Raw genomic sequence first — 288358 nt, forward strand, 5'->3', positions numbered from 1 at the left:
CAAATTGGTGCAGCTTGTCCTTGAAGCAACACGTCTTGTTGAAGGCCCCTTTTTCACAAATTCTTTTGGATCTAAAATTTACCTAACTTGTGTGCTTGCAGGAGGGGTATTATTGCAAAACTACTAACAAATCTTTTTTGTAGAATTTTGGCAAGGGTTTTTTATCTTTATTGTGTGCCTTGTTTTCATAGATTACCAAACACTTCAATTGGTGCACTAAAGTTGAACCAATGTCTTTGGTGTCTTGAGCAATAGGCTCTTTTTGTTTAATCTCTAGAGGGTCTGTCTCCCCATGTGGTCACTAGGACTACTAGTGAGGAGGGAATGACCCAAGTGGTAGTGAGGAAAACCCACCTCTTTTGAACCATTATAAATAACTATATCCATGGTGAAATCCATGGGTAACATGTGTTGATTAGTTCATACCGACACTATGTCTCCCCATAAACCCGTTTGATCAAATTTATTTGATCAGTTGTAGGGCATAACCCATACCGGCTGGGAGCCTTCTGTATTTACAGAGCTAAAAGTGCCACATGTATGGCCACACGAGCGGATGCCCTTACTAGCACCTTTTTGTTTTAGAAAGCCAAAATCCTTCTAGTTGTTGGGGCAGGAGGTCAGACCTATGGAGCGGCCCACACACATACGGTTCTTAGTAGAGACACAAAGTTCGCCACGAGGAGTTTTCATGGCGACTGATGCTTGGTTGCCCCGGAGAAGTGAGTGTCGAGGGTGGAGCCAGTGGGGTCAAGCATCTAAGTATCCTCTCTGAATAGCATAGCCTCAGGGAAAACCCCATGTGGGATCAACAACTATTATGGTGGCCAACCATAGGAATTGTGCTTGTCTTCTTTTAAACATCCAAACATTCAAGATCAAACATCAAAACATTGTATCTTTTGTGTCTTCAAGTATATGCAAAACATTTTTACATCAAACAACACACTTTTCTTTGAGTCATTTTGAGTCCAAACACTTGCAAACATTTAGTCCTCATCAACATTGTGTCCTCTTATCATGAAAAACAGTCAAAAATTCAGATTTGGTCACAATAGCAACTTTACAAAATTGGAAAAATTGCACTCAATTTTTGGAAACGCGTTTGTGCGGTGTTTAAACACGTATGTGTCATTTAACCTGTCTGTGTAGGAAAAAAATGTGTATGTGTTATCACAAACAAAACTGCATTCACAAAATCTCATAAATGCATCTGTGTAGTGTTCAAACACGTATGTGTCCTTTAATCACGTCTATGAAGTATACAGGCACATCTGTGTTCAGAATTGAAAAACACTTACAGTCCAACAAATAAGAGCAGTCAATTTCAGACTCATTGAGCTTCCTAGGTTATTTCTTCGAGGTTTCATCTAGCATTCAACCTATCTCTGGGTCTCACAAATTTCATCATTGCTTTACACCTTTCATTGCATTCACAATTGTCTAAACTTGAGTCAAAAGGTCACTTGCTTCTCCTCATCTTACTTTGTCAACACACTACATATAACAACATTTTTCTAAGTGGTCCCTCATCAAGGTCATCATCTTTGGGTCTCATTTGGTCTTACTTAGAGTCAAGGTCAACTTACCTCATCAAGAGAAACTATCATCTCCTTGAAATTCACACCTACTCTACTACATACATACTTGGTCTTACACTTTGGACATTGCAAGTACACCTTAGATTCATTTACATTCCTTCCAACTCTTGGTCTTCCATACTCTTTCCATTTTCATCCAGTCTCACACATCTTGGTCAAGACCTAGTTCATGGTTGAAACCCATTCCCAAAAATCTAGGAGAGAAGCTAAAGAGGCTCAAGAGTCCACAAACATGAGTGCCTATGAGTATGACAATGATAGCTTCTTCAATTCTAATCATACTACATTACCTGACATGGATACTTATAGAAACACTCAAAATGTTGAGAACATGGATAATACAAACAACAATGATACACACAATGACAATATAGACAACATTTATGTACATTCAGTCGAAGTGGAAGACTCCACCATGGATCCCCATTTTAATAGATTGGTTGAGGAAATCATGAGAAGAGATAGACAATATTTCTTACAAGTGATGGCACAAAGTGGAGCTAAAATACCTCCTGATTTTGACATGTCTCAAATAGTGGAAAATCGACCTATGCAAGAAACTCAACTCAACATGGATCAAAGGAGACCTAATAGTGGAGGTACTAGAGGACCATGTTTCATGTTGGAATCACCATCATATTTGTTTCAAAAACCTGAGGTCCCAAATACACATGGTCAAGCTTATGATACTCATGAAAGAGCATCTCATAAACAACTCTGTCTGCACAGACCATTATGGAAGTCTTATGCAGATAAATACACTCAATTGCATACCAATGCTAAGGACCAAACTCAAAAGCAATTGGATATCCAGAGGCATGCTCAAAATTTGGACACAAGGAAACCCCGTGTCAAATTTGGGGGCAACACACAAGAACAAACTCATGACATGCCTGTAGAATATGATATGCATGGACAAAGCAGATATTCTATTCCTCATTATGACTCTATACCAGGTGGTCCCTATATGCAGTATCATTATAGACCTCCTCCTTATGAACATGTTTATGATCAATATCATCTGTACATCCAGTATGCTTCTCCTCCACCTGGTGGCTCAGGCATAGGATATGGTCCAAGAAGTTGGTCTCCACCTAAGAACAATGTGGAACAACAAATAAAGGATTTACAAAAGAAAATGGAGGACATAAATACACCAAAGCCAACTTACACAATGATAGATATATGTCCCTATCCATTTTACAAAAGCATTCCAATGCCTCCTTTTCGTACACATTTCATGACACCTAAGTTTGATAAGTATAGAGGTAAAGGAGACCCTAAGGCACATATAAGACAATTTTTCATAGCTTGCATTGAGGTAGCAGTAGAAGAAACATACTTGATGAGATTGTTACCACAAAGCTTAGGCGATGAAGCTATGGAATGGTTCTCCCAACTTCCACCTGGAATTAAATCATGGGGTGATCTAGCAGAAGCTTTTATCCAACATTTCTCATACAACATAGAGACAAATATATCAATCACCACTTTGTGCAACACCAAGCAAAAGTATGGGGAGTCATTTTTATCAATCTTACAAAGATGGAGGAATTTAGCCAGCAGATGCTCTTGTGAAATTCCACAAAAACAAATGGTAGAGATGTTCACACAGAATGTCCACAAAGAAATTGGTATGACTTGAGGAAAGCTTGTTTGTCCATCTTCAAGCATTTCATTGAGAAAGGCCTAGCAACAGAGAAGGTCTTAATTGAACAAGGAGTCATTAAGATATTCAAAGAAAACAAAGAGGACTTTAAAGGAAAAGACAAGCCACGATTTTGGAACAAGAACAAGAACACAGTAAATGATGGTGTTGTTGATGCTAACATAGTGAGACCCAAAATCATTCTTTTTGGATCAAGTTATACAAACAACCAAGTGAATACTCAAACAACTTCCAAACCATGAAGGAAATACACCCCATTGGGAGAACCACTTGAATCAGCTTTCAAGAAGCTAGTGGTAAACAAGATAATAACAATTCCAGACAATCTTTCATATGAGCCAAAGGTCAAACCAAATTAGTGGAGTGATGATGAGTACTATGAGTATCACAAGAGAAAGGGACATAAAACAAGAAATTGTCATCGTTTGAAGAACACCATATAATATCTTGTTGATAGAGGTGACATTGAGATCGAAGGACATTCATCCAATCAAGAACATGAGATGTTTAAGGAACCATTCTCTAAACATTACAAGGGAAAATCCAAAGCCACAGATGAGCAAGACAACTATACAAAAGTGCCCTATAACTATGATTCAACTGTTAATCACATTTCGATGGAAATCCTGTCTCTACCATTATAATAAAGGACAAAATGCTTGAAAATTCTACACAAGGACCCAAAGTTGTCCTAAAAGGCATTGGACCTTCTTCTGAATCTACCTCTGAATGTAATGTCACAACATGTCGAGGTAAGGTCACTTTGCAAGGTTCTCCAACTAAAACCACTGCTTCCTCAGCAATTAAACCTGAGTATGATCTGATAGAGTAGTTAGGGAGGACGCTCGCCCTTATCTCCATCCTTGAGATTTTATGCATATCCCCCACACATAAATCCATCCTTGACAAAACTTTGAGAGACACTTTCGTCCCCACTGATCTAAACGTGGACCATTTTCAAGCCATGGTGGGATACCTTTTCATTCCAAATTCCCTTACATTCACCCAATCTGACGACGCATTCGTAAGCCAACCACATAATGCACCTTTACACATTGAAGCCTTCCTACACAAACATCAAATAAAATGAGTCCTAATAGATGGAGGAGCTGGTCTCAATATATGTACTTTGAACACAATAATACAATTGGGATTTTCAGGTAAAGTTGTGAATGCTACAAACAAAATTACCATCAAGGCATATGATGATAAAGAGCATTCATCCAAGGCCACAGTAACCTTACCTCTCAGAGTAGGGCCAGTTAAAAAATATGTGGTTTGTCAATTCCTAGACCTCGATCTCACATACAACATATTGCTAGGACGTCCATGGATTCATGAGATGAGAGCAGTTCCATCTACATACCATCAATGCATTAAGTTTCCTCATAATGGAGTTGAAGTAACAGTTAATGGTGATCCTAATCCATTTATATACTGCAATAACTTGAAACCAATAGCAGAGACAATAATTCCAATTAATAGAGAGGCTATCCCATCTTCTGCATATATTGACCCTGAATCATTAAAACCTTCAACATCAAAGCAAGGTGAGCTTAAAGGGAAATATCAAGACAAAGGCATGGGTGAATACACTTTGAATCAAACCATGTGCTTGCGGAAAGTTATGAGTTCACCAAAAGAATATGGATGACCACATACTTCTAAATGGGTATCTATCATTACACTAAAATGGGATCCTACTATACTCCAAAATGGGAGAAATGGAAGAAGAAGACTTATACAAAATGTTTTACGAAGACCCTGAAGATTGTACACAAGATCACATCAAGATACCATGTGAAAAATATGGCAAAGGATAAAAGATCCTACAAAAGTTTGGGTATGATGGTAAAAGTCCTCTTGGCTTAACAAAAGAAGGTATCACTCAACCTTTGCAACTAGAATTGACATTTAAAAATCAGCGCTCAAAAGGGCTTGGTTTCATCTCTTCCAGGGTAAACACTCACAAATTAGAAGAAGCATTACAAATCATGATTTCCAATGATCAACAAGAGAGCCACTATTCTGCTGACTCTAATGGATGGGAATGGGGTTCTGATAAATCCTTCAGTGATTATGAACTCACTGAGACATTCTGAGAACTAGGTGAACCCACAGAAGAGGAGGAATTTCATAGAAAATTTAGAGTTGGTCAAGAAACAACCCCTGAGGATCCCACACAGTCTTTGTCTATAGGTTCTAGATCAAAATCATGATGGATGAGGACACCAGTTCTAAAATGTGCTTTTAGTAATGACAATTTGGACTCGTTCACAATCAAGACAGATGAGGAGAGTGCCAATGATGACCTCAACAACTACCTTGACTAACCTGAATATGACTGTATCTACACCCTAACACCCGTTGACTTTGAAAACATTGAGGGCATTCCCCTTGTTCACCACCAACTTATTGACTGGGACCATGAAGGACCTGTACAATTCGACACATTCCAAAATGATGAGGCCTTGATTGACTATTTAGACATATGAGATGATCTTCCGTTTGGGGACCATAAGGCAGGATACACTATAGAACTCAATAGCGTGGAATATTTTGGTGAGGGTGTTGGGCCTTCCAGTCACTAAAATGTAAAAATAAAAACAAATCATGGGTTTTTCGGTGAAAACCACATTGTGGCACTGTCTGACCCTAAAAAAGTAAAAAGAAAGGACGTATCTAAGGGTAAAAACCTCTCTAAGGTGCCCAAAGATGGAAGGCTCGACATTCTCCTAGCATCATATGAAGAAAAATCATCTATGTTAGTAGAGGAGACCATCAAAACACACATTGGTACAGAAGAGATTCCACATAACATCTTCCTGGCACAATCTCTAATAGAGAAAGAAAGACTGAAGTTCATAAGTTTCTTCGCAGAGCGACAAATCAATTTTGCATGGTCATATTCCGATATGCCTGGACTGGATCTGGATTTAGTAATACATCATTTGACAGTTAAACCGAGGGCAAAGCCAGTGAAACAGAAATTAAGAAAGATGCATCCACAAGTGGCATTATTAGTCAAAGAAGAGCTTGAAAAATTGTTGGATGTCAGATTCATATGACCCATTGATTATCCAAAATGGATCTCCAACCTAGTACTGGTCAGTACGCCAGATCACAGCATCAGAATATGCACAGATTTCAGAGACATCAACAAAGTTTGTCCTAAAGATGATTTTCCATTGCCAAACATCGACCTGATCGTAGATCTCATAGCAAGTCATGCGATGTTATCTTTCATGGATGTATTCTCTAGCTACAATCAAATAAAAATTGCATCTAAGGATCAGCACAAAATAGCATTTACTTGTCCCTGGGGAACTTTCTGCTGGAATGTCATGCCCTTTGAGCTAAAGAATGCAGGTGCTACATACCAACGAGCCATGACCACTATCTTTCATGATCTCATGCACGTAACTATAGAAGATTATGTTGATGACCTCTTGGGAAAATCAATAGATAGATATACACATTTGGACATCCTTTCAGTCAGTTTTGATCGGTTGGAAAAACACAAAGTAAGACTAAACCCCAAGAAATGTGTCCTTGGATTAGCCTCCGGGAAGCTCCTTGGATTCATTTTTTCAAAAAGAGGAATTGAAGCCGATCCTGCAAAAGTCAAAGCGCTAGAAATGCCACCACCAAGAAATATAAGTCAACTTCAATCTTTACAAGGAAGACTCCAGTCCATACGATGGTTCATAGCACAACTTGCAGATAAATGTCATCCTCTTCAGCACTTGTTACACAAAAACATCAAATTAAAATGGGATGATAACTGTCAACAGGATTTTTAGATACTCAAAGATTATCTTCTGAATCCATCAGTCTTGATGCCACCAGTCCCAGAACAACCCCCATTACTCTACATGTCAGCTACATCAATAGCACTAGGGGCACTCTTAGCACAACAAGATGTTGAGGGCAAAGTAAAGGCAGTCTATTACATCAGTCGTACTTTGGTTGGTTATGAGCTAAACTACACACCAATTGAGCGTGCGTGTCTCGTTGTGGTTTTTGCTTTGCAAAAATTATGACATTACATGCTAACTCATAAAACTAAGTTGGTTGCAAGGATTGATCCATTGAATTACCTTCTCGATAAGGTGATGCTTACTAGCAGACTAGCCAAATGGGTGATACTCTTCAGTGAATTTAACATTGAATATGTGGACAGAAAAGCAATAAAAGGACAAGCTATCGCAGATTGGTTAGCAGATGCACCCATGATAGATGATACTCCTTTAACTTCAGAGTTTCTAGATGAATCCATCTTGATGGTATCACACACAAAGCCTTGGCAACTGTACTTTGACGGCTCATACACGCAGCATGGTGCAAGAGTTTGCATCCTCTTTATCACACCTCAAGGGGATTCCATTCCAAAATCATACTGATTGTCATTTCCTTGCACTAATAACATAATATAATACAAGGCATTAACAACTGGATTACGGATTGCAGTTCAGTGGAAGATCCAAGAACTTCATGTTTTTGGGGACTCTCAACTGGTAATTCATCAAGCAACTGATGACTACCAAACAAAGGATGAAAAATTAATGCCTTACAAGAAAATGGTAGATGACTTCAAGCAATATTTCATGAAGTTAACCTTTGAGAAGATACCAAGAGATCAAAATTGAGCCGCAGATGCCATGGCTACTATTGCTTCACTGATCGATCTACCATAGAATGAAACCTGCTATGAGTTCTTGGTGGATAACCTTTTGGTTCCCTCATATGAGATCACTCCTATTGAGATGATATGTTTCATTGGTCCCGATTCCCAGTTATACGGTTCCATTTTCACATACCTTCTTAACAATACCCTTCCTCTTGAATTATCCAACAACCAACACCGCACTTTCATTTGCCAATCTTCCTGATACATTATTTTAGTCGATATCCTATACCGTCAAGGTCTAGATGTCACTCTCCTTAGATGTTTAGAAAGGGACGAATCTCAAATTGCGTTACGCAAAGTTCATGAAGGAATATGTAGTCCACATCTAGTGGTCCTACCTTAGCCAAGAAACTCATCAGGACTGGATATTACTGGCCCAATATGAAAAAAGATTCATATCAGTTTGTCAAGAAATGTAAGCAATGTCAAATTCATGGAGACCTTATTCATGCGCCAACACAAGAACTTCAACCGATTGCGACTCCTTGGCTCTTTTGTCAGTGGGGACTCGATCTCATAGGCAAGATTCACCCTCCTCCTTCCAATGGCCACAAATTCATTATCACTACCATAGAGTATTTCACAAAATGGATTGAAGTGGTGCCTCTTACACAAGTCACTGGAAAATAGATTGCTACATTCATTCTTAACTAAATCATTTGTCGATACGGTATTCATCTTTCCATCATCACCGACAACGGACATCCTTTCAAAAATCAGGATGTTTGTGAAATTTGTGATCAATTCCATATTACCCATCATTTCTCCACTCCTTATTACCCCCAAGGTAATGGTCAAGTTGAGGCATCTAATAAAACTATTCTTAAAATCCTCAAAAAGACAGTCGATGACACTGGCTGAAATTGGCATACCCAACTTAATCCCACACTTTGGGCTTATATCACAAGTGTTCACACACCTACAAGAGCCACACCGTATTCACTTGTCTATGGCGCTGAAGATATCTTGCCTATTAAGGTCGAGTTACCATCTTTACGAGTCTCTTTGCACAACATATCAGTGATCAAGACTACAAGGTATCTCGCTTACAAGAACTAGAACTATTGGATGAAGGAAGACAAACTACTTTAATCATCTCAAGGCTTATCAACAACGAATGAGTCGCAGTTACAATCACAAGGTAAAGCCTCGCACATTTGAGGTAGGTGACTTAGTTCTCAAAGAAAATCCCAAAAATCAGCAAGACAGAGAGAAGAAGCGCAAGTTCAAACCAAATTGACTTGGTCCTTACATCATCACAGCAGCCTATGGATCTGGTGCATATTAGCTCCCAAACATAGAGGGCGAACCTTTGGAGGATCCTATCAACAGCATGCACCTTTGCAGGTTTTACACATAGCTCTTCAGAATATCCAAATTCAAAAATTCAAAAATACAAAAAAATCAAAAAATTCAAAAATACAAAAAAAAAATCATAAACATAAAAAATCGTTACTTGGTGAAAACCTGGCAAACACGCACCTTGTGACACAAAAAATAAATAAAAAATTGGAAAACAGAGAAATAATTTCGTCCAACGGTGAAAACCACTTTGGTGGTGCCCTGGGCAAGTACCATGGTGAAAACCAGGTCACCAGCGCCGTGTGTAGAGACATTGCTCCTCCCTCCTTCAGGATTTGATCTCATCCTTCACTTTGCAAACACTCATAGCCTATCCATCCATAATTAACTTACCCATTCCCATCATGGCTTGTTATTGATCTACCTAAGATTGGTTATCCATTCATAATAACCCCCTTTTCACCTCTTTCCATCCATAATAAATCAGATCCTATCTGTGGCTAAGGCAAATCCTAAGTCTAGTGATGGGTGTGGAACTAAGAGCATCACATGTTTTGAGGAGTATAGTTTCTTCCAATTTTCTTCAGTCTATCCACGCACAATCCACAATAAAGCAACACTTACATCACAGACCTGCAGTAAAGTTCCATCTTCTTCGCAATAAAGTATCAGTTTCATGGATTCAGTCAATTCAGATGAGACATAGCAGCAGCAATGGGCTTCAACAAATCAAATCTTTCAATAGACTTAGACATTATGGTTCAGTGCTATCTATCCTTTTGTGAACGAAAACATTGTAACCACAATCAAATAGACTTATATAAGTGACAAGAGACACTAAAATTGAGGACTACAGTGGATATTAGTGTCCAGTCTTGGTTTTCTTTTGATTTTATCTTTTGGTTACATGTCTTTTAGCTTTTCTGGGATGTCTCTGACTAGAGATTTTATCTCCACGATGTCTTTGAATAGAAAGGAAAGGATGGGGTATCGTCACCTATTTTTCTTTGCTTTCTGTGGATTGTCTCTTAGTAATGCTATGACTTGTCCAAGGATATGAGGACACTGTGAGTCTAGTGTGAACTAGGGCATTATTTATTTGCAACTGTCTAATCTCCATGCAAACGGGTACAATGACTTTCTAGGTCAAACATATACCTGGATTGTCATAACCTATTTGCCATAATAAAGCTCAATGATGATAATAGCACAAGAAGCTCTTTCACTTCCATATCTTCTATCTTTCATCCCCCTTTCTTGATTGACCTTCATCATCCTTCCTAAGTCCATGTAGCCTGCTATCACATGACTGAGTATAATGACACACCAAAAACATTTGCATTTCATATAGTTTGCACCTGCATTGCCACATATAAGAATTCCATACATATAGATATCACAATTGCATCACATCCTACACACAACACATGTTAGCACATTTTACATTTTCATCATGTAAATATTTATTTGCATTATCACATTCATCTGCATTTCATACATTCACATTTGCATAACATATAAAAGATAAAAGAACAAAAAAATATATGCATTTAATTATGTACATATTTGCATCCATATCATAAGCATCACATAGAAACATACATCATAATACATATAGAAGCATCACATAGGTACACATGCATATAGTTGCCGCAAAGATGAATCATCTCATATATGTATCTCAAAAATCATAAGTGTTATGATACAATGATGTCAAATTACATATGGCTACAATCATCTGAAGGTGTCATCATACAAAATGGTACAAAACTGATACATAGGGAGCCCTCTAAGGCTATAATGAACTCCCTCCCTCAGAGCCAGCTGGCCTCGACGGAGTCTAAGCCCTGGAAGGACCTACCCCAAGATCATCTCTCCTACCCCCTCTATCTGGTGGTGGTGGAGGACCCATGACCCCGCCACTAGAAGCCTATCTCCTGTCTCTCCCTCCAGTGGTTGTCGTCGTCCATGATGGTCTCTGGAAGCTCCTAGCCTACTGATCTGGTGGCACTACTCCATAGTACAAGTCTCGCCAGTAGGGTATCTCCTCCCCTACCCGTAGAATATAGGCATATCCGGCCCCTATGTCCTTTGATTCCTACCTGCCTGCCCTCAATGTTGTCTCTGCCTCTGTATAGCGCTGAATAGCCTAATCCCTCTCCCACTTAGTGTCCCTCAGTTGTCTCCTGAGCCTAGTCATATCCCTCTCCAGATCCTGCATCTTATATGTCTGTCCCTGGCAAATCTTCCTCAAGGATAGTAGCTCATCCTCCTCCTCTCTCCCCTCACCCTGTCCCTGTGGCTGCTCCTGTGGTTGCTCCTATCCCTGTACCTGTCCATGTACCTATCTGGGAACCTGTGATGTTGGCACCTGTAATGGCAATCCGCCTCTACCCCTCACTACATGTATCTGTCTCTCCTCTCCACCCTTTCTCCTCTGAGCCACCCTCCTCTCTACCACTATGCCCTGCCTTTGTCGTCGGCCTCTACCTTTGCCATCTCCACTATCATCTCAATCACCTCCACCGTCTCCCTCTATCAGCTCCCCTGGATCCATCAGCCGTGGAAACAGATTCTTTGCCCGATATGCAGTGTACTTTGCATCCATCCCTGCATCCTCTACATCTACCCATATGTCCCAAGGCATGGGAACCATCTCTAGAATTTGTGTCACTGCCTGATCATAAGACAATAATGACCCTAAATGCACCTAAGCCCTCACTATCTATGCATACATCCCTAACCACCGTGGCATCCATTGTATCCTGCCGAACTGCCTACATACCCTATCTATCAACTGCCTCTCAATAATATATGGTGTCCTCCCTATCAAATACATGCTCCTGAATACATATGGTAACTCCATTACATCATTCTCCCACTCCTCACAATCTAAGTAAGGCCTCCATACCACATTATCTATCTCATCAATCACCCGACGCCAATACTCCAGCCTCCCAATCCGTGGCTGAGAAGTAATCATATCATATAGACGCACCTGGCACTCTGCTTGTATCCTAGTGCCAGTGCCTTGCTTGATCCTATCCTAGGGCCTTTGCTTGAGTATATCCTCTTGAGTAGTTTCCTGATTGGCAACGTATGTTCTATCACAGAATTGTCAATCCTCACCCTATCAGTTACCCTAGTCTTCCCTAGAAGACCTATTTGAGTGTATCCTCTTAGCAGCTTATCCAATTGATAACGTATGTTTATCACAGAACTGTCAGTTTGACCTTGAAGACATAAACGTGCATTCATGACACAAACATGCTTGCATACTTCACAAACGCGCCTGCTCTGCATAGATGCACCTAAATCACACAGACGTGCCTCTGTTCACAAATGCGTCTGTCCTATATAAACGCACCTGCACTTCGCAGATGCGCTCACATCTGACATAGATGCTTTTGAAATCATAGACATGCCTACACTCGACACTGACGCACCTAACCTACCTATACGCACCTGGCACCAACATAGACATGCCTTAACATTTTTTACCCTGCTTGACATTTTTTGCAACCTACTTAAAGCACATTTATTACACTACCTAACATGCATTTATGACAACAATTAATGCAACAAGGTATAAGGAGGTTTTGTGGTACTCATCGGCTCTCCTGCATCTACTGGCCTCTGATATCGGCGAACGCGATCGAATCTGTGCACCAAGGTCATTGTTGCTGACTGTTGACTTCTCTCTGCACTCTCTGCACTCTGATCTCTTAGGTGTGTGGATGACAATGAGGATGTTTTCCCTCGTAGTCTATCTTATAGACTACCCTAGCCCTAGTCTCCCGACTCAGTCTTCTTTATCTCGTGACTCTATCACTCTATCCTATCTTGTCAGTCATTTCTTGCCTTTCTTTCTTATCGAGAGATTGTCTGCGATCTTTTCAGACATTTTCATCCAATCTCTTGAGGGGGCATATCATTCCCATCTTGGAGAAACTTTGTATCCGTTCATCTTATCTTCTTTGAAACAACGCGACAAGCTGCATTGTCTCAAAGAGAGGCAAAATGTAGACACCTAAAATTGTCCTATCTAATTAAATAAATATTTTTATTTATTTAATTATTTAAGCCTAATTATTCTATTAATTAAATAAATATTTATTTATTTAATTAATTCATTTATCCTTTTCTAGCTTTTTTCTCATTTAAAGAAATACTTTTATTTGTTTAAATTATCATTTTTCTAAATTAAATAAATATCTTATTTATTTAATTATCCCACTTCCTCTATTTATTTTTCTTTCAAGACAAGAAGATCGAAGCTAATTAGTGGAAAGGTGCAACCTGTTGAAACTGAGACTCATCAGATTGCTCGTAATATCCAATGGATGCAAGAGCTTATACATTCATCTAAGGATGAGCAAGATACTATTGATGTACCTAAAATGGATGAGGAATAAATTGTGCAAGCTGATGTTGTCTATCTTGTCAAGAAGAAGGATGACACTATTTCCCAACGAGTCATACTTGTTGATGATATTCAGGAAGCAATAGATCTATCTAGAAACATTACTGCACCAGATATGCAGCCACCGACAATTTCAGACTCACAGGTTACTTCAGTTGAGATACTGGCAGCTCAACTAGGAGTGGATATTCCACTAGCCAAGGAAAAACTAGTGAAACCCCAACTCCCACCGGTTTCACAGGCCACTCAGAAGGAATCTAATGAAAAATTTGATACACGGATTTCTAAACAGGAACCAAAGAAAGAACAAGAGAAAGAAAAGATTAGTATGGTAACATATGCTGAACCGGTAAAATCATTAGTCATACAGAAGACTGATGAAGATGATGATGACTCATTAGGCATTTCAGGGCCTATAATTGTTGATAATATGAGTGCATCAGAAATGATGAAGATTGCAATTATCATACAATCTAGGGCACACAAGAAGAGACTTAAAGAATAGAGAATGGAAGCGTAAACCATTCAGAATGTTGTGGATATTCTGACAAGTCTACTACTAGAAACTACTACAGGGCATTTCACAACTCCTATTTGCAAACTTGGTCAATTGGTTGTTGATGCATCTGACCAACTTAAGTCCCTAGAAGAAGTAGTGCAAACTTATGTTGAGAAGAGTTACAGGAAGAAGCATGGAGAGTAGCTTATGAAAGAGATTGATACAGGAAAAATTGCTCTATCACTTAATAAATATTTATTAAGAAAAGCTATTGAAACAGGAGGGAAAATTCTTGCATCTACTTCTAATATTTCATTATTTTATTCTGATATCAATAATAGGCGAATTGAAACAGAGCAAGAGCTAGAGAAGATATGCAATGAATATGTACCTCTACAAGATTCTATTTTTGCTTTTGTCAAATATGTGGATGATTTACAAAACAGGTTAGATACATATGATTTTGAAAAGGCAAAAAGACTTTGATCCCTGAAGGAATTGAAGAATCTACTCAGACCCCAAGTGGACATATTGCAAAGAGCCTACAAGAATGCATAAGAAATTTTGGATACTCCAGAAACATGTACACTTGATTCAATGGAAGATTTCTATACTCAGATTATGACCACAATTGAGATCACTGAGAACTTGTTGGAGACATGGGAACATTCTTTTTCTCAATTGAAGAGAAACTTTAGTGACATTTTTCTGAGGATTGCACTGCATACATCTTCATTTAGATTTTTCAAGTTTCTGTATATGTAAAACAATTTGCTACAAATTTTTCTATATAAATGTGTGTGTGTGTGTGTGTGTGTGTATTTTGCTTTTCAATTTGGCATTGTTGTCAAAGGGGGAGTAGAAGTATGTATGTGTGTTGTGAAAATTTGTATGTTGTAAGTAGTAAGGGGGAGTATATATATATATATCTCTGTGTGTGTGTGTGTGTGTGTGTGTGTGTACAATTTTTTTGTAAGCACACTTAGCAGTATTGCTGTAAAATTTTCTAAGTGTTGCCATCAATGCCAAAGGGGGAGATTGTTGCCTTGATGATGATTGTAATGAATAACTTCATATGTTATCATTGATGAAACATATACACACACATATGTTCATATTGTCTACCGGTGTGACTTCAAAGTTGTTTATAATACAACCGGTATACTAGAAGTTTAATCTAACCAGTACATGGTGACAACCGGTATATACATGGAGACAACTAGTGTATATTTATATATAGATATACATAACTCGGCAACAACCTGAATATCCAACAGAGATTATCAAAGGAGAATCAAAGGACAAACGGTTTATATGTTTAACTCCAACAAGTATTGTTGTTCCAACCGGTATTCATTGATTATGTGATGAGTTATCACTAGTCATGATGAGTTATCCTTACCGACAATTTTTGGCAGTATTTTTGTGATGAGTTATGATTGTTTGACCAGATACACTGCACCTAGGAAATTGTGATATGATTTCTAGAGGCCGACATGAAATCTAAATGTCTATATATTGACATCACAATGAATTATTTTGTATGAGCAAAGGAGATATGTTATGAGATGATTTGATGTGAAGGAAGAAATGTTAAGTTGCAAATTATGTTGGTAATGAAGTTTTGAGTGCACAGAAGAGGATCTATTCAAGCAAGTTGTGCTACTACTAGATCACACCATCTGTTGTTTTCTAATCACTGCAACAATCAAATCCCCTAACCAGGTAAGCTCTAACAAGCTTTATTGTTCAAATCCTCTAACCAGGTGAGCCATTAGTTTGGATTCAGAAATCCTCTACCGAGGTTACTCCTTACAGGGTATAGCTTTTAACTAAGCTTTGGGATCTTTAACGGGATTTTCTCCTAGCAGAGAAACTTTTTGTAGACCTTAACCGGTCAATTATCTATTACTACAGATAGTTAACTTGTGAGTCTCATCTCACTGTGGTTTTTCCCATTTGGATTTTCCACATATAAACACTTGTGTTATGGTAGATGTTTTACTTATTGTGGATGTTGTTATATCATTTTGGATTGCATGCATACTGTTTAACAAACTTGTTAAGTATATCTACCGGTCAGTGTTTAAAGTAGTATTTTTTTTGGTGTCACTGATTCATCCCCCCCTCTCAGTGCTTTACAAGTCCATTAAAGACAAAAATAGTTATACAAACTGTTTACAACCTTTATTCATCATTCAAATACATGCTACTCCATGTACTATAGTCTTCATCGGATGGCCAATTAAAACTCATGACTTCATCAACTTTTGCCCTGTATGGAATATATTTAACAGCTACTTGGTTTGCCTCTCTTTCAAAATTTTCAAAAAATAATCCTATAGCAATTATTTTATCCATACAATCCTCCAGCATATCCATATTTAGCCATTCACATATTATTTCTACCTAGGTACTAATGACTCTTTCTGCCTCTTCCTTCCAAAATTGTAAAGGCTTGACTTCCCCTTCTTTATCTTCAATATCTAGCAAAAGAGTTTGTTCCAATTCACTTAAACTCTTCATCAATTCCCTTTCCTTTCTTTCTATATTCTCTGGCAAAATTTGTGCTTCTTGCATTGATTTTACCAACAAATATGTTGGTCGGAGTGCATGTGGTCTCTCGGCATGAAATTTAGAGGCCATGGACATCGTTCTAAGCTCATTTCCTATTTGCAACCATTTTGTAAATAGAGAAATTTCCACTTCTTTATCATCATTAAATTTTTTAATAGCATTGAAAAGAAAAGAATATAGGGCATGGACACTATTTAACTTGCTATCAACTTTCTCATTCAGATGAGTTAGCACAAAGCTAACTATATCCTTTTGCTGCCTGGCTGATTGATCTTCTGATTCTTTCAACCTCTTTTCTAATTCAACAATCTTTTCTAAAAGCTGAGACTGATTTGGTTTAGTTGATATTGTAGCTTCAGGCTCATCATCATCATCATCATCATAGGGGGCTAATGACATACCAGGGATAGTAGCAATTGTATCAAGTTGAACTACTTGTCCTCCCTGGACCATAGGTGGTGACCTAGATGTTGATGGTTCGGATGACCCTATAAGTGCAGGATAGGAAACCTTTATTTGTCCCTTCTCAAGGAGTTTCACTCTCGTTTGCAACTCCACACATATTTTTTGAGGTGCATTATAATCATTAAAAATATTGTCAAACTTTCTTATCAACTCTGCCTTCTCTAAAGCTTCTCTTTTTGCACTCTCGTTTGCCAGTTTAGCAACATCAACATTTAACTTTGTAGCCTGTACACTTGATGTGTCAGATTCTCTATTTTATAATTAAGCTTCCCCTCAAATTCGGGATTAAATCACTAATTTTAGGCTTCCTAGGTCCTTCCTCTAGTGCCCAGATTGCCAAGGTTGCATAATCATCCACAAAATCTGATCCTTTTAATGCTAACCTTGCTTCTTCTTCTGAATTGAAAGGATGACCCTTTGACTTCCTGATTGTATCAAATGCCACTGCATCTTCTATGTCTCATTCTGGTAAGATCAAGACTCCATCCTGACTTATAATCTTCCTACCTTCATCAGCTGTGATTTCCTAAAATTCTTCCCTCATCTAATTATCTACTTCTTCTTGGTTCTCTTGATCTGATCTGTCTGGCCTTTGGGCCTTCTTCTCATTAATTCTTCTTTTGTACTCCTCAACCTTCATCTTCCATACTAGTTGCAAAAAGGTTGCGCTCCTCACAAAAGCATCATCTTCAAGGAACTTATCACATGCCTCCTTTCTTGCATCTTTAAAAGCTTTACCCTGTATATCCAAAGGAGTGAATCCAACTCCAAATTAGGAGGCAAGACAAGAACACCAAACTGCATTTCTGCACTTGTTGCAATGAACATATCTTCCTCCATTTGTTCTTCATCCTCCATTTGTTCTTCATCCTCCCTTACAGGTGAAAAGGATACAGCTGATGGCGAAGGACTTCTTTCTAAATCTTCAAGATCAATGATCATGATACCTTGAAGAGGCCTACTTTGTATTTTAGGGGAAGGCTATGCACTCATCATCTTCTTACCCTTTCTCCTTATTAACCTTCCACTATCATTTCTACTATCCTCTTCATCACTCATTTCTTCTCTTTCTCTTTTGTGAGAAGATTCCTGAATACGCCTCCTTCCTACCATGCCACCTACTCTCTGAGGCAAAGCAGGTTGTGAGCTTGATTGTTGTCGGCCATGAACTTCTTCAAGTTTGAATATCTTCTCCTTTAAAATCATCTTTAACCCATTGAAATTTTTCATAACAAAGTCAACCTTGGCACAGAATGGGGAAAAATCCTTTAATGGGTCATATTTTGGATCCATCTTTTGGATAGTAGCCCATAATTTTCTAAAGATTATCCACTTTTTTTTTCTCCATTCATGAGTCATGGAATCAAATTCATTCCTGATTAAGTCCTCAAGAAATTTATGCTCATGGGGCAATACACTTCCTTTTATTCTTGTTTTAAAAGTATTGTAGAACCCCTCAGGATCACTGTGTCTAGCTATACTCACCCCCAAATGATATGGAGTAAAGAATTTGTCAAAGTGTTCATATCCTCCCTTCAGAATTACAAAATAAGGGATGATAGTGTAATCTAGGAAAATTGTTCCTTTTCCCTTTCCTTTTAAATCCTTATCATGAATGCATCCTATTTTCCACATCACCTCAGCAAAACCCATTCTTAGAGGAACGTTGAAGAGCAGTACATGTGGCTGTCCGGAGAAACCGTAGATTCTGATAACAATACTTACAGAGTAAGGATAAAATCCCCCCAATTATATTTAATCTTGGCAAGTGGTAAGCTCTCTTTGGGTCTTACAAAATCATGTAATTCCCTGGGAATCCTTGGCGGATTTACTGTCAACTTTTGCATCAACCTAGAAGCAAAACTATTATCAAATCTTACAAAGTTGGCCTCCTGTCTATCATTTGTTGAGGGCTTCAATTGATCCAAGAAATCATCATATAGATTTCTTTTCATATAATCCATTTGTCCTGAATGTTTTTGTGAGGGATCCATCTTTTGCAACTAGGGTTTTTCACTATAACTTCAAACTTGAGGAAGAAAAAACTAGGGCTAATACAAGATTTTAAATTACAACAGTAATTAAAACAAATTTCACTCTTCTTTGTCTAGCTCCTAACCCTAGAACAAATTGAATTCTTCTCTTACAACTTCATGCACAATTTATAACACCAGTTTGTTTCAAGAAAAAATGAAGGAGCTCAGATAAACTTACTGTTTCGATTTTCACCAAAGAGATGGCAATTCTGTGTTGCAAAGAGTCATTTCAACCTTCTTCAGCAGCAGGAAAATCTTCTGGATTGCTATGAAATGTTTTATGAATGAAGAACATTTTTGTAAGTCTATAATTACTGCCTTGGAAAGAACACAAATGTCTCATCTATCATTACTACTCGCGCGAGCGAAATAACGGCTCCTAACTTGCATTTGAAAAAATTTAAACCTGGTTGTCGATAGTCCTCCAAGTTGGCAAATCCTACGGACCAAACCATTCAATCTGACAGTTACTATCCAAAGTGGCAAGCGATTCCACCCATGGCATGACATGGCACATCCAACTCCTCGCCTTGCTCCACCACCTTCACTGACCCCACCACCGACTTTTCTTGGTTCACCTTGGACATGTGGCATCATCTCATGATGTCACGGTCCATAATTTCCTCGTATCTTTGATTGCGGGACCATGGAAACCGTCGGATTTGTTCTTTGTTTACCTCTTAACTAAACCCGTTACTTGACAAAGGCCGCTAACTCCCGATCACTTCTCAGACCGCAATTAATACATTATTGCTTGATATAAGCACATGCAAAAATATTCATTTTTAGTTGCTTGGGTTTTAACCGTTGGGAATCGGTAACATCAAGCATTTTTGAAAAGTCAAACTGTCGGCTCAGCCTTTTCCGCCGAACATACGTGGCATCATCTTCTGATGTCGCGGTCTTTATCATCCTTGCATTTTTTACCATAGGGAAGCACGGACCGTCAGATCTATCCTGTCTTTTAACAACCTGCTGAAATACTTAGGAATTTCGGACTTAGGAAAATATATGCGTAGACACAAATATTTAAAAGGAGACCGACTATAGGAAAATTTTATGCGATTTAGGAAAATATATTTCATAGACTGGTCTAACGCGACTTAATGCTTAGGGAATAAAATGGCCCCGCCAACGGAATAGAACCCTTGGCCTTAAGTGGGAAAAAGGTAATGATAGAATATAAAAAGGCCCGAAGATTTTCCTTTATACCAAGACTTAATAAAAAAGGTCACAACCCCTAAAGCCCTAAACCCTAAAAATATGACATAGGGCATAATAAAACTAGAATGACCAAAATTTTGCAATACATAATTTTAGGTCCCATCAGGATTAAACTAGCTGCAAGTTCTAGTGTACGACCCCTACAACTTAGAATAAATATTTTTACCCTTATCTTTGGCAACATCAACACTAGTAGCATCACCTTTTTTGCCTTTTGTAACATCACCAGTGTCATCACCAATACATTTACCTTTCTTATCCCACTCCCAGACTTCATATTCTTAACTTTAATGTTGAGTATTCAGAGCCCTTCAACACTATCTCAGATGGTCATTTGGCTAAATTTAACCATAGTTTCAAGTTTAGAATGCACTTTATGGATGGTATTCTCAAGAATTTTATTTTTCCTTCATAATCATTTATCATAATGTTTATTTCCTTTTCCACCTCCTATAAAATGGACAACGTTTACAATTATCATCCTTTTTCTTTTCATGGTCCATCTCACCTTCAACTTTCTCCAATCTTCTTTGAAGATCATGAAGTCTCACATTAATAAGGTTAATCTCAACATAGAACCATTTAGATAGCCTAAAATATACCATAAAACCATTTGGCTAGACCAATGACATCAACAATGTGATCCTTGTGACTATTAAAACCAAAGATATCATTCTCCACAAGCTCATGTTGTTCACTATTTTGATTAGCAACAAACCCCTCCATTTGATCCTTACCCTCCTTGTAAAGATCTTTATCCTCATTGGCACTCTATTTTCATTTCTCAATTTCCTTACCTTTCCCCACAGCCCCTTTCTTAACCCCCCTATAAGCTTTACGCTTTCCTCTATCAAGGTCATGTTTTCCCTTTTTCTCAACTGTAGAATTATGCTTGTCCTCATCTTCATCAAAAAAGAGCCATTAGACCAAGAAATTTGAGCTTTAGCTTAAGTTTTAGGGGTTTTCTTGGGAGAAGTATTCTCAGAATCCCCTTCTTCTCTATCAACATCTTAGTCATCTTCCTTAGCATAGGTCTTATCCTTTGTATATGTGCTCATATTCGAATAATGGACCCAAAAAGGCTTATAAGTCTTACATAGCCTAGGTTGATTAAGCTCGACCAGCACAGAGATAGATTTTACATATTCCATTATTAACAAAATTAAAACCTCATGTAAAGCAAGAAACCCAGCATTCATTTTATGATCTCTAATCCTATCTTCAAGATAAGACACCTAAGAAAAAGAAAATGAAACAAATTGCTTAAGACGAAAATAATTTAATAAGATAAAATGATAGCCAAATAAACCTACAAAGCTTCTATTAAGAGTGAAGTACCTCATAATAGCCTCTGCAACATTGGCCCAAAAGAGTTTGATGGAACTTCTATCATAACCACCGAATGATAGCTTCACAATTTTATCTTTCTCCCCCTTTTTTAAGAACTTTTTCATGGTTGTTTGAGAAGCTTTGAGGTCCTTGGATATCTTCTTTCCTTCAAATGGTAACCCAATAATTTGAGATATGAAATCCTTTGTGATGTCCATTTACATCTTATAGACATTCACAATCTTGGATTTTCATCCTTTCACAAAATCCTTAGTCACTTAGGGATCAACACCATGAAGCTTCTCCATAAATGAAGTAAATCCACCCTCATTCAATTTTCCCCAAATTGGGGAATTGATATTCCATTTGTCACAAGAGCTTGGCTCTGGACGACATCTATTGCCTCCCATCATTTTTTTATGTAGAGAAACAGACCACAAAATGAACACAGACGAGGGAAGACCACAATAGTCAGAACAAACCAAAGTGAAATAGAGGATAGTCAACAAAGACAGAGAAAGGCTCAAAACCCCACCAGATGTGTGAAATTGAATACAAAATGATAGGGGTTCATTATGAAAATACAATGAGCCACCACCTTAACATTTAATAATTTCATGGTTAATAATAGCTTTAACATCAAGGGGTATGGGATCATTAGGACCCCACCTATGAATAGAACCCTTAGTGACCCCTAGGTTACCAAAATAATTTTCCACAAAGTTACTCTTCTAGTAAATGTGAGTAATAAAACTATCATCAAAGGAATTTATAATAGAAATACAATCAATAATCAAACCCTCAATAGTCCAACTCGAGCATTCTATCCACTTTTGGCAACTAATGATATTTAGTTAATCTCCCTCTATCCAAACTTTCTTGAAACCTTGAGATTGATAAATTTTTAAAACAATGTAGGCTCCATATGATTCAACAAAGTGGTTTCTTTGCATTCCCAAAGTGAGTTCCACCACTAAAACAAACCTACTATTATGATATCTCAACACTCCCCCATAATCATTAAGCCATGAATTCTCCTTAGTTGCCCATCAAAGTTGTTATTAATCTAATCCCTTAGGGGAGCCCTCTAGGCAACATAATCTCTAAACTCCTTAGCCTTTTGAATAGGGATAGAAATATCCCAAGAGAGATTCCAATTAGAAGCAATGTAGATTCCCTAGAAATCTTGTTGTTCCTCTCATTTCAAACATCCCACACAATATGTGGTATGATAAGAGACTAAAGAAATGCAAGAGGGGAGTTGATGCAGTCAAGTTAGGGAGATCCAATGAAGGACAACCCATCCTTGCAGCCTAACACAAAAATCATGCAAGATATACTGGTAACCGATAACACAATGCCAGAAATAGCAGAAAGAACAACCGGTGACAGCACAGAATACATAATCGGTAAACAATATGAACAATTCTTATAACAATTTGAAGAATTACAAATGCCACATGCTGGACCACAGCCCAGGATTACAAAACAACTCTTACAACTTAGATCTATGATCCGCAGATCATCCTCTCAACCAATCATCATCCAGTAACAGCTTCCATTGTTCTACACTGATCCGGCCCTTAGTCATGCCGGCTTTAGTCTCCCCAGACCAGAATCTCGCCGAAATCAATATATAAATCTAAGATCCGCATATCTTCTGCTCGATGAATAGGTCTTTGGTAATAGTTTGCACTCTTCTGCACTGATCCAGAATTCAGCCATCTCGGCTTCTGTCTCCCCGGACCAAAATCTCTCCGGAAACTAAATCTTGCTCAATCTCAAACTTTTGTCTTCAGTTTTCTTTCTTTTATCTTCTCAAATGATTCACAAACTTCTATTTATATCATCTGCAAATAATAACAACTCGATCAAGTCGGCCCAAAGACCAACCGGTTCATGAAATGTGTAACGCTAACATGTCGACTCAAATCACTAAGAACAACTTCCAAAGTGCATTGAACATCACGCGGTTCTCCGGGAAAATCAGAAAAGACACATGAAACATAAATCAATGATCTACAAGTCATGGGAATCAACCGCAACCCGATCCAACTTCGCTCAACACACTGCCAGACTAACTGATAAGAACATATCAACAGGGCCAATACAGGAATTGATAACTCACCAAAATCAAATCCAAATTCCATGAATCTCGAACATTATAAAGACAACGAACTCAAGGGAATAAATCCTAATTCACAACACTAAACTCTCAATAAGAAGAAATGTCACGATCTCCAAGTAATTCCACTACTAACTGCTCAACTGGTAAGAACCACACCGGTGCTCCTGCATCAAACTCTCGAGGTTAATTGAAAAGTGAGTCCCATCACTTGATTTGGTTCAGCGATTTGTCAGTAGGTACTTGCAACTTCCTCAGGGGTTCGGCGATCTGAATACATCTTTTGGTTTCCTCTCCAAGGCGATCTACCGGTCCAGCATGTGGCATATGTAATTCTTCAAATTGTTATAAGATTTGTTCATATTGTTTACCAGTTATGTATTATGTGATGTTACCGGTTGTTCTTTCTGCTATTTCTAGCATTGTGTTACCGGTTACTGATACATCTTGCATGGTGTTTGTGTTAGGCTACAAGGATGGGTTGTCCTTCATTGGATCTCCCTACCTTGACTGCATCGGAAGTTCTTGGTTGGAAAAATCCACTGAAACTAGCCTTCAAAAAAAGAATTAAAAAAAAACCCGCCTAAGATTCCAATGGGAAAGGATCTCCATCACAATGTTGCACCCAAAGAGAAGGTGAAATGAGTTCTCTAAATCCACCTCACAAAGACAACATCTGTTAGGCAACATGAAGCGCTACTTGCATAAATTTTCAATAGTAATCATATTGTTTTGCGAAAAAATCCAAAAAAGGTATTATTTTAGGCACAAGCTTTGAATCCACGACAAAGCCCAGAAAGGGGAGAGAACGTGCATGTCAAGCTCTTGGTTAAAGGCACTTGTGATTAAAAAATTAAAAGACGAGAAGTTCCAAATCACCCGGACAGAAAATGAACAGAGGAGAGAAAAGGCTACAAAGCAAAAAGAGTAGGATTGACACATGACAAATCTGTCCACTTACCATCAACAACATTTAATCAGCAGTGTAGCAGCCAAACAATCTCCCCTGAAGGGGAGGCCCATGGCATGTCCTTGAGAGGGCAATTCACAATCCACTAATCGTCCCAAAATTAATTCTTCTTCCATTCCCCAAGCAACATCTTAAACCTTCCAGGACAAAAAAGCTAGATTTCATCGTATTATTCCTAAGGGCAGAACCAGCAAGAGTACCTTGTTGATCATCTAAAAACTCATAAAATTTATCATAAATTCCAAGACATTTACTAGAAAAATTCTGAATCCATTCATTGTTGTCAACCAGAAGTCTCCACAACTATTTAGCAAGAAGAGAAATCTCCACAACTATTTAGCAAGAAGCCTCTTGGATCGACAAACTTGATACCAAGATGAAACCATATTTTGTCTTCAATACCAGTCCATAAGAAATTACATTGGATAAGCTCAATTTTCTCCAAAAAAAAATTATAGTAATCTTGAAGAAACTCATAGCATAAATAGGTAAATTTCGAAGAGAAAATTTAATTTATTGGGGCTTACCAGCTTGATTGAGAAAGGACCCCCTTCCACCCCGCGAGCTTGGACTGAAATCTATCTAGAATCCCTTCCCAAAAAGAGTCTGAGATCTTATTAGAACACAAAGGTAAACCCAAATAAGTACAAGAAATCTCAGTCATAGATCATTCAAGATTCCTGGTATTCTTCACTTCCTATGATCAAAGAATATTCAAAAAATAAATATTTCTTTTAGGAAGGTTGACTTTCTAACTCGAAGCAACCTTGTAAGTTTTAACTACTTGGCTTCTCTAACTGAAGCTTAACCCATCATGATAGTGTTATCAACAAACTACTGATAAAAATCCCATATGAATTAGTGTTGTACACATCAAATTTTTGTTTATGGTTGTTTGTTCCATGAATCAATCAACGTAAGTGATGAAAATAGTGATATTACAAATAGTTCTACACACACTATTACATTTTTTATGTGTTATAACATATCATAATTTATGGTGTTTTCTATATAATTAAATATAATAGCCCTCAAAATAGAACCTAAAAAGATTTTGATATATTATCCAGCCCATGTATAAATATACCAAGTACAATCTAGAGTATAGTGAATTTATTACAATTCATTTCAAGTATATTATAAGTTAGCATAATCACATAAATAAATAATCAAATTACAACATGGTTATCACAATCCATGAATTACAATCAAATCAATTATCAATCAAAGTAGAAGTATAATAGCAATGGAAACATGTCAAGTGCATCCAATGTCCAATCTTCACTAAGTACCTATTGTGGGGGAACATAATACGAACCTACAACTAATAAAAATTTAATTTATCTCATTCACCGACTTGGCCTAAAGTGTTTAATAAATAGTACATAATTCATGTAACAATATCAAGGATGTGCTTTTAATTATTATAATTTAGTACTTTTATTTAATTATTAAGAATATAGCCTAGTCAATACAATATAACAACATAAGATAACACCAACAATATCAGACAACACAACACATTATAAATCATTAAAAGATAATACAATCCTAACATAAAGCATAACAAGACACATTTCTTGGAATGACTTGAATCAAAACTTCAATTCAATCCAAACTTTTAACTCAATGTTGTAATTTAGTGGATCAAAAACCCATTGTACAATTTTAGTTACTCTTGACACAAGCCTTAGAATGGCCTAAATCAAAATACCACCAGTTCCACTCAATACTTAAGGTAATTTTCATAGATATTGTCATCTAGTACACTAACAATTATAAAATACCAGCTAGATATTATTTTATATAAATAGGCATTGCCACCACTAATACGCCTCTACTATCAATGCTCATAGTGGATACTCCTTATTTATCACAAGGAATACTTGCCAATGCATTGTGATGAAATATTCCAAACCTTAATTTAGACATTGCAGACCACTCTTACCGCTACATATAGGTTATCAATAGAATTTCATAAAAGAAAAGTCACAATACTTCGTCATGCAAAACCACTATTTCCATTGCAAATAGGTCAAGACTAGAATTTCATAAACTTTAAGTTACAAGAATTCATCATACATAGAGATCTCCTAAGAAATAGTGGTAGAAATAAAAAACATGTAGAAAAGTGTATATGCTTTATAGACTCTACCCACTAAGCTTGCATGTGGTGTGATACATATATGTATATGTACATGACCTTCCAAAGACACTAGACTTCTAAGTGACAATCAAGTGTTGTTGTGGCTTATGATTTGATCATTCTAATTCTCGGCTCACATGCACCCCAAAAAATAAATCATCAACTACTCATTAATAAATAAAAAATTGAAATTACATCATGGTAAAAAGTTAGATAAGATCTCAAATTCAATCCCATATAACTATTTGAAATGTTAAACTTAGTGAAGTACTTACTATTTTACAAATATATGGCAATCAACATAAAAAAATATAACCATTTAAGACTTCAAAATAATTGTTTCCAAACAATTTTAAAACCCATAGTAGAGACATGGACATGTAAATCATAGTTTAGATATCTACAAAATATAGTAGTCGCCTAGTAATATATTTTCTAAATTTTTTTGTCCAAATACCCTCATCAAGGTTTTCACTACATCTTTGTCAGCTCATAAATAAATTTTGTTGTACTACAAGCATAGACACAAAATAGAAAATGACCAAACACAAATGCTCCAATTGACCTAGTGAGCTCTCAAACTATAAAGTCCATTAGAATTCAAATTCAATTTACTCAAATTGATACAAATCCATCATCCTATGAAAAAATTAAGTTCCAAAAGAGAATATCATTTCTAAAAACACAACTAAAAAATTGAGGAATAAAATAAAAAAATGTTGCAATTCAATTACATCAAAAAATTGTTCACCCATTATCAAATGGGTGTTTTTTTTCTTATAAACTAGGGTTTAGATTTTTTTTCACATAGATTCCATCGAACATGAGATTTTATCCTCAGCTCTATTTTTTTGAGTTCAATGACTTAAAATAGATATTTTTTATTTACAAATCATCTAAACAACATTCAAAATGTAGTTTCAATGTTAGTCATGATTCTACATCACTAACTTTCTAATTTCGTCTTTATAGAAATTAGTTTTCTTCTCAAGAATTATCTATAAGATTCATTACCCACAAATCTGAATTATTTAACTTCTAATTAATATTTCAATATTACATCACACAAATACTTAAACTCTAAATTCTTAAATGACAAGATCCTACTTTGCATTCATTTTTCAAAATTTGTCGAATCTTGTAGCTTCATGTGTATCAAGTCCTTCACCTTTGATATATTTGATTTATTCTGCAATATTCAATATGTAAAAGCTAATTCAATATTTTAATATGTGAATAATGAAATTGATAAGTGACTTCAGTTTCATCTAATTATAATCTTATCCTTAAGTATTCATAATTTTAATGTAACTCAACATTTGTCTTTTTATATTTGAAATGGCTCTGCAACGGCTCTCCCGCCCGATGAAGAACTCACTCGCCTATGCAACGTCAAACGTTGGTTGTGTAGCTCCTCCACCTATTGAGACCTTTGGGTGTTGCTCCTATGGATGTGGATGTTTCTCCCGCCTCCCATGTTGTGGGTGCGATTCCCCAAGTTGTGGGTGGGTCTGGTGTTGTTGCTAAAGATGGTGGTCTTGCCTGGACTATTTCAGGTGCTGAGGTCCCCCCTCCTAGGCCTTTTTTCACTATTGGTGGTTGGAGCTTTGCTTATGTTGCCAAATATGATGTTGCCTATCCTTCCAAGGGAAAATCTCATCCTTTTCCTTGTGCCAAGACCTCCCCTCTTGTGGTTTGTGGCAAAGATGTGATAGAAAATATTTCTTTCTACCAACGTTGTGGATTGGTGAGCAAATTTGTTGGGCTTTGGCCTTCCCTCCCAGATCTACATCATTGGGTGAGTAATTCCTAAAAGCCATTGGTTGTCGGTAACATTGAGCTTTTTCCTTGTGCTAAGGATTTTTTTATTGCTTCCTTTGCTTCTTCTACTAATCATGACTCGATGTTGAGCAAGTTGTGGGCTTGGGGAGTTAACTCTCTCTCAATCAAACCTTGGATAGCTTCTTTTAACCCTCTTACTGAACCACTAAATGTGTGTCTGGTGTAAGTTCATATTCTCAATCTTCCTCTTTAATTTTGGGAGAGTTCTTGTTATGAGGCCATTGAAAACTCTATTAGTTTCTTTTTGAAGGTTTACGATACCACTTCCTTCATGGGTCATTCTACTTTTGCTCACATTTTAATCGACATTGACATTTCTAGGCCTCTCCTTGGGGATGTGGTTCTTATGGTTAGAGATAGGTCATCGACTCAATCGTTGGATTATGAGGGCTTCCCCTTTCGTTGTCCTAGATGCTTCTCAATTGGTCACTTAGCTATGTATTGATCTCTCGTGTCGTAAAGATTTTCTACTTGAAAGAAGGATGCTAATTGTGATTAGTTGACTGTCAAGGCTTCCAAGTCTAATGACACTTCACATGTTGATGATGACTCCTCCAAAGATGAGGTTGTGCCTCTTACTACTATTGTGGCCTTGTGAGTCCCCCTGGGTCCTACTCCCCCTCTTGTTTCTTGGTGTGGCCTCCTCTTACACTGTGGTTTTTACTCCTATTGCTCTAATTTTGTAGCAACCTTTGATGGTTGGTCAACAGTCTACTCTGGGTGCTGACACGCCCTCTATAGGGATTGCCCCCCCTTAATCCCACTTGTAATGATGTTCCTAATAGTAGTATCACCTTGATTGTTTTTTGTTGTAGACAAAAAGGTAATTCTTCCTCCCCACCCCCCCAAACTCTTCCTCGAGTTGTGGGTGAAATCTCTTCCCACTCTTAAGTTGGGTTCCTAGTTGTATTGCTAATGTGTTGTTGAAGGTTTGGCATGGCCTGTTTGACCTGAGTTTGTATGGGGGTAGCACCCTTGTTTGTTGCTTATTTTTTAAGCTACATCCTACGAACTGTTTTTTACAAGTTAGCACCCTTGTTTTGTTACTTTAAATATAAAAATATTTGTCTTCTTCTCCAAATTATCTTACAATAATCATTCTAATTTTATTTTTATTCTTCTCCTCAAATCTTGTAACCACTAACTTCTTTAATAAAATATTATATATTATTTTCTAAAAATTTTAACCATTAAAGGTGTAGTCAAATTTAATTAATAAATAATTTTTTTTTCTATAAATAGATTTGTTTTACTTTTAATTTATTTAGTGTATATTTTTCCATCTATCAAAAAGTGGCAAAAGCCACTTATATTATATTGAAGAAACAAGTTTGCAAAAAATAAAAGACATAATCACAATTTAGGGAACATACAATAGACATGTAATTACAAAGATAGAGTAGTAAAAAGAAGCTATGAATACTAGCCCAGTGAGTCAACCTTCACAACTGTCACTAGAACTCACAACCTCAAAGACATCATTTTGAAGTAAAAAATATTTGCATGGATATTATTACAATTACTTATCGATAGATTTAATTTTATCTATTTATCTTCTCTTTATTTTATGTATTTATTTATTTACACTTAATTTAATCATTAATTTTTAATTTTAATTTATTTAAAATATTCAAAAGATAATTGATTTACAATTTAATTTAAAGAGATATTTTCATGAACCAAGACCTATATGCTCTGAAATTAGCTCACACAAGATAGCTCAGGTTTATTAGATGATTAAGTAATTTATTATTGATCACATGGCAAGAATTAATTGAGTAAAGGTTAGTGGGGTAGACTACCTTCCTCACATGGAAAAAAAAAGTGTCTGAATGATGTCATTATAGGGGTAATTGTTAGAAATTACATTTTCATGAGGAAGCAACATACAAATGATTTAAGGTGAAAGCTATCTTAGAGGAGGCTTAGCAATTTGTGGAATGGTGACTAATATGATGTGTGAAGTGTTAATATAACATTCTAAGGATCAATTTGTTGAAATTTAGTTTAAATTGAACCAAGGGAAAACAATGTGATGATAAAAAGGTTATATTAAACCAAAATAAAGCATGAAACTCAATCAAATGCACAAAAAACCTTTATACCTTCACAATGTGCTCTCTTGTTCCTCGGATTGAGCTTGATGAAGTACAGAAGCTCCCTATCTCCACTTGATTTTCTCCTTTGATGGTGGATTGTGGATTTCTCTCCACTACACAACAAGATTGGATTTGGATTGGACTTGAAGGATAATGATGGCTGAGAATGATTTGGCCTAGATGAGGGAATATTTTGGCACTATGAGGATGTTATGGATGATTTTATGAGTTAAATGGATAGCATAAGAATATTATGGAAGTGGATATTTGTGAGGAGATGAGACTCCAATTTATAGATTGGAGGAGGCCAAAATGGAGGGCCAAGATTGATTTCAAAATGAAGAGTTGAGATTGATTTGAAATAAAGGAGAGGATTGAGAGGATAAGGTGTGGGATTCAAGAGTGTTGGTATTATGGATGTGTTGCATTGGTTTTGTCATTGATGTCAACACTTGTCAACACTTGAGAACACTTGGAGATCTTTGGTTATGTTCACTAGCATGTTCAGTGACTTATGCACAGTCACCGGTATCTGGTTCACCAGTAGGTTATATTGTTCACCGCACTAAGGATGATCTGTTATCATCTGGAGATTACTTGGTTATGTCGAAGACATTGTTTGGACACTTGGTTTTGGTGATTTGGTCATTGATCTAATCAGGTTTGCATATTTGTTGTTACCGGCAAATAGGTCTAGGTTATGGACCGGCAAGCATTATCTATTCCAGATCAGCACGACACGTTATGGAGATAATTTGTTATCATTGTAAATGCATTGAGCCGACATCATGCATCGCATATTGATTCATTTATAATTGATTTTATTGTAATATCTTAGTGAGCTGACCTACTCATTTGGTCTTAGGTTTTGGTATATACGTAAGATCTCATTTGTGAGATTATGTAGAAGTAGAGGAGTGTGTGAAAAAGGATTGTAATAAGGTATATGTGAATATAAGAAGAGCTATACACGTAGACATCATTTGAAGATTCAAGGAGGCTTTTGAAGAAGACAATCAAAGCTTAACCAGTACTGAATCCATCATATGAAGATGCTATTTTGTGCAGTACATCATCATTGGATTTAACCATCCAATTGTAGTCAGTGTGACTCCCATTTTGTGATTGAGCAGGGAGCTCTAGGCAGTTGGCCTTTCTGCATGTGTAGACCCCATTTGTACACACATACTATCTGTAGTAGTATCATCTGATTGTGGGTAAGGTTTCCCACCATGGGTTTTCCCCTTACAGGGTTTCCACGTACAAATAACTATATTATGTGTTGTGTATGTTACTTGTCTTTTTGTTTCATGCATTAAACTTTACTAGTACTGTTATTATTTGCCAAATTGTCTACCGGCATTAAAGTTTGGTTTACCGATATTATGCACTAAGTTTGGTTGTTAGTTTTGGTTTGAAATTAATAGACAATTGATTCACCCCCCCCCCCCCTCTCAGTTTCCTCCGAGACCTAACAATTGGTATCAGAGCTTAGTCCTTTGTTTGCAAAAGTTTAACAACTTGAGGAGATCCTATGTCTACTAACTATTTCAAGAAGGACAGTCTGAAGCTTGATGGAACCAACTATGGTATATCGAAGATTAGAATGGAGACACATCTGAATTGCATTGGAAAGGACATATGGGATGTTACAAAGAATGGCTATGTTGTTCCTACTCATGGTCAACCTAACCCACCAACATTGGCTAAAGATGAAGAAAATGATTGCAAAGCAAGAGAAGCACTTTTGAGTGCATTGTCAGATCAACAAATCATGGGATTATCAGACCGATATACTGCTAAAGCTATTTGGGATAAATTGGAGACATTGAATGAAGGTGAATCCACTGTCAAAATTGCAAAACTGGAATGCTTCCGGGTCAGGTATGAAAATCTGAAAATGGAAGAAGATGAAAGGATTTATGATTTTATGGAAAGAGTTAATGAAATTATTTTGGGTATACAATATTGTGGGGGATCCTTAAGTGAAGATGAAATTGTATCTAAAGTTTTAAGATCTTTTCCACCGGCATACAAAATGAAAGTAACTACTATTAATGAATTGAGAACAATGCCTATTGCATCAGTATCTAGAGATACTTTGGTTGGAAAACTTTCAGCTTTTTAACTTGAGGAATTTGGTCCTATTGCTTCAATTAAGATAGATTTGGCTTTCAAAGCTTCATCATCTGCAGCATCATCATCATCTGAAAAATCTGATTGGAAAGCACTCTATGCTAGAGAACTTGAAGAAATCAGAAGAGAGAATAAAGAACTTGAAGAGCTTGAAGCGCTATTTGTAAGGAAAATGCCTAAAGGTACAGTTGGAAGTAAGTATGAAGGTAAAGCACCATTTAAATGTTTTAACTGCAATAAAATTGGTCATATGGCATCTAGGTGTCCTAATAGACATGCAAGATTGAAAGAAGAAGCTAAAACAACATACAAGCATAACCCTGAATATCAAAGGTACATATTTAAGAAGAATAGAGACAAATCATGTTACTATGTTGATGAAGGAGTTACTGATGATTTTGATGAGGAACTGGTAGACAATGGATGGGCTTTTGTTGCTATAACAGAAGATCAACTAGCACCTACTGTTAAACCAGTAGAGCAGGCCCTGGCAGCTAAAATTGAAGAAAAGGATGAATGGATTATTGATTCCGGATGTTCACATTATATGACTGGTGATAAGAGTAAATTCTTAACCTTTTAGGAATACAATGGAGGTCTAGTAAGATTTGGAGATGACAAAGCTTGTTTGATCAGAGGAAAAGGCACTATATCTTTTGATGGTAAGAACAATACTGATAATGTTTACTATGTTGAATGTTTGAAGCATAATCTTTTGAGTGTTGGTCAATTAGTTGAAAAAGGATTTCAATTACAATTCAAGAATGGTAAATGCAAAATCATGAATAGAACTGGTTTGGAAATTGCAACCGGTAATCAGACTAGAGGTAATATCTTTCATTTGAATAACAATTAAAAGGCATGCTTGATTGCACATATTGATGAAAGTTGGTTATGGCATAAGAGACTATGTCATGTAAATTTTGATTGCATTGTGAAAATTAGTACAACTAAGGCAGTAAGAGATTTACCTAAGATTGTTAAACCTCACAATCTAGTATGTAAGGAATGTCAATTTGGAAAGTAAGCTAGAGCAACTTTCAAGAGTATTCCGGAAAAATCCAATAATGTTCTTGACTTGATTCATACGGATTTATGTGGTCCAGAAAGAACTAGAAGTTTACAAGGAGATATATATTTCATGCTAATCATTGATGATTATTCTAGAATGTGTTGGGTTACTTTTCTCAGGGAGAAATCAGAAGCCTTTGGGAAATTCAAACTATTCAAGGTCATGGTAGAAAATGAAACCGGTAAGAAAATAAAATGCTTGAGATCAGATAAAGGAGTTGAATTAACATCTAAGGAATTTAATACATTCTATGAAGTGAATGGAATCAGAAGACAATTATCAGCACCTTAAACACCCCAACGAAATCGAGTTGTGGAAAGAAAAAACAAAACTATTTTGGATGCAGTTAGAAGCATGATATCAGAAGAAAACCTACCTCATGTGTATTGGAGAGAAGCAGTCAATACAGTTGTTTATACATTCAACAGATTTCACATCCGGTAAGACCCCTCATGAACTATGGTTTGGTAATACTCCTACTCTTAAATATTTCAGAATATTTGGAAGCAAATGTTATATTAGGAGAGATGATTATATTGGAAAATTTGATCCTAGAAGTGATGAAGGAATATTTCTTGGTTATTCCACTAAGAGCAAGGCATATAGATGTTTTAATAAGAGATAGCAGAAAATCATTGAAAGTGCAAATGTGAAGATTCACGAACAGTTTAGAAGGTCTATAGACTCTAAACTGGCAGTTGAGATAATCAGAAATAAACCTACTATGAGTACACCGGTACAGAATGTTGATCCAGTCACACCGGCATCATCTGAGAATTCCACAGTGACTGAAGAACAGCAGCAAGTGAACACACCCAGGTATGTAAGATTGAATCACTCTAAAAGTCAGATAATTGGGAATAAGTATCAAGAAGTTATGACTAGAGGAAGAATGGCAAATGAAGAGGTATGTTTAATTTCTCAATTTGAACCAGCAACTATTAATGAGCCATGTGAAGATAAACATTGGATTAAGGCTATGGAAGATGAATTGGAACAAATTGAAAAGAAAAACACATGGACATTGGTTCCCCAGCCTAAAAACAAAAATGTAATTGGAACTAAATGGGTATTCAGAAATAAACTTAATGAAGATGGTAAGGTAATCAAAAACAAAGCAATATTAGTGTGTAAGGGATATTCACATAAAGAAGGAATTGATTACAATGAAACCTTTGCACCGGTAGATAGAATTGAGGCAGTCAGATTATTCTTGGCTTTTGCAGCACACAAGAACTATAAAGTATATCAAATGGATGTTAAATGTGCATTTTTTAATGGAGATCTTGAAGAGGAAGTTTACATTGAACAACCTGATAGATTTTCTTTGACAGATGACAAAGATATGGTTTGCAGGTTAAGGAAAGCTTTATATGGATTGAAGCAAGCTCCTAGAGCTTGGTATGTTGAATTGGATAAATATCTTTTAAAGCTTGTTTACACTAAAGGTAATGCTGACATCAACTTATATTACAAAGTGACTAATGATGACATCTTGGTTATTGAAGTTTTTGTTGATGATATCATTTTTGGAGGAGAAGATGGATTGTGTAAAGACTTTTCTAATAAGATGCAGGAAGAATTTGAAATGTCTATGATTGGAGAGATAAAATTCTTTTTAGGATTGCAGATTTCATAGACTGGTAAAGGTATATTCATAAATCAATCAAAGTGTATACAACTAAAAATGGTCTGAAGATAGTTAATTAAATACGCAGTTATTTGATTAATTCCCCTTCCCAATTAATTGAATTCACAAGCAATTTAATTAATTTCTCTATTCATCTATTAGTAAATAAATCTAAATGATTTATATATATAGTTAATTTCATATCCCCCTTTGATTAATTAATTCTAAATTAATTAATGTCTCCCCATACTAATCAATTCTTCTAATCCCTAATTAAGATTAACAAACTCAAGTTTGTTGAGATTAATTACCATTTTCCAATTATTTGAATTTTTAAATTCAAATGAGCACATGGCTCCTAACTTTAACCACCCAACCTAACCATCCCCTAACTTAACCCATTCAATCTAATCTTGGGTCTAACTAACCCTATCCTATCTTGCACATTCTAACCTCCTTATCCTGACCTCCCATGGTGTGGATATTCTCTCCTTGAGACACATGGCACTTTTGCCACATGTCTCCTCCCTTGGACACTTTCCCTCTCATGAGCAAGGGTCCTTGACACTTGTCACCACAGAGATGACAAGTGTCTCTTCCTCCATCCTCTTATCCAACTTCCTCAATCTTGGCCCTTGATATCTTCAGATCAGATCTGGACCGTCGATTCCTGCCACCTCAGCTTTGGCCTTGGAATTCCTATAAATATCCCCCATTTTGGAGCAATAAGGATTGCATCTCATATCAATTTAGGCATCATTACTATAGGCAATTTGCATTTCAATTATCTAGCATTTAGCTTTTATATTTATCATAGCATGTTAATCTAGTTTCTTAAATCATGCATTTCATATCATCTCCATAGTTAATCATGATCAAATAGCTACTCAACTCTTGAGTTGTCACTTTGGAGGTCATTTCTCCACTGAGAGCCCATCAATCCAACACCTTCAAGGTCCTCAAGAATAGAGGAAAATGGGAAATTTCAAGGAAGGCTTATGGTTTGCATCTTTGATTTAGTTTTGAAATTAAGCTTTTCAATTATATTATATTGTCTCATTATATGTGTATGCCTCTTATACTAACAACATTTTTAGCATCACATTTATTGGCGCCCACCATGGGGCCTAGCCCCTTTGATCTTTAACAAGTTTGCTTGCTGGAAATTTCATTGACAGGTTGATTAGCTCTTTTGGAGTACAGATTAGCTCTCTTGGGCTCTCAAATCGCGTTCTTGGTCTCTATTGTGGCGTTTCGGCACCTCAAATGGTGTTTATGGGAGATTCCTCAACTTGTTTTTATGTTTTTTTGTACTTTAGCGCTTTTAGTCTATACTTTAGCATTTTTGGTATGTATGGTGGCATTTTTGGTACATTTGTCAGCATTTTTAGTCTGTTTAACAGAGTTTTTTGTGTGCAGAACAGTGTTTCTGGTGTTCAGATCAGCGTTTCTGGTGTGCAGAGCAGTGTTCTTGGCACATATGATGGCGTTCTTGGTCAATTTGATGGTGTTTTAAGTTTTTATTAATTTTGCAAATATTATATGTTGCATTCCTCATTTCTGCTTCTAGACTGTCATTTTCTCGAACCTAATTTGCAGATTGTTGGTTTTGCAGGTACTTATTTCGCTGTGAAAGATCAGAGTCATAAACTATTTCGCCACCAAAGAATGTAATATAAACTACTAACTTTGTTTGCAGTCGCGGAATTTTGCACTTATATTTGTTAAATTAGGCCCATAGACTAATTACAATGGAAATGAACAAGCATGTCTTATGTGTTTTGATGATAGGCAAGTATGCTCTCACCTTTCTTAGGTGATCAGAAAACCAGACTCATCCTTTGCTTTCAATAGTACATTTCTTTAGCAAGCATGCCCTCCCAAAGAGTTATTAACTCTTAGCCCTTAAGGCCGATGAGAGGGGAATGACCTAAGTGGGAACGGCTAACGCCAAGTACTCAAACCCACTATAAAATAAATATGTTTTTGATGAAAATCAAAGCAACGGCAGTGCTCAGGAATAGCTCTCCTCCGTACCTTCGGGTATATCAAACCTTGGTTTTCAAGACTGGGGGACCTCTTAATTGAGTTTATACCCCGATGCGCCGAACGTACCCCTTACTAGTTCCAAGTAAATTAGAAGCTACCTGATTCACCTCCGAAAGGATGATAATCTTTGTGCAAGAGAGATAGTAACTCTCCCAAGACACTTGCCATATTGTGCCCCCATTAGCATTTGGAGTCGGATAATATGGCGTTGAGAATCCATTGCGTGAGACTCAGCAGATGTATTATGATTGGCTATTGGGTGTGTACCTAAGTCAGCAAGCAAAGGTTTTCATTCTCAGCCAATCTCCTTAGGATAGACTGATTGATGTTTTTTCAAATTGTTCAAAACCCATGAAAACTTGGGCTTTCTTTAAAGCTTCTTGAACATAAACTTTATGTGTCCTTTGAGACAAAAATACAATCTGAATTATGTGTTTGTAATTCAAGTCAAGATATCATCCATTGAAATACAACAAATATTGAAAACTCAAACTTCAAACTGTCAAATTCACAAGTTTCACAGCAGGTTAGCTCTTTCAGTCAAAACAGTCGCATCTACGGTCCAAACAGTTACATTCATAGTCCAAACCTGAGCTCTTTTGGTCCAAACATTAGCTTTATCAGTCCAAATAGTTGTATTCACAGTCCAAACATTAGAACTTTTGGTCCAAACAGTCGCATCTAAAGTTCAAACAGTCGCATCTACAGTTCAAACTGTCGCACCTATGGTCCAAACAGTCGCATTTCCAGTCCAAACGTCAGATCTTTTTGTGGGAATGTCAAATTTCTCATAGTTTAACATTAACTCTCCAAGGTTGAACACATTAGATTTTCTGGTCTAAACATCAGAGTTTCTGGTCTAAACATTCGAGTTTCTGGTTAGTTTAACAGCATTTCTGGTCAGTTTGTCAACGTTTCTGGTCCATTTGGCAGTGTTTCTGGTCAATATAGCAGAGTTCCTAGTCTAAATAGTAGCTCTCTTGGTCTAAAGGTCAGATCCCTTGGTCTAATCAACAACTCTTGTGAGTTGCATATCAAATTGCTCATGTTGTAGCATCAAATCTCCTAGTTTGTGCTTGCTAGGTCTACATATCCATTTTCTGAGTCTAAAAATCACAAAATTGGGTCAAAACAAAAATCTCCTAAGTTCAAACACCCAATTTGCTAAAGTACGCATCATTATTTGACCTTTAGAGTCACTGTATTGCAGAGCATAGTTTTTGGTCTATTTGTCAGCATTCCTGGTCTGTTTCTTAGTGTTTCTGGTCCTTCCCTCAGCGTTTCTGGTCTGTGTGTTAGCGTTTCTGGGGTACAGAACAGCGTTTCTAGTCTATTTGTCAGTGTTTCTGGTCTATTTGTCAGTGTTTCTGGTCTATCTGTCAGCGTTTCTGGAGTGCAGAACAATATTTCTGGTCTGTTTCTCAGCGTTTCTGGTCAGTATAGCAAAGTTCCTAGTAACTTTGTCAGTGTTTCTGGTAAACTGCATCAAAATCAAAAAACAAAAACAACCCATTTCTCAAACAATCAAACATAGAGAGTAGGTCATCTTGTTGGGTCATTCAATCAGGTTATCTTCTGTAAAAAAAAATAGATTCAAGAACAAGACACACAAAAGTCTCAAGTATTCACCTCAAACAAGTTAAAGATCAAACACCTTAAAGTGCAACACCACATTGTCTTTGATAAACTGATCATTCATACATAGTTTCTCATCGGGATCTATCATCCTTTAATCACGAAACTACAACGCTTGATCAAAATAACATCATTCTCTATCATAGGATATATCGTTCCTATTGAACTTGGTCATATCAAAAATCACAAAATTTGCACTCCAAAACTAAGATTGAAAAACTTGCAAACAAGCAGATACTTGAAAAAATCATTTCGTGTCTATCCATCCACAACTTTAACCTCAACAATTGATCACTTATTATAACACATTAAACAAGATTTAAACCTCAAAAAACATTCAAGACATGTGTATGCCCATTCTAACCAGGGCTCAGAGATGAAAGATTGCAGAAACAAAAATAGAAACGTTTGAAATAACTGAAGACTATAGAAACATGGAACACAAAGATGAAATACAAGTTGAAGAGTAAATAACAGAACAACATGTCAGAGATATCAAAAAAGATCCTCAATTCGATAAATTTATGCAGAAAATATTGAAGGGAGAAAAAGAAAAATATTTCCTAATATTAGCAAAATCTGGTGCTAAACTCCCCCAAGATTTTGATGTGAACAAATTGACACAAAAGAGAAATGAATCCCCCCCTTAATAACAAACAATACGAGGATATTTTTGGTCTCAAACTCAATGACATGTCAATTCCTAGTAACACTAGAAACAATGAGGAAACTTACATTCCCACAAGGGATGAAGTAGAAATCCTAAATAACGCTCAATCTAATGAGGATACAAGAAGGGATAGAGATGATATCAGAAGAGATTAAGATCCTCCTAGAATGCAAAATCATGGCTATGCAAGAACAAATCATGTGGATAATCCTATCACAACTCTCGCACAACGAATACAAACACTACAAACACAAATTCAAGATATGCAAAGAGGAAATGTTAGAAGATACTCACTTCAAGAAATCTGTCCTTATCCATTCGACAGAAACCTAAACATGAGACCATTTCCTATAGGCTTTGAAACTCCTAGATATGAAAAATATGATGGAAGCATTGACCCCCAAGATCATATAAGGGAATTTTGCACAATGAGTATGGAGTTTGCACATGAGGTTACATACTTAATGAGACTATTTCCGAAAAGCTTAACTGGACTAGCTATGGAATGGTTCTCCAAACTTACACCTGGAATCAGATCATTCTTAGAATTCATGGATAAGTTTGTTTCACAATACTCTTATAACATCCAACATGAAGTAACCATGCTAGACCTGTGTAACACAAAACAAAAGAGTGGAGAACCCTTCATGACATTCTTACAACGATGGAGGCGGTTAGCTTTGAGGTATCCTTGTACAGTGCTAGAGTATGAAAAAATGGACATATTCATAGACAACTTAAATGATCAAATGAGTTATTACTTAAAAATGCAAGGAAATCAAAGTTTCACAAAAATGATTGATAATGGAATCAGAATGGAGGAAGCAATGATAAAGAAAGGTGAGTTGAAAATATTCAAAGAAGGAGTTCACCCTCCTAACAACACTAACAACAACAATCACAATGATAAACCAAAGTTTTGGAATAGAAATTGTAATGTCATCAATAATGGGATAGTGGATAACAACAATGTAAAACCAAAGCAATCGGTTTTTAATTTATCCAATCACTCAGTAGCAGCTCAACAAAACAACAATCACCAAAAAGCAACTATCAAAAACTTCTTTCGAAGATAATTTACAAACATTGGTGAACCCCTTGGGTCCGCATTAAAAACACTCATCACAAACAAAATGACTACTTTACCATAAGAAAGAAACTTTGAACCCAAGGTAAAACCTGTTTGGTGGAATGACAACCATTATTGTGATTTCCATCGAAACAAAGGACACCAAATAGATGCTTGTCAACGATTAAAACATGTCATCCAAGATTTGATTGATAATGGAATAATAACTGTGCATGGACATACAACAAACGAATCTCACACAGCTTTCAAAACTCCACTTCCTAATAATGAGAAGGGTGAATCATCAACAGGGCAGAATGGTAAAGGTAAAGCAAAGATAAACTATGCTCATGCATATGACAATGTGGTAAATGTAATCATGGTTAAAGAGAAACAACATCACGAACCTACTCATGCTATCACACGAAGCAAAGCCAAAGTGGTTTTGTCGGGTCCTACAACAAACACATCATCCACTACCAAACAATACAATCTAGTGGATCAATTACAGAAAACACCTGTACAAATATCCATCTTAGAACTTTTAAAGTTGTCACCTGCACACAAAGAGATTCTTGAACGAGCATTAGTAGATACCACAGTGTCCAAAGATCTTGATATAGATCAATTCCAAACCATGGTGGGACACCTCACAACTCCTCACTGCTTATCATTTACCGAAGAAGACGACATGTCCTTGCAACATCCCCACAATGCTCCTTTGCATATTGAAGTCCTCGTTCACAAAACGCGAGTTAAACGTGTTCTAATAGACGGTGGATCTGGCCTAAATATTTGTTCATTGAGTCTTGTTCATGCCTTAGGATATTCAGAAGATGTAGTTGATCCCCACAAAAAGATCACCATAAAAGCCTATGATGAAGAAGAACGTTCCTTCAAGGGAATTGTGATACTACCCATCAGAGTGGGACCTTTATAGAAAAATATAGTATGCCAAGTTCTGGACTTGGACTTATCATATAATATACTCCTGGGGAGACCATGGATACATGACTTGCAAGTTGTCCCATCAACCTATCATCAATGTGTCAAATTTCCCTATAATGGACAAGAAATCACAATATCTACAGATTCAAATCCATTTCAATATTGTAGCAATCTAAAAATGGCTCAAGAAGTCATTGTTCCTCATAACAGGGAGGCGTCATCTTCGAACACACAATCCAAAGAACAATCATTTGCCTCTATTTTATCAAGTATGGAAAAACAAATGCAGCTAAGAGATCGAGGAAATAGAGAATACTCAATATCACAATTACCACTCTCTCCTAAATCCTTTGGAAAACCATCAAACTCTAAACAACAACCAATTATGAAACATCTTCCGATATTTGATGGAGCATTCATTAGTTCTGGAACCTTATCAGAGGAGACAGAAGACAAAGATGTGCTATAGTGGCTATACAAAGATGAAGAAGTTCAACAAAAGGTCAACAATGTCATAATACTTACAGAAAAATATGGAGAAGGATTCAACATTCTTCAAAAGATGGGATACACTGGAATAGATCCTATAGGAAAAAGAAAAGAAGGTATCTCCAAACCTATCCAACCTCATACTCAGCAAGCTACAGACAAAGCGGGCTTAGGGTATGGACAAGTTACTTTACCAGAAGACATATTCTCTAATCATCACCAAGAGGAATATGAAAATAGACAAGAACAACTTGCAATTGAAAGGGAAGAAGCATCTACAAAGAAACAAGCACAACCAAATATGAAATGGAAAAAGAAACAATCCTCAAATCAAAAAGAGAAACAAACCAATAGTACCTCCCAAGTAGCATTAACTCTCAATCAAAACAAGCATGAACCTAGTACTAATCAAGGAGAGTTGATAGTAAAGTTGACAGAACTCAATCTCAGTCTAGAAGAAGTTGAATATGAAAGAAGAAAAGATATAGCAAGACAAACAAAAGAAACACACCAAAAGCTATATGAACAAATTTGTAGATTGCAAGCTGCAAGTGAGACAGATTCTAATGAATGGGAATGGGATTCCTATCATTCTAAAGAATCAACTGAAGAAAATTGCTTTAAAGAAGATGTAGGAGTCGATGTAGTTCACACGTATGTAGGACAAATGTTAGGAACTAGTTCACTTGAATTAGAATCACATTCAGCTGACTTGGACTTAATTGAGGACGATCAAGAACTTCTTGGGCGAGGTCATTCTGATGAGGGTACTGTTCTAGACATTGATATACATATCAAAAACTTTGATAACTCAATCATGACCCTAAATACTCTCGAAACATCTCAACCTGATGATCCTTTACCTCTACTCCACCCCAAACTTATTGAATGGGAAAATGAAGGACATACTGCCATTGATACCTTTCCAAATGACTATGCCATATCCGTATATCTTAATGCAATCAAACCCGCAACAACTTCCACTAGGAATTTCAGCAACTCATCTTCTAGCCAAGTGGGTGCCAAATCTCCTAGTCGCAAAAGCGAAAATAAAGAAAACAATATCAGGTCTAATGTTGAAAACCATTTCTTGGCAACATTAGATCAGGAAAAAGTAAAAGAAAGGATGCATCTAACGGTGAAAACCTCCTCGAGGTGCCAAAAGATGGGAGATTTGACACTTTACCTGAGTACTATCAAGAAAGGTCATCAATTTTGATTGAACCAACAGAAGCAATTAATATTGGGACATCAGAGCAACCAAAGATCCTACATCCAGCAACTTCTCTGTCAAAAAAAGAAAGGAAAGAATATATGGAATTCTTTAAACGACGACAAATCAATTTCTCCTGGTCATATGCAGACATGCTAGGATTAGATCCAGAGCTTATTATGCATTACTTAAATTTCAATCCAGGAGCCAAACCAGTCAAACAAAAAAAAAGAAAGATGCATCCACATATTGCTCTCTTGGTCAAAGAAGAACTAAAAAAATTACTAGACGTAGGATTCATCAGACCTATAGCATATCCTCAATTGGTATCAAACATCATTCCTGTTTCAAAGCCAGACAAAAGTATCACAGTATGCACAGAATTCAGAGATCTTAATAATGCATGTCCAAAGGATGACTTTCCTTTGCCTAACATTGACATCATTGTAGATTTAATAGTTGGACACTCCATGTTTTCTCTAATGGATGGTTTCTCTGGATACAATCAAATTAAAATGGCACCTGAAGATCAAGAAAAGACAGCTTTCACATGTCCATGGGGTACTTTTTGCTGGAACGTCATGTCTTTTGGACTAAAGAACGTAGGTGCCACATATCAGAGAGCTATGACAATGATATTCCATGATATGATGCATACATTCATGGAAGACTATGTGGATGACATCTTGGTAAAATCATACAACAGAGAAGAACATATCGAAATACTGGAAAAGATCTTTGATCGGTTAGAATAGTATAAGCTATGGCTAAATCCTAAGAAATGTGCCTATGGGGTCACTTCAGGAAAGCTATTGGGATACATTGTTTCAGCTAGAGGTATCGAAGTAGATCCAGCTAAGGTCAAAGCAATCATTGAAATGACATCTCCCAAGAATATAAGTCAAATCAGATCACTACAAGGAAGACTACAGTCAATCAGAAGATTTGTGGCTCAACTAGTAGATAAATGTCAACCATTTACCCATCTATTACATAAAAATGTTCATTTCAAGTGGGACCATCAATATGAGGATGCATTTAACAAGATCAAGGCATATCTCATGCAACCACCTGTTCTAATGTCACCAATTCCGAACAAGCTGTTATTGCTCTATGTATCGACCACTAAAGTATCATTAGGAGTTTTGCCCGCACAACAAGATAATGAAGGAAAAGAGCGAGCCATCTACTACATCAGTAGGCACTAGTGGGATACGAGGTGAACTATTCCCCAACAGAAAAAAGCATGCTTGGTGGTAGTTTTTGCTTCTCAAAAATTAAGACACTATCTATTATCTCACTCGATCAAGTTGATAGCTAAAATCTATCCATTAAAATATTTGCTCAGCAAGGCAACATTGACAGGACAACTAGCAAAATGGATCATGATCCTGAGTAAGTTTGATATTGAGTATGTAGACAGAAAAGATATCAAGGGACAAGTCATCGCAGATCAACTAGCAAAGGCACCACTTCAAGATGATCATCCTCTATAGATTGAGTTTCCTGAAGCTGATATCCTAACAGTCACAGCAAAAGCATGGCAACTATACTTTGATGGTTCATATACGCAGCACGGATCAGGAGCGGGAATTCTATTTATCACACCACAAGGTCATACAATTCTGAAAGCATACAAATTAAGCTTCCCATGCACCAACAACACTGCAGAGTATGAAGCTTTGGTTACAGGTATCAAAATGGTTGTAGAATGGAACATTACACAACTTCAGGTCTTTGGAGACTCTCAGCTTGTCATCAATGATGACTATCAAACAAAAGATGACAAACTCATGCCTTACAAAAAGATGGTGGATGACTTCAAGAAATATTTTGTTGAAATCACTTTTGCACAAATTCCAAGAAATGATAACAAAGCAGCAGATGCCATTGCAACACTTGCTTCTCTATTACAAACACAGGAAAATCAAGAGCGTTATGAATTCCTAGTTGAAGAGTTGTTTTACCCGTCTCATAATTGTCCTGATTCCCAAACCATTTGTCAACTTATTGGACATGATTCCTCTCGCTATGGTAAAACTTACACATACCTGAAAGATAACATCTTACCTCCTAACTTATCGAAAAATCAAAAGAGAAACTTTATTCACCAATCCTCCCATTATACTCTTGTCGTAGATACCCTATTTAAACGAGGTCTAGACGGTACTCTTTTAAGATGTCTCGAACAAGAAGAATCTGAGAAGGCCTTAAAGGAAGTCCATAACGGTATTTGTGGCACTCATTCAAGTGGTCCTACCCTTTCGAAAAAACTCATACGCTTGGGCTATTATTGGCCGACTATGGAACAGGATTCTTTTTAGATAGCTAGAATGTGCAAACAATGTCAGATCCATGGGAACTTGATTCATGCACCAGCACAAGAACTTCATGCTTTGGCAACATCTTGGCCTTTCTGCCAATGGGGTCTTGATCTAGTAGGAAAAATAAATCCTTCTTCATCTAATGGTCACAAATTCATCCTTGTAGCTACAGAATATTTTACAAAATGGATCGAGGTAGTACCTCTCACAAATATCATAGGAAAACAAATTGTTGCATTTATCTTGAATTACATCATCTGTCGCTATGGAATACCAATGACCATTATCACTGATAATGAGCGACCATTCAAGAATCAGGATGTACAAGAGCTATGTGAGAAGTTTAAGATCCAGCACAGATTCTCCACACCCTATTATCCATAGGGGAATGGGCAAGCAGAAGCATCTAACAAAACTATTCTAAAAATCCTCAAAAAGACAGTGAACGATGCTGGGAAAGATTGGCATATTCAATTAAACCCTGCTCTCTGGGCCTACCACACCAGTATCTGCACACCAATAGGTGTCACACCTTTCTCTCTTGTATATGGATCAGAAGCCATATTGCCAATCGAAGTAGAGATACCCTCTCTACATGTATCACTAAAAGGACATCCCAAATGAAGAACAACGAGTATCTAGACTGCAAGAGTTAGAATTGATCCATGAAAGAAGACAAAATACCTTTGATCATCTAAAGGTATATCAGCAAAGAATGTGCCGAAGTTATAATCACAAGGTCAAACCACGAATCATTCAAGTGGGAGAACTAGTACTAAAGGAAAATCCATGAAATCAATCAGATCGAGAAAAGAAGGGAAAATTTGAACCAAAGTGGTTAGGTCCATTTGTGGTCACAACAGTATTTGGGCCAAGGGCATATCAGCTATCAACACAAAACGAAGATCAACTCAAGGAACCCATCAATAGAATGCATCTGAAGAAGTTTTATGTCTAAAAAATCCAAAAATAGTGAAAAAGCAGAAAAATCAAAAAACAGTAAAAAAGCAGAAAATCAAAAAAAAAAATCAAATATGAGAAAAAGTGCAATAAAAATAGATGGTGAAAACCTGGCAAACAGGCGCTATCTATCGGCTAGCTCTACCATCTATTGGTTCATGCTTTCTTCCGCTTGCATTCTTTTCCATCAGTGTTGTTCATATTCATCATAAAGCCTTTGTACATATGCAGGCATCCCAGGTGATTTCTCGTCATGGTTTGGATCATTGACTATATCATAATAAGGCTTTTTTCTAGGCTGGGGGCAAAATCCTGAACATGGTTGGGGGCATAAAGTTGCAATCATTTTGAGATTAATCAAAGCAGGTAGAACAACAGTCAAACAATGCTTGTCAAGCGAAAAATTGAGATACATCCAACATTGAACATAAGATCACATTGTCAACCATTAACTATCACATATCAGTCTAAACATGATAAAACACATATCAATGGATGATATATCTTGACTCATGAGTTTAACACTGGCAATTATGGTTCAACTATTTTAGTTTTGATTTTCGCTATCATGATTTTTGAGTAACTCCAGGATGTCTTTGACTAGAGGAATGAGGAAGGAACATGATATTTTTCTTGTCTACTGTCTGTAAATTAATCATTAATATGTGCAAAGTTGCCTAAGGAAATGATCATCAGAGTATCATCGAAGACATTTTGGACTTGCATATAGAAATGGTTAATACTGCCTGTTTTACGCAAGCAACACTCTGGTCATCTTGGTTCAATTATACCTCGATGCTTGTGCTAACTTGCAATATCAAAACCCAGGAAAGTAGTGCTCAGGTCATCATGGTTCAATTATACCATTGATGTTTGCACTCACTTCCCACGTTTTAAAGGCTCAATGATGAAACAAAGCAATGACTCCATGACCGGTCCGATCACTGCATTGCATTGCATTTTAAGATAGATTTGCATTTCATTCTGTATGGGATCACAATGCTCATCTTTTCCAAGGCCAAAGCTAACATGGTGTTATCTCTCTTATTACGTGATTGAGTACATTGGACAGTAACAAAAATAATCAATTCATTCATCCTGCATGATAAGTTAGTTCATCTCAAGTAACCATTGCATATTAAGACATCATTCATGTAAAGCATCAGCTCATTCATTCATTTAGTGAGATCATTGCATGGCCTTCATTAAATCTCAAATCATATAAAATAACACCATTGCATTGTATTGCATCCATCTCATATTAACATGCATGAGAAAATCATAAAAATATCATAAACATAGAAAGCATCGCATTGCACATACATCACATAGAAATTATAAGCATCACCATACATATTTGCATACATCATGTAAATACTACATCATCATATATCTATCATCTAGAATTCATAAGCATATAAAAATTAAAGCATATATCAAGCATACATCATGAAAGTAACTGCACATCATAATCATATGTCAAATAGAATGCATCCATCATTTCATAGGTCATGTAGAGCGAATAGAATCAAATGCATATCATATCATCAAAACAATATCAATGTCCAAGGTACAATGATATCACAAAATATATGAGATACATCACAAATATACATCGTAGGAATCATCAATATCTCATCACAAAAAGGTGTATACATAAATAGATCAATGTCCCATATCAGTGTGACCACTTGGATGCTGAGCGGAACTCTGTCCTGATGCGGCAAGTAGAGTAGCACTAGCTGGTACCCTTGTACCTGAGTCCCCACCTAGGGGAGCTCTCTAAAGTGGCCCTATCACTCCTCGACTCTCAGTCTGGCTCTATCCCAATCTCCTGCTCAGCTATGAAAATCTTGGAGCCCTCCGATCAGGAGGAACAGCAGTAAAGTATAATGTTTTGTAATACTCAGCCTCTCGGATCCCCTGGCGCATCATCTTCAGGGCGGTCTTCCCTAAAGTAGACCCTCCTGACAATTGTACCTGTGTCTTAGCCTACCAACACCTATCCATAGCTATGTCTCTCTCAACTAGGAGAGAAGCCATCTGAGTCTCTAGCTAGGCCATCTGAGAGTCCCTCTCTGCTAGTCGACTCTCTAGCTACTAAACCTGAGCCTGTAAGTCCGTAATCTGAGCCTGATGCTAATGCAACAACATCCTAATGAGGATCTGTCAAGGTGCCTCTACCTGTGGCTGCTCAGCCTGTGATATTGTCATAGGTACTTGCTCAACTAGGGTTCCCTCCTTCTCTGGAACCTGATGTCCCTGATCCCCTGGACCTGATCTCCTGCATTTGACCACCCGGGCCATCCAATTTGTATATACATCTCTAGCAGATCTAGAACTGCTAGCTCGTGGTGTTCCTATCGCTGCCACTGCCACTGCTCGATCATCTCCCCCATCTCCCCCATCATCATCTCCTCCCTCATCATCTCTGGCACCATGATCTCCTACATCTCCTCCATATCCATCCCCATCTCCACTATCATCTCTTCCCTCACCATCCCTCTGTCGTCTAGGAGCTCTGCGTCGTAGCCTCTCATCATCCTCATCAAAAACTGGCTCTGGCTCATCCAGACATGTCAGCCTCGGAAACATGTGTAGAGTATAGTGCATAGCATTCTCGTGTGTCATCCCGCTATCCATCATGCCTGGAAGATGATCCCAATCAACTGGCTCCAATGATCGATACTCTACGCAGGCCTGGTCATATGAAATAGAAGGTCCCCAAGTAGCCACATCCAATCTCCGATGAGCATAATGAGTTGTACCCTATGGCATCCCCTGTATCCTGCCATATTGTCTCAACACCCTCATACAAAGGAATCGCTCGATGACATAGGGTGTCGATCCAATAAGATATCGTGTCATGCATACATACGGCATCTCCACTGCATCCTCAGGCCAAATCTCATAGTCCCTGTATGGTCTCCATATCATAGTATCCAAATCATCCAAGGTCCGTCGCCAGTACTCTAATTTGCCCAACTTTCGCTGGACAATAATACCTGGATACCCCTCCACATAAGGCCTCCCTATAGGTCTATCTCTGTCAGCCAATGGTCGTGTGATAGGTAAATGCTCCCAGGCCCATATCTGAAGCACGGTCACCCCTGTTGATAATGCAACTGATCCCTGATACACAACTCGGTGCAAGTCATGATACAAATGTGCCAACATACATGACCCCCATGCAAAGTGGGTCCCCTCTATCACCATCTGCTCAAGTAAACGACCTCATCCAATAGATAAACCCTTTGACCTGTGATCAGGACAAAGGAAGCCTCCAATAAATCCGGCAAGCACAGTCGGTAATGTGGCATATCCTAACTCTAGCATCTCCTGCCACGCAATATCATACCCACCTATCTCATCATCCTCAAACACACGACAAAGTGCCTCTATCCCACCCCGCTCGCTGAGATCATAATATACTAGATTACCCATCATAGGGATGTGCAGAATCTGATAGACATCCTCAGGTGTCACCATAATCTCTCCCGCTGGCAAATGAAACGTGTTATGCTCACTATGCCAATGCTCTACTAAAGCTATCAGTAATCCCCAGTTTATCAAAGGTCGGGGCATGTCAAGAAGGGAAGATAAACCACACCTGCCAATGTGGTCTCGCTCTACCTGGCTAAGGCGGGGTATCAGCATCCATGTCTTCAGGAAACGCTCCCAAGACTAAAGAACGGTAAAGTGCTCTTGCAATCAAATCATCTCATCATATCAATTTCTTGATTTATCTATCTATCAAATCAATCTATCTATCAGTCTCTTTTGCTCAATTGTGATTTTTATCAAATCTCATTGGGCCTCTATCAATGACGCTCATCTATCATGAGGTCATTATCAATCTTATCTCATCTCGCACGTGCATCGAGATAATTAGAACTGATCATCAAATTTATCAATTAGGAGCGTCTAATTTTATCAATTAGATAGCTAATCAAATCTTACCCTATTAAAAATCAAAAAATCAAATCAAATCTTACCCTATCAAATAATCGAAAAATCAAATCAAATTACCCTTTCCAAAATCGAAAAATCAAATCAAATTACCTTTTCAAAAATCAAAAAATCAAATCCAATTGATAGCAAATTCGACTAATCGGAAAATCAGATCATTTTCTCAATATCACGTCAAAATCAAAAAATCACAAAAAAAAAAATCATCAAAACCGAAAAAAATCAAAAAAATTGTCAAAATTTGAAAAAACAAACAAACAAACCCTCCCCACCCCCGTGGCCCCCGTAGCGTCGGCGGTGCCTCCCACAGCGTCGGCGCCGACTGCATTGGCGCCCGCGGCGCCTCCCGCAACGCCGGCGCCGACTGCGGTGGCGCCCACAGCGCCTCCCGCAGCGCCGGTGGTGGCAGCCACCGCCGGGCCTCCACCACCGCCTTTCCCTCTTCCCGCCAAAATTTCAAAAAACGAAAAAAATAATTTTTTTAATGTATTTTTTTTTTTAGCAAAAAAAAATGCATGTATAAAAATTTTTTTTGGGATGCACAATGGAAATTTTTTTTTTTTAATCCGAAAAACCCATTTCGGAAATTGAAAAACCCATCTCAAAAAAACAATTTTCTTCCCAACACATCTGACAAAAACGCTAAAAAATGATTTTATGCAAATAGCTAAAATTTTCAAAAATCAGTTAAAAATTTACAAAGCTGGGTTTTCTCAAAGTACGTACCAGTGGACCATATGTCGGAGGACACTCGTATCACCAAACTCGCTCGAACCTATGCTGGTGGTATGGGATCGCCATTCCTTCCTCCAGAGCATTTTTTCTCAAACAGCCGCAGTGCACAAATGAGGAGTGGTAAAAGGAATTCACCTTTTAAAACTCATAATGGGGCATTTAAGTGCGATTTTTATTCCACTTATTTTTAATCATCTAATCAACTAATCAGCCTGGTAGGGCAGCATTTTCAAATTTCTTATCAAGAAATGAATCGGATTGACTTTAAAAATCGCTAAAAATCATAAAATCATTAAAAATCTAAAAATCGAAATAATTTCAAAAAAATTAAAAAAAATTAAAAAATCACGAAAAATTCAAAAACATTAGAAAATTGTCCGATTCATCTCCCGAGGGGGCATCCTTGCATCGATATCTATCAATCAGCGTATGGGGCATCATATCGAGATTTATCATCTCCAAAATCAAATCGACGTCGTATCGAGATTTATCATCTCCAGAATTGGCATCATATCGAGATTTATCATCTCCAGAATCGACATCATATCGAGATTTATCATCTCCAGAATCGACATCATATCAAGGTTTATCATCTCCAAATCAAATCAGTATCATATCGAAACCAAATCCGCATCAAATCAAGATCGAATCTACATCCTATCAAAATCAATATCACCAACATCATCAATCAAGTTTTCTTTGAACCAACGCGTCGTCACACATCGCTTCAAAGAGGCGCAAAATGTATACACCTAAAAATGGTCTAAAGATAGTTAATTAAATACGCAGTTATTTGATTAATTCATCTTCCCAATTAATTGAATTCACAAGCAATTTAATTAATTTCTCTATTCATCTACTAGTAAATAAATCTAAATGATTTATTTATATAGTTCATTTCATATCCCCCTTTGATTAATTAATTCTAAATTAATTAATGTCTCCCCATACTAATCAATTCTTCTAATCCCTAATTAAGATTAAAAAACTCAAGTTTGTTGAGATTAATTACCATTTTCCAATTATTTGAATTTTTAAATTCAAATGATCACATGGCTCCTAACTTTAACCACCCAACCTAACCATCCCCTAACTTAACCCATTCAATCTAATCTTGGGTCTAACTAACCCTATCCTATCTTGCACATTCTAACCTCCTTATCCTGACCTCCCATGGTGTGAATATTCTCTCCTTGAGACACATGGCACTTTTGCCACATGTCTCCTCCCTTGGACACTTGCCCTCTCATGAGCAAGGTTCCTTGACACTTGTCACCACAGAGATGACAAGTGTCTCTTCCTCCATCCTCTTATCCAACTTCCTCAATCTTGGCCCTTGATATCTTCAGATCAGATCTGGACCGTTGATTCCTACCACCTCAGCTTTGGCCTTGGAATTCCTATAAATATCCCCCATTTTGGAGCAATAAGGATCGCATCTCATATCAATTTAGGCATCATTACTATAGGAAATTTGCATTTCAATTATCTAGCATTTAGCTTTTATATTTATCATAGCATGTTAATCTAGTTTCTTAAATCATGCATTTCATATCATCTCCATAGTTAATCATGATCAAATAGCTACTCAACTCTTGAGTTGTCACTTTGTAGGTCATTGCTCCATTGAGAGCCCATCAATCCAACACCTTCAAGGTCCTCAAGAATAGAGGAAAATGGGACATTTCAAGGAAGGCTTATGGTTTGCATCTTTGATTTAGTTTTGAAATTAAGCTTTTCAATTATATTATATTGTCTCATTATATGTGTATGCCTCTTATACTAACAACATTTTTAGCATCACACAAAGTACTTGAAGGAATTACTTAATAAATTTGGCATGGAAAACTCTAAACCGGTAAGTACACCTATGACTACAACTGATAAACTATCATTGAAGGATGAATCAACACCTGTTAATCCAACAAGATACAAGTCTATGATAGGAGGTTTACTATATTTGACACAAACAAGACCTGATATTATGAAAGCAGTATGTATTGTTTCAAGATTTCAGAGTAATCCTAAGGAAAATCATTAATCGGCAGTAAAAAGGATTTTTCGGTATCTACAAGGCACAACAAATCTTGGTTTATGGTATCCTAAAGATGAATATTTTGATTTATGTGCATACATAGATGCAAATTGGGCAGGAGATGTAGATGACAGAAAAAGAACCACCGACGGAGCATTTTTTCTTGGTAGCAGACTGATTTTATGGTTGAGCAAGAAACAAAGTTGTACATCACTATCAACAACAAAATCAGAATATGTTGCAGCAGCAACTAATTGTACAAAGGTATTATGGATTAAGAAAATGTTGAAGGACATAACGGTAAAATGCAAAGAACCTATAATCATTTACTATGATAATATGGCAGCAATTGATATATCAAAGAATCCGGTATTTCACTCTAAACCTAAACATGTTTCTATCAAATTCAATTTTCTAAAAGAGAATGTTGAAGCAAAAGAAGTGAAATTGGTTTATGTGAATAATAAAGAACAGATTGCAGATATCTTTACTAAACCTTTTCCTAAGGAAACTTTTGAATATCTAAGAGAGAAGCTTGGAGTTATACCCTCACTTGTAGAAACTTAGATAGTTGGAGCATGGCATCAGACTGGCAGAATTAATGGAGAAATCTTTTTCTAGCTTTGATGAGGAGAGCTACTTCTCAGGGGGAGTAGATTGAATAAATGTGGTTATAACAGTTGGTATTTGTAACAAGTTCTATGAACTGATTGTATTTGGTTTTGTATTGCTTTGGCATTAGATGTCAAAGGGGGAGAGATATCTATGGAAAAACACATTATCTTATGGGGAGAGATTATTCATTGGGGAAAGATTGTTACTCTCTGTATTTGTATTTTAATGATCTCTTTACGAGATTGTTGGTTTTTGGATTTTGGCATTTCTATTTTGGCACTTAGATGGTTTTTCCATCTTGTGTTGCCATCAATGCCAAAGGGGGAGATTGTTGGTATTATGGATGTATTGCATTGGTTTTGTCATTGATGTCAACACTTGAGAACACTTGGAGATCTTTGGTTATGTTCACCGGCATGTTCAGTGACTTATGCACAGTCACAGGTATTTGGTTCACCAGCAAGTCATATTGTTCACTAGCACTGAGGATGATCTGTTGTCATCTGGAGATTACTTGGTTATGTTGAAGGCATTGTTTGGACACTTGGTTTTGCTGATTTGGTCATTGATCTAATTGGGTTTGCATATTTGTTGTTATCGGCAAATAGGTCTAGGTTATGGACCGGCAAGCATTATCTATTCCAAATCAGCACGGCACATTATGGAGATGATTTGTTATTGTTGTAAATGCATTGAGCTGACATCGTGCATCGCATATTGATTTATTTGTAATTGATTTTATTGTAATATCTTAGAGAGTTGACCTACACATTTGGTCTTAGGTTTTGGTATATATGTAAGATCTCATTTGTGAGATTATGTAGAAGTAGAGGAGTGTGTGAAAAAGGATTGTAATAAGGTATATGCGAATATAAGCAGAGCTATACATGCAGACATCATTTGAAGATTCAAGGAGGCTTTTGAAGAAGACAATCAGAGCTTAACCGGTACTGAATCCAGCATATGAAGATGTTATTTTGTGCAGTACATTATCATTGGATTTAACCATCTAATTGTAGTCAGTGTGACTCCCGTTTTGTGATTGAGCAGTGAGCTCTAGGCAGTTGGCCTTTCTGCATGTGCAAACCCCATTTGTGCACACATAATATCTATAGTAGTATCATCTGATTGTGGGTAAGGTTTCCCACCATGGTTTTTCCCCTTATAGGGTTTCCAAGTACAAATAATTATGTTATATGTTGTGTATGTTATTTGTCTTTATGTTTCATGCATTAAACTTTACTGGTACTATTATTATCTGCTAAACTGTCTACCGGCATTAAATTTTGGTTTACTGGTATTATGCACTAAGTTTGGTTAAGTTAGTTTTGGTTTGAAATTAATAGACAATTGATTCACCCCCCCCCTCTCAGTTGCCTTCGGGACCTAACAAAGAGATATGCCATAAAGGCATTTCTTGTCTCCACACCTCTCGAGGTACATGGGGAAGAGCTCCCAAGTACATTGGGAAGAGAAAAAGAATATAAAATTCCTTGGGGGAAGGGAGAAGGAATTAAAAATTATAAAATAATAGGATTTGTGGGAAGACTAAATGAGAAAAGGAATTAACAATTCCTTGGGAAGAGGATGCATGGGGAGATTCAAAGAATTTGAATTTCTTTGTAAGGATCAAGGTGATTAGGGATGTGAAAATGATTAAGGAGATTTATTAGGTGGCTTAATGATTGATTAGAGTGCAAGTGGGAAAGTTAGGAGAATGTGACATGAAGAGAAAGAATGAGTGGGGAAATTTAAAATTAAGGAATAATGATAATCATGCTTCTAGAAGAATTAATTAGGCTAGATGATAGGATTAGAAATGGTGATTTCTAGGAATCGCATGACTAGGTTAATTAATTGTCATTAATTAACTAAGAGGGGATTTAGAAGAAATAATGATTGAGATGACTTTAGCAAAATGGGGGAATAATTAATTTATCGATAAATTAACTATTCGACTATAGTGATAAAATTAATTAAATTTGATTTAATTAATTTTAAGAGGAATAAGGATAAACATAATTAAATTAATTAATTATGTAAAGGCTTAAATTAATTAAATATCAATTTAATTAATTTTAGGTGTCTACATTTTACCCCTCTTTGATATAGCGTCATGAAGTGATGTTATATCAAATAAGAATAAAACATAGTGGATGGAAAGGATAAGGATTGGTAGCATGATGCCCCAGTCATAGGTGAAATGAGGAAGGATGACGAGGAGGTAGTGGTATGCCCCCTCGAGAGGACATGTAGGTTGTAAGAACACAGGTGTGCTCTCGAAATGGATTATAGGACTAGAGGATTGAGGATGAAAGCTTATAAAAAGGATAATGAATTTGAAGGGGGAATGAATGAATTGGAGTCTCTGAGATAAATAGATGAAAAAGATGAGTGAACCAAATGATTAAGTTGATGGGGTTTCTTGTTGTGTAGATGTGGAGAGAAAAACTAGTTTTGATTTTGCAATAGGCTATCTACACCACTAACTATAGAAGTCAGGATGTTGTGAATATCTGATGCATGGACTAGACTCTTAGACAATAGGTATCTCCTGCACACAGCCTTGCAAACATCATAATGATGTAAATGCAGGATTGTCAGATTATGCAAGTGAAACCCTCAAACACGCCATACCAGAAAAAACATGCTTTAGTATACACCAACTCAAGACATACCAAGATATAGATCAAGGCAATCCTGAACAGGTATAGTCCTGGGACACAAGATAAAAATCAAAGAGAAAAGCTCAATCATGCAAACAATATGCACATGGCCAACTGATATCTCTTTCCAAGAGTAGGACATGGATTTGGATAGACTGTCAGACATGGGAAGGATACATCTTGATGGGAAAGTGATGGATTTGGATAAACTATCAGACATGGGAAGTATGCATCCCGATAGGCAAGGTGTGGATAGATTGATGGGAGGCAATAGATAAGTTGGTTGTGTAGGGTCTACAAATGGGAGGATTGCAGCTTGGATTTGGTTAGCACAGTATGGATGGGTGTTTGGATTACGCACAAGTTGATATAATCTCAGATAGATGGGAAAAGCTCAATCTAGTGGGGAAATCTCAGTCTGAATGGGATAAAGCTTAGTGTGATGGGGATCATAAATGAATTGGATAATATGGGAGGGGGACTAATGATTGAATAGGATTGGATTGTGGATATAGGATAAATGGATTGGAACTGGTGATAAGGGATAGCCAAGGTTTGGTAAGATGATGGGTGGAGGAAGCAATTGCTTGGATAGGAGGTGGAGGGATTAAGTAGATGGATAGTTATAGGATATGGAGGACTAAATGATGAAAGATAGGTGGAATGGGGGTCTAAGAAGTATGTTGCAAAGGAGGAAAATGCCCCACTAAAGGTAGTGCAATTAAGGATGGAAGGATGGTGGATAAATGATGAATGGGATGGAAGGATAGTGTGAAATGGATATGAATGGAGGAGGAATTAAAGCTTGTAGTTTCCAAATCATGCATGGATATTATTTTGCTTCTATATTGATCAAGATCAAAGGTATGAATGAAGGATGCATTTGGATAGGATGAGGGATATGAGATGGAGGATATGGATAGGATAGTCAAAAACAAAGATAGGGAAGGAGGATGGAGTTAGATAGGATGTGGATAGTGGATAAAGGATATGAAAGATGTGGATGGAAGGATGACATGGATGAAGCTTGCCCCCAAGTGTAGAGTGCAAGGGGATGAGGGGATTATGCATGACGCTTGTTTACCAAGTTTCCATAATGGTACTTATCTAAGGTTCCACAATAAGTGGTTTTCACCATTGGATGGATTTTTTTTTCTCTTTTCTCTTTTTTTTTTTTTTGAATTTTTTGAATTTTTTTTTTGTCTTGATTTTTTTTTTTTTGGGAATAGATTGGATGGATATGGATGGAGATAAGTGGATGCAAATATGTGGAATTGGAAGATAGAGGATGTGTGATAGGATATAGGAAGGACTCAAGTATCTATTTCCATTGATGGTATCCCTTGAAGATATGCTATAATAGACAGATACGATTGGAGGCATGCTCATAGATGTTGGTAGAAATGGATGGGAGATGGAGGGGGATAAGGATTTATGCAAAATTTTGGACTAAAGGAATCAGATTATGGAAAATGGATGTTGGATAATGGATGGGGTTGTGAAAGACTTGTGGATAAGTGGATGGGGATGTTGGGAAGATCAACATTGGCACACACCTTGAAGGGTGGTGAAGTTGTGGAAGAGAATATTTTTAATGAGATGGAGGATAAAATGTGGATTTTGGGACATAAGGACCCAAAATAGGTAGGGGGATGATGGACATGAGATATTGGATTTTAGGGCATAAGGGCCTAAAATAGATTTTGAAGATAAGGGACTTTTAGATGGAGGATTAGAGGAGTTATGAGTGGAGGGAGCTTTTGGATTAACAAGTTTGGATGCCAATTTGGATTTTACTTTGAGATGCATTTCTTCTATGAGTTGTTTGGGAATCCACATGATTTTTTATTTTTTATTTTTTGGCCTTTGTGGCCTTTTGAATTTTTCTTTCTTTTGGATCATATTTTTCTTTTCTTGAGAATGTCTTTTTGAGGGGACATGTTGATCCTTGGATTTTTGTGGATTTCTGGTTGTATGCATTTGATATTTGGCATCCAAATTGCTTCCAATAGCAATGGTGTGGGTGCATGAGGATGGATGACTTAGATATTTTATGGATGGGATGATGGAGGGATAATGTTGGAAGGAATTCATGGATGTTTACCTTTATTGATATTGCTTAGGGATAATTTGAGGTGATGGAGTGGTGGATGGAGGGATGTAAGAACCCAAGATAGATAGAAGGGATGAAGGGTTTAGCTTTGTAACATAGGGACCCAAAATGGATGTGGATGATGAAGGAATGAAATTTTGGACTTAAAGACCTAAAATGGATGTGGAAGATGGGGGATAGTGTGATTTTGATTTATACATAGGGATTTTGGATTTAAGAGGAATGAAAGATATACCAACACCTTGAGCATGATCTTTGTAGCCAAGGCCATATGAACTTTCATTTTCTTTGACTTGAAGGGGTTCCAATATGCCTTTTTCTTGGAGGCCTAACCCTTTGCCTTGATAATTCATTTTTTTACAAATTATTTTTCCAATAGGATACTTATTATTTTGGAAACAAGATGTGAGTCCATTTTGAGGGGGGTGGGAGGTGGAAGGAATTGTAATCTCTTGGAGGAAAACAGAGTGGATGAAGGTGGAAGAGCCAAGTTGATAGGTATGGGATTCATGGATATCTTGGATAGAGATGATGAGACCTTGTGGGGGATTAGGAGTAATATTAGGATCTTGAGATGGATTGGGATCATTATGTGGAGATGAAGGAATACTTTGATCTTGACTTGGAATGGGATCATTTGGTGTGTCGGAGATGATTGGATCTTGAGATCGAAGGGGGTCATGCAATGGAGAGGAAGGAATACTTTGATCTTGACTTGTAAGGGGATCATGAGGGGAAGGAGATAAAATTGGATATTGGGATGGAAGGGAATTATGGGATGGAGCAGAGGGTAGACTTGGATTTTGAGATGGAGTGGCATCATGAGATGTCATAGTTCCGATACTTAAAGTTAAGTATAGATGCCAAGCTAATAAGATGAGAGGGGGGGGGGGGGGGGGGGGGTGAATCATACAAACTTAATCTTCCATAAAAACAACAAATTCAACCTCGGTAACATATACTTCAGCAATATGAGCAAAATTGCTAAACATGCAAACTCAAAAGCATATAAACATCATAACACTCATAACACCAAATTTAACGTGGAAACCCAAATAGGGAAAAACCACTATGGGATTTCGGACCCACTAAGAAATATACTCTTCTAGAGTATGCTCGATTAAAATCAAATCCTGTTAAATATTACAAACACATTGCTAGATGTGACCCGGTTAAGGGATTTCCCTCAGATTTGTTAGGATCTTCACCTTGTTAGAAGTGACCTTGTTAAAGGATTTCAAACACTCAATTAGAATGTCACCTTGCTAGAGGGTTTTACAAATAAGACTGTTAAGTCCACTCGGTTAAGAGATTTTCTGTCACTTCACAAAATAACAGTAATAAAAATCTATCTGCAACTTCACATCTAAAATGCTAAAGCAGATTCTTATTTGCTCAATACAATAGGACTTATCTTGTCCATCTGCTGGGCTCTATACTCTGTTATTTAAATAGGTCTTCAAGCTTCTGTGCTCAGTAATCACTATGTAGCATCCCTGTGCATACACTTGCCCGCATACATTGTTTATCAACAATTCCTTATTTATAAACAATTCGCCAACCGCTTAATCTCCTTGATCACATTTCCCATGATCAATCATAGCCATCAGATCTTCAAACTTGACCAGGTTCAATGTATCCTTCAATCTGAAAACGTTTTACCCCGCCTTGGAGCTTGCATACATTTCTTGGAACTTGTGCTAGGGTATTGCAGTCCAATCTGAGTTGTAGAACTTCCTACCGATTTTCCTTTTCCATAGATTCTTTAACAAACTTTATGCACGGCATACCAATCATTTAATCATAGCCAGCTCATCAGCTTCCTTCATTAAATAATGCTTTTATTCATTCAATGCATTATGTTACTACTTGGTTGCAACTCGGTAAATACTAAACTTCACTTAGTAGACATTCTGCCTTCATTAACCGATAGCGATAACCTTAGGGTTTACCAACTAGGTTCCTTAGGGTTTACCGACTAGGTTCTTTGCTCAGTAACATAGTATAGTATTAACCTTACAATCAATAACATATGTATGATATCAAAACAATCTAAACATCATGATCTCATCATTGTCTAACTCGGTAATAGTTGTCCATTGAATAACTTATTCCTCCCCTTATTCATCACATTCTTTCTATGTCTTTTACCGACATCTTTATACTCATCAAATCATACTTCTTAAGATATGGAAACATCATACTGAATTAGAAAATCAATTTCTTAACATCAATGACAAAATAATAATATTAAGATAGTAAACATCCTTAATCAGTTATATCCATAATCATCAACAACCTTCTCAATATCCTTATTGAAATGACAACAATCTCTCCTTGTCTGTTATAATGCCAACAATCTCCCCCTTTGGCATTGATGGAAAAACCAATTGATTTGACTTAATTGATTCAGATTGCTGTGAGATCCTTAAATGCTAAAATGCTCTCCCTCTATCATCAGTCTTCTCCCCCATACATTAGTATCCACTTCTTTTCTCCAGTCTTCTCCCCCTTTGACAACAATGCCAAAAAGTAAAGAACTAAAACATAATTTCTTCCTGTATGAAGTGATTTCCTGTTGTTATGTGTCAATTTAGTCTCGGTCAGAACATTTTGTCTTCAATTCCTGTTCCCTAAATTTGTTTCCTACACACCTTTAGAAAACATCATAAAGTGTGTAAATCAGCATCAACTCCTAAAAGATATTCTGTAGAGTCATTTAATTGATGTTTTCATCGAACTCGGTCAATGAGTAGAAGTTAGGGGTAGGACCCCTAACTTACTCCTGAGATACTCAAAAGTGTCCCTTGGCAGTGGCTTGGTGAAGATATCTACTATTTGTTCCTTTGTGCTAACATACTCCAACACCACTTTCTTCTCTTGAGCTTCTTCTCTAAGATAATGATATTTGATAGAGATGTGCTTTGTCTTAGAGTGCATAACAGGATTCTTTGAAATGTTAATGGCACTAGTATTGTCACAGAATATAGTTACTGGCTCGATAACTTTCTCATTTATACCTTCCAACAGTTGTTTGATCCATGATATGTTGGTACAATTCAATGTTGCAGCAACGTATTTAGCTTCTATTGTTGACTATGAAACACATCCTTGTTTCTTGCTAAGCCAACTCACTAGTCTTTCTCCTAAAAAGAAAGCTCCTCCACTTGTGCTTTTCCTGTCATCAATGTTGCTTGCCCAATCAGCATCAGTATAAACTTTTAAATCAAAATCATTTCTTTTCAGATATACTAAGCCATAATCTTCAGTGCCTTTCAAGTATCTGAAAAATTCTCTTGATTGCTGTCATGTGTGTTTCCTTAGGATCTGTAGAGAATCTTGCAACTATACCTACTGCATGTGCTATGTCTGGCCTATTGTGAACAACATATTGTAACTTTCCAATCATGGATCAGTAAAGTGTCTTATCAACAGATGCAGATTCATCATTCTTTGATAGTTTATAGTTGATAGTCATAAGAGTACTTACTGGTTTTGAATCCTCCATTCCAAATTTCTTCAAGATTTTCTTTATGTACTTGGATTGAGTAATGAAAATCTCATTTTTCATTTGCAGTATCTGTAAACCTATAAAATACTTTATCTCACTGATTAATGACATCTCAAATTCTTTGCTCATTTTATTTCCAAAGTTTTTGCATAGAGAGTCATTTCCACAAAAGATAATATCATCAACAAATATGGCTGAGATCAGTATTCCATTTTCATCATTCTTCATGTACATATTTTTGTTTTCACTTGTTCTTATAAAATCAATCTTGATTAAATAAGAGTGCAATCTTTCATACCATGCTCTAGGTGCTTGTTTCAGAGCATATAAAGCTTTGTTCAATTTACATACCTGATCTTTATTCTTGTCTTCAACAAATCCTTCAGGTTGTTCAATAAAAACTTCTTCTAATATACCATTCAGAAATGCAGATTTGACATCCATTTGATATACCTTGAAATTATTGTAAGCAACATATGCCAACAATGTTCTTACTCCATCAAGTCTTGCCACAGGTGCAAAAGTCTCACCATAATCAATTCCTTCTTCTTGGGCATAACCTTTGCAAACTAGTCTTTCTTTATTTCGAATGACCTCACCTTTTTCATTCAGCTTGTTTCTGAAAATCCACTTTGTACCGATTACATTTTTGTCCTTCGGTCTCGGGACCAGTTTCCATGTGTCATTCTTCTGGATTTGATCAATCTCTTCTGTCATAGCATTTATCCAATCTTCACTGTTAAATGCTTCTTTCACTATCCTCGGTTCAAATTCAGATATCAGACATGTGTTATGTCTCAGTTTGTTCCTTGTCATTACTAGATCTTGTCATTTTACCCATCTGGCATCCTTGGCACATAGCATTCTCAGGTTTTTCAAGACTCGGTAGACCTCTTACTCGGTGCTTCTTTCTTATTTTGATCAGATTATCAAAATTTACATGACAAAACCTTTTATGCCATAACCAGGTATCATCTATCTTTGCATACAAACACTTGTTCCGAGTTGAGTCAAGGTGAAATATGTTACCTTTTGTTTGTGTCCCGGTAGCAGCTAACTTTCCATGTTTGTCATGAACTTTGACAATTCCTTTTTGAAATTCTATTCAGTATCCTGTATTGTTTAGTTGTGCTACACTCAACAAATTGTATTTCAAACCATCAACCCAATAAACATCATTGCATCTTGCATTGTCAAGAAGTGTTATGGATCCTTTACCTTTTACCGGACATGGTGCATCATTACCAAATCTTACATAGCCTCCATCATAGTCTTCTAACATAACAAACTTGTGTTTATCACCTGTCATGTGATGTGAGAATCCACTATCTATGATCCAAGAATCATTAGTATTTATGTGAGATATTAGGGCTTTTTCTTCATACCTTTCTTCATCTGATCCATCTTTGATAGCCACATAAACTACTTCCTCTGTATCAATTTCATCTGATTTATCATCATTGGATTCCTCATCGGCTATTAAGCATGACTTTCTATCTCTTCTTCTAAAGTCTCGGTGTCCTCTGTAATGATTATCTTTCTATTTATCATCTCAGTAATCTCTCTTTTCAGTAGAATCTTTGTCAGGATAGTTAGAAGCCATATGTCCTATCTTATCACAATTGAAACATTTCAAAGGTAATTTTCCTTTATACTTACCTTTGTCTCTCGGTAACCTTCTAGCTAATAGTGCTTCAAACTCTTCTTGCTTTCTGATTTCCTCATATAGTTTGTGTACTTCCTCCATGTTCTTGCGAAATCTTTCACTTGCTAAATTGTGATCCCCTTTAGTGTACTTACTCATTCTATCATTGTAATCATCAGATTCACCAATATGAAAAGAACTAAATGCATATTCAACTTTATTTACCGAAGACCCACTGTTATCAAAGTTACTTAACTCAAATGCATGTAGCTTACCAATAGTAGCATCTAAAGAGACTGGCATATTGGGTACAGACCTTAATTCATTGATTGCAGAGACTCGGATTGCAGAAGCTGGTAGAAGGGTTCTTAACAACTTGTTATAACATTTTCTTCAATAGTTCCACCTACTCCTTTGATTTGATTGACAATCTCCTTTAGTCTTGTACTATATTGGGTTATGTTCTCACCTTCATTCATCCTCATAGATTCAAGTTGTCCTCTTAGACTATCCACTTTTTCTCTTTGAACATGTTCATCTCCACCATACACAAATATGAGCTTGTCCCACATTGCCTTTGCATCATTGCAGCCTTCTAGATCATTAAACTCTGAATCGGTCAATGCAGATGTTATTTCAATCATTGCTTGGATATGTTCTTGCTTTGCCTTTATCTCTTCCATTGTCAATGGATAGGTGCTCAGTGTGATGAAATCATTCTCTAGATAATATACAGCATATTCTCCAACTCCTGATAGGTGCAGCTTCATCCTTTTCTGCCATGTAGAGAAACTTGACTTGTTCAGCTTCGGTGCATCCCTCTTATACATCTTTGGATCTTTGCCTCAAGTACCTTTAGACTTTTTCTTCTATAGTCCAAAGCTCTGATACCAATTGATAGTTCTGATACTTAATGTTAAGTACAGATGCCAAGCTAATAAGATGAGAGGGGGGGTGAATCATACAAACTTAATCTTCCACAAAAACAACAGATTCAACCTCGGTAATATATAATTCAACAATATAACCAAAACTACTAAACATGCAAACTCAAAAGCATATAAACATCATAACACTCATAACACTAGATTTAATGTGGAAAACCAAATAGGGAAAAACCACTGTGGGATTTCGGACCCACTAAGAAATATACTCTTCTAGAGTATGCTCGGTTAAAAGCAAATCCTGTTAAATATTACAAACACATTGCTAGATGTGACCCAGTTAAGGGACTTCCCTCAAATCTGTTAGGATCTTCACCTTGTTAGAAGTGTCCTTGTTAAAGGATTTCAAAAACTCAATCAGAATGTCACCTTGCTAGAGGGTTTTACAAATAAGACTGTTAAGTCCACTCGGTTAAGAGATTTTCTGTCACTTCACAAAATAACAGTAATAAAAATCTATCTGCAACTTCACATCTAAAATGCTAAAATAGATTCTTACTTGCTCAATACAATAGGACTTATCTTTTCCATCCGTTAGGCTCTATACTCTATTATTCAAACAGGTCTTCAAGCTTCTGTGCTCGGTAATCACTATGTAGCATCCCTGTGCATACACTTGCCCGCATACATTGTTTATCAACAGTTCCTTATTTATAAACAATTTGTCAACCACTTAATCTCCTTGATCACATTTCCCATGATCAATCATAGCCATCAGATCTTCAAACTTGACCAGGTTCAATGTATCCTTCGATCTGAAAACGTTTACCCTGCCTTGGAACTTGCATATATTTCTTGGAACTTGTGCTAGGGTATTGCGGTTCAATCTGAGCTGTAGATCTTCCTGCCGATTTTCCTTTGCCATAGATTTTTTAACAAACTTTATGCATGGCATACCAATCATTTAATCATAGCCAGCTCATCAGCTTCCTTCATTAAATAGTGCTTTTATTCATTCAATGCATTCTGTTACTACTCGGTTGCAACTCGGTAAATACTAAACTTCACTCGGTAGACATTCTGCCTTCATTAACCGATAGCAATAACCTTAGGGTTTACCGACTAGGTTCTTTGCTCGATAACATAGTATAGTATTAACCTTACAATCAATAACATATGTATGATATCAAAACAATCTAAACATCATGATCTCATCATTGTCTAACTCGGTAATAGTTGCCCATTTAATAACTTATTCCTCCCCTTATTCATCACATTCTTTCTGTGTCTTTTACCGACATCTTTGTACTCATCAAATCATACTTCTTAAGATATGGCAACATCATACTGAATTAGAAAATCAATTTCTTGACATCAATGACAAAATAATAATATTAAGACACTAAACATTCTTAATCAGTTATATCCATAGTCATCAACAACCTTCTCAATATCCTTATTGAAATGCCAACAATCTCTCCTTGTCTGTTATAATGCCAACAGAGATGGAGGGATGCTTTGATCTTAAACTGGGGAGGAATCTATGATAGCATGCTTTGGAACAAGATCTTGACATGTTTGGGGTTGTGAGGATGATGTGATGGAGGAGGATGTGGATTCTTTAATTTGGGTAGATGGAGGGATGGTCGTATCATGAAGCTTAAGGGACTGAGATTTGTCTTGATTTGGAGGGGATGGAGGTGGATGTATGACTTGGGGAGATTGGGCAACTTTTTTTTGAGGTGGGGATTTAGTCTCCTTTGCTAGTATTTCTTGGATAAAATTATGGAGAAAGGACTTGGAGGATGGGGATGATGTGGCTTTTCAAGGATTAGGATTGTGTGGAGGTTTAGGATTAGATGGAAGATTGGATTGGGATGTGTATGGGGGAGAAGATGGAGGTATAGATGTTGGATAGGAGAGGTAGGTGGATGAGGAATAATACAAAGACATGGATGGGGGATAATATTGATTTTCCTTCTCAAAGGTAGGGGAAGGATAAGGAATGTGAGATGAATTTCGATTGACTTGGTAAGTGGGTTGGGGTGGGAGACATGAATAGGCCAAAGCTGGATAAATTTGAGGCATGCATGAGCTGGATGGGCATGGTTGATAGGGTGATCCTTGAACTTCCATAGCCATTTCCTCAAACCAACCCATGATGTATTGAATGTGGATTTTGGTTAACCAGCTTTTCTTTTGTGAGTGTGTGTATATACCATGCAAGGGTAACCTAAAAATGAAGAGAATCTGGTGACAAGTTGGAATTGGATGGATAGACTTGATTGAGAAAAATGATGAGATGATGCTAGATGAAGATGAGGATTAGGACTTAGCAAATTCAGATTGGATTGAGGATTTTTTGGAACCGATTTGATTGAATTGGATTGGATTGGGTTCGATTTGATTGAATTGGATTGTTCCTTGGATTAGGACAAGATTGATCTGGATTTGAATGAAACCTTAGCCTCTAGATTAGGACTTAGATGGGAATTTATGGTGTTAACCATAAAGAAAGGTGACAACCAAGCTAGGTAAAATTCAAACCTTTGCAATTGATCAAGCCTTCTTCTACTTAGGGTAGCCTTACATTCCTAAGAAAAAGAGGGTAAAAGAATTAGGGTTTTGATCAACCCAAAATGATTAAGCAAAGGTACTTGGGGGAGATTATTTCCCAAGCACAAAAGTTAATTGATGATTGATTAAAGATAAAGGTCTAAATCAAATTTCATAAAGTATTGACCTTAGGATGAGGTTGATTGATTGATTGATGATTGGATAATTTGATTGAATGGATTGATTGGGATTTTGAAGATTTGATTAGGTTAATGTGCTAAGTCCTTAAGGATGGAATGAAAATGATTATAAGAGAATGGATTGATGATAGGGAGAAGAAGTAGAAGGTTACCCGAGAAGTGATTAATGATTGGATAGAGATATTAGTTGGGGATTGATGATTGTTTGGATGGAGATGAGGGGATAGGGATTTGATAGAGACAAGGTGGAATTTGAAGGTTTTGAATAGATGTGGGAATGTTGGACTTGTTTGACTTGGCAAGAGATATCAAGAAATGAATACATATTGGCCTAGATAACGCTTTATGACAAACGTGAAAGTGAAGAGGGACTAGATTAGCCCAAACAAAATTTCACTGGTTTTGTACAAGATGAAGACATGCATCAGACATACAACTTAGGTTGGAAGATGGAAACCATTCAATAGGCCTCTCGCACAAGCGGACAGATAGAGATTCTGGTAGCACTGGCTCCCCCTTACAATGCACTCACTTCTCGGACATACCAAATTCTCTTACCCCAAATATCTGAGGATCTATTATATGGGGGATTCATGTCTCATCTTGAGTGGGTACATGAGAGGTAACTTTGGCGTATGATCTGCATCCCCTACACTATGAATGTGGGATTTTGGGATACTAAACAAGGTTCTTAGTGTAATTTTGAGGGATCGCCAATCCAACGACAAATTCTCAAATAAAGCCACTTAAGGCTCTAATTGAGCTTATCGGTGTAGAGGGGACCTCCACATATGTCAAATTCACTCAGCACTCAGCCGCCTAACTAGCTTATTTATATAACGGCTCAAAAAAACCCACTCAAGGTCATGTCAAGAGAGTCGATATCCCCAACATGTCCCAAATCGAGATACTCTTGTGGGGTGATGAAATCCCCAATCAAGAAATACCCCTCAACTACTAAAATGAAAAAGAGGGTGTTGTTGATCACTCTTTCTCTTACACCCAAGATCCAAGAAGGCGAGGGGAAAGGATACTAGAGTGCAATGGTAGGTCCACCCAACACTAAATGTGCAAGTGCACAAGACACATAAGACACTTGTTCATTTTAGTCCCACATATATATGATTTTCTAACTAGAAATGTAACAAAACAATCTACTTTAGTGGGAAAAAGATGTCTTGGACAAACGTGTTATAGAAAAAATAGTTAGTAGTCTAATTTTTTAGTCTTGGACAAGTGATTTTTTCTACAAAAACTCAAAATTTATCAATAACCAAAAGGCCCTACAGATCTAGCACAAACATTGATCTACAGGCATAGGCATTGCAGTGTCTGCACAAATGTTGAAGCGTTTGTGCAAACGTCAAAGTAATTGTGCCTAACTACTGAATAGAAGGCGGTAACTTCAAATTTTGAAAATATTTTAACACTAAAAAAAATCAGATTTTACCTTCTTGTGGAGGCGTTGATGCCTTGCATAGACGTGGATGCGTATGTGTAGGCATCGAAGTACAAAAAATTAAATGCTCGCAGTTAGCCAAAAATTCAAAATTTGAACTTCGAGCGGGATGTCTTGCTCAGCGGAGGCGTTGAACTAGAGAAGAGATGTTGAGACATCTGCACAGGCGTGGATCTGCCTATAACGTGAAAAATTAATCTAAGTTGCTTAAATTTTGCTAAAAGACAAAAATAAATGCTAATCTAAGTTTGTTTGGTTTTTTGGTTCTTTTTATCCTTTTTCAAAAAAAAATAATAATTTTAATTATTAGAAACAAAAATAAAGCCTAAAATTAAAGCACAAAACTAAAGTGTCTAAAGACACTGTGGAAACGTCGAACGGTAGTGCATATGTTGAATGCACTAAAACTTGCAAAAAGAGGGAAAAATATTCAAATTCAAAATGGAGGCATCAATCCCTGGCAGAAACGTTGAAGTAGCCAAAGCGAAAATGTTGAAGGGCAAGCGGAAACATCAAAGCGTCAAATTGCATGCTAAAATCACAAAAACAATTAGTTTTAAGGGATGTGGGTCCCATTGAGCATGCCAAAATGAAGCAAGGTAAAACAATGTGATGATAAAAAGGTTAGATTAAACCAAAATAAAGCAGGAAACTCAATCAAATGCACAAAAAAACTTTATACCTTCACAATGTGCTCTCTTGCTCCTCAGATTGAGCTTGATGAAGTAGAGAAGCACCCTATCTCCATTTGATTTGATCCTTTGATGGTGGATTGTGGATTTCTCTCCACTATACAACAAGATTGGATTTGGATTGGACTTGAAGGATGATGATGGATGAGAAGGATTTGGCTTAGATGAGGGAATATTTTGGCACTATGAGGATGTTATGGATGACTTTATGAGTTAAATGGACAGCATAAGAATATGATGGAAGTGGTTTTTTGTGAGGAGATGAGACTCCAATTTATAGATTGGAGGCCAAAATGGAGGGCCAAGATTGATTTCAAAATGAAGGGTTGAGATTGATTTGAAATGGAGGAGGGGATTGAGAGAACAAGGTGTGGCTTGTCAAAGAAACGAGACTCGGACTCATCTCAAACTTGGCAAGATCGACTCGGACTCGGACTCGAGACTCGGAGTCAGACTCGGCTGGACTCGAGAAAGTGAAAAACTCAAGAAATTTAAACTCAAAACTTGTTTCATGCACCCTTTATTGACTACACCTTAAAGACACAATAAAATCATCAAACTCGGCTAATTTGATTACATACACAAGTATACATCAATCACATAAGCATAAACACAAATTGTGGCTGAAGGAAATAACAAACATAGATATATAAATATTGTCAAATGTATACAATATTACAAAACTCATGGAATAAAAAATCCATGCCATCATATGATCATCATCAAATGTTCCATACAAATACCAAAGTTAAATACAAGTACAAGCTTATGGCTCAAAGGAGCATGCACCCTTTGGCCCTGACCCCTTGCAAAGGCATCTAAGGTAGGTCCTGGATGATTCGGCAGCCATAGCTGCACCCCATGACACCATGCCATGCTCACCAACATCAGGAACATCTGTGTCACTATTTGCCTCTGAATCTCCTGTCTCTGCTCATGCTCTCTGCTCCTCCTCTGCCATGGCTATAGCCTCGGCCTCTATATCTACCTAGTCGATCCAATCAGTGTCATCATCACTAAAAACAACCACAAGATATGTCTCAGTGGCCGACTCTGCATTAGGATCAACCTCATCTAGAATGATAGGAGAGATGTTAGTTAATGCATTCTTTCTCATTCTCAGGCGGAGGTTGTAGTGAACAAAGATGAGATCATTCATCTTCTCCATGGATAATCTATTACACCTCTTGGAGTGTATGTGCTCAACATACTCCAATTGCGCTCACAACCAGATGCGCTGCATGGTTGGCTCAAGATGCGAATGGCCAAATTTTGAAGATTTGGTGTCATTGGGCCAAAAAATCTCCACCAATTATCTGAGTTTGAAATGAGAAAAATAAATAAAATCAGTATCACTCATAAACTCATTTAACAATATACAATAAAACTAAAATTAAGCCTTACAGTTTATTTTTACCTGGCATCATAGTTTTCCTACTTTCTCTAGTGATAGGATGAGAGAAGGTCTCCCCTTGTGCATTTGAGAACAACTATAGCTCTTGAATAAGCTCGGTCTGAGTAGAACCAGCAAGCGCCATCTTCTCCATGATTGAGTATATCCCATTAAGGACCTCCACATCAGCTTTGAAAGTAGGGCTAAAATAGAATGTCGTATTCAGATTATAGGCTACTACATGGATGGGCCTATGAAGCTGATGATGCCATCTCCTATCAATGATCTCCCAAATGGGACCATACTTTCTCTCATCTCCTCCATAGATGGATTTATGCCCTCATTTTCCCTATCCATGCCCTCATATATGTAGCCCATTGCGGGATTTACTTCATCCGCAACTCGCAACAGAACCACCAAGGGCTTAACAAACTACAAAGTTGAAAATATTGTGTAATTTAGAAAAATGAGCAAATAAGAGAATATGATGAATAAGATATAAAACAAAAAGTTAAATTGTAGAATTTATAAAAAAATTACCTTCACTATCTCATCACAAGGGATCCAAAAGTCTCGCTCATAAAAAATGCAACCTTCCATATCTTTCCCTGTAGGGGTGGCAGCATAGGATGAGGAAGACGACTCCTCACCAACAATCATACGTCTCAAGGCCAACTTACAGCGAAGCATGGACTGCAATGTGATGAAGTTTGTGGCAAATCTTGTGATTCCTAGATGAGCTAACTCCTTCTACTCTATATATTGTCTCATAAGAGCCAACACCCATGAATGATTATATACAAATTTGCACACATTTATCACCCTTTCTACACATCTCTTGACCCATGGGAGTTTTCCAATATCCTCCAACATGAGGTCAATGCAATGGGCGGAAAGTGGATTCCAAACCATAGATGGGTGCCTCTCCATCAATAGTCTACCTGCAACAACTTAATTTGTTGCATTGTAATTAATGAAGTTACAAAATAGTAATTAATTTGCAAACAAAATTAGTTTGTAATAAAAAGTTTACTTGTAGCAAAATAATTTGTTGCATTGTTGGTCACCACCTATACCACATTCTCCTCACCCACCTCATCAATCACCTCCTCTATCTGCTCACATAGGTAGGTGGCATTCTTACAATGGGCAGAGGCATCAATGGACTTGATGAAAACGGTGTCCCTTGAAATAAAAAATAAACCAAGATCAATGATCATTCAATAAATCATTAAATGAAAAATAAAAAATTAATGACTAAATGAAACTAAAATTAATCAATCACCTACAAAAGAAACAAAAAAAATTAAGGAGAGTTCTATTTCTCCTATCTATCCAACCATCAGTCATGATGGTGCAACCTTTAGTGCTCCATATCTGGCGTTGTTCACCTAATTCCTTTTTTCACATCATTCACCAATTGAGTCAAAATGGGTCCCCTCAAATAAGACTTGGAAGGGGCTTTGAAACTCGCCCCGCATATGGTAAGGGAATCAACCATTTCTTGCCAATAAGGAGACTTGTCACAAATAAATTAAATGAGATAAGTTAAGTATGTACTATGTAGTATGTATGGGAAAAAATAAAACGAAGAATCAAAGTATAAAAATTCAAACATTCAAACATAAAACATTCACCTGGCTGTAAATAATGGAACACTGTCGTAGATCCAAAACCTGCCAAATGCCATTTTAGCGGCATCATGGACCTCCTTGTTCCAACCCATGCTCTCAAGCGACTATTGGGACCCAGGAGTAGTGTGAGGCGCAAAGAAGGTATCCAACCTAGATTTACAAATTCTAGGTCTAATGCTAACACTCCCACTACCACTGGCAGTGCTAGGAACATGAGTAGTGGAACCTGTAGAAGCAAAAGCACTAGCACCAACAGTAGCATGGTGAGTGGGACGATATGGAGGCATGGAAGAAGACCCTCAAACACAACCTAAAGTTGTCCCACTTCCAATGGTCGTGAGATCATCATTTTTCTTCTTTTTGTTTTCAATTGTTTCAACCATTACATAGCACTCACGTATGGCCTCAGTTGTTGCTTCAATGCATTGGTCAGCATCATGCCCACGCACACCAGCAATATGGTATTTCAATCTATAAATTCCTCCATGGAATATTGTTTTGCAAAACACACATTTTGTCTGACCCTTTTTTTGCCCAAGAAAATCTTCGTGAAATTTCCAAGCGGGGTCCTTTCTATTGGGGGTCTAGAAGAAGACATTGTATGATAGTTTTGTGAAACTTGAGACAAATAAGAAAGTGAAGGTTGTTGCAATAAGAGTCATAAGTGTTGGCAATTGACACTCAATTGGTTGGTTTCACTATGTTGTCATTGATGGCAACATGGTATTTTGTTCCGGCTTCATGTTTTGGTTCAGTTGTGTACCGGTAGGCACTTCATAGACACTAAACTGACTCTAGCACCAGCAGAATGGAAGGATTTATTTGCTTACCGGCAATGTAGGCCAACATGGTTTAGAATATGGTTATTGGTATTGGAGGCCGACAACTCTTGGATCCGGCATCGAAAATTGTTTTTGATATTCATGCATTTATGTTATCTAGCCGACATGTAATTTAATATTATAATTATCTTTGTAAGATGACATAAGGCATGATAAGTTGTATAGGATATATAGGTAAATTGGATTAGATCATTTTGAAAGATAGAAATGGTGATGGATATGTGAATGTGATATAATGAGAAATATATCAAAGAGATTATGTATGTGAGGATATTTATGTAAGGGTTATTCTGGTAAAGGGTTTAGGGTTTCAAACCGGAATAGATAGAGCTTAAACCGGAACTGTATTCTGGCATAAAAGATGTTATCTTAGCAGTTCAACACTTCTCCGGATTGTAATCTAGATTTATATGTAGTCGGTGAGGCTCCATTTGTGATTTAGCAGTGTGCTCTAGGCTGTAAGCCTTCCTGCAAGTGTAGGTCCTTATATTTTGTAATATCTCTTCATATGGCCAGTGGATTGATATTGTGGGTCACAAATCCCACCATGGTTTTTCCTCTTTGAGGTTTTCCATGTATAATTCTATGTGTTATGATTCTCATTTATATGATTGGCTTATTGGTTGCTTTACTTCTTTCAATTATGTATGTACTGGTATACCGGTTGGTGTATGCGTGTTTTAATAAGGCTAAAATTAATTCATCTGGTATAACACTGATTCACCCCCCCCCCCCCCACTCTCAGCATTATTGGATTCCAAAAATAAAACGTTTCAAATAAATAAAAAATTAATACATTCATTCTTTGTTGTGAATTCATTCTCATTGTACATTTTTTTCAAAAAAAACTAAGGTAGGGTTTGTAAAAATTAAAATTAAAAAATGTAGGGTTTGATCAAAATTTCAAACCCTACTTTTAAAAAAAAAATTTACAAACCCTACATAGTAACATACAAAAGATTTTGGAAAAAAATGTAAAACTTTCAAAAGAAATGAATAGAAAATGAAATTTTTGCATACAAGAAACAAAAAAAGCTCAAAGAATCAATCTTACCTCTTACAACAAGCTTGAAATGAGCTGAAAACTCTTCCTTTCCAACTCTTGATGCACCAAATCAAAGTATAATGCAGCCCCAATGTGATGAATGGATGAAATCTTGAGCTTCCTCATTGATTTTTCTTCAATGAAACCTTGTTTCTCTTCACAACTCACTTTTCTCCTCCTATTTTTCCAAATGAATGAAATGAAGTTCACTTTTAGGGGCATAGGATAATAAAGAAAAAAAAAAACTTAAAAAAACTTTTAAAAATGTGTTTTTTGGTTGCCTTTTTTCATGCTTGGCGTCGGTCGAGTCTGCACGACGGGACTCGACGAGTTTGGGCAAAATCGTCGAGTTGGCAAGTTGGGCGAGTTTGCCCCTGGACTCGGTCGAGTCCAAGACCGAGTTTGCTGAACTCATGGGGGGTGACTCGGACTCAGACTCGCAGAGTTTGGGAGATTTATGGTGATTTTCATTTCTCTAGATTCAAGAGATATGCCATGAAGGCATTTCTTGTCTCCACACCTCTCAAGGTACATGGGGAAGAGCTCCCAAGTACATTGGGAAGAGAAAAAGAATATTAAATTCTTTGGGGGAAGGGAGAAGGAATTAAAAATTCCAAAATAATAGGATGTATGGGAAGACTAAATGAGAAAAGGAATTAACAATTCCTTGGAAAGAGGATGTATGGGGAGATTCAAAGAATTTGAATTTCTTTGTAAGGATCTGTAAAGTGGAAAATTGGATCCTAGTAACTCCCCACCTAGGAGAGAGAAAGGAAGCCACTAGGATGATTTTCACTTGGGAGGAACTTTACATTCAAAATAGGGGCTTGAATCCACTAGATCCAAATCTGAAGGAAACAAGGATGTGAGTTCTGAGTGGATTGCAAGCAGTTGAAGTGTGAATTACCCTCTTTTGTAAATGAGAAAGTTGACCTGTTGACTATGCAAAAAAGAGAGAGGAAATGAGTGAAATGAGGAGCTACTAGTTCGGGATCACACTCTAACTTCGGATCTGAACTAATTAGACTGATACGGATCTGCCTTGCAAATTTGGAGAAAAGTCGTTGGGACCATGGCGGGAATGTACATGGTCCTCCACAAAATCCACGAAACGAAAAGGGTTCTTCCATCTCTGCAAATGAAGCCCAAACCTGCAATTACAAATGCGCACCTGCAACCCCGGTTGAGGAATCAACCTTGAAAGAAATTAATTGCAAATGCTTGAATGTAAACAATGGAAATGTATACCTTGTAGAACTTGTTGATGATGATTGATTTGCTTCTTGAATGTAACCACAAATGTTGTAGGAAATGGCATGTAACATGACAAAACCCTAACACTCACACATGCTTGCAAATGAATGTTTTTAATGTTGCTCCAATGAATGAAAGAAGAAAACTTGAATGCTTGATGATGACCTTGAAATCCTATATCTTCTCCTTATGCTTCTTATCCCTTATCATCCATCATCATTCATCCCTGAATGAGGGAATTGAATTCATTTTTATACATGCCTTAAGGATTAATTTTCAACCATCGAAGGCCGACAAGGAGGAATTGCAAACCCCGAAGACAAATTGTGCATAGGAGACTAGGCAGACCTGACATAGGGCCACCCTAAGGGGTGGGGACAAGGGTGTTGCGCCCCTTTCCTAAGGGGATAGGGGCACCACGCTCCTATCCTGCCCTATTTTGGGCCCCGAACAAGATCTAGAGTAGCTACAGGTCTTGGAGGAGGAAGGGTGAAGGGATGAAAATATAGAATTAGGTCTCGGTTAGGGAAGGAGATGTCATCTCCAAGGTGAGGACCTCAAATGTGGTTAAAATTGTAGGAGGCGCAATTTTATGACACTACATTAGCCCCCACTTTAGCGGGAGTATGGCTTACGCCACTACTGTCGGTAAAGTAGAAGAAAAAGAAAGATGAAGATGAGAAACGTGGAGCAAAACCACAAGGAGTATAAGACATCACTAATATTGAGGAACCAAGCCCCCAATCTTAGGATCTTAACTCACTCAAACATATGCAAGAGAACACAAAACAAAAAGGCACAAGACACAAAAACAAAGACACACGACAAGAACAAGACACAAGACGACAAACTAATTAGAACACAAAGACCAATGCCATCACATAAACATGAGCGATCACATAAAAGAGCAAAGCTGACATCATCCATGAACCATCAATAGTAAAACTATGATTTCATGAGAGGAAGAAGAGAGAGAACATTAATACACACTTTGGTGATCCATGAGATGAAAAGCAAAGAAGAAAGAAACCATGGACGTCTCGCCCCTAAAAGTAGGTGATCCATGGAGAGAAGGACATGGAAAATCTTGCCCCTAGAGCCTGTCTAGGTGATCCTTGTAAAGAGAGAGATTGAGAACACTGTTAGTTCCACTCAACCTCATGCGCATGTGTGCAAGTGAGGTTCGAAGTGCCTTATAAGAGTTTATTCCCGAGTACGCTACAACCTGTATAGAATGTATAATACAAATGTCAAGAAATATGTGATATCTCGCTCTAAGAGTTTGTGCTATGGTTCCGAGAATAATCACCCCGCATAAAACAAAAGTGGCGTCATCTCGCTCTAAGAGACCATGCTTTGGTTCCGATAATGACCCACTGTACAAGAGAAAAGTGATGACATCTTTCTCTAAGAGGTTTACCTCTGGTTCCAAGAATGTCTCACTGTACAAGAAAAGAAGAAGTGAAGACATCTCGCTCTAAGAGACCGTGCTCTAGTTCTGAGTTTGACCCACTGTACAAAAAGTGACGACATCTTTCTCTGAGAGGCTTCCCTCTGGTTCCAAGAGTGTCTCACTATACAAGAAAAGTGAGGACATCTTTCTCTATGAGGCTTCCCTCTGGTTCCAAGAATGTCCCACTGTACAATGCATGAGAGAAGTATATTACAAAGGAGCGGTGTGGGTGCCCCCCCCTTAAGATGTCAACATAGGTTGATGTTAATATCTTAAGGAAAGCAGAACAAGGATACCTACCTTCATTACAAATAAGATATCCGCTATGCAACAATGTCATAAATCCAAGCAAGAGAGGGAATACTCTTCAAGCAAGGATAAGATAGTTGAAAAGAGATATCTTGTTGTAAGTGTAAAGGTGATCCTTGGAGGAGAATAGATCTTTGTTCAAAAGACATCTACCCCCAAGAGGAGTTGTCTTAGACAAATATAACATCTTCTAGAACAAGAAAAGGAAAGAACAAGAATGTAATCCTTCCTCCTATTTCTAGGTGAAAGGGATTCTTGATGAGGGATGACTCACTTTTAGCCCCCAGAGGGATGGTTGAATTTATCATAGATGTACATTACCAAGTGTAAAAGAGGTCGTAGTCAAGGACTAACACCTCTTGCATAAGAGAGAATCCTTGAGTGAACAACAACAATTCCACACAAGGAATGACATCAAGTAATAGAATTCACACCATCCACTTAATAGGGCAAAGTGGATCCCTAGAGAAAGAGAGAGAGAAGGATCATTTCTCCCCAAGCTAAGAGACAATGAGAAGAGCTTACACAATCTACTAGAGAGAGATTAAACATAAGCAAATGTGCAATGAACTTACATGAACACATGCAAGAAAAGACATTAGTAAATGTAAAATACATGTCTCAAGAAGTGGTAATCTTCGAAAGGAAGAGAGAAAAAGCATCATACATTCCCCAAGGGGGATTAATCATAAAATCATACCATTGTAAGAAATGATAATCACATATGAAAAATACAACCCCTAAAGGAAATAATCATAAATGAGAAAGAAAGAAAGGAAAAGGAGTGAAAATCCTTGCCCCCCAAGTGAGGAGAACAAGGAGAAACATTACACATTTTCTGATGGTGATTAGTTTCAAGTGATATGTCGTCCTAGTGGAACAAATCCTTTCCAGGAAGGGATACATATTTCCCAAGAGATCATTCCCTGCTAAGGGGTATATCATACTTGCAAATAATCGAAACCATAGAAGAGGTAAGATTTCCAAGAGAATAAAGGAAAGAGAAGAAGTGCAATACTCATTAAAAGATGCCCCTCTCCAAGAAAAGAGGAAAACCAAAGAACAATTATATGCTCACATGAGAATAACCCTATGCAAGAAAAGAGATCTAATAATGAATAATGCACAAAGATAGAGATAAATTTATAGAAAGAAGAAGAAAAATGGACTTCATGTTGCTGCCCCAAAGTATGTTAAAGTGAAACAATACCACCACTAATGATAAAGAGCCCCGTTAAATGGGATAATTATGCCATAGGGTGAAGAGCAACATGAAGGGAAAAGAAGTGCTAAGGCACGATGCTTTTACCAAGAAATACAACTAGATCTATTGTGAGACAAATGTGTGCAAGATCATATTGTAGTTGAACAAATTTCTTAAATGCATAACATTTTCCAAGAGAACATGAATATGAATCATGAAAAATGCAATATTCAATACATTTCACGTGCTTAAGAGTTTTGGTTTTATTTTGAGGAGGAAAGGAAATGTTCTTGTCATATTTCAATCTCCAATAGATTCTCTCAGCTAATCTATCAGGAAGATAAATATCGTCTTGACATAAAGGAGAGGGTTTGTTAGAAGAATAAGTTTTGTTATCCACAAATCTTATTTTGCAACTATCTATGCCATCTTGAATAGATTTTTGAAAATCGGGGCAATCATCAGCATTATGGTCATGGGTTTGATGAAATGAACAAAAAGGACGCTTTGAAGAAGAAGCATTCTTGCGAACTCTCTTGATTTGTTGTTTGTGTAGGTAATCTTGAAAGTTTTATAGCCTAAGGGATTCGTCCATAGAAAAAGGGGTACCACCTAGGAGAGAGAAAGGAAGCCACTAGGACGATTTTCACTTGGGAGGAACTTTACATTCAAAAGAGGGGTTTGAATCTGCTAGATCCAAATCCGAGGGAAACGAGGATATGAATTCTGAGTGGATTGCAAGCAGTTGAAGTGTGATTTACCCTCTTTTGTAAATGAGAAATTTGACTTGTTGACAATGCAGAAAAGAGAGGAAATGAGTGAAATGAGGAGCTACCAGTTCGGGATCGCGTTGTAACTTCAGATCTGAGCTAATTAGACTAATATGGATCTGCCCTGCAAATTTGGAGAAAAGTTGTCGGGATCGTGGCGGGAATGTACACGGTCCTCCACAAAATCCGCGAAACGAAAAGGTTTCTTTCGTCTCTGCAAATGAAGCCCAAACCTGCAATTATAGTTGTGCATCTGCAACCTACACACAGAAAAGAGAGGGCGAATGGTTGTGGATAGGGGCTTGCCTCAGTCAAACCCCAGTTGAGGAATCAACCTTGAAAGAAAGTAATTGCAAATGCTTGAATGTAAACAATGGAAATGTATACCTTGTAGATCTGCAACTTGTTGATGATGATTGCTTTGCTTCTTGAATGTAACCACAAATGTTGTAAGAAATGGCATGTAACATGACAAAAGCTTAACACTCACACATGTTTGCAAATGAATGTTGTAATGTTGCTCCAATGGATGAATGAAGAAGACTTGAATGCTTGATGATGACCTTGAAATAGTGTATCTTCTCCTTATGCTTCTTATCTCTTATCATCCGTCATCATCTGTCATCATGTCCCTGAATGAGGGAATTGAATTCCTTTTTATACATGTCTCAGGGATTAATTTTCAACCACCGAAGGCCGACATGGAGGAATTGCAAACCTCGAAGACAAATTGTGCATAGGAGATCAGGCAGACCTAACATAGGGCCACCCTAAGGGGTGGGGACAAGGGTGCCACGCCCCTGTCCTGCCCTATTTTGGGCCCCTGACATGATCTAGAGCAGCCACAGGTCTTGGAGGGGGAAGGGTGAAGGGATGAAAATACAGAAATAGGCCTCGGTTAGGGAAGGAGATGTCGTCACCAAGGTGAGGACCTCAAATGTGGTTAAAATTGCAAGAGGCACAATTTTATGACACTACAAGATCAAGGTGATTAGGGATGTGAAAATGATTAAGGAGATTGATTAGGTGGCTTAATGAGTGATTAGAGTGCAAGTGGAAAAGTTAGGAGAATGTGACATGAGGAGAGAGAATGAGTGGAGGAATTTAAAATTGAGGAATAATGATAATCATGCTTCTAGAAGAATTAATTAGGCTAGATGATAGGATTAGAAATGGTGATTTGTAGGAATCACATGACTGGATTAATTAATTGTCATTAATTAACTAAGAGGGGATTTAGAAGAAATAATGATTGAGATGACTTCAGCAAAATGGGGGAATAATTAATTTATTGATAAATTAACTATTGGACTATAGTGATAAAATTAATTAAATTTGATTTAATTAATTTTAAGAGGAATAAGGATAAGCATAATTAAATTAATTAATTATGTAAAGGCTTAAAATAATTAAATATCAATTTAATTAATTTTAGGTGTCTACATAAATATATTTTGTGGAAGATGGAGTATGTACAAAAGTTTTGAGATAAAATTATTTTGCATCTAAGTGTTTTTATAAATCTTTATTTGCAAGTTGGGGTGTTTCAAGTCAATTATTAAGAGGTTCTAGTCAAGCATTTTCTTGTTGAATAGCCTCAACAACAAATGCTTGTTCTTTGAATATAATAACTAAAGAAAAATAATTTTCTCAACACTCACAAGATTTCTTTTATTGAATCTAGCCTTGATCCAAAGAACTTAAATGTTCTAGACTAACTGTGGCCTACAAAGTGAGGATGAAAATTTTGAAGTATTCTTGATACATTTGAATTAAATAAAATGAATTGATCTTGATGCTTTTCAATGTATTCAAGTTTCAAATTGTTTCAAGTTTGAAGTGTCTAAATGTTCTAACATTTGAAGGTTTTGTTAATTTTGAAGTGTTGCTTGCTTGAATGAATTGAAACTATACTCATCTACTTATTTTATTATTTTTTGTAAAAATTGAATGTTTATAGGTATTTTGAATGTCAAATGAAACTAGGTTAAATGATTCTTTTAATATTTTTTCCATCTCTTAATCATTTTAAATGCAACTAACTAACTAATATGAATATCTCGAAAATAAATGAATAAATCTCATTCTTTTTGTATTTTTCCCATTTAATGAATATAAATGATTTTAATACCAGATCAACATCAATGAACTTCCTTTTACAACCAAATAATTAATGTTATAAGTTTCTTTCTAAGAAAAAAATAAAGGAAAAAACACACGATCAAGTTGACTCTTTTCAACAAACGTGAACTGACTGCTTTTCCTTGAATCTTTGATGCAATGCAATAAAAAAGTGTCTTTACCAGGTGAAGCATGGAGCTTTCAAGCTATTGTATTCTTTCCTTTTTTAAATCCAAATTTGATTTCTTCTTACAATCTTTGAAGTAGAACAGGAAGGAGCTCTTTTCAATGATAATGTTTAATCTGTTTTTAAAACAATAGCAACTAACTTTAAATCTTACCCCACATTACAATTTAACCTGCCAGCACCTCTTTCAAACAAATACAGCAGACATCTAATTTAATTCTAGAACTATCAAATAAATCTATAGCAATAGTCCATATTCGGTACAAGAATTATGCCAGACAGAGAGCAAATTTAATGTTGGTTGTCCTCAAGAACCTAAATATTCGACAACCTCATTGACTTTAACTTCTAGAACTAACTCCAATGATGGAAGAGAACTAAACAAGCTTAGACTCAATAATGATGAAAAAGCACAAAGACATGCGTGATAGCAAGGAGCTTGGAAGCTTTCAAGTGGTCATTGATTGAGATACTATACATCTCAATCACTTGTTCCAGTATGTATTTTCCGTCCGTTGGTGGAACAAGTGATTGAGATAGTTTCGTTAAATGGGACATTTCTCTCTCACTATCGATGGGTGGCCATGTGCTTCAAAATTATTAACAATTCATATTTGCTTCTGATAGATAATTCAAAAGGTCGTTTGAGATTACATAGACAACTAGATTCATTTCACTGTTCAAGACCATTTGTCCAAAGAAACTTTTCTTTAGCTGTTTATAATGGTTGTGGTGTTTCAGGCGCTTCTCATGGCTATACAAACAATGAACAAGATCATAATGATTTTAGATTTAAGGCCCCAACCAGTATTGCTGACCCTATAGATGACATTTTGTTACTTGGTTTCCTTCCATAGCATAAAATCATGGATCATACAGATTTTGGAAGATCAAGCACACAGTTGCCAACATTCAACAGTCAACATGGCGTTCATGATCACTATTGAACTCAACATTTGCCCTGTCACTAATTTTTACAAATGGCATGAATTTGGTGTTTTGCTCTAGATTGCATTGTTTTTGGAGCATATGCATATTGTGTGATTAACTTCTTGTCCAATTCACAATCACTTCCAACATTTTTACTCATTAAGATGATCAATTTCATTGGTTTGATTCATGTCTTGGACACACACACACACACATATATATATAGATTTTGCAATTTTTGAAGCTTGTTCACATCAGTAGTAGCTAGAAATCATTGACTTACGTTTGGGCCCACAATGTGCATCAACATTTGGCCATCTTCAACAATTGATCATCATAACGTTTGGCATAACACAGCTTTGCATTTTCTAAGTATGACTCTCCAATTGTACACTCTCCGGAAGACAAATGCCACTAGAGATTTTGAATGACCAGCGGAGACTTAAGTTGATTGATGTGATGATCCCACCAGTTCAGATGTTGTGGTGCTGATTGGTGTTGCTTTAAAAATAGGGCAATTGAATAATACAGAGAATGCATGTCTATTTTCTAAACATGGGGAAATTGATGATGAGAGGCATGCTACATCATACTTGTATAACAGCTAAGGTAGATGAACTTATTACAACATAAAAACTCTAATTGTTTGCATCATTCATTAAGGTAAATGTATTTTAGATGAATATCAAAGAATCGGCACATATAGTATTCATTTGGATTATAGACACATCCTTGAAGCAAACGGCAGCTAATCTACATACAATGTTTTATATATTTCATATATGAACAAGGTCTCCTGGGGATACACACAAAAATGTTTCAATAAAGAATCAATAAACACAAATCATGACCCTGGAATCTTCATATCTCAATAGCTTGCAACACCACATCTCCAGGCTGCTGGCTGCCACCATTGTTGTTGAGTAGTAATGGTTTCTGGTAATCAATTCTCATTTTTACATTCAATTTTCAACTTGTAAGATATTAGGTTGGATCTACAATCTCAGGTAGTGGTGGATATAATGATGTGTTGTTTCATATTTTTTTACAGCCTAGACACGATAGCTAGCAACTGGGAAATAATAATACCAGCTGCTGCCTTAAACAAAAGCATGTTTATTCCACAATCACATACACCAAGTTTTTGGAATACCACAAAAAATCGTGGATAAGTAATCTTTTTAAAATCCATGCTTACAAAACACACCTTAATCATGTTTGGGATGCAGAGAAAGATCAAATCAAAATGTAACTTTGTAATCAATGATTCAAGTAATTCCATTTATACGATCACTTGATAAAAAACAGCAAGAAAAATGGCTATTAATCATCCACAATCTTCTCACACCCCTACGTGTCTTCACAAACGGTGAAGGAAAATATGCTTCCAATTGAAGGTGTTGCCATATAACAACTCTTCTACAGAAGTTGATGCAGCAAAAAGCCCAATTGTATGCATATAAAGAGACGATACAAAATGCTTTTAGGCACCTTTTAATTCAAAGAAAAAATACGCCAAGACCACTTGTATTTGAAACATTTGCAAGTTGCTTGAAGATGTAGAGAAAGTAGTGCATGCTAAAATTATACATGCAACAGAGGCCCAATAACCATACAGTTGAGATCAGGAACGCTGTTGCCTTAAGACTTCCTCCAATTTCAGTTTGCCTATTTTGAAGTCCTAATGCCAGGACTCTCATTTACAAGCCTTGAATTGTATTCTACTACGGCAGAAGAGAGATTTCTTTCTTAAGTATCATTTTATATGAGGCCCTATTTCTGACTAAGACACCTCCCCCTGCATTTCTGATACATTATTGATAGTCTTTGAGAGAACTGATTTTTCTTCCCCAAAGTTATGTAGCCTCCTTCCTATCAAATATCTATCATCACGGATAGAGTTATGGAGATTCGTACACCACTGATGGAATCTTTTCGTACAATGCCATAGTAGACCCAAGGTAAGGCAACCCAACCACGCAAAACGGTAAACTGCAGAATTAATGATAAGAGAATATCCAAAAAGAGGAAACATGCCCCGTGCAAACACATATGGCACACAAAGGGCTGTCAAAAGCTTCATAAGAATAGGTGTTACAATTTCTCTGAGAATCCATAGACCACGTAGATGAGAAAATCCATCTGCTCTGACTTGGTCAAATTTAATACGCCAACTTTCATCTGCCAAGGGTGTCATCTGGCCTAGCATAACCTGTTCAAACATGGAAAAATCTATTACTATCAAAATAATCAGTCCCCTTTGTATCTATAATTGCAACTTGGATCAAAATCGGCTACTTGCAATGCCTGGAGCTATGACTACAAGCTTTAGCTACAATGCTTTAAAAAAATTGCAATCTCCCTATATGTCAACTCTACAAGGACTGAAATTAAAAACAATTCTTAAAGAAATTCTGAGATGGAAACCATGTACCAGTCTTGTCCAGATCTTGAGAAATATAAGTCCTAAAGCCCAATCCTGATAGAGAAGGAAAACAGGACTTTCATTGATTGGTACCCGCAAAGGCACTACCACCAGTAGCTCAAACAACAGTCCAATAAGTACAGGGATGATAAGGATCTGGAAGAAAAATGAAAAACTTCAATAAGTCATACCTACTTTTGGAATTCAAAACTAAAGGAAAACAAATATAAGTATAACAAAACCCACTTACCCATAATGACAACAGAAGAAAACTTTTCACAATTATCATAGACCATTTTAGAACTTGAATAACAAGAAATTTCAGGTTGTGGGATCTTAGGTAGTCAACAGCAAACCCAATTCCAGTAACAAGAGCCCAGATAATATAGCATCCAATGTTAAAGGCGTAAATATCTGAATTCAAGCATAAGTGAAACACTTAAAGAACAGAAATTATAACAATTTTTCACAGTAAAACAATAAGAGTTCTAGCAAACATAAGACGATTAAGTTACCGTTGCACTTAACCCCATGCGTAACAGGAAGCTGTGGAATGGAAGCAAACAACGTCCGGCCAAGAGAAACTGGTACTACCACCAAGGCTGAGTTGAATACTAGTAAACTAATCCATGCGAAAAATAACAGTAACCCAATTTGTATGAAAAACATGTACCTGTCATCACAGTTGTAAATTGGCCAAATATAACATTAAACAAAATTGCTCTACAGAACTTCTTAAAGTTAGATTTCTGAACTTTCAGTAAAGCCTTCCAGGCAACAAGTAATCATGGAAAATGATAGGCTGCTAAAAGCTAACAATTACAATATTTTACTCATAGATGTGTGTGAAGCAATTCGCATAAACACCTCACGATAAAAAATTGCCCGTTTTACTAAATTACATATTATGAAAATTAAATCTATAGATTTATGAATTTATAAGTTGTAAGATAAAACAATAACCTAAAATCTAATAATCTAAAATTTAAATAATCATTTTCCTAGGTTTCTGGGTTTTCCTTTACCAGGAGATAATTTGTATTAATATACTAGATTAATATAACTTAAAACTGATCATTATGTTATTTTCAGGTGAATTCATCAGGTTACTGCTATCTCATTTACGATATAGTTGTAATTGTCATTATGATTTGGAAAGATTCACCACATTACTAGGCTTTTGTCTTTGGGTTGTAGAGGCTGCTCCGGGCTTTGTAAGTTTTCTGAGCTCTGTGCCAAGACCTGTCAAAGGTAACATTTTCAAAAACCGTGCATCTTATATTAAATCATATAACAAAAAGAATTACATTTGAGATTATATTGGATGGAAGCATCAAGATCATGCTCTCATTGGAGGCAAGGAACACCAACATATGAGACTGTGCCCCAACATCAAAAGGATCAATATCCTCTGTAAAACATGTAGAGACTTCCTCTAAATAATGCATGGAACTTATATTAAATCATAATCAAAAGGATTGCACAGCAGTGTCTTTCAGATAGCGGAGTGGTGACCATTTTGGGATCCTCTCTCATCATAAGTGAGGAACACCAACATCAATTTGTGCGCTTATATTCAGTAAATCAACAGCTTCTCTAAAATATTCAGTTAAGCTAACGTTTAAAGCATATCCATTGCAAGTGGCCTTACACATAAACTTCAAAAGAAACAAGACTATTATCAAGGAAGTATTTCAAACTATTTGTATATCTTATCCTATTGCACTCATAGAGTTACCAACATTTTGATATACCTTGGGATATTGGTGTTGCTTTGGTAGGCTATAGAAAGCTTATCCTCCCTCATTATTTGAAATGGTAGTATCAATAAAAGGGAGTTGCCTCACCTATATCCTAAGTTACCAAGTTCGAATTCAAATTCGAAGTTCGACAGCTTTGAAATTCGAATGAAGTTCGACAAGGAAAAAATTCAAAATATATAAAATTCGAATTAAATTCGCCATATGTAATTTTTTAAAATTTTTAATAAATATATGTAATATATCTATAAAATTGCCTAAATAGTTTAACATTGATAAATAGATTTGAAATCATTACAAAAAGATGACACATTTATAAAATATAAACCATAGGAAACATATGCTTTCACGATTGCAAAGATGTTCTTTTGTCAAAAAGGTACAATAACAGTCAAAGACTTTAGAACTTTAAAATAACTCTAAGTCATCAAGAGCGCTTGGCTGGGATGCCAAATCATCATCATCTGTATCACTACTCAGTTCATCATGGCTGGGAGACTGCAGGGCGTCGAACATGGCAGAACGGCGGCAGAGGCAGGGCGTCGAACACGGCGGCAGAGGCGAACTGGCAGGGCGTTGAACATGGCAGCAGAGGCGAAGTCACTGCATCGAACACGGGCTTCTTCGAACACTACTGCAGACTACCGTGACTTCCTTCGGCTTCCACACTTCTCCAGCGATGAGTCACGACGGACTGAAGACTGTGGGTTTCTGGCACTCATTTATTAAAAAAAACTGAAAAAAAACCCTAAAATCGTGATTAAAAAATATTAACTTTTTTCAATGTACGAATTTGAATGAATTTTATACTCTGTTTTAAAGTTCGGTGAATTTCGAACTTCAAACAAGAAATTCGGCCGAACCTGATGACTTAGCCTATATCCATACAACAAAATGCAATATCATTCATTCTTTTCTAATTTTTACATTAAGCATATTGTATAATGAAATGCATCCACCAATATTTGGGTGTTTTTATATGGTTTATGACCCCTCAGGCTTCGGCCCTAAAATCCACTAAATACAGCAAGGCATGACAACAACACAATGAGCTGTTCAGTTGTATTTTGGAATTCTGTGAATCAGAAGAAATTCAATAAGCACATGGAGCAAAGGATACTTTCTAATGATAGATCAGGGATTCTTACAAGTTTCTAACATAGGGATTGTTTATTTTCTAAAACTGCTCACATATTTGAAAGCCTCATAAAAATTCATCAGGATCACTTTTTTGCAATTTTCAAATTTCTGCCAGTTAGGGCCTGAAAAGGAGAAATTAAATTTGACCTCCATTTAACATTCATGGGGCAGTTTTGATATTTCATCTTCCAGATGCCACTTTGTTATACAGAATCTGTTTGAATTCATTTTCAAAGCCTTAGAAAAATATTTCAGAGCTCATGACAGCAGTCCAGTTTGTTGTTGCATTTGGAGACTTGTAGACTGTCCTTGATTCAGCTGAAAATGAATCAAATTCCACATGTTTCCTTGATGATGACAACTCTCAAGTTTGGAAATCAACTATGGAATCAACTCTGACAGAAAAGGGTTGTTGCAGACTGACCAGGTAGCAACATAAGCAGTTACAAGTACAACACCTATAGAGAAGGGAGATGCATGTAAAAATAGGGTCCCAAACTTCATTTTCACCTAAGGGAGCGAAGAGTCCTAAGGTGATGAGACAAAAATTTGTTGGACAAACAAGAAGAGTCCTGCATTTTCAAAATTGTACTGGATGTTAATCATGCTTGATCCACAATATTTTGATACTAATGATTATTTGGCCAGAGTTATATGTTCCACAACATTTCCAGGATGGAAATGGCAGTCTGAGGGCTATTTTTGGGGGATGGAGAGAGAGAGAGAGAGAGAGAGAGAGAGAGAGAGAGAGAGAGAGAGAGAGAGAGTCAAATTTCTACAAGTTAACGAACTGTGGTATGACAGCAGCAATATAAAATGCCAATGTTAAAATGACAATAATAACTGACTCTAATAACATATCAAGAAATCCATATTCATAGTTGATGATATAAGTTATATAAGAGTTAACACTAACAGTAATAATTTGGATTTCTGATGCCATCCTAAAATGCAGAAATCTGAGTACAAGCAGCAAACACATAAATATGTTATCAGCAGATTTGAAAAGGGGAGTATATGCAGTCATCGATTGGGATAGAGAATCTGATACATCTTAAGAAATCATCTCAGGCAACCGTCTAACTACTACTATGTAGTATGGTCATTGTGTATAAACTCCTAAATGCTATAACAATATTATATATGTCTGTTTTTGCACATCACTGTCTGCATAACTACTCCAGCATCTTTATGATTATTTGCATACTGTGACATGACTTTTTATATCATTGCAAATATAAATCAGACCATTATATTCTGCAGTTGCTTCATGTAATATATATATCCTCATACATTCTGCGTGTTTTCCATGCTGTGATAGAAAGAAGAGGGTCTGCAAGAGGCGTATGGTGATGAGGCATTTTTCTATGGTATGCCACCTCTATGAAGAGACCAGATGGTCCCATGAGGTCAAGGGGGTATAGTGGATACTGCCCTTGGACCTAGAGGAGATGGTTTTCAGGGCACCCTGTCGCAACCTCTCTATCCTATCATGATGCATAAGTACAGAGGGACCAATCATAAAGAGACAATGAAGGTTGTCAAGATGAGGGGATAATGGTAACGGGATACCTCAATGGGTAGGCCACCATATCTAGATGGCATGGGCCACATGAGGCCAAGAGGGATGGTATATCTGCTCTTGGGCCCAGTGTAGAGGATCCAAGACACCCCATCAAGGCCACTTTCCCCTACGCTCTCCTATGGTTGAGCCTCCAAGGCATTTAAAATATTTAATAGATGAATCATGTATATATATAAATTAATTCTTAATAATACTGCTGTGAATATACTAATCTGTTAATCTGATTACTGTTCTAATTTTTGAGATTATTATTGTAAGAAGGTCCTAATCTGCTGCAGGGTGAAAGGTATTCCTTAAATCCACTTATCCACTTGGGAATCAAGAAATTAGGGCAACTTAGGGAATACCCAATTAGGGCGCATTACAAATGGTATCAAAGCATGATTCTGCCAGCCTGCGGGGTAAACCTACTTTGACAATCATTCTCCTAAGGCCAACAGTGCATTTCTATATGTGTGTAATGTGTGTCGAGCATGCTTACTCCATTTATATTTTATATGCATGCTTTTCACATGTATGACTTGTGTCGCTTCATGTCTAATATGTTTCAAGCATGTATGCCTTGTGTCTTATGTGCATTTATGTGTTGCTTCATGACTGATGTATATGAAATTGAAATTAAATTAAAAACTCTCTTGAAGTGGGCGTGGGGTTTCTTGGAGGGAAAAGTGATTTCAAATTTGTGTTGCCCTAATCATCCCCTCTTCTATATATTCACCTTTTTGGCTCTCATTTGATCATCTCTACTTTGGCAACATAACCAGAAGCTGCTAAATGGCTTCCAAGGTTTTATTTTCTGCTAGTTGAGGACGAAAACCCTTGCTAGTTTCGGTGGTGAGAGATCCACCCTAGCCGGAAGGAGTGATTCTACTTCAGGAGTCACATTGATATTCACAAAAATCCTGATTTCTATCATTTTGGTGAAGTTGGAATGAAGATCTTCAGTGTTTTTTGAAGTGGGTTTGCAGATTTCAGTGTGGTGTATTTGGGTTTTTGGTGTGCTGATGATTTGCTTCATTTGGGTATTTGTTTTGGAGGTGTTTGCACACATTTTCAGAGGTCTGATATTGTTTTTATAATTCTGGAAATTCATTTTATACCGTGGCTGGAAGTATTATTTGTTTGTAGCTCCATTGGTGATCGAAGTTCGGTTCTGGGTATTGTTTCAAAAGACTCCTCACAATTGAGTATTCATTTGTGTCTTTTGGAAAGGATTGGGTTTCCTGGGGCAAATCTAGGGAACTGTGCCAATTGCCGGTTATTGCACAATTAGGTCTGCTGTTGTATAGACCTGAAAATATGCCATTGGGTGAATGTACCAGGTCTGATTTGCACTCTCAGGTCTGAATTTTAGAATATTTTGTGATTTGCTTCATTTGTGTTATGAGTTCCTTAAGACAGAAATTACTTCTTTGAATATGCAATGTATCTCTTGTATCTCAAACATGATGAATGAAACAAACATTAAAACCATTTCTGCATCTTCTGTCTAGTCTGAAAACACACAAAGAAAAATCATAACATAGTTTATTAAATTAAAAAGAACAGGGCAGCAACTTCAGTGTTTTCAAAAAACAATCAAGGGTGGACATTTCAAGATCCTAGAGCCCCCATGTTGATCATTTCTTTCTTCCACTCCATTCAAAACATGGGTAGCACTAACTACCCTTTGGATACTATTACTTCACACTTAGATGCAGATGTACCTTGACATTTCAATCGGCAATACCACTACCTTAGATGCCCCTGTGCATTCTCCCTCAACAACACGGATCTACTCCTCCTCAATGACATAGATATGCTCGTCAACGCTTCTTAATCACCACTTGGACCACAAGGATAAACACAAATTACAAGTTGCATTGGGCTTGGATGTTAGGAGAGATTCTAAAGGGAGTGTTTTGCTTCGTTCTTGCACAATCATGCATAGCCCCCCAGCCATGTATTAATCCTTTCACAATGATCAACGATGACACCAATAATTCCTCCCTTCCAAGCCCTCACAAAGATGTTTGACGAAATTTGTATGTTATCCTTCCAATCTTCTTCAGCCCTTACTTCAACAAGATGAAGATTATTGATTGTAATTTTGTATTGATTTGACTTATGAAATTGATTTATCAATTATATTTATCACTATCACGTGCTTTTTTTAAATTGTTTATATATAACTAAAAAAGATACAAGTTACAAAATATATGCTCAAGATCACAATGAGCAAACCTAGTACAAAGAGATTTTAGTTCAAAGCACAGTAAAAACCGAGAGTAGCTCAATAACAGATAACAAATATGTTTACATCCTTACATAAGACATGACATCATAAAAGTTATGTAATGGATATCAAAACACCAAAAAAAAGTTTCATTGATGCTAATAAATGTTCCACCTTTCACTACCTCTGTCCCATTCAAATAAGCCAATAGGAGGGGAGGTTTCCGACAGATTTTTGTCATTTGACTCCACCACATCCAGGTCAATATCTGGAACAAGTTTATCAACTTTTTCATTCAAACCCATGTCTTCTAACAACATCTCATAAGTGCAGTTGTGACGTCTATTCTGAAACTCCATATATTCTTTGACAAACTTACCTTTTCCTTCTTTTGCATAGGGCCAGAATTTTGCAAATTTAATTTTTGCTCTTTTAATATTTGTTTTGACCTGTATCAAGCAATTCTCTAAAATTTTCATTGGAAATCTCCAAGGTAAGAGTAACCTACATGGCAATAGAAAACACGATGAGTCTCTTGGAGGACTCAGTAAGCTTCCTACCCTTTCCCTGCAATACATCTCCATTTCTCATTTTCTACAAGGACCACAATACCTCAGTTGTAAAAATAAACCAAAAGAAATTGTAATTACCATTTAACCCATTCACATAGCCAAAAAGGACCTCATGCCATGAAATGATACTGAATCTGTCCCAAGCCTCAATACTGCTAAAACACAATAAGAAAAAAGCTGCTCAACAATCTCTACAGAATCACAAACAAATCAACGATTGTTACCAACCTTAAACAAGGTCAAATCAACAACAAGCTTCTAAAGTAACAAAAGCCACCTAAAGCAAGATATTTTAGCATCAACAATAAGAGACCAACATCTTTTAAGGACCTTAGACCACTGAGATTGACTAAGGGAAAGATTCCAACCGCCAATTCAGGTGATTGGAGAGATCCACGGGAGAGATAAGGAAAGAATAGATTTTCTTTGTATTAACCTCCTCAATTGTAGTCTTATCCCACCATACAAATTTCTTATAAATCTTTGTATTGAAACTGAGGTAAAAAGGAAATTGAAAATTTTGATAAGCTTTTTGAATAGTGGCAAAAGTTCTTTTTTGAGTTTGGGCGATTTCAAATTCAGAGCTAATAACTCTACCAATTTTTTGAGCTAGTTGATATCAAAAATATGACTAAAATGACAAATCCTCTTATTAAATGAAACCTTAGCAGAACAGCCTTAAAGAGGTAAGAAAGGCTTATTCTTCCAATGCAGATTCCACCACATGGATCTGAAACTGCAAACTCTACTACAACCATGAATAATCTGGTTATCACCTTTAATACAACCTCTGACCAACTCCCAAGCCCACCAGATACTCCTTAAGACCTTAGAATCAAATGGAATGACAGGGAACTTACCAAAATAAAATCTTGAGCGTGTGACCCCTTCCACTATTTAGCCTTTTCTTAGGAGCAGCCAATTGAAAATTATTTCTAATCAAGACCTTCCAAGGTTTATTCCTATAAAAGGAGTTAATAATCAATTTAACAAGAAGGGCAATACCTTGACATCTCAAATCCTTACGACCCAATCCCCCTCTACTTTTCTCCAAACAAGACCCACTTCCAACTGACTGCAACCTTCTTGCTTGTGCCTTTCCCATCAGACCATAAAAAATTTTAGATGCTTTTAAGTATCATTGAACTGATAGCCACTATACAGCCACATGGAAGCATAGTATATACTGTAGTATGACAGAATTATTTGGAAAATTTGTACTCTGCCTCCCAAAGACAAGTATTGATCATTCCACTTCAAAATTTTCTCAATTTTACCAGCAATCCAATTCCATATATCTTTGAGCGAGGGGCTAAACAGCAAATGGGATTCCAAGATATTTAACTTGTTTGCTAGTACCTCCCCATTGGTAGCGAAACTTACACAGCCAAGGAGGAGGATCATCTTTCCAGCTAAGAATGACAGACTTACTCTCTGACACCTTTGCCTCAGATGCTTTGCAAAAAATATTCAAAGCATGCAACGAGTTCTCAAAATTCTTTTCTTCCATCTTAACAAACAGTGTTGTGTGATCTGCAAATTGTAAATTAAGAAGATTATCCTTGTTAGGCAAAGAAATACCCCTGGTTTGATCATTACTCAAAGAAGCTCTCAAGACGTAATGTAGGGCATCAGCAGCAATTACCAACAATGTAGGAGCCAAGGGACATCCTTGTCTAATGGATCTCTGAAGAGAGATGAGATCAGAAAGTGAGCCATTAATATCAATCTGGGTATTAGCATCTTTGAAAAAGTTACCCACCATACTACAAAAAAAATATTAGAAAACCAAAAGCCTCAAGCATCAGAAGGATAACGGGCCATACAATTCTGTCAAGAGCTTTTTCAAAATCAATACAAAACATTCCCACATCTTGCCCAGAGTATCTAGCCCATTCCATAGCTTCACAGCTAATCATTAAGTTTGTTAATAAACTTAGGCAAGATCCCTTTCAATCTAATTGCTTGCAATTTTGCCACGATCTTATATGAGACATTAAGGAGGGTAATGGGCTGCAAATTTTTAATTAAATCTCTATCCCCCTCTTTGGGTAAAAGCTTGATGACTCCTCTATTGATCCCATTGTCTAGGGTTCCTTTCTCTTTAGCCTCCCTATATAGATTCAGCAAGTCTTGGCTAATCCAACTGACATTTTTTATTAAACTCAGCTGGTAGACAATCAATACCAGGGGGCCTACCATTGTGGAAAGAGCTAATTACCATACTAATTTCATCCTGGTTGATGTCCTCACTAAGTTCTTCCATATCATCCTTTTCAATCACCCTGGGAATGATATTCTTGCAAATCTCCTGAGCATCCTTACATGGATTACTATAGTCTTCAGCCAAAAAGAGGTCCTGATTAAATTTATATAATTCCTTTTAGATATCCTCTGTACTGGCAATCTGAACATTATGAATGATAATTGGCCCAAATCCTCCTTCACATTCTTAGCCTTATATAATCGAAAAAGAATTGGGATCCTCTGTCACCTTCTTAAATCCAATTCAATTTGACTTTGGTCTTCAAACCTTAAATTTTCTGTCTGAATTTTCCTTAACTCATGTTTGGCATCAATTAAGTTCTCTACAAGAGTGTAATTATCTAGGTCATCTTGTAAGAGCTTCTCACAATACAGGAGTTTTTCTTGTAATCTGTTCTCTTTGAATCTGTTTTCTAGAGCCAATTTCTTCCCAACAGCTCGGAAAAGACATTTTCAGCTGCTCACATTATTGTTCCATTGATCAATTTGTGACATCTTATTGGACAATTTTCTGTTAATTTCTCTAATAGTGAAGAGCCCATCAATAAAGTCTTGATTATGGAGAAGGCTAGTATTAAGTTTAAAGCTACTTGACTTCCTGACTTTCTCTGCTCCTAAAAACTTCTGCAGTCTGATCTTTTTGCATCAATAGGATGGTGACAAGAAAGATTGCTAGGGATAACATTGATAAAGCTTCCATCTCCCTTTTTTCTCGAAATAAAATAAGTCCTTGTTTGCATAAAATCTGTCCAGCCTGTGATATATCCTCTTTCCACTCTTCTGGGCACTAAACTGGGTGAACCATATACCTTTGCTAACATCTTTAACTCTTTCCAAGAGGTCAGCCAAGTTCAAACTGTTTTTATTCTATTCCAAAAAAATTGTTCATTGCCCTTCCAGGTCATATCCAATCTTCCAATTATATATTGTATTTATTGGGGGCATAAACCAAGCAAATACCAAATTTAGACTCAATTCTTTTCAAGAATCACCCACACTCCTATTACAAGGAAAGACACCAAAATCCTTAACATAATTGGCCACTTCCTATCCAACAAGATAACTGTACCCCCTTTACCTTTAACAACTGCAAAATTGCAGAGCATCTTTCAATATAAACTTAAGGCTGGTTTTTGAACTGAATCCAATACCTTTGTACAATTTTTGGCGAGTAAATGCCTCATCTTTCTAGGCCCTCTAAGTTATGTTTTAGGGGAGACGTTACAAATGTAAATCTCATCTCACTGGCTCTTTAGAGTTTACTGATATTTGTATTCTTGTGCAGAAGATTTATTGAATGTGTGTGCTTTCTTTTCCGTCAGTCATGGAGATCTTGCATTTAATTTTCACACATTTCATTGAAATACTACCTAATCATTCAGAACTCACAAAATAGCTTCTTGAAACAGGGGCAACTAAAGCCCATATTCAAACAAGATCAATTCCATGAAAACCAGTGTATTGACATATCAAAAGAAACATGTAAGGCTGTCTTTTTAACTCTAGCATATACCATACACCTTGTTAACATGGCCAGATTTATGGAACCTAGTTTTTGAAAAGAAATTTTGAATGGGCACCAGCTCTAATCAAGGATTCTGGACTTACAAGTAATTCACCATTTTGAGATAAATCCATACCTTTAGTCAATACCTGGGTCCTACTCCATATGTCAATTCAAAGTTAGTTTTGTAACTGAATATCGTATTGTCAAATATGAGCGAGCTAAGTGCATATTGTCAAGAGCACACTAGCAAGATTTATAACTGGATTTCCTGCTTTCCCAAAAAAAGATTTAATTGATGTGAGCATTCAGATCCCTTTTGCAAGCAGTTATGAAGGCTGAACATATTCAGCAATGTACAAAATGCAATGCACTTAGTTTTAGAATGAGATTTTATGATATGCCTAATCAGATGAAACAGAAAGGGTAATGGACTGCATTGTGTTTCTAATTGATCTGGTAAAATCACAACTTCTGTGCTATGTTGATCAACATCTATTTTAACCACAACTTAGTTATCTTCTCTCGTTTAAGTATCAACATCAGGTAAGCCACCAACACGAGTGCAAGCAGCATAGAGATGCATAACAGCCAACGTGAACCAAACATTGTCCGACAACAAACAGTAGAGCCATTGCATTTTACTCCTAAGTCACCCTTTAAAAATTAAGAGCTACAGAGAACTTACAAGGCAATGGCTTCCTATAGGAATGCTGCACCCCTCTTCTAAAACTTACAATCGATAGTTAGAACTTAGCTGCATAGAACTATATTTCAAACTGAAGTTAAAACCAACTCATAAGCATTGCCTTCCAATCATACACAAATATTACCTTTTTAAAACATACAGAAAGTTTTCTACTGATGGACTTCAAAAATGTTGAAACTAATATTTTTGCAATAACTAAAAAACATTTCTCGTGTCAGAGAAAAAGTAGTAGGGCAAAAAAAATTATAGAAAACCAAACATAATGGTAGGAACAAAAGAATGACATCTAAAAGAAGGTATTTCTCTGAAATGAAAAAGATGTTTTCAAAATTAATATCAGCTGTATTTTCTCATAAAAGATGCAATATATAGTTTGTATAAAAAGGCATACTCTTTGAAATCTTCATGACCATCCTCAGCAAACTCTCCAGCATCATCTATATTCGGTTCTGCATTTTCATTTTCATGCACTATCCTATTGTTCTGCCCATAGATTGGAAAGGCTACCCTATTATGGTTTAGTGCTTCTGCCTGACCATTATGGATATCATGCAATCTGTCTCGTCTTTCATCCTCAGCGATTCCAGCATCTTGTCCATTATTGACATCCGGATTTGGTATTAAATATTCTGTCAAACCAAGAATCCACCCAACCATCTTAAACCAGTGGAACAGTAACTTCTTAATTGTTGCCCGCGGCTTTAAATGCTCAATGGCAAACGGAGTGCAAATTTGAAACAGAAGCATGTCTGCAGGAATCTCAGTAAAGGGATCAGAAACTCTGCAGCATGAATGAGAATCTACGGTTAAGAACTTATGAGATTGTATAATTAATAACTTAGAACAGACAATCTACTGCAAAATAATGTTAAACTTACGATATATCTAGAGGGAACATTGATGGTATCAAATACATTGCAACTTTGACTGGTAAGAAAACAAGCATTACAATCAAACTTCCATAAACCACAACAGAAAGGAGGACACGTCGAGCATGTTTATGTAAAGGATCATCAATAAGATCACGAAATGGATTATAGTTTGGATCAGCAGGATCTCTGAGAAAATACAGAACCCCAGGACGAAGAACCTGTACAGCACATTAACTAATCATTAGCTTATATTAGTTTATACTATAAAAAAATAAGGAATTTTTAGGAACTCAATTTGCAATAATGTATTAACTGCAACATCCAGCAACACAGAATCATTGCCATGGTCCTTGGAAAAAATGAAACAAGATTTCACAGAGAGGAGGAGCATACCCGTCTAAGAAGACTAACAAAAATGCTTATCTGTAACATGTATATGATCCCCACAAGCCAATGTAACAAGGAGCTTGTTAGCAATGAAGACCGGAAGAACGCCACTCGCTGAGTAATTGTTGTTCCAAGCATACTAATAGTACAAACATCCAGCCACCATCCACACAATAAAGGAAAAATTCCAAGCTCGATTACTAAAAGAAATACAACCTTCAACATTGTCATTAAATATTTTATGCCAGCCATAAATTGTCTAGCAAGAGAAGGGATAGCTTCTGCTACAGAGGCTATGCCATAGATCCTACCCATTGTCAAAGGTTCACCCCTGTTGTAGCGGATCAAAGCTATAAGCCCGAAATAACAAAAAACCAGACCAAATATTACCATGTAACCCACAGCTAGAGTTGCAACATCAGAAAGCTGCAAGCCCATAACTCCAGCAATTGTTAACAGATTTAAAGGATTTCCACTTTCAAATACAGTTGAAGGTTCATCTTGCTGTGTTGTGTGCATCATCAGATTTTCTGCAAATGATTGTTTTGCCTCACCAAAAATAGATTCCACTTGAGTGCCAGCTGATAAATTTACCATAGATTGAAGAGTATTTTTCAATGTGATATTAGCAATAGCTGATGATAGATTTGTAGAAGATATGTCTCCCATAAGTAATTTACTAGTAGTAGTTACCACTAGTCTAGATCCTATGAAGAGAAATATCCGTCCCAGTGTAAAAGGAAGCCAGATCACAACACCCAGAAATATCACATTGCTAGCCAGGACCTGATAAAAAATACTAATTAGGGATAAATTTGAACAGAAGCAAAACAGGCCAAACCTATAATTTCAGTCTGCTGAAATACATTTGCAACAAATAAATTGCAGATAAAACTGACGTAGAGGAACTGAAATGAAATAAAACAGTTGTAGACAAATGCTATTGTGTGGATAAAGAGTTAATAGATGTTAATTTTCCAAGTCGTTGCATAAATATTACTTCATAGAGAACAGCATTGTCATATCTAAAAAGATTGCTAGTTCTCGGTAACCTATAAGGCTATCAGCCATCCTTTCAAGTTTCAACAACATAAAGAAAATGAAAATGCCAGACAAAGGAGGTAAAGGAAATCAACATGTTCAAAGACATGCAGCAGTCTCAACACACCACAGGCAAAGGTGCCATAAACTCACCGTTATTGCATTTTCCACCAAATGGAATACAGGTCCTTGCATCCCGACCAGTTCATCAAATGGAACATCTTCTACTCCATCTGCATCATCAACAACATCAAAAATTTGCTCAACATGTGCCTCAAGACGTGCAGCCTGCATTTCCAAATGAGCAGCTACATTTTCGGCATTTCTCCTTATCAATTGCCCTGCACCAGCAATGGCCTGAACAACTTCACCATTTCTGCCACCTACATTAGCCCTATTCCCTTGAGCAGGTAATCGCCTTCCAGCCCGTAAAGCATGCCTCTCCATGCCATCATCTTGTCTCTCTGCATCCTGTCCTCTAAGTTCTCGAAGATGCCTGAAATAATCTCTCAAAGAAGTGGCACAAAGAAAAATAAATACAATGCACGCAGAAAGAATCAATCCATTAAAACAGTCTGACAGCAAAAGGGTGGGGGAAATGCGGCCCAAAAACACTTTTCTAGCTTCCACAAAACTCCGGACAAATGTTAACCGCCAGATCCAAAATGTTGTGAATGGTATGATAATGAACCAGACTGAGACAACAAATACCAGACGCAAACAAAAGTGCAAAGCACAGCATGCTTTTGTTGCCATACCAACCAAGAACTCCTGAAAAGGCAATCTTGCTGGAGCATTTTCTGCATAAACTGGTGAAAAGGAAAATGTGTGTTTGCATACCTGCATCAAAATAAATAATATAATCAAGTACTCCAATGGAAATGATGAATCTGTTTCACTGCAAAGTATCACAAAAATGAAATTGCAAACAAAAAATAAAAAACAATTTACTTTGTAAGCATAGAATTCAGAAGCATCCCATTACTAAGGGGTTGGTTTGCAGAAACTATTTAGAGCTTCTTAATTATCCCCTTACAAGAAAGGGCTGCTGATTGTTCCTATTTCAGTTTTAGGTCTGGAGAATATTTTGACGGAATATCCATGTATATAACATAACTCCAAGATCTAGACATCCTGCCATTTAGACATCTCACATCATCTGGGACATTCCATTGCAATTGTTACTTTTAAGAGTGCCATATGTTTTCAAAAAAATTAATATTGAGAATTTTTCTTGGTATATTGGTCCAAGTAGAAAAAAAAATTTACCCCTTTAATATATTATTGGTAATAATATTAAGACAGTTAAGCAAATAGCGATTTAAAATTCAAAGGATTATTAATGGAAATCTTTTGAAATTGAGCAGAAGACTGTAGATAGTGGAGGTCAACCAACTCCACTTTATATTATTTTAATCTTTAGGAAACATTTGTGATCTTTCAACTTGGATGGGGCATAATTAAAGTTTCAAGAAAGGCCCTCGCATACTGGTAGAAACACGATCACGCAAAATGAAAAACAGGAGCAATCTAAATAAAATAAAATAAAAACTAGCCACCATTTAAACCACCATGGTTGCCACTTCCTCAAATATTGGGCCTATTTGCAAATATCAACACAAGGAATGTTACATAATCCTTTCAAAGAATTCTTCCAGTCAAAAGAAAAACCATCGATGTATCTTCCTATATGCTAGCTAGTGAACTTTCTCACTCCACCGCTTTCTATTCATAAATCACAATGGGTGCTCACAACAGTGCAGAAAATAATTAAATTATTAAATAATTATATATTTAAGTTGTTGCAACTTATATTTAATTATTTAAAAAAGGGTTGTATATGGAGACATAAAAGTGACTTATTTTTCGGCCCAAATGTAAAGTTATATTAAAAGGGGGATTTCAAGTAACTTGGGAAGAAAAGAGATTAAAAAAATATATTTTCTAAAAAAAAAAATTATTTTTTCCAGAAAAACAACAAAAAACAAAATAAAATGTATTCTTAAAAGCAACGAAAAAGCTATTTAAGGAGGGCTTGGGCAACAAGAGATTGATCATCCATTGTTCATTATATTTCTTCACTTGAAAACTTGAACTATGTTCATCTTGATTACCATGTGGCGAACCCTCCATTTGTTCCATTTGTAGATTGCCCAAATCTGTTGCACACATATTTCTGGACTGCCTTTTTGCTAGAGAAGTTTGGAACATCTTTGGGTTAAACATTGGTGTTAATATCTTCATTCATGAGATTATTTCTGGTTGTGTCCATGGCATTAAAAAAGATCTTAATATTTTTTGTTCCATTTTTTCTGTTGAATTGCTGTGGTTAATTTGGAAATTCAAGAATGATAATGTGTTCAGTGGCAGAGACAGATTCCTTACTTTGTCTCTCAGAAGAATCATTATTTATGATAATGACATGCAGGTTACAGTAGCCATGTGGCTTGCCAGTACGAAATTTGAGAGGCTACTTCAAGATAAATCTGCCAGGGTGTTTTGCCGGGAGATCTCACACAGGTTTACCTGGAACAGAAGCTCTATGGAAAAAAACCCGTTCAAAATTGGTCTGGAAGACTTCATCAGAGAACTCAACCACCGGAGGACAATGGAGGCACAGCCTCAAGGTCAGACTATTCCAGTAGCTAAGCCGGTTATGCACCCATATGTTGACCCTATCTTATGGGGTAAGGAGCTGCTGTGGAGAGAAGGACCTCAGGGATGGACAGCTTGGATTGAGACAGTGGGAGATACCAGCACTCCTGATGGAGAGATTTCATATAGTTAGCTGTTTTATGACTTGACTTATCATATGTTGTATTTTTATAGTATATACTTTCCGATCTAGTTCTTTTGGATACTAGCTGATGATCACTGTGGATAGATGAAATCATCCTCCTTTTGTAATGTGTTTTACTTAAATCTAATAGAAAAAACTATGTTCATCTTCTAAGTCTAGGATGAAAACCCTAAGATAAGAATGGTTTTGGTGATGAAAACCCTCCTAGGCATTTGAGAGTGATATCATCTATAGAATCGTGAGCTGAAGATATTGGGTTGGGGACAAAAATCATCAACATTCATTGGAGCAATTACATATGGAGATTGTCAGTGTGCTAAATGTTATGAGATTTGTGGAAACTTGCATTGAAGAATTGAAATATCAAAATATCATTTCTAGGTTTTTGAGTATTGCTGCTATTTTTGGGGATCAGCTAGCGTATCATAAATATGACTTATTTCAGCTACAGGACTTAATATTAGCTGCTAATTATTATATTCAATCAGTCAACTTACAGATTTCAGACTACTGTTGCGTCATTTGGTGAAGCTGATTTTCTATTATAGCAGTCTATAATCAGTTTTAGAAAAGCATACAATCAGCAAGAAGATAGTTTTCAGAGCAAGACAGCCAACAGTAATCAGATTTTTGCTCATATCAGAAGCAGATTTGTGTGCACAACATACTATTCCAATTATATCAGAAAATTGTGAACAATCAGCAAATTGGTTAGTAAATTGACTGCATTTTCTGAAACATCAATCGATTAAATTTGTATTCAATTGTATGACTGATTTGGTCTCATTGTCAAAAAATAAGAAAAATCAGTTCATTCATTTCAGTGTTTATTTGTATGCAATTTCCTTCCATGCATTTGTCAAGTAGTTGCCCAATGTGGGTTATATGACAACTATTTGCTCAATTCATAACAACTGTTTGTGAATATGTCTATGATAATAAAGGATAGTTGCAACTGTTCCTCAAAAATATTGATTGGTTCAATGTTCCACAAACTATTTGATGAAATGTATCTGTGCTTCAAGTTGAAGAATTAACAAGTTTGTTAATTTTTATTTGGGTAGGGACACTGCAACACACACCAAGCATGGCATAACCATCATGCTTTTCCACCATGAATAACTTCCCTTTGGCCTAACCATCAATTATTTCTACCAAGGCAAGAAAAAGGTGGCGAAAAAAGTCTAGAACTTGGCCTATGTTTAGGTTTTAGGGGAAAGCATTCAAGTGGTGTGATTCTAACTTGGTTTGACTGGCAATATTTTCACCTGCCATTTCAACATGGCCAAGACTCCATTCAAAAAAACTTGCCTGGTGCACTTTGGTGATGGCTAATCCAAAACTTCTGCCACCAAACCAAATTTCTGCCTATGTTTGCCATACTGTCTCAAACAGCCAAACTCTTAAAAAGGTGGCATCATACATGTTTCCAATCAGCCCAATAAAGCAAAAAAGCCAATGATGATCATATTAGTTTCCAGCAGACTAAACGTGTCTGGTATTTCAAAGGCAATTTTCAGTACACTTTAGTGATGGCTAAGCCATCCAGAAATTCTAAGCTGGCTATCATTCCACATTTGTACCTATGTTTAGGCAACAGGTGAAGATATCAATGAGGCATGCAATACTATCACACATAGCCAGATTCTTAAAAAAGACGGAGCCATACTTGTTTTCAATCAACCTAATAAAGCCAAAAAAAGCCAATTTAAAGCATGCATGATGATCATATTTGTTTCCAATAGGCTGAGTGATTTCAGAGGAATTTTCAGTCATCATTTTAGGGAGGTTGTGAACAGTTGGCAGCAATATAACAGTGATCTTATTGAGCTTTCAACAAAGTACTTGCCATTTGAGCAGTGTGCAGAAGTGGTTACATTGAGATGCCAATTTGGACTGATAAGGAAGGTTTTTCTTCATTTTCACAAGGCTTCACATCCTCAAATATTCAAACTTTTACATGTGCCAAATGCTTGAGACATTTTTCAATTCCTAAACTGTTATTTTGTCCTCTTCTCAACAAGCTTACATACGAATATTAATATATGTGGTGAAGGATATATGTTACAATTTCAGAACACTCAAAGTGATATATTTTCAGCCAGAGTTTGATGCAGAATCAATGAAACTAAGACTTTTTCAGATTCATATCATCAACATGAATCGTTAAAGATTTGGGGTTTCATCAGAAGATCTAGTGAATTGCAAATCTAAGGTTGTTTCGGAATCTCAAAGGTCACTCATGTGCAAATTGCTAGTTTTACCAATGTCTATATCAAGAATGGTTATTTTCAATCAATTACTATTTTGAGGCAATTGTGGATCAACTATGTTTAAGCTGCTTTATTATTTCAATGTTTTGAAATAGATTTGCTTTTAAGTTTTTTATTTCCAATTTTTTCTATAGCTCTTGGATAAGTTTTCTTTAAAACATTTCTTTTTCAAATATTTAATTATAATTCTCAAATCCCTAAAAACAATTGATTGTAATTTATAAATGTCTCGGGAACAAGATATTCAAAAGGATAGTAAATTTTATGCGTATACTGCTGAAATATTGTTTTTTGTGCCATCTTTGTACTTGCACTACTATGTTTGCAATCTCATGAGTTGAATAAAAAATTAGATCATATTGAATCAAGATTTGTATTGATGATATTCATCCACCTAGATTTAACTTTGAATGCAACAAAGTCTTTCAACTCCTGGAATCACATGTTCAAATTGATATTCCTTCAAAGTTTGTTTGCAGCGACCTGTTACCCTCTTTTCCAGTAGGAAGTAGTTGTTCATCCTTAACATTTGAAAATCTCATTGCAAGGCACGGCTGTTAACAGTACATTGCATGTATTCGAGGCACAAACATACGCATGTAATGTTAATTTTAGGATCAGACTGATAACAGTAAACAGAAAATAACAAATGCAACACACATAACACTGATACCCTGGGAAAACATCCCTCTTGGAGGTGAAAAACCCAGCAAGAATGTCTCAGATCAGATTAGGATAAACACGGTAGCAGATTACAATCTTAACCCTTCTTAGGGCACACAATTACTTATCTGATATATAGATCTGATCAGACTTGATATCACCACCCAGAATGCAGATTGCTGATCATATATCGGAGTTCGCTTCTCTTGGAGAGAGGTCGCTCAGTATGAACAAGAATTCAGTAGTACATAGCAGGTTCGGCAGCCCAGAATGATAGTTCGCCCAGCCTAGGAAGAGTTCGCCCAGTAAGGAAGAGTTTGCCCAGCAAGTTCGCTTTACCTAGAAGTTGATTGCTCAGCATAAAATAGGATTTCGCCAGACCTGAATAGGTTCGCTGACTGGGACTTCAATTCGCTGCTCTATGATGATAACCGAACCTCAAGCTGTTGCCCTTTAGTTATTCGTTGATGCAAAGATTATTCGCACAAATGAATGACAGATAGATTGCTTGATGATGATGTCATATTCAATTGATCTTACATATATAGGGAATGATCCATTTAATTACCCTTGGTCGGCCTTGTATAGTTTTGGCGCCAAGTTGCAATTTAATTCACAAGTTACATTAGTATAGGACTTGACCTATATCATTCATACAGGTTACATGTAATACAAATTACACCCATCGCCCAAATAGGGTTTACACATTTACACAAAGTAAGATGCCAAAATGCTAAGGCCAACAGGCCACTTAGCATTTTACTAGGTCGGCCCTAGAAGGGATCCGACCTAGCTACACATCAACACTCCCTCTTAGCTAGGGAGGATTCCTTTTGAATAACCAAGTCACATGATAACAACCATCATGGCTTCTCCCATGAAAAATGCAAATGAACACAACCACCATGGCTACTCTCAGAGGGTGGGTCCATCATGGCTACTTCCATGAATGGAATTACACATGAACACAACCACCATGGCTACTCCCATGGATGGAATCATGACATTCACCATAGCTGCTCCCAAAGGGTGAACAAACACAAGTCCTATGTAGTGTCCCTCCCTAATTTATCTTATCTTTTGTACATCAAAGGAATTTATTAATCTAGCTTAGTCTACTTTATGATGATTTGATGGTATCATGTTATGCACTAACCCTATTTCATGATTGTATTGGATATGATGATGGATCTATATTTGATCATTATTCATGATGGATCATATTGCTTATGAAATTCAATTTATTGGCTTTGTGAGCATTTTTATGTGTGCTTCTGGATATCTTTCTGCGACTTTTGAATTTTAGAATTGCTTGGAGGGAGAATTGTTTGGTTGGGTTGAATTTTGGAAAGCTTGTTAGTTTGGATTTTTTCTCTTCTACGAATACATTACCATCACTCTACTTCCAGGTTCGAGATCTTTTTCCATTCTTGCATTTTAATTTTTGAAAAGAGTTGTTTTCTTCGTGACTGCTAAAAGATTGTTTGGGGAGATTTGGGAATGAATGATTATTCTATTATCAGTAATTGGGAGTAATATTTGGAGAAAAAGATTTATATATGATTTTATGAATCTGTGTGTTGTATTGCCCGAAAAGGGCATTTGTGTATGTTAATATGTGGATTATAATTTGCCTATGAATGCATTGTGGTAACGATTAGTTTTGTGAGGTTTATTTGTTGTTGTATACCTTGTCTTGTGTCCATTTGGTTTGATTAGATCTGGAGTGGATATGTCTGTAATCATTTATGTGCAAGTTATTGTCAGTAAGTTGGAATTCTTGGATGCGTTGTATTGTTGGCCTTAACAAGGCTTTGTTTTGGTTTCTTATTGGCTTTTAGTGACTTCTCAGTCGTATTTATGCCAATGTAAGGCCCATGCCTAAATCTGGGCAAATCTGAATATCTTTGTATTCCATTTTTTGTGAGTTGGTCCCTTGTTACAATAGCGTTACTATGGGTTTCAATAGCGCCAAACTGCTAAGTTACCGGTTTGGGTTCAGATTCGGGTTCGGATTCACGGATTCGGCAAAAAAAATAAAATCTTGGGTACGGGTACGGGTTCGTCCGTATATATATATATATATATATATATATATATATATATATATATATTTTAATTATATATATATACCCATATATTATATATATGTTCAATATATACAATCCATACAAAAATAAAATATACAATGTGACTTTCCATACATAAATCATAAATCATAAATCATAAATCCATAATTATTAATTGCCAATGCCAATAAATATTCATATATCGCAAATGTAATCAGTAAACTAATAACTAAAGTCTAATATCATATTCATAATTTGCAAAAAAGATAATATTCAAGTTTCAAGTCTTTTTTAAAAAGTCATAAAGGGGCGAATTAGAGTTTTATTATAAAAAAACTATTTTAAAAAGTCTTTTTTTATTGTTTTTTATTGTTTTTTTGACCCGTGGCCCTGTTTTTTGGAAACCACGGGCCTGGGTTCACCCGGGTCCTCCTGGGTTCGACCTGGGTTCCACCCGGGTCCTTCCCAGGTGGTCGGGTTCCCTGTGGGTCCTGCGACGCAGGACCCATAGGGAACCCGACCACCAGGGAAGGACTCGGGAGGAACCCAAGGAGCACCCGGGGAGAACCAGGACCGGGCAAGAACCAGAACCCTAACCCAGGCCAAAAGGGGAAGAACCGGTAACTTAGCGCCAAAGTAGTGTCAACATATTTTTGGGTTGGTTTTTGAGTCCCTCGGTTGATTTCTCTGCTTGGTCTTTATTCCAGAGGCTTGTTTTGTTATGTTTGATGGTTTTGAGGCACTGTGCCATTTATTTGTGATGTGTGAATCCATTTGGGCTCCGGCAAGTGGTTTTGTGCTTGTCCGTTGAGGTTTTGATATGTTGCTCCAGCAAGTTGAGTGATTCCTTGCTGTTGAGGATGGTTAATTGTAGCTCCAGTGAGAGATTATGTTGTGCCTCGTTGTGGAGGATCATTCTATGTTATTGGATTCATGTATTTTTATAATTGCATTTTGGCATTATGAGCTTATGGCTCGGTCCTTGTTAAGTGGCTCTCGATTGTATGTTGATGGCTATCTTTGTGATTCAGTTGTATCAATTTTGTAGTGACTTTTGGATGCTTCCCATGTTGAGTTTCATGTTGTTGTAAGATGTATCTTGTTATGTTTTTTACCCTATGGTCTTGGACCGTGTTTGGGAGAGTGAGCTCTTGCATGTGTTGGACCTAGGTTATAAGCACTAGATCTCTAGGAAGGGGGTCTAGACATATGGAACCACATGAAGAGTTTATGGTTTAATTTGCAAGTGATAACATTATTAATAATTGATTAGTGGGTTGGGTATTTAGAAATTCAACTAATTAAGATTAAGAATATAATGTTGTATGCCCCAATTGGACGGACCCAGGGAGATGGTTTTGGGATCTTAGATTGGGAAGACCATTGGAGCATGTTGGTGTACGTTTTATCATCTACCAAACATTAGAATAAAATACTTCCTCTCCTGAAAAATCACTGCTGATTCCAAGGTCTATATGTGCGAACAAGCGACTTTAGTGGGATAGCTACTTGGGTAGTATATGCTGAAAATCTCAAGGGGGACTTATGTTTACTAATGTCTTTCAAGCTTCTGGACTTAGATAGATTTATCAATTTCAAACTCTTTCTTTTTTGGATTTTTTGGATTTAGACTTTTAAAAAAGTGAAAAAAGGGGATAGGGTTTAAAAAAGTTGATCTCAACCTACGAATTCTAGAGACGGTATTAACTGGGTGTTCTCGGGAAACCGCACTTTGCTTCACCACACTAAGGACAACTACACAAAGCGGGTGCAATCTTCAATGGGTTGTGCTTATGATCGAAGTTTTGGCATACACAGGGGATAGGCTCAAACTAACTTTGCACAGTGAAATGGAAATTGTCCATTCACCAAAAGTATGAGCGGAGATACACCGTTAATTAATACTTATCAAATCCTTCATTCAACTCTAACAACTTTGAAAGCAAATCTAAATTAACTTCTAATTACTGTGTTGAGGAAATTGAAACCATGCTAATCACTCAGACAACAAAGATTACAAAGCCTTAAGAGAAAGAGCACACGCAATGTATTATTTGAAAAAATGACCTTCACGCAACAATATATCAAAAACCTCACTCTCCAAATGAGAGGAGGTAGCCTTACATAGTTTTTCAAAAAACAATGAACGGTCAAGATCAAACAGTGATCAAGGGCCCAGATTGAAAGCTACAAACCCTAATTAGGGTTTCTCAAAACTCTTATCAGTTCAAAAAAACTAAAGAGTGACAAGTGGCACAGTTGCTATTATCACTAAGGTGAGTGTCCAGTTTCCCTTTTTGCAGATTCAATGTATCTGGACACAATGAGTCGAACCTCTTCCATAGTGACACTTAACAAGTTACTAATCTGGAAGTCGACAACGTCCACATCATCAATACACGTGGCGAGGATGCACTCCCACTCAACTGCTTGGGCAAGAAAGTTTTCGTCAATGAGGAGAAAACTCGCAATTCTTGAGAGATCCCCTTTATCAATCATCCCCGAGACTTTGAAAAAGCTCGACTGAATTCTGGCTCTCAGGTTCTCTACTTGCAGGTGTTTTTCTCGCATGCCCTCTCTTTGCCGAATTTTTGATGCCACATGAAACACATTACTTATTATTTCTCTAACATTCTTCTCAATCTCAAAACACTTAATCTCAGATTTCTTCAGGACCTCAATCCTGGTGACCAAAGCACAATACCAAGTGTTAAAATCATACTTATCACCAACCTGAATGACACCTGCATCTATCAAGTCTTGCTTTGACAAACCGCGGATAATCCTCAATTGTGGAAGTATTCCATCTTGGATTTCTTCAATATCCTCCCAATTTGCAGCCAAAGCCTGAATTCTATTGACTAATGAAGAAGTCGACTCATGTATTGATACCAAATTTTCCTCAAGTATGTCAGCCCGTGCCGAAGCATCTGAGATCCATTCCTTAACTTGCCTTAATGTGCCCTTCATGTCTTCATAATCTTTCATCGACTCCTACGAAAGAGGCTGCGGAGGGTAACTGGTACCTCATGATTAAGTGGCTTAGTTAGATAGAGAACATACCTTCTCCATTGTTGATTCTCTTCCTCAACCTTAATTCTTTTCTCCTTTTCCTTAGCTAGTCTTGCTTTGAGGGCATTGCAACAATCATCAAAATATTGGATCTCTTGAGCCTGAGTAGGCTTACCCAAGTCTACTGTAGTGATTTTATAATCTTCCGAAGCAACATCACTCTGGGTCTTATTGATGTGTGTTTTATGCACATAACATTTCAGAATAAAATACCAAGGTAATTTACCCTCTCTTGAACAAAATCACCTCAGATGCTAAGCATGAGATCAACTAAAATGATTCCAAGGTTTCTACATGTCAGGGCTTGACGAGTGGGTAACTCAATGGTTGATGTGCATTGTTATATTCACTTGGGGACTTACGCAAATGCCTGGATTATATTCTTCGATCATGAAGATGCGGAATAGGTGTACTGACAACTTAAGATTTATCAATATGGGTCTGGACTTTAATTCTTACTAAAAAATGGGCAAAAGGAATAGGATTCAGGAAATCTATTCTAAGCCTAGGAATGTAGGAAATGATGAACAGATCTAGTGGAATCAAACTAGGCGAGGTCTCACAAACAGGTATCGACACAAGCTTAGTGCAATCGTCTAAGGTATACTTAAAGATTTTCAAGCTATCACCATCAAACGTTGACACCATCCAAGTTGATGCTTGTCAAAGGACGTGTAATAGTTGAAGTTAAGCTTACTCAAATTTCCAGTTGACCACACAAGGCACACTTACCAGCGGCAAGAGGCTTGTGGTATGGATTAAGGATTCCACACAAATAAATTCAACTAATCTTTCACTCAATCAAACATACATGAAAATAAATTCTAATCTAAATTTCTAATCTAACTTGGAAGAATTGAGAACCATGAATGCAAAGACAACACTTGAAGAGCAAAATCACCAACAATTGAACAATGATTATGATTCAAATAGCTGCAGCATATACCAACAATTCTACAAAAACTCTCTTACAAATGAGAGGCAAGGAGGCATATATAGAGTCTCTTAAAAAATGGATGGCCCAGATTGATACAAGATCAATGGCCAAGATCATGCCAACAAAACCCTATAATTGCTCTAATTAGGGTTTACATCAAAATAGAGCCACCAACATATGGCCCAATAAAAAGATACCTAGTCATCAAATAGGGAATCTTCTAGAAGATTCCTCCTTGCATCTCTCTCTCTCCTAGCATACTCCAAGAATCTAGCCAATACTGAATCTAACTCCTCCATTGAAATGCTAGGCAAGGTATCCTGCTGTAAATCAATCACGTCCAGTGAATCCGAGCAAGCGTCCAAAATGTTCCCCCAATCTGGCATGAGCTTCTGCGAACTATGAACATGAACCAACAAAGAGACCAAGTCGTCTATTTGACTCTTCTTCAAAGAGTCCAATTGGCCAAAATACATAAATTTCATCGTCTCTTAATTCGGCTAAGTGTAAACCACTAGCATCACTAACATCAACACCCAACAATTCCTCAATCGAGGCAAGGATCTTCATCCGAATGTCCTGAATCAACCCTTCCATCTCCATACAACTCGACTAGGCATTCTCATAAGTTGATTTCTTCATGGCTAATGAACAATACTAGCCATGGAGATCGTATATGTCTCCACTGTGCACAATGTTCTCGCTAACCAAGGTGGAATTAGGAATCCTCTTCAAAGCCTGGAGGCGTGGAATAGTCTTCTCCTGAATAGGCCGGAATTCTTCCCAAACTCCCTCCAAATACTGGATTCTAAATACAAGCCCTGTTGTCCTATCATATGCATGGACAAACTGAGTAAGGAAATCATCTGCCTGCTTTCTTGTACTCTCAATCCACTTTTCCACCTCTGAGAGTGTATCTCTCGCTGCCTCATAGTGTGAATGCATTCCATGGTCAACTGCAATAGGGGAAATAAGGGTGGGATTTTCACGCCTTATCCCTGCAATATACTCTCTAAGTCTAATATTCTCTTCTCTGCACCTTTCTTTCTCCGCAATCTCTCTGTCTAACCTTGCATCAATTGCCTTGAGGTTTTCACCAACATCCTGAAATTCTTGATCTCTGGATGTACGACCAAGGGCAACTGAAGTGATCTGGAAATCCATAGGAGTAGCAATGTCCACTGGCACGCCTGCAATAGGAATAGCAATTTGCACAATCCGCATTCCTATCTCATCTCTAGCTATGTGCGACAAAATCTCCGCTCTCTTCAATTCTTTCTCCTTAGCACTCCAAGCTAGGTAGTCATCAATGTCATCAATAGGCTATACCTCTATCATTTTCTTACTTTTCTCCATACTTCTCATCAGCCAATCAGGAATAGCAGCCATCTCCATGCCATCATCGAGACACATTTCTCGATCGAGTCCTGTCAATGTCGAGATAACATCATCATCATCATCATCAGGATTATTCCTGGTCAAATCGTATATCTCATTTCCCAAACTAACTTCCAAAAGGACAATAGGGGATCCCGGCTGATCGTCATTCTCATTTGGAGGTGCAGATGTCGTTGTGGCATGTAACTACTGAATATTTTATGGTAGTATCAATGTGTGGAACATTGTTGGGTCTCCTTGTTCTGCTTTGTTACTTCAATCACTTTGATTGATGAGACACTGAGAGGTGGTGAAGGAATGATAGGTGGAAGAATGATAGTCTTTTGTTTCTTCTTTACCTCCTCAATCTTCTTCCCTCTGGCCTTGACTTCTCCTGGCGTGTTCTTCCTTCTCTTGGGAACTTGACTCGCTTCATCTGCATAAATCCTGACATCACTGATAGTCCTCTGATCATCCTCGGAAGTAGACTCTTTCGGCTTCGTCCTTTCATAAGTGAAGGGAACACCCATATCAACTAACTTATTCACCTGTATATCTACCCATGCACGGAAGAAACTCAAGACCTCTCTCATCATTACATTCAAGTCAATCTCTTATGACTCTAACCAATTAGGCAATAGGATTGTCTTCTTCATTTCACTCTCATACTGTGGATGCGTATGATCTCTGTCATCTAATGCTTGATCAGGAATGAGGAAAAGTCCACACTTCCTCATGAAATCCATTGACATTCTGGACCACATTCTTGTCTTCACTGCTTGCTCATCCATCAGGTTGGCCCAATAATCTTCTATGTCTACTTTGTGGATGAACTTCTCTCCCCTGATCCTTCCAACTTTCTTATCTGGATCAAATCTTTCTCTTTTCTTATATGTTGCGAATCGATAGAATGCAAGCTCCTCACTCGCAGTGTTGGCGGCTATAGCAGACTAGCAAACCTTTGATGTCTTCCCACTAGAAATAGGGAATGTCATGCCTGTCCTATGCTTCTCTCTTTGAATGGCATCAAACTCTAGAAGTTGTCTCACCACTTCCAACAAGATCATTCTGTCGGTTGGATACCTAGGAAGTCTGTAGGGTTCATATTGAAACCCATGAATCCTAAGGTACGTGAAAGTGGGAAACTGAATATACCACGATCCATATTTCTCTATTAGCTCTGTTGCCTCCTTGGACAATCTTATGTGGATTCCGCCTTGTAGCATCTGTGTGATGTACATAGTGAATGCATCATTCACTCTCTTATAGTCTTCAATTCTATGCATGCTCAGCTGGAGGTAGCATTCATGACTCCTGAATTGTCCTTGCTCGTTCCTGACTTCACCTTTGCATATCAATCCTCTGTATGAAACAAACCATGCAAGCAGGTATATCAGGTAAGAAGTCATGGCGAATGACTTGGACCGCTCAACATTCCTCAGCTGAAAGTCCAGATTGTCACTTATAATCTTAGAACAATTTACCAATGTTCCTCTAAGACAATGCTGGATGAAATAGAATATCCATCCATCGAATATTGCTCCCTGCGGCATCCCCATCACTTTGTTGAGTAGGAATATTAAGTCGCTATACTCCTCTTTGAAGTCTATGAACATGAGTGTCTTGGGAGCCTTGGAATGATGAGACCTAGGCTCAATCATCCACTCTTTGTTTATCATATTCTTGCATGCACCCATCTTCTTCGTGTATCTTTCTGTATATTCATCCTTGGTCGCATCCTTCATATCTGTTCTGCGTGGAATTCCGAAGACCTCAGCAAGGTAGGCAATAACAATGCCCTTAGGAGTTTTGATCATTCGCGTGAGTGGATCATAACATCGTGCACACTCCAAGATAAGCTCATTGCACTGTATGGACTGTAGAAATCCAGCGGCATGAAAAATACCACTCTTCATAATGTTCGCATATGCTGGGGAAGGAACCTGATTTCTAACTCCGAACATCCACTGTCGCATCTGTTTCAAGTCTAGGAAATGCATGTTTGTACCTGTGATCTCCTTCCATCTGGATGAAATCTTGAGCTCTGGATAGAATCCAATCTCCAGCATCTTCATTAGTTCTTTCCTTTCCTTAAATCTGAACTTCGACATCGTACCTATACGAAGCTTGAAGTTAGACTTAGGAAAATAAATAATGTTCTTGATAAAATTCCGGACTTTCTAAAAATTTTAGCTAATAAGAACATAAAGTCAGAAAAATAGTCCATACTCTTGGTAGATTTCGACAATTAGATTCAAAGTGTGAGAACGCTAAGGCATGGAAATCCTCTATAAAATTTATTAATACCTCCTTATGCTTTGAAATTATGCAAACTAAAATGCAAAGGAGTATACCGAATCAACGATGACTAAGGAAAGGTGTGAAAGGTTGTGTTTTCACACAAGGTATGTCTGAGGACACCTTCCGCAGTCAACAATGGTGTCACAAATCTGAAGACAACCTGCAACTAATAAATCAACTTCAAAAAACATGTTGCAATCCTTCAAAAATATGCACAAACTTGATAAAAATTAGTCTTGATGATGAAAATAACTAATTTTGGAAACATAGTCATGGCTGGTAAAAGATAAATTTCTGAGAACAAGCAGCCATTAACACAGTTGCAAACCTTGAGACAGCCTTCTAATGGTCTGAAAATGATCCCAAAGTGCCTCCAAAATATCTCCAAATGTAAATCGCTAAAAGTTGCAACTGGCTGGGCAAGAAAAGTTAAGTCTGAAAATTGAATGTACAGCCAACAATGGAGGTCTAAATCTGAAGTAAACTCAGATCTTAAGCAAATGACAGCAAGTAGGGGGCAAAGGTGGCATCAAACATGCATGGAATTCACCAAAGTATGCTTCAAGTAAAAATCGAACTTCTCCAGCCATGGACCCATTTCTGAAAATTCTAAAAATGTCTTTAATGTAACTTGAATCTGCAACAATGGAGGTCTGGAACAGCAAGCAACAATGGAGAATAAAATCGCCAAAGCTCTCAAACACTAAAAATTGCCATCCTCAACAAAATCATTAATCTTGGAAAATTGCCAAACTTGAGAAAAATTGAAAAATCAAAAAATTTGGAAATGATCTTCAATGGCAGCAATAGAAAGGATTGCCAAGTTGGAAAAAATGGAGGAAAGAAATCCTCAATCCAACACTTCACTTCAACACTTCGCCAAAACTCGCCAATAAGAGAGAAAAATCGCATTTCATGGAGACACCTGGCAAATTTAACAATAAAATATTGTTGTAGACTCCTCTCTTATACTTGCTTTTGCCTCACACTTTCACCACACAAGCAATGTGGGATAAAACACTTGCTTATATACTTGTTGGGTAAAACTAACTTGCTTCTAGAAGGGTAAGAATATTAAATGCTCATTGCAAGTTATTTAATTTTTTCTTTTAAAATTTTAAATAATCATTAATCATCATTTAAAAACAATTAAAATGGGGCTCACTCATTAAATATTTCAATTTTAAGTCAAAATTGAGCCTCTGGGGAAAATTGATTTGGGTAGGGATTAAAAAATCCCATTAAAAATTATTTAAAACATCAAAAATTCCCCACAAGGGAAAATCGATCTTAGCTTGGATAAAACTCCACACAAAATTTCATCAAAATGCATACAAAACAGGCCAGGGGAAAATCAATGGGGGCATGGACAAGGAATCCAAACTCCAAATTCACTTCATTTGCAAAACAAACTCTCTGGTGGAATTTCGACCTCAATCTGGATGAAAATCCAGACTTAAAACTCATCAAATTGTTCTCAGTGGAAAATCGACTTGGGTATGGACTAAGAGTCTGCACAAAAATTCGCACTAACTTGTCATAAAACAGCCTGGTGGAAACTTCACTTCTCCTGGCGTGTTCTTCCTTCTCTTGGGAACTTGACTCGCTTCATCTGCATAAATCCTGACATCACCAATAGTCCTTTGATCATCCTCGGAAGTAGACTCTTTCGGATTCGTCCTTTAATAAGTGAAGGGAACACCCATATCAACTAACTTATTCATCTGTATATCTACCCATGCACGGAAGAAACTCAAGACCTCTCTCATCATTACATTCAAGTCAATCTCTTCTGACCCTAACCAATTAGGCAATAGGATTGTCTTCTTCATTTCACTCTCATACTGTGGATGCGTATGATCTCTGTCATCTAATGCTTGATCAAGAATGAGGAAAAGTCCACACTTCCTCATGAAATCCACTGACATTCTGGACCACATTCTTCTCTTCACTCCTTGCTCGTCCATCAGGTTGGCCCAGTAATCTTCTATGTCTATTTTGTGGATGAAGTTCTCTCCCCTGATCCATCCAACTTTCTTATCTAGATCAAATCTCTCATTTCTTATATGTTGCGAATCGATAGAATGCAAGCTCCTCACTCGCAGTGCTGGCGGCTATGGCAGACTAGCAAACCTCTGACGTCTTCCCAACTGAAATAGGGAATGTCATGGCTGTCTTATGTTTCTCTCTTTGAATGTCATCAAACTCTAGAAGCTGTCTCACCACTTCCAACAAGATCATTCTGTCGGTTGGATACCTAGGAAGTCTGTAGGGTTCATATTGAAACCCATGAATCCTAAGGTACGTGAAAGTGGGAAACTAAATATACCACGATCCATATTTCACTATTAGCTCTGTTGCCTCCTTGGACAATCTTCTGTGGATTTCGCCTTGCAGCATCCGCGTGATGTACATACTAAATGCATCATTCACTCTCTTATAGTTTTCAATTCTATGCATGCTCAGCTAGGGGTAGCATTCATGACTCCTGAATTGTCCTTGCCCATTCCCGACTTCACCTTTGCATATCAATCCTCCGTATGAAACAAACCATGCAAGCAGGTATACCAGGTAAGAAGTCATGGCGAATGACTTGGACCGCTCAACATTCCTCAGCTGAAAGTCCAGATTGTCACTTATAATCTTAGACCAATTTACCAATGTTCCTCTAAGACAATCCTGGATGAAATAGAACATCCATCCATCGAATATTGCTCCCTGCGGCATCCCCATCACTCTGTTGAGTAGGAATATTAAGTCGCTATACTCCTCTTTGAAGTCTATGCACATGAGTGTCTTGGGAGCCTTGGAATGATGAGACCTAGGCTCAATCATCCACTCTTTGTTTATCATATTCTTGCATGCACCCATCTTCTTCGTGTATCTTTCTGTATATTCATCCTTGGTCGCATCCTTCATATCTGTTCTGCATGGAATTCCGAACACCTCAGCAATAGCATCCTCATTAAGGTAGGCAATAACTCGAGGATAAGCTCACTGCACTGTATGGACTGTAGAAATCCAGCGGCATAAAAAATACCACTCTTCATAATGTTTGCATATGCTGGGGAAGGAACCTGAATTCCGACTCCGAACATCCACTATCGCATCTACTTCAAGTCTAGGAAATGCATGTTTGTATTTCTCATCTCCTTCCATCTGGATGAAATCTTGAGCTCTGGATAGAATCTAGTCTCCAGCATCTTCAGTAGTTCTTTCCTTTCCTTAAATCTGGACTTCGACATCGTACCTGTACGAAGCTTGAAATCAAACTTAGGAAAATAAATAATGTTCTTGATAAAATTCCGGACTTTCTAAAGATTTTAGCTAATTAGAACATAAAGTCAGGAAAATAATCCATACTTTTGGTAGATTTCGACAATTAGATTCAAAGTGTGAGAATGCTAGGGCATGGAAATCCTCTATAAAATTTATTAATACCTCCTTATGCTTAGAAATTATGCAAACTAAAATGCAAAGGAGTATACCGAATCAACGATGACTAAGGAAAAGTGTGAAAGGTTGTGTTTTCACACAAGGTATGTCTAAGGACACCTTCCGCAATCAACAATGGGGTCACAATTCTGAAGACAACCTGCAACTAATAAATTAACTTCAAAAAACATGTTGCAATCATTTAAAAATATGCACAAACTTGATAAAAATCAGTCTTGATGATGAAAATAACTAATTTTGGAAACAGTCATGGCTGGTAAAAGATAAATTTCTGAGGACAAGCAGCCATTAACACAGTTGCAGACCTTGAGACAGCCTTCTAATTGTCTGAAAATGATCCCAAAATGCCTCCAAAATGTCTCCAAATCTAAATCGCTAAAATTGCAACTGGCTGGGCAATAAAAGTTAAGTCTGAAAATTCAATGTACAGCCAACAATGGAGGTCTAAATCTGAAGCAAACTCAGATCTTAAGCAAATGACAACAAGTAGGGGGGCAAAGGTGGCATCAAACATGCATGGAATCCACCAAAGTATGTTGCAAGTAAAAATCGAACTTTTCCAGCCATGGGGCCATTTCTGAAAATTCTAAAAATATCTTCAATGTAGCTCGAATCTGCAACAATGGAGGTCTGGAACAGCAAGCAACAATGTAAAATAAAATCACCAAAGCTCTCAAACACTAAAAATCGTCATCCTCAACAAAATCGCCAATCTTGGAAAATCGCCAAACTTGGGAAAATCGAAAAATCTGGAAATGATCTTCAATGGCAGCAATAGAAAGGATTGCCAAGCTGGAAAAAATGGAGGAAAGAAATCCTCAATCCAACACTTCGCCAAAACTCGCCAATAAGAGAGAAAAAACGTCTTTCATGGAGACACCTGGTAGATTAAAAATAAAATATTGCTGGAGACTCCTCTCTTATACTTGCTTTTGCCTCTCACTTTCACCACACAAGCAATGTGGGATAAAACACTTGCTTATATACTTGTTTGGTAAAACTAACTTCTTTCTAGAAGGGTAAAAATATTAAATGTTCATTGCAAGTTATTTAATTTTTGCTTTTAAAATTTTAAATAATCATTAATCATTATTTAAAAACAATTAAAATGGGGCTCACTCATTAAATATTTCAATTTTAAGTCAAAATTGAGCCTGTGGGGAAAATTGATTTGGGTAGGGATTAAAAAATCCCATTAAAAATCATTTAAAATGTCAAAAATTCCCCACAAGGGAAAATCGATCTTAGCTTGGATAAAAATCCACACAAAATTTCATCAAAATGCATACAAAACAGGCCAGGGGAAAATCGATGGGGGCATGGACAAGGAATCCCCATTCCAAATTCACTTCATTTGCAAAAAACACTCCCTGGTGGAATTTCAACCTCAGTCTGGATGAAAATCCGGACTTAAAACTCATCAAATTGCTCTCAGTTGAAAACCGATTTGGGTATGGACTGAGAGTCTGCACAAAAATCCGCACTAACTCATCACAAAACAGCCAGGTGGAAAATCGATCATCCTCAACGTAGTCCGCACTCCTGGTGGAAAATCGATGGCAGTCTGGAAAAATCCTGACACTTAGCCAAATTTTAGCTCTTCCAAGGGAAAAACGACCCAGGCATGGATAAACAGTGGTGGAAAATCATAGCCAGTATGGATTTCAAGGGAAACCCATGTGTAGTGTGGATTTTGAGTGGGGGAAAAGGGTGGGTAGTCTGGAATACGAGGGGAAAAGCACCTCTAGCATGGACTTTGACCTTGTAACCCTTGAAATATGGATTTCCCTCAAGAATTTGGCATTTTAACCACTCAAAATCGCTTAGAAACTTCAAAATTAGACTGGACTTTGACAAATTTTCCAAAAACATTGAGTGAAACACTAGGAAATTTTCGGGATAAAGTGCGAAATCAATTTAAATAATACCTAAGAGAGAGAAAACAACTCCAAAAGGTCTGGGAATACCTTGGCACTTTAAAATCACTAATGCACGTGTTTAAAAACACATTAACGCTCAAGAAGGTTAACACTTAGACAAAACTCGAGCATGATCAAAACTCCGAGACTCGGGCACGGGAAACACAAAATTGCCCACTAAGCAGCCAAAACCCTATTCTAACAACACAGAAAGCCGGAAAAGAGGGAGTCCCCGTTAGCAATGGGGCGATGTGTGAAAAGGTCACAACAGGTCTTTCCTTCCTTCGGAACAGTTATCTGAACCGTTCTTAGTGGGTCTCATTAGGAACCTTAGCCCTTATCCTTTCTCTCAACCAATCAGGAAATGTTGATTGCTCCTTAGTATTTTTATCAAATTCACCATCTATTTCTCCAGAGCTAGTAACTATACCATCAAGAAAAACCGTTGGAGGCTCAACTTGTTCCTTGGCTGGATTTTGGACATCCTCTCTCATTATCTCTTCAACCGAAGGAGAAGGCACTCTTACTTCATTATTCTCCATATTTGTGTCCATCTACTGTTCTTCAATTGTATTCTGGTCAGGCACAACATATGCGGCACTCAAGGTCGAATGACCTTCATTTGATTCACATCTTTCCCCAATAATTTTCTTTCCCTTGGCCTTTCCAAAATTTCCAGCAGGTTCTTTTCTCTTCCAGGACCCAACACTTTCTGGATTCCGAGCATTGCCTGAAGAGATACCATGGTTGGAAGACATAGAATCATCCATTCCCATCAAATCATAAGTCAAGGCAACACCTTTGGACTTTAGTTGCTTTGTCTTCTCAGACGTCCACCACTTACAGTATTCGACCATTGTCTTCATAAGGTCTACCAAATCCGATCTTTCCCCATCTGCCCAATCAATCAAGGCAAGTGCCTCATTTCTTATTTTCTCAAAACCCGGTTGTTCAAGTTTAGGATTGTCTTCCACTTGATCAGCGACCTATTGATGTGTGTTTTATGCACATAACATTTCAGAATAAAATACCAAAGTAATTTACCCTCTCTTGAACAAAATCACCTCAGATGCTAAGGGTAAGATCAACTAAAATGATTCCAAGGTTTCTACATGTCAGGTCTTGACGAGTGGGTAACTCAATGGTCGTTATGAATTGATATGTTCACTTGGGGACTTACACAAATGTTAGGATTATCTTCTTTGATCATGAAATATGCGGAATAGGTATGCGGACAACTTAGGATTTAACAATGCAGTTCTGGATTTAATTCTTACTAAAAAAATGGGCAAAGGAATAGGGTTCAAGAAATCTATTCTAGGCCTAGGAATGTAGGAAATGATGAACAAGTTTAGTGGAATCAAACTAGGCAAAGTCTCACAAACAGGTATTGACACAAGCTTAGTGCAATCGTCTAAGGTATACTCAAGGATTTTCAGACTATCACCATCAAACATTGACACCATACAAGTTGATGCTTGTCAAGGGACGCATAATACTTGAAGTTAAGCTTACTCAAATTTCCAGTCGACCACACAAGGTGCACTTACCAGCAGCAAGAGGCTCGTGGTATGGATTAAGGATTCCACACAAATATATTCAACAAATCTTTCACTCAATCTAACAAACATGAAAATAAATTCTAATCTAACTTGGAGGAATTGAGAACCATGAATGCAAAGACAACATTTGAAGAGCAAAATCACCAACAATTGAACAATGATTTAGATTCAAATAGCTACAGCATATACCAACAATTCTACAAAAACTCTCTTTTACAAATGAGAGACAAGGAGGTATAAATAGAGTCTCTTACAAAAATGGATGGCCAAGATTGATACAAGATCAACGGCCAAGATCGTACCAACAAAACCCTAGAATTGCCTTAATTAGGGTTTACATAAAAAATGGCGCCACCAACATATGGCCCAATAAAAAGATACCTAGTCATCAAATATGGAATCTTCTAGAAGATTTCTCCCTGCATCTTTCTCTCTCCTAGCATACTCCAAGAATCTAGCCAATACAGAATCTAACTCCTCTATGGAAATGCTAGGCAAGGTATGTTGTTGCAAATCAATCGCATCCAGTGAATCCGAGCAAGCGTCCAAAGTGTTCTCCCAATCTGGCATGAGCTTCTACGAACTATGAACATAAATCAACAAAGAGACCAAATCATCTATCTGGCTCTTCTTCAAAGAGTCCAACTGACAAAAATACATAAGTTTCATCTTGTCTCTTAATTCAGCTAAGTGTAAACCACTAGCAGCACTAACATCAACACCCAATAACTTCTCAATTGAGGCAAGGATCCTCATCTGAATGTCTTGAATCAATCCTTCCATCTCCATACAACTCACCTAGGCGTTCTCATAAGTTGATCTCTTCACGGCCAATGAACAATACCAGCCATGGAAATCGTATCTGTCTCCACTGTGCACAATGCTCTCGCTGATCAAAGTGGATTTAGGAATCTTCTTCAAAGCTCTAAGGCGTGGAATAGTCTTCTCCTGAATAGGCCGGAATTCTTCCCAAACTCCCTCCAAATACTGGATTCTAAACATGAGCCCTGTTGTCCTATCATATGCCTGGACAAACTGAGTAAGGAAATCATCTGACTGTTTTCTTGCACTCTCAATCAACTTTACCACCTTCGAGAGTGTATCTCTCGTTGCCTCATAGTGTGAATGTAGTCCGAGATCAACCGCAATAGGGGAAATAAGGGTGGGATTCTCACGTCTTATCCCTGCAATATACTCTCTAAGTCTGATATTCTCTTCTCTATACTTCTCCTTCTCTTCAATTTCTCTATCTCACCTTGCGTTGATTGCCTTAAGGTTATCACCAACCTCCTGAAACTCTTTCTCTCTTGATGTACGACCAAGGGAAACTGAAGTAATCTGGAAATCCATAGGAGTAGCAATGTCCGCTGTCACACCTCCAATAGGAACAGCCACCTGCACAATCCGCATTCCTGTCTCATCTCTAGCTATGTGCGACAAAATCTCATCTCTCTTAGGTTCTTTCTCCTTATTGCTCCTAGCTAGGTAATCATCAATCTTATCAATAGGTTGTACCTCTATCATTTTCTTACTCTTTTCCATGCTTCTCATCAGCCAATCAAGAATAGCGGCCATCTCCATACTATCATCGAGACACATATCTCGATCAAGTCCTCTCAATGCCGAGATAACATCATCATCATCATCAGGATTATTCCTGGTCAAACCATATATCTCATTTCCCAAACTAGCCTCCAAAAGGACATTAGGGGATCCCAGCTGATCATCATTCTCATTTAGTGGAGCAGATGTCGTTGTGGCATGTAACTCCTGAATATTCTCTGGTAGTATCACTTTGTTGGAACATTGTTGGGTTTCCTTATTCTGTTATGTTATTTAAATTTCCTTGATTGATGAGACACTGAGAGGTGGTGAAGGAATGATAATCTTTTGTTTCTTCTTGACCTCCTCAATCTTCTTCCCTCTGGCCTTGACTCCTCTTGGCGTGTTTTCCCTTCTCTTGGGAGCTTGACTCTCTTCATCTGCATAAATCCTGACATCACTGATAGTCCTCTGATCATCTTCGGAAGTAGATTCTTCCGGCTTCATCTTTTCATAAGTGAAGGAAACACCCATATCAACTAACTTATTCATCTAAATATCTACCCATGTACGGGAGAAACTCAAGACCTCTCCCATCAATACATTTAGATCGATCTCTTATGATTTTGACCAATTAGGCAATAAGATTGTCTTCTTCATTTCATTCTAATACTATGGATGCGTATGATCCCTGTCATCTAACACCTGATCAGGAATAAGGAAAAGTCCACACTTCCTCATGAAATCCAATGACATTCTGGACCACATTCGTCTCTTCACTGCCTACTCGTCTATCAGGTTGGCCCAATAATCTTCTGTCTACCTTGTGGATGAACTTCTCTCCCCCGATCCTTCCAACTTTCTCATTGGGATCGAATCTTTCTCTTTTCTTGAAGGTTGCAAATCGATAGAATGCAAGCTCCTCACTCGCAGTGCTGGCGGCTAAGGCAGACTGGCAAACCTCCAACATCTTCCCAACTAAAATAGGAAATGTCATGTCTATCCTATGCTTCTCTCTCTGAATGGAATCGAACTCTAAAAGTTGTCTCACCACTTCCAATAAAATCATTCTGTTGGAAGGATACCTAGGAAGCCTGTAGGGTTCGGATTGAAACCCATGAATCCTAAGGTACCTGAAAGTGGGAAACTGAATATACCACGATCCATATTTCTCTATTAGCTATGTTGCCTCCTTGGACAACCTCTTGTGGATTTCGCCTTGCAGCATCCACGTGATGTACATGGTGAATACATCATTTGCTCTCTTATAGTCTTCAATTCTATACATGTTCAGCTGGGAATAGCACTCATGACTCCTGAATTGTCCTTGCCCATTCCCGATTTCACCTCTGCATATCAATCCTTTGTATGAAACAAACCGTGCAAGCAGGTATACCAAGTAGGAAGTCATGGCGAAAGACTTGGACCGCTCTACATTCTTCAACTGAAAGTCCAGATTGTCACTTATGATTCTAGACCAATTTATCAATGTCCCTCTAAGACAATCCTGGATGAAGTAGAACATCCATCCATCGAATATTGCACCTTGTGGTGTCCCCATCACTCTGTTAAGCAGGAATACTAAGTCACTATATTCCTCTTTGAAGTCTGTGCACATGAGTGTCTTGGGAGCCTTGGAATGATGAAGCCTAGGCTCGATCATCCACTCTTTGTTTATTATACTCTTACACGCATCCATCTTCTTCATGTACCACTCTTCATATTCATCCATAGTTGCATTCTTCATATCTGCTCCGCGTGGAATTCCAAACACCTCAACAATCGCATCCTCAGCAAGGTAGGCAATGACAACGCCCTTAGGAGTCTTGATCATTCGCAAGTGAGGATCATAACATCGTGCACACTCCAGGATAAGCTCACTGCATTGTATGGACTGTGGAAATCCAGCGGCTTGAAAAATACCACTCTTCATAATGTTTACATACGCTGGGGAAGGAATATGATTTCCGACCCCGAACATCCGTTGTCGCATCAGGTTCAGGCTCAGGAAATGCATGTTTGTATCCGTAATCTCCTTCCATCTAGATGACATCTTAGACTCTGGATAGAATCCAATCTCCAATATCTTATGTTGTTCTCTTCTTTCCTTAAATCCGAACTTCGACATCGCACCTGTACGAAGCTTGAAATTAGAACTTAGGAAAAATATAATATTCTTAATAGAACTCCTGACTTCCTAATGATTTAGGCTAATTAGAGCATGAAATCAGGAAAATAGTCCACACATTAGGTAGATCTTAACAATTTAAATACGAAATGTGACAAGACTAGGGTATGAAACCCTCATGAAATCAACACCTCCTTATACTTAGAAATTTCGTGCAACTCATAGTGCAAAGGAGTATACCGAATCAAAAGTGACTAGGGAAAGGTGTGAAAGGTTGTGTTTTCACAAAATTTATGTCTGAAAACACCTTCTGCAATCAACAATGGAGGTCACAAATCTGAACACAACCTGCAACTAAATGAATTAACCTCTCAAAACATGTTGCAATCATTCAAAAATATGCACAAACTTGATAAGAATCAGTCTTGATGTTGAAAATAAGCAATCTTGGGGGCATAGGTATGGTTGGTAAAAGATAAATTTCTGAGGACAAGCAGCCAATAACACAGTTGCAGACCTGAGACAGCCCTACAATGGTCTGAAAATGATCCCAAAATGCCTCAAAAATGTCAACCTTGTGCAAATCGCTAAAGTTGCAGCTGGCTAGGCAATAAAAGTTAAGTCTGAAAAATGAATGTACAGCGAACAATGGAGGTCAAACCAGCTAAAGCAATGGTGTTAAAACTCAGATCTGAGGCAATGACAGCAAGTAGGGAACAATGGCAGCATCAAACATGCATGGAATCCACCAAAATATGCTCCAAACACTTGCCAAAAAAAAATCGAACTTTCCCAGCTATGGCGCCATCTTCCACAAGTCTGCAAAATGGTCTTCAATGCACCCTCCAATCTGCCAACAATGGTCTGAGGACAGAAAACAACCAGGCAATATCAAGGAAAATCACCTTTGTTTTGAGATGAAACCCCAAACACAAAAAATCGCCTTACACCAAAATCGCGATTTTCACCAAAAATGGCAAACTTCACCAAAATCGTGGCATGGGGGGGTGTCTTCAATGGCAGCAAACCAGTCTGATAACAGCAGTAAAAATAGCAGCCCCAAGGAAAATCGGCAACTTAGAGGTAGGAGCCCTCTAAAATGATCAAAGTTGCCAAATAGAAAAAACCGCTAACTAACCAAAAATCGAAAATCTGAAGCAATGGAGTCAATAAGCTTCAATGGCAGCAATGAAGTGGATTGTCTAGCTGACTGGAATGGAGGAAGAAATAAGTCTTCAATACTTCACTTGAACACTTGCTCCAAAATCGCCAACTATGGAGAAAATCGCCCTTGCATGGAATCCACCTGGCAAACTTAATAATAAAATAATGTTGGACTCCTCCCTTTAAACTTACTTCATCACCAATTTTCACCACACAAGCAATGTGGGATAAAACACTTGTTCTTATACTTGCTTGGGTGAAACTAATTTGCTTCTAGAAGGTTGAAAACATTAAATGCTCATTGCAAATCATTTATTAATTGCTTTCATCTTTTAAATAATCATTACCTTTTATTAAAAACAATTAAAATGAGGCTCATTTATTAAAATATTTCAATTTAAATCCAAAATGGGCCAATTGGGGAAAATCGATCCTAGTAAGGATTTAAAAATCCTCACAAAATCACTTTAAAAAACGTCAAATATCCCAGTCTGGATGAAAATCGATCCCAGTCTGGATGAAAATCCGGACTCAAAAATCATCAAATGTGCACAAAATGGGGCTAGGGGAAAATCGATATGAGTGTGGAGTGAAAAACTCCACTTAAAATTAAGTCATCACCCAAAAATACCCCTCTGGTGGAAAAACGACCTCAGTGTTGTCCTCATTTTTGTTTCCAAAAATGAAGGACCACTACATGAAATTTTTGTGGAAAAATGAAAAATTTTACTCTATGGCACACTTCTCGAGGCAGAATTTTGACTAATCCTTGGACTGGCTTAATCCCCAATTCATTCTCGAACTGTGTTTCGAATTTTGTCAAATTCTGGGTTCGTTTGCTATGTCTTTCCTTCAATTTCGGGTTTTAAAACCTCGACTGCAGGTGGAGAATTTTCTTCAAACTGCAAGTTTTAATGATATTCATTGTTTTGGTTGTTGTAGGGGAATTTTTAGCGTATTACATGTGCATTTTTATTAAAAGATGTTACTTGCAATTTGTTTTAAATTTCCCTTCCTTTTTTTGTTATTTTTAATTGTTTTTTGGTCTTGTTTAGTTAAAATAGGGATTTTTTCGCCCAATTACAAGTAAACTTGCAGTTTGGTCAAAAAACCCCTACTTTAATGGTTTTTGCATGTAATAGGGATTTTAAATCCCCATTACATATGTGCAAGTATTTCTATCTTGTTGTAGGGATTTTATTTCCCTTTTACAAGTAATTAAAACTTGTATTCCTCTCCAAAAAACCCAATTTTGCCTTGCAAGTGCATTTTTGACAATTTTAAACTTGTCATTTGTCCAAAAAATCCCGATTTTGGCTTGGCAAGTGAAAAAGTAAAAATAAAACTTGTAGTTTGCTCCAAAAAACCCGATTTTGGCTTTGTAAGGGAAAAGTGAAAATTAGAACTTGTCATTTGCTCCAAAAAACCCGATTTTCACTTGTTATGCAAAATCGAACTTGCACTTGTCTTCCAAAAACCTGAATTGCAGAAAAAAGACAGTTTTTGAAGAATTCAAAGCAATTTTTTGTGGAGATTTTCTAGGAAGGAAAGGCGTTTTTGTTTCTACCCTATTTTCATGCATTCATGGACACCTTTCATGCCAAATGGAGGTTACATTGACTGGTTTTTTGCCCCAAATCAGCAAAAACGTGTTTCCAAAATGCCACATTTTGGGGGATTAGAACTTATTGAAGTTGCATTCTTCTAAATCGTTTTGAACTATCTTACCTAGGCGTGGAGTTTGGGATAAGATTTGAGCTATTTAATGATCCATCAAAGATGCATTGAATACCACATTTTTCCTCCATGTGATTCCTTTGGCTGCAAATTGGAAGGGTTTAATGCCACGAATCTTTAACAAGATGAATCGTTTTTGCTTTCCATGCTAAGGCGTTGGGGTTTGAGGAAGATTTGACCTCTTCTTGTGCTTCCAAGTTTGCATTTTCTGCCACGATTTTCTGCTAAAGACGTTTTTCAAAAACGTGGCAAGGGTTTGTGCATTGCGGTTTGGGTTTATTTATCGGTTTTCCTTCTTCTTTCCAAAGATTGTTGCATTTTTGGAGAAGCATTCGCATTTTCAAGAAAGGTATGGCTTCTTTCCTTTCTTTCCTTTATTTTATTATTTTCTTGTTTTCTTAATTTTCTTTCTTTCCATGCTAAGGCGTTGGGGTTTGAGGAAGATTTGACCTCTTCTTGTGCTTCCAAGTTTGCATTTTGTGCCACGATTTTCTGCTAAAGACGTTTTTCAAAAACGTGGCAAGGGTTTGTGCATTGCGGTTTGGGTTTATTTATCGGTTTTCCTTCTTCTTTCCAAAGATTGTTGCATTTTTGGAGAAGCATTTGCATTTTCAAGAAAGGTATGGCTTCTTTCCTTTATTTCCTTTATTTTATTATTTTCTTGTTTTCTTAATTTTCTTTCTTAGTTGCATTTTTGGCATGTGTTGTTCTTCCCCCAAAAATCGCTTTTTGTGAGAGGATTCTTCCCTTGGTATGCAATTTTTGAATTGCATTGTTCTTCCCTAAATTTTCCCTCTTTACTTGTATTGTTTGCTGGAAATTCTTGTTCTTCCCCTACGGTTAAGGAATTTAACCATTTTTTATTAAAATTCCAAGTTGAAAAGTGTGAAATACCCCTCCCTTGCAAATTCAGGTTTTGAAAACCGGATTACATGTTGAAGAGTTCTTCCCATTTTCATGAAAATGACTTTCCCGGATTTTCCCATTTCTACCCATTCATGTTCCCCATATCCGTACTTTCCATTTCCGTCATTTTCCGCAAGTCAAAATCTCATTTTTCGTCCATTTCTCCATTTTCGAATTTACAAGTGTACTTGTATTCGGGTTTTAAAACCTCGACTGCATGTATGTTCTTTCCAACTTGTATACTTGCGAAAATTCTCCCAAGATCCGAAATTGGTCTAAGTCCGGATTTTCCTATTTCTACATATTTCCCCTCTTCCTCTCACAAAATCGTGAAATTCAAGAATCAAAGTTTTACCCATTTGGAGAAGGAAGAATGATATTTGCAGCTGACTATGATGTTGCCTTAACTCTTTTAAGTCTTCATCACAGCATTCCACGTTCACAATCAATGTCAGATTTGCCGACATCTCCAACTCCAAAGAAGATGAAATACAAATATGACAAATATCAGAACGAGGTTGCACCTTCCCAGGTTTCTTCTCCTTTGGATCACATCAGAGACACGGAGATAGGGCACGTTGATATGGCAAAATTCGTCAACAGGGTAAAGATCCACAGAATAATAACTTGCAGCGGTTGTTGGACAGCCATATCCATCATGCATCTTCCTTCCCAGTGGCTGCCCTAGAACCTAAGTTCGTTCTTGCATGCGCCCATCATTTTGACAAGGAATCAAGAGTCATCAAAAATGATGATGGCGAAGCTATAATCCGTCTTGATACAGATATGATCGAGAAGGTCTTCAGAATACCTCCTGCACCTGTTTATATAGAAATCACCAAAGAAAGTGCAGCAGAATATTACGTGAAGAGGGAAAAAGATTGCAAGCGACACATCAATAGGTGGATCCAAGAGCCACGAGCCTCCTTCTCAAGGTGGGCGAAGTTGTACCGCTGCGATTTCAAATGGGAGATAGGAGACACCATCACTCTTCTCAGCAGGATGATGGGCCTTGAGCATTCCAATGTCTTTGAGCCATGGATGTATCAGTTCATTATATTCATACGGCAGTCACATCACATTTCATGGGGGTAGGTCATCAACGATGCCTTGTGCGAACAACTTGCAGCAGTTCCTACCACCATGACCTTCTTCATGAATTCTTATTTGGTATATTTAGCAGCATCACTTAGACACTTTCCAGGTCTTTCTACCAAGGGTGATCGCTCACTTATACCAGTTTGGGAATATTATGACCAGTTGCCATTGAGACCCAGCAGACTGCATTTCAGAAGGGTCCAAGATGCATTCTTCGAATATTTCATGTGTCAGTTTGACAGAAATCTCAAGAACAAGAGAGTATCAGATGAGGCATGGGACAAGGTGTCTGAGTATGGGTGTTTGTTTCTGCAATTTCCCACCTTCACTTATATGAGGATCGGATGCTATGATGGTCAGCCATACATGCTTCCTAGATACCCAACTGATAAGATCATTCTTATGGAGTTGGGAAGACAGATCATGGTTGTTCACACTTTTTAGTCTGCTAAGCACAAAGTTGGAATGGGTATCTCTACCACAAACCCATTGAAAATTGGCCGGTACTCCCTTGTCACATCTGTGAAGGCTAAGGCCATGGAGGCTGAATTGCAGGAAATCAAGCTCAAAAGGTTTAAACCTAGAGCTGATTTTGATTATAGAGGTATGAAGGAGAAGATCAAGAAATCCTTTGTGCATGTTCATCGCATTGAAGACATCTGGGTAGATCTCCGCACAGAAGCCGAAGTCCTCAAGATGGATTACTGCAGGCTCACTGTTGAGCAAATTGTTGATTTGAACTTAGTGGATATCCCATAAGGGATGATTGATGACGGGCATATACTTGATCCTGAATACACTTCACGGAGGGTTGAGGAAGCTCCACTTCCTTTGATCCAATGGTTGCACAAAGAGTGCATCTCCATCCTTGACAGATTTCAGCCTATCTTGGCCAACACCAACTCATGGCTGAAAAGTAATGTTGTTAGACTTATCAAAATCAAGGTTGGTAAAGAAGATGATTCTACGGGGCCTCTTGGACGGAAATCTGAGATTCAGATTGACAACAAGGAGGGTGCTCCATCTTCAGGCACAAGGATCAAGTTACGAGTCAATCATGCAGTAGTGCTTCCTCCTGAGGAGACGACTGTTTGTGGGAAGGAAAAATCACAATTCCATGTTCAGGTGGATAATCCAGAAGAGGGGCAGCAATCTGATGATGCTCCTAAGTCTCCAGTTTCAGACTCGCCTCATGAGGTCATTCCTCCAGTTTCCATTGAGACGCCTCTTTCTCCTCCTGATTTGCTTGTGAATGAGTCTCCTCAGAATGCAATTCTCATTTCAGCATACGAGTCATCTCCTGATCATCAACAAGAGAGTGTGTTGAAAGTTCCTGAGAATATTCCTACTTGCATTCAGTTATCAGAAATTGATACTTCCACTTCTGGTTTTGAAGAATTCATGAGGCAATCTTCATGCCCATTGGTAATTGAGCAAACCGTGGTCACTGTCCAAACAGATATTCCTCCCAGGATGACCACGATGATTCAAACAGAAACTGCTTCTCCTTTGCCTACGGCTGTTACTGGAGGGGAGTTGATGACTTTGCCTCCATGGCTTAGTTCTTTCACCCCGAAAAGGAAGAAGCAAGAAATCTCACCTGACGCCTTTGACTATCAGCAACTGAGACAGTCCAAATCCAAAGTTGCTAAGAAGGCCAAGACTATCTCTAGGGTAATTGTTGATAGCAACAAGATGAAGGTAGCTGAAATTGTGGAACCTATTGCAGATAAGCCACTTGATGAAATGTCAGCTGCTGATTATAAGGTTACAAGGATAGAGTTGGGCAAGCAAACGCATGAGGTCATTAAACATGATGCTTAGTTTTTTGTTGCTTCACTGGTGCAAAGGTGTGATGATCTTCTAGCAAAGAAAGGCAAGCTAGAAGAGGAAAACCAACAACTTATGGCAGTCGTTCATAAAATTACAAAACCTGCTGCTGAAGGGAGTAACTCCATAGGTTCTTCTGGTTCCCAAGAATCAATTCGTGGATTGGAAAGGGCTGCTCAGAAAGTACAAGCACTGGATTCCTAGGTTGATCAACTTCATGATCAATGTGTACAGGTAATGAAAGATATTTTTCAAATAATGTCTAAGTTGGAAACTGTTGAGGAGAAACTAGATCAAACTTCTAATACTTTCAAAAAGAATCTGGAAAGTGTTGAAGAAAGTTTGACAATTTGGCGTACCATGCCCCAACAACAGCTGAGTGTTCTGCAGGAGCACGCCATCATCTCTTCCAGGGTCATGTACTTGGAATTTAAAGAACTCCTAGAAAACAAGACCCTTGTTCTTAAATCCCTCATTGAGGAAATCGGTGATGCAAAGAGATTTCGGGGCGAAGTTTACCGAGATATTGTCTCACATTGTGAAAGGGCCTCTTGCAACATAGTAAGTTAGGATGGAGAGCTGATTCCAGAAGAAGATGTTTTTGCTGATTTAAAGATGAGGATTCATAATGAATGGAGGAGCGAACAATTCTCGGCAGCTTCGATTCAAGCATTGATAAAACACCAAGCCTTTCTGTATGAAATCCAGTCTATCATGGATAAAAACAATTCTGCGCTCCTCTGGTGTCACGACACTATTGTGAAGACCATGGTTGTTGCCAAGAACACCCATGAACCAAATCCCGAGGAACTACAAGCGAGCATCCAGAAATTTCAAGGATTTGTGTCTTCACAAAATGCAACTTAAGTGTTTTTCAACACTTAGTTGAATTTTCCCTCTTTTGTAATCTTTAGTTGTAATTTAGTTTTGACAAGTTACATGTAAAAGTATTTTTTGTAAAAAGCAAGTTACACATTACTTGCACTTTTGTAATTACATGTAAGGCAACTACAAGTTGTGTCCGATTAGAACTATAGTTGGAATAAGTCTTAGTTAGTTGGAGTAACTCTTAGTTAGTTAATGAAGTCTTAGTTAGTTATTGAATGAGTCTTGGTGGTTGAGAGAATCTCTCAAGTTAGTTAGGATCCTCCCACCTTTTTCTCAGGGCTCCTCTTCTATAAATACTTGAGGAGTCCATTGTAATTATATCTTTTGGAAAAGCAAGCAAAAACTCTGCCAAATTTACAGCAAGAAGTCTTTGAGCTTATGTATGTGGATTGAAAGTTTTTGAAGAATAATAAAGAAAGATTACTCAAGTTTTGAGTCTTTGAGCTACATGTTTGAGTTTGAATCTTTTTATTTCTTCTATGCAAAGTGTTTCTAAAGGAGCTTAGTCCAATCTGATTTGAAATCTTTGAGCTACAAGTAGAGAAGATTAATTAAAATAGGAAACTCTCCTGAAGGAGCAGCAAGTCTTTGAGCTTGCGTCTATTCTTGAGGAAAAATTACTGTTTGATAAGAAATAGCAGCAAGTCTTTGAGCTTGCATTAGTTCTTGTCTTTGTGTTGAAAGAATAGATTATTCCAGTCTTTGAGCTGTTATCTTTTATTCGTTGTAAAATTTAGTATAGCAAAGGGTAGATAGGACTTCCAATAGTCAAGTCTTTGAGTTTGATATTGCTGTCTCGTCCCGAAGGAAGTGACCGAAGTCTTTGCGCTTTCAGGAAACTTCATTTCCTTTCTCTCATTTCACTTGAAAGCGGTTACTGCTGTTCATATTCAATCGCTATCCTTTTCTGTGAAGAGAAAAGGATATTGTCTTTATTGAAAAAAGAAGAAGAGAAAAGGATATTGTCTTTATTGAAAAAAGAAGAAAGATTGTTGTCCCATCCTATTTTATTTCCAAAGTTGTAGTTAGATAGGGGGAGCCTTCCCTTAATTAGGAGAGTTTTTACTCGTGTGCTGTGGTTGAAACCACAATTTTGTATATTTCCCCAAGTGTACAAAATTTTCAACCAACACTCAATCTGGATGAAAATCCGGACTCAAAATCATGAAGTGCATTCTCAGTGGAAAATCGACCCAGGTGTGGAATGAATGCAAATGTTATTTGCAACCTATCCATACCTCCCTGGTGGAAAATCATGGGCAGTAGGGATAAATCCTGACACTTAGTCAAATTTTAACGCTTCCAAGGGAAAAACGACCCTAGTATGGATTCATAGTGGTGGAAAAATGAGGCAAGTATGGATTTCAAGGGAAATCCATGTCCAGTCTGGATTCTGAGAGGGGAAACCATGGGTAGTCAGAAATATAAGGGGTAAAACACCTCTAGTATGGAAATTTGACCTTTTAACCCTTAGAATATGGATTTTACTCCGGAAAATGATGATTTTTCCACTCAGAATCACTTAGAAACTTCGAAACTTAATAAAACTCAACTGGACTTAGGCAAATTCATCAAAATTGGAGCGTAACACAAGAAATTCCATCGGAACAAAGTGTGAAATCAACTTGAATAATTCTCTAGGAGCGAGAAAACAACTCCAAAAGGTCTGAAAATACCTTAGCACTTAAAATCACCAACGAGGACATTTAAAAACACATTAACACTCCAAAAGGGTCAACACTTAGACAAAACTAGGATCATTAAAATCTCAATTTTCGCGCTTGATCCTATAATCTCAAAACCCTAAACGGCACTAGGCATGATCAAAACTTCGAGACTCGGGCACGGGAAACACAAAATTGCCCACTAAGCAGCCAAAACCCTAACCTAACAACGCAGAAAGCAGGAAAAGAGGGGGTCTCCGTTAGCAATGGGGTGATGTGTGATAAGGTCACAACATGACCCTGGATTCTTTTGTTGCTCTTACCATGCCTAGGGGAATTCTTGACCAACATCTTCTAATTTCGAAACTATCGGCTGCATTAGCCCAATAATCCTCTAAATCAGTTTCGTGTTCAAATACAATTCCTTCTACCCTTTTCATCTTACGGAACAGATCAAAGTTCCTTCTTGCCTTATATTGGTAGAAGGGGTACCATGCCAACTCCTTTTCAGTAGTGACAGTAGCTTGTGTTGATGGTCACGTCTCCAATCCATTTCCAATAGTGAGAGAAGATTTTCCTACCTTCTTCTGCTTCTCTCTCTGAACCGTCATGAAGCTCTCCAGTTGCCTCACAACTTCTAGCAGCACAACTCGGTTGGTGGGATAAATTGGGAGCTTGTAGGGAGATCCAGAAAATCCCTGAATTCTGATATAGGTGAATTATGGGTATTGGATATACCAATACCCGAATCTGCTTATGAGGTCTTTTGACTCTTAAGAGAGTCTCCGATGTAATCCACCTTGCAGTGTTCGCGTGATATGCATCAAAAAATCATCATTCACCTTCTTGAAATGTAATTTTTCTTCCATATGCAGCTGGGGGTAACAATCACAAACAGGAAACTAATTCTCCTTGTTTCCCACCTCTCCTCTACAAGTGAGGCCTCTGTATCTGTAAGTTCTAGCAAGGGAATAGAACAAATATGAACTCATGTAGAAGATTTTATCTCCCTCCAAATTTTTCAGTTGGTTGTCCAAGTTGTTGCTTATTATCTGAGCCCAGTCAATCATCTTGACTCCATTCATCATCTCATTAATGAAGTAATACATCCAAAGCTCAAATGGAGCGCCTTGAGGATTACCCATTATTCGGTTTAAAAGGACAATCATGTCTCCAATATCTTCTTTAAAATATGCCCTCACCAAGTTCTTCTTTGATAGCTTAGAGGCCCCCTTTCTTGGTTTATCCAGCCATGAATGATTGATGGTGGCCTCGTACTCCTCCATGTGGTCTTGATACATTTGATTGGCCTCATCCTTGGTCACATATACAGCATTATGATATTCTGGGATTCTAAATGCCTCCCTTATGGCTATATCACTAATATTAGCCAACACTCTTCCGTCTGGTGCTACGACATCTTTACTGTCAGGGTTATAGTGCCTAGCACACTCAACTACCAACTCTGTGCACTGCATAGTAGGGCGAAAGCCAACAGCATGTACGATGCCACTCTTCATCATCTTACGCACGGTCACAGTAGGCACAAGGTTGTCCAAGCTGAACATCCTTTTCTTAAACTCCCTTAGATTGATATGTCCGAGGTTTGTACCACTGACATTCTTCCATTTCGAGTTCATCCTTGATTTAGAAGGAACATCCTTGTCTACTTGAAACTTCATCGTGACTGAAATCTGCGAAAACACATGAAGCCTAAGTTAGAAATCAGAATTTCAATTTAAAATTTGAGGTTTTGAATGACCAAGTGGTTGAAGTTGTTTACTTCATTTTTCATACTTAGTCATTTAAATGGAGTTTTCACATGTAGGAATTTCGAAAATGATAATAAAACTCCATACTCTAAATTCTGATTTTAATCCAAAAACCAGGTCTGCAATAACATCAATCTCATCCAAACTTGTTTTGAAAGGCTGGAAATAAGAAAAAAGGTATGAATATTCAGTCCAACTTGATCTTTCTTATTGAAATTTTGGACAAATCTATTAAAATCATCTCCAACGAACTTAGAAAACTCAGAAAATCTAATAAATCTGCCTTCAAAACCAACTTCACCTTCGATATAATGAGAAGAAAAAGACAAGAAGATAGAAGGAACTCGATGAAAACTCAGACAACGTGATGAATCTGCCTCCTATCAGCTGGTTTAACTCCCAAAAATCTGAGAATGCTCAAGTTTAAAATGATAGTTAAACTCAGATCTTCACCAAAAAAACGCCCAACCTGCAAAAAGCTTCTGAAAAAGTCTTCAAACCTACTATATAACTTCTTCAACCTACTCTCAACACTTAGAAATTCACGCTCTTGTGTGTAAAAATGAAGGAAAGAATGTCTTATTTGTATTGAAGTTGGATTTCATAATTAGAAACATGCAGATCCTCTTCCAATTCACGTTTCCAATTCGATTTCAGTCTTACATACTCGTGGAAAAAGTTTCTAATTTAATTTTGAGTTGCAATGTCATCTTCATCTAGTTCGAATCTCTCACAAATGTAAGTTTCTAATTTGATTTTCCAGCTCATTCGAACTTGATCTTCAAATATCTAGTTTCTATTTCAATTTTGAGTTCATATTCGAACTTAATCTTCCACACAAACTTTCTAATTTGGTTAATAGTTCGAATTTTTCATGAATTTGCTGACATCACTTGAAGAATATTCCATTTTTTTAAACTTAGTCAGCAAGCTTTGACCTATTTTGACCTCCATTATGAGCAAGGCAGACTTTGTTGAGTTTGTCTCATCATTAATTACTTTGGGCGGAGTTCTTAATCTTTCATTGCAAGGCAGACTTTTGTAGCATTTAGGAATTTCTTTCTTCATCACGCGGACTTTACTTGTCTTAGGCACCTCATATGTTTTCCACCTAGGGCGGACTTTGCTTTATTTATCTCCAAGTAGGAAGGCGGACTTCAAGCCTTTCACTCTCCAATGCATACTAGTCTTAGGCGGACTTCTTAGGACTTGATACCTTTAGCATACATCATGAGGGCGGACTTTTGAGTGTTGCTCCCATAAGTTGGAGGGCGGACTTTACTTGTCTTATGCTTTTGGCCTTCAAACCTTCCTCAAGGCGAACTTTGCTTGCCTTTGATACCTTTGCTTACTCCTTATCTCACCTTAGGCGAACTTTGGGAAACTAAAAAAAAACTTAACCTTTCATTGCAAGGCGGACTTTGAGAAGGTCATGATCTTAGGAGGGCGGACTTTTTGCTTCCTCCAAACACTTTCAACTTTGACAAGGTGGACTTTCTTGGGCTCCCTCTCCATCATCTTGGGGCGGACTTTGTGAGACTTATGCACCTTCACCTTGGGCGGACTTTTGGTTCATGCCACTTTGCTATCAAGAGCAGGGCGGACTTCTTGAAGAACATGACCATTGCATTTGCACCTTGGGCGGACTTTTGGAGTTGCACCTTGGGCGGACTTTTCTATCTTTATGGCACCAAGGGGGCGGACTTCATGAAGATCATGGCCATGCTTCCCTTCCATGAGGGCGGAATTTGAGAAGCTCCTGTCACAACATTAAACACCATTAGCCAGACTTAGAAATATTTGGAAAACTTTAAAATTTAATAACTTCTTCCATTTTAGCCAAATTAACATAATATTTGAAATCCACACTCAGGTAACCCATCCGAAGCGTCATGACCCCTAAAATATAGAAACTTAGCTTTTTGGGTCAAAACTTGAAAATTTTCGATCGCAATCGATGCAGGTCAGTGGTACTAATGCAAACCCTAGGTCCCCACTGTAAAAAAGCAACAAGCAGACATCCCTAAAAAAGAGGGAAAACTTTCTAAAAATAGCCATCCTGGGGATCGAGCTAAAAATGCCAAAAACGAAACTTCCTAAAAAATAGGAAAAAGCAAAAAAGCAAACTTTCCAAAAATAGAAAGTTGTCTGAATTCGCTCAACTCAGTTGTGTTCTTCGCCCTTCGAATTGATAAATTATTAATGAATCTTTAATAAATTATATCTCTGGACGGGATTTGCCCATAGAGAAAAGATTTTTTTCATTAACGATCCATAGAAAGTATTCTTTGTTTTATTTTAAACATATTTTTTTATAATGACAATGCAATAAGAGAAGCTAATTCGCTCGAATAGTATGAAAAATGGATTTATCCTGTCTAGATAAATTTCATATTCTTGACGATTTCGCAGTATAGTAATCGAGACATTTTCATTCTCCAAAACGTCCTGTAATCTTTAACCGATTTTGTGCTTCGATATAATTGCTTGGAGCAAGCGCTATAGCTTGTTTCCAATACTCAGCAGCTTGATCAAACCAAGCTTCCGCAATTTCAGGATCTCCCTGTTGAATGGCCTGTTCTCCTCGGTCGGGATAGATCAACTTCTAAAAGTTTTCTTCCCTTAGAACCGTACTTGAGAGTTTCCTACCTCATATGGCTCAATCAACTATTCTTTAGTCCTTTACCCAAACTTCCAAAATAGAAGAAATATGTTCAGGTTAACCGAAAGAACAGAATGGGTCAATGACATGAGTTTCAAACTTCACTTTCGATAAATGATCAGGTTTTCTCCTTTCTCCCACCCTAAAAAAGATGAAGTATTAGAAATAAAGAGATCTACTTCAGATTAGATCAGATAAAAATCTTTTTAAGAGGTAACTATCTATGTTCTGTATAGAAATTTTGAAGAATACTTTCCTACCAGGAAAGTACTTCACGTCTTTAGGATCCGATGCTACACCGCTGCTCAATAGCCTAGTAAATCAACCCTATTACATAAATTGAATCCTTTTTTTTGCCCATGAGCAGATTTGATCGTATCAGCCCGAACTTTCAATAATTGATCTTTATGGTGCTTTTTCCATCAATTGAATTGATTTTATTTTATCCATGGACTATCCAGGCTATATTTACCGATTCATATTTGGGCTCCTATGAGGGATATTCTTTTGACTACAGCTGATAAAAAACCGTTGTTTTGGACAGTGCATATGTAGAAAGCCTCTTTTTTTTTTTCTTTTCCGTAGTTCTAAACGAATTCATTCTATAGTACAGATAGCCGCACGTAATGACAGATCAAGGCCGTATTATTAAGAGCTTGTGGTAAAGACGGGTTTCGTTCTAATGCCTGGAAATAATATTCCAAAGCCTTAGTATGTTCCCCATTACTCGTGTGGATAAGACCTATATTATATAATATATAACTTCGGTCATAGGGGTCAATTTCCGGTCGCATGGCTTCATAATAATTTTGTAAAGCTTCCGCATATTCCCCTTCGGATTGAGTTGACATTCGTTACGGTCGTTCATTCAATTGAAATGATCTCCGCTTCAAAACCGTACATGAGAATTTCACCTCATACGGCTCCTCCTTTTTTTACAGAATAAGGAAAGTAATCCATTAAATGGACAAAAAAATAATTTCTTATATTATGAATTAACAGGAACTAGCGTATTTCCGATGAATCTCTAGCTATCCTTCTTGCAAAGATTTTTTTCTAAATACCAAGTATTTTAGCTTAGCACTATAAACATAACCTCTACCAATTTCTTTGTCCTTAACGCACTGTATTTTACGGGGATTATTCACTTCAACAGTCTCCGATGGTTCTAGCGGTATCCGAAATACAAACGAGATGGATGTTTGTTGCCTCAACCATTCTAACTAGCCCTTCCTTAAAAAGCTTTTGTGTATTATAACGAAGCATTTGTGTTGTCGATTTTAACGCGTAGTGCTTTTTCCCCTATGCATACCTATCATATAGATTTGACCATTAACATCTATGTAATAGATATAACCTTTCGCTTAATACTAGAATCTCAGAAGATCAAAGCATCTAAGGTTGCATAAATCAGGGATACACGACAGAAAGAATTGTTCTATTTCTAAAACTCACCTTCACTAAGCGTAAGTTTTCTTTAACTTAACTTAATAAATATTCCGCCATTCTACGAAACGAGAAAAAGCAGAAAGAAAAAAATATCAAATCACACCATCTCTGTAATAGGTAAATGCCTTTTTCTCCCCTGAAGCCATTGGGATTATCTGCAATAATATATCCGCTACAATATATCTGATCAATATATCACATAGATATATTTTTTATAATATGAGATAAAACCTTGTTTAAATAGATCTAAATAGATATTTTTCTTTATTTTTTTATATTCACTATCGTGGAATCTGGAGGTGTCCTTGCCGAAGCAAGACAAATCCCCCAGTGTGTACAACCCACTCACAAGGTAGCAACACACACAGAGTTAACACAGCCGGGGACTCGAACTCAAGACCATGGGGAGCATACCCACGCCTTAAGTTGCGATCCACGACCGGGTGAGCTAGGGCCGAAGCCCTTATTTTTCTTTATTTAGATCTATTCATATATGATAAATAACAAAAAATGTAAATGTATATGGTATCATATGTATGAGACATATTCATACAGACCCGTGTGTGAAAGAATAAGTCTTTCTTACTTCTACTTCAAAATATGTTTATATACATTTGAATAGAGAGATTCGTATTTTTATTTGACTGATACAATGAAGTATTATTTTGATAGTCAATAAGTTAAGGACAAAATTTCCATGTTAAAAAAGAGAAGACAAAAAAATAACATGGAAAAAGAAGAAGAATATATATATGTTCCTTTTTTTTTTTTTTTAAATGCTTATATGTATATGGCTAGTTTATTAATATAGCCGATTTATGAGAATGACTTCGGGGTGGGAGTCAAAATTTGTTCAATCCCTCAAATTAAATAGGACGCAATTTGTTATGAATCGTCGATCCAAATGGCTCTGGATAGAACCCATAACAAGGTCTCGAAAAATAAGCAATTTTTTTTTTGCTTGTCTCCTCTTTTTGGGTTCACTAGGATTTTTTGTGGTCGCAATTTCAAGTTATCTTGGTAGGAACCTGATACCCTTATTGTCATCTCAGCAAATACTTTTTGTGCCACAAGGAATTGTGATGTGTTTTTATGGGATTGCAGGTCTGTTCATTAGCTCTTATTTGTGGTGCACTATTTTGTGCAATGTGGGTAGTGGCTATAATAAGTTTGATGAAAAAGAAGGAGTTGTATGCCTTTTTCGCTGGGGATTTCCCGGAAGAAATCGTCGTATTTTCCTTCAATTTCGTATGAAGGATATTCAGGCGATCAAAATGGAAGTTCAAGAAGGTCTTTTTCCTCGTCGTGTTCTTTATATGGAAATAAAGGGCCAACAAGACATCCCCTTAACTCGTACTGAAGAAAATTTGACCCTGCGTGAAATGGAACAGAAAGCTGCCGAATTAGCCCGTTTTTTGCACGTATCCATTGAAGGATTTTGAAATGAGGGGGGAAAGTCTTCTTAATATACAAATTGATAGATCTCGTATCAGTAGATACCAGAAAAAGTTTTGACATAACATTTGTCTGGGGGGAAAGACCATATAGCCAGTATATTTCCACCAACACGAAATGTTACTTATGGAACCATACCGATATTCTTTGGCAGTTCGCAAACACTCCATATCATTCTTTATCTATTAGAAAACAGGGGTATAATATCTTAAAAGAATACAATGAAGTAGATGACTATTGTTTTTTACACCTTTTTTTACATATGCGCCCGAAATATTATCATCTCCTCTATGTACCAAGGAGTCCAGAATTGAACTTCAATTTTCATTTATTTGCCACTCAAATTGAAGCGACTCTTCGGGTCAAGAGTTAAATAAGAAAACAATAAATAGAAAATGAGTCCGGATCCAAGCAATTTTCAAGGATTGATCCTTCCTTTTTTTACTCTACTTCTCAGTTGGAACAAACCATCTTTCATCCGAAAGATATTTTCTTTCAAGGTCGAAGAATTACACAAAAGATCATTCTATGGATCTCATACCTCGTTCTATAATTCGTACTTTGTTCAGATTTTGGACAGAGCTAACGAGTCAATCGAGCTCATTAGCGATTCACGAATTGGAAGTCGCCAAATATAAAACATTCGCTTCTCTACAATATCTTACATGTTTAATAGTATTGCCTTGGGCAATTTCAATTTCATTACAGAACAGTTTAGAATCTTGGGTTACAAATTGGTGGAATACTGGTCAATCAAAAAAAAATTTTGATTATTTACAAGAAGAAAACGCTATAAGAAAATTTGAAAAAATAGAAGAACTATTCCTGTTAGAAATAATGGTGAAAGATTATTCAGAAACGCCTTCACAAGATATTCGTGTAGAGATGCAGAAAAAGATGATCCAATTGGTCAAAATATATAATCAAGATTGTATCCACATCATCTCACATTTATTAGCAAATCTAATAGGTTTGGTTCTTCTAAGTGTTTGTCTCATTCTGGGTAAGAAGAAACTTGGCATTCTAAATTCTTGGATCCAAGAAGTCTTCTACAGCCTAAGCGATACAATGAAAGCTTTTTCTATTCTTTTAGTAACCGATCTATGTATTGGGTTTCATTCGCCCCATGGTTGGGAACTGATGATCAATTGGATCTTCGAAAATTATGGATTTGCTTATAACGAACGAATAATATCTGGTCTTGTTTCAACTTTTCCAGTCATCTTAGACACAATTTTCAAATATTGGATCTTCCGTCGTTTAAATCGTATATCTCCTTCACTTGTAGTAATTTATCACTCGATGAATGAATAACCAATGGTTTCTCCCCCATTTGACCCCCCCCCTCTTTTTTACTTTTTTTTAGGGCGATACTTCTTATTTTTTAGCTTTAGGTTTAGTTTAATATAGTAGCAGAATTGCAGGCAGGTAACTATGATAGTTACCTACCACCATTTTATTTAAAATAAAAGAATTGTAACAAAAAATTGAACTATGCAAAATAGAAAAACTTATGATGACTGGGTGAAAAAGTGGATAACTCAATCAATTTCCGTCTTAATAATGATAGATATAATGACTCGCACATCTTTTGCAAATGCATATCCCATTTTTGCACAGCAAGCTTATGAGAATCCTCGAGAAGCAACTGGGCGTATTGTATGTGCCAATTGTCATTTGGCTAAAAAACCTGTGGAGATTGAAGTTCCACAGTCCGTGCTTCCTGATACTATTTTTGAAGCAGTTGTTAAAATACCCTATGATAAGCAAATAAAACAAGTTCTTGCTAATGGTAAGAAAGGGACTTTAAATGTAGGAGCTGTTCTTATTTTACCCGAAGGTTTCGAATTAGCTCCTCCGGATCGTATTTATCCTGAGATTAAGGAAAAAATAGGTGATCTTTATTTTCAAAACTATCGTCCCAATCAAAAAAATATTCTAATAATAGGTCCTATTCCTGGTCAAAAATATAGTGAAATTGTATTTCCTATCCTTTCACCAAATCCCGCTACTAATAAAGCAGCTCACTTCCTGAAATATCCCATATATGTAGGTGGTAATAGAGGAAGAGGACAAATTTATCCCGATGGGAGCAAAAGCAACAATACAGTCTATAACGCTTCAGCAATGGGTAAAGTAAGTAAAATTGCGCGTAAAGAAAAGGGTGGATATCAAATAACTATTGATAATCCATCAGACGGTCGACAAGTGGTTGACTTTGTACCTCCGGGACCGGAACTTCTTGTTTTAGAAGGCGAATTCACCAAGGCGGATCAGTCGTTAACGAATAACCCTAATGTGGGTGGATTTGGTCAGGAAAATGCAGAAATAGTACTTCAAGATCCTTTACGTGTTCAAGGTCTTTTATTATTCTTAGCATCTGTCGTTTTAGCACAGATATTTCTGGTTCTTAAGAAGAAACAATTTGAGAAAGTTCAATTGGTCGAAATGAATTTTTAGGCGCATAAAAGTGAATCTCCATCTTATGGATGATTCATGCAATTATGTAAATAAAAATTGCAATAATAAAGTCATACTTTTTCGGAGCCCTTCATTTGCCCCTTCCCTCTGTTCGAATATATTGATTGATTGTGAAGAATGAGGAGATATAAAGAATATGTGCATCTTTAATAATGAGTGATTCAGGAACAAACTTGTTAAACAGTGAGTTCCCTAGTTATGCGCGACATTCAATATTATATATATGTTATCTTTTTTCACCTTGATTTATCATATTCAAAATAAATAAATCAAAGCATAAATAGAAGGAAGGAGAGAATTTGGTAATCTTGGCTTACTATTTTCGCTGATTTTATAACTTATCCTACTCCTTGAAAAAGTAAAAAGTAAATATATATATATATTTTTACTTTTTACCATTATCTCGCCAAAGTCAGAGGAGCTCATTCGTTTTCTAATTTAATTTTTCCTTTTTGGACTGAAATGATAAAACTTTAGTTCTGCGAAAAATTCGGATTTGTTTTTTGCTGAGTTCCCGATTCTCCCCCAGTAATATTCTATTACCGGCAATAATACCGATTCTTCTTCCTTCCTAAGGAAGACCTGCAGTAATGCCGATTGCTCTCCACCGTTCCATAAGAACGATTGTATCCTCCTAAGTCAAATTAAATAAACTGTCTACTCGTAATTCGAGTACATAAATAAAAAGATGTAGTTTTTTTTTTTTTTATTTCTACTAAATCAACCAGCCATAGCTGTGTAACCCTATTCCTAATAAATCAACCCCTAAGTAACAGGTCCAAACTAGAATAAATCCTAGAGAAGCAACAATTGCCGGTTTTTCCCCTTTCCAACCCCTGTTTATTCTAGTATGTAGATAAATTGCAAATATAATCCAAGTTATTAGCGCCCAAGTCTCTTTTGGATCCCAGCTCCAATAAGATCCCCATGCTTCGTTGGCCCATACTGCCCGGAAAGTATACCTATAGTTAAAAGAGAAAATCCTAGACCAATGGCACGATAACTCAATTGGTCTAATTGGTTAGTAAATAACCATTTACGATAATTTATAAATGAAAGGCCGAAAGTATGCTTCAATTCCTTTTTTCTTGGTCGTGTGAATTCCCATTTTTATTGAAGAAAAAGGAATTCTTCACATTAATAAAAATCTTTTGATTTATTTGGGACGTAATGACCAAAAAAGCTATCAATGATAGGGATCCACATAAAAGAGTTGCATAGCTGAGCAATATCATACTTACATGCATCATTAACCAATGAGATTGTAAAGCGGGTACTAACATTGCAGATTGCTGCATTTTATCTGGAAGACCTAAAGTAGCAAAACCATGAGTTAACATAGCACTTGGCGCGGTGATTGCACCTAACCACCAAGCATCCTGGCCCCGTACTTCTATAACTATATGAATCATGGAGGAAGTCCATGAAAGGAACATGAATGACTCATACAAATTACTTAACGGTAAATGCCCCGAATAGAGCGAACGAGTAACTAATACTCCCGTTATATAAATACACGTCACTATCATGCCCTTTCCTCCCGAATTACTTAGTTCTTCACTTTTATAAACTAAGGTTCCCCAATAAATGAGAGTGACAATACATTTTGAACAGGGGCAAAGGCAGCATCTATAGGAAAGACAAAGGCAGCATCTATAGCAAAAATTTCATCCTTAGGATTGTAATTATTTGGATTTTGAATAATATATCCGCGACCTTTTTCAATTTGTAATGATATATCTAAGGTAATTGATTTGTTTATGTTAGCTATATGTTGTGTAGTATCGATTATTCTCACAGAAGGTGGTAACATGATATCTTGAGCGGTTACTTTTTTTGGTCCGACAACATGGATAGATCCTTCTCGAATTCCGTACGCATCACTTCGAAGTACAATTTCTTTCACTTCGAAGTACAATTTCTTTCAGATTCATCAAAATTTCATGTATTGATTCTTCAATACCTATTATTACGGAATATTCGTTTGATATATTGTGAAATTTAGCACGTGTGATACATGTTCCTTCTACTTCTCCAAGTAAAACTCTTCTTATTGCACTACCTATTGTATTAGCTTGACCTTTGCGAAGCGGAGATAGAGTGAAACGACTATAATGAAAACGCTTATTCTCTGTTCTGGATTCAACGCACTTCAATTCTGGTATCTTCATTGAGACTGCTATTTCATTCTAATTCATAATATTATTTCAAATAAATAATTTAATCCTTTCTTTCACTTTCAATTTATTCAATTCTTATACACGTCTTCTTTTGGGAGGTCTACATCCGTTATGTGGCATAGGAGTTACATCACGTACATAACTTAATTGTATACCACTTTGAGCAATGGCTCGTAATGCTGTATCTCTCCCCGGACCAGGGCCACTTATCATAACTTCTGCTTCTTTCAGAAGACCTTGATTTACTAAGGTATCAACAACATTTGCTGCTGCAGTCTGAGCAGCAAATGGTGAACGTCTTTTTGTACCTTTGAATCCACAAGCACCGGCAGAAGACCAAGAAACCGCTTGCCCCCGTGTATCTGTAACAGTAACAATGGTATTGCAAAAACTTGCTCGAACATAAATAACTCCTTTCAGTATTCGATGTTTAGTTTTACGTGGCAAAAATCTTCTTGTAGCTCTACGTGGCACATATTTTCTTCTAGTTTTTGACACAAATTTTTTTGTATTTTTTGACACAACGCAAATCTTCTTATAATTTTTGATAAATTTTGATATTTTGAAGTAAAAAAAAAAGTAATATAATATAAGAAATATATATATATATATATTTCTTATATTATAATAATTCTAAATTGGATGCCAAAATTCCTTTTAGAATTCATATCATGATATATAATAGGAATTAGCCCTGTTTTTGTTTATGCCTCGGATTGTAACAAATTACAAGAAGGCGTTTCCGTCTACGAATTAGGCGGCACTTTTCGCAGATTTTGCGAACAGAAGCACGGATTTTCATATTTGTGGTCCTTTATTTAATGCTAAAATCTTTTTCTTTTTTGTTTATAGAGTTAATGGGCCTCAATATTGATCAGTAGCAGATATAAAGTCATCATCATCATTTCGTTTGACGGGATGTCTATATATTATACGTCCTTTGCTTAAATCGTAAAGAGGTAATTCAACTGTCACTCTATCTCCCGGTACTACTCGTATTGTTCGATATCTAATTTTACCTGATACAACCGTTAAAACATCTATATCGTTATCTAGATGGACTAAGAACATACCATTAGGATACGCTATCGTAACTACACCCTCAACAGTGACAAAATTCTTTTTGGTACTCATTTTAACTAGACTCCTAGTTTTTTTACAGTGATTAAAAAAGGAGGAATAGTTATTAACTATGACATTCATAGTTATTAACTATGAAATTGATTTCTAAAAAAGAGGAATCATTTAATTATAAAAAAAAGAAAAAAGACATTTTAATAGAATTTTAATTGAAAAATAAACATGAATAGCTTTTTTTTGTAAGCTATTACTACTCAATAATATTCATTGAATTATAATGAATTCCTTTTTTGTCAGCCAAATTTCTGACACTGAACACTCAATAATGAGTCATTATTGACTCCTATCATCAATAATATCTTTTGTCAATATTATTGATAGCATTCCAATTATTGGAAGCAAAAATGCAATTCAGGCATTTACTTTTTGTTTTGGAGTTACCATAAAATACATAATAATTCCCCTCCTATTTTTTTTTGTCGAGCTTCTCGATCAGTCATTATTCCTTGCGAAGTAGAAAGGATTGCAATCCCCATTCCACCTAAAACTTTAGGGATCTCTCGAGAATTAGAATAGATTCTCAGACCAGGTTTGCTAATACGCTTTGAAGCGGTTATATATCTCTTTTGCGTCCTTCCCCTAGATTTTGAAGTTAAAACAAAAAAAGATTTTTTACCTTCTCGATGTTTCCTAACATCCTCTATAAAACCTTCTCGTAGAAGAATCCTTGTGATGTTCTCGGTAATAATAGTAGCTGCTACTCGAACTGTTTTTTTTTTTACCATATCAGCATTTCTTATATAAGTCATTAGATTAGCAATAGTATCATTACCCATGGCGAACTAATTCTTAAGAATTTACAAGCTCAATATAAAGGCATGTTTATCTTTTTTTTAGGAATATGCCTGACATTACTTCTACATAATTTATCAGTATTTATAATACTTCAGGAGCCAATGAGATTATTTTGGTGAAATTCAATTCTCTTAATTCCTCAGTAACTGAACCAAAAACTCGAGTTCCTCTTGGATTTCCTTTCTGATCAATGACAACTACTGCATTGTCATCAGATCGTATTATCATTCCATCACTACGTTTAAGTTCTTTACACGTACGTATAACTACGGCTCTAACTACCTCTGATTCTTCCAGAGGCATATTAGGTGCTGCTTCTTTAATTATAGCGATGATAATATCGCCGATATTAGCGGTGTTACGATTACTTGCTCCTAGCACTCGAATACACATTAATTTTCGGGCTCCACTGTTGTCTGCTACATTCAAGTAAGTTTGGGACTGAATCATATTTCCTCCAAAAGAATTGTTAACTCGGCAGAAAAAAAGTATTTCTTATCAATTCAATAATCTTTTTCTGCCAGAAATATCTCTTTGGTTCGGCATTATTTACGCAAACTAGTAATAAATTTAGTATGTATAGGCATTTTATACGCAACGATTTGAAAAGCTGCTCTAGCTATAGTCTCTGATACTCCACTTATTTCATAAAGTATTCGACCTGGTTTGACCACGGATACCCAATATTCTGGAGATCCCTTGGCTTTCCCCGAACCCATACGTATTTCTGCAGGTCTCGTTCTAATAGGTTTGTCGGGAAATATACGTATCCATATTTTTACGCCGCGACGGGCATAGCGAGTAATTGCTCGTCGTCCTGCTTCTATCTGCCCAGATGTGATCCAAACAGGTTCCAATGCCTGAAGAGCAAATCTACCAAAACAAATGCGATTACCCCGAGAAGATATTCCCTTTATTCTTCCCCTATGTTGGTGACGAAATTTCGTTGTTTTTGGGTTCTAGTCGATGGTTGTATAATACTATTTGAATCCCATCTCTATTTCAGAACCGGATATGAAAGTTTCTTCTCATACGGCTCCTTGTGAAGAATCTATGGCAAATTTGGATTCTAAATATTGAGGTCCTGTTGTGACGTTTTCACACATCGCCCCATTGCAAATGGGGACCCTTGCTTTTTTTTTTGTTTTTTGTTTTTTAGGGTTTGTTTTTTGGTCTTTTAGGGTTTTGTTAGTTAGCCTTTGCATTTTGAGTGTCGCCCAGGTGATCACATGGATAAGCAAGTCCGGCTTGAGTGATGTCCTGATCCTGAAATTTTGGCTAAGTCTGGAATGTCCTGATCCTGAATTTGACTAAGTCTGGAAACTGAAAAAACCTCCAAAAACTAGATTTTGCAATATAATTCCTGGAGGTCTGAAACCACTCTCAAACATCCTGAAAGTATATATGGAATATAACTTAAAGTATAAGAAATGTCACTTATACTTAAATGTTATATTCCATTAAAATTGTCCTGATAGAGAGTTCGAAAAGTCAAATTTCGCTCCTGTCCTTCACTGAGGATCCAGACCGAATTTCGCTCCTATCCCTCCCAGGAGGACCAAGGCGAAGCGCTCCTGCCCCTCACCAAGGGACCAGGGCGATAATACTTATTTGAGCCATTCCTGACCTTGTTTGGACGAATTGAGACATCAAAGGCATGGTGAAGGGCAAAATGAGCATGATGGAGCATCCAGACTTGATCAAAAGCAATGAAATGATGAAGTTTTTGCCTAGAAGGTCAAATTCGCTCCTGTCCCTCACTGAGGGACCAGAGCGATTTTATTCATATGCACATTTTTAGACCTTGTTTGGACATTAACTTTTATTCATAGCATGAAGCAGGATGATATCTTCCCTAGCAAAGACATTTCATGGTGAAAAGTGAAGCATTTGGGCCTAGAGGACAAAAATCGCTCCTGTCCCTCACTGAAGGACCAGAGCTTGAAATCCAAAATTGCCTTGTCCTTGAAAGATTTGAACGATTTCGCGAATTGAGAAGATCAAAGGAGATACATTTTATCAGTTGAATATAACTTGAAAGCGCAATCATGAGGAAAATTGACCCTAGAAGCAAAATCGCTCCTGTCCCTCTGCCAGGGACCAGGGCGAATTTAAGTGATAGCTCCCGTCCCTCTCTCAGGGACCAGAGTGATTTTCCCTATAAGACAGGTTTTGGGCGAAGATCAAGTAAGTGTTAAGTTTGAGGCAAGCAAAGGAGGCGTAACGAGTCCGTTGAAGATAATTTGAAGATTGCAAAAACGCCAAGTGAAGCCCATATTGTCCTAGGCGCTCCTGTCCCTCTCCCAGGGACCAGAGCGATTTCTTCCTTAGACAAATCTCTCGCCAAGATGAAGCAAATTACATGTCAAGGATGAGTGAAGGGAAGCATAGCGGATCCATTGAAGATGGTTTTAAAAGTTAGCAAAGCATGATTGAGCCTACAAGTGAAAGTTCGCTCCTGTCCCTCAGCCAGGGACCAGGGCGAACTCAAGGTTATTTAATATTCCCTCCAAGCTTAAATCACTCCAAGCTAAGACACAAAGGGGCAATGATGTTTGGAATGCCTCGGAGAGAAAGTAAAGTATCAAAGACCGCAAAGGTGATGGAAATGCCCAAATTCGCTCCTGTCCCTCACCAAGGGACCAGAGCGAAATGTTCAAGTGTGTCCAAGTTTAAGTTGCCACTCACATTTCAAGTGTTCAAAAGGGAGTAAGGAACATCATTTTACACCGTGAAGACAGTTGCAAGTTGATATAAACAAGGATGAGCACAAGGAACAAAGGTTCGCTCCTGTCCCTCACCAAGGGACCAGGGCGATATTCACTCAAATATCAAATTTGCATTGTAAAGGACGAGTAAAGTGTGCATAGAATGAATGGATAACATTGTTACCTGCCTTGCGATATAAATTGGTGATTAAAGAGACAAAGACCCAAGGAAAAGGGCAAGTTCGCTCCTGTCCCTCACCAAGGGACCAGGGCGAAAGTACTTTAAAGCGCACTCCTTCCACAAAAGGGACGAATTAAGCTCAAGATTCCCAATTAAAATGCTATTTTGGACGTCTAAGACATGACTCTGAACGTGAAAAACAAGAAAAACAAGGCCAAAATGAAGGAGCGCTCCTGTCCCTCTCCCAGGGACCAGAGCGATATGGTTAGTGTCCCTTATTCCTCCCATGCTTAGGCGCCAATATTTTCGAATTACATTAAAATGCCAAATTCGATAAAAATGTGAAAGATTTAATTAAATTGGTATTTAAAAATAGCGCATGGACATTCAATAATTAATTTAAAGCCTTTAAAAAATCGAGGTTTTTAATTACAAAGACATTTAATTAATTATTATTAAATTAAATTTTAAAAAAAGGGAGTGCTTGGGGTATTATTTTGCAAGGTCGGCCCCCTCTTTTATTAAATTTTATTTGTTTTTTGGGCCTATTTTCCAAGTCAGCCTAGGGGCAATTATCAAGATGAGCGCCTATATAAGAGGGGTGTGTTGAGCATGTTAATCCATCTTTCAATCATTTGTCCAAGTGCGATTTTGAAGGAGCAATAAAGGAGTGCGAAATCTGGTCCAAGAAGGAGTGCGAGTTGAAGGCTAGAGGTGGAGCGAATTTTCCTCAAGACGTTGAAGGCTAGAAGTGGTGAAGTTGATAGAAGAAGCACATTTTGAAGACTTTGATCCACATTTTGCCTAGCAAACTTGCTTAACTTTGCATCTTTTCTTAGAGTTAATTCCCAAGTGGAGGTATGGCGAGATTCTCCTAGTCTCAATTTTGAATTTTCAATTTTCAATCTCAAGTGGCTTAATAAATTTAGGAAATGATAATTCAAAGATTTATCATGAGGTTTCCTAATTTAAAACTTAAATCCTCTTTCTAGTCTATATTTCCACGTTGCAAAATATATTACTAATTTTGAAATGTTGTGTAGGTATCAAGATGGCGACTCCCAAGCTCGAAAAATCAAGCCAGATCAAGGACAGTCTCCTCAAGGACGATCAAACAAGGACAAGGGCGGCCTCCTCCAATCCAGCGTTTCAAGGCGAGGTACATCATCATCCTGCAAATCAAGGACACAAGAAGTCAAAGCAAAGGGTTCGTTGAAGAAGCAGATAGTTCCAGAAGAATTAATTAAAGCTAGCTTCTCAACAACATCATGTTGAATATTTACCAAGTTACAAGTGTCAGACGAGGTGGCATCCCAGTCATCACTTCTCCAGTCAGTATGGTCCACCTCAGCATGTCCAGATTCGATGTACCTAACTCATGGAAGGTGGCACAAACTCCGGTGTACCTACCTGTTGACGTGTATTTTGTACACAATCATACACAGAATAAAATACCTAAGGGTATCTTATCCTCTCTTGAATAAAGCCTCTAACTGCTGAAGATTCGCATGAAGGATCAGTTAGGATGACTCCAAGGTTCCTTTTGGTAGGGTCTCTACATGTGGATAAGCTCGCCGTGGTATGATGTGATTTGCTGGAATCACAAGGGGACTTGCATTGAATTCCCGATCTGCTTTGCTAGAACACAAGTTCTTACTAACTTAGATTTGAAAAATAAAAAAAGGATAAGGGCGAAGAGAGGATCTAATCCTAATACTAAGAATGTAGGAGCAATGATTGATTTTTGATGAAACTCTAACTAGATCTTGTTTTGACATCAATGGAACATCTACACAAGACTAGTGCAATCTTCTAGGGAAGCTTTATGATGTTCAAATCATCACCGCAGGAATAGATACCATCCAAGTTGATGCATATCAATGAAGAGGCGACAATTTGAAATTGAGCTTAGGCTGAATGATCCAGTTGACTACGCAAGGCAAGTCTGCAATCAACAAACTGCTAGTAGTATGGATGTACGAATTCCACCATCAATCAATAACATTTCCTCCATTCATCTAATCATCTACCATCTAAGATTGAAGACTCAACAAGGAACCATGCAAATTGCAAGAAAAACGACATATTTCACCATTACTTCAATGAAAATGGAGTTTGTTTACAATCAATGGCAACAATTTCTTGCCTTGCCCTCCTATTCTACTCTAATTGCTATTCTATCAACTATATTCTAACTCTTCCAATTATTTACAACTCTCTCTAATCCTCTTTTACAAATGAAATGTTTGGGCTTATATAGTGCCCACAATACAATTTGATGGCTTAGATCAATTCAAGATCAATGGCCAAGATTTTACAATGAAAACCCTAATTAGGGTTTGTTACAACCATTACATAACATTTAATGTTTGACCAATGATAAAATTGTATTGCTTGGACACATGTCCCTTTTAGAAAAATTGACCAATGGATAGCCAGGGTAGGTACATCGGAGTTTGTGCCACCTTCCATGAGTTAAGTACATTGAATCTGGACATGCTGAGATGGACTTCACTGATTGGAGAAGTGATGACTAGGACGCCACCTCATTTGACACTTGTAACTTTGGTAAATATTCAACTTGATGTTGTTGAGAAGCTTTCTTTAATTAATTCATCTAGAACTATTTTGCTTCTTCAACGAGCCCTTGTTCTAACTCCTTGCGTCCTTGATGTGCAGGAAGATGATGTACCTCGCCTTGGAACGCTGGATTGAAAGAGGTCGCCCATGTCCTGGCTAAGACCGTCCCGGCAAAGACCGTCCTGGATCCGGCTTGATTTTCCTTGAAGAGACCTCCATTTGATGCCTACACAACATTTCAAAATTAATACCATGATTTTGCAATACATAACATAAATTAGAGAGCAAATTTTAGGAAACTTAATGATAAGTCCTTTATTAATCATTTCCTAAAAACGACTGAGCTAAGGAAAAACAAAATTTCAAAATTAAGGCAATGACGATCAACGTTCAAAATCAAAACAATAAATCCATATCACCATACCTCTTTGAGAGCTTAACTCTAAAATGCAAAATGAGGAAAATCGCCTAGGCAAAATTTGAAATTCGATAGTCTTGATGTGATCTTCAAAAGAACGTTCCTCTTATCAACTTCGCCACCCTTCAAGTCTTGGACGTGATCTCCTCTTCAAGTTAGCAATTTCGCCGCCCTTTGGATTTCAACGTGATCTTCAATTGCACCTTTGACGTGGTCCTAAATGGATCTCCAAGTTCACCCTTGACAAATCGCTCCACTGAAACCTCCAAAATATCGCACCACTCTAGATAATATTAGCGCCACCTTTGGTTTGAAATTCGCACTCCATACTTGAAATACTTCGCACTTCCTTCCTTCTCAAGATCGCATGTAGAAAGCAAGAAATGATTATGTGAAAATGATTGTTTTCACCCTCCATATATAGCGCTTGCACCTTTTCATCCCTTAGGCCGACTTGAGGATATGAAACGATTTTTTAAATGATTTTTAAATTAAATAACAAGGCCGACCTCCCTTTGTAGCGCTCCAAATTCGATTTTTATATTAATTAATTAATTAATTATTAATGCCTTACGTTTTTAATTTGCAAATTTCGATTTTTTAATAAAGGCAAAATAATTAATAAAAGATCAACGCCACATTAAATGCCAAATTAAATAGGATTTTCAATTTTTTATCGAACTTAGCATTTAAGGAAAATTTGAATTGCTTATTTGGCGCCAAAACTATGAAAATGAGAGGGACGTACCTCATCGCCCTGGTCCCTTGGAGAGGGACAGGAGCGATCCATGATTTTGTCATGATTTTTTTGCAACTTCAACGTTCAACTCCTTCATCTCCACGTTTAAATTTGATCATTTGTCAGGTTCTTCGAATTTAATTGTCTTGTATGTGTGAATGAGTGCCTTTGGATGTAATATCGCCCTGGTCCCTTCCTGAGGGACAGGAGCGATCCTAGTGTCCTGGCTCAAATTTGCAAACTTTTGATCTTTGTTCTTCATTCATTGTCTTCCAAAGGACGTCCTTGACCGTGCCTATCTTTGCCTTGTCTTGGTTTTGACAGAACATGAGTGTTTTAGTAAAAATCGCTTTGGTCCTTGTCCAAAGGACAGGAGCGATATAGGCTCTTTGTGCAAATTGGTAGCATTTTAACGTTCAACACTTTGGTATATCACCTTCAAAAGACGCCTTAGACCTTTTACCATCTTGCAAAACCTTGGCTTGACGTAAATTTTGAGAGACTTGGCCAATATAATCAATATCGCTCTGGTCCCTTCCTGAGGGACAGGAGCGAACTTCAAGTTTTTAAGCTTGTCCTTGCGTTCTTCAACTTGCCATTACCTTCAATGCGTGAAATGACGTCCCTTGATTCCTCTTGGTGGCTTGATACTTGTTAAACTTTCAAAATCTTGGTCTTTATGGAAATTTCGCTCTGGTCCCTTCCTGAGGGACAGGAGCGAATTAAGATATTTTAGAGCAAATCCCTCAATGTGGCGATCCTTGTAACTTTGTGCTTGATGGAGATGCTTCGAAACGTCCTTGGTACCTTGTTCTTCGCCTTGGAGTGTCCTGATCTTGGAGGGACGGCAATATAATCATCATATCGCCCTGGTCCCTTGGAGAGGGACAGGAGCGATCTTGGCTTTGTATGCTTCACTTCACTTTGCTAGCTTCCAGATTTATATTCAACGGGTTCATAATGCGTCCTTCCATTCATCCATGCCTTGGAATCGGTCGTAACTTGGCGAGAAAATCATCTATAACAAAAATCGCTCTGGTCCCTTCCTGAGGGACAGGAGCGAACTTAAGCATTTTATTGTTTTGATCAAGTCTGGATGTTCTATCATGCTCATTTCGTCCTTCACCATGCCTTTGATGTCTCGATTCGTCCAAACAAGGTCAGGAATGGCTCAACTAAGCATTTTCGCTCTGGACCCTTGGTGAGGGACACGAGCGATTCGCCTTGGTCCCTTGGAGAGGGACAGGAGCGCATTTCGCTCTGGAACCTTGGAGAAGGACACGAGCGAAATTTGACTTTTCGCACTCTCGATCAGGACAATTTTAATGGAATATAACATTTAAGTATAAGTGACATATATACTTTCAGGATGTTTGAGAGTGGTTTCAGACCTCCAGGAGTTATATTGCAAAATCTAGTTTTTGGAGGTTTTTTCAGTTTCCAGACTTAGTCAAATTCAGGATCAGGGCATTCCAGACTTAGCCAAATTTCAGGATCAGGACCTCACTCAAGCCGGACTTGCTATCCTATGTGATCCCCTAGGCGACGCTTCAAGTTATATTCATTTGATAAAATGCACCTCTCTGGACCTTTTCACATCGTCAAGACGTTAAAATCTTGCAAGGACAAAGCAAAATTGGATTTGTAGCTCCGGTCCTCCACTGAGGGACAGGAGCGATTTTTCCCCTGGAGGCATTTCTGTGCTCATGAAAATCTTCAATTTATATTCAATGGAAAGATCTCGCCTTTCTCCATCACTTCCAATTCGTAATTCATCTTGACCCTGCAGGAATAATAAAATATTTGAAAACGAGCTCCCGTCCTCCACTGAGGGACAGGAGCGATTTTGCTCCTACAGGCCAAAATAACATGATTTTACACAATTTAACACTTCACAAGGCGAAAACAAATCATTAGAGATGCCTAGGATCAAAAATCAAAAATGTCAAAATTTGGTCAAAAATATTCAATTGGACAAAAATTCACATTTCATCTTCAACACTTAGACAAATTTAAGCTCTGCATCAACATTCCAATTGAAAATTAGACCATTCTGGCGAATTCATTGCATTCAAAATTTGCATCCTAGAAAAGGAAGCTCAAAAAGCTCTCAAAACGACTGGATTCTGGCCTGAAAAGACAAAAGTTAAAACCCTAGGGGTTGACCCTAAATCCAAACAACTAACAAACTAACAAAACCCTAGAAAAAGCAAAGCGAAAACGAGCAAAACGAGCAAAAAACATGGGTCCCCATTTGCAATGGGGCGATGTGTGAAAACGTCACAACACTACCCCGGCTATCCATTGGTCGATTTTTCCAGAGAGGACATGTGTCCAAGCAATACAATTTTATCATTGGTCAAGCATTAAATGTTATGTAATGGTTGTAACAAACCCTAATTAGGGTTTTCATTGTTGAATCTTGGCCATTGATCTCGAATTGATCTAAGCCATCGAATTGTATTGAGGGCACTATATTAGCCCTGGCATTTCATTTGTAAAGGCTATTTAGAGAGAGTTAGAGTTGGTTAGTGAATAGAGAGTAGTTAGAAGGTGATTAGAATAGCAATTAGAGTAGAGTAGAGAGAGAAGGCAAAGATTGTTGCCAAGAGGTTGTTGTAAAAGACTTGTAACTTCATTGAAGAAATGGTGAAATTTATGGGTCGATTCGACAATTTGCATGGTCTTTATACTTCTCATATTTGATTTCATGTTATTAGATGAGTGGAAGAAATGTGCTTGATTGATGGTGAAATTCGTATATCCATACTACTAGCAGTTTGTTGATTGCAGACTTGCCTTGCGTAGTCAACTGGAATCATTCAGCTTAAGCTTAACTTCAATTGTCGCTTCTTCATCGATATGCATCAACTTGATGGTGTCTATGCCTGCAGTGATGATTTGAACATCATAAAGCTTTCCTTCGAAGATCGCACTAGCCTTGTGGAGATGGTCCTGCGATGTCAAAACAAGACCTAGTTAGAGTTTCATCAAAGATCAATCATTGCTCCTACATTCTTAGTGTTAGGATTAGATCCTTTCCTCGCCCTCGTCTTTTTTCCTTTTTTTCAAATCTAAGCTAGTGAAAATCCTGTGTTCCAGCAATATTCAAAGCAGATCAGAAGTTCAATCATCAAATGTAAGTCCCCTTGTGATTCCAACAAATCACATCATACCACTGGAGCTTACCACACGTAGAGACCCTACTAAAAAGAACATTGGAGTCATCCTAACTGATCCTTCTTGCGATATCTTCAGCAATTAGCGACTTTATTCAAGAGAGGATAAGATGCCTTTGGGTATTTTATTCTGTGTATGATTGTGTACAAAATACACGTCAACAGGTCCTAGGAATAAATCTGTATTGACTCATTACACATATATATTATATATAGATATATAATATGATAATACAAATACCTCTTTTATTATATATCGGTACTGCCCAATAAGTATCTTACAGGGGAATATTAACTCTAAGATATTTGGGGTCGACTTATGGACTCCAAAGAAATTTATTCTTTATTGGTTTATTTCGCCATCCTATCCAATGAATGATTCAGATTTCTATATGATGATCTTATGCAATCACAGGTTCCATCGTTCCCATAGCTTTCAAATGGCTGCTTAGGCATACCCTCTACAATGGAGCTCTTATTTATATTTATTACAGGAATCAATTTTCTTAGTTTCCATTGATCCGAAGCTCTTTTTTTCTCGCTCATAAATTGATTATAAATAATCAGGATAATTCTTATGCTTTATCACACTGCTCTTTGGGGGTGATTTATGAACCATAATACTGTAAGGAAGAAGATTTCATTTTTTCTTTTTCTCCTTCCTTCCCTTTTTCTTTTCTTGCATTAGCAAAGACTCTTTTTATCTTTACGAGAGATATAGGTTTGTCTCTTTGTGGGAAAAAGTCTTTCGTTTATTTGATAGAACTATTTATATTGAAATAACTAGCTTATTGGATCTTAGTAATTAATATAAAACAAATATACCAGAGACCAATTTGTTTTTATTTGGGGTTTTCTATCATTTTAGAAAAGAAGCAAAAGCTTGATCTCAACGAGTCGCACACAAAGCATAGCACTGCTCCAAAATGTTTCATTTTTTTTATTTGGTTATAGAATTTAAGATTTCTAATTGGTTAGATTAGAGAAAGATATTGCTCATCTTAAACAAAGATCCAAATTTTGATCCCCAATACTCCATAGACGGTTTGAACCGCATAATAACAATAATCAATTTTAGCTCGAAGGGTCTGTAGGGGCACTCTACCTTGCATAGCCGATTCTTTTCGGGCTCTCTCAATTCCGTTAAGACGCCCTTTAATTTGTATTTTAATACCTTCTACATCTGCCTTTTCAGCCAGTTCAATAGCTTTTTTCATTATTTTTCTTATTTCAACTCTCTCCTTTAGTTGTAGAGCAATATATTCCGCAAGAATTTTGGGTACCGGGTTCTATTGAATTAATAAAGAAAAAAATGTTGGATCCTACATCTATTAGATCAATTAATGTAAATTATCTGATAATAAAAATGTATTGATATTGATATATATTCTATCTATAAGGCGGCATAGATCAATAGGAATATTGAACTATTTAATCATATAAAGTAGTAACTACTTTATTAAAATACAGAATAATTATTGAATGGCATAGCATTTATCTCAACATTTATATAGTTGGTTAGGATCAATCCGAACCATTCAAATTCAAATATAATTCAAAGTGCCTACTATTCAACAACTTATTAGAAACACGAGACAGCCAATAGAAAATAGAACAAAATCTCCTACTCTTAGAGGATGCCCTCAGCGTAAAGGAGTATGTGCCAGGGTGTATGTGCGACTCGTTTAGATCAGAAGCTGAAACGGACCAGGAAATAGCTCTAACAAGAAGAACTTTCCTTCTGTTAAAAAGTACAGATCTATCATCTACTCTTACCGGGGATGAAATTTATGGTTTCCATTGGTGCAAATCCGATCACCTTGATGTGGGATGAAAAGCAATTCCTCATTGGTAGCGAATGGTCATCAATCCATTGAGCGAGGAAATAATGCAAATTGAAAAAACATAAAGAGATTATGTTTTTATTGCTGCGAGAACGGACAAAAGGTCAGCTACCTTGCCAACTCTCACAATTACATGTCGTTACTGTACCTATAAATCTTATTATTAAAGTTTTTCTTACTTGATAATTCGGGGGGAAGAGTAGAGCTAGAGATGGTAAACTATACAAGTTACCAAATAATTCATATCTTAGGGCTCCGGCGTATAGAGAGGACCTTGCCGTTAGAGAAAGAACCATGCGTTTCTGGGCACTTTGACGGTGTCTAGACTCTGTTATCCCTTGGTTTGCAAAAACTGACTTTCAATCCTTAAGACTCAAACCGTTCAAAACTTAACATAAATGAGCAAAACTGAAGCGGAAGGCCACGGGACACTAACAAAAACCCTAGAAAGCAGGAAAGGAGAGGGTCCCCATTCTCAATGGGGTGATGTGTGAAAAAAGGTCACAAGAGAGCGGTATACCCAATCTCCCTTGAGTGACTCCAAGGCGGAGACGGATGCCACATGAGGTTAGCATGTGATGACACTCTACCCCACATGTGTCCATTATCCATAAACCTTGATTTGTTGAATTAAGGCCTCTGGAGATTGATTGCTTTGATTTAGCCATGTGATGTATTTTGATGTTATATTCTTATGTTGGAGTCTTGTAGTGTCATGGTGTATCTTATGGTTGTTAGGTTTCAGCTTAGGTCTTGAGTGTGAGTTGGAACCTTATGTCATCTCCTAGCACAGGGGGTGGTTCCTATTTGGTTCCACATGGTCAGGTGGTTTGATGCCTTCTACCATTGGGATATTCTTCTTGGATGTTAGCATGCGTGGATTTGGATCTATAGTATCTCATCATGAGCTTGGATTCTTGGAGCATATTTATGTAATTAGAATTGATATCATGTGTTATGAAAGATGGAAATGTAAAGAAGACTATGTAATCAGCGTTTTGAGATCATGTATTATAGAACATGAAGTAAGATGATTTTTGAATGAAATGTATTGAATAAGATTGCTGTAAATGGATATTCTACTTGTAGATGTTGTTCTTGATTAGAAAGGAATTAAATGATTTAGAGATATGTATGCTACGCCTTGAGTAAATTTTATGGATAGTAGTGCTTATGATAATTATCATATATGCCTTGATTTGGAAGTTGTTAATCTCCAATGTTAGATATCTTGAGATATGGAAGTTAAGGGAGTAGTTGTGGTTCATATGGAAATATGGCTCTGTATTATGCGGTTGTCCTTTGGTGTTGATTTCTATGTATTAGAGATGTTACCATATTACGATGTCTTGTAAATGAGGAATATAAATATGTGTCTATGTAACTTGTATTATTAAGATGGGATGTAGAAAAGAGACCATGTGCTTGCTCCATGTGCTCTTATGTAAATGAACTTGATATAGAAGAACTATGCTATTGTTGTTGTTATAAGATGATGTATTGGCATGTGGTTCACGTTATAGATATGTTTATCATGTTGAGAATGAAATCCTATGTTTAAATTAGGGGATTGAAATATTAGATTGTATTTATTCTTGTAGAATCATATTACTCTCGAACCTGTTTAGTAGATTGGAATCCTATTTGGATGTAGATAAGTACTTGCTGCTATGATCTTGCATATGGCTATGGATAGTATTCTTGATGAGTTGTGCTTTAGGAAATAATCGAATACCATTAGTAAAAGAAGGATAAATGCATTTAGTTTCATGATGTGTTAAGTGTTCAAATGAGTAAAGACGGGTATTAGAAATATTCAATTGGTACTTAAAAATGAACCTTAGAAAGAGTATGAAAGGGAAATGAGTTATACATATGTGTTAATGTTTTATCATAGTTGCATGGAAAGTAAATGTTTAGTTGGATGATAGTATATGGTGTTCTAGATGGATATGCAATGTGTTAGTTTAATGTGAAGTAGTGACGTTGAGATACCCTAGGGAATGGAGATGTTATATGGTTTTATTATGTAGTTATGTTAATGATTAAATAGATGTTCCGCTTGCGTAATATGATTCTATGGTTATGTTCTTGTTGATTTATGTATTCATGTATATAGTTAACGATGCATTGATGAATAATGGTAGTAACGTTACATTAATAAATACTAGTAATAGCGTAGTTGTAATGGTTATCTTAAAAGAAGAAAAAAAAATTCTCTCTTTTTGTTAGTAGATTTTGGTTTATTTCTCTAGGGTATTTTGGCGGACATTACATCTGGTATCAGAGCCCGTGTTGCAAACACTGGGATCTCTGGTTAAGGTTGTTGCTATTGGCCTTGCATGTTGTACTATAATGTTCTCTTGACTTGAGTTGTTATTTGAGATTTGTGAAGGAAAATGCCATTGGAACTTGGGAGATCTTATATGTTTATGCTTTCCGTTTCTCCCTAATCTCTTCTAGAAATCATACTTGTGTGCAATACATGTATTCATTTCTTATACATGTCTACTGGATGTGAGTGATGTATATATGATTCTAAGCGGTCTTGCTTGCTTTGTAATTTCTAGTGCTTACTTGAGTATTGGAGGTTGTTTTCTATATATAAATGATTATGCTATAGAATGATAGATAATTATGTGTGTTCTCTTAACTAATTAGCTTGTTACGTTGATTTTCTTAAGAATAGTAAAATGAAGTATTTGTATTGTGCATATAAGAATGATTTAGTGTAGATCATGATGAGAAAATAGAAGAATTTGCATGAGTTGCATCAGTAGATAGAAAATAGTAGCTTAATAATGTCCTTCTCCTTCCCTTACCCTTCTTTGTAAAATGTAAAGAGTTAATTGGTGTTGCGTGGGTACTAAATAGAACTATCAGGTGCTTATATATGTGTGTGAAACTGCATTCAAGAAAAGACTGTTTGAGTAAATCATATCTTTCAATAAGGACTTGAGATTTCTAGCTGCAATTATAATGTTACCAGATCTCATGGGAGGTTGAATTTGCATATCTTAGAAAATGATGTAAATAGCTGCATGGTACGACAAATATGTCATCTCTTGGAAAATTCAAATTGTCCATGTACAATTTTGGTGTGCATATATTGATTGTTTGACAATGTTTTTCTCCCTCTTCTCTCTATTTGGATAAAAGATTTATAGAACTTAAGAGCTTCTTAACACTAAGTAGAAGCATTAAATACTCAATGGCAAATATTATTTTGAAAAGATTAAAAGAGAAGTTTTGATGGAATAAATTTGCACCGAAGATCACAATTTATGCATTGCATTCAAGATTCTTGTTTGAAGAAGAATTAGTTAGATAGAATATCTTTTCATAAATAATGTATAAAGTTTTTTTTTACGAACTAAAAGGTTAAAAGATCATGTTATAATATGTGTGTTGAATGAAATAAAGATTGGTGCATTGCATGTATAGGAAAATAAAATCATACCATTGTGTCTTTATTTGATTTGGCAAGATAAAAATCAGCTTTGAGTAGGAGTTGTGCGGTTTTGATGAAATATTTTGCTTGATCAAGAAAAGATGCTATATCCTTACCTTATTTGAATTTTGAGAAAGTGTTTGCTTAACGAATTCTATTAGGATGGATTCATAATAAATTGTATGAAGTTGTCTTGTGACTCTAAATGATAAATTTTCCTTGAATTTGTGTGACATGAAATGAAAATGGAGATAAAGTAAGTTGTATGTAAGGCTATGATATCTAGTTTTATGCTTAATATAGACAATTGATTAGCTAAAGGTATGTTGGTAAATGATCATAGGTTGTTGGAATGGGAGTGATTGAAATCTGATATTAATTTTTTCCTAAAATAATGAGATTTATTTGTTATAAGTAATTTACTTTTTTGAATATATGATTGATTAAATTGTTCAATGACATCATGTAGAACATTTTGATCATCTGTATGCTATTTATTGAGCATTGAACTTGAAATTGTGTATGTTATAGTATATCATCAAGTGATTAATTGAAGTTCTAACATTTGTTTTTATTATAACTCGTTAAATATGTTCAATTTATAGATAGGATATCTTGAACATTAATCGTGTATGACTGTATGTATGAGACACCTTATTTCTTCCTTGCATATGTTATCTTTCATGAAGGATACTTGTCTAGAATATCGTAAAGTATAGTATTACATTAAAATGAATATAGATAAATAAACTTATGGTTTTAAATGTTTGGCATGCACTCTCTAACACATTCAGAGTGTTGTACCCTTGGGTGTTGTGTAGTGGTTACTCCCTTTGGTGTGACTGATATTGGTCACCTTGTGATGTAGATTTGGATGAATTGGTTATTTTGTTTTGAGTTATTTTGAGAATTGTGTGAAGTATCGTTGGAGTTAATTTGATTTTTTGATTTCTTTACTTTAGGACTGACCACTGATTTCTTCTTTCATTTATTTTGTTCTTGTGGTGGCACTTGTCACACTTTATTTCTTGATTGATTTCGCCGGCAAATTTTCTTTCTTTTCATGATTTTATCTTGGATTTAATGATCTTTCCTTTGACTTTCTTTCTTTTGTTGTCCATAGTGGTCATTCTGAATGTTGAAGTATTATGGGCCCTCGTCATGAGTCAAGTGTTGTTTCTATCATGTTCATTTTGAACCTCTGAAAGTGTGTGCAAGGGAGGACACCACAGAGAAGTGCACTAGACTTAAGGAACAATTAGATAATGTCAGTATCAGTTGAATAAATGAAATATGTTAATAAGATGAAATGTACCGGTAACTTTTAGGATTTTATGGAATATTAGATAGAAATGTATTTGTATTTGAGAAGTTTGTAATATATAAAATAGTTTAATGCGAAAGAACTGTTGATTTCATACCTTCAATGAGTGCTTGTGTGTATAATATATAGATCATGCATAATTAATGGATTAGAGTGCCTTGAATAGTTTGATTGGATGAAAGATGCGTGAATGTCTGTATCAGAGTAGCGTAGCGAAAGTGTGGTAGAGACTGAGTAGTTTGAATACTATAAATCATGTTTTCCTTGAAACTTAGGATCTAGATTTCTGGTAATTGTGAGATTCTATTGATCTTATTCGGTCTGGAAGGAAGTTTATTCAAATTTCCTCATATAGGTGTACGCCATGTGACTTCTTAAATAATATAAGGATGTGCCTATGAGTAAAATATTGTGTAAAATGCATATTTATCTTCTTAATTGCGTGTAACTAGACGTTAAAGGAGTGTTGCCATGCTTGAATGGTGTGAGTTATTGTGATTTTTGTTTATATATGCTAACTTGGTGACAAGAATTATAGTTTTGGTCTTGCAAAATGTGGTTAAATAAAGTTTCCTTGAAGAAATTTTGATAATTTAGCATACTTTTGTAACTAGTAAGAGTTTTGTGACTTGTTTTATCTCGTGTAGCATATTTAATTTGGATAATTGAAGCATAGAAAGGAAACTCTTATTGTCATTATCTTACTTTGGGCTAAGAAATGTTTGAATTAAGAAGTTTTGGGTTGATGTGTGTATGCTTTCAACTTAACCCTTGACGACTTCCAGGAGTAAGTCGAGCCTAAGGGGGGGAGGATGTAGTGCCCCTCCCTGATTTATCTTGTCTTTTGTACATCAAAGGAATATATTAATCTAGCTTAGTCTACTTTATGATGATTTGATGGTATCATGTTATGTACTAACCCTATTTCATGATTGTATTGGATATGATGATAGATCTATATTTGATCATTATTCATGATGGATTATATTACTTATGAGATTCTATTTATTGGCTTTGTGAGCATTTTTGTGTGTGTGCTTCTGGATATATTTCTGTGACTTTTGGATTTTAGAATTGCTTGGAGGGAGAATTGCTTGGTTGGGTTGAATTTGGAAAGCTTGTTGGTTTTGATTTTTGCTCTTTTACAAATGCATTACCATCACTCTACTTCCAGATTGGAGATATTTTTCCATTCTTGCATTTTAATTTTTGAAAAGAGTTGTTTTCTTCATGACTGCTATAAGATTGTTTGGGGAGATTTGGGAATGAATGATTATTATATTATCAGTAATTGGGAGTAATATTTTGGGAAAAAGATTTATATATGATTTTATGAATCTGTGTGTTATATTGCCCGAAAAGGGCATTTGTGTATGTTAATATGTGGATTATAATTTGCCTAAGAATGCATTGTGGTAACGATTAGTTTTGTGAGGTTTATTTGTTGTTGTATACCCTGTCTTGTGTCCATTTGGTTTGATTAGATCTAGAGTGGATATGTCTGTAATCATTTTGTGCAAGTTATTGTCAGTAAGTTGGAATTCTTGGATGCGTTGTATTGTTGGCCTTAACAAGGCTTTGTTTTAGTTTCTCATTGGCTTTTAGTGACTTCTTGGTCGTATTTATGCCATTGTAAGGCCCATGCCCGAATATAGGCAAATCTGAATATCTTTGTATTCTGTTTTTCATGAGTTGGTCCCTTGTTACAATAGTGCTACTATGGGCTTCAATAGCGCCAAAGTAGTGTCAACAGATTTTTGGGTTGGTTTTTGAGTCCCTCGGTTGATTTCTTTGCTTGGTCTTTATTCTAGAGGTTTGTTTTGTTATGTTTGATGGTTTTGGGGCACTGTGCCATTTAGTTGTGATATGTGTGAATCCATTTGGGCTCCGGCAAGTGGTTTTGTGCTTGTCCGTTGAGGTTTTGATATGTTGCTCCAGCAAGTTGAGTGATTCCTTGCTGTTGAGGATGGTTAATTGTAGCTCCAACGAGAGATTATGTTGTGCCGCGTTGTGGAGGATCATTCTATGTTATTGGATTCATGTATTGCCCCTATTTATGTGTATTTGACATTCTTGAAGCTCTCTTTATTATTGCATTTTGGCATTATGAGCTTATGGCTTGGTCCTTGTTAAGTGGCTCTCAATTGTATGTTGATGGCTATCTTTGTGATTCAGTTGTATCAGTTTTGTAGTGACTTTTGGATGCTTCCCATGTTGAGTTTCATGTTGTTGTAAGATGTATCTTGTTATGTTTTTTACCCTATGGTCTTGGTCCGTGTTCGGGAGAGTGGGCTCTTGCATGTGTTGGACCTAGGTTATGAGCACTAGATCTCTAGGAAGGGGGTCTAGACCTATGGAGCCACATGAAGAGTTTATGGTTTAATTTGCAAGTGATAACATTATTAATAATTGATTAGTGGGTTGGGTATTTAGGAATTCACCTAATTAAGATTAAGAATATGATGTTGTATGCCCCAATTGGACAGACCCAGGGAGATAGTTTTGGGATCCTAGATTGGGAAGACCGTTGGAGCAGTATACCCGATCTCCCTTGAGTGACTCCAAGGTGGAGACGGATGCCACATGAGGTTAGCATGTGATGACACTCTATCCCACATGTGTCCATTATCCATAAGCCTTGATTTGTTGAATTATGCCTCTGGAGGTTGATTGTTTTGATTTAGCCATGTGATGTATTTTGATGTTATATTCTTATGTTGGAGTCTTGTAGTGTCATGTTGTATCCTATGGTTGTTAGGTTTCAGCTTAGGTCTTGAGTGTGAGTTGGAACATTATGTCATCTCCTAGCACGGGGGGTGGTTCCTATTTGGTTCCCCACATAGTCGGGTGGTTTGATGCCTTCTACCATTGGGATATTTTTCTTGGATGTTAGCATGCGTGGATTTGGATCTATAGTATCTCATCATGAGCTTGGATTCTTGGAGCATATTTATGTAATTAGAATTAATATCATGTGTTATGAAAGATGGAAATGTAAAGAAGACTATGTAATCAGCGTTTTGAGATCATGTATTATAGAACATGAAGTAAGATGATTTTTGAATGAAATGTATTGAATAAGATTGCTGTAAATGGATATTCTACTTGTAGATGTTGTTCTTGATTAGAAAGGAATTAAATGATTTAGAGATATGTATGCTATGTCTTGAGTAAATTTTATGGATAGTAGTGCTTATGATAATTATCATATATGCCTTGATTTGGAAGTTGTTAATCTCCAATGTTAGATATCTTGAGATATGGAAGTTAAGGGAGTAGTTGTGGTTCATATGGAAATATGGCTCTGTATTATGCGGTTGTCCTTTGGTGTTGATTTCTATGTATTAGAGATGTTACCATATTACGATGTCTTGTAAATGAGGAATATGAATATGTGTCTATGTAACTCGTATTATTAAGATGGGATGTAGCAAAGAGATTATGTGCTTGCTCCATGTGCTCTTATGTAAATGAACTTGATAGAAGAACTATGCTATTGTTATTGTTATAAGATGATGTATTGGCATGTGGTTCACGTTATAGATATGTTTATCATGTTGAGAATGAAATCCTATGTTTAAATTAGGGGATTGAAATATTAGATTGTATTTATTCTTGTAGAATCATATGACTCTCGAACCTGTTTAGTAGATTGGAATCTTATTTGGATGTAGATAAGTACTTGCTGCTATGATCTTGCATATGGCTATGGATAGTATTCTTGATGAGTTGTGCTTTAGGAAATAATCGAATACCATTAGTAAAAAAGGATAAATGCATTTAGTTTCATGATGTGTTAAGTGTTCAAATGAGTAAAGACGGGTATTAGAAATATTCGATTGGTACTTAAAAATGAACCTTAGAAAGAGTATGAAAGGGAAATGAGTTATACATATGTGTTAATGTTTTATCATAGTTGCATGGGAAGTAAATGTTTAGTTGGATGATAGTATATGGTGTTCTAGATGGATACGCGATGTGTTAGTTTAATGTCAAGTAGTGACGTTGAGATACCCTAGGGAATGGAGATGCATTATATGGTTTTATTATGTAGTTATGTTAATGATTAAATAGATGTTCCGCTTGCGTAATATGATTCTATGGTTATGTTCTTGTTGATTTATGTATTCATGTATATAGTTAACGATGCATTGATGAATAATGGTAGTAACGTTGCATTAATAAATACTAGTAATAGCGTAGTTGTAATGGTTATCTTAAAAGAAAAAGAAAAAAAATTATCTCTTTTTGTTAGTAGAATTTGGTTTATTTCTCTAGGATATTTTGGCGAGCATTACATGCTAAGTCATGGAATGACATCCACCATGCCTACTCGCAGAGAGTGGATAAATACAAGTGCTACATCATGGAATTTCTTCCATGACAACCACCATGCCTACTCGCAGAGGGTGGAACAAGGGCTTTCACCTCAAACTTCTCTCAGAGAAGAGTGCATTACCACCATGCCTACTTGCAAAGGGCGGAACAAGGGCTTTCACCTCAAACTTCTCTCGCAAAGAAGAATGCATTAACAAGGGCTTTCACCTCGAACTTCTCCCTCACAGAGAAGAACTCATTAGCAAGGGATTGCACCTCAAACTTCTCCCTCACATAGAAGAACTCATTAGCAAGGGATTGCACCTCGAACTTCTCCCTCACAGAGAATAACTCATTAACAAGGGCTTTCACCTCCATCACAAAGAAAAATGCTTTGACCAAATCTTCATGACGATGTAGCTCCCTCTGAAGCTGAAATGTCAGGCTCCCTCTGAAGCTGAATTCTGACCTCCTTGTCCAAGGTTAACTCTAGTTATGTATCACCAACTCAGCTTTATGGAAGCAAGTTGTCTCTAGACTTCAACCTGTGATGCTTCCTCACAGGATGCCTCAAAATCTTCCTTAATTGAAGAAACGCTTATGGCCATCATGTCAGTTCTATGACTGCAAGCTTCAGGTTCTTTCTCCCTTGAATGCTTCTTGGTTTGTCCTTTCTTTGTCTCAAAGACCGCCTGTAGAGCATAAGCAAGAGCACCTATTGCTTCAAAAAAATCCCCTTCATATTCCTCCTGAATGTCAATCTCTTCATTGCAAATAGAATTCCAAAAACCTATAACCTAAAGAGCAATAGCCTATGATGAAATATCCTGCAAGTAAGGGGCAAGTTTCTCATGGTAAGTACATTCAAATGCAGCTTATCTGCTGCTAATGTAAATAACACACATATTTAATGACTACATATGCAATACATGAACATTAAAGGACTACTTATCTCTTTATTGATTTTCCCAGCAATGTATTCAAGTGGAGACCCTGCAAGTCTTGAGAACTCTCTGTGGTTGATGAAGTCATCACTGTCTATGGTGTAGCAGCATCACTGAGGTTTGCTCACGAGGTTGTCCAGTATGGAAACAAAGATAACTAGCCAAGGTGATATTAAATATTGCACCATGCAAAATGACATTGTTCCCCTCCACCATGATTTTTGGGCACCACGTGCGTCATCAGATAAGCCTTTATGGTTGGCATGCTCGCCACCGTCTAGTGTGTAGAAGGAGAGGTGAAACAAACTACTATCAATCTGATCACAACCAATTCGAACCAAGCTTTGATACCATGTTAATTTTAGGAACAGACTGATAACAGTAAACAGAAAATACCAAATGCAACACGCATAACACAGTGATACCCTGGGAAAACCTCCCTCTTGGAGGTGAAAAACCCAGCAAGAATGTCTCAGATCAGATTAGGATAAACACAATAGCAGATTACAATCTTAACCCTTCTTAGGGCACACAATAACTTATCTGATATATAGATTTAATCAGACTTGATGTCACCACCCGAAATGCAGATTGCTAATCATATATTGGAGTTCGCTTGTCTTGGAGAGAGGTTGCTCAATATGAACAAGAATTTAGTACTGTATAGCAGGTTCGGCAGCCCAGAATGATAATTTGCCCAGCCTAGGAAGAGTTCGCCCAGCAAGTTCGCTATACCTAGAAGTTGATTGCTCAGCATAAAATAGGATTTCGCCAGACCTAAGACAGGTTCGCTGACCGGGACTTCAATTCGCTGCTCTATGATGATAACCGAACCTCAAGCTGCTGCCCTTTAGTTATTCGTTGATGCCCTTTAGTTATTCGCTAAGTTACCGGTTCCGGTTCGGATTCAGGTTCGGATTCAGGTACGGGTTCGCAGATTCGGCCAAAAAAAATTAAAAAATTGGGGTACGGGTACGGGTTCGTCCGTATATATATATATATATATATTTTATTTTATTTTTTTAATATATATATCTGTTCAAACTTCAAACATCAAAATTATATATGTTCACAGTTCAAACATACAAATATGAAACATGCAATGTAACTTTCCCATACAATGATACATAAATGATAACAGATAAATCATAAATCCATAATTGCCAATGCCAATAAATATTCTGTTATTAATATATTGTTAATCATAAATGTAATATCATATTCATAATTTGCAAAAAAGATAATATTCAAGTTTCAAGTTTCAACTGATTCAAGTTTCAAAATGTTAAAATAAGATTAAAAAATTTGTTTTTTAATTGTTTTTCTTTGTTTTCTAACCCGTGGGCCCCGTTTTTGGGAACCCACGGGCTTGGGTTCACCCGGGTCCTCCCTGGTTCGACCTGGGTCCCACCCGGGTCCTGCCCAAGCGGCTGGGTTCCCTGTGGGTCCGCAGCCGCCTGGGCAAGACCTAGGTCGAACCAGACTCGGACCAGGACCGGGCATGAACCAGGACTAGGACCCGGCCATTTTCGGCAAGAACTGGTAACTGAGGTTATTCGTTGATGCCCTTTAGTTATTCGTTGATGCAGAGATGATTCGCACAAATGAATGACAGATAGATTGTTTGATGATGATGTGATCTTCAATTGATCTTACATATATAGGGAATGATCCATTTAATTACCCTTGGTCGGCCTTGTATAGTTTTGGCGCCAAGTTACAATTTAGTTCACAAGTTACATTAGTATAGGACTTGACCTATATCATTAATACAAGTTACATGCAATACAAGTTCCACCCATCGCCCAAATAGGGCCTGACCCAAATAGGGTTTACACATTTACACAAAGTAAGATGCCAAAATGCTAAGGCCAACAGGCCACTTAGCATTTTATGTACTAGGTCGGCCCTATCATTTATGCAAACCCCCTCAGCGAAAGCTTGCATAATGTGTGTATTTGTATATCTTGTCTATTCTTTTAGTCTAGGATCAGTTTAATATATTTTTAGATTTTGTTAGATCTCAAGGAGCTTCCCCTTCTAATTTGATGAGAGGTTTTACTTCACAAACTATTTCCAATTCTGTTTTGAACTTTTGTGTTGTCTTGCAAACAACAAATACTAACAAGATCTAGAGTCAGATGCAAGTAAGTGTATCTCAAAACAAAAGATGGACAAGAAACATAATAAAGGAGAGTTAGATTTCCTACTTAAATACAGCTATATGAATTGATTGCATGTCAAGGCCAAAGCTCAAAAACCAACAAGTCAAAAGGAAGTACAATATACTAAATATGGGCCCAAAACATAACAAATAATGTTTTTTAAAACCAGCCCAGGGGTCTAGACGCAGAGCTCCGGCAAGGTCGATAAGTAATCCACCACCACCAAGCCCAAATTAAGGCCTTCAAGACCACAGAAACCTTCATGGCAGAAGCTATTTTTCATTATTTTATCACCATGTTTTCTCCACCAAATCTTCATTCTTTAGAGAACTAATAATAAAGGTAGAGAATGTGACTGGTCTAAATGATGAGGACTGCAAGTTGAAGACAGGAAATCATCATTCTTGAATCTTTTTATTTCTTTATTTTCTCTGTTTCTAGAAACTTCTTACACCAGTCAGCAAAAACTCACAAACATTTTGAAAACTTGATAACATCCACCAACACCATCCCACTTCAACATTTACTCCACTCTCTACTAAGCCTGAGGTGTTAGTGACATGATTTAAGAAAAAAAATTATCGACAACTTCCTAAAGTTGGAATGAGAGAATGTGTATCCGAGTAAATAAAAAGCATGGCAACTGTTTTAATTTTAATAATCTATTTTGCCTCCAATTCAATGTAAATTCCTTCTTTCCTCAGCGGACAACCATTTGTGCATACCATCACATTATCTGTCTGTTCAAAGCTTTGACACAAATCAAAACCATTATCATGACATAGAGAAACTTTGTTCAGGGGCACTCAGGTTGCCCCTGACCATCCGGGGATGTTGGTGAGTTCCCCCACAACATCTCCTGCATTTAAAATGCCCCCAAGTTGTCTCCTGGTTTGACAGGGACATGTCAGAGATTGGTGGGCTGCAAGGATTGTTTCGTTCCCATCCCTAATTCCCAGGGACATTCCAACTTTCTAAAGTAGAGATAAGAGTGTGTATCCAACTAAACGAAAATAGTGACAGCTGTCTTAAATTTTAGTAGTCTAGACTCTATTCTGCCTCCAATACTGTGTTAATATTCCTCCTGTCTTTCGAGGTCAACCATTTGTACATACCATCACATTGTGTGCCTGTTCAACGTTTTGACACTGCCTATTCAACGTTTTGACACAAATCAATTTAATTATCATGACATAGAGCAACTTTGTTCAGGTACACCCAGGCATCCCTTGGCCATCCCAAGGATGTTAGTGAGTCCCACCCAACCTCCTTTGTATTAGAATATTAAAATAATGTTAATTTTAGTATTAATGCTCAATAGTGTATATTCTATTTTAGTAAGATCTTCTACGATCTTTTCAGCAGTTTCTTATTAGAAACTTGCTATTCTTGTAAATACTCTTGTATTATTTATGAGCGTCTTGCTCATTCTATAAATCAATCAATTCTTTGAAATCCATTGCGTGTCTCACACTGTTTTATGGTATCAGAGCCTGGTTCCTTAAAAATTCGAAATTTTTTCAAAGCAAAAAATTCAATGTGAATTTTTTTTTGTTCTATTGTTTTGAAAAACAAAATCGAAGGATTTTTTTTGTTCGAATCTTTTTTGGGAATTTTCTTCCACAAAATCGCGGATTTGTTTCAGCCTGTTCGGATTTTTTTTGAAACCACGGATTTTCGGTTCGCGCGTTTTCCAGGCACCTGCATTTGCTGTGTAAAAAATCGCGATTTTCATCCTTGGCCGCGCGACTTCATTTCCTGTGCCTGTGCGTGTGGGTTTATTTGTGATCGCGTTTTTTCCCGCCTGCAGATTTTTTTCTGCCATTTTTGGACGGAAATCTGCATTTTCGGCTAGGGTTTTGACCCTCCAGATTCAGTCGAAATTTTTTTCTGATTGCAAATTCTTGGTGGGTTTTTCGAGATCTCATCTGGGTCGTCGTCAGAATTTTCTAAGTGCCTCGATTTTTGTGCCTCAATTTTCGAGCCAGCGGATCCAGATTCCGAGAGTAGATTCCTTTTGGGTTTTTCGCAAGGATTTCTAGGTTGTCTTCGGATTTTTCTGGGTTTGCCGGAAATTTTTTCTTGAAATTCGTGTCAGCCGTACTTCATTTTTTGAAGTCTGTACCTGCATCTGCCTCTATTTCTGCATTGGGATTCAAAATTTTTGAATTCTGTGCCAGCACCTCTTCTCAGTTTTTTTCGTTTTCAGTGCATTGGGAAACGTGCAAATGGCTTCTCTAACCAACCTGATGTTAGAAGGCAGTCAACGCTTTAATGGCAACAATTACAACATCTAGAAACAGCGTATGTTGACCATTTTTTAATATAGGCGTCTTGACCAACTTGTTTTGGGAAAAGAGCTCAGTCCTGGTACACCTGGTGCAGATCAAGATAAGTTTGATGAACGCAATCGAGAGGCAGTTATGCTTCTCAAACTCTCCATGACTGATGATCAGTTACCACAGATTCCTTCCGGCAAGACAGCTTTCGACATCTGGAAGCATCTGAAGGAATTGCATGAGACATCCGACAAGAGCCGAGCATTCTTTCTGAAGAATCAGCTGTTCTCCATTATGATGGACGAACGCATGTCCTTACAGGAACACCTCACGAGGATTAAGGACATTCGAGATCAACTCGAAGCTATTGGTCGGACTATGGAGGAAGAAGACATGGTAGTAATCACTCTGAAAAGTCTTTCGAAATCGTATGAACACTTCATTGAGACCCTCAATATTACTTCAACTAATGTTGACCTGAAGTTTTCAGAATTGTGCACCAAACTTCTACAGCAGGATCACTGGAAACAACAGTTTGGTAGTGGTACTACGTCAACCTCCTCGGAAAATGCCTTTACAACCCAATCCTTTCACAAGGATAAAGGCAAATTTCAGTCCTCTCAGTCTTTTCAGCAGAAAGGCTCTTCTCAAACACAAGATGGTGCTAAGAAGAAGAATGTGCAGTGCAATTACTGTCACAAGTACGGCCATATGAAGAAAGATTGTCGTCAGAGGCTCGCTTCTGAACAAAAGAAGCAGGGAGGGTCACATCAGAAGGCGCATGTTGCTAAACATTCCGAGCAGAAGGAGTCTGCCTTTTATGCCTTTATGGCTAAGAGGTCTTCAGATCATGCCAGGTCTTCTACTTGGTACATCGACTCTGGTGCATCACATCACTTTTCTCATCGACGTGACTGGTTTACAGACTTCTCATCTTTCAGTGATTCCGTTGTATTTAGCGGAGGTGAGGAGTATACAGTTGTTGGCAGAGGCACTGTTCAGATACAATCTGGTGGCAGGAATCTCATCTTCCTGAATGTGTACTATGTTCCTGGTATGGAACTTAATCTGCTCTCTGTCAGTCAGATTATGAGGAATTCTCCTCAGCTAGATGTGGTGTTCAGTGCTCACAAGTGTTCCATCATTGATCGGGAGACTCGTCTTACTGTTGTTGTTGGTCTAGAGGATCATGGCCTATACAGGCTTCTTGACACTGGTGATTCTCCTAAAGTGGCTCTGGCAGCTCGTGTTTCCCCTCTAAGCACTTTGTGGCATCAGAGATATGGACATCTCAACATTCAGTATCTCTCTCAGCTATCTCGGGAGGGACTTGTTTCAGGGTTACCTGATATTCAGACTCAGCATCTTGGAGTATGTGGCGCCTGTCAAGCTGGCAAACAACATCGGACTTCATTCACACATGGAGAGTCTTGGCGCGCATCTGAGGTACTTCAATTACTTCATGCTGATATTTGTAGTCCTATGAAAACATCTTCTGTTACTGGTTGCAGATACTTTTTGCTTATTGTAGATGATTTTAGTAGAAAGATGTGGATGTACTTTCTTAAACACAAATCAGATGTATTTAGTATCTTTCAGGAGTTTAAGTCCTTAGTTGAAAAAGAGTCTAGATGTAGCATCGTTACTCTTAGGACAGATAACAGGGGGGAATTTTGTTCTTCTGCATTCTCCAACTTCTGTGATGCCCATGGCATCAAACGCCAATTGACTACACCCTACACTCCTCAGCAAAACAGTGTTGTCGAGCGTTGCAATCGTACGATTGTTGAGATGGCTCACTCCATGTTACAACACAGGAGTGTTCCGAATAAGTATTGGGCTGAAGCAGTGTTTACTGCTGTCTACCTCCTTAACCGTTCACCTACTCAGGCTGTTAAGGGGAAGACTCCAGAAGAGGTTTGGTCTGGTTGGAAGCCTAAGATCAGCCACCTGAAGGTTTTTGGTTTTGTTGCCTATGTTTGGATTCCAGATGCTAAGCGCTCCAAGTTGGATTCCAAAAGTCAGAAACTCATGATGACAGGATACAGTGATCACCATAAGGCCTACAGACTAATAGATATAGACACTGAACGTCTTATCGTCAGTCGTGATGTTGTATTTGATGAAGACAGAGGATTCTTTCAATCCCCTTCTTCTGAGTAGTGGTCTAAGGATCAGCCTCACAATGTTCTTCTTCCATTAGGTTCGCCTGATGGGAGGGATGATGTAGAATCCATTTTCGATGATGCACTACCTGAGTTCCCTCCGGAGAATAATCCTCCTCCTACTGCTCCTGTTCCTAATCCTGAGCCTCTTCCAGCTCCTCCAGATGTTAGCACTTCTACTCTCCGGCCTAAATGGTGGGCCAAGACCATTGGTGATCTCAGGGATACTGAACTCATTGAGGGTAGAACCTCCCATAAAAAGAGCAAACAGCAGCATACAGTCAATTTTGCTCTCATGGCTAACATACACAGTGTTTTTGAGCCTCAGACATATTCAGAGGCTAAAGGTATACCTGAGTGTGAACAGGCTATGGAAGCTGAGTTCCAGAGTCTTCAGAAGAATCACACTTGGGCCCTTTCTGATCTTCCTTCAGGGAAGAAGCCCATTAGCTGCAAATGGGTGTACAAAGTAAAATACAAAGCTGATGGAACCCTAGACAAGTATAAGGCTCGTCTTGTTGCTCATGGGTTCTCACAGAAAGAAGGCATTGACTACGAGGAGACTTTTGCTCCCACAGCCAAAATGAGTACCATACGGCTCGTTCTTGCCTTGGCAGCCCAGTTCAGTTGGAAAGTCCATCAGATGGACGTCAAGAGTGTTTTTTTGAATGGTGACTTACAGGAAGAAGTCTACATGACGCAACCCCTAGGATTCAAGGTTGTTGGTCAAGAACAGAAGGTCTATAGACTAGTCAAAGCACTCTATGGTCTGAAACAAGCTCCTCGGGCTTGGTACATGAAAATTGATAAGTACCTGACAGATCATGGTTTTCAGCGGAGTCCATCTGATGCAAACCTGTATATCAAGCATACTAGTAATGATGTTCTGTTTGTGGTTGTCTATGTGGATGACTTAATCATTACTGGCAGTTCAGCACATTTGATCACTGGGATCAAACAGGATTTGTGCTGCACCTTTGATATGACAGATTTGGGACTTCTACATTACTGCTTAGGAGTTGAAGTCTAGCAAACTGAGAACAGTATCTTTCTCTCTCAGTCCAAGTATGCCAGAAGTCTTGTGGACAGGTTCAGAATGCAGGATTGCAAACCTGCCTCTACTCCTATGGAACCCGGGCTCAAACTTTCAACTCAGTCATCTTCACCAGTTGTGGATGAATCTTTGTTTAGGCAACTAGTGGGCAGCCTCATCTATCTTACTGCCACTAGACCTGACATCAATTTTGCAGTGAGCTACATTTCACGCTTCATGACAGCTCCCAAGGCTGATCATTGGATAGCAGTGAAGCGTGTGCTGCGTTATGTGAGTGGCACTCCTGATTATGGACTTCTGTACACTCGGAGTTCTGATCCTACACTCAGTGGTTACACAGATTCTGACTGGGCAGGTTCGGTTGATGACCATAAATCTACAGCAGGGTATGTGTTTAGTTTGGGATCTGGTGCTGTCACATGGACTAGTAAGAAGCAGCAGGCAGTGGCTCTCTCCTCGATAGAAGCAAAGTATCGGGGAGCAGTTAAGGCATCTTGTGAGGCGGTTTGGCTTCGACGAATGCTTGCGGATATGCATGTCTCCCAAGCAGGTCCAACTCCCTTGTTCTGTGATAATCAGGAGTGCTCAAACTCGCCAAGAATCCAGTCTTCCATGAAAGAACCAAGCATGTGGAAACTCATTGTCACTATATTCGACAGCTGGTTGAAGACGGATCTATCCAGTTGTTGTATGTTCCTACCTCGGAGCAGCCAGCAGACATCTTCACCAAGCCCCTTGGTCCTGATAAATTTGTAAAATTCAAGGGGTCTATAGGTGTAGTTAATAGATTGAGGATTAAGGGAGGGTATTAGAATATTAAAATAATGTTAATTTTAGTATTAATGCTCAATAGTGTATATTCTATTTTAGTAAGATCTTCTACGATCTTCTCAGCAGTTTCTTATTAGAAACTTGCTATTCTTGCAAATACTCTTGTATTATTTATGAGCGTCTTGCTCATTCTGTAAATCAATCAATTCTTTGAAATCCATTGCGTGTCTCGCACTGTTTTACTTTGCAGGTGGGAATCTCACCTGCTTTTGGCCGGTACGTCTCATAGACATCCCTCTTTGCAGGCAGCGGTTGGGTTTCATTCCTATCCCCAAATCCGAGGGATATCCCATTCCCCAAAACGGCTTTTTTTTTGGGGGAACACATCACCTTGGAACTCTAAGAAAGCGTCCAGGAAAATAATCTCATTTTTGTCTTACCCTCCTAAAGCAATCTATTTGCTTTATTCCTATAAATTCAAATATGTAGAAATGAGAAACATATCCCTGTACATGTCTTCTGGTCATAGGTGATCCGAAACGTAATGCTCTTAACAAAGGGATGTTATTTTAACGCAGAATTGTGTCATCAAGTCAGACCGGCTTTCAATACTTCCAATATTGTTTTGTTTTCTCAGTTGAGAGTGGCTCGCCTAAGAGCTTTGGTAATTCTGTATGCTGGATATACTAGAACAGAATTGTATTGGTCTTTTGTTTTGCAGATTTTTTTGGATACCCTTATTTTCAGAATTTTAAAATTTTAGTACGGTTCGTTTGTTTGGTGTGAAAGCAATTTTAAGGATAACAGGGGTATGGGAGCAAATAGTAAATTCATAAATTGCATATGGACGTTGAACAGAATTGATAAATTCATTAATTGGATGTGTGTGTCGGAGAGAATTCGTAAATTCATAAAATTGGTTTCGTATGCAATAATAACAGAGGAAAACCCTTCAGTATAAAATGGGCAAAGCATACCATACCTCACATTGGCGTGCATTGCTGTGATTAAGCCAGTGAAGAAGGCAATCCTGGTGGACATATTTGATGCTGCCGCTGCAAGCACATGGATAATGCAATGGATTGTCCTCCTCTCCTCCATTTCGACAAATTCTGCACACATCTTCCTCTTCCTCTTCCTCTTCCTCCTCTTTCGCTCCCGCTCTCAGCAGTCCAGCCATAAATTCCAAAAGAAAATACTTTCCAATCCACGAGAAAATCAATAAACGTCTCTAACTATGCATTTAAAGATCCTGAACATCTTTGACCAGTTGATTGAAATTCTCGAAGTTGCATGTTTAAGAACATTGGTCGATGTGGCGTAGTAGTAAACTACTTTGCGGCTTCTTAGGCATTATCTATTTTCTAATCATTTCCTTCTATCCAGGTTGGTTAGGCGAGGGGCTAGTAGTCGAAGGTATAGATATAGGGTAAACGATGAGTAGTTGTGGGGGTTAATTTTAATTAAAATTTGGAGGTGTAGAAATTGATATATATTGAGGGATAGTCATGTGGGCTAACTTCAATTAAAGTTTGGAAATGTGTTTCATGTACAATTTTAAGTCTAGTTATAAAAATATATGTTAATAAAAATTAAAACCATGTGTATTGCATTCATATAATGGATGCACAAATATATGTTAATAAAAATTAGAACCATTTAATTTGATGTGCATACTGTCTTGTAATTAAATTAAATAATTTAAACTTAATGTAGTCAATTAAATTAATAATTTAAATTAAATTAAATAGCTAAAAATTAAAATGAAAACTCTAACATAATAAAATTTAATAATTATTTAAGAAGTAAAAAATTAAATACAATAATTTAAATTAAACTAATTAACTTAAAATCAACAAAATAAAGTAACTTAAATTAAATTAAATAATTTAAACATTGTTAAATTTAAGCTTATTAAAATTTAAGAACTGTATAAAAATAAAAACAAATAAAAATAAAAAACTAAAATGAAATTAAATTAAATAGTTTTCTTTCTTTAAAAAAAGAATAAAATAAAGTTAAGTGTTTTTACACACGTCATTTAAATTAATAAATTAAATTAAATAATTTAAATTAATTGAAATTAAGTAACTTAAATCAAATTAAGTAATTTAAATACCCGTTCATAGGTTTCCCAGGGTTAATCCTGCTAACAACCATCTAAATAGAGAGATGATTAAATGGTCAAAACCAGAGAAGGGGTGCGTGAAAATAAATTTTGATGGAGCATCAAAAGGCAATCCAAGGATCTCAGGAGCGGGATGTGTGGCTTGTGATGATGAAGGAAAGGCCATGTGTAAAGGGGCTAGAAGACTTCAAGACGACACTAATAATGAGGCGGAAGTCTAGGTGACTCTACTTGCAGTTGATTTAGCAGCTAATCTGAAGGTGTTGAAATTACATTTAGAGGGTGATTCCCAGATTATTGTCCAGACTCTGGTTAAAGGACATACTCTGTGTTGGAAATTAGATAAATATATAAATATAATAAGTGAAAAACTAAAAAATTTCAATAATTATTGCATCTCACACGTGAAAAGAGAGGGAAACACTTGCAGATGAGTTGTCAAATGAAGCATGTGGCCTCGAGCCAGGGGAGGTGAGGTGGTGGAATGATAGAAACGAAACTATTGAATGGAGTTAAGACACACTGCCAAGTTGGTACGATATTAAATTCAAATCCCTTGTCAAAAGCTAGTTTTTTCCTATGCAAGTGTGAGTTAGTGAGCAGTTATTGCAACATGCTCTGAATTGGCGGCAATGGTGGAGAGCCATGCATTAAATGTCAATTTCCTATTGCCCGCACGGATTATGAATAGACCTGGCGAGTTAGTGAAACCAACTTTAAAACTGGTTTTATCATAAATCTCTATATTTTCTCAGAATGCTCAGAAATGGAAGCTAATTTCACCTTGGAATCTTCCAAATTGATGTCGGCATTTCGTGGTCCTGTTCCGTCAAAGAAACTCGAGAGAATGTTTCTCACTAAAGACCTGCTACTTATAAAAGTGGTTCAGTTGGTTTTAGGAGAAGAGGTGGTTGTCATTGGTCACCGCTACAAGTGTAGAGCGGACATCTACTCGTTGCTCATGGCTTGGGGTCTAGAGCTAGGACACACAGTTGAAAAGGTGCGAAAGGTGATGCAGAGACTAATCCCAGGGGAATATCTATTAAACCTAGAGTCCTTGCTAGAGTGGGCGGTGTCAGGATGGGGATTTAATCTTGCAGAAGGTATCTCGGAGGCAAATGAGGAGATGAAGGCATGTCACTCGCGCATTCAGTTTCTTCGACGATGTGAGGAAGTTAAATTGTGGTTCAAGGATGATACGCAGAGAGGCTGGGAAGGGCTTTTAATCTTTGTCCAGATTATGGACATAGAAGATGTGATCAGGTAGGAGGGTGGCAGGAGAGCGGTGGAAAACGTGAGCCCTAAGAGGCGGATAACAAGGAGACTATCTACAGAACTAGCTAAACAGGCGGGAGATGATGCATAAGGTGGATGGGATGGCGGGGTGGTTTCACTGAGCCGACGAGGTGCAGCGAGCAAGAAGGCAGAAGGAAGAAGGAGGCGACAACATGTCGAAAGTGGAGACTCTCGTCGTAATTGGGTGACTGGTGAATCGAGTACCTCAACTACAAGAGGCATGAAGGAGGAATCATGAATAGGTTATTACAGGCACGGTACCCATAGGTGCCAATTTTCTCTGCTCCCTTTTCTCAATTAATTTCATAGTTGAACTTTAAACTTCAGTTTGAAATGCCTAATTTTTGACAAGCAAGATGTAATAAGTTTTTTCATGCTCTTAAGTTTGGGGGGTGGGGATGTGTGGGTGTTGGTTACTAGTTTTGAATTCCATCTTTTGGGAGGGTGGTGATGGCAGTGTCATGGATGTCTTGTTTTGGGAGTTTTTTGATAGTTCATTATCTTCAAAGTTGTAATGCTTAAATTTTAATTAAATAAAAATATATATTTTACCAATCAAAAAAAAAATTAAGTAATTTAAACATTGTAAAATTTAAGGTAATTAAAATTTAAAAATTGTATAAGAATTAAAAATCAAATAAAACAACTTAAGTTAAAAAATTTAAATTAAATTAAATTAAATTAAATTTTAATAAAATAAAATAAAATAAAGTAACTTAAATTAAATTATTTGATTTAAACATAGAAAAATTTAAGCCAATTAATATTTAAGAATTGTATAAGAGTTTAAAAATCAAATAAATTTTTTTCTTAAATTAAATTAAACGACTTAAATTAAATTAAATAACTAAACTGCAATTAAATAAAATAGTTTTCTTTCTTTAGAAAAAGAAGAAACTAAAGTTAAGTTTCTTTAACGCATCACTTAAATTAATAAATTAAATTAACTAATTTAAATTGATTGAAATGATTATTGATAATTTACGTGTCTGCAACTGCGCCACGCATCCAGGGTTTGGCACAGGAGTGCAGGGGTCGTAGACTCTAACGTGGAGGAGAGCAGGCGACCTCCTCCACGTAGGTAAGTTCTCTCACCATAAGGTTGAGTTTTGCTTTTAATACTGCTTTTATTTGTATCCTTCCCCGTCGTCGCCCGCACTTATCTCTACGTACGAGGGTTTATGAGACATTATGGAATGCTCGTCCGAAGGTGTTACAGCCTCACAAGCCAGATCGGAGGACATAAACAGTGAGGGTGCCAAAGATGTAAAAAAAACCTTCAAAGAAGTCGTTGCTCAACCGCTCAACCCATTGCGGATGGTGTTAGGTTTGTTACTATAGAACATTCGACGATAGATAATGGCGGCTCCCTTGGAAAAGGTAAGGACCCTAACTCTACCTTGGGCTCCATCTCTATCATTCCTAATGATCTGACGAGTAATGAGATAGCCCTAAAAAAGAATAGATTAAAAGACACTGCTATTTTCTTTGTTGTTGTTGATGTTGATAAGTGTTTGGCCCGAAAATTTCTTGATGACTGGTTTAGAAATGTATGGAATATCAAGTTAGGATTTCATGTTTCATTTTGTAGATTAATTCAAAAAGGATTATTCGTTGTTTTTTCAAAGATCATAAGGCTCGATTGGAAGTTATTAGTAAACAATACTGGACTGTGGGTAAATGCACATTTCGTGCCCTAGGGTGGTCTACTGAAGCGGTCAATGAAGAAATATCGGCACTCTCGTGCCCTAGGTGGCTTTTGGTTAAGAATGTCCCTTTGTTGTTGTGGAGATTCACACCCCAAATGATTGAACCTATTGGCAAGTCTATTTGTTTGAATAATTCGGCCTCCCTTATACCGCACTTAGATGTTAGGGTTCTGGTCTCGATCAACCCTAGTTTAGACATACCCAATTTTCTCAACATTGAATTAGGGGATGAAACTGTTTCTTGCCCCATTTAAAATCTAGGAGGAATTAATGTGTGCTTCCTCTACAAAAAAGAGGGACATATTCAGAAGAATTGTCCCATTATTAATCCGCATAAAGGTGTGGAGAAGCCTCGTAATGGTGCTAATGAACCTCCATCAGTCCCCAGAAATGAAGTGTCGCTCATGGAAAAACTTGACTCCCTTAGTAAAAATATTAAGAAAGCTATGAATGGAGTGAATAACATGCCTCCTGAGTCTGATAAAAACGCAAATATTGGGAATTCTAATGAAGTTCCCCCTCCCCATTCTGCAATATCTAAAGCCCTGGAGCAGATGGGTAAAGACCAGCAGAATGGTTTCTAGGTGGTTGGAAAAAACCCTAGAAAAAGGAGGAAAAATGCCCAACAATTGGTGCTGGAAAAAATTAGAGTGGCTAACCCCGATAGCAGTAAACACAGAAAAGATAAAATCTTTGTGGCGAACAACCCGACCTTGCCTATGGAAGATGACGCGCAGGAAATCCCCCCACCGAGGAGATTCTCGGTCACGCATGCAAACTCATCCCTTGTCGGATCTTTAGTTAAGAATTTTGAAGGGAGGGATAGTTTCAACAGTGAATTAGGTAAGGGAGGGAGCCCTAGTGGGGCACTAGGTTTAAATGCTACTCATAAGAACTCTGCAGATATGGATGTTTCCTATGAGTTTGCCTTAACTTGTACCCTTGATAATGTTGTAGGAGCCCCCTCTCTTACAGAATCCATTTCTGAGGCGGTCATCTCCCTTCCCCCTAAGAAGTTTGTTGAAATTGAGGATAACTGTGTTATTGAGGTCATTGTTGCTGACCCTAATAGAGGTGATGCCTGTCTTAGTAAGCCATCTATAATTGAAGATGAGACCATAGGCAATTATGATAGTTTAAGGACATACGAACCCTATTCTGAGAATGGAGAGGCCCCCAGTCAACCTGATCCCAACAAGGATTCAGATTATAGGATGATTCTCAATATGATGATAACACTAGCGATGAAGGGGAGGAGATGGTTGATAGTGAGAACATTGAGTTTAAACCCAGAAGAAGAAGAGGTAGACCACTGGGGTCCAAGAATAAGGGATCATCCAATAGAAGGAAAGTATAAGAGAGGAAAGATCTCCCCAGGTGCTTCAGCAGTTTTAAGGCCGCTAAAGAGTAACAATCTCTCATTTAGTTATGATGAAGTGCATTTCATGGAATAATAGAGGTCTAGAGTCACTAGACAGGGAACATATAGTTAGAAAGTTTGTTAACCAACATAAAGATTTAGATGTCGTCATGTTACAAGAATTAAAAGTAGTTAAGTTTACTTTGGAGGTTAATCCGGAATTCATCTGGAAAGATCAAATTGTTAACCAAGGTCGCTCGCCATGTAACAAAGTAGTTTGGGCCTCACTTAATATTAACGATGTTGTCATAGGAGTGTGCTCAATTTATGTTGCCAATGATTATAGGGAAAGGACTGAATTATGGGATTGGATTGCCTCCCTCCCTGAAATTTTGTGGATTATTGGGGGAGACTTCAATATGATTGAAAGTTGTGAGAATAAATGCGGTGGCGTAGCTATGGAATGGAAAGGAGACAAGAAAGTGCATTGGGAAAGGATGAAAATTATAAGAAGATTTTTGACCCCCTACTTGGTAACAAGAAGGCCGCGAAAGGAATATGGTTTACTTGGTGCAATTACCAAAGAGGCAAACATAGAATTTATTGTAGATTGGATAGGTTTTATGTAGACAGAGAACAATTCTCCTTTACACCGGATGATCAGGGTAATGTTGTGACAGTATGGCCGGTTTCACTCTCTGATCATCACCCTATGGTTTCTCTAATTAGGTTCAGAGACTCTCCAGCAAAGCAAGGGAAAGAAGGAAATAAATTCATCCTCAACATCCATCTTCTTAAGGATCCAGATGTGTTGGTCGCCAATAAAATTATTAGACTTCTCAACAAAGGAAACAAGGATTTGAAATCCCATATCAATAGGTGGAACCAAAACGTTAAGAGTTGGCAGAACCTTCTTCAGACTATTGGGTAGGAAAAAGCTAAAGATTATAGATCGCGGGAGAAAGCACTTGTCGATGATCTGTACAGGTGTGAAGTAGATGTCTAGAACAACCCGAGCAAAATTGAACTATCCAACAGAGTTGCTCAAGCTAGAGATGCTTTGAGGAAGCACCAATAGATTAAGATTAGAGGTGCAATGATCAGGGCTCGAAGCCAATGGATGCAATTCGATGACAAAGAGTCTAAATTCTTCTTCAATATACTTAAACAGAAACAAACCAGAGAAAAGATTGATAGGATCTGGGTTGGCAACAAAGAGGTAATGGAAGTAGAAGATATTAAAGAGGCATTTTGCCTTTTCTACAAAGGACTCTTCTCCTCGAAAGATTCCCCCAAGTCTTAAGAAACCAGAGAGAAATGCAAAGCAATTATTCCCAGTAGGATTACAGAGGACTCACAATCTTTGAAAAAAGCTATTTTTGTGGGTGAAGTGAAAAATGCCATTAGAAACCTTAGCAATGACAAGGCATCGGACCCGGATGGACTGCCTATTGAGTTCTATAAAGCTAATGAGGAATGGATTTGCCAAGACCTCCATGAGCTATATTCTGAGGCTTTTGAGAATGGTTCCCTAGGAGAACTTATCAATAAAGGGATTATTAAGCTATTACCCAAAGAGGGGGACAAATCACTCATAAAAAACAGGAGACCCATTACACTCCTCATTGTGTCATATAAAATTCTAACCAAAGTTCTTGCTCTTAGGCTTGAAGATGTGTTGCCCAAATTCATGTGTCCCACTCAAACAGGGTTCATTAAGGGAAGATTCATCCTGGAGAATATAATTACTAGTTGGGAGGCGATGGACTGGGCTAATGCTTCTGGGCAGAATGTGACCATGTTTCTTATAGACTTTGAGAAAGCTTATGACAGGGTTAAATGGGACTTTATTTTGATGATGCTAGAAGCCTTTGGATTTCCCGTGGAATACTGTAAATGGGTAAAGATTCTCCTTAAAGATGCTTCAGCATAGGTGGATATTAATGGCTCTCTCACTCAAGTCATTAAACTCGATAGGTCTATTAGACAAGGATGCCCTCTTGCCCCTACACTATTCGTTATTGCTTCTGATGATCTATACTACATATTAAGAGACTACACCATGTCCCCTAAAATAGGAGGTGGTGTGCTTCCTGATGGGTCAGAATTGATCAATACTCAATTTGCAGACGACACTGCACTTTTTGTTGAACTTACCAAGCAAAACATGGAAGCCCTGGAATGCAAAATCAATTTCCTAGGCAAGATCTCAGGAGCAAAAATCTCTCATGCTAAATCTACCTTGCTTGGGTGGAGAGAGGAACCTCCAAGATGGCTACATCAGTTTGGAATCTAGTGGGGGGGCCTAATAAGATTGTCAAATACTTGGGGATACCCTTCTCCATCTCCCCCTCCCTTAAGGAAATGTGGATATGGGTTAGAGGTAAAATTGACAAGAAGCTCAATAAGTGGAATAATAGATATCTATCGCTTGTTGGTAGAGTGCAAGTTTGTCAAAAGATTATATCTTCGTACAACATCTACTACTCCTTTGTTTGGATGTTCTCCAACTATCAAATCCTGGAAGTACAGAAAGCTAAAAGGAAGTTCTTATGGTCTGATGGGAAAGGAAACAAGAAGATACACTTTGTTAAGTGGGGGTGGTGCCACATTGAGAAGAGTCTGGGAGGGCTCAGACTAAAAGACCTGAGAATCCAAGGGGTTGCTCTTGCTGCAAAATGGATCTTCCAAGCATTTGAAGGTAGTGAACTATGGAAACTGCTGGTCAGAAACAACATCATGAGAGTTGTTCTTAAGAAGGCTAAATCCTAGAAATCTTTACCCTTTTGTGACCTAGTGGCTAGAGGATTTTCAGTCTCAGTGTAGGGTTCGTGTGTCTTTAAGTCTATCTGGAAAGCTTGGGAAAGTATTAAACCTTACAACACCAATAGCAGGGCTAACAATAATGACCACATTCATGGGGAGAGGTCTGTATGGTGGAACCTTTTCCACTCCTCTAAACCTCTCATGCTTACTCAAGGTTGCTCTGCTAGAGCCTGGACCATTAAAGACATTTGCTGCTTTAAAGACATTATTGAGAATGATAAGCTTATTAACTGGGATACCCTTAGGGTTAGATATGACCTTCAGGTTTCCCAAAAGAGAACGTACAATATGATGAAGTATGTGTGTGTTGATCTGCAATTGCCTAAAAGTTGTAAGATGAATAATGAAAGGTGCACTGATCTTATTTGGAATAATAATATTTCTATTTCCAATGTCAAAGCTATTAATGTCTATAATACCCTCTCGTATGATGAATTTATTATAAAGTATGCTAACACTTTATGGTATGCATATTTCTCTGTAAAAAAGTGGCAGAAGATATTCACACGGCTCTGGAGCAATCCTACCACTCCTAAAAAAAAATGTTTTAGATGGCCAATGATTATTAACAGTCCGCCTTTCAGAAAAGATCATAATAATAGTGATATATGTAATGTGTGTAGAGTGCCTGAGTCTGTTAGGCACATTTTGTTTGTGTAATATTGCCAAAGAAATCTGGTTGTTGTTTGGTATTTCTATTCCTAATTAGATTCTTATCTTAGTTGTTCTCACTAGGTACATTAAGGGGTTGAAAAAGGATACTAACCTATTTTGGCATATTCTATCTACTAAGATTTTATGGCATATAAGGAAAATTAGAAATGAAGATAAGTTCCAAGGTAAAGCTAGGGCCCTTACTGAGTCATTTCGTGGACTCACTCTCCATCGCATCTTTTTGCAAGTATCTATTACAATGAAGATGGAGAAGAACAAATTCCTTAGGTTCCTTAAAGATGGACAAGCCAAGATGTTCATACATGAGCTAGAGAATGGGTATAAATAGAGGCGGGTCGCAGGGGAGCACAAGTCTGTTGATACAACATTGGAGAGTCTTGGGGTTGAGATTGGGAAAACTAGAGACCCAATGTTGGAGCATATTCAGATGCTAAGCCAGTTACTTGAGAGAAAGCGGGCAATATGGATGGAAGGCCCTCTAGGGTGGATGACTTGGATGGAGGCCTTTCAGGACCATGAACAAATGTGATGAAATGATGTTTGATCATGCCCATAGTATTAGCATACCCATGTGATCTAGCCACTTCATATTACAGACTATTTTTTTGTAGATATATTCATAGACACTAATAGTGTTTGGATCTGCGATCCATATGTACACATAGTTGTAAACAGTTAGATACTATTGAAGACAAGTTTTTTGTATCAGTTTACCCCTTATATGCAATATAAAAAAAAAATGATTGAAATTACCTTAAATTAAATAAAATAATTTAAACATAATAAAATTTAAGCTAATTAAAATTTAAGAATTGTATAAGAATTAAAAAATCAAATAAAATAAGTGTTACATAGTGGCGAGAACTTTGTTTGTTGGTACAACTGGTAAATTAAGTACAGGAAATAATAATGTACATGACAATGCATACCAGACATGGCAGAAAATATATCTTTATTCGCACATTCAATTATTACAGAGAAGAGACCAAAGATGGTCGGCCAAGGATTACACTAGATCCGATAATACCATCCCCCCTCCTTGACAATACATGGCATAATTAAAGGACCTGATGGTTTTCGAGAGGTACACAACTGTCAACCAATTGACACATAACCACCCGAGACTGACAACCCACTCAATACAATTAATTAATACCTTGTCAGATAACAAATATTATCAAACATAACAATAGGCAATTTATGCCAACAACATCATCCCCCCCAAAAGAAAAAGTCGTCTTCCAGATGACAAGCAAACATCAAGTAATATTCGAGAAGACTAACGACAAACAATGACTTCGATGAGACAACCCCAACTTGTAGTGTACCTGCCAAATCAAATGGGGGTTTGGGGAAATGCCCCCAACGGGATCAAGGGGTAGCACCCCTTGCAAGGTCAAGGTCCATTCTCCCGTATGGGAATTGTGTTTTCTGACTTGTTCTTTCGTACAAACTTGTGCTTCTCTCTTGGTTGTACAATGCATAGGTGTGTGGCTTGATACTCCCTTCATCCAACTCAAAGCTAATGCCTTCGAGTTTTTGATATATTGCTTCCTTAACCATACGATATTTCTCCTGTGGTCTGTATGAATTTCTCTTGGTTGTCGTACGACCTCCACCTTTGGTTGTCGTACCTACAGCGTGGTCGAATGACCTCTCCCTGATTGCATCCCTGTATACCGTACGATGTTTGTACGACTTTCATGCATGTCGTACGATGTCTCCTAGGCCATATTCGTCATACGGTTTCACCATACACTATACCCTTTTCTCTATGTAGTTTATGTCGTACATTGTATGGATCGAATGAATGGACTACACCGTACGGAATGGTTGAATGGACTACGTCATACAGAATGGTTGAATGAGCTACATCATATAGTTTGATTGAACTAGGTACGTCGTACGAGTGAGCTACGTCATACAAGTGAGCTATGTCATATAGAATGGTGCTTTGTCGTGCGTCGTACAGAATGGTGCTCTTTCGTACGCCATACGGACTCCTCGCCTTGTCATACAAAATGGTGCTTCGCGCCTGTGTTTCGACCATACAATGTACGGTATTTCTTCTTCTTCACCTGCACTGTACAGATTCAACTTCTCCTATGGTTGGATGGGAATGTTCCTTCCCTCTCTCGATTTTGTCCTATTGTCAAGTCTGCTTCCCCGACTCTCCCTTGATCGTACGGATCTCCAGCACTCAGCTTCTCTAGTTTGTATGATGTAGTTGGGGCTCTTAGCTTCGTGTGGCAACCTCATCACATCGATGCAACCTGGATCCTCAAGAGCCAACTTGCTTTTGTTTGCTCTAAACCGTACGGTTGAATTGCTTTCGGCTGATGTGAACCGTTTAGCATATAGTATTAACTTCTTTGGGGCATCACAACCAGGCTCTACAACATCCAATTTCAAATCCTTGCCCTGTGAATCTTCTTCGTACACCTTAGATACTTCCCCATTCCCACTCGGTGACCTTTGTTCATATGGTATAGGCTCACTTGGTAACTGTTCGTACAACCTAGACACACCAACATTGGATGTGCATAGATGAATATCGTATGACGGACTTTGTACTTCCTCAATTTGGCCAATTTGTAGCATGTTACAGTCGAGGTGGGAAACTTCATAATCCTCCATCTGCCAGTGGAATAATCCATTAAGAGAACTCGTCTCATCTTCAGAGCAATCTTCTAGTTTGAGCACCCCTTCATCATTGGGTTTCATGTCTTTCCTTCCTCTGTCCATACCTAACTCTCCACCCTCAGACTTAGAGTCTGAGGGTGCCATTTTTTCACTCACCACCTGGTTCCTCAAGTCAATGATGTGCTTCCTCCCGTTACTCTCAATCAAGAGTGTGTTTCGCTTCCAGTTATGATTCGCCTTGGCAGTAACCAACCATCCCCTCCTAAGGAGTGCATCGTATGCCTTCTTTTGTAACCGGATAACTACAAAGTCCAAGAAAATTGGTTGTGTCCCAATAATTACTTTTTGTGCCATCAATGTTCCCAACGGTTGGATGTCGTGTTGGTCGGCACCTACCAAGTGGAAGGTTGGCGGCCAAAGCTTTGGCTTCCCTAGACATTTCCATGTGTCTTTTGGTAGTACATTTACTCCCGAGCCTCCATCAACAATGGTGTTTGTCAACTTCTTCCCCATTATTTCCATCTCGACGATCATCGGCTTCCTCCTGATGCTCACCGTCAACAACACTGGATCACTGGACTCATTCCCTTTGGTTGATGGTTTTCCTGTTAGTTCCTCCTCATGTGGCTTACATTGGTTCTGGAAGATTGTGTCGTCACTGACTATGTTGGTAATTGCCATTCTCAGTTGCGACATAGTTTGAAGAAGGTCTGCCACCTTGATGGGTATAGTTGTTTGTAGCACCTGTCGGACTATGTTTTTCTCTAACTTCCGCAATGACATACTTGTAGTTCCATTGGAAGTTACTCGTTCCTTTGCCAACACTTGTTCTACTTTAGGTTGTTCCTTTTCTGTACCAGAGTTTGAATACATTGCCTTCTTTGTTTTTGCTCTTGTGATTGCTAAAACTACGTCCTCTTGTTCCTCCATGTCTAGCATATTAATACCCTTATGATTCGGGCAGTTGGTGTCTTCATGGTCACCTACTCCACACCATTTGCACAATAATTGTATGTTGTCTTTCCTGTTATGGTAGTCTCTTGCAAAGTGTCCCCATTCACTACATTGTCAGCACTGTATGATAGGACGTCCTTTGGAGTCGTACTGTATTTGGTTTCGCCCTCATTGATTTCCATAACCACTTGGTGATACATTCTGTGATTTCGATGGGTTGGACTCTCCTTGTGTGAAGAGTACTTGTGTACTTCTCATCTTCAAATTGTACAGGCACTCATTGATTGAATGCCCCAGCACTTGGCAAATTTCACAAAACATATTTCTAGGACAATTAGCTTTTGTGTGCCCCTCCCTTTTGCACTCAATACACCATAGTTCATTACCTTCATTGCTGGTTCCTTTCTTAGCCTTCAATTCTTTCATCATTCTCAACATATCCCATCGTAGGGCTCGTACGGTTTTGGATTCTTCGTCACTACTACCTTCGGTGCTCTCATCATCATTGGTATTCCTCTTCTCTCAGGAGGAGGTTTTATTTTCACTCTCGATGTCCATCGCTCGATTGTACGCATCGGCGTATGAGGATGGAGGCACTACTTTCATCTTCTTGTGTAGTGAGGGTATCAATCCCTCCGTGAACCACCTCTTCTTCAACCCGTCGACTGGCTGGTTTTCCATCTTGTTCAACAGTTCTTTGAGCCTACGATTGTAAGCGCGTACACTCTCATTTTTTCCCTTTCTTAGTATTATAGATTTCGGCCACGATCTCATTATCATCCCTCAAGAGTTTGAATTCCTCCTGGAACGCCTTCTTCAGATCACTCCATCTCGTCTTGTGTTGGGTGTCGAGGTCTGTGTACCAGTCAATGGTGATCCCTCGAAGGGTGGCTAGAAATTCCTTTAGTGAGTAGTCCTTGTCATCATGGCCATTTGCCTCCCAAATGGTTATGCATGTTTTGCAATGTCATATCGGGTCCTCCGACCCATCTCCCATGAACTTTGGTAGTTTCTGCTTCTCTTGGGTGTTCAAAATTATTTTCACTCAAAAGGTACGTGTGTATTCGCCTTGTGTGCCGAACCTGGGTGGACTATTTTGACCGCTACATTCTGGTGCTTTCCCTACACTCTCGGTCACACAAGCGTCCTCTGCCCGTCCACCTTTAGCGTCCCCAACACTTCGAGTACTTCCAGGTGTGTCAGACCTGAGTGAACTGTCCCGACCACTACGTTCTGGTGCTTTCCTTGCACTCTCAGACACGCGCGCCTCCTCTACACATCCACCTTCAACGTCCCAACACTCTGAGTACTTCTAGGCTTCGACTCGTCTCTATGCTCTCTTCAGCCGAGGGTTGGCAGATCACCCAATCGCTTGGTCTTGACCACCTTATGGCCTCTTCTCACCTTTGATGGGATCTATGGACATGAATCACTCAAGGTTGACCCGATTTCTTTTAAGGCAACGACGACAAAATGTTTGCTGGTACAACTGGTAAATTAAGTACAAGAAATAATAATGTAAATGACAATGCATACCAGACATGATAGAAAATATATTTTTATTCACACATTCAATTATTACAGAGAAGAGACCAAAGATGGTCAACCAATGATTACACTAGATCTGATAATACCATCCCCCCTCCTTGATAGTACATGGCATAATTAAAGGACCCGATGGTTGCTGAGAGGTACACAACAGTAAACCAACTGACACATAACCACCCGAGACTGACAACCCACTCAATACAATTAATTAATACCTTGTCAGATAACAAATATTATCAAACATAACAATAGGCAATTTATGCCGACAACAAACTTGTCACCTTAATATTGTAATAAAAATATTTGTTCTAATTTTTAATTATTATAATTTAAAATTCTAATAAAAATATTTATTTTAATTTTAGATTATTATAATTTTGAATCGTTGTTATTTTAAAATTATATTCATGTACATTTGAACGGAGATGGAGCGTCGTAGGAGACTAGGGCTTCGGCCAAGGGATTTGCAGGGTTTTTGAGCACAGGGAGGATACTCTCAGGAGAGAAGGTTTGACCTTCAGAATGCGCATCAAGATTTCAACAAAATGCGAAATGGTAAACGACCCTGGCAAAAACCAAATAGGGCTTGGGAGGATCCAAACAGGTTTTTTTACCCTCACAAACAGTGGGGGGAGGATTATCAAGTCAGGGAGGCAAATTTTGGCAGTAATGAGATTTTCAATAGTTTGGGGCATCGTAATAAAGAATACGGGCCAAAAACTATATGGCAGCATTGCCAGGAGAAAGAATGGCATCCAAAGTAAAAAATGCAAAAGGCAAATACTGCCCCAGTGAGGACAGAGGAGGAGAGATTGGAGAAAATCTCATTGATGCTGGATAACAAAAGTTGGAATGGATCAGTGGCATTTTTCCAGGCACGGGGTCTATTTTTAAAATGTTTTGGAGATTAGCCATCTATGTGTAAAATGAAAGGATGGTGTGCGGAAAACCAGAAATGCAAGATTGAGGTAAAAACAATGCCAAATGGTTTCTTCTTGGTCATCACTGAGAATGAGAAGGATAAATAGTGGATTCTGAATAGTGGACCCTTTTTTGTGGGGGGCAGAGGTTTATATATTCGGGAGTGGGAACCAAATTTCAACCCTTTGTAGGCGTCCGTTGAAATGGTACCCATTTGGTTACGTTTATACAACCTGCCCAGAGAATACTAAAATGAGGAATCTTTCCAAGCTATAGGAAATAAATTAGGGTTTTACATCAAAGCGGATGAGGCGACAGAGTCCAAAGATTTCAGTGTATATGCACGAATATGCATCGGTTGGAAACCCCATTACCCTCTTCTAGAAAATATATAGATCATCACCAATGAAGGGCAATGGCTTCAAAAGATTGAGATTGAAGAATCAAGTGAAAGATGCAAATACTGCAAAAAAGATGGTCGCAAAGAGGATACTTGTCTAATATGCCCAAAAGGGAAAAATGTGGAATCAACGATCCAAGAAGAGTTAAAAGTATTAGCAAGAAAAGATAAAGAAATGGGTGAGAAGGAAGCAGAGATTGGCATTATTCAAAATACACAGATGACCCTGATCCAAGAGGAGGCTTCGTCGGACGCAAACAAGATGATCTCTTCGAAGGAAGAGATAATAGTGGATATTTCCCTAAGAGATAAACAACTGGAGGCAGCAAGGTCGGTAGAAGAAGCTATTGTTTGGGTGGAGAAGGCAGTAGAGCTCCTGGATGAAGTGCAATCAAGAGCCACATCCCTAGTGGGAAAGGGACAACCGGTGGAGGTGCCTGAGATTATGGAGGGTATGCAGGAGGATGCCCTAGAAAAGGGTGGATTTAATGTAAGCAAAGAATTTGAGGGAGAAGAGGAGGATGATGAATGGGGATGGATGGATGAGGAAGACATCCTGGAGACAAGGACAATAGAGCAAACTGAACTTGAATGGAACAAGATTCGTCTGGGAGAAAAAAGATCTAGAGGTAGGAAATCAAATCAAGTTAGAATTGCAATGACAGGAAGTGCTAAGGGACAATACAAACTCACAGTATGGAAGGGAATTACCCTTCTTGAAGGACAATGAAAATCATAACATGGAATGTCAGGGGCTGCAATGCTCCTGATAAACGCCGATTGATCAAAAGAGGTTTGGATCAATTAAGGCCGAATGTAGTTTTTCTGCAGGAAACTAAGCTTAATAAAGAGGATTCAGATATACTCATTAGATCTTGGAAGTAGTGGAAGGGAGTCTTTGTTGATTCAGAGGGTGTGTCAAGAGGTTTGGGTATTCTCTGGAACCCATCCAATCATAGGGTGGAGGTTCTGGGTGACTCCCGTATGTGGCAGGTGTGTAAGATCCATTCCTCCCCTCTAAATGTTGATTTTTTTTTATTAATGTGTATGGACCGACTAAACCAAATCAACAAGGAAATTTTTGGCAATCCCTTTCCTCTCTAATCCAAAATCTGGAGGAAGGAACTATCATTATTGGGGGAGACTTCAATGCAATTCTAGAAACAAGTGATAAAGTGGGGGGCAAGAGAGGTCCTACACCTTCCGAAGCAAATTTTCAAAATTTTGTGATCAATAATGGTCTCAAAGAAATCAAATCCAAGGAAGGACAATTTACATGGTCGAACAGAAGGATTTTGGGGAACCATGTAGCGGAAAAAATGAATCATTTTTTCCTGGGAGGGGCTTGGGTAGATTCCCCCCTCCTTTTTGTTTCAAATATCCAACCGATGGTTGCTTCTGACCATCTACCAATGGAGCTACTTATAGCATTAAATGGCCCTCCCATTAGGTGCCCCTTTAAATTTGAAAAGATATGGTTGAGGGACGGGAGTCTGTGAGATCTGATTGCGGAATAGTGGGTTGAGACTTCTGAGGTGCTTGGTACTATGGCTTTTAGGTTTGTTAAGAAATTGCAATTTGTTAAGTCTAAGGTTAAAGAGTGGAACCAGACTAAATTTGGGAATATTTTTGCTAATAAGCATGAGTTGGAGGAGAAGTTGTCTGCATTACAAGAAACAATAATTCAAAATGGAATGTCCTCAGAGTCTTTTTTGTAGGAACGTGATCTTAAAAATCAGTACAATGAGATTCTGGCACGGGAAGAAATTTATTGGAGGCAAAAATCGAGGGAGTACTGGCTTAAGGAAGGGGACATAAATACTAAATTCTTCCATAATTTGGTCAAGGCCAGAAGATCTTAGAACAAAATCACCTCCATCCATAACAAGGAAAATTTCCTTTTGGAAAACTAGGAGGATATCAATAGTGAGGCAATTAGTTTCTTCTCAACTTTATTGTTGAAGGAGGGTAATATAAGTTTAGAGGATAAACAAAATGGACTTAATGCTATCCCGAAGCTGATCACAGAAGCACAAAATCAGGCACTCATGAAACCTATTCAGTTTGATGAGGTTCGGAAGGCAGTTTTAAGCATGATGGGGGACAAAGCTCCGGGCTTGGATGGCTTCCTGACTTTCTTCTATCAGACTTTTTGGAATTTAGTTGGGAAAGAGGTTTGGGCTGTGGTGGAGGAATCGTGGAGAAAGGCATATGTCGCAAAGGAATTGAATTGTACACTTATCACCCTTGTCCCCAAAGTGGAGCACCCAACATCTTTTAGTGATTTCAGGCCAATCTCTTTGTGTAATACCATGTTTAAAATAGTAAAGAAAGTCATCTCTAATAGATTGAAACCAATTTTAAATCACATTATCTCAGAAGAGCAGAGCGGGTTTGTTCTAGGAAGATCGATTGTTGAAGGAATAATAATTACACATGAAGCCATTCACACTGTAAGATTATCAAAAGTGGATCAAATGTTGTTTAAATTGGATATCAGAAAATCTTATGACATGGTGGATTGGGAATTCTATTCCAGGTCCTTAACAGAATTGGTTTCTCAGAAGAATGGATTAACTGGGTTCGTGCATGTTTAGATGGAGTTTAGACCTCGGTGTTGGTAAATGGTAGCCCACAAGGTTTCTTCCAAACCTCCCGTGGGATCAGACAAGGGGATCCCTTATCCGCCTTCTTATTCATCATTTTGGCTTAAGTGTTGGGAAGATTGATTCTTTCTCAGAGGAATCAAGGTAGTTGGAAAGGGATTCAAATAGCGGAATGGATCTGATCACCCATCAACAATTTGCGAATGACACCTTGTTATGCAGACATTCTTCACTACAAGAGGCTAGAGTAATTAGAAGGACAATAGATATTATTTGCAGGGCATCTGGTCAACAAGTCAACTGGACAAAATCAGAAGTTCTATTTTCAACACAGGGGGAGTAAGACAACAAGAAATCATAAACATCCTAGGAGTCAAAGTGGGTACCTTACCTGGAAAATTCTTGGGTATCCCTTTATTTGGGGGGCCAAACCGTATGGAATTATGACATAGCCTTATTGACAGTAGTGTCAATCGGCTTGAAAGATGGAAAAGTAAATGGCTTACTTTGGCTAGAAGATTAATGCTCCTCAAATCGGTCCTATCTGCCCTACCTATATATTCCATGATGGATCTAAACATCCTGGAGAAAGTGATTAGATTCAGTAACAGAGGAATGAGAAAATTTCTTTGGAATGGCAAAGAGGCGAGTGACAAGATCCCCTTGGTGGCATGGGACAAAGTCTGTCAACCCAAGTTGGCGAAGGGGGGGGCAGGTCTGAGGAAGTGGACTTTGCTTAATGAGGAAATGGGAGCAAAGTTGGTATGGCAAATGTATTCTCATTCGAACCAAAAGTGGGTACAAATTTCAAAACATAAATATCTAGATCAGATGAGCAGGGAATGAATTTTCACCCTCAGAATCCTTCCCAAAGGCTCTGCTATCTGGAATTCCATATGTTCATGCAGACATGTGATTACTGAGCATATCACATGGGAACTAGGTAAAGGGACAATGGCTAAATTCTGGATGGACTCCTAGGAGGGCAGGCCAACACTCAACCAAAGGCAAGGTTGTGAGGAAATAAAATGAATTACGGAATCACAGTGGGGTGTGAAGGTAACAAATTTCATCACTAAGTGTAGGATAAATGGAGTAGATCTCTGGGAATGGAAGAAGCTGGAAAATCTTCCTATGACTTGAAACTAGAAGGCTTAGTTGAAGTCCATCCTATAGGAGTATACACCACCTCTGTCGAATAAGGAAGATATGCTTAGATGGTGTGGATCAAAATCTGGGTAGTATTCGGTCAAAATTGGCTATGGCATTTTAAAAAATTTGGAAGCAAGGGTGGACTTACCAACTAAACTTTTGTGGAGCTCTCCTATCCTCCCGAAAGTAGGAGCTTTCTCATGGTTGGTTTTAAGAAAGAGAATCCCGATTGGAGAAATACTGTGCAAATTAGGCTTCCTGGGTCCTTTTAGGTGCACAATGTGTAAGAAAGCAAAAGAAACTCTAGATCATTTGCTACTTCAATGTGAGGAGGCACAGAAGGTATGGAAATTCCTTCTTGGTAAACTGAATTGGGCCACCTCGCTTCCTAATTCAATTTTTGACATTTTTACAAGTTGGAGAATACCCTGCTGAAAATGAGTCTTTTCCAGCTTATGGCTAGTTGCCCCATCTCTTGTAGTATGGGAAATTTGGAAGGAGAGAAACAGGAGAATTTTCCAAGATAAATCAGAACCTGAGGAGTATTTGTGAGCAAGGGTGGAAAGAGCAATAGCTGAAGCGGTTTCTGTGGCGGCTAGGAATCATAATTTAACAAAACATCCGTTCACAAATGAAGATAGAGATATCCAGGCAATTTGGCCTCTTATCCATTGCCAACCCGTTAATGGGTCTTCGGGGGTTGATCCATCTTTTTCTTTAGAGAAGATTAAATGTGAACCATTGAGCAAATAGTGGTAAAGATCAATTTCGATGGTGCATCAAAAGGAAATCTGGGAACCTCAGGTGCTGGAGTGGTGGCAAGAGACGACAACGGATTTATCCTATTCAAAGGAGCTCATCGATTGCAGGACGACACTAACAATGAAGTAGAGGTCCAGGCGGCTTTTCTAGCAAAAAAAACTAGCCTTAAACATGAAAGTCCAATGATGACACTTAGAAGGGGACTCTCAGATAGTTATCAATGCAATAGCTAAAGGCAACATGCCATGTTGGAAGCTAAACCGATGGGTGGCTATGATCCGAGAGAAAATCAACACATTTGTGGAGTTTTGTGTCTCGCATATTAGGAGGGGAGCAAATGCAGTGGTAGACTTGTTGTCAAACATTGGAAGTGAACTAGACAGTTACGTGGCCAAATGGTGGAAAGGAGATGGTCGCATGTGGGAATGGTACTAATTGCATCTTTTTAGAAATCCGTGGTCTTCAACTTGTTAATGCAAGCAAAATTTGGCAAGTACATATGCCAAGGTGGTGACTTCTCTTTGAAGAAAGAGTTGTCTGTGGCAGGTCGCACGTTCGAAGCGAGGGGAGGATGGCAGAAAATCTTGCTCTTGATCTCATGGCATTAATGCCTAATCCTTCGCACTCATTACTCGTCCCATAGGATGGAGGCATAATTTATTACCTGTTGAGTTGTGTGCCAAGGTTTGTTTGAAGTAGAACTACTTGTATCTTTGAAGCTTTTGTATGACATTGCATTGCAGGAATTGCTATTTTGAAATTGCAGGTGACCATGGAGGCTAATTTCACTCTGCGAACAAACAAGAAGCTGGTGCCCTTTTTGGGCAAGGTTTCGGATAAGCGTATGCAGAGACTTTTTTGGTTTAAGGAGGAGAAGTTGTGGGCGACAACTCATCTTATGCTTGTGGAGGATGTGGCTTATATCCATCACCGGTATCGAAATAACATGGAGGTGTACTCTTTGCTTTTGGCGTGGGCCTATGAGTTCGAACTGGAGTTGGAAAAGGTAAAACTCACACTGACCAAATTGATCGATGGGGAGTTTTTGATTAACCTGGATTCAATCTTGGAATGGGTGGTACCGCGAGCCGACATTTGAATCAAGGAAGGGGACGACCAGGAGGAATTGCTTCCTTTTATTTGTGGTCTGGAGGATGCAATCAAAGACCAGTGCCGTGAATGTGCTCGAGTAGGGTGGGAAGCGATGAAACTCTTTGTGAAATTAACCAGAGTGGATGAAGTCCTTAAGGCTCTGCATGTAGTGGCAAGGATGGAGGTTGGCAGGGATCTGAGAGATAGATTTGAAGAAGGAAGAGCCATTCAGTTTCTGGCGAGCTTGGAGGGTGACCCTGACTTCGGATGTTTGGACTGCATCCCAAAGATGAAGGCTAAAGGGCAAAAGGGAAAGCACCGACCTTGGAGGAGGAAAGGGAGGAGGCGACCCAGGGGGATAATGAGTGAGCGGCCTATCAGCCAGTGTTTTTTATTTTGCTCCTAAATATTTCATCTATTAGTTTTTACTCTAAAACTTTTATTATTACTGGAACATTTGGCTTGGAGAACCAACACAAAACTGGTTTTTTGGTGCTGCTATAAGTTGTAGGGTGGGGTAATTCACAAGTTTGGACTGTGGGTAGTTTGGATTTCATATTTTCTGTGTTTATGCATAGTGAAAGACTGGAAATTTTGTATATTTAAATTTCCGTATCAATAGAAATGAAAAAAAATTATCGATCAAAAATAAAATAAAATTATATTCATGTAATATTGATTATAACTCTTACTTTAATAAACTAAATAAATAATTATAATATAACACAAATTTTATAGTTAGAATATATATTTTTCTTAAGAGCATAATCTTAATTTAATTTAAAAAATCTATAATACTATATTATTTTAATTATGTTTATGTAATATTAATTATAATCGATCTTAATAAAATAACTATTAATAATTGTAAAAGTGAAAATAGACATTTTTTGAATGACTTAGTAAAAAATATTTAAGTTTATGATTAAAAGTAATTAAATTATTTTGTATATATTAAAATGATTAAATTTTTTTTTTAAAATGATTAAAAATTTGGCCTTCTAATTGGCTCGCTTGGGCTAATTCAAAATTCGAGAAGGTGAAGGTGGCAAAGTGGTCCAAGTTGAGGGAAGGATGGTATAAAATTAACTTTGATGGGGCCTGAAAAGGTAACCCAAGATCATTGGGCGCTGGATTTGTAACACGAGATTGTGAGGGCAATATTGTGACAATTGGAGCTTCAAAACTTGCAGAGGGAATGAACAATGAAGTTAAGGCTCAGGCGGCCATTGAAGTATTGAAAATGGGGAAAAAATTGGGCTTCTTGAAAATACGTAGCTTGAAGGAGATTCCTTGATTATTATTAATGCAATAAAAAAGGGTAAAATACATGCTTGGAATTTGAATAAATATATAACTGTTGCCAAGAATTTATTAGAAACTTTTGAAGAATTTAAAGTTGGGCATGTGATGAGATCAAGGAATGATGTGGGGGATAGGCTGTCCAAATGGGCAGTCTCTTGATGATGGGCCAAAAAGTATGGTGGAAGATTTTCGTAAACTTGAGTTTGGTCTCTGAGTTGGAATAGTACACCACCATTTTCAGAAGCTATTAATGAAAGGGTGTGGTTGTAGGGTGATGTGACATGGGTAGCACTTGGTGCTCATAATTGAGGATGGGTGGCAACTACATTTTAATACGGAGGCCACCTTTTCCTTGATTATGTCAAAGCAACAATTAACATTTATGGGCAAAGTCACTGAGAAAAGAATGAAAATTATTTTTGAATTTGATGAAGATATTTTTATTTAGATCATGGAAATCCTTCTGGGTGAAGATTTTTGTATTCAACTAAACATAGGTATAGAACGAATATAGACATTGTGTCAATGGTGGCGACGTGGGGGTTGGACGAAAAAAAGATGGTGAATGGGTGTTGAAGGGTTGTGTGGAAAATGATTGGTTGTATGGTTTGCATTTGATGCTGAAAAGGGCAATTTTAGGAGCAGGGTTTATGCCTATAGAGGTGGCCAATGACACAAATGAGGAGACTCCTCAATAGTTGATGTTGTTTATTCACTAAGAGTAGGGGACAAACAAGGATGATAATCATACAAAAATTTATGTCGATTAGGATTTGTTGATTCATTATTTGTGGGTGAAGGAATGAGAGAAAGCCAAAGGAAAGAGGAAGGTAGGGCTGGAGGAAGAACCTGAGGCAAGATTTGAGATAAAAGACCAATAGGTTAATGGGCCTTTGAAAGTAGTGAGGAAGAAATGAAATGAAAAACACAACACAACTTGTAGAGATAGATATTAAGCGTGACTATGAAGAGATACTAAACTCAGTAGAATGACACAGTTTGTAATGAGGGTGTATGTCTAAGGGAAAAAAGAGGCAAGATGGTTTGTAGGTAACTATATAATTTGTCAAAAAAAATTCACATGCTTAAATATATAAAAATTATGCCAATTAATGAAATATATGAGTTCATAATCATTGTAGATATAAAGCCCCTTAGTCGTTGAATATAGATTGATCCAAATTATATGAAGAAATAGAGACAAGAAACAAATGTGAAAAAGCAAGAAATGATGAGAGAGTGAATTCACATATCACCATATATTGCAATTATGGAGAGAAAAAATAGATTGGCAACTTGTTCTTTCCAAGCATGTTGTAAACAAATATATTACAAAATATGCCGCAAAAGTAGAAAAAATCTCATAAATATATAGCTAGATATTAATGCGTCTTTCAAACATGGAAAACCTTGATGATTTAGTTACATGAGCATATAGAAGGCTTCTAACCGATACAGTCATAGAGACATTGGAACTCAAGAAACATGTCATATGTTGTTAGAACTTCCATTAGTAGAAAGAAATAGAAGATTTTTTAATCTAAATGTTTCACGTGAGGTGTTTAAACCTATAGCTATACATATTGAAGAGAACAATGAAGAACACATAATATCTCTCGTTTATGGATATAAAATAAGGCTCCCTTCTATAGAACATATCTCATTGATTGATGTAGCAAGATCATGGATTTATAATCCTAAACAAAGAAGAGACAACAAATCGGAGCCAAGGGAAAGTGCATCTATCAGATTTATCCCTAGGTTTGTATCCATTCCTCCACATGACTCAAATAAATGGATTGACTTTTGTTTTTCAGAGTTATTATTGTACAAACCATTTCATGACATAGAAGAGATATTGGCTATGATCATGGCTTCATAATAGCAAAGTGGAAGTCATTCAACTATATTGCTTCACATGTGGAACAAACAATGGTTGAAGAAAATGTTAAAAATGCCAATGATTGTAAAATTAAAGACAATGAACATGTTCAAAGAAATGCCATAGACCATGAATGGGAAATTTTATCTACATTGTATCAAGGTCAAAATATACAAGTTTATAAAATAGATATGTTGGTTTGATAGACATACATATTGGTCTCATGAATATCAAGGTGAAGAGTACACAACTCAAGTAATAAATTTCATAAGCACTAGAAAAGATTATGGATGTCTCACATATGATGATATATTGCAATGCATAAACTACACAACCCTCAGTAGTAAACAAATAAAGGCAATCAACATAACTATAGCCCACTACCATAGAAATCAAAATGGAGAGCCATTATTCATGATAATATAGGAAACAACGGGAATATGAAAGTCATATATGATTGATACCATTAGTCAAGCCCTTGAAAATGAGGCAATGCCAGATCATTCTCCCCTTCTATTACTTGCACCAACGTGAGTTGCAACATTCAATATAAGAGCTCTACAGTTCATTCAAAATTGATAATCCTAATATGAGACTTTTCTTAGCTAAAAGGAACAAGACTTACAAGCTTTCAAGAAGATATGACACATATCAAATACATTTTGATTGATGAAATGACCTTCATTGGTCAAAACATGTTGAAAAACATATATTCTCAGCACTAACAAGCATTCCCACAAAATGCACACACAAGCTTTGCAAGTAGATCTTTCATTTTGACTAATCAAGACAACTATTTTATATTATATTTATTATAATTCATATCTATGAAATTTTTATAATTTTATTATATGATTTAAAAAAAATAATCTTAATATAGTCTTCTTTCAGGTATATCTATGATTTTGGTTGGAGATTTGGGCCAATTGCCTCCAGTCAATGATAGATCAACATATGACAGCAATAGATGGGCAAAGTTATTGTGGCAAGAATTCAAAAATATGGTTACATTATATAAAATATTCAAGCAAGATGGAAAAAACAACCAACAACAAAGGTTTAGTCAACTTTTGTCAAATATAAGAGATGCAAACCCACAAATTGATGACTAGATATTACTTATGAAAAGAACCCCTATTAACAGAGATGCTATAATTAATGTTGAGTTTGACAATATTGTCCATTTGTTCTCCAAAAATGAAAATTCCCATAATGATAACAATTTTTTTTTATATACATTGAAACTGTAGACACTTAAAAAAAATTATTTTAATTATTTTTAATGTCTCACATAATTAATTAATTAATTATGTTAATTCAAATTCTCCTCAATATTAATTAAATATAATTAATATTGTCACTATAGCATGTGATTGATTTATTTAATAAATCAATCCCTTTCTTTATTCTTCTAAAAAATCAAATCCTCACAAATCTTCCTCTTAGCTAATTAATTTCAATTAATTAGTTAACCTACATGATTCCTACAAATCATCTTCTTAATTCATCATTAACCTAATAAATTCTTCTAGAAACTCCCTAAACTCACTTAACATTATTCTTCTAATTTTTTATTCCCTCCACTCATTCTCTCTCCTAGTCAAATTATCCTAATCCCACCTAACATTTGCTCTAATCCCCCTCTTAATGAATCGTTAATGGCTAATCAGCATGATTAGCCACAAAGTCAACTCTTTGCTTTTAAATACTCTTTTCCTAGGTGAATGTAAGATTTTCAAAATCTCACATTCCTCCAAGCATCCCCTCTCCCAAGGAATTTTTAATTCTTTTTTTATTCCTCCAATCCCCATGATATCCTTTTTTGGAAATTTTTTAATTCCTCCAATGCACCTTGTGGAGTGTGGAGATACGAAATGCCTGTAAGGCATATTTCTTGGTCTCCACACCCTCTCTTGGACCTTGTGTGAGCTCACAAGTAAATCCTAGCCCTTCATCTTGAATCCATCCTAGCCATCCGTTTTTCTCTCCTCTTCTTATAAATAAAGGGCTCCATCCCTTCATTCAAAGACAGCTTGAAATCCAGTAAGCTTATGCTGCCCTTTTGAGCCCAGGAAATCATTTTGGCAGCTTCATCATTTTCATCCTTATCATCCTTCTGAAATCCCTTTCATGTTGTGCACATCATTGGAGAGCCATCCACATCTAGCAATCAAAGGAGCACATCAAGTGGAGCATTATCAAGGGGTGCCTTCACTTCATCAAGCTCAATCTGAAGGAGAAGGTAAAATAGCAAGGTAAAATGGTCTTTTCATACTGTTTTAGCATTTTGCAAGTTTATTTTTGTTATGTTTTGATCATTTAACCTTCTAATCTGTTTTCCCCTCTTCATTTTGGCACGCCCAGTGGGACCCACGTCCCTAAGAACTAACATTTTTAAAAAAAGTTTTGTGAGTTGTGAGACGCAGGTTCCAGAATAGCGCGATTGCAAAAAAAAATTTTTTTTATCTTTTTCGCAGGTTCCAAAATAGCGGCTTTGCATTTCTGCGCGACAGCTCCTTATTCTTTTACTTTTTTGTTTCTATTTATTTTCTGTTTCTGTTTCTATTTTTGTTATCTATTTCTATTTATTTTATGTTTCTGTTATCTGTTCTGCTTATTTATAATTTGTGTGAAAGTAGGAGAGTATGCTCTTGTCTATATAGACAATCAAAAATTTGGACCTTTGGCATTTTTCTATTCTGTTTAGCGCAACTGTATGCTCTAACCGCAAGAAAGTGTGAAAATAGGAGAGTATGCTCTTGTCTATCTAGACAATCAGAAATCCAGATTTTTGGCACTTTTCTATCTGTTTAGTGCGGCTGTCTGCTCTGTTAATATGTTTGAAATTTGTTAGGCGCTAATAGTAGTCTGCATTTTTTTTTTCATTTCGTGTTATCTATTCTGTTTAATCATAATCTGTTTGACCACAGGAAAGTGTGAAAGTAGGAGAGTATGCTTGTCTATCTAGACAATCAGAAATCCAGACCTTTGGCATTTTTTTTTAATTCTGTTTAAGTGAGGTTGTCTGCTCTATTAAATCTAGGGTTTCTGTTTGCTATGTAAATCTAGGGTTTCTGTTTGCTCTGTTAAATCTAGGGTTTCTGTTTGCTCTATAAATCTAGGGTTTCTGTTTGCTATGCTAAATCTAGGGTTTAAAAAAAAAAAAAAATTGTTTTTTCGCCATATCTTCTTTATCTTGACTCCATTTTCTTTCAAACTTCACCATATTCTCCACATTGCCATTTTCCACATTTTCTTCCTTGGGGGCCTTATCCCAAAAATCCACTTTTTGAAGCCTAAATCTTATATTTCTCTATTTTTAAGGTTTGCCATAACTTTTTCCCCTTTTATCCAATCACCTCCAAATTTTTCCCATATTATCCATCTCCAACTTTTGCTTCTTTGTCCCTCTTTGACAAATTTTCCCATTCCTTCATCTCTCCTCCAAAATCCCCATTTTTTGTTTGCTTGTCCCTTGGAAAGTGGCAAAAAACCTAGTCAAACCCCATTTACCCATCAAAGTTTCCTTCAAATCCACATTTGTCATTAGTAAAAAAGTTTTTATTTATGTTTTTCTACTTATTCCCAAAAAATCAAAAAAATTAATATTTTGTCATTTTGTTGTCTTTTGCAGGACGCTTGTTGAAGACTCCATTTTTCAAACTACTAATCAAATTGTTTTGCAGGACGCTTGTTGAAGACTCCATTTTTTAAAAACTACTAATCAAGTTGTTTTGCAGGTTGCCTAGTTGATTCAACCAAATCTTGTGCATTTATTTAATTTAGGCACCTAGATATTAATTAAAATGGAATGAACCATTGTCTTATGTGTCTTTAAGAAAAGCATAAAGGTAGGAAAGTATGCTCTCATCTTACTAGATGATCAGAAATCCAGACCCTCCAACCTTTTCTTGTTTGATTGTGTGTTTACCTCTAGTGGGCTTGCCCTCCCAACTTGCTCTTTGAGAAGGTAAGAGGGGAATGACTCAAGTGAGTACACCCGGACCTGGGGTTCCCAACTCACTATAATAAATAGGCCATTGACTACAAAAGGGTTAATGGTTGGGGCTATATGAGAGTTCACTCTCACATTGGGTGCTTAGTAGGATCCTAGAGATCTCAATCATGCTTGCGTGACTACTAAGTTCTTGGTGCTTCGTTGGGCTATAGGCCTTAATTGTGCTTGTGCAACTTCAAAGGGTAGCTCCTAACGGGAAGACTTACTAAACACCTTGTTCATAGTGGCCAAAAACCTTCTAGTCATTGGTGCAGGAGGTCGGACCTCTGAAGCGGTCCATATTTTTACGGCCCTTAGTAGAGACACAAAGTTCGCCATGAGGAGTTTTCATGGGAATTGATGCTTGGCTGCCCTGAGAAGTGAGTGTCGTGGAGGGGAGCCATTGGGGTCAAGCATCTAAGTGTCCGCTCTGGGTAAGCGTAGCTAGGAAACCAATTGAGATTCAATGACTATTGTCCTTGCTAGCCTTAAGAATGTTGTATATGAGCATGAGTGTCTTTGAGATAATATGCATTTGATCATTGCGTTTGCTTTGTTTGATACATACTTGCCAAGAGAAGACTAAAAACACATCACTATCCCCAAACACCTTGCAAAAACACTTGTCAAGACCCAAACAATTGTCCAAGTCATTACCCACACCAAGTCCAAAATTGTGTCAAAGCTCTGTCCATCCCATATTTCATAAGCCTAAGAGAGAAGCTAAGAGTCTGTCCTCTCCATCAACATTCAAGTTTGTCCTTTGAAACACCAACTATCATCCAAATCAGGGTGGTCATATCCCTTCATACAACTTGCCATTCGAATCGATCCTTCATGTTCATACCAAAGACAACCTAGTCATCAAGTTTCTTCTAAAACCATACCTCCTCCATCAATCATCCTCAAATTTTCTAAGTCCTTTCATCACAAATTTCTTAAGTCCTTTCATCACAAATATTGTGTATGGTCGCAACTCGATCCCAAAAGAAAAAGATGGCTGAATAACAATATGGCATGCCAAACATTGGTGTCCTATATGAAGATCCCACACAAGATCATACACAAAGTGGGAAACCTAACAATCAAGATCAAAGCCAAAATCCTGACATGGTTAGCCAAGATGAACTTTGTTTGGAAGTGCAAACTTTCCTAGCAGATTCTTACAATCAAGAGATGATGGACAAGTTTATTAAACACAATCCTACTGCACTTCTGAAAGCTCTTCTTGAAAATGGAGCTCAACTTCCGCTTGAGTTTAATAGATCTGCTCTTGCCCAACAACCACAAGGAGACCTCGCTCCCACACAAAGTGTTGCACCTACTATTCAAACTCAATCAATTGCAGCCCCATCAATCATCCAAGCTCAATCAAAGCCACCCGCGGTACCTCCCACCATGGTCTCCATCCCACCTTCTTCCTCCTTACCATCCATACCACTATCAAATCCGATCTCATCTATTCTCCAACAAACTTCTATACCACCTCCTTCTATTCAACCACATATTTCTATTCCACAAACTTCCCTTCCTCCCAACAATGTCGCAAATTTTATCCGTGCCATATTCAATCCCATCACAACCGTTTGTGGACCACAACCAACTATCACACAAACCCCAGTGACATCGATCATCACATCCCACATTCCCACCTCCTCATCATATCAATATATTGGTGGTGGTGCACATTCTTTGGCTCATCCAATTCTTGGGGCAAATACAATTCATCATTATCAAAGCCCACAACAAGACCTCATCAAGGAAATTCAAGACATGAAAAATATGATCAAGGACATGAAACAAAGGACTAATAAAAGGAAAACTTACTCATTCAAAGAGTTTTGCCCTTGTCCTTATGATTCGTCTATATCAGTTGCACCATAACCCCCGGGATTTGAGATTCCTAAATTCACCAAGTACGAAGGCAAAGGAGACCCCCGCAATCATGTTCGAGAATTCCACATCTTATGCTAGGAAGTCTCCTATAGTGACCTTTATCTTCGCAGACTCTTTCCCAAAAGTCTTAAGGGAGACACCCTGACATGGTTCTCATCTTTACCACGAGGTTCCATTGTCTCTTTTCCAGACTTGGCAGAAAAATTTGTGGCCCAATGCATACAACATGGGTAATGATGTTTCTATGATGGACCTATGTAATACAAAACAAAGGCCCGGAGAAACCTTTGCCAATTTCCTACAAAGATGGCAACATCTTATCAAGAAATTCCAGTGGGACATGCCAGAACAACATCAAATTGAACTATTCCAAAAGAACTTGGTGCCTGAACTTTCAAGACCCTTATTATCCCAATGCATCAAATCCTTCCAAAAATTGACCGATAAGGGCCTCGCCCTCGAACGTGTCTTGTTGGAAGAAGGAACCTTGAAACATTACCAGAAGTCAACACAAAGTTCTTCCTCTTATCATAACGACAAACCAAAATTATGGTCCAAGAACAAAAACGTGGTCAATGATGGTGTAACTGATGCAAAGCGGGTCCAAACCGTGGAAATCCACCACCAATAATCATCAATTCAATAATCAAAATAATCAAAATCAATCCAAAAAACCTTACAACAATGTCTCAATCCAGGGACAACCACCCCGATCGAATAATAGGACTCCAAGAGATTTCACTCCTCTGGCTGAGCCTATTGAAATGGTGTTTCAAAAACTTGTCCAAGTAGGTGTAGTGGTTTTTCCAATCACTCGCCCATTTGACCCCAATCAACCTAAACCAAGATGGTATAATGAAAATGAGTATTGTGAATACCATCGTATCAAGGGACATGATACACGCAAGTCTATGAAACTGAAGATCTACATACAAGATCTCATTGATAGAGGTGAGATTGAAGTAGCAAATGCAAAACCTGGTAATAACAAAAACAAACTCAAAATGTACCAGGAACCCTTCTCGAATCATGATAAAGGAAAAGGCTCATCATCTAACACAATGGGTTATGACTACACTAATCACATAACTGGCTTTGATTTTTTAGTAGGTCGCATTGAACCTGCAGACAATCATGTCAATGTCATAACCATCCAAGGAGTCAATCCTCCTTCTTCCCAAAGCAGACCAAATCTTGCTAGGATAGTCATTTAAGGTGCCATGCCTTCCACCTCCCATTTCCAGAATGACTGCAATGCAACTACACGCCGAGGTAAAGTCACCATCCAAGGAGTCCCTCCCCTACCAAACCCCCCACCCATGTCTTCCACCCACCAATATGACCTCCTTGATCAACTTGGGAAGATACCTGCGTAGATCTCCATTTTGGAACTTCTCAAGACTTCCCCGGTCCATAAAGAAATTTTGGAACAAGCCCTTCTCCAATCATGCGTTCCTGATAACATCAACGCCACCCAATTCCAAGCCCTCATTGGAAACCTTGCTGCCCAGCAACACATTGTATTTAACTCCAAAGATGCTCCCACAGATGAAGACCATAACAAATCTTTGCACATGGAAGCTCTCATCCACAAGCACAAGGTCAAACGTATCTTGATAGACGGTGGATCCGAGCTTAACTTGTGCACATACAAATTAATAAAACAATTGGGACTTTCTGAGGATCTGATAGACACATCAGGAAGGATCACAATAAAGGCATATGATGATGCGGAAAGAATTTCAAAAGGCATGATCACCTTACCTCTTCAAGTGGGCCCCATTAGAATTGAAACCCCCTACCAAGTACTAGATCTTGATCTCCCCTACAACATTCTCCTCAGGAGGCCATGGATTCATTCCTTGCAGGTCGTACCCTCCACCTATACCCAATGCATCAAATTCCCCTATAATGGAAGAGTGATCACTATCAAAGGTGATCCCCAACCTTTTCAATATTGCAAACTATTAGAGGGTAAGTATCTGTATCATTGCCCACTAAATAGACCCTCGCCAACGCCTCCATCTGACACATCAAATGTTGCCTCCACATCATCCCAACCAAATAATCAAATCAAGATCTTGGACAATGGATGTGGAGAATACAAATTGGAGGACGTCTTATTGATAGGCAACCTCCCTCTCTCTCCTAAGTCATTTGGCAAACCAAAAGACCTCAAAAAGGACCTAAAACTAGTCATGCAATGCCAAAACACCACCTTCCAACAATGGGGCCCACTTGATAATGAGAGCCTTGAAGCAAATATCTCTTCATGGCTGTACAGAGAAGAGGATGAAGATCCAGCAAGAATATCCAAAATAATGTACCCAAAAGCATCTGCCATAGTTGAAAAAATGGGTTACAAAGGACACGACCTGGGACCAGAGGAGAAAGGAAGAAAAGCACCCATAAATCCTATCTCCTACAGATACAACAGAGGCTTGGGGTACACCCCGGTGCCTAAGATTACTATTGCTGGTGCCCCTTCTAGTCCTTCTTCGGATATCGAAAGCGCTAGCGAAGAGGAATTCAAAGAAATGCCTTATGAATACAAAAAAGATATCTTCTTGGATGCTTACATCAATACCATCACCCTCGTAACCCTTCCCACTTCACATGAGATACATCTTGTCCATCCTAAACTCATTGACTAGGGCCAACGAGACAAACCCACTTTAGATATCTGTGTTGATGATAATGCTCTCATTGCTCTCCTGACAGCACAAAATCTGGAAGATTGTAACAAAATCAAGGGTATTCAACTACACAAAAAGGGATGCTTTGGTAGTCAGGTCAATTCCCTTAGCCACAAAAAAGATAATAAAAGGAAAAGACATGATTCCCTAGGTGAAAACCTCCCCGAGGCACCTTTGGATGAGCAAAAAATAAAAACAAAGGGCGTATCCGAAAGTGAAAACCTGGAAAAGGCACTTAACGATGAGGGATTTGACCTCCCTACCATTGGTTATCTTCCATAGGACAAATCAAATTTGCTGATAGAAGAAACAGACAATATCAACTTGGGCACCAAAGTCATTCTGAAAAATGTGCTCATTGCCAAATCCCTCATAGAAATAGAGAAACAAGACTTCATCAACTTCTTTACAGAGGTAAAAATCAATTTTGCATGGTTCTATTCCGATATGCCAGGGTTGCATCCTGCCTTGGTGATTCACAATCTCGTCGTCCGCCCAGATGCAAAATGTGTAAAACAAAAATTGCGCAAAATGCACCCACATGTTGCACTCTTGGTCAAGGCGGAACTCCAAAAGATGTTAGACATAGAATTTATCAAACCAATAGATTCTGTTGAATGGGTCTCCAACATTGTACTTGTCGGCAAACCTGCTGGGGGCATCCACATCTGCACAAATTTCCAAGATCTAAATATAGTTTGTCCTAAAGATGATTTCCCGCTCCCAAACATAGATATGATTGTGGACCTTACAGCAGGACATGAGATGCTATCGCTTATGGATGGATTCTCTGGATACAACCAAATCAGGATTACAGATGAGGATCAGCATAAAACTGCATTCACAACACCATGGGGAACTTTCTGTTATCGGGTCATGCCTTTTGGTCTCAAAAATGCTAGAGCTACATATCAACGTGCAATGACAACAATTTTTCATGACCTCTTACACAAAATTATGGAGGACTATGTGGATGATCTGCTAGGCAAATCTAAGACAAGACAAGAACACATTCCCATTTTAAAGTAGATCTTTGAAAGATTAGAAAAATACAAACTATGGCTGAATCCAAAAAAGTGTGTGTTTGGAGTCACATCGGGAAAACTATTAGGATTCATTGTTTCCCGCAGAGGCATCGAGGTCGATCCTGCAAAAGTAAAAGCTATCATGGAAATGCCTCCACCAAAAACTCTCAGACAACTGCGCAGTCTCCAGGGAAAACTCCAATCTGTCAGGTGTTTCATTTCACAACTAGCAGATAAGTGCCATCCATTTGCACACCTCCTGCACAAGGATAAAAAATTCAAATGGGACTGCTTATGCCAAAAGGCCTTTGAGAAACTAAAAGAATATCTAGCATCACCTCTGGTATTAATGCCTCCTGCTCCTGGAAAATCCCTTATTTTGTATATATGTGCTACTGCAGTGGCATTGGGGGCATTATTGGCACAAACAGATGATCAGGGGAAATAACATGTCGTTTACTACATCAGTCGTACACTGGTAGGGTATGAGCTCAACTATACCACCATTGAAAGAGCATTCTTGGAATTGGTGTTTAGCACACAAAAACTCTAACATTATATGCTAAACAACAAAATAAAACTAATTGCTAAAATCGATCTAGTTAAATATCTCTTGTCCAAAGCTGCTCTCACTGGCAGAATGGCTAAATGGGTCATGCTCTTAAGTGAGTTTGACATTGAATATGTGGATAGAAAAACAATCAAGGGACAGGTCATTGTAGATCAGTTGGCTAAAGCTCCACTTCCAGGTGACCATCCTCTTCTCACAGAATTACCAGATGAGTTCATTATGATTGTTACTACATCTTCCACATGACAATTATATTTTGATGGCTCCTACACTCAAAATGTATCGAGGGCAGGAATATTATTGGTCACACCTCAACGAGATGGCATCCCAAAATCATACAAGATAGCCTTTGCATGTACCAACAACATAGCAGAATACGAGGCCCTCATCATAGGTTTACACTTGGCTATCCATTGGAAAATAAAGGAATTACAAGTCTAGCGATTCCCAGCTCGTCATAAAACAAGTCAATGATGAATACCAGACAAAAGACAAAAAACTCCTTCCCTACCATACCATGGTTGAAGATCTTAAGCAACATTTCACGACAATCAAGTTTGATCAAATCCCACGAACAAACAATAGGGCTGCAGATGTAATGGCCACCATTGGCTCCCTCCTTCAAATGCCAGCACACAGTCAGAAGTGCGAGTTCTTGGTCGAGCAATTGTTTATACTGGCATATGACCTACCAGAGTCTGAAATGGTGTGTGTTCTCGTTGGTCCCAAGTCCCCTTGGTACCAAGAAACCTTCGCTTTCCTCAAAGACAACACCATTCCCCCACACCTCACCAAAACCCAACAACAAACCTTCATCCGCTGATGTGCCTGTTACACCATCCTTGCAGACACCTTGTTCAGAAGGCATTTTGATGGTTCCCTCCTAAGGTGTTTAGATAAACAAGAAGTAGAATGGGCATTATGTGAAGTACACGAGGGTATCTGTGGGGCACACTCAAGTGGACTCACATTGGCTAAAAAACTTTTAAGAACAAGATACTATTGGCCTAAAATGGAAGAAGATGCATACAACTATGTGAAGAAATGCATCCCTTGCCAGCAGCATGGCGACAAGATTCATGCACCGTCACAAGAATTGCAGCCATTCATTACACCATGGCCCTTCTCGCAATGGGGGTTCGATCTCATTGGGAAAATCCACCCTTCATCTTCCAACAGACATAAATTCAGTATTCGCCACCGAATACTTCACCAAGTGGGTAGAGGCTATCCCTCTTACTCTCACCATTGGCAAGCAAATATCCAAATTCATCCTGAACTACCTAATCTGTCGGTATGGCATCCCAAAAGTTATCATCACAGATAATGGTAAACAATTTAAAAACCAGGATGTCAAAGAACTCTGCCAAAAATTCAACATCCAACACCACTTCTCCACTCCATATTAACCCCAAGGCAATGGCCAACCTAAGGCTTCTAATAAAACCCTAATAAAAATCCTCAAAAAGACAGTCAATGAAGCGGGCCGTGATTGGCACCTCCAAATCCATCCTACATTGTGGGCCTACCACACCTCCATCCGCACCCCCACAGGCGCCACTCCTTATTCCCTAGTATTTGGTTCCAAAGCCATCCTTCCCCTTGAGATTGAGATCCCCTCTCTATGGGTATCACTGCAAAACATCCTACTAGAGGAAGAATACAGAATTGCCCGCTTACAAGAGCTAGAACTATTAGATGAAAGGCGCCTCAAGGCCTTGAATCATCTCCGGGCATATCAAAACCATCTACGCATGAGTTATCATAAAAAAGTCAGAACCCAAGAATTCCAAGTTGGTGATCTTGTCCTCATGGAGAATCAGAAAAATCTACAAGAAAGAGAAAAGAAAGGTAAGTTCGAGCCTAATTGGCTTGGACCATATGTAATCATAGCGAAATATGGATCAAGAGCTTATCAGTTGGCTACTCTTGAAGGCGATCCTTTGGATGATCCAATGAATATCATGCACCTCAAAAGATTTTATGCTTAGTCCCCAGAAAGTCTTAAATGGTCAAAAAAATAAAAAAATAAAAAATAAAATAAAAAAAATCAGAAAAAGATCCTGAAAAAATTGTCACTTTGGTGAAAACTTGGCAAACAGGCGCCTTATGACACACAAATTTTTTTTTATTAAAAAATCAGAAAAAGAAAGAAAAACAATTCGTCCATTAGTGAAAACCACTTGGTGGCGCTATGGACAAGTACATTGGTGAAAACCTTTGTGCAGGCGCCAAGGTAAATAACCGGATCCACTGTCTATCATGTCGATACTACAAATCATCCACCATCTAGCCCACCCATGTGCAACATTCCTTCTTTTCCGCCTCCCAATAAAACATGTGTATGATGATGAGTCTTCACTTGAGTCATGAACAGGGAATGTCCCATTGAAACTGAGCTTCTATGCCTCTGTGTAAGCTTCAAGAATTCTTGAGCAACAATCCCAAGTCCATCCTAGTTCTACTCTTGGCAAGAGGTATCATTTGGTCACAAAGAAGAGACTTGTTAGATTTTGTTAGATCTTTTCATATAGACTTGCATCTTTGCCCTACGACTACCACTATTTACAACTGCCTGGATTCTTTCATATCCAGGTACGTTATGATAGGTGCATACTGGGGCATATTTCATAGTATGGAATGTTTTGGATTCTTCTTGTATAAACCGGTGACCTGGTACTAGTGTTTACCAACACTTACCTTCTCGTGTACAAGAGGTATTGGTGTGTTTGAGGGTTTCCTTGCACGAACCCACAATTTTGTATTAGTGTTTCTTAACACTTGCATTGTTGTGTGCAAGAAATTCCTGTTTGTCTACAGAGTCAGTCCATGCCCTGGGTTTCTCATGGCATCTTGATTTCTATAATTAGTGGTGCAAGTCACTCAAGGCAACATCAAACTAGGTTGGCTCTCCACATTTGTTGTGCACAAAATCTCACCATCATTCCATCAAATCCTAAATTCAATAATCCCATGGAGTTCTCAATTGCCCCCATTTTACTCCACGATCTCACATCTCTTATTCTTCTTTCCAAATACCTCACGACTGCTTCATATCTTCCTCATTTATCACTTCCACCCTAATTTTTCTTCCTCTATTTATCCTCACATAATCAATTCGGATTCTGATTCATGTCTTATACAGGATGTATCTTTCCTGAAACCAGATGCTCTGATCATGTCTTATACATGATGAATCCTTCCTGAAACCATACATTGTGATCGATCATGTCTTATATAGGATGAATCCTTCCTGAAACCAGACATTGTGATCGATCATGTCTTATACAAGATGTATCCTTCCTGAAACCAGACACTCCGATAATGTCTTATACAGGATGAATCCTTCCTAAAACTAGACGTTGTGATCGATCATGTCTTATACAGGATGAATCCTTCCTGAAACCAGACGTTGTGATCGATCATGTCTTATACAGGATGAATCCTTCCTGAAACTAGATGTTGTGATCGATCATGTCTTATACAGGATGAATCCTTCCTGAAACCAGACGCTTTGATCATGTTTGTCTTATACAGGATGAATCCTTCCTGAAACCAGACGTTGTGATCGATCATGTCTTATACAGGATGAATCCTTCCTAAAACCAGATGTTGTGATCGATCATGTCTTATACAGGATGAATCCTTCTCGAAACCAGACGCTTTGATCATGTTTGTCCTATACAAGATAAATCCTTCCTAAAACCAGATGCTTTGATCATGTTTGTCTTATACAGGATGAATCCTTCCTGAAACCAGACTGAATCTAGATCTTATCAATCAAATCAAATCAAATCTATCGGGAAATCAATCTCGCAAAACTCCAAAGCTCAATTACCTCAATTGATCTCCCGAGGGGGCATCACCATACCGTAATCTATCAATCAAGAGCCAGGGCATCCTATCAAACCAATATCAACATCAAAACAAGATTATTCTTTGAATCAATGCGTCATCACACCTCGCTTCAAAGAGGGGCAAAATGTAGACACTTAAAAATAATTATTTTAATTATTTTTAATGTCTCACATAATTAATTAATTAATTATGTTAATTCAAATTCTCCTCAATATTAATTAAATATAATTAATATTGTCACTATAGCATGTGATTGATTTATTTAATAAATCAATCCCTTTCTTTATTCTTCTAAAAAATCAAATCCTCACAAATCTTCCTCTTAGCTAATTAATTTCAATTAATTAGTTAACCTACATGATTCCTACAAATCATCTTCTTAATTCATCATTAACCTAATAAAATCTTCTAGAAACTCCCTAAACTCACTTAACATTATTCTTCTAATTTTTTATTCCCTCCACTCATTCTCTCTCCTAGTCAAATTATCCTAATCCCACCTAACATTTTCTCTAATCCCCCTCTTAATGAATCGTTAATGGCTAATCAGCATGATTAGCCACAAAGTCAACTCTTTGCTTTTAAATACTCTTTTCCTAAGTGAATGTAAGATTTTTGAAATCTCACATTCCTCCAAGCATCCCCTCTCCCAAGGAATTTTTAATTCTTTTTTTATTCCTCCAATCCCCATGATATCCTTTTTTGGAAATTTTTTAATTCCTCCAATGCACCTTGTGGAGTGTGGAGATACGAAATGCCTTTAAGGCATATTTCTTGGTCTCCACACCCTCTCTTGGACCTTGTGTGAGCTCACAAGTAAATCCTAGCCCTTCATCTCGAATCCATCCTAGCCATCCGTTTTTCTCTCCTTTTCCTATAAATAAAGGGCTCCATCCCTTCATTCAAAGACATCTCGAAATCCAGTAAGCTTATGCTACCCTTTTGAGCCCAGGAAATCATCTTGGTAGCTTCATCATTTTCATCCTTATCATCCTCCTGAAATCCCTTTCATGTTGTGCACATCATTGGAGAGCCATCCACATCCAACAATCAAAGGAGCACATCAAGTGGAGCATTATCAAGGGGTGCCTTCACTTCATCAAGCTCAATCTGAAGGAGAAGGTAAAATAGAAAAGTAAAATGGTCTTTTCATGTTGTTTTAGCATTTTGCAGGTTTATTTTTGTTATGTTTTGATCATTTAACCTTCTAATCTATTTTCCCCTCTTCAGAAACATCCTATTGCATGTAGTCTCACAACAAAAGTAGGAAGTGTACATCAAGAAGAAGATTTTTTAAATGATGACCTTGGTCTAGAGATATTGATCAACAAGAATTCAAGGGTGATGTTGACTTCAAATATTTCAATACAAGCAAGACTTGCAAATGGAGCTCTAGGATACGCTCGAAAGATTGTCTAGAAACTGAGAAGTTCTCTACCTGAATCACTGTCATATGTCATGGTTGAATTTGGCAATTATATAGGAATACCATTTGAACATCATCATCCAAATATAATTCTAATAACACCAATAGAAAGGGGCAAGACATTTCAGTAACTATTGAGATTCGCATGGGCATTGACCATTCATAAATCTCAGGGGTTGACTCTATCAAAAGCCACAATAGATATAGGACCAACATAAAGAACATGATTGACATTTGTGGCAGTGTTTCAAGTAAAATCTTTAGAAATCCTTAGAATAATGCCAACATTCACATATGAGCGTTACGAAAAAATAAAAATCAATTGACAACTTGCAAAGAAAAAGGTCAAAGAAAACAAATTAAAGTTTTTTAGAAGATAATTGATGTAATATATATTTTTGTTGCTACTGTTTTTGCTGTTAAATTTACATCCTTTGGGCTATTGTTTATAGGAACAACAACCTTCTTTTGTTGCTTATTAATATAAAAAACAATTGAAATTTTGTTCCAATGTCTTCTCTTTTCCCTAATTTTTACTTTTATTAATGACTTATATTGTGACAAATAATTTGATCAAAGTCATTCTATTTTTTTTTACTATTTATTCAAAACTATCCAAATAAAATGCAATTGAATACTATTTATAGTTTTATGTATATATTTATTAATACATTATCAAATTTTGTTTGAAAATCTTCTATTTTTTGTAATGTCTAAATTGTTTAATACATACACATAACAAGTATAATACTAGTTTTCTCCATAAAACCTTATACTTTATCTATGCATGCTTCAAATTCTTAAAGTCATAATTGCTTTAAAACAAAAAAAATTATATATTACTATAATTATCAAAATGTACAACCATTGATATATTAATTTTGTTCATCTATGTTGTGCATTACATTCTACTTTTTTTTTAAGATACTCTAAATCATATATTCAACCTTTTCACTTCAAACTCTCTACTAATAAAATCTTTATTATTATTTAAAAATATATATTATTATCTATGAATATTAAATATTTTCATAATTTGATACCTCTCGGCGTATCTTTCTTAGATTTTTTCAAATATAAGTATTCTAGTTTAAAATTCTTTAATAATTGAACAAAATATAATATTTTTTTATAGTAAATATCACATTTTTAATGTAAAATATAACTTATATGCAATCTAAATGGACTAAATATCTATTAATAACCATAAATATTTGTTATCTCTAACTTATATTTCCAACACAAATGGACCCATAGTTGAGCATAAAAAGCTATTTGTTGGTATAAAAACAAGAGACCCATTTGTATTGAATATTTCTTTTTGATCGATAACTGGTTTAAGATTTATATTGCTTGAAAGGAAAGTATACATGCCTTTAGCTACTTAGCAGCATTCCACAAAATGGGGTCTCGCCCCTACAATAAAAAAAAAAACCCGAGACAGAAACCACACCTACAAAGACTACCATACTAGATACATTCCTTACAACTAGGAATCCCCACCCAAAAAACCGACGACCCACAAGAGACCATCCTACCTAAACTAGCCAAGGGCTTCCTCCCTGGAGAAGTTGGGAATGGCTTGGCTGGGACCTACCTCGGGCAGCTCCATCCTGACACCTGTCGTGGTTCCCGGTCGTCTGCCTTGCAACATACTGCGATCCACCACCTTCGCATTCTTCCGCGGGATTTGGTGATGCACCAATATCGGCCCATCTTCGCCAATTGGAGCCTACGACTTCACCGGGGTCTTCTTACCATGCATTTTCGCTCTCTCCACTGGTCCCAACTCCTGTACAAATTCCACAATTTCCCGCCACCCATTCCTTGCATCCTCCATCTAGGATTCCACCGAATGAGAAGCTGACCACACCACCAGAGGATGCACTGCTTCATTTCCCCCACCTAAGCACCTCCATGGCCCTTGCTCCATTCTCAGACCCATACAAATCTCCGCTTGAGCCACCACCTCCACCAAGCCACCCAACCATTTTGGTCTCAGTACTAGGGACGCCACCCACAACACCTCCTCTTTTGAACCTCCCACCATCAGAGCTAGAGCCACGAACAGGGATGAAACATCCAAATTTGTTCGCGGGTGACAGTCAGTGTCCAAGAATTCTTCCCCAAACATCAGGCGAACAACCCTCCAAAAATCTTCCTCATCCACCCTAAAAACATTCAACAAGCGGTTGCTTGAGATTGTGCCTCGAAATACAGGCATTTGGCCCTCTATAAATAGTAAGAAGTTGGCTTCCATCCTTACCCAAACTCACAGCCAAAACTAGCACTCGCAATAGCCAAAACAGTCCTTTGCACAAATGCCAAAAAAAAGGAAAACGAGGGCCTAAAATAACAATCCGCAGCCACTCCAAAAATTAATTTCTTCACACGCACCACCTCATACCATGCATCATCAACAAAACAAAACTCCATACATTGACATCATTGCACCTGCACCACCATTACACAACTTGTTGCCAGTTTGATGAACACAAACCATGTGAGCCATCCCCACCCCTCCATCATGCGTATCTAAAACAGATCATACAAGTCTCAACACCATGTCTCGGGTTCCCCTTTCAAACATAAAGCACCTTCATCCAAAATCTAAGGGACTCAAATCCCTTAAGTCTTCAAAGAAATTAAAATGATCAGCCAAGGAACCATTTGCACCTACGTTCGAAAGCCTATCAGCCTCAGCATTCGCTTCCCTGAGAACATGCAATACCTTAAAATCCTCAAACCCACTCAGAAGGTTATTCATCCTTCTGATATGTTTATCCAGGTGCCAAGCCTCCATCCGTCCCCTAGCAATACCATTCACCACTAACTGGGAGTCCCCTTCAAGATGGAGTTTTTTCACCTCCAATTTCTTCGCCAAAAGAATTGCTTCAATTTATGCCTGACACTCAGCTTTGTTGTTAGTACCATCCACCAATCTCTTTGCTCCAAGAGAAAGAATACTACCATTCTCATCATGAGCTATGACCCCTGCCCCAAAGATCCCGGGATTCCCCCTTGATGCCCCGTCAAAGTTGATCTTGGTCCATCCCTTGTCTGACGGAATCCACTCCTGACTTTTATCACCCATCCTAGGAGGATAAACCCTCAAAAGCACATTAGCAGGCCCATTTGTATTGAATGTTTTATATTAAAGTTTGAACCTTTGTAAATTCTAGTAATAATATTAAAATCTTGACACCTTTAAATAATAATTTAGAATAATGTTGTTATATTTTTCCACGATAAGATGTTGTATAACAATACAATATATGAAAGTGAACATGATAAGGTTCTCAAAATATACTAAAGATGAGATTATGGATAATCATGAGATTTTATTAAATATGAAAATATAAAAGAAATAGACCATACAATTTTACTAGTATACAAGTTTGGGTTTTTCTAGGATAGTGAAACTTGAGGGTAAAACTATTAGAAAATGTAGCTCCTGTAGACACCTAAAATTGTCCTCTTTAATTAAATAAATATTTTTATTTATTTAATTATTTTATCCTAAGTCTTCTATTAATTAAATAAATCTTTATTTATTTAATTAATTCATTAATCTTCTTCTAAAGTCTTTCCTCATTTAAATAAATACTTTTATTTATTTAAATTGTCATTTTCTTAAATTAAACAAATACTTCTATTTATTTAATTGATCTCACTTCTTCTATTAATTAAATAAATATTTATTTATTTAATTCATTCATTAGCCTTTTTCTACCCATGACACATGTCATTCATCTCTTAATTCTTCTCTTGCCTACCTCCTTTATCATTTAATTATTTCCTCTACCTAACCTTTAATCTAGCTGACCATTTATCTTTACACCTCTTATCTTATCCATCCATTTATTACAGTGTTCTCTATATAAGAGGATACTCTCCTTCATTATCAACCCTAATGAGCATACTAATGACACAATCAAGCCTTCTTGCGATCAAGCTATCACCCACAATCTATTCTTTGTTGAGATCTTGTGCACACATAAAATCTGAGAGCAAATATATCAAACAAGATCAATGAAGATAGGAAGAGATGAAGATTGAAACCCTACTAGACATGTGAATGGTATATTTGGTTTATTTAGTTTATTTGCATGATCTTAGGTATCTTCATTTGTGTATGGTGAATTGCTTTCATTGTTATGCTAGGGTTTTGTGGTTGGATCCTTGTTAGTCTTTCAATATTATTGTTTTCACTATTCACTTTTCACCGTATACATTTTGACACACCCGGTGGGACTCTTGTCCCAATTATTTTGACATCTTGTTTGTAGATTTTGTGTTTTTGAAAGTTGCAGGTTCGACATTGTGATAATTCTATGTTTTTCTGCATGTGCAACAAATCTGATCGTGTTTGCATTCTCTTTTCGCATCTTCAACGATTATTTTTGTGTTTTTTCTGATTTTCTATTGTTTTTGCAAATCTGTCACCCTGAAATTGCACCTGTGCAACATATTATCAAATTTTTGTTTTCTTATCACATCTGTGTTGCATATAGTTACATTTTTGTTTTTTGTAGTTTTTTTTGCTCAGTTTGCAGTTTCAGGTCTCTGGAATCATGTCTCTGAGCAGTATTATTGCGTTTGTGTCTAGATCTTGCATATGTGTAGATTTTTGTCGCATTTGCATTTTGTTGTTTGCTTTGCAGGTCTTAGATCCAAGAAACTACATCTCTATCTCATTTTTCTGCGTCTGTGATATGTTCCTGCATCTGCATCTAGTATAGTTGCATCTGTGTTTTCAGATTTGGTTTTTTTTAGGGCTAACCTCTTTTGATCTGACTAATGAAGTGGTGCAGCTATTTAAAAAAGAGAAAAACGTCTTGTTGAAGGCCCCTATTTCACTGTCTTTTGGATCCTAAAATTTACCTAGCTTGTGTGCTTGCAGAAGGGGTATTATTTCACAACTACTAACAAGTTTGGTGCAAGACCTTTGGAAAAGATTTGATTTTAAAATTGCTTGCTTTGTCTTTTTTAGTTTAGCAAAACACTTCAATTGGTGCTCTAAAATTAATAAGTGTCTTTTGTCTCTTGAGCAATAGGCTCTTTGTGTTTTACCTTTTAGAGGGCCTGCCTCCCAAGTAGCCCATAAGGCTAAATGAGAGGGAACGACCCAAGTGGTAACAGGCTAAAGCCAATCTCTTCCAAGCCACTTTAAATAAAAGTGTTTATGACAAAAGTTGCAAGCAACGGGTGTTATATGTTGCTATAACGATGTTATAACTCCCCATAAACCCTATAGAGTGCAACCTCTATAAGCTGGGAAGCCTTCCATTTAACAGAGCGTAACACACTGCTGATTATAGCCACCCAAATTGATGCCCTTACTAGACACCATTTTGTATTAGAAGCCAAAAACCTTCTAGTTGTTGGCGTAGGAGGTCGGACCTTTGAAGCGGCTCACATTCTTACGGTTCTTAGTAGAGATACAAAGTTCACCATGGGGAGTTTTCGTGGGGACTGGTGTTTTCTTGCCCCGGAGAAGTGAGTGCCGAGGGTGGAGCCAGTGGGGTCAAGCATATAAGTATCTGCTCTGAATTGCATAGCCTCGGGGTAACCCCTCAAGTGAGATTCAACAACTATTGTCTCGACCAGCCCTAGGATTTGTGCTTGCATGATCAAAACACTCAAACATTTTCAAGAAAAAACAAAGAAACATTGTGTCTATCGTGTTTTCAAGTGTATGCAAAAATATTTCACATCACACTTCACATTTGGAAACATTTTTGATCTTTTGGACAAAACACTTTCAAACATTGAGTCTTCACTGTTATTATGTCCTCTTTCCATGAAAAGAGTCAAAACATTGAGATTTGGTCATTTTAAACAACTTCAAAATCGGATAGAATTGAGTAGAGTATCAGAAAACGCATATGTGACAGTTAAAACCACGTCTGTGTCCAAAAATCATGTCTGTGTCCTACAACAAAATCATCAGTAATAAATTATCACATTTTTAGAAATTGCGTCTATGACTGTTAAAACCACGTCTGAGTTTAGAAATCACGTCTATGCAGGGCAGAACTGCATCTTTGACTTTCAGGATAAAATTGTCATTATCATCAGATTACTGTGTCTGTGTCTATTGAAACTGTGTTTGTGATAAGAAGTCACATCTGGGTTGGTTAAAACTGTGTTTGCATTCATTGTTGAAAGATTACAGAAAACTCTTGAGAACAAAAGGATTTAAGTTTTTTAGATCTAAAGAGCTTCTAAGGCTGCTTTCTATAGGGCTTCATTTTTTAGTGAACTTGTCTTGGTCACACATAGTCAATCATTTTCCTTCATTTGCATTTTCATCATACAGTTCTTCTAAATTTGAGTCAAAAGGTTACCTTGCTTGTCCTCATCATGCTTTACAAACATACTACAACACGACACTAGGTGATTCCCGCATCAAGATGTATCATCTTAGGGTCTCATTTGGTCGTCTTGAGTCAAGGTAAACTTACCTCATCAAGAGATCCATCATCTCTTTGGAAGCCACACCTTACTCTCAAACATACACACTTTGGTCTTACACTCTTGGACATTGCAAGTTTACCCTAGATTCATCTACACTTCATACACCTCTTGCTCTTCCATAGTCTTTGCATCTTCATCTTATCCTTTCATTTTGGTCAAGACTTTAGTCCATGGTTGATACCTGTTCACAAAGGTCTAGAAGGGAAGCCAAAGAAGCTTTAAGGTCTTTAAACATGAGTATCTATGAGTTTTATGGAGATGAATTTTACAATCCATTTGAAAACTGCAGCAATATACTAGACAATAACAACAATGATAATGACAATGATAATGTATCTATGGATTCTGTAGAAGTTGAGGAAACTATCATGAATCCCCATTTTAACAAACTGGTTCAAGAAATCATGAAAAGGGATAGACAATATTTCCTACAAGTTATGGCACAAAGTGGAACAAGATTACCCCATGATTCTGATATGTCACAAATTTTGGAGGATGATACGAATCAAATAAATCAAGTTAATATAAGACAAAGGAGGCCCAATAGTGGTTTGTAAGAAAGAGTGTCTCGTGCTTGAGTCACCTTCATCCCTATTTCAAAAACCTAAAATTCCAAACACATACACTCATTCTCATGCCAGTTATGATAGAACCTCTCATGAACAACCCTGCAGTCAACCTTTCCCATGGAGAAGAACTACTACCATGCATGACCATGATGATACTCAAGATCCTACCAATGCATACAATTGCACTCAATCGAACATTCAAAATAATGACATGAGGAGACCCCATGTTAGAGTTGGGGGCAATATCCAAGATCATTCTTATGACACCTCCTATCCTCATGGTCATGATATGTATCAACCTAAACCTCATGCTCCTCATTACAATACCATACCAAGTGGTCCATATGAAAGATACAACTATGCCCCTCCTCCATATGAGCACATCTATGATCAATATCATCCATAAATGCATTATATCCCTCCTACTCCACCCGGTGGCTCAGGCATGGGACTAGCTCAAAGAGAAAAGACACCACCCAAGAATGACTTGCAACAACATATTAATGATTTGCAAAAGAAAATGGCAGACATGAATACACCATAAAAACAGTACACAATGGAGGACATATGTCCTTACCCATTTGATAGAAGCATTCCAATGCCTCCATTCCCTCCACATTTTGTGACACCAAAGTTTTATAAGTACAAAGACAAAGGGGATCCTAAGGTACACATAAGACAATTTTTCATAGCTTGCATTGAGGTAGTAGGAGAAGAAACATACTTGATGAGATTGTTTCCACAAAGCTTAGGTGAACAAGCTATGAAATGGTTCTCCCAACTTCCACCTAGAATTAGGTCATGGGGTGATTTAGCAAAGGATTTTATACAAAACTTCTCATATAACATTGAAACAGATGTGTCAGTGACTACCTTGTGCAATACTAAGCAGAAAAATGGGGAATCTGCTTCATTCTTACAACAATGGAGAGGTCTTGCTAGTAGATTCTCTTGTGATATCCAACCAAAACAAATGGTAGAAATGTTTACCCAAAATGTCAACAAGGATATTGGATATGAGCTAAGAAAAGCTTGTTTGTCTACCTTTAAAGAGGTCATTGAGAAAGGAATGGTGACAGAAAAAGTCCTTATCGAACAAGGTGCCATTAAGATATTCAAAGAGAACAAATAGGAATCAAATGGGAAAGACAAACCCCATTTTTGGAACAAGAATAAGAACACGATCAATGATGGGGTAGTAAATGCAAATGTTGTGAAACCAAAGATAACTTTCCCCGGTGCAAGCTCATCCAATATGAACAATCAATTGAACAATCAAAGGCAATCAAAACCTCGAAGGAAATACACCCCATTGGGAGAGCTGATTGAAATAAAATTCAAGAAGTTAGTGGCAAACAAGCTCATAACACTACCAAATAATCCACCATATGAGCCAAAAGTAAAACCAATTTGATGGAATGATGATGAATATTGCGAATATCACAAGAGCAAAGGTCATCTCACTAGTAATTGTCACAGATTGAAGAACATCATATAGGTCTCACTGACAGAGGTGACATAGAAGTTGATGGTCATACCTCCAATGAAGAATGTGCGATGTTTAAGGAGCCATTTCCTAAACATGACAAAGGAAAAGAAAAAAACTACAGATAATCAAGCTAATTATACCAAGATGCGTTATGACTATGATTCCACTATAAATCACATTTTGATGGATAATCATGTCTCTACCATTATCATAAAGGACAAAACTCCTGAAAGTTCTATCCAAAGGAGTAAGGTTGTTTTAAAAGGCATTGGACCATCTTCCTCATCCTCCAAAAATGAAACCTCTGAATGTAATGTCAAAACTCATCGAGGTAAAGTTACCTTGCAAGGTGTTCCATCTAAGACCACAACCTCTTCATCTATCAAGAATGAGTATGACCTTGTATATCAGTTAGGAAAGACACCCACCCTCATTTCCATCCTTGAGATTTTATGCATATCCCTTGAACATAAGGCCATCCTTGATAAGACTTTGAGAGAGACTTATGTACCCACTAATCTGAACATGGAGCATTTGTAATTCCCCACTAGGAACCTCGAAGGAAATCCAACAACTAAGGGTGAAATAGTTTTTTTTTAAAAGTATAAATCACATTAAGTGCATTAATTACCACATTGCACAATAATAACACAAGCGGAAGACTTACACCAGAATTCCTAAAGGGTTACCAATGAAGAATTAAACTAAAAGTTAAATTCCACAATTATGATTAATCCAATAATCTATCATTACTCTTTGAACATAATAAGCCATAAGAAATAACAGATTATTCCATAAAAGATTGAAAGGATACAATATAATTTTATCTTCAATAAGCATTTACACCAATCATATAGAAAGCTAATAAATAACATCCAAAACTAGGATTACATTGATCTTCCAATACATGGCTCTCAATCTACATACAAAGTTTACAACTTACATCAAATTATAAGGTTACATAAATTCATTCATACAAATGACCACATAGGTCTCCAAAGAATAATAATCTCCAACATGAGATAGAGCATGAGTCACGAACCATGGGAACACCTGCAAAGCCAATCCTCACATGAAGGTATGAACAAGAACAATCGATGGGAAGTGGAACTACCACCCAACCATGTGATCCCAAACTGAAATCACCCCACCGTGTTGGGAGATAGCAGAGGACCCTCAAACAAGCAGAAGCATGACATGGTCAACAAAACAATATAACCCATGACAATACAATACGACTCCATAATATTCCAGGTGACTCAACATCACAATACAAAAGTGACTCGACATCACAATACACAAGTGACTCGACATCACAATACACAAGTGACTCTAAAGAGAGAGTGTCATCACATAGCTTATGATGGTTACCATGGTAGGCCTCCATAGGTCCCGACCCCCATCCTGAGTTATCCTGGTAACCTTTCCCGAACCTCCGACTCCATCTAAGTCTCATGTAGACCCTACCAACCCTTCATGAAGACAAGGTGGTCGGTTCACCATTCCTGGCCTTCCCACTACATCTAGAGCCTATACGAGCACTCAAACATGCACGGGGTACAATATCTTATATAATGTTACAATCTATCCACCTCCTAATCAATTATTAGGTTATCACTTATTAACTAACTTTCGAGGGGTTATCTTACCATCCACTTCAGGCGCGACCCCCACTCGAAAGCCACTCTCTCAAAGGAAACTAAACAAACATGGTCACTCCATGGAGACCCTATGGTAAAGCAGACAACCATAACACCACTATCCAAAAACAAGTGGCCAAAACAAAGACAAACTAACTCTTGGTTAACCATAAGGAAAAGACACTACATGGTTAAGACAACGAGGTCATCATATATCACTTGGTCAAAAATAATCAAATACGCCACAACAAGACGACTGAATCAAAGACGAGAAATAAACACAAATAATACTCTTTGCAAGAAAGGCTAATTTCACTAAGTCTGCACACAGGCAATCTTTGAGAAAATCAGCATCATAATCACTTGCAAATTCATTGATTGAAAAATTAAATAAAAACACCCTTCATTTAAAGCCTCATTCAAAAATGCCATTCATTTCTATATAATTTCCAGTTCAATATTCCAACATAGAATAAAATCCATATTCAATATTCAACCAAATAAAAATATGAATTGTATTAAACATATAATCTATTTCCAAAATTAAATCCAATTTATCAATTTGAAATAATAATTCCCAAGCCTTGATTTTCAACAATTAAATCTATTAAATTAATATGAAAACCAACATATAAAAATTAAATACAAACGAGAATTAAAACTTGATATTATAACTAACTTTAAATTTCATAGCATTTAATAAAATAAATTAACGATGCATTACACAACACCGCGAAGGGGAAAAAGGCATGCGGTGGGACCAAGCCCTACCCACGATAGTGTTGCTGTCGGAGGCAGCAGACACTACCCGCCGGTAGTGCTGCTACCGCGTAGCAGGACACTACCGTCCCATGTGGTGGGATTAGCCCACCACGTGGGCTAGGTTAGAGTAATTTAATAATATATATTTTAAAAACAATTTAATATAAAATCAATGCATCCCCTGTTCATTTCATGGGGCACATACACAGTGCCAGCATCCAAATTAAGAAAGGATACTCTTCAATAAGGTAAAAGGTAAATTGAACACACAAGAGCCCCAATAAAATACGGATTTTGGGCAACATAAGAAGAATTTAAGAGACAGGAGAAGGATTTAGATAAATTTCTTCACTTCCCTCACATAGGAAGAATTCCTTGCATCTTGCAAGAGGTAAATAACCCATTTTTACCAACATAAGCCCCAAATCTTGGTCAAATAGAAACTAGGAAACACATAACATACTAATTCTATTCCTTTCTATACCAAATAGAAGAGATAATTTAAGAACTTGATTTTGCAAGAGCAAATAACAAACAACAAATAGAAGAAGAATGGTGGTAAGGATTAGATGGAGAAGAAGGGTCACGAAAAAAGAATAAGGGCCAACACTCGGAAATAGGTTGGTATCAAGGAAAAAGAGCTGGAAGAAATGAAAAATTCTACGATTAATATAAAGCAGATGGTGGTTCATGCTGAAGAACTTATGAGAAACAGTTAGCTATCCTTGTGTTGTCTTTGTGCTTTCCTTTGGTTGTCTAGTGTTGCTTCCTTTGTCTTGTGTTCCCTTTTTGTTTTTGCTGGGAACTATTCTATGTGTGGGTGATCAGGCACTATTGTTTTCTGCCTCTTTTATGCTTTATCTTTCTCCTGCTTTGTAATAAGGTTCCAGGTTCCTTTCATAAACCTATTTTTAATTAATCAAAACAAATAGAAAGATGAATCATTTCTTTTCAACATGCACCCATTTGACATGAATTCAACAAAATTATCAATAACAAACATTCTTTCTTTCATTCAAATCATTCAACAAGAATTTTCAAAGAGATTTACACTTTTCCAACACACAGGAAGCAATTCAAACATTCAAAATTAAATTGCAAAACAAGAAGAGATTATCCAACCTTCAAGCAAACCAGGAAGAAAATGGATGGAAGAATCCCAATCTTGCAAACCAAAACCAACTCCAGCTCCTCTTCCAAAATGGTTTTCCAAATTTCTCATTCAAAATTCTGCCTCCCTCCTTCCCGTGAACTCCCAGGAATATATGGAAAAAATATATTTCAACCTAAACTTTCTAGGTTAAATTTTTTCTCCTCCCATCAAATTAAACTATTTAAAAAGTAAAAGAAATCAGATTTACCCTTTCCATAAACAATTCTTTTCCAATAAAATAAAATACAAAAGTCAAATGGAAAGGTAAAAAGAAAAAAAAAACTTTTATTTATTTTATTTTCTATTTTCATAATACTTTCCTTCAACATAATCATTCCACATTTAAAAGGCAAGGCAAATACTTATTTCTTTTCACAATATATTAATACAACTTTACCCAATAAAATAAGCCATTTTAACCATTTAATTATAGTAAATCATTTATTTAATTAAATCAATAATCTCAAGAGCATAATAATTAACTAATTACACCAACATAAAAATAACACCATTTACTGAATTAAATAACCATTTAAATAAATGGAAACATGTAAAATGAGGAACGATCAACCGACGACCCACAAGACGAAACATTAAAGTACTCTGACTTGCATATCGGTCAACTGGGAAAAGACGATCGACTGACAACACTTGCACAAGTGTAACTGTGGGTCAAGCTAGGGTTCAACAACTATCTCCTCCACTCCCATCAGACAAATAAGGCATGCTCAGACCTGTGAAACTGGGTGGAGTCGATACCCCATACCTAACCAGTACTTGTACTTGTAATGTCCTGCACCAAAGAACCACATGTGCATATAGACAAATATATATAAACAGACACAACACACACACTGATGAAGGAGAATCGTGACGTTCCCTGTCTCACCAGAGTGAGTGAATGAAAATCATCCCCTCGCATCTCATACACTTGCAAACACGCAACATATAAATAACACATCGCATATATAAAGTAAAAGTGTCAGTCCATGATAATGATCCATAAAAATAACATTAATCATAAGCATTGAGATACTGCATAAAAGCATACACCACAAATCTAGATAAAACATGAAATAACATCACATAAAGTCTGAATCAATATACAACAATAATGTTCCATTGAACAGTCAACTAAAGTCAAACATAAATACAAAAAGAGTCTGATTGAGGAGGGTTACTACACTAGTTTTAAGCCATGGTGGGATACCTTTCCATTCCACATAGCCTTACATTTACAGAAGCCAATGATGTCTCCATATGCCAACCACACAATTCACCCCTTTGCATTGAAGCCTTTCTCCACAAAAACCATATCAAACGAGTCTTGATAGATGGATGAGCAAGTCTGAACATTTGTACATTGAATACTATTAAATAATTGGGATATTTTGAAAAGGTTGTGAATTATACACATGCAATCACAATTGAAGCATATTGTGATGAAGAGCGCTCATCCAAGGGCACGATCACCTTACCTCTTAGAGTTTAGCCAGTTACAAAAGATGTGGTATGCCAGGTCCTTGATTTAGAGCTCACATATAATATACTCTTGGGACATCCATGGATTCATGAAATGAGAGCCATTCCCTCAACATATCACTAATGTATCAAGTTCCCACACAATGGAGTTGAAGTGACCGTCAAAGGCGATCTGAATCCATTCATATATTGCAACAACTTGTGACCAAGATTAGAAACAATAGTCCTGGTCAATCAACAAGCTATTCCTTCATCAACATATGTTGATCCTGAATCATTAAAACCTTCTACATCAAAACAAGTAGAGCTAAAAGAAAAATTCAAGGTTAAAGACATGGGATGTGGTGAGTATATCTTTCATGTTGATCAACTCCCACTATCTACTAAGACATTTAGTCGACAAGAACAACCTACAAATAATTTGCAATATCAAGGAATTGGGTATGAACCACCTAGTGTTGTGGCTACTAAGTCTGAATGCAAATCGTCTCTAGTGGTGCAAGCAACTCTTGATATCAATAATCCTAAGAGTGGTTCCAGCGAAGAATATATTGAGCATATCGCCAACCCTCTTGAGAACTCACATAGCTCTACCATTTCATCTGTTCATTCCATTTCCACTCCTCTCCCAAACTTGGATCAACAAGAATTAGAAAAGGCCTTTCTCATTGGGGATAAAAAATCAAGCTATGAAAAGAAAAATCTAAAAGTAAAAAATAAAGAAAAGGCCTTTAGTCCAAATCCAAATCAAAAGCTATTGGACTCTGAAAAAATCAAGGTCAAGGATAAAAATCCTATGAAGAAAAAAGAACAAGAGTTGATCTCCCCTAATGTCAAAATAACTGGGGGCAAAAGTTCTAAATTTTCAAGTAAAAAAGAATACTTGTTGATCCTAAGTCTCCATCATTCTATCCTACTTTCCCTTCTTTTCACAATCATAAGCCTTCATTCCTCATCCACTTGTTCCACACATCCATTCCCTTTTGGTGATACATCACATCAATGGACCTTTAATGGAACTTTCTTGAAGGACTTTGTTGTCAGGAATGCCCAAACTTCTTTAGGTGACACGCATATGGGCGAACATAGGCCACACATTAGTAATTTTGCCTTAGTTCCTTCATCAAGGAAGACAGTCAAGGGAGCTACACATCATTCAATCAAGGAACAATGCAACTATAATCATATGGTAAAGCCTCACACATTTGAGGTAGGTGACTTAGTATTGAGAGAGAATCCTAAAAATCAGCAAGACAGATAAAAAAAGGAAAATTTGAGCCCAATTGGCTTGGTCCTTTTGTCATCACAATAGCCTATGGATTAGGTGCATATCAACTCTCAATACTAGATGGAGAACCTTTCGAAGATCCGATTAACAACATGCACCTTCATCGGTTTTACACATAGCTTTTTAGAATATCCCATTATCAAAAATACAAAAAAAAATGTCAAAAATACAAAAAAAAAATAAAAATATCAAAAATAGAAAAAAAAAATCATAAAAATAAAAAAATCATTACTTGGTGAAAACCTAGCAAACAGGCACCTTGTGACACAAAAAAATTTAAAAAATTGAAAAAAAGTAAAGAGAAATAAATCCGTCCAACGGTGAAAACCACTTTGTAGGCGCCTTGGACAAGTACCATGGTAAAAACCAAGTTACCAACACCATGTGTAGAGAGATTGATCCTTCCTCCTTCAAGATTCAATCTTATCCTTTCACTTTGGACACACTCATAGCCTATCCATCCATAATAAATTACCTATTCCCATCATGGCTTGTTATTGATCTACCTAAGATTAGTTAGCCATTCATAATGAATCCTCTCTTTTCATCCTTTCCTTCCATAATAAATCAGGTCCAATCTGCAACTGAGGCAAAATCCTAAATCTAGTGATGGAAGTGGTACCCTGAGCATCGCATGTTTTGAGGAGCATCGTCTTTTCATTCCTCCTTTTCGCGCACAATCCACAATAGAAGATCATCTTGCATCGCCAATCCGCAATAAAGTTTTGTTCTTCTTCGCAATAAAGTATCAGTTTCATGGATTCAGTCAGTTTTATATGAGACACAAGTAGCAGTGGGCTTCCAATAAATCAAATCTTTCAACAAACTTTGGCAACAACATGGTTTTCAACATGATATGTCCTTTATCAGGATAACAACATTGTGACCAAATCAAACATGTTAACATATGTGGCAAGAAATACAAATAACTTGACCATTTCATTGTCTGTTGGTGTCAAGTATTGGTTTTATTTTGGTTTATCTTTTGGTGACATGTCTTTTAGCTTTTCTGGGATGTCTCTGACTAGAGATTATATCTCCAGGATGTCTTTGACTAGAAAGGTAAGGATGGGATATGGTTCACCTAATATTGTTTTTCCTGTCTGTGGATTGTCTCTTAGTAATGATATGAATTTTCTAAGGATATGAGGATGTTATGAGTCTAGTGTGAATTGGGACATTCCTTGTTTGCGACTATCTGATCTCCATGCAAACAGGTACACTGACTTTCTGGGTCAAACCATAACCTATTTTCCATAATAAAGCTCAATGATGATAAAGCACAAGAAGGTCTTTCACTTCCATATCTTCTACCTTCCATCCCTCTTTCGTTATTGACCTCCATCATCCTTCCCCGAGTCCATGTAGCCTGGTATCACATGACTGAGTATGATGACATGTCAAAAATATTTGTATTTCATGTAGTTTGCACCTGCAACACCACATATTAGCATTATATACATACATATAGATATCATAATCACATCACATCTTGGATATATCATTGGTTAGTATCTGCATTCTCATATAAAACATAAAATTCCAAAATAATAACACATCACATGCATCTCATCCTATGAATAATTATATCATATCATTACCATATATTCATATACATTTAGTAAATTCACATTTGCATATAAACCCCAAAAAAGAATAAAAATATATTGCATTTCATCATGTACATACTTGTATCCATAACATAAGATCATCATAAAAGATCATAAACATCATAACATCATCATAAGCATCATAGAATCATTATAGGAACATACATACATAAACTACATCATCATAAAACATATAGAGCCTCACATAGATACACATTCATATAGCTGCCACAACGAAGGAGTCATCTCACATATATATATCAAAAAATAATAAGTGCCATAATACAATGATGTCAATATATCATAAGGCTACAAAATCACCTAAAGGTGTCTATATCATCGTACAAAAAACTGACACAAAATGGATCAAAAAGGGCTATGATGAAGACCCTCCCTCAGAGCCAGCTGGAAACGAAGGAATCTGAGCCCTCAAAGGTCCTTCTCTAGGATCACCTCCTCCTAGTGGTGCAGGTGGACCCATAACTCCACCATTAGATGCTTGTCGTTTGTCCCCTCCCCCTATGGTAGTAGTCTGGGATACTCTCCCGAAGCTCCTATCCCTCAACTTTCGAGGCATAATTGCATAGTATAGATGCCTCCAGTAGGCTATCTCCTCCCCTTCCTGTAGTACATATGCATATGTATCCCTTGTGTCCTCCGCTACTCTCTTTCCTGCCCTTAGTGCCTCCCCAGGCTTAGTATATTTATAGATGGTATGATCCCTCTCCCTCTACATCTCTACTAACTATCACCTCAATCAAGTCACGTCTCTCTCTCTCGATCCTTGATCTCATCGACCCGTCCTGCTGCAATCTCTCGCAATGCTAGCAGATCATCCTCCTCCTCCTCCCCACCATGAGCACCCTCCTATCCAGCCTGTCCCTGTACCTATCCTCCAACCTGTAACACCTGTCCTCCTCTACCCCTTGGTGGTCTTGGTGGTCTCCCTACATATGGATCTTGTCTCTCCTTAGCTGTCTCTCTAGCATCCCTCTATCCACCCCTACCCCTCACCACCCTCCTCGCTGCTCCTCTCCCCCACCTCCTCCATCTCCCTCCACCCCTATCATCATCATCATTCTCTACTGCCACAAGCTCATCTAGATTTGTCAACCTAGGTACTAGATGTGCTACAAAATAAGCATCATACTCTACATCTGTACCTCCATCAACAACATCTCTCAGTAGATCCCAAGGCATTGACACCATCTGCTCAAAATGTGTCACTGCAGCATCGTAAGACAAAATCGGCCCCCAGTGAGCCTTCTCTCGCACTGTCCATGCAACTGCCCAAACTACCTGCATACCTTGTCAATCAAATGCCTATCAAGTATATAAGGCATCCGCTCAATCAAATACCTTCTCCTGAAAATATAGGGAAGATTTGTCATGTCCTCGTCCCAGTCTTCACAATCTAGATAGGGTCTCCATATGACACTATCGATGTCATCTATCACTCATCTCCAATAGTCCACCTTCCCAATATGTGGTTGGGAAGTGATCATGTTGTACAAGTGTGAAAAGGGATTTCCATGTCCTCTTCCTCTGAAGTGCACTAGTCTCGTCACTGGAATGTGCTCATATGACCATACCTGCAATAGAGTCACCCCACAACCTAACCCACAACCACCACGATACGCAAACTGGTGAAACTCATGATATAAATGTGCAAGTACACACAACCCCCATGCATATCTAGTATGTTGTGTCACCAATGTCTCTAGAGTCCGCCCCTAGCCAATAGCCATACCTCATGTCCCTTGTCTGGACATAGGTAGCCACTAATCAACCCTTCGACTACTGTTAGTAGTCTACATCCAGTAGCTAGCATGACGTCCCAACTGACATGATCTGATGTAATATCCAGCTTGGGGTCTCCAAAGACTCATCTCAGTGCATCCCTGTCACCCTCTCAGTCATACAGCACCAGCTCGCCATGGATAGGTATCCTCAAAATCTTGTAAAAATCCTCTAGAGTGACTGACATCTCACCAGTTAGAAAATGAAATGAACATGTCTCAGAGTGCCATCTCTCTAGTAGAGCAATCAGTAATCCTTTGTTTGCCTGAATCTCAGGCAGATGCATGATATGTCTCAATCCCATACCCTCGACAACTGCCTGCTCCTCAAAGGTCAACTCTAGTCGCAACCTCTATGTCATAGGGAATCTCTCCCGTGACTCTAGCTAGGGCAAGTACTCCTGCATCCAATCAAACCAATCATGTCAATCCTAGTGGTACTCATGTCTATCACATAGTGCTACTCCTATTCTAGTGCTTATGTCTATCACATGAAACTGCATCCTAGTGTATATGTTCATCACTTTGTACTTGATCATATCTAGAGGCCCTGCTTGAGTGTATCCTCTCAGCAGCTTATCCAATTGGTAATGTATGATCATCACAGGATTGTCAATTCTAGCCTATCTTCCACTTTGTCTTCCTAGGGCACCTGCCTAAGTGTATCCTCTTAGTAGCTTATCCAATTGAAATCGTATGTTTATCATAGAATTGGTGACTTGTGGCCCCTAAGACACAAATTCATTTTTACAATGCAGGCATGGTTTTTATCAACCTAAACATTCTTTCCTATCCTAGATTCCCCTAAACACCATAGACATGCCACTATCCTACATAAATGCATCTTTGTGACATAAACGTGTTTTCTTCACATACATGCGACCCTATTGAACCTAGATGCGATTACATTCATAAACGCGCCCAAACCTGACCTAACCACGATTATCCATCACAGACATGCCTGACACCAACCTAGACGCATTTTTAGTGCAAACAACGAATTTGCATTTTTTTTTTATCTACTCTAAAATGCATAAATGACAACAATCAATGAAAAAACATACAAAGTGGCTTCAAGGTACTTACTAGCTCACCCATGTCGCCTGGTATCTGATACAGTCAGACTCGATCAAACCTATGAACTCTATCCATTGTCGCTTACTGTTCTGACTGCTCTAAGCTCTCTCTCTGCACTCTGATCTCTTAAATGTGTGGATGCAAATGAGGATGTTTTCCTTGTGGCCCTATCTTATAGGCTAATTAGCCCTAATTTCTCGTGTCAGTTTTTTTTCTTCCTCTTGATTCAGTCTCTTTTTCCTACGTGACCTTGTCACCCTATCTTGTCAATCCTTTCTAGCCTTTCTTTTCTTATCGAGAGATTGTCTGCAACCCCTTTCAATCTTTTCATCCAATCTCTCAAGGGGGCATATCATTCCCATCTTGGGGCATGTATCAGTTATCTTCTTTGAGCCAACGCGACAAGCTACATTGTCTCAAAGAGGGACAAAATGTAGACACCTAAAATTGTCATGTCTAATTAAATAAATATTTTATGTCCTGTCTAATTAAATAATTATTTTATCCTAAGTCTTCTATTAATTAAATAAATCTTTGTTTATTTAATTAATTCATTAATCCTCTTCTAAGTTTTTCCTCATTTAAATAAATAATTTTATTTATTTAAATTATCCTTTTCTTAAATTAAATAAATATTTTTATTTATTTAATTGATCCCACTTCCTCTATTAATTAAATAAATTTTTATTTATCGAATTAATTCATTAGCATTTTCTACCCATGACACATGTCATTCATCTCTTAATTCTTCTCTTACCTACCCCCTTTATCATTTAATTATTTCCTCTACCTACCCTTTAATCCTAGCTGGCCATTTATCTTTACACCTCTTAATCTTATCCCTCCATTTCTCACAATGTTCTCTATATAAGGGGATACTCTCCTTCATTATCAACCCTAATGAACATACTAATGACACAATCAAGCCTTCTTGCGATCAAGCTATCAACCACAATCCATTATTTGTTGAGATCTTGTGTACACATAGAATTTGAGAGCAAATATATCAAACAAGATCAATGGAGATAGGAAGAGATGAAGATTGAAACCCTACTAGACATGTGAATGGTATATTTGGTTTATTTAGTTTATTTGCATGGTCTTAGGTATCTTCATTTGTGTATGGTGGATTGCTTTCATTGTTATGCTAGGGTTTTGTGGTTGGATCCTTGTTAGTCTTTCAATATTATTGTTTTCACTATTCACTTTTCATCATATATAGCTACAAAATTAAAAAAATTTCAAACCCCCCAAAAAGTTCACTTGTTGAGTCTAAATCTTGTGGGCATGAATTGAACCATGAATTTTAGAAGAAAACAATGTCCTCAAAAATAAATTATTTTAATTATGACGAAAGGCATATTAGACTCACATATGGATGTAAAACTGTTCTTTAATAAAAATTAAAGGCATTTAATTTTACGTACTTGTGAGTTTTGATGAAACTAAATTAAATAACTAAAATTAAATTAAAAATAGCTTAAATTAAGTGCAAGTCATTTAAACTCAAGTTGAAATATCAAGATTCTAAGTTCAATTTTAATTGGCTAATTTTAATTTCAATTAAGATTTAAAGGTATAGAACAATAATTAGTTGTGTGGGCTAATTTTAATTAAAGTTTTGTACACTAGGGATAGTCATGTGGGCTGACTTCAACTAAAGTTTGGAAGTGTGACTCATCATACAATTTTAAAAAATTGTATGTCTAGTTTGAAGCCTCCAAAAAATGATTTTTACAATTCAATTAAATCTTAATTTACAATTCTTTAATAGTTGAACAAAATAAAATATTTATTGATAGTAAATATCATATTTTTATGTAAAATATAATTTTTATGCAATCTAAATGGACCAAATATCTATTAATAACCATAAATATTTGTTATCTCTACATTTTATATCCAACACAAATAGACTCGTAGTTGAGCATAAAAAATTATTTGTTGCTATAAAAACAAGAGACACATTTGTATTGAATGCTTTTGTATTAAAGTCAAAACTTTTGTAAATTCTAGTAATAATATTAAAGTCTTGACACCTTTAAATAATAATTTAAAATTATGTTGTTATATTTTTCCAAGATAAGATGTTGTATAACAATACAATATATGAAAGTGAACATGATAAGGTTCTCAAAATATACTAAACATGAGGTTATGGATAATCGTGAGATTTTATTAAATATGAAAATATAAAAGAAATAGACCATACAATTTTACTAGTATACAGGGTTTTTCTAGGATAGTGAAACTTGAGAGTAAAACTATTAGAAAAGGTAGCTACAAAATAAAAAAACATTTTAAACCCCCAAAAAAGTTCCCTTATTGAGTCTAAATCTTGTGAGCATGGATTGAACCATGAATTTTAGAAGAAAACAATGCCTTCAAAATAAATTATTTTAATTATGAAAAAAGGCATATTACACTCACATATGGATGTAAAATTAATAAAAATTAAAGGCATTTAATTTGGCGTGCTTGTGAAATTTGATGAAACTAAATTAAATAACTAAAATTAAATTATATTAAATAACTTAAATTTTCCATCCCAGGCCATGACTTCCTGGTACAAGGGTTCTTAGGGTTTCGAACCGATGCTCCACGCTTTTCTCTTCATCTCCATATGACCAGAGGCTGCTTCTACGCCTCACAAAGCTTGTCTTAAAAGAAAAAGCTTTGAATTTGCAGCGGTTGAAAGCTGATTTTCTAAAGCAGAATGATATGTGCCTCACAGGGCTTGCCTTTAAAGAAAAAGCACTCAATTTGCAGAGGCTGGCAACAGATTTTCTGAAGCAGAAAGATCTATGAAGAGAAAGATTTCTAGCACATTTCACGGCCCAGTGCAGATGGAACTTCAAATTTATCTGTTGAAAGTGAAGCTTCTAGGCCGTCTCAGAAGGTCGCTTCATCTTGCCCATAAATGATTGGTACACGCAAAAAAAATCAAACCTTTCTACAAAAGCGGACTCAAATTAATGTTAAAAAAAATATACAACGCCGAGAAGAAAAAATAAGGGTTCAGAGATAAACGAAAAAGGTTGCGTGTGCAGCGATGGAGGAGCGGTGGCAAGAGATGGACATAGAAGATTGGGAGATGGGTCACTAAGAAAGGGTTTCGTGCAGGATCTTTTCAACAGAGGTGGAGGTGCAAGTCGTCAAGCAAGACAAATGCAATGGGCAGATGTGCCGTTTGACGACCATGATTTGGCTCAGTTACAAAATTCTAATCATTCTCCTCAATGGGTTGTGAAGGATGGTCGCTGGCATGACTTGGCTTATGACAAATTGCTGCTGGCTTCATCATATTTTCACAAATTTACAGGTAATTTTGTTCCAAAACCTTCGCATTCTTATTATAAATCTTCTGTTCCTAAGGCATTAATATTTCAAGGCATTTTGGGTCCTCCTCTTGTTGATCACCCAAAGACTCCTTTTAAGCATTTTCATTCCTTTTTTGGTTCTAAAAAACCTAGGAAGCGTAGATTTGTTTCACTTCAACCGCCATTTGACATTTGTGATGGCTCCCCGCGTTCTGATGGTTTTTCCCCATTAGCTCCTTCTGGATCTCCCTCCCAGGATTGTAATCCTTCCCTCCCATCTTATGTCACTTGGCCAAATAACACTTTGGTTTCTCACCCTCACTTCCTTTCTTCCCCGAATGACATTCATGTTGCTAAACGAGCTCCCTTCCATCCAAATCCACTTTCCCATAACTCTCCCTCTACATTTTTTGATTCGATAAGGGGTAATCTGCATTCTTCTGTGCAGTATAAGGTTATATTCCCCGATTACATGATTCAAGACTCTGTAAAGTTATTGCGTTCTACTGCCCTCATTGGTAAGCTTCTTTCTTCGGTTTCTTTTGGTAAATTGTTAACATGGGCAAAGTCTAATTGGGATGGTATGAAGGATTTATTTTTGTTTGATAAAGATTCTCTATATTTCACTGTGATTTTTGATTCTGAAAAGTATAGGGATTGTGTGCATAGATTTAAAGGGTGGTTTTGTTTTGGGATAAGAATTTTTAAATATGCTTAGTCTCCTCATTTTGATATTCAATCGACGAAGCCACAGTTTATGCCCTTCTGGGTAACTTTCTTGGGTCTTCCTTTGGAGTATCGTGATGTGTATATGGTTGAAATCCTGGCAAACAAATTGGGCATCTTTATTAAGCATGATTTGGTTCCTTTCGAATGACCTCATCTTTCGGTTAGGGTTTATTTGTGATTAAATCTGTCTAAACCCATTCCCTCTGAGATTTCTATTTTCTCCAAATATGGTGCGTGGATTCAGCCTATGGTAATTCAAGATTCGATCACTATTCATTCTTGTGCTCCATTACTTGGCCATTTCACCTCTCAATGTTGTGGTGTTTCTGATGCACCTTTACAAGTTTGTTCAAAATTTTCATTTGATTTTCGCGTATGTTCCTATTTTAAAAGTAAGGATCGTCACTCTTTGAAGGATCATAATGTTAAGGATTCTGCTCCTTTACCTCTTTCTGTTACATCCCTTGTTCCTTTTTCTGGATATACCATATGTGATGTGCCTCTGATGGATTTTACTTTTCTTTGCTCTCTAGCCGTGTTCTTCTTTGTTCTGTCTGCCATTCATCGATTTTGTTTTGTTTCTCCAAACTCAGTTAAGTTTCTTCCTAGTCCCTTCAAGGATTTTTGGTTTTCTGAATTTCATTTTGAACCTTTTCTGTTCTCCTCTGCAAGTTTTTTTCAAATTTCTTGTCCTTTAGTTCTGTTTCCAAAATTGTTGTTACCTTCTAATGGTTGCATAGATCATTGCTCTGTTAATTCTTCTCCTCGTTCTTCTTTTGTGGGTCTGGCGGATGATACCAAAATTGTTCATAGTTTGATTTTTGATAGTGATTTTTTTTTGCCCATTCCAAGGTCTCCTTCTTCTCTTTCTATTTCTGAAGAGAAGATTCAACTTATTGCTTTGGATATTTTATTTTTAGTTTCTTTTGATCTATTTGATGAGATTGTTGCAAAGGAATTTCCCGAATTTTCTTTTTCTTCTGCATCTGCCTCTTCAGGGCCTGTCCATGATGGTTGTCACGTTTCCTCTTCTTAGCCAAATTCAGTTGAAGGTGTGGATGCAGATCTTATTGAAAGTCCTTCTTCAACTGTTTCTAATTTGCATGGATTTGATTTCTCTCAGAAGTTAGCCTTGGAGAAATCTCCTTCTGTTTCCCCCCTATTGTTAAAACTCCTAAGAAGAGGGGTCGGAAACCAAAATTGGCTAAAATCAAGGAGGAGATTGAGGCTGGTATTCAATCCACTATTGTAGAGAAATTTTCTTCCCAAGTCAAAACAAGGAGGGCATGTTGCTCTCCTTGTGATAAATGAGGATTTTATCTTGGAATGTCAGGGGCTTAAATGCCCTTGACAAAAGGGGAAGGATCAAGAAATTTCTTGATTCTTCAAAAGTGGATATCATCTTATTGCAAGAGTCTAAACTTTCTTAGGATTCTTTTGATAACATAATTTCCAAATGGTCCTTTTGGAAAGTTGTTCATGTTCTTTATTTGAGTGCTTCTGGCCATCTTATAACTTTATGGAATCCTAAATCCATTAAAGTTGAGATGTTATCTTTTGCTTCTCATTGGCAGTTGTTAAAGGTTGACTGGTTTGAAGTCTCTTTTGTTCTGTTTAATATTTATGGTCTGACTTCTCCTTCAGATAAAACTGACTTATGGGATTCCTTATCTGAATTGTTTTTACGATATGATGTTTTTTTTATTGTGATTGGGGGTGATTTTAATGCTCTCCTTTCCCCAGATGAAAAAAGAGGCAGTAATCCTACAGCTCAGAAGGTTATTGATGACTTCTCTTCCTTTGTACAAGACAATGCGTTATTCGATATTTTCCCTTCTAATGGTTCTTTCACTTGGACTAATAGGAGATCTAAATTCCAAATTGCCTCTCACCTTGACAGATTTCTTATTTCCCTAAACCTACGTTTGAGAAACTTTTCCTTTTCTTCTGAGATTCTTACCTCCTCAGATTCTGACCATTTCCCAATTTTTCTCAATTTTGATAAATTGGATCATGTTTCCTCTGTTAGACCTTCTTTTAAGTTTGAGAAAATGTGGTTCACTCATCCTCATTTTCTTTCCTTATTAAAGCAATGGTGGAAAAGTGCTCCGTTTTACAAAGGTACTAAGATGTTTCAATTTTATTCCAAACTGAAATTTGTGAAATCTCAAATTATGGCTTGGAATAAATTGGTCTTTAAGATATTTTTCATGAAAAAGAGGTAGTTGCCAATGATTTGAAGGTTGTTAATGAGGAGATTATTAGACATGGCATTAATTCCTCCACTAATGATGCTCAAAAGAAATTGCAAGCTTACTGGGAGATCCTTTTCTCTCGGGTTGAAATCTATTGGCAACAAAAGTATCATGAGGTTTGGCTTAAAGAAGGTGACAAGAATACTACCTTCTTTCAAGCTGCAACCAAGCTTAAATAAGTTGCTTCTACAATTTTTAGTATTAAGGATTCTAAATCTGGTTATGTCCTTAATTCAGATCAGCAGATTAGAGAGGAGGGGGTGTCTTTTTTTAAGGAATTGTTATCTCCTTCTTTTTCTTCTTCCTTTATGGATCATCATGTGGATTTGATTTTAGATTCTATCCCCTCCCTTGTTTCTCATGAGGATAATGACTTTCTTATGAGGCCTTTTTCTTTATATGAGCTTCATTTTGTTGTTTTTTCCATGGCCCTTGACAAAGCTCCGGGTCCTGATGGGTTTACTATCTTGTTCTTTCAGAAATGTTGGGATTTTATTGGTTTTGACTTATTAATGGCTTTGGAAGAGTCTAGGAGGGGTGGGTATATCCTTAAAATTTTTAACATCATTTATATCGCCCTTATCCTGAAATCTAAGAATCCCCAAACTTTTGCTGAATTTAGACCCATTTCTTTGTGCAACTCTATTTACAAAATCTTCACCAAGGCTATTTATTTAAGACTTAAAATTCTCCTTCCTCGTATCATCTCTCCTCAACAAGGAGGTTTTGTTTCGGGTTGGGAAACTCATGAGGGAGCAATTGTTGCTCATGAAACTTTACATTCCATAAATTTGTCCAATATCCCAACTTTTGTAGTCAAACTTGATATGATGAAGGCTTATGATAAAGTTTGCAGGGTTTTTTTGCTCAAAGTTTTGAGAAAATTTGGTTTCTCTGAAAGCTAGTGTAGATGGATCAAGAGTTGTATTTCTACTACTTCATTTTCTGTCATCATTAATGGAGCTCCCTCTGGATACTTTTCTTCAACCCAGGGTGTTAGACAAGGAGACCCTTTAGGTCCTTTCTTATTTATCATTATGGCAGAAGCTTTTAGTCGATTGGTTATTAAGCAAAGGGATCTAGGCTTTTGGCAAGGGGTGTTAATTCCTAATTCTGATATTTCAGTCACACATAACCTTTTTGCTGATGATACACTTTTATTTGGGTCTTCTTCTATTCAAGAGGCTACTCATATTAAATTTATTCTGGATACTTATACTGCTGGATTTGGCCAACAGATTAGCCCCTATAAATCCAAGATCTTCATTTTTAATACTCCTCAGTTGGTGGCTGATAGACTTGTGAATATCTTAGGTTTCCCAGTAGACTCTCTTCCTTCTACCTATTTGGGGATTCCTTTCTTTATGGTATCTGCTAAGTCTTCTTTTTGGAATTCGGTTATTGAGAGACTTAAATCTCGTATTTCTGCTTGGAAGGCTAGGTGGTTGTCTCTTTCAGGTAGGAAACTTCTGATTAAAATGGTCCTATCTGCCATTCCTAATTACTATATCTCAATTCTTCAAGCTCCCAGATCAGTCATCTCCCAAATTGAAAAGATTATTCGATCTTTTCTTTCAAAAAATAACATGACAGAAGATAAAAAGATTCCACTGATTTCTTTGACCAAGATGTCTCTTTCCAAACAAGTTGGTGGTGCTAGGATTCAGGACTTATCTAAAAGAAATAGGGCTTTTAGGGGCAAACTAGTTTGGTCTATCTATACTAGGCCCCAATCTTTGTGGTGCCAAATTATGCAGGCTAAGTATTTGGATTCCCAGAATCCTGCTAGGATCTTCACAATTTCTAATCCTCCACAGGGGTCTGCTATTTGGAAATTTATGATCTCATGTAGAAATGTGGTCTCTAATTTTCTCTCCTAGCAGGTCCATTCGGGGGAGGATATTCTTTTTTGAAAAGACTCTCGGAATGGCTTTCCCCCTCTTTCACAGCATGATTCTCTTGGTTCTATTTCAGTTGTTCTTTCTCAATCATGGGGAGTTAGATTGGTTGATTATGTAGATAGTGTTGATCTATTTTCTCACAAGGTCTCATGGAAGGATCCCTCTACTCTTCCATTGTCCTTGCAGGAAATTCAAAAAATTAAATCTATTTTGCAAGACCGAGTGGCTTTCCTTTCTAACATCAAAGATCAACTTATTTGGTGCCCTTCTAAATCGGGAAACTACTCTGTTAAAGAAGGATATTTTGCTGTTCAACAAATGGCCAATCAAAATTCTCCTCATCGTGCCTTTTTGTTTTATTGGAATAATTCAATATTATCTAAAGCTGGTATTTTTTCCTGGCTCGCGCTGCAAAATAGAATTTTGACTAGTGATTGTTTAGTCAAATTTAATATTGCAGGCTCATTTTCTTGTGTCTTATGTGGTAAAGCTCTTGAAGATGTCAATCATCTTTTTCTTCATTGTGAGTTTGCGAGTAGTTGTTGGCATTTTGTCCTCCAAAAGTTATCTCTTTCATTCCCTTTGCCTTTATCTTTATGGGACATGTTTCAGTCTTGGCCAGTTTTGTATTCATCTTCTCTATTTTCTTATTTGTGGTTTATAATTCCCTCTTTAGTCATATGGGCCATTTGGTGGGAAAGAAACAAGCGCATTTTTAGAAAAGAAAGTGTGTTGCATAATTTGCAAGTTTTCCTTATTTATAATACTCTTAATTAGAAGATGAAGTATACTTTATTGACGACTTCCAAAAACAGTCTAATTTGGAATAGGCATTGCATGTATTCTTTCCTTTTAATCTACCAGATTATAGTTGTATTATTTAAGAGAAATGATGATATGGTAGGAATTTTATGGTGTAGCTTTTTGAAAAGTTCCCTCAACTCTAAAAGCTTGAGCTACCTTCTATAGATTGCCTAAATTATAGCCAAATTATTCAACTAAAACAATTATATTAAAATAAATTAATTTTATTTTGTATTTTTTTAATGCTTTATTTCCATTCCAGTGGACTAAATATTTGCTTGCAAAGATTGTTAGTGCATGATATTGTCTAGCATCATTGCTAATCAATGTTATGTGGCATATGTCATTTCTTATGAATGTTCATTATAACATGTTATTCTACATTAATGCCCACATAGTAGGAGGTATAGGAAAAGAAATGATACTAAAGATGATGTCTTTTGCTTTGCATACATTGTCTAAGCTTCCAAACTTAACATATGAATCTACCCTTAGTTTAGATCTTTGCATTTGTTTTGATTTTCACACATATTTTCTTGAATTATTAAAGCTATAGTTTCATCTACTTTTACATTTGGTGGATAATCATACCCTTTTCAATATTGTGTGTTTGTTGTTGAGTTATGAATCGACATTTTGGATGCATGTCTATTAAATTATCATGCACTATGTTATTTCTTTGACATGTTTTGTGAGGCCCTATCCTAAGTCGTCATAGCATTGCAGTTATTTTTCATGTTGGACCTATTATTGATACTTTATTTTGATGCATTATGGATATAGATTCTATATGATCTAGTGATTGGATAACATTGATATGGTGTATGCCATTTATTTTTGATTTGCAATACTTTATTTATGATATGAGAAAACATGGATGCATGCCTTACGAATGATTGAATTTCATGATGCTTATGATGATGCCATTGAGTAAATTATTTCATGTTGATTTTATTGAATAATTGATAATTTGATTGTTATGATTTAAATTGTATGCAAAGTGCTTGAATTGTATTCTTTTCATATATTAATATTGCATGTCATTATTTGAGATTACTAATGTGCAAAGCGAGATGTGCAGGCAAACTAATCCATGTGACCATGGAAACTATTCAGAGAATCAAGCTAAACCTATATGTGTTTGTGAAGCCAAGGGTTGTCTATTTGGAGAGACAACACCTCGTGTGTAATGTGTTTTATTTGTAAATGTAAATGTTTGAATGTTTGTTTAATTTGTATTTATTAAATTTGTTAATTCCAAAAAGGGACATTGTCATGCATATGAAAGTATTGTGTATTTTTATGGTGTCACTTGACACTTGTGTTGTGAAGTGATTTGGCAATGACATGTCCCTTGGAGGGAATTTGTATAACCAATGCATTATTCAAAATATCTTAGTCTGGTCCCAATAGGGTCTTGGATAGAGAGCCATTAAAATGGTCAACTCAAGTTTGACCCGTAGGTAAACTTTAGGTGAGTTTCTAGAGGGTCAAACTAACTCCTAAGGTTAGGTTTAGGACATTTTTGAAGGCCCATATGTTATACCTATGGGTAAAGGTCAATTTTAACCATGTGACCACTCACATGTGACTGTCAAGTCACCTCAAAAGTTGAGTTTTCCAAGATGGACGAAATTCAACTTTTGAGGATTTCTCCCTGGTTAGACAACTTTCCATTTGAGTGATAGTTTCTCTTCCCCACCTTCTCTTACCTTTTTCAGTTTCCATTTTTAGTAAGCATGTAAGAGGTTGGGAAGACCAACCTATGATATCTCACATCCTTTCCAAGAGGTTGGAAGGTGTGAGAAGAGTCTACTTAGGGAAGGGATTCAAACTTAGGATTTTGATCACCCACTCTCCAATCTTGGAGATTGAGAGTTATTGTTGGAAACTTGGTCTTAGATGTTGCATTTCTAAGTTTTGGGAAAAAAAGATTAGTGGATTGGGAATCTCTCCTTCAACCATTCCTCATTCCATTTGTAGGATCAAAGGTTGGTAGCACGTTCTTCCATGCAAAATGAATTCCATTGTTATTGTGAAGGAAAAATTGTTTGTGTATTTTGCTTTGTTGTTTATGTGGTTTGTGAAGTTCAATGTTGGAGTTCTTTCTTTGTGTTTATTTTTATGTGTTGTATGGTTATATATGTTTTGGGTGTTTCAAGGCCATAGTCACCCTTGGGAGGGTAGAGTAGCCTTGGGGGTGAAGGTCTACTTGACAGCCTAAGAGTGTAGAGACTCTCTTCTTAGAAGAGAGAGATATACAAGGGTTATGGGACAAGTATGTGACTTGTGATGGTTATATTTTGGTAGCCTTGTAAAGGCATTGGTTCCTCCTCCTTGCAGATCTCCTCTAGATACTTGGTCCAACTTCACCCCACCAAAATTAGTCACTTGGTGACATTGTAAGTCCTTGGGTTGGGAGTACATGTGTTGATGAGTCTTCTTGCTTTCATGGTTGAGTTTGTTTGTAGCCCGTTTAGCCTTGGTTCTCCTAGCTCGGGGGTGGCTTCATGTAAGCCTTGGTCGGGAGGTGAGCCTCCATGGTAACAACCCATAAGCTTTATTTGCAGGTTTTCTTTGGGATAAAGAATGGAGAAAAGCCAAGTTCATGTGCAAGGTCTCCTCTTAAGATTCATTTGGAATTCTGAAAATATGTATTGTAATAAGCCCTCATTTTTGTAGAAATGAAGGGGCTAGAGATTGTAACCTTGTTATTATTGTATTAAGGATTCAAAAGAAAAATAATGTATGTTTACTTTGTTGTATATTCATTCCAAGAAATCAAAGAAGCATTTGATTAGTATTCCTATGTAGTTATTTATTACCTTGAAATGGAGTAGGAAATGTAATCTTATTTTCTGCTTTAATGTCTATTGAGAGAAACTAAATGCATGCAAAAATAAAGGGGTAGATAAACATTAAAATAAAATTCAGCGTTATCTCTTATTTAGTTTTATGTGTAAACTTGCTTAGTATAAAAATCTAGTATGCAATGTAGAATAAAGCTACCTGCACTTCATTTATTTAATCTAATCATTTTTTCAAGTGTATTATGTTATTTGTATATCTATTAATATAAAGGAATTTTATTTCAGAATGTAGGTGTGTGCAGGATAAGCGGGTCAATGAAACTTGAAATGTGAAAAATGTGTTCAAAGAGACTTGTCCACACACCCACGGGACTTCTTGGTGCAAGTTATGAAGTCATGAAGAATGACTCAACTTCCCATTGTAGGTTCCATGGTTATCTATCTCACAAGGTCCCTCAATCCAATGCCTTTGCTCTCAGATCACTGAGCAAAGTGATTTAGGGATGACGAATGCAAGAACGAGGGATGCTTTAGATTGATATTAGCATGAAATGCATCTTATTTATGCATGATTCTACAAATGAGTTTAAACTAGATTATAAGATGACAAGGTTAGTAGCAATACTATCCTAACATAATATACTAGTTAATGATTTAAGCTAATGATAATATAAATGCTCTAAAATGCTTATTAGATTAATTCCTATTACAAAGAGAGGCTAGATGCATACTAAAATTGAGTATAAGTGTGATACTAAGAGCTTGGATGGATCCTTAAAATGGAGGAATGAGATCTCTATTTATAGTGAAAATAGGGCAATGGATGGTCAATATTGAAGAAGTTAATCAAGGGTCAAGATTGAAAGTTATCAATCCATGTTTACAATTTTCACCAATGAAATGGTGACAATCGTCAACATAAGACTGCTTGAGAGGAGATGAAAGAAGCATTAAATACTTGAGAAGACCTCGTGGTTACCTTAGAAGGTAAGGGTTAAGGTTAGGTTAGGGTTATCCAATGGATAAAGCTTTTACCCAAAGGGTAAACTCTTGTGCAAGGGTTAAAGGGATAACCATGGTCAAAGCAATGAATGCTTGATGAGACCCATGGGTAAGATGAAGGTTGAATTAGGCAAAAATTTTCTAACCATGCCACTAAGGGTTAGTTAACCATTAATGGTTTGAAGACTTTGGGGACAAATTTGTAAGAGTCCTTCCGAATTTGGGGGTATTCAACAAGTTAGCTTGTTGAATGGATAAAGGCTTTAATGCCTTTAGAAGACTTTACTCCAAATTTGAGAAGTGACCTCCTCAAATTTAGGGAAAGGGGATAATGAATGGGTTTGGGTTAATTGATTAGGATTAGATGGATTCTAGAAGAAATTAGGAATAGGGTTAGGATGAAAGTGAGAGATGTAGGAAAATGCAAGTGGATGAGGGATAATAGGATTAATTAAAATAAATTGCTTTATTTCAATTTGGTTGCAAATTGGGAAATTAAATAAACTAGATTTATTCAATTGGGGTAAACTATTAATTAAATGTAAATTTAATTAAAAAGTAAGGAGAAGGGATTTAATTAAATAAAATGGTTTATTCAATTAAATGACATAAAGGGCTTAAGTGAATTTAACTAAATAAATTGAATAATTTATTTAATTAAATAGAAGAATGTGGGTGATTTAATTAAATTAGATTTAACTGAATAGAGGAATAAGAATAAAATGAACATTGAATATTCATTTAGGAATATGGTCATTTTTATACGTCTACAGTAGGTTAAACAAAAAATATACTTCTTAAGTTTAGACTTAAATCTATTCATTATTGCATCTAGTTGTAATGTTGGATAAATAAGAAAATAATATCCTACTAGTTAGGACAAACAGATCTAGATACATGAATGTAAATTTTCATTAAATATATATATACACTCATTTTTATTATACATCATTGCACACACACACACACACACACACACACACACACACACACACACACACACACACACACACACACACACACACACACACACACACACACACACACACACACACATTAGAAATGTAAATGTTGTAAAATAAAACATTACTGTTATATATGCTAATCTAGAAAATATATTGCTCGGGAAATGTTTAAATATTTATGCCTTCACATTTCATGTAGACAAGCATGTTGTTAAAACAAATTAATCTGATTAATTAAATAACCCGCTTGCTCAGTAAACGTATTATTGCAGATATATATATGTATGTATGTATTCATATATACATAAATCTGATGTTCTACCTTTAAACTAAGCTGCTGTTTTAAAAAAAAATAGAGATGTATTCATATATACATAAATCTGATGTATTTTTTTGAAACGCAACATATATATATATATATATATATATATATATATATATATATATATATATATGTTGCGTTTCAAAAAAATACAGTGAGGCTAAAATTTAAGCATGTATATGTATATACATTTATTTACTACTTCTGGTTATATATGTATACATATATATATGTATATATATATATATATACATATATGTATATATATATATACATATATGTATATATACATATATACATAAGGAAATATAAAAAAGGTATGTGCAAATATATAAAAATATAACAATAAGGGTTTTCGTGGCATTGTGGGTTGAACCCACAGGGCGGCTTTGGCCGAAGCCGCCCTGTGGGCCACGACCCATAGGGACGGCTTCCATCGCCACTGTCGGCTGCGACCCACAGGTCGGCCTCGGCCGCACTGTGGGCGTGACCCAGAGCGGCGGCTTCGGCCGCGACTGTGGGCTGCGACCTATAGGAGTGGCCTCAGCTGCACTGTGGGTTGAGACCCACAATCTCCCCCTACGCATTACAATATCCGTCGTGGTCATCCCGATTTCGCCACCCCTTTCTTCATCGTGCCCTGCCTTCAGTTCAACCCTATGAAAGGTATTAGGGACAAACATAAACAAAAAAAAATACATTAACCCTAACTTCGGTTAGAGGTTAATGAAAGGGAGAATGTATGTTATCCAAATAAAGAGAAAACCCTAACTTGACTTAGGGTTAGGGCTAGCAAAAAAAGAGAATAAAATGATAATAGAGGGGTTCATTTTAAATTTTGAAATAAAGTGAATAGGGAAACCCCATTTTGAACAAAGTTAAATTTATAATGTTGAAGGGGTTTATTATTTAATTTAAAGGTTAGTTGTTGTTACAAAAGAATATTGGGGTTTATTTTCTTGGTTAGCTTATATATATATATATATGTTTAATTTTATTAAACATTTATTAATGAGTATTGTTAAGTATAATGATTATTTTAATCCAAAGGGGTAATTTATTATGAATATTAAATATTTGAAGGGGATTTCTTGCAACAATAATGGAAGGTTATTTGTTAGGAAATATTATTATTGAGTTAGTTAATTTTAAAAGACGAATTTGAAAACATTATTCTTATTGGCTCAATTAACTATTACATATACAATGGAATTGTATTAATATTAATTTAATAAATATTGGAAGTATTTAATACTATTAGGGATTAATATTATCTCTTAATTAAAGATTGAAGATTTATTTGGGCAAATTAAATAATTAATTAATAAAATTGTGATGACTTCTTAGGGTTAAATAATTCAGTTTCAGAAATGTAATCTTGGTAATTGTTAAGCTAAATAAATCATCGTTCCCTCTAGGAAACCATTCTTATTAACACAAGAGTTAACCTTTAGTGTAAACAAATTAAGTTATCTCATTGTTTGAACTTAGAACATCAAGTAATTTAGTGATTGTTTAAAAAAAAATTGTTTTTGCGTTTTTACCCAAAAGTTTGGGCATGACATGTTTGTTATATCTTTGTTATCATTTAGGCAGCTAAATCATTCTTCACCTTCCACTGTCAGGACAACATAATTTGCGCAGAATCTTGAGGTAAGTAACTTTTCACGATATTGCAATTTGTCTATCAACATACTGATTTTTATTAATTGTAATGTCTTTCCTTTCTCTCAATCTTAGTTACAAATGCATCTTTGTATGGTTTGGGGATTTAGATTCCTTTGGAGTTGTCAATGCACATACCTTGGAGATTTTGGGTTCGATTAAGGGTTTCCATGGCAATTCTAGCAGCAAGTGAAATGGAGATATTTAATAATTCTTAATTAAAAAATATTCTCATAATAACCTCCTAAATTTCGTATTTGGAAACTAATATCTTTCCTTGATTTTCAAAAATCACTCTTTTTGATAATATCTCTTTACTTTTAATTTTAAATTCCATAATGAGGTATGCATCTTCAAAAATCTATTTTTTTTGTGAGGAGATAATTAATAAATCTTATTTATTAATTATCTTATAAGAGGATATTTTATTTATTTATAATTCTTCTATTTATCTTTTCGAATGAAGATATTTAATAATTTTTAATTATTAAAATCTTCCTGATATTTTCAACTTGCTAATTTGGTATTTATGAGAAGATAATTGAAGATTTATCATTTATTCTCATAATATTTTCCCATTTGCTTTCTTCTATCTTCATCCTTTCCTGAATGATAGCTCTGTTGTGCACTCAATCAGGTCCGTCCATCTAACCAAAAATATTTTCAATATTAGCCATCCAATCAATCCTAATTTTTCTATAAATTGAGCTCTAATTGCTCATTTTCAACAACCACGCTTCGAGTATCCTTATATTGCCTAAATCATTTTTCTATCATCTCATCAATTGCTTTCAAATACACTTGCATTTGTAGGTGAGATCAACATCAAATTTGAAGGAGAAATAAGAACAATGGAAGGGAATGGAAGAAGCATTTGCATTGGTTTGCATTTCTTTTAAATGTTTCATTTCCATACTTTTATTGAATGTGTTAGGATTATATTTCATAGCATTTTAGCTTTTGTGGTTGAGCTATTTTGTGTTATGATTTAATTTTCCTATTTCCTATGTCACATTTTATGGTGAACCTGACATGAACACTTTAAATTTGATAATTTTGTGAGTCTAATATTTGCATGCAGGTTTTATGTGTGGATTTGTTCTTGCATGCAGGGTTTTGGTGCTAATATGTTGTTACATGTAGGTTTTAGGTACTAATTTATTATTGCATGCAGGTTTCAAGTTTTGATTTATTATTGCATGTAGGTTTTACTTGAGTATCTATTATTGCATGTGGGTTTTATGGAGTCTAAACATTGATTTGTGTAGGATTTCTTAACATGTAATGAACAACAATTTTTCACATAGTTTAATTAGAGGGTTTGAATGAACAACAATTAATTCTTCACATAGTTTAATTAGAGGGTTTGAATGAACAAAAATTCTTCACATAGCCTAATTAGGAGGTTTGAATGAACAATAATTCCTCACATAACTTAATTAGGAGGTAAATCAACAACAATCTCTCATTACAATCTACTAAGGGTTTTAAAATGAATAATCACATAGTCTAATTAGGGGATTAAATGAACAACAAATTCTAGTTTCATTTTATAAGGTGTTAAAGTGAACCCCACAATCTTTATCTAGCTTTTTAAGTAGGGGTACAAATTGGACAATTTATAGATGATTTGTGCAACATAGTGGCATTCATGGGAAAAATAAAGAATCTTATAAAAAATAAAGTGTTTCTAATTTTTAGCTTAGTGCACACTTTGATTTCCTAAAGGTTAATGAACAAGTGTTTGCCATGTCTTTTTAGATATTTTTCATGATTTAATATTTAGAGGGCTTGCCTCTTGAGTAGCCTATAGGGTTGGGTAAGAGGGAATGACCCAAGTGGCAACGCGATAAAGCCAAGCTCTTCCGAGCCACTATAAACAAATGCGTTAGTGATGAAAGTTGCAAGAGACAAGTGTTACATACTGTCATAATGATGTTATGTATCCCTCAGTGTCCATGCGACATGTAAAAACCTATAGAGTGTAACCTCTGTAGGCTAGGAGGCCTCCTTTAATGGAGTGAAATATGTTGTTGATTATGACCACTCGAACGGATGCCTTGACTACAACCCTTTGTGTTTAGTTTTCCAAAAATCTTCTACTTGTTGACTCAGGTGTTGCGATACGCACATGCCGAAGATACCCCTCATGTGCCCCTCAATTAGAGATAGTAAATTTCTTGGGAAGTGATGACCCAAAAATTTGAAGCTTGGTATGCTTGAAGAAGTGAGTGTCATGGAGGGGAGCTAGTGCTACCAAGCTTCTAACTATCCAGTTGAATGTGGTATTTTATTGCTAGGGGATTCAACAAATATTGTCCTTGCCAGCCTTAGGATTTGTTGTTGAATGTGCATGAGTGTCTTCTTTCAAAGTCAATCAAACATCTTGTCTTTCATGCTTGTTAAAAGTGAATCATAAACAAAGGACATAATCAATCTCACAAACATTGGCAAAAATAATTTTTCAAAATTAATCATAATCAACCTTAAATATAAAGAAAATCTTTCAAAAAATTTAAACAAGTGTCCAAACAACATCCAAAACAAAGTCAAACTTGATTCAAAACATTTCAAATTATTCATCCAACATTTGAAAAGGGTTACATAAACATGGCTTGTCAAAACATTGGATATCTTTGTTTCAAAATTCATGTCACCTAGGGTTAGCTCTTACATAGTTCAAACCTAGGTCTTAGGAAATTTACATTGCCTTTCATATTTAGTCCATTGCATTGTCATAATTCCTTCGCACTTAGGTTTAGAGTCATTTTCCTAAGTCTTCATTGCATTATCATTATCCCAGATTTAGGTCTTTTCCTAGGTTCCATTTTTGCACATTCCAAAGTCATTGGTCCTTACATATCCATATCACATTGGCTTTCTCATTGCATAGTCCAAACCCTAGTTCCTGTCTTAGGTTGACATTGTCATACATTTGCACTCATATCTTTAGTTTCACATCATTGGGTCATATCATATCATTGGTTCACACCATATCATAGCATAAGATTACATCGCCTTTTTAGATCATATCATATCTTTGGTTTATTTTATATCCTAAGATCATTTCATATTTTTAGATCATAACATATCTTAAGGTCACATCATATTCATATCATATTCTTAGGTCTTTATCATTATCATTGGATTCTTGCATTTAGTCTCAAAATTAGGTTTGTCAAACTCCAAAAATCAAAACTTTAGGTTAAACCCTAAGTTGTTGTTAGGAAGTCTCGACCTTGTCCAAAAATTTGTCCTTTTGTCAACATCATTTTGTCAAACCTAGCTTAGTACCCAAGCAATAGGTGAGACATCATCATTTTGTCCTATTGTCATTTTGTCATTTTTCCTCTTGTCCTTCTAAGGTCTTGACTTCATTTCAATTTACCAAGGTTGCATCTTGAGGTTTGCATTTTAAAAGTTTGTCAAAATCTTGAAAAACAACAAAAACATAGGTTGCACTCTCTTATCCCAAAATTGCATTTAGTTGCATACCATCATCACTCCAAAAATTTAAAAGGTCCAAAGATATTTAATTTTATTGTCAATCACCTAAGTTACATTAGCTGCATACATCATCCTTAAAATCAAAAGTCCCCAAAACATTGCATAGTGACATGTCTATTGAAACAAGGTTCCAAGCTCCTATGATGCAACTAAGTTTGACACATCAAATGATGATTGGACCAATGAATGACACAATGCAGTCAAATTTTAATCCAAGGTAATCATAATTCTATCCAACCCAACAACAAGGCAATATCATTCAAACATTTTGTGATGAAACAGGTATCCAAATACAAAAACTAGAAGAGAAACTAGCTCGAGAAAAAGAGATCTTGGAACAAAAAGTGAAAAGCAATGAGAAGAATAGATCACGAATGTCCAAAATGTTTTAAAAATTTGTAGGTCCAAATCCAAATATTGAGCCAATTGATGTTAAATCTCTTATCAAACGATCAGACATACTAGCTCTCCTTGCACAAATAGACATAATGAAACAATTTCAAGCAACAAACACAAATTTCAACCCAAGTCCCAAGTTAGACTTCATTTGATCAAATTTCATTCTATTGAATCTCGTATCAACAACCAATGGTCCAACATATCCAACCAACACATTCAATGGCACAATTTCAACAATATGCTCAACCAAATACACAATGTCAATAATTTTTAAAACCAATTGTCAAGTACCAACAACAATAATATCATTCAACAAGTCAATATCAACAACTACAACCACCAATTCAAAAACAAAAGTTTCAACTCACACCAAGACAAACTTCAAACATGTCAGACCAATTCGACCAACACCCAATCCAAAATCAAAATGTCACATCAAACCAAAACCAAATCACCTCCAAACAAGTCCAAAATCCAAACCTAACCATGTCAAAACCTTGCAAGGATTCAAATACTTCTCCAAAGAAAAATGGCTCTATTACAAAGCTCTTAAAGAGAGTCCTAAATGATTCTTCTAAGACATATCAAAATTATATACCCATGTCTAGCAACAACTCACCATCTCCTCATAATAAAATTGACTCTCCTATGGCATATATTCCTACACCTTTTGCAAATTTACAAGATCCTTCCATATCATCCTCATCAAACGATACACCTAAGGATGAAATTCTGCAATGGCTATTCACAATTGATTGCCAAGCTAATCCAATTTATGATGCAAGTCCTTGCCATGCTTAAAAAATGCTAGACCCAATGCCACCATGTGCTTCATTTCCCATCAAACCTATTGCAGAAGATCCCATTCAAACCCCATCTCCCTCATGCAAAGTATCGATTCCTTGCTAGAATCCCTCACACATGTTCAAAATACAATCCCATGTTAAGAGGATTATTTAGAGAATAAATAAATAAGTTCTAAAACAAATCAAGATTAAGATCTTAAAACCTTATCATCCCATCTAATTGTTGACTAGGATCCCATCTTCCCAAACACTCATGATGATACCTCTATCCCTATTCAAGAACATGACACATTTTCAAATCCTATTGATATTCCACTCAAGAAATATCAAGATATACCTTCCATCATTCCTAATGACCCCATTGAAAGTCAAGACCAAAAAACCTTTAAAGAGGAATCCAGTGATCTTCCTCCTTGTCAAGATCCAAGTATCCTTCCAGAGTCATGTCCACCACAAGACCCTATCATCCATTTAAATCCTCCACAAGAACCCTTTGTTCCTCCATCTCCATTTCCTAATCCTCCATATACACTCCAAGATATCATTTCTTTTGATGATCCCATTATTCCTCCCATACCATATCATGAAGAGCTTTCCATTGATCTTGATCCCCCCTCATGATCCTAACATGTTGGTGCAAGATGTTCATGAATCCCCTACATGCACAATGGGTTTCTCCACTTTGGTCCAGTCTAATCCACTTCATGATCCCATCATTCCTTGCAAATCACATCCACCTGATAATGAACTCACATCTTCCTTTGAAAGCATAAAGTATCTTGCAGGTCAAAATATGTATAGAGGCAAAGGGGTAGACCTTCTCAAGAAAGAACCCCTTCTTTTTAAAGAAAATATTAATGGTCATGGTGTCAATGAAATTCCTCAAGACATTGGTATCCCTACCAAACCCGAATCCAAACATACGGCTTCCCCTACATCGCTTCCATCCATTTTAGGTCCTTATATCCCTTTGTCCCCTATTCAAGATCAACAAAGGCACACACCTTTGAGAACCTTTAATCTATCCAAAATACCTCCATATTATTCCTATCCATCCATACATTTATTTCCCTCTCCAAGAAATTTGGATGCCAATAACAAAAGTCATAAGTCCAACAATCCACATGTATTCAAGGATCAACATGTCCAGTCTAATCAACATGTCAAAACAAAAAAAAAAATGATCCAAAAAGAAAAAGAAAAATCCAAAAGGCCACACAGGCTCATTGAGAAAAAGAAAGAAAATTAGAAATCTATATGGGTTCCTAAATCCCTTGTGCAAGCAATGCATTCCGAGGAACCACAAAAGCATGAAAAATAAAAAATAATGTGGATTCCTAGGAAGCTCCTTGAAGCACAATAGTCAATTGAAAAATCTACATTGGCATCCAAAATTGCTATTCCTCCATCCAAACCTTTCAAACATATTCCTCCATCACCTCCTTCATCTATTTTGGGCCCTTATGTCCCAAAATCCATAGCCTTTCCTCCATCAAAATCTCAAAATTTGAAATCCACTTTTCCTCCTCCAATCTGCCACCCCTCAAGGTGTATTCCAATGTTGATCTTGTCTACATTTCCATCTACTCAAGCCCAAATCTTCCAATATTTTGTCCATTATCCAACACCTTTTTTCCATCCTTTCATCCATCCTATCCAATCTTTTTCATAAATCCTTGCCTTAGTCCCATTTCATTTCCTTGTCATTATCTTGCTAGCATCTTTGAGCATACTTTTAAAGGTCATGGTCCATTTTTCAAGGCTACTATCCAAACAAAAATATACTTGCCTCTGTATTCCATCTCCTATCATATGTCCACTTTTTGCAAAAAAAAAAAAAGAAAAAAAAAAGAAAAAAAAAGAGAAAAAAAAGTAAAGAAAAATCATTCGTCCACTAGTGAAAACCTAACAAACAGGCGACTTGGGAAAGTACCATGATGAAAACTTGGCAAACATTCATCACGTTTAATCCATGAACTTCTTGCATACCATATTTGGAGGCAAGTTTTGTCTATTTTGTCATGTCCTATTATCCTTCATAAGCCTATCATCCTTCATTATCATATTGTACTCGTGCCATACCCTCCATTATCCTATCATCCCTCATATCTGTACTCCTCTTCTACCTTTTATCTTGACAAGGTTGAGGATCTTCATGAATGCCATGCATCCTGTTCGTAGCTTTCTGACTATCACATCCTTTTCTCTTTATCCATTAGCTTATTCCTTTCGTCCATATTCCTTGGCTTATTGCAACCTTTTGTCACTATCTCTTAGCCTATCACAACCTTCAATCCATATCCCTTATCCATTTTTGATCTTGTTTATCCTATCCATATCTTATAATTGTCCATACACTCTTTTCATCCCTTGATCTTGATCTAACATAAGGGCATAAAATGAAAAACATGGTTTCAAAAACCTCTTGACATGTCCTTCATGGCATGTCATTACTTTACATTGTCATATCCAGTACCTTATCCTATCATGCAATAGCCCTTGGAAATTGTATCCGCTTTGTCTCCATAATAAATAGCCTCTATCTCCCCTCTTTCCACTAAAATTTTAGCAAGCTTATTTATCCATTTGTCATATTCCTTGGCTTGCTAGATACTGGTGGCAAAAATCCCTAAAAATCATATAAAGTCCTAAAAAAGAAAATCCCTAAAAAATCAAATAAAGTCCTGAAAAAATCCATAAAAATTAAATAAAGTCCTGAAAAAAAAAGCATTAAAAATTGCAAAATGATCCTGAAATAATCACAGTTTTTTTTTTGAAAAAAAGCCCTAAAATAATCCAAAAAAATTGTAAAATGTCTTGAAAAAAAATAAAAAATAAAAAAAAGCTCGAAAAACCCTAAAAATTAAAAAAACATGAAAGATCCAAAAACAAACGCTTTTGTTTCATTTCATTAATAAATTATCCCCTTTGTACATAGACAGACATTTGAGTAGACATCAAACAGATAACATGTTAAAACATTGCGCTTAACAAATAACGCATTAACAAATGAACTTTTCAATCAGTCAAGCATTCAAATTGGTCAACTTGTCTTATCAATATCAATATCATTAGTCCTTTATCAATATTATCATGGGTCTTATACAGGGTGTGGTACACTCGAAACTAGACTGTGTCCAGTCTTAGACAAGGTACTACATTCCTTGAAACCGGGTAGCATGATCATCCTGTTATCAACAAACATTATCACTTTGACAACAAAGATCAAAATGGTTGTTTGACTTGTTTGGTTTTTTGAATCTTATTTTTTAGTGATTTATCTTTGATCATGTTCCTATGCCACTCGATGATGTCATCGAGTGATTTAAAGTGGTCGGGATGGCTCATGGTCTTTCTTGTTTTTCATCTTTTTGTTTGCGGGGTGTTTCATAACATTCCGGGGCAAGTATGTCTTAGGATTGTTAAACCATTCCTTGTTTGAAACATGTTTGTTTTATGCAAAAGGGACAACATCATCGCCCTGGCTTTTAGTGCCATGGTGTGCCACATCCATTTTGCCATATCAAATAAAGGCTCTCGCCTACACTTTGAATTTGTGAAAGAAAGATTTCATCACACTAAACATTCTTTACTTCTCATTTGCATTTCTTCAAGCTAACATTTCTTCTATCCCATCACTCATTCTATCTATTCATCAAATCAATCATTATCCTACTATCTATTCTATTTGATCAATCGATAATTTCTTCATTTGATATCAATCAACACTTATCTACAATCAATTAACATTCTTCACATCTTATTAACCATTTTTATCTTTGCTTATTTTTCCTCTTTCATCTAACATTATTCTCTTCTTTTAAGAGATCATTCATTTCTTTCATACATAAACAATCTCTCGAGGGGGCATCCTACCTCCATCCCTCAATTTGCTGGGGCATCATTTTTTTTTTCAATTTTCTTTGAAACAACGCTCAAAATCGCATTGTCTCAAAGAGGGGCAAAATGTAGACACTTAAAAATGGTCAACACCAGTGTCTCCTATTTTTTAACATGTCATGCGCATAGTCTTTACTAACCCAATTCTTCCAATTCTTCCTATTTTTGTCCAATTTGACCTAATTTGACTTAATTTGACCAAATTGAGGTTTATGGATGTTAGTTTGACTAATTTGGCCTCTTAGGTTTAATTAATTAATTAAACCTCCTTTTACTAACAATTCTTCTAAGTCCTAAATAAATAAATAAAATAATTTATTTATTTGTCTCCTTTGCTCATTAATTAAATAAATTCATTTTATTTAATTAACTAATTCATAAATATGAGCAATAAATTAATAAATCATTTTTATTAATTTATCATATTTATCTTCCTCCAAAATAAAGATAATTAATAAATTTTATTTATTAATTTATCTCTATTTATCCTCTCATGTGAGGATATTTCCTGCTTTTCTTAATTTTTTATTCTTCTATTTTATCCTCTTATATGGAGATATTTAATAATTTTTAATTATTAAATATTCTCATAATATCCTCCTAATTTTTGAATTTGGAAACTAATATCTTTGCTTGATTTTCAAAAATCAATCTTTTTGGCAATATCTCTTTAATTTTAATTTTAAATTCTACAATGAGGTATGCATCTTCAAAAATCTTCTTTTTTTTTTCTTTTTCTTGTGAGGAGATAATTAATAAATCTTATTTATTAATTATCTTATAAGAGGATATTTTATTTATTTTTAACTCTTCTATTTATCTTTTCGAATGAAGATATTTAATAATTTTTAATTATTAAAATCTTCCTATATTTTTAACTTGCTAATTTGGTATTTATGAGAAGATAATTGAATATTTTATCATTTATTCTCATAATATCTTCCCATTTGCTTTCTTCTATCTTCATCCTTTCCTGAATGGTAGCTCTATTGTGCACTCAATCAGATCCGTCCATCTAACCAAAAATATTTTCAATCTTAGCCATCCAATCAATCCCAATTTTTCTATAAATTGAGCTTTCATTGCTCATTTTCAACAACCATGCTTCGAGTATCCTTATGCTACCTAAATCATTTTTCTACCATCTCATCAATTGCTTTCAAATACACTTGCATTTGTAGGTGAGATCAACATCAAATTTGAAGGAGAAAGAAGAGTAATGGAAGGAAATGGAAGAAGCATTTGTGTTGGTTTGCATTTCTCTGAAATGTTTTTTTTTCCATACTTTTATTGAATGTGTTAGGATTATATTTTATAGCATTTTAGCTTTTTTGGTTGAGCTATTTTGTGTTATTAAATACTTTTCCTATTTCCTACCTCACAGGATGAAAAAATGTCCACCAATAAAAACTAGAAGCATTTAATTTGACGTGTTTGTGATGCTTAAATGCATGAAAAGCTAAAAAAAATTATTATTTTTTATATTTTATTTTATTTTCTCCTCTTATGCACTCAATTAACTAATTTTTAATTATTTAGTACTAATTATATGTCTTCACTTCCATCTCTCAACTGCCACTCACTCTTAATTTAACTCGATCCATCAATTTGTGTATATTCATCATGCAATTTGTTAATTACCTTTACCCCTACATTTCTTGTCTATTTACTAACCTATCGTCGAGGCTCTCTGTGTGCGGTGGTTGTAGTTATTGTAGGTACGAGTGGAGGTAGGAGCAATAAATGCTCGATGGAGGTGGAAGTAAATGGGTCAGACGCAACCCATGTGCCCTATTCAAAAGTTGTGGAGGAAGAGATTCTTTGCAAATTATTTCGAGATGCCATCGTTGGTGACGCCGTGCAGGTCTCACGAGAGGCCAAATTTTCTCTGGTAAGTGCTTAATCTACAGGCTTCAATGGCGGAGACAGAGGATGAGGTAAGGACCCTGCCTTGGCTCCTTGTACTTTCTCTATCTCTCCTAACAATTCTATGACCAAAGCCCTTGAAATTGAAAATAAAAGACTCCAAGAAATTGCCATTTTCTTTGTAGCAACTAATTTGGATAAGTGTCTGGCTAAGAATTTCTTGATGACTGGATAAAAAATGTGTGGGTTAGAAAGCTAGGGTTCAATTTTTCCTTTTGTAGAATGATTCAGAAAGGCTTATTCGTTATTTTCTTTAAAGATAATAAATCTCAGGTAGAGGTTCTGCGTAAACAATTCTGGGCCGTTGGGCAAAACACCTTCAGGGCCTTCAAATGGTCCTTTGATGTGATTGATGAAGAAATTCTGGCCATTTCTTGCCCTCGGTGGCTTCTAATTAAAAATTTACCTCCCATTTTTTGGAATTTCATTCCACAAGTTCTTGAATCGATAGGAAAAGTGGTTAGAATTGATCACTCTACAAATCTTGTCCCCTGGATGCCAGAGTCTTGATTTCTATATTGAAATCAACCCCGATATTGACATCCCTAGATTTCTCGAAATCAAGCTTCAAGATGAATCCTTCACCTGCATTTTGGAAACCCTAGGTGCTCTGAACTTGTGCTTCTTGTGTAAATGGGAAGGACACATCAGATGATCTTCCCCTATTCTCCTGACTAGAACTAAACTCAATGGTAACCCCCCTGGAGTAGCTGCTAATAAAGATGACCCTGCTCCCACCTAAAGCATCGTCCAAGAGTCTAGTAACACTGTCTGTTAGAGATAAACTGGATTGCCTCAGTAAGGCCATCAATAATGCAGTGGCTAGTCCCCCAAAGGATCAACTTGTCATTCCTCCTAATTTTGAAAGTAATACCAACTTCAGCTCCTTTAATGCAGAGCCCTCCCCCCCACTTGGCGGTTTCTATTGCCATCTCCCAGATGGATGGACTCGAAGACTCTGGCTTCCACGCGGTCTCTAGGAAAAATAAGAGGTTCAAAAAGAAGAATACCCAACAATTGGCTATGGAAAAAATTAGAGCTAGAGGGCACCAAAAAGCTCATACTTCCGAACCAGGCATTGAGGTTGATGAATGTAGACCCCCACCTGAAAATCTACCAACGACTAGCCCTGATAAGGATTCTCATATCAAGTCAATTGTTACGACTTTTGAAGGAATTGATTGTGGGAGTGATGTCAATAGGAGTAGGGCTGCAACCCCACCTGCCCTCTGTGATCATCAATCTGTTCCTGCATCTAATCAAGCTCAAGCTTGGGATAACCCATCCAATTCAACATTGGTGCAAAACAACACTGTGGATCCCCCAGGGCATGGGGGTTGTTCCCCTCATTCTATCCTCATTGCCTCCATGACCTTTGCCCTTTTGAAGTTGAAATACTTGGTTGATGATGATAATGTTCTCTATGAGATTATCCTAACTGCTCCAATGTTTGATAGTCCTAAAACCTTTTGCTATTTTGTGATAGGTGTGTCTGAGGGGGATTCCCCTGAAGATGCCTCCTTAGTTGACATTCATGAGCCTGAGGTGGAGACTGAGTTGAGATCCAAATTGTTGATCATTAATGGTGAGGATTTGAAAGATGTTGACAACTTAAATGAGGGGATATCTGAGGCTAAAGCACTCACTAGGAGGAAAAGAGGGAGACCGTTAGGCTCTAGAAACAAGCTCTCTCCCATATATAAAAAATCTAACTGAAAGGCGAGTATCCCTAAGTGCTTTAACAACTTTAAGGATGACAAGAATGATAAATAAACTTGTTCTCCATGAAATGCCTATCCTGGAATATCTGGGGGCTAGAATCCCCAGATAGGAAATATGTGGTGAGAAGACTACTTAATAACCATAAGGAGATGGACTTTTTCCTACTTCAGGAGGTTAAAGAAATTAAATTTGCATTGGAGGTCAATCTGAACTTTATTTGGAGAGACTCCCTCAAATTCTACACTAAGCATGAGAAAGGCAAAGGAGGAACTACCTTACTTATTAAATCTAATTGGCGAAGCTCTATCCATTGCTTAGGAATCTCCCCTTGCAATAGAGCTATTTGGGTAACTTTCCAACATGGAGACTCTTCCTTTGGGCTGTGCACCATATACGCACCCAATGACTATAGGGATATATTTGATCTCTGGAAGTGGACTGCCTCTCTTCCTGATATTCCCTAGATATTGGGGGGAGATTTCAATATGATCAAGCATAAGGAAGACAAATCAAGAGGAACCACTATCGAATGGAAAGGAGGGGAAAAAACTCATTGGGATAGGATGAAAAACATTAATTGGCTTTTTGACGCATTGGAAGGCTTAAAGCAAGTTCATAAGGGCATTTAGTTTACTTGGTGCAACTTTTAGAAAGATGGTAGTAGGATCTACTCCAGACTGGATAGATTCTACACCAACAAAGATTTCTTCTCCTTTATCTCGGATCACCAAGACTGTTTGGTGACTGTCAGACCCTCCTCCCTCTCTGACCATCACCCCATTTTTGCAGAAATTATCACTAGGAACTCAAGCAAACCCCTGAGAAAGTCTGGTGGCAAATTCATTCTTAACAACAATCTTCTTAAAGACCAGGATGTTTTAGTTGCTATTCATATAGTAAGGGTATTTAATAAATGGAATTCCAATAATGGTTCTTATATTCACAATTGGAATACCTCAGTTAAAAGATGGCAGAAGATTCTTAGCACCATTGGCAAGAAGAAGGCCAAGGATGCCGGGCAGGTAGAGATTCTCCTATCCTCTAAATTGCACAATGCAGAACAAGACATTCAAAATGATCCTAGCAACTCTCATCTTACCAACCTGGTGGCGATGGCTAGAGATGAACTTAGAAAATGTCAACATGTTAGAGCATTAGGAGCCCAAACAAGAGCTAGGATGCTTTGGCTATCTCAAGGGGATAAAGGCTCTAAGTTCTTCTTCAACCTTCTGAAACAAAAACAATGCAAGGAAAGGATAGATAAGCTTTGGGTGGACCATAAGGAAATATTTGTTGATGAGGAAATCATGAGTGAGTTCCTCAACTTCTATAAGATGCTGTTCTCCTCTGAGGACTCTCCTGCATCTAGGTTTTCTAGGAGAAAATGTGGGACTCTTATTCCTAAGATTGTATCACCTGATGAAGTTAAATCTCTTAGTAAACCCTTCTCAACTGAGGAAATTACTAGGGCCATCAACTCCCTTCATAATGACAAAGCCCCAGGGCCGAATGGGCTTACCATTGAATTCTATAAGGCTAATATCATCTGGATTGCTGATGACCTTCTTGAGGTCTATAATGAAGCCACAAGGATAGGGTCTATGGGAATTGACATAAATAGAGGACTGATCAAGCTTATTCCCAAAGAAGGGGGCAAGGCTCTAATAAAAAACTGGCACCCTATTACACTACTCAATGTCTCTTATAAGATTCTTGCTAAGATTATTTCTTTAAGGCTTGAAATTATCTTACCTAAATTTATCTACTCTACCCAAACAGGATTCATTAAGGGGAGATACATTCTGGAAAATCTTATTACAAGCTGGGAGGCTATGGAATGGGATAGAATTTTGGATCAAAAGGTGGCTGTGTTTTTGTTGGACTTTGAAAATGCCTATGACAAGATTGAATGGGGTTTTATCTCCACTATGCTCCAAGCCTTTGGGTTCCCTGAGATCTTTTGTCAATTTGTCAAAGTACTTCTTAGGGATGCTCATGCCTAGGTGGAAGTAAATGGTCTGATCTCGCAGCCCTTCAAGCTCAGTAGATCTATTCGGTAGGGGTGCCCTCTAGCCCCTGCCCTCTTTGTGATAGCCTCAAATACTTTGTTTTACCTACTCAGGGACAACTCTCTCTCCCCTAAGGTTAGAGGAATCTCCCTTCCAGATGATTCAGAGCTGCTTAACATCCAATTTGTAGATGATACTACCCTATTTTTTGAATTATCCAAGGAGAACTTGAATCCTTTATCCACCAAGCTCTCTCTTTTCTGTGATGCCTCAGGGGCTAAGATCTCACAATCCAAATCCACTCTGCTCAGATGGACTAAGAGACCTCCAGACTAGCTCTCTACCTATGTGTATCAATGGGGAGGACCAAACATAATTGTTAGATATCTGGGGATCCCCTTTGCTATCTCTCCTTGCCTTAAGGATATGTGCGCGTGGATTAAGGGGAAGATTGAGTCCAAACTTACCAAATGAAACAAACATTATCTCTCATTGGTAGGAAGATTGCAAGTGTGCCAAAAGATCCTATCCTCCTACAGTATTTAGTATGTGTCTTTATGGATGTTTAATATCTATCAAATCAATGAGATACAGAAAACAATTCAGAATTTTCTATGGTTGGATGGTAGAGGCCACTAGGAAAACTCATTCTATCAAGTGGGAATGGTGTTGTATGGATAAGTCTATTGGAGGTTTGGGCCTTAAGGATCTGAAAATGCAAGGGATTGCACTGGCTGCCAAATGGATTTTTCATGCACTTAAAGGTAATGAACTGTGGAAAATTCTCATTCATAATAACATTAGAATGGGGGTTCCCAAGAAAGCTAAATCTTGGAAATTCCTCCCCATTAGTGATCTATTAGCTGGATCCTTTTCAGTCTCTATTGCAAGCTCTGTTGTTTTTAAAACCCTCTCGAAAGCATGGGAAGCCATTAGGTTTAGTATTGGCAATAGTTGGATCAGCTGAGATAACCAAGTCTTTGGGGAAAGGTCAATCTGGTGGAACTTAACCCACAATGGTAAGCCTCTCATCCTCACTCAAGGATGCTCGGACAAAAAATGTGTCAGCAAAGGTATTTGATGTCTTAAAGACATCCTAGCTAATGACAATATCATCCCATGGGATGATCTCTCCAGTAAATATCAGCTTCCTTCATCTAATAAAAGGACTTATAACGTTATGTGCAATGCCTTTACTCTCCTTCAGCTTCCCAAAAATTATGATGTAGATGATAATTGTTTCCTCTCCTTTGCTTGGACTAATGGAAGTCTGCTTGGGAGTTTAAAATCTATCTCTATCTATAAAACCCTCTCTTCTAATTTTAGTATTCTTAACCACCTCAATTCTATTTGGTACTCTGACCTTTCTCATGCTCAATGGAGCAATATCCTTAAGGCACTCTGGGGCTCTTCGCTGGCTCTTAGGAAAAAAACTTCAGGTGGCTTCTACTACTTGATAAGCTGCTTGTTAGATCTGATTATACGAAAGAGGATTTGTGCCCTATATGTAAAGTCAAGGAATCTAGTAGGCACATCTTTTTTGACTGTATTATTGCTAAGGAAATTTGGCTTATGTTTGGTTTTACTCTTCCATTACATAGTTGCATACTTGATGCTGCTACTGGGTGCATTAAAGGCCTTTAGAAAGATACTAATTTGTTTTGGAATCTTATTTCTGTGACATCCTTTGGTATTTATGGAAAATTAGGAATCTAGAAAATTTCCAAGGACTGGAAAGGGCCCTTACTGAGTCTTTTCAAAGTCTCACCCTCCACTCTATTTGCTCGCAGGTTACCATGGTATTCAGGTTAAATAAAGAGAAGTTTTGGTCCTTGGAGATTCCAAACAGATGGATAGACTACAGTCTTCATATTCGAGCTCTCACATGGCTACACTCAGGGAAGAACAAATGCTAAAAGAACACCATTTGTCAACACCTTAGATGCTCTCATAGAAGAAATCAAAGGTAATGACCATTTAGTGCGACAACAAATAATCCAACCTGCCAAAATGCTGGATGACCGCAGACTAGTGTGGATGGAAAGACCTTCAGGATGGATCGCCTGGATTTAGTCCAGACTTATACCATGGGCAGTATTTTTGCGTATTTACCATGGACAGTGATTTTGGATTTAGTCCTTATATCTACATATACAATTTTGTAAATAGATAGTCATTGTTCATGACTCAGTAGTTAGACAGGCATGTATCTTGTGTAAAGAAGCATTTTTTGACTTAGCATGTACATGGAGGTCTTCTGGACTTATTTTGCACAGTCGCGATCTACTGATAAATCTGTAATACCCATATTGTACCTCAGTTTATTTGCTATAATCAATAAAAAAAAAAAACTAGATATTTATTGTAGAGGTTTTGCACAAAAAGAGTATATCAAATTAGAAACAAAGCTCTATGTACAATAATATTTAATCATTAAATTAAAATTAATTAATATATAATTATAATAGATATATAGCTATTATTAATTAATTAAATATAATAATAATTACGATAACTAGTATTGTGCATAATTACATATAAGTAATAATTAATTTATATTAAATAATAACAATAAATATATATAATAGGGGATGACCTGACAACATAGCAGTTAGCTGCGAGCCTCTTGCATGGGAAGCCTTGGGTTCGAATCTACTTGAGGCCCATGTGTCCCACACACAAGCAATGGAGAGATAAGGTGATGCCTAGACATGAAAGACAAGGATGACACAGGGAGATACAAGGGTGTTATTGCTGAGCAAATATGAGGATGAGGCCCCTCAAAAATGTGGTCTCACTGGTTCATGGCTCTAGTCAAAAGCGATTCGTCTTCAGCCCATTACCAAGCAAAATAATAATAATAAATATATATAATATTTATTTATTATAATATTAATTATTAATAATATATATTATTACTTAAAATATTATTATATTATTTAATATTAATGATTATATAATAATAAATATTAATTATTTAATTATATTTAATTTATATATAACTAATGTATTATAATTATTTTATTAATATGCATATTTTAGTTATTATATTATTATCTTATGATTTAATTTTTTATATAGTATTATATAAAAAATTATCTTGTTATTATATAAATGGATTAATTATAGCTACACATATACTTTTAATATGATTTTTATTTATAATTTTATGTATTTTTTAAATTATTATTATTAAAAAGCAAATGGCTTTATCAATTATTGCATTGTCAAAAGAAATTGGACAAAAAGGATTAATATTATTATTCTATAATAGTGGCACTTTTGTAAAATAATATTATAAAATCCTATTGTATGAAAATGCCAAAAAAATGCTTGCATCATACTAATATGACTGTAGAGTACTAATATCCAACAAAATCACAATTAAAGCAATTTGTGTATTTTGAAATAATTTTGAAAATATAAACATTAAGAAATTTGGTCAACCTATTTTAATTCTTGTCTCTCATTGGTTGATGCTTTGGCATTTAATAAAACTGGGTGAATGCATAAGCAGTTTTGCTTGACGACTTGTTAATGAGCTTATTTAGGATAATCCATCTTCCTCAAAGGATATATTAGTGGAGTGGTCAAAACCAGACCAAGGATGGATCAAAATCAATTTCGATGGTGCATCTCAGGGACATCCAAGGCCATTAGAAGCATGGTGTGTGGCTAGAGGTGAGCAAGGTAATATACTTGCAATTGGTGCTTAGAAACTCAAGGAAGGGACAAATAATGAATTTGAAGTATATGCGTCTCTATTGGCGGTTAATTTGGCAAACAAATTTTTGATCTCTAAGTTGCACATTGAGGGCAATTCACAAATCATTATCAATGGCCTTATCAAAGGTGAAATACCGATGTGAAAAATTAATAAAGTCATCAAGCTTATTAAGGTAAAGCTAAATCATTTTCAAAATTTTAAACTCACATGTGAGGAGGGATGGGAATAAGGTAGAAAACACCTTATCAAAATGGGCAACTTCACTTAATGTAATCTATAATGATTCTTGGTGGTTGGACTTACAAGATCTACAATTTGAAGCTTGGGAGATATGGTAGAGAGAATAAAATGTGTGGTTTAACAAGCTTTGAGGGACAAGTGTCTGACTTGTCAGATGGTGTGTACAAGATTTATGGGATGATGTAGGCAATATAATTGTAAAATCATTTGATCATATATTTAGACACAAGTTTGGTGAGCTTATCCTCTGGGTAGTTTGAAATTGGAAATGCTTTAACTAGTGGTGAGGAGTTGAGGATACAATTTTATCACAAAAGATGGGGGTTTTATGGATGCAAGGAGTATGGAAGCCACATTTAGTCTCAGGACAAGGAAACAACAAATTTTTTTAATGGGGTAGATCATGAAATTGAGGATGAAAAACATATTCAAGTATGATGACCCCATCTTTTACTAGTTGATCAAAATGCTTCTAGGAGATGGTTTTATGAAGGCAAAGAATAAATACCATTCAAATGTGAACATGTCTTCCATGGTGCTCGCCTAGTGCCAAGAGTTGGATAAAAAGGAAGAATCTTGGTGGATTATGGAGTCTTGTGTTAAAATATAGTGGAGTTTAGACATGGGTGCTTTTATCATCATGACCAAACCTAGAGAAGGCTTTATTTCTATAAGTGGAAGATGGGTGTAACTGGTCAATTTCATTCATCTACTCAGGCCATTTATGGTGTGGTTCTTGGTTAATAATAGAGAGGATCAATGTGAATAGGTAGTCAAATTTGGCTTCCAATCCATTAAGGAGTACATCCAATAGCATGAAAAAGAGAAAAAGGCCAAGGACACAGAGGGCACAACAATGAAAAGCAATAAAATTATATTTGCAAAGGAAGACTACTGTAGGAATGAGATAGATAAGAAATGAAGTCTTAGAGTTCATTACGTTTTCTTTTTTCTTTTTTTATATTGTAGATGAACGGTAAATTTTAAGTGATTTTAGCAAGACTATAGTAGCACTAGTTGGAATCTAGACCCTATAAGGGCTATTTTTGTTTCAAGTAGTTAAGTATGGTGGTGGTAGGGTAGTATTGGAAGTTTATGGTTTTATGCATACTAGATACAAACTATATATTTTTTTAAATATTAATATAAAACATATAAAACTTTAACAATAAAAAATAAGTATTCTTTCTTGGCAAGGAACTAGCAACACGTTATTCTATAAAATACAAATTATATCTATAAGGAAGTTAAGTAGCGGAACAACTTCCTACACTAACCTTGAGAGAGGGGTAATGCAAAAACTTTTGCAAATTTTTTATAGGTATGTGAGGTGAAAAATGATGATGATAAACTATTGCAAAACCACAAAGAACCAACCACAAACAATCCCTAGTCCTACAATAAAACATTCACCACACACCCATGAAGAAACCTATGAACATGTTGTTGGATATGGTTGTTCATTACTGCTGCTAGGATATGTTGTTGTCATTGATGTCAACATATTCCCGTGATTTATTCTGGTGAGATTGGGAAAGTTTTCTGATCCAGTTTTGTAGTTTGGTTATGCTGATCATTATTTTGAAGAATCGGTATTTCCTCTGGTATATTCTGGTGTGATTAGATTTAGTAATGAGAATTTGGGATATTATTCTGGATGATCTTGTGTATCATTATTTTATATTTTTCATGATTTGGTGCTCCATAGGTTATCTTCTTGGTAGTTGCTGATTGGTTGTGTTCTTCAGCTTCTAGACGTTGATAGATGAAGATTTAAAAAGTGGCATTGGTGCAACTATTCTGGATGATTCTAACGTGCTTGCTGGTGTTTCCTAGTTGTGTCCTATTTGTTTTGGCAATTTTCATTGATCCTTGTGTGATTTTTTGGTGATATCTATGAACTGGTGATGATTTTCATCTTATGCAGTATTTTTGGTGGTGTAGTGTGTTGCGGTTGATCTTGGTATGATTTCCGATGGATGTGATCATTTGGGAATTTGAATTAGGTCCATGCTATGTAATGTAAATCATTATATTGGTCTGGTGATTGATCTTTGTATCATGTAATGTAACTTTGTAATTATGAGTTGAGGGTTGAAGGTTTAGCTGACCTTGTTATCAAGGTTGATGATTTGTATATAGGTGAGATATTCATGTAATTTGGGTATCGGTATTGTGTCTGCATTTTCAGAGAGAGGTGAATGTGCGAACAAGAGATTTATCATTAAGTGAAGTGTTAAGGTGAGATTGGTGTTGTTGAGAAGACAACTGTGCTTAACAAAATTGTCATCAAGCATTTGTAGATGCTATCATTGCAATTCATTTCTTCTGGATTGTAGTCTGAATCATATTGTAAGTCAGTGAGACTTCCCTAAGGGTTGTAGCCTTCTGGGAAAATATCTTTTGAGCAGTGAGCTCTTGGTAGTGTGCCTAAATGCATGTGCATTCCCCATTGTAATATTTTCACATACTACTACAGAGTATCATCTTACTGTGGGTAGGTTCCCATTGTGGTTTTTCCATTAACCGGGTTTTCCACATCAAAAATCTTGGTGTTGTGTGTCTTGCTGTTAATTTGCTTATCTGTCTATTGCTGCATTTTGGTAGATCTGTTATTGTGCTTAAAGTTTTATATTCCGATGAATACTAATTCATGCCACCCTCTCAGTCTTCCTTCTTGATTGCTGCTAACAATTGGTATCAGAGCTTGGTTCTCTAGTAGAAGCTTAATCTCTTGAGGAGATCCATGATGGCAGCTCAAAGTATTCTTTTCAAGAAGGACAATCTAAGGTTTTATGGAAGTAATTATACTATATGGAAGAGCCAAATGGAGGTGCATTTGAAATGTCTTGGAGAGGATTACTGGAAGATTACTAAGAATGCCTATGTTGTTCCTGAGAATGGACCTTCTACTCCTGATGAGGTTAAGGAAGTTGAATATAACATCAGAGCGAAGGAAGCATTGCTTAGTGCCCTGACTGATTCTGGGATGACAAATGTAATGGGACTTTAGAATGCACATGAGATCTCGTATGAAGGTGATAATTAGAAGAAAGTTGCTACGTTGTAGAGTTTGAAAGGAAAGTATGAGACATTGAAGATGGGAGATGATGAGAATATACATTCATACATGGCTAAGGTGAATGAACTTGTCCTTGGTATTAGATGTGCCAATGGAAATATTGAGGAAGATGAGATTTTTTCTAAGGTGCTGAGATCTTTGCCTCCTACTCATAAACATAAGGTTGCCGCTATTGATGAGATCCAGAGTGTGACTACAGTGACAAGAGATGTGTTGGTTGGAAAAATTGCTACATTTGAGCTGAACAAATTTGGAGAATCACATGGAAAGTCTGAGACAACATTTAGAGCATCAAAATTTGTATCCGGTAAGAAAAAATATGATCTCGATGAGTGCAGGATATCCAAATATTGAAGAGAAAGAAGAGAGATAGCAGAGCAAGAAAGAGAGCTTGATGAGCTTGAAGCATTGATTGCCCGGAGATTGCCAAAAGGTGCCGGTAAGTATGATGGAAAGTTGCCCTTGAAATGTTTTTCTTGTAATAAGATAGGGAATTTTTATTCTAGATGCCCGAAGAGAATGGCTAAGTATGACAAGAATTATTAGTTTGATAAGCATGTTAGGAATGATAGATGTGAGAATCATGAAAAGTATGATAAGCCTTATAAGTCTAACCAGAAGTTTAGGAACCAAAAGAACTATTATTTTTCTGCAGATAAAGGTGTTATAGATGATGAAGCAAAAGGAGATGAAGTTGTGTTTATTTCCATTAAAGAAGATAGACCTGTACCTATTGATTCCACTATCTTTTCTATTGAGGAGAAAGCTTTGGATGCTAAGGTAGAAGAGAAAGATGAATGGGTGATTGAAAGCGGTTGTTCACATCATATGACTAGTGATAAAATAAAATTTGTAAGCATGGAAAGGTATGATGGTGGAATAGTTAGATTTGGAGATGACAAAGCTTGTGTAATCCATGGGAGAGGTTATATTTCTTTTGACGGTAAGAATAACATTAATGATGTCTTGTATGTTGAAGGTTTGAAGAATAATCTTTTGAGTGTTGGAAAAATGGTTGATAAGGGTTATGATCTACAATTCAAGGATGGTAAATGCAAGATCTTAAATAACGCCGAGTATAGAGATTGCATCTAGGACTAAGACTAAAGGTAACATTTTTCATTTGAATTCTAGTGAGAAAAGTTGTTTGATTTATAAGATAGATGAGAGTTGGTTGTGGTATAGAAGAACATGTCATGTAAAATTTGACTCATTGATCAAGATCAGTTCTACACAAGCTGTTAGAGATTTGCCTAAGATTGTTAAACCTATTAATTTGGATGTTGCTGCTGCTGGTGAGGAACCTGATGATATGAACAATCAGAAGACTTTGAGGTATCTAAGGTTGAATCATTCTAAGAATCAGATTATTGGTGATAAAAATAAAGGTGTGATGACTAGAAGAAGGCTAGTTGCTGAAGAAGTATGTTTGATTTCTAAAGTTGAACCTAAAGATGTTGCTGAAGCTTGTAAAGATGATAATTGGATAAGAGCCATGGAAGAAGAGTTAGATCAGATTGAAGAGAATAACACTTGGGAGCTTGTGCCTAGACCCAAGGATAAAATTTTTATTGGTACTAAGCGGGTTTTTATGAACAAATTGAATGAAGTCGGTGAAGTAGTCAGAAATAAAGTTAGACTGGTCTACACAGGATATTCACATCAAGAAGGAATTGATTATGAAGAAACCTTTTCTTCGGTTGCTAGAATTGAATCTGTTAGACTGTGACTTGTGTATGATGCTTATAAAGTTTTCAAGGTATATTAGATGGATGTCAAATCTGCATTTTTGAATGGTGATCTAGAGGAAGAAGTTTACATTGAGAAATCTGATGGATTTTCACTATCAGATGATGGAGACATGGTATGTAAGTTGAAGAAAGCACTTTATGGATTGAAACAAGCTCCTAGAGCCTGGTATGCTATATTAGACAAATACTTGTTGAAATTGGGATTTACTAAAGGTGCTGCTAACAGTAATCTGTACTTTAAGATTGAAAATGATAACATCCTAATTGTTGAAGTCTTTGTTGATGACATTATTTTTGGTGGTGATGATGATATGAGTATGAAGTTTACTAGTGATATGTAGAAAGAATTTGAGATGTCTATGATTGGTGAGATGAATTTTTTCTTAGGTTTGCAGATTGCACAGATAGGAAAATGCATCTTTATATCTCAAACTAGGTATGTGAAGGAACTGTTGAATAATTTTGGATTAGATGATTCCAAACCGGTTGGAACTCCTATGGTGACTAGTTGTAAATTAGCTAAAAATGATGAATCTCCTAAAGCTAATCAGAGTTTGTATAGATCTATGGTTGGTGGACTGCTATATCTTACTCAGACTAGACCTATCATTATGCATGTTATGTGTATGGCTGCTAGATATCAAGTTGATCTGAAGGAGAGTAATGTCACTGCTATTAAGAGGATATTCAGATATTTAAAGGGAACTGTGGATTATAGTTTATGGTATATGAAGAATGATGATTTCATGTTGTGTGCCTACACTGATGCAGATTGGGCTAGTGATGTTGATGACTGGAAGAGTACTACCGATGGAGCTTTCTTTCTGGGTAAGAAGTTGGTTTCATGTGCAAGTAAGAAACATGATTCAATGTCTTTATCTACTGCTAAAGCTGAGTACATTCCTGCTGCTAGTAATTGCACTCAGATAGTTTGGATGAAGAAAATGTTGAAAGATATTAGAGTTATTCATGATGAGCCTACTGTTATATACTATGATAATTCTAGTGCTATCAACATGTCAAAGAATCTGGTGTAACATTCAAAGACTAAGCATTTATCAATCAAATATAATTTCTTGATAGAGCAAGTCAGTGAATAAAAGGTGAAGCTGGAATATGTATCTATAAAGGAACAAATTGCTTATATTTTCACTAAGCCTTTGCTTGCAGATACATTTGTCTAGTTGAGAGACAATTTAGGGGTATCCACCTCTCTTGATGAGAATTAGATGCTTTGAGTTACATCGATCTAGTGGAATTCAGAGCCTTATTCTTTTATCCGGATTGATGAATTGGTGCTGCTCCTCTGTTGGAGTAGTCTGTGTTTTGGGAGAGATTTTTGATATTTCTGGTTATGTGTTTTAGGGGGAGAGAGTTTGGTTTTCTATTTTGGAGATCTTTGTCATTGCTGTCAAAGGGGGAGAGAGATCATGTGAAAAACTACATTATCTATCTTGATTTTAGGGGAGTTTGCTGGTGATATCTTCTTTCTTTGCATTGGCTATTTTTCACATTCATATGTTGCCATCAATGTCAAAGGGGGAGATTATTGGATATGGTTGTTCATTTCTACTAAAAGGATATGTTGTTTTAATTGATGTCAACATATTCCTATGATTTATTCTGATGAGATTAGGAAGATTTTCTGATATGGTTTTGTAGTTTGGTTTTGCTGATCACTGTTTTGCAGAATCTGGTATTTCCTCCGGTATATTCTACTATGATCAGATCTGGTGTTGAGACTCTGGGATATTATTTTGGATGATCTTGTGTATCTTTAATTCAGATGGTTCATGATTTGGTGCTCCACAAGTTATCTTTCTTCATGGAAGTTGCTGGTTGGTTATGTTCTTAAGCTTCTAGACATTGACAGATGAAGATTTGAAAAGTGGCATTGGTGCAACTGTTTTAGATGTTTTTAATGTGCTTGCTGGTGTTTTCTAGTTGTGTCCTATTTGTTTTGGCAATCCGCATTGATCATTGTGTGAGTTTTTGGTGATTTATATGAACCAGTGATGATTTTCATGTTATATGGTATTTATGGTGGTGTACCATGTTGCGATTGATCTTGGCGTGATTTCTGGTGGATGTGATCATTTGGGAATTTTAATTAGGTCTATGCTATGTAATGTAAATCATTATATTGGTCCGGTGATCAATCTTTGTATCATGTAATGTAATTTTGTAATTATGAGTTGAAAGTTGAAGGTTTAGCTAACCTTGTTATCAAGGTTGATGATTTGTATATATAGGTGAGATATTCATGTAATTTGGGTATCAATATTGTGTCTGTATTTTCAAAGAGAGGTGAATGTGTGAACATGAGATTTATCATTAAGTGAAGTGCTGAGGTAAGATTGGTGTTGTCGAGAAGACAATTGTTCTTAACCAGAATTTTCATCAGGCATTTGAATATGTTATCATTGCAATTCATTTCTTCCAGATTGTAGTCTGAATCATATTGTAAGACAATGAGACTTCCCTGAGGGTTGTAGCCTTCCAAGCAAATATATTTTGAGCAGTGATGTCTAGGCAGTGTGCCCGAATGCATGTGTATTCCCCATTGTAATATTTTCACATACTACTACAGAGTATCATCTTACTGTGGGTAGGTTCCCACCATGGTTTTTCCCTTAACTGGGTTTTCCATGTCAAAAATCTTGGTGTTGTGTGTTGTGCTGTTAATTTGCTTATTTGTCTATTGTTGTAGTTTGGTGGATCTGTTATTATGCTTAAATTTTTATATTTCGGTGAAGATTGATTCACCCCCCCTCTCTCAATCTTCCTTCTTGATCGCTACTAACACATGCAAATTAAAAAAATTGAAACAATAATACCATTCACATGCCAAGTAGGGTTTGATATCCATTGTCTCCTATCTCCATTGATCTTGTTTGATATATTTTGTCTCAGATTTTGTATGTGCACAAGAGCTCAACAAAGATTGATTGTGGTTGTAAAGTCTCTTGATCCTAAGAAGGCTTGATAGACTCATTAGTTAGCTAGAGTTATGAAAGAATGAGAGTATCCTCTTATATAGAAGATACTAGAGAAAATGGAGGGATACGATTAAGAGGTGAAATAAATAAATGGTCGGCTAGGATTAAAGGGTAGGTAAAAGAAATAATAAAATGATGAAGGGGGTAGGTGGAGGAAAACTAAGAGATAAATGAAATTTGTCATGAAGAGAAAAAGATAATGAATTAATTAAATAAATAAAATATTTATTTAATTTAGGGAAAAGATAATTAAAATAAATAAAAATATTTATTTAAATAAGGAAAGGCTAGAAGAAGATTAATGAATTAATTAAATAAATAAAAATCTATGTAATTAATAGAAGCCTTAGGATAAAATAATTAAATAAATAAAATATTTATTTAATTAAGCTAGGACAATTTTAGGTGTCTACATTTTGCCCCTCTTTGAGACAATGTAACCTGTCGTGTTGTTTTAAAGAAGATAAATTGATATAAATTTGCCTCAAGATGGGAATGCTATGCCCCCTTGAAATATTGGATGAATTTTTTTGAAAAAAATGCAATTTCTCGATGAGAGAGAAAGGCTAGAAAAGCGAAGGATAAAAGGTAAAACTGTGTATATGCAATGATGGCTTGTATAGGCTTGGCCTTAGTACATCTGTGTCTAGGTAGGTTGAAATCAATAGTTTTGTGATAGACATACATTATCAATTGGATAAACTGCTAAGATGACTCACTCAAATAGGTTCCCTAGGGAAGACAAATTGAAAACTAGGCTAGAATCAACAACCATGTGATAGACATGCATCACCAATTGGATAAGCTATTGAGAGGATTCACTCAATAGGTGCCCTAGAAAAGACAAACTAACTAGGATAGTATTGACAACCATGTGATATACATGCATCACCAATTGGATAAGTTGCTGAGGGGATTCACTCAACAGGTGCCCTAAAGTCAACAGGGTTTGCTAAGCTGAATATAGGATAATCTGTCGAATTGATAGAGTCCAATGAGTTCTCTAGCAAAAATATGATCAAGTGCCATGCAATAAGCATATACACTAATAGGATGTAGCGCCATGTGATAAACATAAGCACTAGGATAGAGCCTAATGATTAGAACCATGTGATAGACATATGTACCACTATGTCTTCAAGAGGGGGTCGATGGAATGATCCAGGGGTTGGGCCTTCAAGTGCTCAGATTCCATTGATAATTGTTGGCTCTGGGAGAGGGTCTTCATCATTTCTCTCTTGGATCCAGTTTTTGTATCAGATTTTGTATGATGATATAGACACCTTCGGGTGATTTTATAGCCATATTATATTTTGACATCATTGTATCATGACATTAATATTTTTGATATATATATATATGAGATGACCTATTCTTACGATGATTATATGCATGTGTTCTTATGTGATGTGATATTATGATGTTTCTATGTGCTTTATGATTATGTGGTTTGATGTGATGATTCTAAATGATGATGCATTCTATCTATGATGCTTATGAAATATGTTCATGTGATGCGATATTCTTCTGTGATGATATTTGGCATGGATGCATATATGATTTTATGATGCTTATATTCTATGATTATGATGATTATGAGATGCAATCTTTCATGCAATTCAATCTATGTGGATGATGTGATGCCTTATATTTTTTTGTACTTTTTATGTTAATGTTATGTATAATGCAAATGTATATGCACTAATGCCAATGGATGCATGAATATAATGCTTATATTATGTACTACAAGCGGTGTGTGCAGGATGTAATATTATTATGATTTCTATATGCATATGATGGAATTTACTAACATGTGATGATGTAGATGAACACTACATGAGATACAAATATTTTGGTGTGTCATTATTACTTAGTCATGTGATAGAAAGCTACATGGACTCGGGAAGGGACAATGGAGGCCAAATGAAAAAAAATGGGGATGGAAGGTAGAAGATATGGAGGTGAAAAGAGCTTCTTGTGCTTTATCATCATTGAGATTTATTGTGGCAAATAGGTTATGACCATCCAGGTATAGGTTCGACCTAGAAAGTCATTGTACCTATTTCCATGTGATGAATACTAAGAGGGGGGGGGGGGGGGTGAATTAGTATGCCAAAAATCTTTGCACTTAAACACTTTGCTAGACTAACAGTAAACCGGTAAAACAGTTTAGCAGACAAACCAGTTAGCACACATGCAAACCAAATAGCAAATAATGCATTCACCCATAGAAGCACAAACACCATAACACAAGAGATTTTGACATGGAAACCCAAATGGGAAAAACCACGGTGAGATAGAAATCACAAGTAACTATCTGCAGAATAGGAACCAGATCGGTTAAGGTCAAACCGGTTAAGGTCTTACAATGTTCTTTACCAGAACAGATCCTGCTAGGAATCTCAATCTCTGATAGGAGATAAGTCCGATTAAAGACTACCTTGCTAGAGGATTTTAGATCCACAGATGTGAACCACCTTGTTAGAGGATTTACAAGAGGCTTTTGGGCCTACCCAGTTAAGGGCTATAGACTTGTCGAAGATGCGAGTAATCAACAAGTGAGTGATCTAGCAAATAGCATAGATTGCTTTGTTAGATCATTGATAGCTCATTCCTAATGCATTCCAGCATTACTTCAGTCTTCTACACATTCACACTCTCTCTAACTCCTCAACCACCTTAAACCCTAGCAACAACATCAACAACAACAACAACAACAACCTAAAACCCTAGACATGATGTCCTTATAAAGGAATCTGATTTCATGTCGGTCCAATAGGATTACAATACAATTTCCTAGGTTTAATGCATCTAGACATATTCTATAACATGACACAAAAAGCACCGTTAAAGTGTTGGCACCGTCAAACAATCAGTGGATGGTAACTCATCACAAAATGCCGGTTGGTAGCTCATCACAGAGTATTACCGGTTCATACAAAATACCAGTTCAAGCAGAATACCGGTTCCCAGTTTGACAAAATGAAGATTGGGAAATATGTGTTTTGCTGCTTTGATCCTTCGTACCGCTTGAGATCCTCGAACCACTTGGGGTCAACATACCGCTTCAGATCGGTAACCACTTTCTGCAAAACACCAATAGTATAAGGACTATAATGCATCATATTGGTTGGAACAAGTCTCGGTTGAGCTTTAACTTATACATACAAAAATGATCTCAATGCAAGTGTGTGTCCATCAATGACAATCACAACATAATCATCAAAAATGCCAACAATCTCCCCCTTTGGCATTGATGGCAACACTTACGAAATTTTGACATCTAAGTGTTTTACAACAGAAATATGCCTAAATCAAAATTGCTCCCCCTAAGCATATACACTATCCCTTTTGCAGAAAATACAATGTATACTACTTCTTAACAGAAATAACATGAAAGTATACATCAAAACTTTCAAAATTTATACTTCTCCCCCTTTGCCAACAATGAGAATAAAATATTACAGACTAACACCTGTGGCATTAGTATTAAAGAATAAGAGTTTATGACAATAAGGAATAAGACTTGTCAAAAATAGATTTAAAGTCCTGCAAGAATTGTTTCATAGATAAAGACCATGACTCAAGTAGGGAGGTTGCCACTTCTTTCTCTGTCTGCATCTAGGAGACCTGTTCTTCCATGGCATCTAGTGTGCTCATCTCTTGAGTCACCGTTAAGGTATCTAGATTTAGATAACATTTCTGAAGTATTTGCAGGTGTGGGAGTAGAACTAGTTGGAGTTCCTACAAATATTGAGTCTGGTTGCTTATTTCCAATTCTATTTTGGCAGACTGGATGTGAAACCGGTGAATGGTTTGCCCATAAGTTGTAAAAGAGTCATACGACAGCTTGAAGGTGTTCATATATAACTGCAAATCAGATTGAAGCTTTTGCTTCTGTGCAAGCACATCATCACATAACAGATGGGGTTGGAAAATCTTGCCGAGTAGAAGATTCCCCTCATCTAGAGCATTCCTTATATCCTTCTATACTTTTTGCAGTTCAGACCGGAGCTCATTAAGCTTCTTCACCAGGGCAATTTTGAGAGCCTTTTGATGCTCTTTCTTGGCATTTGCCTCTGCTACCTCCTCTAAGCTCTGCACCTGATCATCCACTACGGTGCACAGGAGCTTCAATTGGGCCAATGATGAGTCATGCTGGGGAGGTTTGTGCCAGGTAACAAACTGGTAAGAGTGTCCACCGTAGCTTGGATCACATCTTTCTCCTTTTTCCTCCGTATTACTTTAAGGCATTCTTGAGCAACCTTGATGCTCTGTAGTAGCTCCATTTCACTTGCAGACTAGAGGTCAATAGGACTGGCGAGGTCAGCCAGTTTGGCTTGACTACCGGTTGCCTTTGGAGTCTCCATCTACATGCTCTTTGCCGCTTCTGCTTCCTTGTCTTCCTCTGCCTTCTTCTTCTCCACTTCTTTTCTCTTTTCCTCTTCCTTATCCTCCTCTGCCTTCTTCTTCTCTGCTTCCTTCCTCTTCTCCTCTACCTTATCTTCCTCTTCCTTCTTCTTTTCTACTTCCTTTCGCTTCTCCTCTTCCTTTCTCTTCTTCTCATCCTCTTCCACTTTCTTCTTCCTTGCATCTTCTTGTTTCTTTTTCTCTTCTTCCTCTTCTTTTCTTTTCTTCTCTTCTTCTTTTCTCTTTTCTTCCTGTTTCCATTTCTCCTCTTCCTTCTTCTTCTTGTCCTCTTTCTTTTTCTTCTTCTCCTCTTCATCCTTCTTTTTCTTCTCCTCTTCTGCTTTCTTCTTCTCCACTTGCTTCTTTGCTTCCTCCTTTTTGTCCCCAGTTTCCTTTTTCTTTACTTCCTATTCCGCCTGCTTCTCCTGTCCTGTTGCTTTCGATGGTGTACCCTAAGCAACATCCTCTCCATCCAGAGCATCGACATCAATAGTGTTGATAGGTTCAACAACCGGATTTCCTTCATCACCAAACACTTCATCCGGTTCTATCACTGCTGGTTCTTGTTTAGCCTTCTTGCTAGCTTGAAGCACTTTATGCGTATGAACCACTGTTGTCATATGCAGATGAGTGTCTTTTTCAACATCATCAATTCTTCCTTCCAACAACCAGAGTCTTCTTCTTCTGGTGAAGAAGAGTCCTTTATTTTGGTTGATGACATCAAATAACTCTGAATTGGATAGGTCAAGAAAGTATTGAGCAAAAAATTTCTCCTTGATTTCCTATTCTTTTTCTATGGCAAGGCACCATTTATTATCTAGGGACTTATACAAAGAATCCGGTGTCTCAGATCTAATTTCTGAGGGCGATCGATCATTAACATATAAATACTTAATGATTTCTTTTTCAACTGCTTCTTTTTCATCATCATTGAAATCATCAAAACAATCAATCAAATCATTCAACACTTTTCTCCTAATGTTTTTGATAGTTCTTTGACAATGTGTCAAAGGTTTGTAGGAGGAGATGTCAATATTTACCAGTGCCGATGATGCCAGTTCATTCTTTGTCTTTTTCTTTGCTTGTCTTGTCTTCTTAGGTTTTTCCTCAGACACAGTTTCTTCTGAGTTCGGTGAGGCATTCCTTGTCTTCCTCTTTCTCTTGAAGGCTTCGGCAAGTGCTGTTACCGGTTTCTTCTTTGCAGGTGACCGCTTGGTCACTTTGGGATTGGCTGCAGTAATCGGTGCCGATGCCGAAGGCACTGCCTTTCCTTTCTTTTCAGGAGGTTCTTCAACCGGTTCAACCCTTTCCAGATAGGTGTTAGTTCTCTTTGCCTTGGGATCTAGGGGTGAGGCAATTAGGGTAGATGCATACCCGTCCAACATATCATACATCACCTCATAGCCCATAGGCTCCACTTCTTCCTATCTAGGCTTAATAGCCTCCATTATGCATTGATCAACTTTAATGATAAAGCAAATATCATCTTCATACTTCTTGAATATGTCACTAGATATCCTCATCCTTAGGCTCATCTTGCTTTTGAACTCATCAAAGTACTTGTTCAGAACATTAGGGTAGCCAGTTCCGACTACTTGCAGACTTTCTTTGATTTGCTTGGTAACCGGTTGGTCCGCAAACCACTGAATGTTTCCCACTCCTGGGAAGTATCCTTGGAAATAAAAGAATAATCCGACCAGTAGCTGACCAAACTTGAACTTCAATGCATTATCCTATTTGATTGATTTCAAATTCAACAGGAGTTGCCTTTGCATACCAGTGTAGAGGTCGAATGATGCATCTTCCTTGATCATCCGGTAAGCGGCATTTACCACTGCAGCAGATATAGAGTTAATTTTGCTGGCCGAGAATGTCTGGTATCCAATCACCATGCACGCATATTTCACGAGGTCATCCTTGATAGAATTAATAGTCATTCCTCATGAGTCACTCACTGAACCGATGAGCTTGGACATTTCCATCTTGCTGACCTTCCTTAGGGCTGGCACTTCCCCTGTATTGTAGAAACTGGTGATGACATTAATAGCTTGTGGAGTGATATCATGCATTCTCTCTAGGTACATCTTGTCACCAAGAACCCTTCTCAGAATGATTCTAATGTGGTCATCTATGAAATCTTCCAGGAAGTAAACCGCATTGTGAAGTTTCTTCTTCTCCAAAATGCTATACTCTGGTTTGATCTTTTTATCCTTCCCACAGAATAGACCTAGCTGCGAATGGATCACAAGAGACCCTAGGTCTTCGATTTTGCAGTCTATATAATTTGAAAGCTCTTCTTCTACTATAACCGTAGCGGGTACTTGTGACAAAGCATTATATTTTGATTTTCTTTGAATGAAGTCCATAGAATCGACAGTTGCACTAGAACTATCATGCGATGAGGAAGCCATGACAAAATAGAAAGCTCGAGAAATACCTTTCAAAAATCAAGAATTTAGGGGTTTGCAACTTCCACTTCGCCTTCCACTTCATCAGTTGCTGAATCACCAGTTTGAGTTCTTCTCTTGACCGTTTGCAATTTGCTTTTGAATCTCCTTCAAGGTTTCTAAAATTTCTTTGAATCTCAACACAAATCACTTTTTCATCGCTCTGTACTTGAAAACCTTCTTCGCTTCGAAAAATGATTGTGAGAAATGATTTGAAAATTCCTTTTAAACATATTCCTCACCTACCACAATTAA

At 37.0% G+C, this 288358-nt stretch overlaps 3 protein-coding genes across 3 annotated transcripts; 2 read left to right on the forward strand and 1 right to left on the reverse strand.

Annotated features, from left to right (window-relative positions):
• Positions 1-84663: 84663 nt before the first annotated feature.
• On the reverse strand, positions 84664-180723 carry LOC131065759 (probable E3 ubiquitin ligase SUD1). The gene is made up of 9 exons (XM_058000402.2): positions 180311-180723; positions 100043-100729; positions 98855-99634; positions 98468-98679; positions 97981-98370; positions 86355-86512; positions 86090-86253; positions 85849-85995; positions 84664-85626 (listed from the first exon to the last, which is right to left on the reverse strand). Exons 1-9 carry the CDS (start codon positions 180506-180508, stop codon positions 85198-85200), a joined length of 3165 nt encoding a protein of 1054 aa, XP_057856385.1. The 5' UTR covers positions 180509-180723; the 3' UTR covers positions 84664-85197.
• Positions 142168-145390, forward strand: LOC131035738 (cytochrome f-like). Its single transcript, XM_059209317.1, has 2 exons — positions 142168-142593; positions 144107-145390. Exons 1-2 carry the CDS (start codon positions 142241-142243, stop codon positions 145071-145073), a joined length of 1320 nt encoding a protein of 439 aa, XP_059065300.1. The 5' UTR covers positions 142168-142240; the 3' UTR covers positions 145074-145390.
• Positions 143081-143945, forward strand: LOC131857156 (chloroplast envelope membrane protein-like). Its single transcript, XM_059209316.1, has one exon. The coding sequence runs from the start codon at positions 143142-143144 to the stop codon at positions 143925-143927; it is 786 nt and encodes a 261-aa protein (XP_059065299.1). The 5' UTR covers positions 143081-143141; the 3' UTR covers positions 143928-143945.
• Positions 180724-288358: the final 107635 nt, after the last annotated feature.

This window comes from Cryptomeria japonica, chromosome 7 (genome assembly GCF_030272615.1).
Source record: "Cryptomeria japonica chromosome 7, Sugi_1.0, whole genome shotgun sequence".
In the NCBI taxonomy this organism is placed as follows: Eukaryota; Viridiplantae; Streptophyta; class Pinopsida; order Cupressales; family Cupressaceae; genus Cryptomeria; species Cryptomeria japonica.

What these genes read in the sequence shown, in the direction of transcription:
- LOC131035738 (XM_059209317.1), top strand. Translation starts at nt 142,241, where the DNA reads ATGTGTTTTTATGGGATTGCAGGTCTGTTCATTAGCTCTTATTTGTGG. An exon ending in TTGCACGTATCCATTGAAGG is followed by an intron (nt 142,594 to 144,106) that starts ATTTTGAAATGA and finishes AAAAAATTGAAC; the next exon opens with TATGCAAAATAGAAAAACTT.
- LOC131065759 (XM_058000402.2), bottom strand. Translation starts at nt 180,508, where the DNA reads ATGGCTGGACTGCTGAGAGCGGGAGCGAAAGAGGAGGAAGAGGAAGAG. An exon ending in ATGTTCCCTCTAGATATATC is followed by an intron (nt 98,371 to 98,467) that starts GTAAGTTTAACA and finishes TTCATGCTGCAG; the next exon opens with AGTTTCTGATCCCTTTACTG. An exon ending in GCATGGGGTTAAGTGCAACG is followed by an intron (nt 86,254 to 86,354) that starts GTAACTTAATCG and finishes GCTTGAATTCAG; the next exon opens with ATATTTACGCCTTTAACATT.
- LOC131857156 (XM_059209316.1), top strand. Translation starts at nt 143,142, where the DNA reads ATGGATCTCATACCTCGTTCTATAATTCGTACTTTGTTCAGATTTTGG.